The sequence below is a fragment of the Dasypus novemcinctus genome, chromosome X (genome assembly GCF_030445035.2).
Source record: "Dasypus novemcinctus isolate mDasNov1 chromosome X, mDasNov1.1.hap2, whole genome shotgun sequence".
In the NCBI taxonomy this organism is placed as follows: domain Eukaryota; kingdom Metazoa; phylum Chordata; class Mammalia; order Cingulata; family Dasypodidae; genus Dasypus; species Dasypus novemcinctus.
This window is the reverse complement of record NC_080704.1, coordinates 56,381,708-56,625,572: the sequence shown is the minus strand read 5'-3', so window position 1 is coordinate 56,625,572 and position 243,865 is coordinate 56,381,708. Positions and strand designations below refer to the sequence as shown.

Sequence of the window (243,865 nt, the reverse complement as noted above, 5' to 3'; positions counted from 1 at the left end):
CCTAAGGCTACAAGAGCCTTTTATAAGTAACAAAAAGCATTGGCGACTTTTGTTAAAAAGTTGCTAATATTAAATTTGCAGAAACAGAAAATAGATTAGAAGTTACCAGAGGATGGGAGATGGGGAAAAGGGAGTTTTGCTTGGTGGGTATAGAGTGTTTGTAAATAAAAAAATTAACAAATAAAGGGGGGAAGTTGCTAATATTAATTTATATATACAAAACCAAACTGAACTCTCCCTGGTTCTCCCCATTTACTTAAGATTATGAAGTTTTAACAGATGTTTATTTAGACATCCCTGTTAATGGGAATATGGCTCAATTTTAAAACAAGGATATAAGTTGCCAATATTCCCATTAGGACTTTTATTTAAGTTGAGAAGGTATTATCCCCAATCACACCTGGGCTATACAGCCCCATCTGTTTGTGCAATCAGGTCAGGGGACATGCAGAGCCCTGGGGAATCATGGAAGGTATGAGGAGCTAGGGTGGAAGTAGGCCACATAGAGAAGGGTATGCAAGGATGTTTTAGTTGGCTAGGCTGCCAAAATGCAATATACAAGAAATGCGTTGGTTTTTAACAATGGGGATTTACTAGTTGTCATCTTAGTTTCGAGGCTGAGAAAAATATTCAAATTGAGGCCTCATCAGGTGATACTTTCTCCCCAAAGACTGGCTGCCAACAATCCTGGCTGGACTTCTCTATCACAAGACAAGGCACATAGTAGCATCTGCTGGTCTCTCTCTTCTCCTCCTGGCTTCCTTGCTTCAGCTTCTGACTCTCTCTCTCTCTCTCTCTCTCTCTCTCTCTCTCTCTCTCTCTCTCTCTCTCTCTCTCTCGCTCTCTCTCTCTCTCTCTCTCTCTCTCTGTATTTATCCAGTTTATCAAGGACTCCAGTAAGAGATTAAGACCCACCCTGGGTCATGCCTTACTGAAATAACCTAATCAAAAGCTAATAAAAATTTCCCACCCACGATAGGCTCACACAGACATGAATGGATTAACTCTGAGAACTTAATTTTCTGGGGTCCATAAAAGCCTCGAACTACCACAGGGGACCTGCCTGAAGAATGAAGAATGCGGGAGCTAGTGCCAACTCTCTAGCTGGCATTTGGGAAACACTTGCCTATGTTTCTCCCTGACCTTTCTAGGTTTGCTGTTGGTCCAGTTGGCAGAGGAGGGTGAAGAGAAGGGTAGAGATCAAGGCAGGGTGGCTGCCCCAGCATGTCCCGAACTCAAATGCCTGCAGGGCCCAGCCCTTGCATGAATGAAACCAAACTGGCACTAGCCTAAGGGGCATTAGGGACCCTAGGCTCTGTCTAGAGGGGGTAGACACTACCCAGGCACGGCCCACTGTTGTTGAGGTGGCCAGGTCTTCTATTTCAAAAGAAGCCAGATATCTGAATTTTAGGAGAGAATCTCTTCGTTTTCATTTTTTTAATGGGCATTCAGATCTTATTTTATTATCAATGTATGCATTTGATGGCAAATAAATTAATTTTCCAAACTCAAAACTTTTGCAACTGTATGAAATTTCCATTTTACTCTTAGATTTATGTAACAACAGTTCAAAAGCATTTCTTTTTTTTTAAATTATTTTTTTATTGACTTTGTAATAATATTACATTAAAAATATATATATATGAGGTCCCATTCAACCCCACCACCCCCACCCCACCTCTCCCCCCCCCCCCCCAGCAACACTCCTTCCCATCATCATGACACATCCATTGCATTTGGCAAGTACATCTTTGGGCACCTCTGCACCTCATGGTCAATGGTCCACATCATGGCCCATACTCTCCCCCATTCCATCCAGTGGGCCCTGTGAGGATTTACAATGTCCGGTGATTGCCCCTGAAGCACCATCCAGGGCAGCTCCATGTCCCAAAGACGCCTCCACCTCTCATCTCTTCCTGCCTTTCCCCATACCCATCAGCCATCATGTCCACTTTTCCCAATCCAATGCCACCTTTTCTATGTGGACATTGGATTGGTTGTGTCCATTGCACCTCGATGTCAAGAGGAGGCTCAGATTCCACATGGATGCTGGATGCAATCCTCCCACTTTCAGTTGTAATCACTCTAGGCTCCATGGTGTGGTGGTTGTCCTTCTTCAACTCCATCTTAGCTGAGTGTGGTGAGTCCAATAAATCAGATTGTAGGTGCTGGAGTCTGTTGAGGCTCAGGACCTGGCTATCACATTGTCAGTCCAGAGATTCAAATCCCCTAAATATATCTTAAACCCCAACACTAACTGCACCTCCAGCACATTAGCATGAAAGTCTTATGAAGAGAGATCCCATCTGATTCCAGATTCATCACACATAAACACCAGTTCCAAAGAGGGGCCATCTGACCTGGTAGTTAACCCCATCTGCCATGACCATAACTCCCATGGGTCTCTTTAGCCCTCAAAGGAACCAATACCTGGGGGTTGTATCTGTCAAAAGCATTTCTTTAAAACTCCTCTAGCACTGCTCCTTTGGAATTATTTTATTCATCCCTAACATGTGACTATATCAAAGAGCTTGAATCTAAACAAACAAAATTTCAAATGACTTTTAGTTGAGACAAGAAACGCTGGGACAGTTAATCCCCAAGAAGACACTTTGTAAAAATGTGCCTTCTGAGACAGCTGTTGTTATAAATTAGAACCTCCAAAAAAAAAAGGCGAGGGCAAAACAAAAGGACAACAGAAGCTTCTGCACCTTAAGCATTTCCTAGTCCTAAGCCTCTGACAGATGCAAGGCAAAGCATCTTTCCTGCAAAAAAAATGGTCTCCAGTATTTCCATGTAGTTGACCTTTCAGAGGCCCTAAACATACCATTATTATATATATACCATCTTGGCTCTGGTTGCATTAATTATGTCTGAAGAGTTTAATTCCCATCCAAGTCCAAAGGTGAAAGAACACATAAACTGGCATGGTAATTGGCAAGAGCAGACTGTAAAAGCACAGGCTGGGTGTGCTAGTGCAGTCCTGTGGGAAGTTTTCTTCAACAGAGGCTGAATAGAACAGTCCTGCTAAAGAGACCAGTGGAATAAGGACAGTCAATGTAGGAAGAGACAGAAACATTCTTCTTCCCCACTTATTACCCGCCACCCTGCCTTTAAAAGGTATATAGAATTAACAATTTAATTGCAGTGTGTGTTTTCTTTAAATTATGATCTAGTGCTGCTCCATTTCTTCTTGCTTCTTGTTTTGATGTGTCATCCTAGCTGCCTGAGGTATCATATTAGGAATGCCATCAATGATTGGATTTGCTATTCCCAACTCTTCATTAATCAATTCATGTATTGATGCTTCATATCTGAGAGGTTTCTTGGACAGCGGGCACACCAGGAACTCCAGTAGCGCCGGGTCGAAGTCGCCGGGCGGCTCCTCTGCCCGCCTGTTCGGATCCGCGGATGGCCGTGGCTCAGACGTGTGCAACCACCTACGGAAAACCGCGGACGGTGGCGTGAGAGTGGCCCGCAGCGCTGAGGCGAGCCTGCGGCACGCTCCGCTCAGCATGTTCCGACAATCGGGGGGCGCCGTGCCCTCGGCCCTCTCTTGGGTCTAGCCGAGCAGCTCCTCATTCTTAAAGGTTGGCCACTAATTGCGTTTTTAAAAAATCCTTTGCAGACTACTATCCTGCATATATAAAGAACTCCTATATCTCCAAAATAAAAAGACAAACAACCCATTTAAAAAATGGGCAAGAGACTTAACCAGATACTTCTCCAAAGAAGAAATACAAATGGCTAAAAAGCACATGAAAAAATGCTCCAAATCACTAGCTGTTAGGGAAATGCCAATCAAAACTACAAGGAGATACCATCTTACTCCCATGAGATTGGCAGCTATCAAAAAAACAGAAGACTACAAGTGCTGGAGAGGATGTGGAGGGATGAGAACCCTCATCCTCTGCTGGTGGGAATGCAGAAGGATCCAGCCATTCTGGAGAACAGTTTGGCGGTTTCTCAAAAAACTAGCTATAGATTTGCCATATGACCCAGCAATTCCACTGCTGGGTATATACCCAGTAGAACTGAAAACAAGAACAAAAGCAATATATGCACACCAATGTTCATAGCAGCATTGTTCACTATTGCCAAAAGTTGGAATCAACCCAAATGCCCATCAACAGATGAATGGATAAACAAAATGTGGTATATACATGCAATGGAATACTACTCACTGTAAGAAGGAATACACTACGAACACACATGATAACATGGATGAATCTTGAGAACCTTAGTTGAGTGAAACAAGCCAGGCATTGAAGGACAAATACTACATGACCTCTCTGATATGAATTAAGCAGATCAAGCTGTCTCAGAGAGCTAGAGACTGGATGATAGGCTTAAAGGAAGTTGAGGGGAGAGGAAGGTTGTGAGCTGACAACTACATGGGTGAAATCTCTGATAAGCTGGAGGTAAGTATTTGCAGAGGGAAGGGATAAAATGGGGGCATAGAGATACCTTTGGGTGGGGCTTTGAGGGCTTGAGGGTGGCTAGGGATGGCAGGATGGGTCAGATGGCCCAAGAAATTGGGGGGAGGGTGGGGGAATATTTGGACATAGGACATTATCAGGTATGTGGTTGAAACTATAATGTTGAGAAAACTCGTTAGAAAATATAATAAGGAAGTTTACCTGTTTAAGATGCTTAAGGGGGCATCTGACACAGGGTAGGCTTCTAGGGAGTGTGTGAGTGCTCATTTTGTCATAGTGGGTTATATCATTGGGTGGAGACTCATAAAATGAGTGTGACGGTATACCCACATCCTGGGGAGGACTGATGTTCTCAAACAGAGGAAATTGTGTCTCTCGAGAGAATTGGTGGCTCCCAATGGGTTAGGGCAGTCAAGTATGTTAAGCCCTCAACATTGTTGCAAGTATCTCTCAATATGGTCCTTCAAGTAATGAAGATTGATTGTCACTGTGGGCACTGTGGGGAGGGGGAGAAAGGTGTTTAATAAATGGAATCAGGGTAACTGTGGGGCAATGGAAGTGTTCCACAAGATCAAGCAATGATGGATATAGGACATGTTAAATTACACCAAAAATGTATAAAAGTCTATAGGCTAAAATGTAAACCATAATGTAAAACATCGAATAACTAAAAATTTAGAAAATTGTATAGTCTGAAATAGAAACCATAATGTAAACCAAAATGGAACCTTGGTTGAAAGCTATGTTTCAATATCTGTACATCAGCTACAGCAAATATAATATGAACATGTAAAAATATTGCTGGGGAAGGGACAAAGTGTTTGATGTTGGATATGTGGGACTACCCTATATTATATATGTGAATTTCTGTGATCTAAAACTTTTGTGAAGACAAAACTAATAATTAGAAAAAAAAAGAAAGGATGTAGACACTGAGGAAGAAATGAGAGAAATTGCCTTGCCACTGTACATACAGGGCAACACCTATTGCAGTAATGAAAGGCAAAACGTCAAGAACAAAGCTTTTTCATTTTTTCATTTTTTGATACCTGAATTTATTTTTACTTTATTTAATTTTTCTAAATTAGTATGTATTCTATATCTAACCATTAAGCCCATCACTATATTCCACTTTACTATTAATGGAACCTGGCAATATATTAGGCTTCATTTTTGAAGACGTTTTGAATCACAGAGAGGTTCAACTATGGCAGGGAAGGAACACTGGTTTAGGGTGTTATTGATGGGGGGGCACATGGTGGGGAGGGAGTTCTCCAGGGCATATATACGGGGTACATAAAAATGTTTGGACATTTTCATAGTGGTTACAGTTAAGAACGACAACTGAGGGAGTGTTGAGTTCCTAGCCAGGTGAGCTCTATCATATTCCCCAATGGAACAGCAACAATTCCCCAAGTGCAATGGCAAAGACCAATAAAGAAGGATGGTCCAACAATGAGCCCTTAATATGGATGACTATGCTTATGAGACTGTGCACCTGAAATATGAACTAGGCCTAAAGCTGCAGGATAACTAACAGTTACCTCCTGAGAGCCTCCATGTTGCTCAAACGTAGCTACTCTCTAAGCCAAACTCAGCATGTAAATGCATTACTTTCCACCCAGCATGAGACGTGACTCCCAGGGATGATCCTCCCTGGTGCTGAGGGATACTACCAAGTACCAGCTGATGATGTAACTAGAAAAAGACCTTGAATAAAAGGATCAACTCAGTCCAGCAGAATATCTCACCCTTTATGTAATATCAGGTGTTAAAAACTGCTTTTTGGCCTTGAATAAAAGGGGGAAATGGAAAGGACAAATCAATTTATATGGCTATGAGTCTCCAAAAAAGAGTTGGGAGGTCATCAGAGGGGTCACACTTATGCACACCTCAGCAGGGTCCCAGAGAAAACGAAAGTAGATACAACCCCAGATATTGGTTCTCCTGAGGGCTACAGAGACCCACAGGTTCTATGGTCATGGCAGATGGCTCTGGAGTTCAGTGCCATGTCAGTTGGCCCTACTTTGGAGTTTGTGTTCCTGAATGTGATGGAGTTGGAGTCAGATGTGACCTTTCTACACATGCCTCTTCTGTCACTTTTACTGGACCTGTGGTTGGTGCTGGGGTTGGTGTATACTCAGGAGACCTGAATGTCTGGACTGTCCATGTGACGTCCAGGCCCTGAGCCTCAGCAGACTTGTGGCTCCTACCCTCTGGTTTATTGGACTTACCCCAGCCAGCGAACAGGGAGGTGAAGAAGGTCAATCACCACACCAGGGAGCCAAGAATGCCTACAACTGCAAGTAGAATTGCATCCATCATCCATGTGGAATCTAAGCCCCCTCTCGATATAGAGGTGGAGTGGACATAACCATCCCAGGGTCCACAGGATGGAGGAATAAAATATGGATTAGAGTCGACTTACTGATATTCTACTATGGAACTATTGTGATTAGTAATGGAAGAAATTGTAGCATTGATGTGGAGAATGTGGCCACGGTAGCTGCTGAGGGTAGGGAGAGGGAAGAAGAGATATGATGTGGGAACATTTTCAGGACTTGGAGTTGTCCTGGGTGGTACTGCAGGAACAGATGCTGAACGTTGTATGTCCTGCCATGGCCCACTGGGTGGACTGGGGGAGAGTGTAAACCATTATCCATGTGGTGCAGCAGTGTTCCAAAATGTATTCACCAAATGCAATGAATGTCCCATGATGATGAAAGAGGTTGTTGATTTGGGAGGAGTGGGGGGAGGGGGGTGGGGGAATATATGGGGACCTCTTATATTTTTTTAATGTAACATTTAAAAAAAAATAGAGAGAGAAAGAGAAAAAATCCTTTGCAGTCAGTGGACAAGTGGGCAAAAGATTTGAACAGAACAGTATCTTCAAATGTCCAGTAAATGTGTGAAAGATGTTCACCCTCATTATTCATCAGGGAAAAGCAAATGAAAACCACAATGAGGAACCATCACATAATATCAGATTGGTAAAAAATATTTTTTAATGGTAATTCTTTATACACTGCTGGTGGGAGTGTAAAATGTTTCATCCGCCTTGGAAAACCATTCAGAATGGTTTAGGAAATTTGGAAAATACATATCCTTGTGACTTAGAAAGTCTATTCCTTCTTGCACAACAAGAGACTGGACAAATTGTGGAATACATACACAATTTGGCGTACTATAATATATAGCAATGAGAATGATCAGATTATAGCTACACACAACATATATTCATCTCATAAACATAATGTAGAGGGGAAAAAGCAAGACACACAAAAAAGCATACTGCATGGTTTCAATTATATACAATTCAAAATAGGAAAAAGTAAACTTTCTTTTTTTAGATCCATAGATTTGGATAAAGAAAAGCAAGGGAATACTGCCACAAAAGTCAGTGGGGGGAAGCAGATTTGGCTCAACGGATAGAGCATCTGCCTACCACATGGGAGGTCTGCGGTTCAAACCCAGGGCCTCCTGATCCGTGTGGAGCTGGCCCATGCGCAGTGCTGATGCGCGCAAGGAGTGCCCTGCCACGCAGGGGTGTCCCCCGCATAGGGGAGCCCCACGCGCAAGGAGTGCGCCCCATAAGGAGAGTCATTCAGCACAAAAAAAGTGCACCCTGCCCAGGAGTGGCGCTGCACACACAGAGAGCTGATGCAGCAAGATGATGCAACAAAAAGAGACACAGACTCCTGGTGCCGCTGGCCGCCGACAAAGAATACAAGCAGACACAGAAGAACACACAGCAAATGGACACAGAGAGCAGACAACGGTGGGGGGGGGGGCGGAGGAAGGGGAGAGAAAAACAAATCTTAAAAAAAGTCAGCAGGGGTGGTTCTTTTGGGGGTGGGGAGGAAGAAATGCTGAAGAAGGGAAGAAGGGGCTTGCTGAGGGCTTCGGTGGTCCTGGCAATGCTCTATTTCAGGCACCAGCAAACTACCATGGGCCAAATCTAACCCACTGCCTATTTCTGTATGTCATGGCTAAAAACGATGTTTAAAAGTTTTTTTAATGGTTGAAAAAAGAATTCTAAAAGTAATATTTTCTGGCATGTGAAAATTGAAGGAAATTCAAATGTCAGGGCCGATGAATAAATTTTATTGGCATACAACCACCTCCATCCTCTTACTATTGTCCGTGGCTGCTTTCATGGATGATAGTTGGCTAGTTGCAACAGAGACTATATGGCTCACAGCATATTTACTCTCTGACCCTTTATGGAAAATATTTGCCAACACCTCCCCGCTCTAATTCTTGAGTTGGCAGACAGTTTTGTTGGTGCTCATTTTATACTGTAGTGCATTCCATGAATTCCAAAGCACACGTCTTGCGTTTGTGTGTGTGTGAGGGGGCAATCTGGGTCCAAGGCAGGGTGACCAGGAGTCCTATAGACACAGTACATGTCCCATATTTAATTATTTTGTTCTGCATCCTGTCATTGACCTTGTCAGGATGACCTAAATATCATGTATTCAGCTTTTTTTCAATAAATTACAAAACTTTGGCAGTTGGAACTATTTTTCTGCCACAGTAATTAGCTTTTTTATTTTATTTTTTGAGGTAGCTGGGGCTGGGGATTGAACCTGGAACCTTGTATGTGGGAAGCTGGTGCTCAATCACTGTGATGGTTAGGCTAATATGTCAACTCGGCCAGGTAATTGTGCCCAGTTGTTTGGTCAAGCAAGTACTGGGCTAATTGTAATACAGGGGCATTTATGGACTTTAGTCACCATTGACTTTACTGCAGTGAGAAATCATAGATAGCTGATTATAGTTACATCAATCAGGGAGATTGCCATCAGCAATGAGTGACGTTTTATCCAATCAGTTGAATGCCTTAGAAGGGCAAGTGATTCCAGCATTGAGTAAGAATTTCCCAGCTTGTCTTTGGACAGCCAATGTCTCTCAGAACTCAAGGACCTTCACTGGATTTTCATTGGAGCCCCTGGTTGCGGCCTGCCTGTGGAACCTGGACTTGTGCATCCCCATGGTCGCATGAGACTCTGATAAAAATCTCTTACTATCAACAGGTGTCTCTTGTTGATTCTGTTTCCCTAGAGCACCATGACTAATACAACCACTAAGCCACATTGGCTTCCCCAAGTTGGTTTTATTTTGTCCCCCATGCACCCCCACCCCGAGATGGCTCCCTCATCAGTTTTGCTTGTTATTTGCATTCATTGGCTATTTTTGTTTTTTCTTTAGGAGGAACCAGGAACCTAACCCAGGACCTCCCATGTGGGAAGGTAGGCACTTAACTGTTTCAGCCACATCTGTCCCCCAACAGTATTTAGCTCTTGAGTCACTTAAATGGCAACACTACTGAAAAACATACCTCCCAATCATTATGGTCTCTCCTGCAAGTTTGGCTAAGGGAAGACCAGAAGGAATGACTGAAAATTAAAAGTACTTATTTTTCATATTCAAGAAAGGAAAAGTCTATTGTTTGGCCAAAGTTCGAAGTTGTGACCAAGTAACCGCCATTAATTACAGAGAACTTTGAATTAGTCACCAATCAGCAGCAGCCTTAACCAGTAACTACATGTTGTATAACAAATAATTTGACTGGTCTTTGTGCAGGTTTTTGAGAGATACCTTCTAACTCTTTGGAATTTCCCACCATAGGAATATCTTTCTTTATTCATGGTGGGACCACTTCTGATAGTTTGTGTTGATCAGATGACTCAGGGAAGGGCCAGCTACTCCTGCATTCTTAGAGTGGGGATTGGCCATGCCAGAAAGATCCAACTTATGGATAGGGGGTTGAGGGTTTAACCACAGCATATAAACCAGATCTCTGGGAGGGGGAAGGAGCTGGAGTTTGAGTTCAACCATGTGGACCTGGATTCAATCATGCCTACATGATGAAACAGCAATCAAAACTCTGGACTCCATTGCTGGGGTGCACTTCCATGACTGGTAATATATATATCTATGTGCTGGGAGGATGATGTGCCCTGACTTCATGGGGAGAGGACAGAGGAACTTCACATTTGGGCAGCATCCCAGACCTCATCCAAGGGGTCTTATTTGTATCCTTTTCGCTGTAATAAAATTAATCTTTAGTAGAGTGCTATCCTGAGTACTTTGAGTCATTCTATCAAATTATCAGATCTGAGGGGGTAGTCAAAACCCCTGAATTTGTAGCCGGTTGGTCAGAAGTGCGGGTGTTCTAGGAATCCAAATTTATGGCTTGTGCCTGAAGTCTGGGCGGTTTGGGGGTTATGCCATTAGCCTGTGGAGCAGGAGCTAATTCTAGGCAGTTAATCAGAAAAGCATTGTAGTTGACCTCTGAAGTTATTGCACTACACTTCCGAAAGTTAGTGAACCAAGGACAGCTTTTGAAGATCAGTCACTTCAGGGAACACAGTCCTGAAAGCAAGCTAATCAGTGACTATGCTTCTCGACAACAGCCAACCAGCTAGTCCCTCACTCCAGTAGTCATGCTGCCGAAAGTCAGCCAACCAGTGATAAAGGTCCTTCTAGACAACATCCAATCAGCAAGTACTTCACTCCAATCTCCACGCTCCTGAAAGTCAGCTGATCTACAGCAGCCTTACTCACGTGACAGCAGGACTATAGCTGAAGTCCGTCAGTCCTTAAACACTTCTGAAAGTCCTAATCCTTGAACACCAATCTTCCCAAAACCTTATAAAAGACTGAAAAACAGATGTGGCTTAACCAATTGGGCTCCCGTCTGGACTGATGTGGAGAGCTGACGCAGCAAGAGGACGCAACAAGAGACACAGAGGAGAGAAAATAAGAAGACGTAACAGAACAGGGAGTTGAGGTGGCGCAAGAAGGTAATCACCTCTCTCCCACTCTGGAAGGTCCCAGGATGGGTTCCTGGAATCACCTAATGACAACAGAAGCAGACACAGAAGAACACACAGTGAATGGACACAGAGAGCAGACAATGGTGGGAGGGGGGAAGAAATAAATAAATATTTAAAACAGCAGCAACAACAACAAAACCTTATATAAGAGTAGTTCTGACCTTGTTCTGGAAGTCTGCACCTTACAAGTACAACTCTCCCTTACAAGCAAGCCAGAAGGTCGCCTTTTCTTTTGTCAGGTACAAGTACAATTTATTGTTACTCCACAAATTTGCAATCCTTTCAACTGTTCATGGTTATGAGTTTGGATTTGTAATAGACACACTGACGTGGCTGTGAGATAATCAAATGCAAACTTTTCAATTCTTGGGATTGTTGCTATTATACATATTTTTATGTGTATATTTGAACCCCCAAATGCCAAAATGAAGGTTTAAATTTCATGATGAATTTTCTGAGCAGTAGACATGTAGTCAACAAGGAAAAAGTCCATGTCCTTTTGAAGTTCCTTGAGCAGAATGTCCATTTGAGCAATATGTTCATTCAGTATCATAAAGTAAATGGTGGATATAAACCAGCATATTACAGCTAAGCATAAGAAATAAATGAATTTCTTGACTAGTGATGTAGGCTCTGAGTGGGGGGCTGTTCATCTCTTCGTAGATAACCTGAGCTGTATGTGTCCTCAGCTGTGCGTTTGGGACAATGAGAACTGCAGCCCTGCCCTTGGTAACCATGACAACAACTCCAGTCCCAGAAAAACAGTTTAGCCATGCAAACTCTATAAACCTTAAGTATTCAGGGAAAATGCAAACCAAATGTGCTAAAAGCTTATCTAGAATGTATGAAGTCCATGTTAAAAGCTTACCTAGGATGTGGAAGATATATGTTAATTCAAGTTTATTGAGCACTGAAACAACCATTTGGCCCTTCCTCTGTATAAAAAGAACTCAGAAATCTTGTTTGGGACTCAGATTTTGAATGAGAAGCTCTGAGCCTGGCTGGTCATAAATAAATCTTTTTTTCCTTCCCAAAATTATTCCTGAGTCCTGGCCTTTCTATATGCAAATAATTGAACCTCTCTCAACTTCCACAACACTGGTACCAAAGAAACTGATAAAATAATAAATTTTTGATTAAGAGAAATTCAGACAGAGAAGATAAATTAATCACAAGAGAAGTTGTAATGGACTTCCAAATTGTATATCATCATTAGTCTTTTAGCATCAATGTCTGTTTGGAAGTATTGCAAGAAAAATTTTAAGGGCCAGGATGAAATCTACTGAAATAACAAAAGAATGTAATAGCTCCATTTACTCTTACAGAGATTATCAAAGATCTCAAGACCTCATCTTTTTATGGCATAGGTATGGATGCAAATAATCACAATGCAGAAAAAAATTATACTTGCTTGTGCAATATCTTTCTAGTAACAAGTCTGGCTTATTAGGCTTTGCTAGTGAAATCCTTCCAGTTGAGACCTCAGAAACAATAGGAGGGAAGCAGACTTGGCCCAGTGGTTAGGGCATCCGTCTACCACATGGGAGGTCCGCAGTTCAAACCCTGGACCTCCTTGACCCATGTGGAGCTGGCCCATGCGCAGTGCTGATGCAACACAAGGAGTGCCCTGCCGTGCAGGGGTGTCCCCCGCATAGGGGAGCCCCAAGTGCAAGGAGTGCGCCCCTTAAGGAGAGCCACCCAGAAAGAAAGTGCAGCCTGCCTAGGAATGGCACCACACACACGGAGAGCTGCCACAGCAAGATGACATAACAAAAAGAAACCCAGATTCCCGGTGCCACTGATAAGGATAGAAGCAGTCACAGAAGAACACACAGCAAATGGACACAGAGAACAGACTACTGGGGAGGGGGTGAAGGGGAGAGAAATAAATTTAAAAAATAAATCTTAAAAAAGAATAGGAAATTTTTGCAGAAACTCTCTTATTGAATTGTGAGGTAATGTGAAAAAAATTAGACTGTTTTTGGTGCAGATAATACAACTACAAACTTGGTGGATATTTGGAAAGAGGTGCAATGTTTATTGAAAGCACAAATGATTCTACGGAACATGTTGGCTGTACTGCTCATAATCTGCATAATGCTGCTCAGACAGCATCTGATGTCCTTTCTCTTGACATTGAAATAACTGTCATGAAATTCTCTTACGTTAGCATTTATGCTCTTTGAACTGAGCAATTTAAAGGATTTTTGTGATTTTGTTGGCATCCTGTATTCTTCAGTCCTCTCACATTCAAAAACTCATTGGCTCTCTTTTACAGATGCAGGTGAGAGAATCTTCCGCTTATTTGAAGCACTGAAATCATACATTAATTCTGAAGAAGAGGCCCCCCAAATACCTGTTGGCATTTAAAATAATCCATTGAGTGAGGCCTATTTATTTCTTGTTCACAGTTTTCAATCTCTTTAGCCAGAGGATTATGCGAATTGAAAGAAAAACCAACAGTAGATTCCAAGCACCCCATTGTCAAAAAGAGCTTGGTGACTGGGTTAGAAAAAGAATTGAGGAAAATTTATCCGTTCACAGGACAAAGCTCTTCTTGAAAGGAACAACATTGCTTAAGAAGAGGGAAAAAAATTCCAACTTGCCATGACTTGTTTTTCAAAAGGATTTCATCTCTGGAAGACATTGATTCTTTTACATGGCTGATACACTTGCAGCATGGGAACAAGCAGAATCATCATCTGTGGTGTTGAAAAAGGAAATAAAAATTGAAGACAACTTAATTTTTTGTCAGTGACATTTTTAAAAGGTGTTGATGAAGAGATGCAACGTAATCCTAAAGGATGGAAAAGCAAGTTATGTCTAGAGCAACTTTGTGCCTGGGAATTTCCTTCTGTCAGCCTTCATGTTACTCAAATGTGGCCAGTCTCGAAGCCAAACTCAGCATGTAAATGCAATGCCTTCCCCCCAGCGCGGGACATGACACCCGGGGATGAGCCTCCCTGGCAACGAGGGACCACTATCAACTACCAACTGATGATGCAACTGGAAAATGACCTTATACGGAAGGTTCAAAGCGGATCAGCAGAATATCCATGTCTACATAAAATACCATGACTTTAAAATGCTGTTTGACCTAAAGTAAGGGGGAAATGGAAAGGAGAAATGAGTTTATATGGCTACGAGTTTCTAAAAAAGAGTCTGGAGGCTGGCAGAAGGTTTGCCCTCATGCACAACTGAGCAAAGTCAGAGAGACAGATAAAGCAGATACAACCCCCAGATATTGGTTCCTTTGAGGGCTAAAGAGACCCATGGGAGTTATGGTCATGGCCGATGGGGTTAACTACCAGGGCAGATGGCCCCTCTTTGGAAATGGTGTTTATGTGTGATGAATCTGGACTCAGATGGGATCTCCCTTCATAAGACTTTCATGCTAATGTGCTGGAGGTGCAGTTAATGTTGGGGTTTAAGATATATTTAGGGGATTTGAATCTCTGGACTGACAATGTGATAGCCAGATCCTGAGCCTCAACAGACTCCAGCACCTACAATCTGATTTATTGGACTTACCACACTCAGCTAAGATGGAGTTGAAGAAGGACAACCACCACACCATGGAGCCTAGAGTGATTACAACTGAAAATGAGAGGATTGCATCCAGCATCCAGGTGGAATCTGACCCTCCTCTTGACATAGAGGTGCAATGGACACAACCAATCCAATGTCCACATAGAAGAGGTGGCATTGGATTGGGAAAAGTGGACATAATGGACAAAGGGTATGGGGAAAGGCAGGAAGAGATGAGAGGTGGAGGCGTCTTCGGGACATGGAGCTGCCCTGGATGGTGCTTCAGAGGTAATCACCGGACATTGTAAATCCTCACAGGGCCCACTTGATGGAATAGAGGAGAGTATGGGCCATGATGTGAACCAATGTATATGAGGTGCAGAGGTGCCCAAAGATGTACTTACCAAATCCAATGGATGTGTCATGATGATGGGAACGAGTGTTGTTGGGGGGGGGGAGAAGGGGGGTGGGGGGGTGGGGTTGAATGGGACCTCACATATATATTTTTAATGTAATATTATTACAAAGTCAATAAAAAAAAAAATTAAAAAAAAAAAAAAAGAAAGAGGGCATTACGTGCTTCAACAAATCAAAATTGAAGAACATGTCTCAGAGTTGTTAACTTTATGCCAGTACATATTAAGTATACACCAACCCATAATGCTAATTAACGTTAAGCATGCTTTCTCAGTAATGATTGTTTAACAGATAAAAGAATAAAATAAGTTGGATGTGGCCACTGTAAAGACATGTTACAATGTTACTATGGTACAACATACACCATAACTGCAAGGAATTTTATAAGCAAATGCTGCAAAACAAGGAACTGTGAAGGAGAGCCAAATCATAGGGAAATAAAATTAAAGGAAGAGGTATGTATGTAATTGAGATACTCATAATTTATTTTAGATACACAGAGAGTAATTTTTTAGGGTATGTCGTCCCATGCAATGTTTCATCTTTATCTCACTGAACATATGCATAGGCAATTAGAAATAATTTAAATTTAAGAATTCTGTATTCTTATTTGCTAAATCTGGTAACACTAAATTCCAGGGGGTGGGATCTCTGAGCCTTTGGGGTCTGTGAACCACTGGGGATCTATATGATCCACGATGTAAGGTCTTTGAGGTGGTTGCGGGGAGAGTGAGTCAGGACCAGGATTAGGATAAGTTGAGTGAGGCACTCACCTCAGGTGAAAATTTTAAAGGGGTACCAAAAACTTAACAATCAAGGAATATTTTAAAAAGCAAAAATGAATGCAAAAATCCATGATGAACAAATATTAAAAATTTAAGTAAACCGCATCGATACTGAGTCTGGAGTGTGAGGTCTGTGAGCTGCTTTGGGATCCCAAGGTGTCAGTTCACTGAGATGTTTGAATAATTTTTCTATAAGGTATAAGATATGGGTCAAGGTTCATTTTATTTTTAAAAAATCATTTTTTTTCAAACGTTATTTTTTCAGTTCTAAAATTTCCAACTTGTTCTTTTTTTTTAAGAGTTTCTATTTCTCTACTGAGAATTTCTATCTTACCATTCATTTCAAGTGTGTTTATGTTTACTTCATGGAACATGGTTGGCATAGCTTCTTCCAAGTCTTTAAGAATTTTAACATCTTAGTCATCTTGTGTTTGTATCTGTTGATTGTCTTTTCCCTTGAGAACTGGCCATATTTTCCTGGTTTTGTAAGTATAGTAATTTTAGGTTGTACCTTGGACATTTTGATATTGTGATATGCACACTGTAGGTCTTGCTAAATCCTCTGCAAAATGATGATTTTTTTTAGTAGGCAATTGACTTAATTAGGTTTGAATCACATGTTCTGTCTCACCTTTCAAAGCCTTTGCGATCCTGTTTTGGGCTTGCCCATGTATGTGCAGCTCAGGAGTGAATGTGAGACTTGTGTCAATTCATACACAGAATTAGGGGACCCCTTCTTCAGTTCTCCTCTATGGGATCCCCCCTCCCCATATCCTCTGGCCTTTAAGGGCCTGTTCTCCTCGTCCTCTGCCCAGAATGATGTCGTTTTCCTGAAGATTTAGCTGCCTGCCCTGCTACCATACAGTTCTGCAGTTGGCATACCCTTGGGGCAAAGCCAGAAGGGAAAAAAGTCCCTCAGTGATGCCTCTCCCTCCTACAAACTCTTCAGACTGTAGGGTTCCCTGTTTCAAGTTTCTCTGGCCAGAGATAGGGTTTCCATCCTAGTTTTTGCCTCCCACTGCCTTTGCATGGCTCCACAATTTAGGGCTCATCCTCGTGTCTAAGCCATTAGAGAAACAAGAAAACAAAACAGGGAAACTCACTCCTATACAGGTTGCTTCCTCATGTTCCACAATCCATCTTTTTTTTATTTCCTAAGGTACCAGGGCCAGGGATTGAACCTGGGACCTCATATGTGAGAAGCCAGCACTCAACCACTGAGCCACATTGTTCCCTCCATCTGCTTTTGCTTACCTCACAGAGTCCTCAGGGAGTTGTGGGTTTTTTTGTAATAACCTTTTAATTTGGAATAATTTTAGATTGACAGAAAAGTTGCAAGGATACTACAGAGAGTTCTCAGAAGTAGTTGCTTTTTAAAAAGTATGTCCAGAATATTTCATTGTAATGAGGGGGAGAGATCTGCTATTAGTGGGTTCACTTTGCCTTGCCTGGAGCATTGGGAGCTTCTTTGGTATTTTGAGTACAACATGGTATGAATTCTCTACAGTTTGGGGTCCTATGTCCTTTTGAGGGAGTTCTCTGAGCTGGTTTGGGGGGGGCAGGTTCTGTATATTTCATATAATGATGTCTTTTGTTGTGTTTGGTGCTGTAGTCCTGACTGGGAGATCCTTATGCTCTTTGAAGATGGTTGCCTGGGATATGTGGTCTCTCAGTTGTTTTTGTTTTTGTTTTTCTAATCTGAATTAGGACTTCCTCTGAGCACCTGTGACAAAGGGGGTGCAACCTTTGTGCTATGTGTGGGTCTCTGTCCAGTGTGTGAAGTCTCTGAGAACCTTTGGGTTCTGTGTTCAGGATTCCTGCATTGTTGTGGGGATGTATTTCCAGGTGTGAGGAGTCTGCTTCCTTTGGGGGAGGGTCTCAGTCCCAGGATGTGATGTTTCTGACTTATTAGGGGACTGGTTAATGTCTCTGAGCTATTTATGAGCCAGGATCCCAAGGAATGAGATGACCCAAGTGTTTGTAGTTTTGTGTACTTGGATGTGAAGTGTCTGAGCTGTTTTGGTGCCTGGATCTTAGAATGTAAATTCTCAGTAGTCTTTTGTCATCCATCTTGCATGGTGTGAATTCTCATATTTGAGGGCTTGTTTCTAGGGTCTAAAGTCTTCGATCTATTTACAGCTCTATGTGCAGGTTGTGAGGTCTTTGAAATGTCTTGAGATCTGCTGCTTTAAAATGTGTGTGCCAGGTTTGGGGGTGTCTGAAATGTTTGGGGTCTTTGATACGGGGAGGGGGACAGTAAGTCTCTGAACTGTTTTAGGCCCTTTTCTTCCAGGGTGTGAAGTCTCTGAGTTTTCGAATGCCTAGGTTCCTGAGTATAAAGTCTCAGTATAAAGGCCGTTTAGAGGTCTGTTTCCAGGGTCTGAAGTCACTGTACTATTTTTGGTCCCGTTTTTTGTCTCAGAGTGTGAGATCCCTGAGTTGTTTGGGAATTTATGAGCAGCTTTAGGGGCAATTTCCCAGCGAGTGGCATCCCTGGAATGTTTGTGATTTTTGTCTCAAGGTTTGGACTCTGTCCGCTGTTTAGGTGCCTGCACCCCAGGGTGAAGTCTCAGAACACTTTCCAGAGCTGGTTCTCACATTAGAAAGTCTTTGAGCACTTTTTTCCCCCACTTGCTTTTCCTGTTAACAGCATGTTCTTTAGATGGTCCCTTCAGCCATTATAGGTGTATCACCCTCATTCTGTTTCAACGTTCAAGCCTCTGAATTGTTTTGTGGTGTGTGTCAAGGGTGTGAGATTTCAGCTCAAATTTTGGATCCGTAACCTAGGTGATGAGCTATTTGGGGGTTTGTGCCCAGGGTGTGAACTATATGAGCTGTTTGGGGGTTTTGTGTCCCAGTGTGGAAAGTCCCTGAGGTATCTGGGTCTCTGCTCCAGGACGTGAGGTGTCTGGGCCATTTGCAGGGGTCTGGGACCAACTGGTGAAGTCTCTGAAATAACTGGTATCTTTGTCACATTATGTAAGTTCTCTGAGTTTTTTGCCAGTCTTTGGCCAGAGTGTGAGTTTAGGCTGTTTTGTGGTCTGTTTCTCAGGGTTTAAGTCTCTGAGGTTTTTGTGTGTCTTTGTCCACCGTGAGATCCCTGAACTGTTTTGGATTCAGTGTCCCATGGTACGAGGTCTCTGAGGGCTTTTCAGTTCTGTGTTCAATGCTGTGAAGTCCCTGAATCATTTCGGGTGTTTCCAGTTGTAAGGTTTCATTGTGTTTCCCAGTCAGACCATACTCCATGGTATGTAACATGAATCCCCGGTTATTCATTTACCAACCCCCCCCCCCAACACACACACACACACACACACAGTTTACCCCTCATGTTTTTATGCACCCAGAGCTGTGCATGTATGCACCTATTTCTTTAAGACACATACTTAGAAGTGCAATTGCTGGGCCAAAGGAGTCATTCCCCCCAAAAAACCCCTTCTGACCATCTATTGTGTGCCAGGCACAAGTTTAGACCCTGGGAAGTCACTGGTAACTAGAAAGCCGCGTGTTGAGCCAACTTTTAATTTTGATAAACGCTGCCACCCAAATGCACATTTTACATCAGTCGCGTCAGGGCAATGAATGCCTGTTCATTGGCTTTCTCACCACCCCTCCCGGGCTTGGGGCTCTGCAGCAGGGGGTGGGATTGTTTGGCTCTTGCCATGCACAAGCTCCTTTGGGTCTGGAGCTGGGGCGGTCCATTTGGGGGGCATTTGCCGGGGGGTGGAAAGCAGAGATGGAAGGCGGGTGAGGGAAGACGAGAGTCTATTTAATTGTGTTGGAGTGAGCCGAAGATTGACTGATTCGCGAAACACTGACATGAAGCAGTTCTTCTCAGGTAGTATACCTAAAGGGAACGTGAGAGGGTGGGAATGAAGAGTTAAGGATGGGACCGTGAACTCGGGAAATACCACCGCGGGATGCGAAGATGGAGTGGTCCGCTCAGGGAGATACCACAGGGAGGGGTTGTATATTTTGGAAGAAACCATTGTATGTGTGGGGACACGGCAGGGCTCCTCATCTCGCGAGTGGATAAGCCTCAACCCCAGACTGGGGAGTGAACAGTGCAGCCTCGACAGACCCTGGCTCCCCTCCGCCCTCTCGGCCCAGGCAACCCTCTCTCTCGGGCAGAAGCTTCCCCCTGCGTGGAAGCTGTCATTGTCATCGTCCTATACCTGGTTCCACCCCCGTCGGTTCTACCGAGTCAAATCAACAGCGGAGATGGCGCGGGGTGAAGGCAGCAGAGAGCTAATTGGCTCCGAGGTGAGTAGGGCGGGACCAAGTGATGTTCTGAGCACTGACTGGTCGCGGAGACCATCCCAACCCAAGCCCTTCCAGGGTACCGAGGGTTCCCGGATTCATTTATAGGTCACGACTCCCGCCCTCCCGCGCCGTGCTCCCATTGGCCGCTGTATCGGAGCAGGCGCTATGGCTCCTGGATTGGCGTTTAGGCTTGCAGAAGTAGGGGTTTGGCTACTGGAGACCGTAGGTTCGAATCCCATCGAGGAGTTTCAGCTTTTGCACACCTTTAAAAGGAGCTGGCATTATTGGCTTGTACTCAAAGGTTGGCACAGAATGTGTCGGGTAATCTTTTCTATTCTCTTCTATCCGTTCTCTTAAAACAATGCTTATTGCGTCCCGTTATACTGATTGCACGGCCCCACTCACCATTTACAACAGCACTTAAAAAAAAAAAAAAACTTCTCCAGGGGCCTGGTGTCTTTGAGGCTTATCTATAGGTCTGAATCCTGCAGAGAAGTTTCGAGGCGACCTCAGGAACCTCCTCCGCCCAGGCTCCCCTATGGAGTGTGACCTAGAGGTTTCCTGTTCCTTTTGGACCAGGCCTGACTGGGGGCGGGGGCGGGAGTGTAGCGGGGTAAGGAGGAGGGTCGTAAAAGACTGAAGACTGATGCATGATTTCATGCTCTGGGGTGGTAAAGGGGTGTGTGGCAATTTAATGGAGAATTTTGGAGGAGCGCAAGCCTTAACCCAAAGGAGAAAACTTTTTAAGCATCAGGCGAGGGAAATGTTTGGCTGAGGATAGAGTCAGTTGGAGAAAGATGATCCTCAAGTTAGTCAGTTTATCATAAGGTAGGTATATGCTGTGTGTGTAGTCTGGAGGACTCTGTCAAGGATGTGAAGTCTCTGACTTGAGTAATCTCAGTTCAGGATGTGACATCTCTGAACAGGGGATGAAATCTCTCTGCTGTTTGGGGTCTGTGTCACAGGGGGTTGGGTCTTTGAGATGTTTGTAGGTCTCTCTCCCCGGGCATGAAGCCCCCAAGCTCTGCGTGGATCTCTGTCCCGGATATGAGGTTGTTTTTGTGTTTTCCCTTTTGAAAATGGAATTTCATTTTTGTTTTACGGGCATTTCTCTAACTACTAGAGAGGTTTAACATTGTTTTCTGCACTTGCTGGCCACATGTATTTGTTTTATAAGTTCTCTCTGTTCTTTGATAATTTTTCCTTTTGAAAAACATAGTTTTATTTTGAAATCATTTTAGATCTACAGAAAAATTGCAAAAATAGTACAGAGAAATCCTGTATCCCCTTCACCCAGCTTCCCCTAATGTTAACAATTTACATAACCATAGTACAATTTTCAAAACCAGGAAATGAGCAATACTCATTTTACTTGCCATGGCTCCTTAGTCTCCTCCAATGGGTGACAGTCCCTCTAACTTCCCTTTCATGACCTTGACACTTTTGAGGAGTACTGGCCAGTTATTTTGTAGAATGTCCTGCAATTTGCCTGATGTTATCTAATAATTAGATTGAGATTATGCATTTTTTTTGCCACAAATACTACCCTTTTCACTTGCATTTGGAGGGGGGACATGATGTTGATATGTCTTATTACTCGCAGTGTTAACCATGATCACTTGGTGAAGGTGGTGTCTGCTTGGCTTTCTCTATGGTAAAGTTACTATTTTTCCCTTTGTAACTGATAAGTAGACAGAGATTTCTGAACTGTTTTGTAGTCTGTATCCCAGGGTATAAGGACTCTCACCTGTTTGGTTTCTGTGTCTAGGGTATGAAATAGCAGAGCTTTTTGGACATAGAGCTCTCTTGGGTTCTGGGTCCCCATGATATGATATCCCTGAGTGTTTGGTGTATGTTTCCAGATGGCAAGTCTTTCATCTTCTTGGTGGTCCTTGACCCAGAGTGTGATGTCATTGACCTATTTAGGGGTCTTTTCAGGGATTGTCTTCTCTGAGCTGTTTGGGCTTCTATGTCCAGGGTATATGTCCTCTAAGCACGATATCCAGAGTTGTGAGTTCTCTCAGCTAGTTTTTATTGGACTCTGCCAGAGATTATGAGGTCATTACCACACTTTGGTAAGTGTGTCTATGGCAGTTTCTCAACCTTGGCACTAAGTGACATTTGGGACCAAAAAATTCTTTGCTTTGGAGCACTGTTCTATCTGTGCATTCTAGAATATTGAGAGAAAGAACTCTGACATCCCAAAGCTAGCCTGGCACTCACCAGTGGACCATGTTTTTCTCCTATTAGACATAAACAAGCTCCCAGAATGCCAACCTTAGACAGGGTTCCTCTGAGACCATGATAAGGCAAGACAAAGCTTGGCTACTTTTTAATGTTGTCTAAGCAGATACAAACAGTGGATCACTGTGCCACCCACAAAATATCAAACACCCTGCCCCCACTTGGTTAAAATGCATGGCTGCTGCTACTTTACTAATTACAACTTTATTCTACTCTAGCCTGCCCTTCCTATAGATAAGATTTATGGAGATACTCTATCATAGAATTGCCCCCACATCTAGACAGCACCCAATCTAGAGTGGGTCCTGCTTCCTTATGCCATCCTCCAAAGCCCAAATCTTCTTGTAGGTTCTTTCTAGCACCCTTTTACTGAAATGCCTCCACGGTTTCCCTTGGTGTGGATTCTTCCTCACCATAATGAGTCATAAACCCAACTTGTTCACTGCCAAATGTGTTCCTGGTGACTCTTTGGCTAAAGGGCCCTGACAAACAGCATCCCCAGCTTCTACCCACTAGATGGCAGTAACACTTCCCCAGCCGTGACAACCAAGATTGTCTCCAGATATCGCTAAATGTCCCCTGAGAGGCGAAATCACACCCTCTATCCCCTGCTGAAAACCACTGGTCTAAGGTATGAAGTGTTTGAGTAGCTGGGTGTATTTGTCCAAGGTTTGTGTTCTCCAAGAGGTTTTGGACTCTGTGTCTGAGGGTGTGAGGTCTCTGAGCTGTCTCAGGGTCTCTGTCCCAAGGTTTTAAAGCTCTGAGCTTTTTGGGACAGTGTTTCAGGAATGAGTGACCTCATCATACCAAAACCCAGATATAAGCTGTTTGTGGCACTCCACTCTCTATCCAGCCAGGAAAGCAGTGAGACATGGGAATGATGTGGCTGTCCAGGAATTCCTCCACACGGGCTCACAGCAACCCTGGCTTCCTTGTCTAGGTCGTGAAGTACAGGCAACCTGCTTCCCTTAGAACCTCTGTCTTGCCCTGTGTAATGGAGGTCACAGAGTCTCCTTTGACAGCATTTGTGGAGATCGAGTTGTAGGGAGATGTTTATTCTGGGCCTCCTGCCACCAGCCATGTAGCAGGGTTTCCTCTCTCTTGGCATGGATGTTGTTCAGTTGGACATTGGAGTCCTTCTCCTGTCAGACCTCCTTCAGACTCCCAACATGGGTTTTGGACCCTGGTAGATACTATTTCAAAGCCTGGAACCCCCAAGTCCTAGTTGGATGGTAGGAGAAACTAACTTTTTGATGATCTAAACCAGGGGTTCTTAATTTTTTTCTTCCATAGACCCCTTTGCCAGTAAGGTGAAAACCACAGAACCCTTACTAAGTTCACACTAAACTGTGTATTATTTAATAAATAATCACACCTACACCAACACATCCCCACAAGAATAATGTTTATTTGAATTTTCAATTCAAGCTCATAAACTCCCTAAAATCCCTAGTTAAGAATATTTTAAACCTCGACTTGGCCTGCTGAGGTTTTTTACAAGACTGGTCTTAGTCAGATCTACGATATAAAATCCACACATCTCCACTCCCGATTTCAGCTCCTTCTCCCTAATCACACACCCTTTCTGAAAACAGAATTCAGGGGAAGGGAAGCAATCCAGGTAAGTGCCGTCTCTGGGCAGGGGAAAAGTGTGGGCCCAAGACTTAGTTCGAAAGTAGGAGTCCTGTGCACATTTCATTTAATATAAATTTGCACTGGGTTCAAGAAAAAATACCCCCCCTCCCAGAATTGTATTTTTATCTCTAGTAAACCCACAATTTTACTTCAACTATTCCTTTGAGAGCTTACATAAAGGCTGTGCACCATGAGGCAAAGATGCAGAGTGAGAAAAAAACATGGTTCCTCTTCTGGAAACTGAATCTGGTTAGGAGAGAGAAAGGTTTGTATATTTATGCAGGAGGCAGGGTATGAGCTCAGGAGAAAGACTTTGAAGGAGGGTTCAGGGCTGCAGTGAGGGGACAGCAGAGTCTGGGGTCAGGGCTATCATACCCCACAGTGGCCTCTGCGTTCCTGACCTTCTCCTTTGCCTCTGGCAGAGGTCTCTGCAGACAGCCTTACTCCCTGTCTTCCTCCTCCTCCTCCTCAGGTTCTTCTTCCTTCTCCTATTTCTTTCCTTTCCCCCTTTCTTCCTCCTTTTCCTCCTCTTATTTTCCATTTCTAGTTCCCCATCCCTCCTCCTCTTCCTCTTTTTTTCCTCCCCCCTCACATGTTTTCTAAGACTTGCTCTTACTCTCCGTTCCTCAGCAGTCATCTTGAATGTGTTCTGTCTTCCAGGATCCTGGGCTGGAAGCCCAACTCTGAGCTACTTTTATGAGATCCCAAAGTAATATTTTTCCTTCTTGGAGTCTATTTCTTATCTTTTTTATCTCACTGTATTGGTCAGGGTTCTCTAGGGAAACAGAACCGACAGGAAATATCTGTAGATAGTATGAGATTTTATAAAATTGTCTCACATAACCATGCAGATGCACAAGTCCAAATTCCATAGGACAAACTGCAAGCTAGGGACTCAGATGAAGGTCCTCCGTGAATTCCCCAGGAGACACCGACTGTTCAAAATAGAGATGGGGATTCTCTGAATACTGAAATCACTTCCCCTTTTTAAGGCCTTCAGCTGATTGGATGAGATATCACTCATTGCTGAGGGCAATCTCCTCAGTTGTTTGTAGATGTAACCAGCCATTTATGCAATCAACTCACTGATGACTAAAGTCTATGAAATGCCCTTGTATTACAATTCCCCCAGTACTTTTTGACCAAACACCATTACCTGCCCAAGTTGACACATTAGCCTAGCCATATACTCACTAACAGTTGTTTTTCCTGGACCTAAAGAAAACCGTAATATAGAAAATTTGAAAACCACAAAATAATAAAATGAAGAGAAATAAAGTGCACCTTGCCTTCCCGTGTTTCTCTTTGGCCTGGGATACACAGAAGGAAATGCTTTTTCTATAGTGACCCAGTAAAGGACATGCCTCCACTCGCACCTATATATGTGAAACAAAATTTATAATTCTTCCCTTGTTATGTATTAATCACAGTTATATTTTCCATAGTAGTCTATTAGTTTTACTGTTCAAATAATTATTAGTCCTTAAGGCATTAATAATAATTGCTGATGATGATTTTACAAGTAATTTCATATACTCCTGAGTTGATTTCCTCCTCCTCCCAGCAATCCAGTTGTCTGGGAGGTTCGGGAGTCACTGTCTCGGTCCTACAGGTCACCATTTGGTAGAAGCAGAGCCAGGACTAGGGCCAAGACCCCTGACAAGGTATCCCAGAGCCGGAGCTGCCCTGGTGCCCAAGCTGACACCCTGCAGACACCCAGACCTAGATACCCAGGCCATGTGGCCACCACCCTGCTCCTTCCGCCATTGTATGCAGAGTTCATTAAGTCTCAGGATTGCCCAGAGCAGCCTGTACAAGTGTCACACCTCTTTTCCAGAAATCCTTAACCAGGAAATCCCTCCTTCACAGGGCATTTCCTCCCTGGGCCAAATGTGCTATTTTTCTTAGACCTAAGAGTGAAAGTCACTTTTGTTTTTACATTTGGCATTTCCTTGGCTGCAAATTCCAAATATAATCCAATATATAATCCAAATATAATCTAGACCAATTGTTTCTGCCAATTTGACTTAGGACATTTCTGCTGACATATTCCCAAGGTGAATGAGATAACTATGAGGTTTATGTTTTCTAAAGCATTTCAGTGTCTCCCCATAGGTAGTTCAGGTGTGACCCTACAGGACAAATGAATGCAAATCCCCTCCAAGAAGTTGCATTTACTCCTAGGCTTTTTCCATGGGAGGAAGGAGAAAGGAAGGATGGAAGCTGTCCTGGCAGGCTCTTATGTTCTCTGGGTGTGTCAGCCTTAGCTACAAGCTGTAGACATGCTCCATACCCATCAACAGCCTGTGTGTGTATCATGTCTGTGAGTGGGAGAGAGGAAAAGAGCTCTCTGCCTCACAGGGAACTTGCTTGGGGCCTGGGGAGGGTCCTGACCAAGGCTGACTGTCACAGGCTTATGCAGCATTTTCAGCATGCAATGTAGAAACACTGAGTTGGGTCAGCCAAGGTACCTGGAGGAAAAGGCTGCAGAGGAATGTTCCTGACTCAGAAATTTCCTGCTAAGAATAGGCAGGAATTGAGCAGACATCAAGGCAAGGGATGAACCCCAACTTCCTGGAGTCACAGAGAGGGAGGCCCAACTCTGCAGGAGACCAGACAAGGCCTCCAGGTGAAACCAGTCTGCATACATGGCATCAGGTCTATGGGGCAGTTTACAGAGTTTGAGGTCTCTGAACACTTTGGGGGTTTTTGTCCCCCTGTGTATGATCCTAAAGCAGTTTGGGATATGTCTTTGTGATTTACCTCTTCTTTTCTGGTAGGATTCACCATCGCAGGATTGATAGCATTCATTTACTAGGGGGATTTTGTCCAGGATCTGAGGTCTTGAAATTGTTTGGGGGTCTATGTCAAGGGCGTAAGGCCTCTGAACTGTGTGTGGATCTGTTTCCAGGGTATGAGATCTCTGAACTCTTTTGGCTTCTTTGTCCCCAGATACGAGACCTGTGAGGTTTTTTTCTTTCATGTCTCTTGTTTCTCATGATAAGGTCTCTGAGATATTTACGGTATCCAGGTTATAGTGTGTGCTAGCCAGTCCCCTAGATGGCCCTCAATGATTCTCTCCTCCTGATCTTCATACTCCTATGTAGTCTTCCCCAACCCAACCCACACACATACCACACATACACATGGAATAGGTCTGGCCTATGTAACCAGAAATAACAGAGTATGATTTCTGAGGCTAGGTCATAAAAGGTATTCATTATAGGACTTCTGCTTTCAGCTCCGACATGTAAAAGCTTGGAAGTCGTCACTTGCATCCTTACAATAAGGATGTACCCTTCAGACAACTGAGGTTGTAGGGCAAACCACTACCTTGAAATCTGGAGAGAGGTGAATAAAGAGAGTCACGGCCAAGATCTGATAACCCGGAGCAGAAGCTGCTATGGCCATAACTTGGTAGGAACACTTAAATGGTAAATTTGATGAACTGCTTGAGGCTGAGTATGGACTAGCATGAGTGAGAAAATCTTGGGGGCTACAGTCTTAGGGAGACTCCAATACTTTTTCTTCAAAGGAGGCACCAGGAACTGAACCCAGGACCTCCCATGTGGGAAGCAGGCACTCGATTGCTTGAGCCACATCTGCTCCCTCCTCCATACTTTTGAGGGTTTTACTTCCAGGAGTCCCATCAGGTAAAGAGCCAAGAAAGATCCCCTTGTAGCTCTGGCAGGGGAAGGGGAAGGGGAACCATTGTGAAATAAGTCCAGTATGTTCTCCATAACAATGGTCTACTGTCCAGGAGAAAAGACTTAATCAGAGCCTTATCCCACTTGAAGGAAGGGAAGTATTCCCATTCCATCCTGCTCTGGCCTTCCTGTCTCACCTAAGGGGAAAAAATAGAAACACTTATTAAGGTCACAGAATAGGCACATAAGTCCACTAAAATACTGAGATTTAATCATAAGATTATAGAATGCCCACCCTCCCCACAACCTACCACCACACCAACAGGGTTCCATTATAATAACAGTGGATTACAACTGAAAGAGCTGCAAGACACAGACTCTCTGAGAGGGGGTTCTTAGGGAAGTCCAAAACAACAGGGAGACAAAAACAAGTACTTTAGAGGAATTTGAAACCTCTGGCACTTACAGCTAAGCAAAAATTAAACAGCCCATTTCCTAGGCAGATTAAAATAAATCCTCACATTAAAGGCCTGTTTACCTCAGTTCTTTTTTTTTTTTAAGATTTATTTATTTATTTATCTCCCCCACCCCAGTTGTCTGTTCTCTGTGTCTATTTGCTGTGTCTTCTTCTTTGTCTGCTTCTGTCGTTGTCAGCGGCAGGGGAATCTGTGTTTCTTTTTGTTGCGTCATCTTGTGTCAGCTCTCCATGAGGGTGGCGCCATTCTTAGGCAGGCTGCACTTTCTTTCACGCTGGGCAGCTCTCCTTATGGGGCACACTCCTTGCGCATGGGGCTCCCCTATGCAGGGGATACTGCTGAGTGGCACGGCACTCCTTGCGTGCGTCAACACTGTGCATGGGCCAGCTCCACATGGGTCAAGGAGGCCCGGGGTTTGAACTGTGGACCTCCCATATGGTAGATGGATGCCCTATCCACTGGGCCAAGTCCGCTTCCCCTCAGTTCTTATTACCCTATACAACATTTCCAGCCTTCCATGAAAAATTACAAGGCACACTGAAAGGCAAGGAAAAACACAGTTGGAAGAGATGAAGCAAGCATCAGAACCAGATTCAGATATGATACAGATGTTGGAATTATTAGACAGGGAATTTAAAATAACTATAGGGAAGCGGATTTGGCTCAGCTGATAGAGCATCCACCTACGATATGGGAGGTCCAGGATTCAAACCCAGGGCCTCCTGACCCATGTGGTAAGCTGGCCCATGTACAATGCTGATGTGCACAAGGAGTGCCCTGCCACGCACGGGTGTCCCCAGCATAGGGGAGCCCCACGTGCAAGGAGTGCACCCCATGAGGAGAGCTGTCCCATGCAAAAGAAGTGCAGCCTGTCCAGGAGTGGCACTGCACACATGGAAAGCTGATGCAGCAAGATGACACAACAAAAAAAGAGAGACACAGATTCCCCATGCTGCTGACAAGAATACAAGCAGACACAGAAGAACACACAGTGAATGGACACAGAGAGCAGACATGGGGGTGGGCCAGGAAGGGGAGAGAAAAAAAATCTAGATTTATAAATAAATAAAATAACTATGATTAGTATGTTAAGAGTGTAAATAGAAAAAATAGTCAATATGCAAGAATAGATGGGTAATGTAAGCAGAAAGATGGAAAAGAAAGAGCCAAAAGGAGATGCCAGAAATAAAAATCACCACAACAGAAATAAAGAATGCCTTTGATGGACTCATCAGTAGTTTCAACACAGCTGAAGAGAGAGAATCAGTGAGCTTGAAGATAGGTCAATAGAAACTTCCAGAACTGAAGTACAAAGAGGAAAAAAGAATGACAAAATTAGAATAGTACATACAAGAACTGTGGGACAGTTTGACAAGGTATAGCATATATGTAATTGGAATAACAGGAGAAGTAAAAAATAATGCAGGGAAGTGGACTTGGCCCAATGGATAGGGCATCTGTCTACCAGATGGGAGGTCTGTGGTTCAAACCCCGGGCCTCCTTGTGTCTCTGTGTCCAGCAAATGGACACAGAGAACAGACAACTGGGGGGGGGGGGGGGGGGAGGAGGAGAGAGAAATTAAAAAAAAAAAAGGCTTGAGTAGACATTTTTCCAAAGAAGATCTGCAAATAGCCAATGAGCACATGAAAAGATACTCACCATCATAAGTCATTAGGGAAATGCAAATCAAAACCACAGTGAGATACTACTTCACACTCACTAGAATGGCTATAATTTTTAAAAGGCAGAAAATAACAAGTGTTGGTGAGATTGTGGGGAAATTGTAATCATAGTACTTTGCTTGTGGGAATGTGAAATGATGCAGCAACTGGAAAAGTTTGACAGTTTCTCAAAAAGTTAAACATGGAATTACCATAAGACCCAACAATTCACTCCTAGATGTAAATCCAAAAGAATTGAAAACAAGTATTTAAAGAAATATTTGTATACAAGTGTTCACAGCAGGACTATTTATAATAGCCAAAAGGGCCATGAGTGGATGAATGGATGAACAAAATGTGCTATATCCATAAAATGGAATATTATTCATCCATAAGACAAAATGAAGTACTGATACATGCAGCAATGTGGATGAACCTCAAAAACATTATGCTAAGTGAAAGAAGCCACACACCCACTAGGATGGCTGCTATTTTAAAAAATGGAAAATTGTGTTGGTGAGGGTGTGGAGAAATCAGAACTCTCATGCATTGCTGGTAGAATATAAAATGGTATAGCTACTCTGAATCCAGTGGTGGAAGATGGACTGTGGTTAACAGGACAAATATGAGAATGTTTTCCTATCAACTATAACAAATGTATAATACTAATACAGAGGTTAATAATCAGGTGGGTTTGGAAAATACACCAACTGTAAGATACAGACAATAGTTAGTGGTAGTATTTTGACAATGCTATTTCATTGTGTGTAACAAAAGTTTCACAACAATGCAAGGTGTTGATGGTGGTGTGAAGTCTGGAGTGTGCTGTATGATGATATGCATGTTAGTTTTGTAAGTTCACAACTTTTACTATACACTTATTGTTTATGTATATATGTTCAAGTGTGAATGACATACTTGAATAAAATTTTATTTTTAAAAAATGGTACAGCCACTAGGGAAAACAGTTTGATGGTTCTTCAAAATGTTAAAACATAGAATTATCATGCAACCTGGTAATTCTCCTCTTAGGTATATACCCCAAAGAATTGAAAGCAGGGACTCAAACAGATCATTGTTCACAGGAGCATTAATCACAAGAGCCCTAAGGTGGAAACACCCAAATATTTGACAGATGAATGGATAAACAAAATGTAGCATATCCATACAATGGGATACTATTCAACCATAAAAAAGAATGAAGTTCTGAGACATGCTACAACATAATGAAAACATTATGCTAAGTGAAATAAGCCAGAGACAAAAGGACAAATATTGTATGGTTCCATTTATTTGAAATATTTATAATAAAATTCATAGAGAAAGTAGATTAGAAGTTACCAGGGGCTGGGAAGAAGGTAAAGGGGGAGTTGTTGCTTAAAGGGTACAGAGTTTCTTCTTAGGGTGATGAAAAAGTTTTAGTAATGGAAGGTGGTGATGGTAGCACAATATTGTAAAAGAAATTAATGCCCCTGAATTGTATACATATAAAGTAGTTAAAATGGCAACTTTTATGATATATATATACACACACATGGACATATACGTATTACCACAATTAAAGAAAGAAAGAAGTCCAAAGATCACGTATTGTATGGTTCCATTGATATGAAGTGTTCAGGGTAGGTGAATCCATGGATATACAAGGTACATTGATGGTTGCCAAGAGTTGGGGGGAAGAGGGCAATGGGGAGTGACTGCTTAGGGGGTGTGGGATCTCCTTTGGAGGTCATGAAAGTGGGATTTGTAAGGTGGTGATTTGTAATGTGAATGTACTGGGTGCTACAGAGTTTTGGGCTTTGAAATGGTTAATTTTGTGTTATGTGAATTCACCTTAAGAAATTAAGACACACACGAAAAAACTAAGATAATTCATTGTCAACAGGTGTTCCCTGCAAGAGATGTTAAAAGAAGTTCCTCCAGAGGAAGTAAAATAATATAGGTAAGAAACTCTGACATACATAAAGAAGGAAATGAAGAACATTGGAGAAGGAATAAATGAGGTAAAATAAATATTTTATTTTTATTTTTAATTGATCTAAAAGACAACTTTATTTCCAGTAATAATAGTAACAGTATATTGGGTGGTCATAGCATATGGATAAGTGAAATGAATGGTAGTAATATCCTAAGGGATGGGAGGGAAAAATGGAAACACTCTGTTATAAGGTACCTGCACTGCATGTGAAACAGTATAGTATTATTTGAAGGTGGACTTAGATTGGTTAAAATGTATATTGCAAATTCTAGGGCAACTGCTAATAAATTTTTTTTTCTAATACATTTTTAAAAGAAGTATAATTGATATGCTAAGAGAGGAGATACAATGCAATTATATAAAAAATTAAAATCAGAGTAGGTAGAGAAAGGGGTGGGGAAGAAACAAAAAACAAATATAATGAATAGAAAACAGTAACAAACATGGTAAACATCCAACTATATCACTAGTAACTTCAAATGTGAATGGTCTAATTTTACCAATAAAAGGCAGATATTGTCAGAGTAGATTAAAAAAAACCAGGACCCAACTGTATATTGTCTACAAGAATCCCCTTTAAATATAAAGACTCAAGTTAAAAGTAAAGAGATGGGGAAGTGGATGTGGCTCAAGTGATTGGGCTCCCGCCTGCCACATGGGAGGTCCCAGGTTCACTTCACAGGGCCTCCTGGAGAAGGCGAGCTGGCGTGATGAGATGATGCAACAAAGAGACACAAAGAGGAAATACAATGAGAGACATACCAAACCAAGGAGCTGAGGTGGCTCAGGCGATTGGGTGCCTCTTTCCCACATGGGAGGTACCAGGGTTGGCTCCTGGTGTCTCCTAAAGAGAAGACGAGCAGACAGAAAGTGCAAAAATGAGGGGGGGATTAAATAAATAAAATAAATCTTAAAAAAAAAAGTAAAGGGATGGAGAAAGATATTTCATGCTAGCACTAATCAAAAGAAAGTTGGAATGGCTATATTAATTTCCAGCAAAGCAGACTGCAGGACAGGGCAATTATCAAGGATAAAGAGAGGTATTATATAATAATAAAGGGATCAATTCTCTGAGAAGATGTAACAATCTTAAACATATCTGCACTTAACAAAACAACAAAATCATGAGGCACAAAGGTGCAAGCAACCCAAATGTCCATCAGCAGATGAATGAATAAATTGTGGTAGATACAAACAATAGAATATTAGTCTTAAAAAAGGATGAAGTTGGGAAGCAGCTGTGGCTCAATCAGATGAGCTCCTGTCTACCATATGGAAGGCCCTCGGTTCGTGTCCCGAGGCCTCCTTGTGAAGGCAGGCTCGCCTGCACACTGCAGAGTGCTGCCCAGCCTGCAGACGCCACGGAATGTTGACTCAGCAAGGTGACGCAACAAAAAAAGGGAGACAAGCGAGAACACAGAAGAGCCCACAACAAATGGACACATAGCAGACAGCAAGCAAGCCACAAGAGGGGGAGGGGAAATGAAATAAAGGCAGACACAGAAGAATGTACAGTGAATGGACACAAAGAGCAGACAGCATACCAAAAAACGCTGCGGGGGGGGGGGAGCGGATAATAAAAAAAAGGAATGAAGTTCTGATATATGCCACTACATGAATGAACCTTGAAGACATCATATTGAGTGAAATAAGTCAGACACAAAGGGACAGACATTGTATGATTCTACTTATATGAAATAGCTAGAATATGCAAAGGCTTAGAGATAGAAGGTACAGTACAAGTTACCTGGGGTGGACACAGGGAGGGGTCCTGGAGAGTTAATGCATAATGAGCGTAGGGTTTCTGTTTGGGGTGATGGGAAAGTTCTTGAATGGATGATGGTGAGGGCGGCACAACATTGTGAATGTGATTTATTCCACTGAATGGTATGCTTGGGAGTAGGTGAGATGGGAAAGCTTTTGTTGTATATATGTTTCACAGTTTTTTTAAAAAATGAGCAACTTAAAGAGATAATGACAATTAAATGCAATATACAAGCCTGGATTTGTCCTAATAATGGAGGAGAAAAGGCCCAAAAGAATATTATTGGGACATATGAAAAATTGGAATATAGACAACTTTATTATCAATGTTCAAGTTCTTGAACTTGATAATTATATTTAAGTGGTTACATAACTGAATATCCTGTTCTTAGGAAATTTACATGGAAGTATTATGCATTCAATGAGTATGCTGTATACAACCTACTCTCAAATGTTTAGAAAATAGATAGGTAAACAGATGGATACATGGATAGAAAGAATGCTACAGCATATGTGGCAAAATGTTAAAATTGCTGGATATGGGTATCTGGGGGAGGTGGGAGAATATTGGATTTCTCTGTATGGGCTTTGTATTATTTTTTGAATTTTCCTGTAAGTTTGAAATTACAGAATATAAAGTTTAAGAAAAAAGGAAAAGGATTCATGAAAAATACATTTAGAAAAAATTTACCTATATAAGGAATGTTTCCATTATTACAAATATATCCAGCCCGCCCCCGAAAAATGCTTGAAGCAAAAACTGATAGAATTGAAAGGAGAAATAGAGAAAGCCACTATTATAGTTGGAGGTTTGAACACTCCTGTGTCAGAAACTGATGGATCAAACAGTCAGAAAATCAGTAAGGATGTAGATGACCTGAACAGCCCTACCAGTTAACTTGTTCTAATTGACATTTACAAAATACTTCGTGCAACAAAAGCAGAATATACATTCTTCTGAAGCTCACATGGAATATTCACCAAGGTAAGTCACATTCTAGGACATAAAACATATCTTAAACTTAAAAACATAGAAATAATATCCAGTGTAGTCTAAGATCACAAAATTAAACTAGAAATCGGTAACAGAAAGACAGCTGGGGGGAAAATCCCTAAATATTTGAAAATTAAACAACACACTTCTAAACACATGGAACAAAGAAGTTCAAGAAGAATTACAACATACTTTGAACTAAATGAAAATGAAAATGCAGCTTATCAAAATCTCTGGGATGCAGAGAAGCAGTGCTTGCTTGGAAATTTAGAAGGCTTCCATCTTGCTCTTTCTTGGATCACTCGCCCTAGTGGAAGACAGCCACCATGTTATGAGGATATTCAAGCAGCCTCTTGGAGTGTTCCCTGCAGAACTGGGACATCGCAGCCAAAAGCCAGCACTGACTTGCCAGCCATGTAAGTGATCCACCTGGGAAGCAGAGCTTCCAGCCCCATTCAAATCTTAAGAAGACTGCTGTGCTGGCCGATAATCTTGACTCAAACTGCCTGAGAGACTCAAAGCTAAGCTGCTCCCAAATTCCCGATTCCCAGAAATGTGAGATGATAAATGTTTACTGTTGCTTTAAGCCTCTAAGTGTTGGGATAATTTGTTATATAGCAATAGAGAGAATTAATAAATGTTGTTTCTGAGCTTTTTGAGGGTCTCTGTCCAGAGGGTAATATTTCTGAGCTTTTTTTTTATGGCCTGTATGAAGTCTGGGTTTTGGGGGGCATTCTGTATTTCCCATATTTAGGTCTGTGTTTTCTTTGGGTTCTCTCTCTAGGTTTTGAGATCTCTGAACTATTTGGGAATCTGTGCTCCAAAAATGTGGGCATTCTGTGCTGTTTTCTGTTCGTGAGGTCTCTGAACTGTTTGGCATCCTTAATCCCCAGGTAAGATGTCTCTAAGATGCTTTGTCCTTGGGTCCAGGATTTGGAGTCTCTGAGCTCTCTGGCTATCTGTGCTTGGGTGTGAGATCATCAAGGGGTTTGGAGGTCTCTGTCTCAGGTTTCATGTCTGTGAACTATTTGGAGGACTGTGTATGGGTTGGGTTTATTCTTTGAGGTATATGTGTTTCTAAACCCAGGAAGACAAGTCACCAAGGTGACTGGAGTCTATCTCCAGGGCCTTAGGTCTCAGAGCAGTTTGGGTCACTGAGTCTTTGGATTATGAAGATTCTGAGGTGCCTGAAAGTCCATGTCCAGGTGTTGATATTTCTGATTTGAGGGTGATGTGGTGGACCTGCATGCCAGAGTATCAGCTCTCTGAGCTTTATATGGGTGTATGTCCCAATTGTAAAGTTTATGAGATGTTTGTGGGCTTATGTCCCAATGTGTGGGGTCTCTGATATGTTTGTGGGCATACATCTCAGTGTATGTAGTGTCTGTTCAGGGTATATATCCCAGGTTGTGAGGTCTCTGATCTGCTTGGGTGTCTATTTCCCAGGATATGAGATTTCTGAGTAGTTTGTGGGTATATATTCCAGGATGTGAGCTCTCTGGTCTATTTGTGTATGTCCGGAGTGTGAGATTTCTGCTCTGTGTGTATGTCCAAGGGTGTGAGGTTTCTGATCTTCTTGTGAATGTATATCCCAGGGTGCAAGGTCTCTGTTCATGGGTATATGCATCAGGGTATGAGATCTCTGATCTGTTTGGAGGAGTATTTCACAGAATGTGAGTTCTCAGGTCTGTTTGAGGCTGTATGACCTCTTTGGTTATATGTGTCCATGGTGTGAAGTCTCAGAGATCGTTGTGGGTAGATATCTCAGGACGTGAAGTCTTCGATCTGTTCAGGGATGTATTTCCCAGGATGTGAGGTCTCTGATCCATTTGTCAGTATATGAAATCATTCTTCATTAGTATATGCCAAAGTCTGTTTGTGGGTTTATTTCCCAGAGTTTGAGGTCTCTGATCTGGGTGTATGTCTGCCAGTTTGTCCATATATGTCTCTGTAAGTAAAGTCTCTGACCTGTGTGTGGCTGTATCAAGAGTTTGAGGTCTTTTTTTCTTTATGGTTATAATTGCCAGTTTGTGCCTGTAAGTCCCAGAATTTTAGGTGTCTGACTGTTTCTGTGTATAAATCTTAGGCTGTGACTTCTCTGATCTGTTTCTGGACTTATGTCCTAAGATGTGACATCTCCATTCTGTGATCTCCTTGTGGTGCATGCGCTAAGACGTCAGGTTGCCATCCTTATTCTGGGTGTATTTCCTAGCATGTGATGTCTCAAACCTGTTTGTGGTTTCATGTTGCAGGATTTGATGTCACTGATATGTTTTTGTTTGTATTTCTTAGATAAGATCCTTGATCTGTTTGTTGATATATCATAATACGTGCATTTCTCATCACTTTGTGAGTTTGTCAAGGATGTAAGGCCTGTTGTATTTGTGGTTATATTTTCCAGTTGCTGGGGTCCCTGAGCTTTTCATGAGTGTATGTCTCAGAATGTGTGTGTCTCTGCTTTTTGTGTATATGAGACCCAGAGATGGAGTGTGATATGTTTGGGGATATATGTCTCAGGATATATGGTCCCTAATCTCCTTATGAGTATATATATATCCCTGTATGCCAGGTACTTGATCCATGTGGGTCTGTACATCCCAGACAGTGAGGTCTCTTATGTCTTTGTGGCTTATTTTTTTATGTCCTAGGTGGTATCTCTGTGCTTTTTTTGATTGTATGTCCCCAGAGCTGGAGGACTGGGATCTCTTTGGAGTTATATATCTCAGGATAGGAACTCTTTGAACTCATTGAAAAAACATACTCCCTGAGGTGAAGTCAGTATTTCCTTGTTTGTATATGTCTGTGTCCAAACAGATATTAGCTCCCCCAAAGATGTCCACATCCCAATGCCTGGATCCTGTGAATATGTTAATTTACCTAGGGAAATGGATATGGCTCAAGCGATTGGGCTTCTGCCTACCACATAGGAGGTCCTGGGTTAGGTTCCCAGTGCCTCCTAAAGAGAAGATGAGCAGACACACAGAGCACACAGCAAATGGGCACAGAGAGCAGACAGTGACTGCAGACAGTGAGGAGGGGGGATAAATAACTTAAATCTTTAAAAAAAATTTACCTAGAAAAGAGGACTTGCAGATGTGATCAAATTAAGCATGCTGAGACAGAGCGATTATCCTGGGTTATCCTAGTGGGCCCAGTGTAGTCACAAGGGTCCTTAAGTGAGGGAGGCTGGACATTCAGAGTTAGGAAGGCAGTGTTAGGACACAAGTTGAGTCATGGAGGGAAGTGTGACGACAGAAATAGTCAGAGAAGGTGATGTGATGAGAAAAGCTGAGGACGAAGCACTCACTGCTGGCTTGGGAGACAGAGGCAAAGGCCACAAGCCAAGGACTGTGGCAGGCTGCCCCTAGAAACTGGAAGACACAAAGAAACAGATTGTCCCTGAGAGCCTCCAGAAGGAATGAGGCTCTGCCCACAACTTGAAATTAGCCCTGTAGGACCCATGTTCGGGCTTCTGACTTGCACAAGGGTACAGTAATCATTGTGTGTTTTACCACACTGCAGTACTGGTGGTTTGTTACAGCAGCAGTTGGAAATTAATACAGTAAACAGGTTATAATGTCTCAGTCCATTTGTCGGTGTACATGCCAGGATGTGAACTCCCTGATGTTTGTGAGTGTATGTCCAATGGAGGGAGGTCACTGATCTGTGTGTGGGTGTATGATCTGTGTGTAAGTATTATGACTGTGTGCAGTCTCTGTCCTGGCTGAGGGTATGTCTCCCCAATCGTGGAGTCTTTGAGCTGTTTGTAGGTAAGATGTCAGGATGTGAGGAATGCGATGCGTTTGTGTGCGCATGTCCCAGGGTGTGAGTCTTTGAGCTGACTTGGAGGTGTACATTGCAGTCTTTGTAGTTTTTGAGGTGGTTGTGGGTTATGTCTGGACCAGTAATTCTCATGTGCTTACTGCCATTGTCCCTGGTGTGAGGTTTCTGACTTGTTTGGTGGTATATTTAGCAGGAGGTAAGGTCTCTGGTCTGTGTAGGCATACATGTGTAGAGGTGAAGTTTCTAGGCTCTTTGTTGGTTTGAGTGCTCTGCTCTGCTGTGGGTCTGTGTCCCAGTACATAAGCTCTCTGATCTCTTTGTAGGAATATGTTTCAAGATGTCAGGTCTATGATCTGTTCCAGGGTGTTTTCCCTGGCATCTGAGATCTAGTCTTGCCTGCAGATAGATGATGCAGGGTTTGAGATCTCTGATCTGTTGGTGGGTTTGTGTCTCAGGTTGTGAACTCTTTGCTCTGCTTGTGGGTGTATGTCCCAGGGCGTGAGGTCTTTGATCTGGTCATGGGATCTGTGGTCTCTGATGTGTTTGTGGGTGTGTTCCCAGATGTGAGGTCTGTAATCTCTTCATTAGTGTATGTCCCAGGGTGAGAAGCCCATGATATGTTGGTGGGGTTTGCCTGATGTGAATTTTCTGATCTGATCATGAATGAATGAATCAGGGTGTGAGGTCTATGACCTCTTTGAGGGTGTGCACCCCAGGATGTTAATTCTCTGATCATATTCTGGTTCCATGAGCTAGGACGCGAGGTCTCTGATGTATTTGTGTATGGATATCAAGGGAGGAAGTTTCTGAGATCTTTGTGGTTTTATATCTCTTGGCATGAATCTTCTGATACATTTGTGGGTGTATGTTCCAGTTGACAAGTCTATAGTATATTTCTGGCTACATTTCTCAGCATGTGAGGGCTCTGACTTTTTGTGGGAGTACGTTGCAGGATTTGTGGTTTCTGATCTGATTGTGGATACATTTCAAGGTTTTGTGGGTTCTAATCTCTTTGCCGATATATGTCCCATAACATGAATTCCTTCAACTCTTTGTAGGTATATGACTGATGGTTTGAATCTCTGACCTCTTCACTGGTGAATAAACCAGGGTTGGAGGTCTCTGACTGTTGATGGTCTTTTCCAAGACTGTAAGTTCTATTGGTTTCTGAATGGGTGTACTGGGATGTGAGTCTCTGAGCTGTTTGTGGATACACATCCCAGGTGTGAGTCTTGGGTATGAGTTTTCTGAGTTCTTTGTGGGTGTATTTTCTAGGTTGTTAGATCATTTCTCTTTGGGGGCTATTGAGAGTCTTGCAAGCTGTCTGATTTCTTTGTAGGTATATATACCAGGACATGAGGTCTCTTACTCTTAAGGTGTATCTCCATAGGTTGTGAGGTTTGTGAGCTCTTTCTGGGTGTATGTCTCATGGGAAAAGGCCTGTGATCTGTTTGTGGGTTCCTGTGTCATAATCTGAGCTCTCTGGTGTCTTTGTGGGTATGTGTGCTAAGACGCCAGGTGACTGTCTTTATTCTGGGTGTATTTCCTAGCATGTGATGTCTTAAACTGTTTGTGGTTTCATGCTGCAGGATTTTTTTTAATCAAATTTTTTATTGTCTTTTTAAAAAAAGATACATAGATCACACAAAATGTTACATTAAAAATATAAGAGGTTCCCATATACCCCACTCCCCACCCCACTCCCACTCCTCCCACATAAATAACCTCTTTCATCAGTGTGGCACATTCTTTGCATTTGATGAGTACATTTTGGAGCACTGCTTCACCGCATGGATTATAGTTTACATTGTAGTTTACACTCTCCCCCAGTCCATTCAGTGGGTTATGGTAGGATATATAATGTCCTGCATCTGTGCCTGCAGTATCATTCAGGACAACTCCAAGTCCCGAAAATGCCCCTATATCATACCTCTTCTTCCCTCTCCCTGCTGTCAGCAACTCCCATGGCCACTGTCTCCACATCAGTGATACAATTTCTTCCATTGCTAGAGTCACAATAGTTCTATAGAAGAATACCAGTAAGTTCACCCTAATCCATATTTTATTCCTCCATCCTGCGGACCCTGGGATGGCGATATCCACTCCACCTCTAAATCAAGAGGGGGCTTAGATCCCACATGGCTGATGGATGCAATTCTCCTGCTTGCAGTTGTAGACTCTCTAGGTTCCCTGTGCAACAATCCCCCAAGTGCAAGGGCAAAGACCAGTGAAGAAGGATGGTCCAATGATGGGCTCTTAATACTGATGACTATGCTTATGAACCTGTATGGTTCCTAATCTCCTTATGAATATATATATATATATATATATATATATATATATATCCCTGTATGTTAGATCCTTAATCTTTGTGGGTGTCTGCATCCCAGAGAGTTAGCTCTGATATGCTTTTGTGGCTTAATTCCCTGGGTGTAAGGACTCTGAACAATCTTTGGTATATTTCCCAGAATGTGGGTCTCTCTGCTCTTTTGAAAATGTCTTAGTATCCTAAGCTGCTAAGACAAATCCCACGCAATGGGTTGGCTTAACAACAGGAATTTATTGGCTCACGGTTCAGAGGCTGGAAGACTTGCTTCCTCCCAGGGTTGGTACTGTTCTAGTGGGCTGGCAGTCCTTGGGTTCCTTGGCTTTCCTGTCACATGGCAATGTCCTCTTCTCTCTCTTCTGGGTTCCTGCTGACTTCCAGCTTCTGGCTCCTCCCATGGCTTTCTCTCTATAAAGCCTCCAATAAGAGGATTAAGACCCATCCTGATTCAGTTGGCCACATCTTAAAGAACATCTTCAATGGGTCCTATTTACAATAGGTTCACACCCACAGGAATGGGGTTAAGAATAAGGTGTTTTTTCCCTGGGACGCATAATTCAACCTACCACAATGTCCCAGGGTGAGAGGACTGTGATATCCTTGGAGTGGTAGGTCTCTGATACATGTTGCTTGACTTTTTGAAGGTACATATCTGTCCAAGGAGGTGAGGTCTTTACTTCTTTGTGCCTGTATATCTGTGTGTAGTCAGAGAGTGGCCCTCCAGAGATGTCCACATCCCAATCCCTGGGACCTGCGAATATGTTAATTTATGTGGCAAAAGTGACTTTGCAGATGTGATCAAATTAAGCATGCTGAGACGGAGAGATTATCCTGGGTTATCCTAGTGGGCCCAGTGTAATCACAAGGGTCCCTGTGTGAGGGAGGCTGGACGTTCAGAGTTAGGAAGACAGTGTTAGGACACAAGTCAAGTTATGGAGGGAAATGTGACAACAGAAGTAGAGTCAGGGAAGGTGACATGATGAGAAAAGCTGAGGATAGAGACAGTGAGTTTTGGAGATTGAAGCACTGCTGACTTGGGAGACAGAGGCAAAGGCCACAAGCCAAAGACTGGCATGCGGCCCATAGAAACTGGAAAGTGCAAAGAACAGATTGTCCCTGAGAGCCTCCAGAAGGAATGAAGCTCTGCCCACACTTGAAATTAGCCCTATAGGACCCATGGTCAGGCTTCTGGCTTGCACAAAGGTACAGTAATCATTGTGCATTGTTTTACCACACTGCAGTATTGGTGGTTTATTACAGCAGCAGTTGGAAACTAATACAGCAAACCAGGTTGTAATGTCCTCAGTCCAGTTGTTGGTGTACATGCCAGGACGTGAACTCCCTGAAGTGTTTGTGTGTCTGATGGAGGGAGCTTGCTGATCTATGAGCCAGGATGTATAGTCTCTGTCTTGGCTGAGGGTGAGTCTCCCGGAACATGTAGTCTGAGAGTTGTTTGTAGGTGAAGATGTCCGGATGTCAGGACTGGGATGCATTTGTGTGCGTATGTCCCAGGGTGAGTGTCTCTGGTCTGGCTTGGAGGTGTACACTGCAGTCTGCGTGGTTTTTGAGGTGGTCGTAGGTTATGTCTGGGCTGGTCAGTCTCGTGTGCTTGTTATTGTCCCTGGTGTGAGGTTTCTGACTTGTTTGGTGGTATATTTAGCCGGATGTAAGGTCTTTGGTCTGTGTAGGCATACATATGTAGAGGTAAAGTTTCTGGGCTCTTTGTTAGTTTGAGTGCTCTTCTCTGCTGTTGGGTCTGTGTCCCAGTACATAAGCTCTCTGATCTCTTTGTAGGGGTATGGCTTCAAGATGTCAGCTCTACAATCTGTTCCAGGGTGTCTTCCCTAGCATCAGAGGTCTCGGTCTTGCTTGTGGGAGTATGCTGCAGGATTTGAGATCTCTGTTTGTTTGACTTGGGTTGTGAAGTCTCTGATCTGTTTGTCCTTGCATGTTGCTACCTAGGAAGTCCCTGATGTTTTTGTAAGTGTATGTTCCAGGTTTGGATGTCCCTAAACTTTTTGTCAATTTTTATCCCAGGATGTAAACTTTCTGATTTGTTTATGGTATTTGTCCATTTGTGTAAAGTGTCTGATCTACTTCCTGTTGTTGGTCTCAAGATGTGAGGTCTGATCTGTTTCTATGTCCATGTGTAGGTTTTGAGGTCTCTGAGCTGCTCAGGATGTTCGTTTCAGAACATGAGATCTCTGTGGGTTTTGTGATGTTTACATGTGTGTATTTTCCAGAATGTGTCTCTTTTGTGTGTATGTGTGTGCACATGCGTGCGTGTGGATTTGCAGTGTGGGAGGACTCTGTTCTGTTTGGCAGTATATTTCCCTGAATCTCAGGTTTCTGATAAGTTTCTAGGTGTATGTCAGGATCTCTTACCTGTATTCTTGTGGGTATAGCCCCCGGATATGAGGTTCCTAATTTATTTGTTAGTACATGTTCCAGGATGTTAGATCTGTGGATGGTTTGTGGGTATGTGTTGCAGAATTTTGGCTTTGATCTATTTAAAAGTATATGTCTCTTTAAAAAAAAAGATAATTTTTTTAAAAAAGGGATATCTCAACATACCCCAAGCTTTTGGACAACTAGGGGGGAAAAAAGTGTATGTCCCAGCATGTGACGGTTCTGATGTGTTCATGAGCATATTTCCCAGCAGGTGAGATCTTTGAACATATTGCTGGTTTAGATCCCAGGATATGAGTTTGATTTCTTTGTGTGTGTAGATCCCAGGATGTGATATTTCTGATCTGGTCATGTGTGTTGTCAAATATTTGAGGTCTCTGATTTGTTCATTGCTATTGTTTCCAGGGTGTGAAATCCTAAACTAGTTATGGGTATGTACTTCAGGGTTTGTTATCTCTGAAGTGTTTGTGGGTGTATATTTCAGTATTTGAAGTCTCTAAATGTCTCTGTGGATGTATTTACCAGGATTTTTTTTTGGTGTGTTTACTAGAATGTGTAGCTTTCTGGTCTTTTCAATATATATCCTTGGGTGGGTGGTATCTGATCTGTTTGTGGGTATACATCCCATGGTGACTGATATTTGATCCCTTGTGGGAAACATGTCTTCAGATATGAGGTCTCTGTTGTGTGTATGGGTGTATGTCCTAAGATATGAGTTCTCTGACCTCTTTTTGGGCTTACATCCCAGGTGAGGTCTCTCATCTGGTTCTGCATGTATGTCCAGCTTATAATGTCTCTGATCTGTTTGCAAGCTTATTTTAGGTCAAGATATGGGTTTATGTTGTAGGATTTGAGGTCTCTGATCTGTGTGTGTGTTACCCAGCATGTGAGATCTCTGATTGGTTTCTAAGTGTATGTCCCAGGATTTGAATCTCTGACTTTTTGGGTATTTCCTGGGAAGTGAGGTCTCTGACCTGTTCGTGGGTATATTTCCCATTATGTGAGGTCCCTGATCTATTCTTTGGTTTATTTCTGGGGAAGTGTTTTGCTGTTGCCAGCATATGTCCCAGGTTGTAAGGCCTCTGATCTACTTGAGGGTCTATGTCCCAGGGTTTCAAGCCTCTTCTTTGTTTGTGGATGTATATCAAAATGCAGGGTCTCTGATCTGTTTGTGTATGTCCCAGGATGTGAGGTGTCTGATATTTTTATGTGTATATGTCCCAGGATAGAATGATGTATATGCCTGAATGTTATTTCTTTGAAATATTTGAGGGTGTGTGTCTCAGTTTATGCGATCTTTTAGTCTTCTTGTGTATGTCACACGATGTGAGTCTCCTTTCTTTTGGGGCAAGTAGTTCCTAGAACTTGAATTCTGTTTTTGCATCTGTGTGTCCCCAGATATGAGGTCTCTGATCTGTTTGGATGTCCTTGTAGTGGATGGATTCTCTGAGTTGTTTTAGGGTCTATACCCTAAGTCCCAGAAAGATTTCTGAATTCTGGATTTAAGGGCTCTGAGCTTTTTCTGATCTGCATTCCAGGAGGTGAGTTCACTGAGCTGTTTGGGTGACTGTGTCTTCATTGTGAGGTCTCTGTTTTGTCTGGAGATCTGTGTCCTTGGATGTGTAGCCCCTGAGCTCTCTTGGCTTTAGCATTCCTTGATTGGCTGAAATATATTTTCAGGTATGAAGTTTGTTCCTTATGGGAGGATTAGGGGCTTGTTTCCAGGGTCAAGGTCTCTGCACTTTTAATGGGTGCATATGCTAGCAAGTGGGCTTTTTGAGCGGTTTGGAGGTCTGTATTCAGTGTGTGAAATCTCTCAACTCTGTGGTGGTCTCTGAACTATTTAGCAGTCAGTCTTTTAGGGTATCTGAGCTGTTTGTGGGTCTGTGACCCTCGTATGAGGACTCTGATGTGTTTGGGTGTCTGTGCCCAGGGTGTCATCTCTCAAAACTGTTTTGTCCTAGGGTGTGATTTTTTTCTGGGTAATTTGGAGATATTTCCAGAGTTTGATGTCTTTTTACTGTTTGGAGGTCTTTCTTGCAGATCTCAAGGTGCTTGACCCTCTGTGTCCCAAAATGTGAGATCTTTGATCTTTGTATCCCTGAACTGTTGGTGTACATTTAAAAGGGCAAGATATTTCCTTTTGGGGAAGTCTCATTCCCAGGGTATGAGATCTGTCTTATTAAGGGTCTTTTTCCAGGGCCTGACATCTGAGCTGTTTGGGGTTCTATGGCCAGTTATGATGTCTCAGAGGTGTTTCAGGATCTGGCTCAGTATGTGAAAACTCTGAGCTATTTTTGGAAATCGTGTCCAATGTCTGAACAGGAATCTATGTCCAAGGTGTGAAGTCTTTGTGTTGTTAGGATCTGCATTCCAGTATAAGTGATTTCTGAGCTCTACTTCAGAGCTCAGAACAATACTTGATTGTTTTAGGGGTGAGAGATCTCTGAGCTGTTGGTGTTCTAAGGAGTGAGATTTCTGAACTGTTTATCCATCTCTGTTCCAATTTGTGAGTTTTCTGAGAAACAGACAGGTCTTTATCCTAGTTGTAGTCTCTGAGCTATGTGGGGGTCTGTAATTAGATCTTCAGTTCTCTGAACTCTTCAGGTGTGTGCCTTACAAAGTACACAGTCTCTGAAGTGTTTGATAGTCTTTTCTTAGGGTGTCATGACTGAACTGTTTAGGGGTCTGTCAGAAAATGTGAGGTCTCTAAGCTGCATGTAGATATGTTTCCCAAGGTATGAATTCTCTGAACAGTGTCTTTCCAAGCTGTGAGGTCTCTAAGCTCTTGGGATCTCTGAGTTTGTGGCACTATGTTCTAGGGAGTGAGGTCTCTAGAATGTTGTGTTGTTTTCCAGGGTTTGTCTGGGAGCTCTCTGGGAGCGTGTCCAAGATAGGAGTTTCTAAATCATTTCAGAGTTTGTGTTCCAAGTGTGCAGTCTCTGAGGTATTTGGTGGTCTGTGTCCAGGGTGTGAAATCTAAGCTGTTTGGAAGTTTGTCCCAGAATATGAGGCCTCTGAACAGTTTGGGTGTCAATGATCAGGGTGTGAGGGCTCTAAACAGGGTAGTGATGTCCTAGGGTTTGAAGTCTCTGAAACATTTGTTCATCTCTATCCCAAGAGAGAAGTTCTCTGATGTGTTTGGGGTCTGAATCCCAGTGTCTGAGGCAGTATCTGAGGTCTCTAGGCTGTACAGGATTCTGTTACCTGTGTATAAAGTCTATGAAATATTTGGATATGTGTCACATGAGGTCTTTGAGCAAAACAAAACAAAAGGTACTGGCTCACATTCAGGTTGAAGGATGATTAAAGTAAGTATATCTGAAATGTCATGTTTTTATTCTTTGCTTTTCCACCTTGGCACGTACAGATGCTCAATAAATATTTGCACAAAAAGCTTCCCCTAGCATGCACAAACCTTTTTAAAATTTGAGTGCAAGTAGGCGGGCTTTGGGTTCAGAGCTTTTAAGAGCCAGGAGGGTCCAGCTAGAATTTTATCACATATCCATATTTCCACTGTATTTAATTCTATAGTTATTTTTGTTTGCTTGTGGCAAATGCAGTGCTTTTTAAATTTAAGTATAAAATAAACATTTTAGATCAAGATGTTATGTAAATGATGGTACAAGTGGTATGCCACAGTGGCAGAAATTGTGACGAGTAGGCAGTGGCTGAGGTTTGAGGAACACATTCCTGGGCAGTTCCAGATCCCAGCTTCTTACCCCCCCCCCCTTCAGGGTCCTCAATACCCCACACCTTGGTTTTTTTCAATCAATAATTCATTTATTGATGCCCACTCCAGGCTGGATAGGGCCAAGGGGTATACAAGAGGAGAACCAGATTCAGTCCTTGCCTGAAGGTCAGTCTTGGGGTGGGAGAGAGGACAGACACACAGACACAGATCTGGCATTTGGTGGGAGAGCATACAGCCTCACGCAGGGGCAGCACTCTGGGTACAGGTAGTCACGGAAGGCTTCCTAGAGAAGGCCTCATGGGGGGCGCAAGGGGCAAGGCAGCCATCAAAACCTTCACCTTTTGTACATTTGCAGACAGGTAACTTTTGAGACCAGTGGACCCAGGGTGAGTGTGAAGGACTGGGGTCTGGGGCTAGCAGGCAGCAGCGGGTTTCCCTCCCACCTCACCATACCCTAGTTGGGTAAGCCATGCCCCCCACCCCCAATTCTTGGCCTATACTTCTTCACCTTGTACCAAACGGGTCCTTTCCTGGGATCCAACTCCATGATTTTCAAGGCTTCCCTGAGACAATCCACATGGACCAGGTGCTCTGCCTAGTGCCTGGCACCTGCTAAGCACTCCATCAATGCACATTATGGCCCTAAGTGCTATCTATGGCCTATCTAGGTCTGGGTTCCAGCTCCAAATAGTCTCAGCCATCATCACACCCCAAGGTCTGGGCTCCCAGCACCCTCAGAGCTCCCCCAAAGCCCTAGGGGCCTTCTCTGGACTCCCTGAAGGTAGAGCTTAGTCCCAGCCCCACCTAAAGGAACGGGAAAGTCTGGACTGCTGTCCTCTCCCTGGTCAGTGGGTCATGGACCTCCACTTCTCAGTCCAGTGGCATGTGGGTGGGTGTCTACTTCTCAGATGAGGCAGCCCTAAAGAAGAGATTCTACAGCTTCTAGGGCCAACACTTGCAGTCTTCACTGCGAGCACAGGCAGAAACCAGCTTCAGCTTCCCAGGGCCCTTTTATCACTAGAAAAAAAGATTCTGGTGCCAGAGAACAGTGGTCAGGAAACCAGCTTTGTGTGGAACCAGGAACTGTTCCTGGGCTCTGATGTCTATCTGCCCTGGGGTTGTTTCCATACCTTTGGGGCAGTAGGAAAGAGGCCTGCAACAGACCCCTCAAGCTCCAGGTAGAAACAGGTGCAAAAACAAATATTCTTCTATTCTGGAACTGGGCTGGGGCTCACCCCTTGATAGGCCATGAATCCCAACTGCAGAAAAGTCCTTATATAGAAAATTTATTTCTGAAGGTGGGCAGGGGTTTTTAAGTGCAGCCCACAGATGGGGCTGGGACAGGGAGAGGAGACTCCTAGAGTCAAGTCCTCACCGCAGCCCAGAGCATGGAGCATGTGGGGGTAGGTGGAGGCAGGCAGGAGGCCCTGGCAGTCACTCCTGTGACAGGAGGGCAGCGGTGGGTGGGTGGGCGGGTGGCATCAGGCCCCCATGGTCAGTCTGGCCTCAGACTTCTATGGGCTAGAAGAGGTACTTGCGGCATAATTCAGTCCCACACTTGCACTCAATACGGACCCGCTTCTTAGGGGAGCCGGGGAGCCCGGCCAGGCCAAAGTTGGAGTCCATGCGGGTGCTCTCCATGTCCACGGGGTCCACTGTGGAGTCATAGCCAGGACAGGTGGGAGGGAGGGAGGGTACTTGTTAGAAGGATTCCCGCTACCCTTTTCACCTGCGACCCATGGATCGATCTTGGGGGCTGGGAAGGAGTCTAGGATTTGGGTTAGGAGTGGGTTTTAGAGTGGGTGGTTTGGGGCTAGGGGCAGGGCTCAGCAACAGAAGGGTATCTTAGTGTTAGGAAAACAGCCAGAGGTTGTGGGGGGGACAGGGGGCTGTTGGGGAAAGCAAGGGAATCATTGTCAGGCAAGGGTCAGGTTGGAGGGCCAACCAGGCATCCAGAGGGCCATAACTCTCCTGCCAAAGATTCTCCCTTGAATGTCTCAGAGGCAGTTAGTTTACATGGAGAGGATTGGTTGGAGGCCACAGGGTTGTCCAGAGGCTTGGAATGAGGAAGGCCAAAGGGTGTCAGGAGTGGGGAGGGGTTGGGGGCCAGGGACATTCAGACAGAAGACTGGAGTTAGGAGGAACACCATAACTCTGAAGCCAAACATCTTCCCCCAGGAGCCTTTGAAGAAGCTGGTATGAGTGTCTCAAGGTTGGGGTCTAGGGGCTGGGAATGAGGGGGACTCCAAGGAGTGGGCCATGTTCCAGGACTCCAGGAGCCTTAGGAGTCAGGAAGAGCATCTTAATGCTCCAGCTAAAGAATTCCACTTGGTTCTCTGAGGTATTGGTGTGCCTTGGGGAGGGGTCCTTGTGCCCCACACCACTGCGTACCCCTGCCCCCAGTCCTTTGTCCTTCCTACCTTGCATGTTGTAATCAAAGGTGAGCTCCTCTCCTGCCCAAATGGTCCTTGTGGCAAAGAAAGCAATGCGGGGCAGCCTTTCATCAAGGTTGTCTATGAAGACATTGTATACCTGCAGGTTGGGGTCACACTGGACAAGAAAGAGCAGAAAGGTGAGGAGGGGCCCAGTCTGCTCGCTCCCAACCCACCTGCCCGCTTCCTGGGAATACCCACACTGTGGTTGACAAAGTGAGAGATGTTGCCATAATAGGCGGCATCCACAGTATACACATCCTCCACGTAGTCCAGGTCAAAGAGATAGGTGGCACCCTGGCGATCGTAGATCTGGCCCCGCCGTTCTGCTTCCTCTGAGGTAATGATCTGGGGAAAGAGCCATGGGCAGGGGGAGGAGAGGTTGTCCATAAAGGCTCAGGAAGGCCAGCTCAGCTCCTGTCCCCCAGCATCATCCCCCAGGGGAGAGAAGAACAAGTCAGCAGGGAGGCACCCCATGTGGTTAGCTCAAGGGGGCTGACAGACATGGGCACAGACAGGGGCAGCGATGCACAAGTCTGTCCGGCCTTTCAATGAACCCTACCCAGGGAGATGGGCCTTAGTTGCCCAGTTGCCCACCGACCCATTCCACAGCCCTCTGGATTAACCACAGGGTCAAGTTAGGGTAAAAACTAGAACTTCCTAGAACTCACCCAGAGCCTTCTGTGCCATTAGAGCAGAGCAAGAAGGACCCAGAGAGAGAGAGAGAAAATAAGTAAAAGACCAACTGAGAGAGACAGAGTGAGAAAGTGTCAGTATGTGATAGAGTGTGTATAAGAGACAGCAAGAGTGGGAGCTAGGTCTACAGTAAGAGTACAAACGAAGACCCAGAGCAAAAGAGAACATGCAAGAGACCCGTAGTGAGATAGAGTGAGAAAAACCCAGAGCAAGGGCAAGAAAGGACAAGACCCAGGGCATAACAGCAAGTTGAGAGGAGTGGCAGAGAGAAAGAGAGACCGAATGATCCAAGGCAAGGGAGTGTGAGCTAGGGCGAGACCCAGCACAAGAAAGTGAGACCCAGCACAAAAAAGCAAGAACCAGCACAGGGCAGCTCGGAGAATGAGGGGAGGAAAGATCTGGGAGGGTGGGAAAAGAGACTCTGAGTGATGGCGAGAGAAACTCAGTAAGAGAGAAGTGGAGGCAGAGTTAGAAACTGACAGAATCTTCGTATACCAGACCCAGGTCCAGAGAAAAGGCCATGGCCCCCTGACACAGTCTAAGGCCAAGACCCCTGCAAGAGTGAGATCCTCTAGAGAGGCTGACGCCCAAGATGTCAAGACAGACCATGAGACAGTGCGAGTGACCAGGAATCAAGGAAATGAGAAAGGGTGTGGGTGAGAGAACCCCATCCTCTGCTCTGAGGCTGTACAGTACCAACAATTAAAATTTAAGACAGTAGTGGCCATCTTCTCCCAGAACTCCTCATCCCCAGCTGGGTCCCTGTCCATCCCAGAAAACATGAAACCGCAGCACTGGCCTGGCTCCAACCTGTCCCTGCCTCCCAAATGCTTTTGATGGATCCCTGACACCCCCTCCCCCCATGTTTCTTCTCCAGTCCTCATGTCCCCTCATTCCCCTGGGGCCAACAAGTACAGCCTTTCTAAGCGTAACCAGTCCTGCCCTTCTCTGCATGAGGGTCCCGCTAGACCTGAGACTGCTCTTGCTTCAACTGAGGGTGGCCCAAGACCAGGGCAGCTCAATTTCTTCTCTCCTGGTGTTCCTACCACCTCTCTACCCAATCCTTAGAGACAAACACCAGAAGAGTACACAGCACACAGGAGACAATTAATAAATGCTATTTATTTTTATTCTGCATTCTAGCCCAGCATCCTATCCTCTGTACAACTGGTGGCTGTCCTACAGGCAACTCAAACACTCTTCCTCCCCTTCCCTTTCCCTTTCCCTTTGCCAGAGACCAACTGTCAACTGACACTTTACGTGTACTAGACCCAAACCCAAGACCTGCCCTGGACTCCTTTCTTGTCCATCCAGTAACAATATTCTGCCTGCTCTCAAATCTGTCCCTTTCCAGTCTTGAGCACCCTCTGTTTTCTTTAGCCAGGATGGCCACACTAGTGTGCTCACTATCTCCTCCCTGCCTCTTACACCATCACCTCCAGCCTATGCTCCATGCCAGATGCTGATCAACAGTGTCTTTATAAAACCAAGAATCTGTCCCTTGGGCCACACTGCTTACTGCGCCATATTCCAGCTCCATTCCTGGCCTCTCCAGACCCCACATTTTTCTTTGTTCATTTGTTCCTCCATTCCTGTGCCTGGCCCCAGCCCTCAGGGGTCACAGCTTGGTAGGGAGACACAGGGACCAGGCCTGGCTCCAGTCCTCAAGGGTCAGAGTCTGGTGACAGAGACAGACCTATTGTGCAAGTTGTAGATAAGGAAACTCAGGCCGTAGCTATCAAGGAGAATTGGAAATAGAGAGACATCATCTAAAGCAAACTGTGGATCATAATAACAGAGGCCACAAAAGCATTTCAAGGAGTACTATGTCAAGGTCATCTGGCAGGAATGCCCCCTCCCTCCTCCTGAGGTCATGTACTCTTCCTTGTAGCATCAGCTCAAACAGATGTTATTGCTCTGTGCAGCCTTCCTGAACCCCCCCCCCCATCCCTGCCCCACTCCAGAAGCTGACCACCTCTCTAATTAAGTCAGCCTCTAATGGGATCAGGAGCATACTGGTAGAGTATGAGACATCTTTATAGTTTGGGCTCCTCTCCAACCCAGAGGGAATGCTCCACACATCCCTCCCCATCTGCATCTTCTTGTCTGTTCTGCCCCTACCTGCTCTCCAGGTCTCATCAGGAATGAGTCATGCTGCATGCCCTCCAGGGCACAAACGGTTCCTTCTTGCTGTCTCCTTTTCAGCCCCACTCTGAAATAGTTGGCTCACCCTGAAAACTCAGGAACAAAGTCCCCGTCCCTGCTCCCCAGGAGCTCTCTAGAGTCACTGGGGAAGATTGATGGGATAGAACCATGCAGCCAGGAAAAGGGGCTGAAGGAAACACCAACCAGGTTGTTGCTCTGCCCCTCTCATGTTCTCTGTCCAGTTCCTCAGAAAAAAAGTCCACCAGGCCTAGCAGAGCAGCAGTTTTACACACCTGGGCCATTATTTCTTACTCACTTAACTAAGCTCTATGACTCTGAGCGAGGTACTACACTTCTCTGGGCCTCAGCTTTCCCATCTATAGAATGGGGATGACTGCCACTAATCCCAACCTGACAGGCGCTGTTGTAAAGATTCAATGAGATCATGGGTGTGAAAGGTTTTTTTCTGGTATTTTGTTTTTTCCAACTCTGGACACTAATTAGTGTTAGGAGAGGTTATGAGAACTTTATCTTGTTGAAACCTGAAGTGCACTTGTGTTTCCTCTGCCCTTTACAAAGAAAGGAAAAACTGCTAGTTAGATGCACCATTTTATTCAATTAATTAAATAAGATGCACCTTAATTTCAGAGATGTTGAAATAGGAAGATAATGCATGTTTCAGAGTCAATAGGAAATGGAAAAATTGTTCTCTTCCAGGTGAAAGTGTGAATATTCTGTGGGAATAGTTGTCCTTAATTGGAAAGGCACAAAAGAGAGAAAGGGCAGCTCAGGGGAAAGGTATGAAAATGTACATCATGTCCAGATTTTAGCAGATAGCTTGGTGTACATGTGTGATGTACATGCCCCAACTAACACCTCCAGGAGGATCTGGGAGAGTACCACATAATCCAGTAAATTAATATTTCTGCAATGCAACTTGCGAATATTCACACCAAGGGGGGTAAAAGGCTAGAGAAGGGCCATATCGGGTCAGGTTGGGTTTTGTAGTCATAGGGGTTACACACAAGCTTTGGGGTTTCAGAGTATTTTGGGTGTTCCGAATTTTGAACTGTAACGGCTAACATTTACTGAGGGCTTATGGTGTACTGAACACATGAATGGTGTTCAGTACACCATAAACAGGGAATCACCTGTTTAACTCTTATAGTCAGTGCATACGGTGGGTGCTTTTATTGTGCTCAATTTGGCAGATGAGGAACCTGGGACCCAGAAGGGTTCAATAACTGCTGGTAAGCGGTGGAGCTGGGATTCAAACACAGGCAGTCTGGCTCCAGGGTCGACACCCCTAACCACTTTACTATGCTGCTTCTTCAGAGGGAGAACACAGGAAGATGAGTTTGGCTCTAGGAGTGTTTGGGAGCCTATGACCCGCAAGTCAGAGGGTGCCGAAGTCACTGAACATGGAAGGAGGGAGGCCAAGAAATGGTTCAGAGAGGATGTGTAGAGTAAGAAGTGTTAGGAAAAGGATTGAGAGAGTCCCTGGAAGTTCTGGTGTTTACAGGGTAGAGGAGAAAGTCACTAAAGAAGAGCAACCAGAAAAGCATCAGGACCAGGGGATGTGAGGCTGCTCGTGGGATGGAAACTCTCTCCTCCTCAACTGTCAGGAACCTCTATATTGTAGACAAGTGTTCCTCCACACCATCAGTACGGCAAGGGTGCAGACATTTCCTCCTCTGGGCTTCCTCTAGGACTGCCAGGGTCCTGTGGAGTCTGGGCACCCCTTCCTCCAAACTGTCAGGGTGCTCTGGGACAAGGATACGTCTTCCTTTAGACTGACAATGTCCCTCTGGGGTGTTGACATCTCCTCCAGACCTTTAGGGTCCCTCTGAGGCTTAGATCCCTCCTCCAGAGTATCAGGACACTGAGGGTGTGGACACTTCCTCCAGACTGTCAGGGTTCTCCTGGGTGTAGACCCGATATCCTTCAGACTGTCAAGAGCTCTCTGGGTGTGAGGACACTTCTCCTTCCTGTTAGGGCACTTCCTAATTCAGATCGGTGGGGTCCTCTGGAGTGTGGAAAGCAGCTGACTCTCTTCCAGATTCTCAGGCTCCCATGTGGTAAGGACACCTCTTCCTCCAGCTTGTCAAGATCCCTCCTCCTCTAGATTGTCAGGAACCCTGTGGGGTGTGGGCACCCCTCCTTCCCCCAGGCTGTCAGCGTCCTCCAGTGGGTGGATATTTCCTCCACCAGACCATCAGGCTTAGCAAGGGTGTGGCCATCTCCTCATGCTGACTGTCGGGGTCCTCTGGAGTGTAGACTGCTTGGCCTCTAGATTGTTTCTGTCCCTCAAGGGGCTGACCCTGCCATTTCTGAGGGGGACCCTCTCCTCCTTTAGAGCAGTTTCTGTCGCTGTCCAACCATATCACACCCCTAAGGGACCTATGTAAATATACGGAGGTATATTGGGTTTCACCATGACAGGGCACACACATGGATTTAATGGGCAGGGTCCAGGGAAGCTCAAAGTCCCCCAGTACATGGGATGGCTCAAATTTTCCCACCCCCAAATGCCCACCACGTCCCACCCCATGTTGAGAAATACAACTTTAGAAAGTGACATTTTCTGTTGCAGACTCGTGCAATATCATTCACCCACACCCCTTTGGTTTTCCACCTAGGCACATAGCTAAAGCATACTTCCCAGCCTCCCTTGCACTTAGGTAAGGATGAATGACTTGGGTCCAGCTAATGGAGTGTGGGCAGAAGTGATAGGCACTGCCCCAGGTCTGACCCATTTACAACCTCCCCTCCCATCCTCCACACTCTTCCCCATTTGCCAGGCAAAGCTGAGGCACAGCAAAGGCACAAGAGGAAAGGAGCCTAGGTCCCCAAGTCATTGTGTGAAAGGACACCCACCCAGATATCTCCACTGGACACAATTACATGAGCATGAAAAGCCACTAAGATTTGGGGGTTGTTTATGACAGCAGCCAGCCTGCCCTAATAATCCCTGCCTTTCCTCAGGGCCCTGAAAGTCGTGTGAAGGTGTTCGACCCCTGTCCAGGGCATGTTATATCCTACCACAGACTGTTAGTGCTCTTTTTGTGCAATTACTAAAAGGTGGTCCTTTCAGACAGGCAATGGTGAGAAGATAGCACCTTTGTGGAATTAGAAAAGGAAGTGCCTTTTTAGGTGATGCAGCTCTATGCCAGACCACATGCCAGACCAAAGGCCATGCTGCCTGGATTTCAGCTTCCCCCTTTTCCTTTGCTAAGTACCCCTTATAAAGTCAGTTCAGTCTAGAAGCATTTCTGTGTTTTGTTTTGTCTTTTTAAACTACCAGCATGGCTGCCCTGGTGTGGACCAGCTTGGAATGCTAGCCCCTGCCAGGATGTCCCTATCATACTTTGATTAAAACCCCCAAACCTTCCAACCAGAGAAAGCAGGGAAGTGTGAGGCATACATGGAGGAGAGCTGGGCACACATAGTGGGGACACATGTTGGGAAGAGCGGCACACACACGCACTGTCCCATCTCCCTACCTCTCCCACGTACTCCATCACGAAGCTGTTCTTGCGGATCTTCTCCAGCGTGCGGACACCCCAGCCACGCCCATCGTCGGTGCGGAAGATGCAGAGGTCATAGCGGATGCCCTTCTGAACCACACGATTGGGGCAGTCATAGCCACAGCGGCAGCGTGAGTTGCACTCGTAGATGGGCAGCCCAGCTCGCAGCCGCACCTGGCCCCGGTCATTGTAGGCAAACTTGTGCAGTGAGGCCCCCGGGCAGCAGCCTCCAGCAGGTGCCCACAGACAGTCCTGGCACTCACAGCCCACAGCCACCTGGTTGAGTGTGATACCCTCACCAACCCGGTACTCGTTGATATACACAAAGGCCCGCGGTGGCCCGTCCAGATCCACCTCGTTCTCCACAGTGATGCGCCCCAGGTGGCTACGCTTGGCGTTGAGCTCCTGCTCCCACCGCCGCAGGGCCCGCCTCTGCTTGGCCTTCTGCACCAGGTAGTTGGCCAGGCTTGGGTCCAGGTGCCGGGGTGGCTTTGATCGGTGATGCCGCCGGAGCAGCTCCCTTTCTAAGTCCTTGTGGAACTGCTTGAGGATACGCACACACTTGAGGTTCTGTCGTGGCTCCCAGGTACTCTCGGAATCTGGGTATCCACGCCATTTTACCAGGTAATACTCCTGTTCCTGGGGGGAGGGGGGTGCAGGGGGCGGGAGCACCATAAGTGGCAAGGCTCTTGGGCCCACCCTCATGGGGTTTCCACCCCAAAGCCGATGGATAATGCTCATCCCCCCCCAAAACCTTTCTGGAATGACCCCATGCATGGGCTCTGCAGTGAAGGTTACTAGGTTCAAATGCGGCCCTCCCACTGATTATCTGTCCAAATTACAACTTTTAATTTAACCTCCCAGTCCTACTCCGTCTCCTCCATCTCAGTAAACATCAGCACCATTGTTCCAGCTATTCAGTCCCAAACTCTTGGGATTTCATCCTTGATTCCTCTTTTTCTCACAGTCCCCACTTCACCCTCAGCAAATCCTGTCATCCCTACCTTCAAAATACATCCAGAATCCAACAAATCAAACCCTCATCACTGCACCACCATCACCACTTGCCTGGACTGCAGCAGCAGCCTCCTCACTGCTCCCCCGTTTCCTCCCTAGCGCCCTGCTCTGTTCTCCACACAGCAGCCAGAAGGATCCTTCATTGCAAAGAACGGACAAATCCTGAATCTGCCACTTCTCAGCTGTGTGACCTTAGGCAAGCTATTTAACTTTACTGGACCTCAGTCTCCTCATCTTTAAATAAGAAAAGTCATAGCTAACCTTTTTCTAGCATTCATTATGTAGCAGGTACTGTTCTCAGAAATTCACATTTATCATTAGCTAATTTAATCCTCACAACCCGACATGAGGTAGATACTATTACCATCATCCCCATTTTACAGATGAGGAAAATGAAGTACAGAGAGTTTGGGTAGGTAAACCGGAGTCATGCAGCCAGGATTTGAACCCAAGCAGGCTAGCTCCAGTCTGTTGTATCCTACTGTTACCTCCTCTGGCAACAATAACACTTTCCATGCCACAGTGTTGCCAAGGGGATTAAATGAGTATCTGAGCGGAAGTGCCTGGCACACTGAAAGTGCTCCATAAATGTTAGCTATCTTCATCTCTACTCCTGGGCACAGCATCTAAGAAGTATTCTCAATCTTTGCAGTTTGGTTTGTCTTCCAAGGGAGGTGGGAAGACAGACTTACTTGGGGAATCCATTCTGGCCCCTGGCCCCTCAGAAAGCAACTTAGTTTCCCCACCTGTAAAATGGGAATCATAAGAAGGCCTAGTCGTCCTGTTTTTCAGGATCAGAGGAGAAAATTCTCTTGGGAGACAGATCCAAGCAGTAGGAGACAAGAAGGCAGAAAGCCAGCTTCCTTGAGACACCCACCCCAGGGCTATGGTCACCCCCAGACTCACGCGGATCTTCTTGTAATCGCACAGGTACTCGACTTCAAAATCATAAAGGTTCCTCTTAGAGACACCGAGGGCAGGGCAGGAGAGTTTGGCTAGGCGGCATAGGTCCTGCAGCTGATTCCAAGAAGATTTGCAACACACACTGCAGCCTGGAACAAGGGGGCAGGAAAGAACTATTACTCCGTAGCCTGGCCAGGTTAGGGGTGAAAGGGGACTTCCAAGTCCTCTCTGGGACTTACCAACTACTGCCTCATAGTCTGCTGAATTTAATCCACAGGTCTTCCCCAGTGCTGGAACCTTTCTACAACCGAAATGTGCCATTTCCTTGAATCCCAAGGCTCACCGTCTAAGGCTACCCCCGGAGCAGCAGTCCTCAAAGTGGGGTTTGCTGCACGGATTGTCCTAAAGGTAACTATTCCCAGAACTTCAAACACCCTCTCTACTATTTCCTGAAACTGCCTGCAAACCTGCCTTGGGCTCAAGATCTGATCACCCTTCTCCCCACAAGGCAAAAGAAAGAGAATAACTCCCTCTATCTCAGTAGGGTCTATTGCCCGAGGGGAGGTAGGATTAAGCAAGATACCAAACAAAGGCGTAACTGGAAAGACTGGTCCACATCCCTATCTGAAACTCCTGTTTTGGACTGCAAATTTGGGGCAGATTATACAATTGTAGCTCTAAGCATGTACCATATATCACCTAATACCCCCACCATGGTCAAGGCCATCAAACCATAATCAAACATTAATATTTCTGCAGCAAAAGTATGAATTTTCACATTAAATGGGAGAAATAAAGATGTAAAACAGCAGCATTGAACAGTCCCACCTTATAGTATAGTTTTGCTACTGAATGGTGTCAAACATAAGAAAAGTGTTTCTGTTTTCAGGGCTTTTTAGATTTCACAATTATGAGTAAGAGATTGTGGAATGGTATTCAGTTACTGGAAGCTTCCTTGAAGCTTTAGGTCTAGATGCCTTAAACACACTGCATTTTTCCCCCACACTGCTTTTTTTAAATTTTTAAATTTCTTATCCACGTTTCTGTAAAGGGTGAAGTTCCCTCAAAGGGCAATGTTCTGAAATCAGGAACAGGCAAAGCAGTATAGGTTAGTGACAACAACTTTAAAAAACATAACCTGGAATGGTTTCTAAGGCTACCCAAAATTTTCAGGATACATAGATTAAAAAAAAAAAAGCTTTCTGACTTGACTATTTTTTTTTTTTAGTTCTTAAATAATGTGTTTAGAAGCCATTTTGACAATTCATTTCACAAAACACTTATTCCAAGTGTAGTCCATCCCTATCCTATTTCATCTTTTAAAAATACTCTATATGTCTTACCTTCCATTACAAAAATCAAACTTATTTAAACTTGCAATGAAATACACTCTCGATATCAACCTAAAACTGTACAAGAGCTTTTTGAAATTACTGAAATTATTTCATGTGCATTTGCCCCTCTCTACTCAGGCAGACCCAGACAATTCAATTCCATATGTCCCTTCCAGACTCTGGGCCTATGCCCACATTTGCCTCTCCCTTCCAAACCCCTTAACTTGCATTTGAAACCCCCCCCTAAAGTGGTCCCAACTAATATCTCCAGCTGCTCACTCAAGCATACACCTTGCAGGGACCACAGTTGGACTCTCCTATCCCCCTAGAGGTCCCCCTCACGCTGGTAAGATCCTCCATCCTCCCCACAGCTTTCATAAGAGGACCATCCCCCCCTCCCCCGCAATACTAAGAACGTCACCCCTCTTTCCCTGCACGGCGTGGAGTCCAGCTTTCCTATTAGGGAAGACCCCTTCTCCTCATTCAGGGGGAATCCTCTCTATTCCCAAAAGCCTTCCCCCGTACGCCGAGAGGAGACACCCTCCCCCTGATGAGTCCCTTGTCCCCCCACTTTGAGGGGATCCCCTTCCCTGCCTTCCCTTTCCGGCGTCTCGCGTGGACACCAAGCGGGTAACGGTCACCGGCGGCCGATTTTCCCGCGCGCGGGCGCGGCCTCCCCAAACAACCTCCTGCGCGTAGGCGCTCGGCTCCCGTCGCGGTCTAGGGCGCGCGCCACCACCTCTCCCCAGTCCTGCGACCCCCTGAGCCCCGAGCTCGCTGCGATCCGAGGCACGCGCCCCCTTCCATCAGCCCCGCCCAGCCCCGCGCACCAGGCCCGCGCTCCCTGAGTCCCATCCTGTCCGTGCTAGGCTCCCGGCTCCGGGCTCCACGGCCTCGGACCGCGGGGCCCCGACCCGCCTCGCCCCTGCTCCGGCCCACCCTGGCCCGACCAGCGGGCCCGCTCCGCTGCCGCCACCGCTTCACCTTTTAAATTTTCCGCCATCTTTCCCCACGGCTAACGACATTCGGGCCTAGCCGGCCTCGCGAGAAGAGAGCTCGCGCGGGCGTGGCCCGCAACGGGCAGCCTATTGGCCGCGCCGCGCCACGAGCGGTGGCGGCTCAGACCAACCGGCGAGTCGTGACCGGACCCCTCCTTGTCACCCCTCCGGGTCCCGAAGGCGGTCTCGCCGCTGGCGCTTTCCCAGAGTGCGTCTGGGTAGCGGCGGCGGCGGCTACGGTGGCGGCGGCGACTGCAGCTGAGGTTGCCGGAGTACGCCGCTGTATGTGTCACGCTGCTGGCCAATCACGTTGTCAGCCTGTCACAAAGGGGGATTTGCCGTCCTATCAAACACAGTTACCACCGTCAGTCCAGACACCACATTTAGGCCCAAGCCGGCAGTGAGTCCACCAGAGTGGACTCGGACCACGTACAGCTGCCCAGTCACTCCATTCAGATCAATGCCACGACAGCTGTCTAGTCAGAACCTCCACCCGCACCCCATTTAGCATCCTTTTGTGTCCTCACAAGAGGTGTGCTTCCCTCAAGGCAGACCTACAGCGCTTAACTACCAACTACCCTGCTAGCCAGCCAGCCTGTAACACCCTCAGACTGCCCCTTCAAATGTCACTCAATCAGCCAGTCCTTCATCTACCCTTGCCCTGGGGACGAGCTGTGATTCTACCTCAGGGAATCACAATTGTGTACACATACACACACACACACACACACACACACACACACACACACCATAAGCCACAACAGCCAACCATGCCCCCAGGCAGGCTGGGATTAGATCAGGACAAGCTGTCATTGTCAGCATCTAATATAAGCCTGTTAAGGCAGCCGTAGTACTGTCAGTTGGTCACTCTGTAATCTACTCAGGTTTCTTCTCATTCACACCATCCTAGGCCCACAGAGCAAACTGTTACAAATAAAGATACTATAAAGCCTCCATGCCACCTGTCAGTAACTCAGTAATTTCTCAGGCTACTCTGTTACATTGGGCTCCTTCAGGGAGTTGGTGATTCCATCAGGGCAGATAGTCTATAACTATATACAGCCATTGACTCAGGCAGCTATGCTGGTCTTCCATTTGGTCACCTAGCTTATGATTCCTGCAGTCTGTCCCTCATCATACTGTCAGGGCATCATTCTCAAAATCCAGTTAACCACACTGTCATTTGGGAAGTCAGTCAGAGCAAGAACACTCAGCCAGGCCCTCTAGCATGCTGTGATTCAGTCAGGGTGGCCAGTCAGCCACCATACACAGTTACCTATCAGGCAGCCACAGATCTGTGGATTGGCCAGCCTGAAATTCCCTCAAGGTACCTCTCCTTTACACATTCCCAGACAGTATAATATCCATTCATTCCCTCAGGCCAGGTGTGATTCCTAGCAATAGTCTGGCATTCACAACATCTTGCCACCTAGTCAGGAAGCAACACCAGCAATCGTCAGTGAGCAAGCAGGTAATTCCCTTAGGAGGCTGCCTGTCTTCCACACCATCAGTCAGACTACCAACCATCCCCAGGGAGGTTGTAATTCAGTCAGATGTTCAGTACTTCCCAGCATCAGGAAACCACACTGTCAGTTCCTCAAACTACTCCTCTCCCTGTCTGTATGTGAGTAATATGGTCAACCAAATGGTTATACAGTTAACCAAACAGTTATTCTGTTTGCAGCCAGTTCACCTGTGAGCTGGTTAGAGAAATGGCTGGTCAGTCAAAAGTTCCGTCAGTCAAAAGTTCCGTCAGTCAAAAGTTCCGTCAGCCTGTCCTTGCCATGAATGGAATGCTCAACAGTGTAAGTCCCACCATGCATCCTCTATCCTTCCCTTATTCCTTCTAGAACAAAGTGAGACTCTGGCCTTCACATGTCTCCAGTCTCCTTATATGGGTGAGGCCCTCTCACTTCCAGGAGTCCTGTACCAGGAGAATAATTTAAGGCATGACCTTTTCTGCTTGATCTGAAGGGGAGCTAGGAGCCCTGTTAGTAGTGGGGAGCATCTCTTGACCTTCCCCAAACAGTGTAATGCACTGAGTAAAGGCATAGATTCTAAAGCCACGCTGCCTGGGTTCACATTCTAGCTCTACCACTTACTAAATTGATTGACCTCAGTCAAGTTAATCCTTCTGGGCTTCAATTTTCCTTATCTGTAAAACCTCAGATGAATGATCTTGGGGTGGGCATCTCCCTCTCATCTAGAAAATTTTTCTTTTTTGGACTATCTGGAAACCTCAAAAGTAAGAGGTCATGGTAAAATCCCCAAGATGGTGGAGTGAGATGCTCCAGGGCTCTGTCCCACCACAAAAGTTTTAAACAATGAGAAAAAAACAGGCAGACCCATCTTTATCACATCTCTGAAAAAGTTAATGGGTTGCAGGAACTGGGCAAGTACCAAATCAAGAAAACTCAATTATAAAATGGTAGAAAGGCCCCACCCTAGTCAAGATGGCAGAATGAGATGCTTCGGGGCTCTGTACTCCAGAGAAACTTTGAACAACCAGCAAGAACTGCCAGAAACCTCTTTCTCAAAGCCCCATAAAGCAGATAAATGACTGCAGTAACAAGGCAAACACTGAATTAAGAAAAAGTCCACTTAAAAGTGGTAGGATCGTGGAGTGGGTATGGCTTAGTGGTTGAGTACATGCTTCACATGTTCAAGGTCCCAGGTTCATTCCCCGGTACCTCCTAAAAAAATAGAAAAGCAAACATTCTAAAAAAAAGTGGTAGAATCTTGGGATGGCCTGGTCAGCCCCTCCCTCAACCCTCACTAAGTCAATGTGGAGCCCCACATTGAGTGGATCCCTGGTAAAGGTAACAGAGGCAGCAAAGTAACCCTCGTGCACATGCTGGGAGCATGTATGTCTGGCCCAGTCTGCCTAGTGGTGGCCTGAGGGACTTGCCATCCCAGAACTTGCCCTTGCAGAACTTGCCCTGTGTGTAGAAAGCAACATACTAAGTTCTACAAAATGCAATGAGAGAGCAGTCAAGTCGTGCTGCCTGGGGCAAGGGATTGCTGGCAATACGACTTATAGTGAAGTGAGTAGAACCACGAGGAAATAGTTTCCTAAAGAAAAGGGGACATTCCAAACCATGTAAATGGGGAAATTCCTAGGGCCACATGCTTGTACCCAAGACAAGAATGCACAGAAAGGATCAGGGAGACCGCTGCAATCTATTCTCTAAACTCGTTGAATGGATAAACTCTGGAGAAGACGACTTGCACAGGTCAATGGATGGGAAAGGTTTTTCCTCCTCCTCCTCCCCCTCTCCCTCCTCCTCCCCCTCTTCCTCCTCCTCCTCCCCCTTCTCCTCCTCTTTCCCCTCCGGTTTGGTTAGCTCCAGGCATTCAAGGAAATTTGCCATAACACTAGCCGGATACAAGCTTAAGGCACAGAAGCTTCACAGTGTATATTCCAGTGACAACAAATCATTAAAATAGCAAAATATCCAAGTTTCAACAAAATATTACAAAATATACAAAGAAAAAGGAAGTAATGGCCCAGGCAAAGGAGAAAATTAAAGCATTAGAAACCACCAATGAGAAGGACCAGACCTGGGACATATTAAACAAAGACTTTAAAATAAAAGATTCTAAATATTCAAAGAGCTAAAGGAAAACATGAACAAAGACCTAAAGAAAATCAGGAAATGATAGACAAACACAAACAGAATATCAATGAAGAGATAGAAATTATGAAAAGGAACCAAACAGAACTGAAGACCACAGTAATAAAAATTAAAAATTCCCTAGATGGTTCAACAGCAGATTAGAGCTGGCAGAAGAATCAGTGAACATGAAGAATGAAGAAAATTAAACAGAGTCAAAAGAACCCATGGGACACTATCAAGCATGCCAATATATACATTGTAGGCATCCCAGAAAGGGGCGGGGGGAGAGGAAGAGGGAGAGGGAAGGTGGAGAGAGGGCAAGGGGAGAGGGAAGTGGGGAGAGAGAGGAAGAAAGAGGCAGAGAGAATATTCAAATAAATGAAGGCTGAAAACTTCTCAAATTTAACAAAAGATATGAATATATATATTCAAGGTGCTTGATGAACTCCAAACAGGATTAATCCAAATAGACCCATGCCACAGCATATTATAATCAGACTGTCAAATTCCAAAGGTAAACAGAGAATTCTGTAAACAACAAGAGAGAAGCAACATGTCACATACAAGGGAGCCTCAATAAGATTAAGTGACAATTTCTCATCAGAAATCATGGAGACAAGATGGCAATGGGATGGCATATTTAAAGGGCCCAAAGCAAAAAACTGCCAACCAAGAATTCTATATCTGGCAAAACTGACCTTCAAGAATGAGGGAGCAATTAAGATACTCCTAGATAAACAAAAGCTGAGGGAGCTCATCACCACTAGACTAGCTCTACAAGAGATGTTAAAGTGAGTTCTGCAGGCTGAAGGGAAAAGACAACAGAGAGTAAATCAAAGTCAAATGAAGAAATAAAGATTTCCAGTAAGGGTAACGACAGAGATAACTGTAAATGCCAATACTATGGTATTTTGGTCTTGCAATTCCACTTTTTACTTCTTACAGGATCTAAAAGGCAAACGCATAAAACGTAATGATAAATCAGTGGCTTTGGACTCAATGTATAACCATGCAATTTGTGACAAGAATGACATAAAGGTGGGCAGATAAAGGGTTACAGGAAGTAATTTTTGTACACTATTGAAGTTAAGTTGGTATCAAAGCAAACAGGATTGTTATAGATTTAGAATGTCAAGTTTAAGCCCCATGATGACAAAGAAAATTTTGGAAACTATACAAGCTCATAGAGACAGAATTTAAAGTACAAGTTCCCAGTTGCAGGGGCCAGGGAGAAGAGGGAGTTAATGCAAAATAGGTATAGGGATTCAGTTTGTGGAGGTGGGGAAGTTTCAATATGGAAGGTGTTGAAGGTACCACAACATAGTGATTGTGATTGGTGTGCTTGAGAATGGTTGAGATGGGAAAGTTTATGTTGTATATTTAGGTGTGACTAAAGAGACTGTTTTAGTTTTCTGGCTGCTAAAACAAATATCAGGGAAGCAGATGTGGCTCAAGTGATAGAGCTTCTGCCTGCCATATGGGAGGACCTAGGTTTGATCCCTGGTCCTCCTGGTGAAAAAGAAGAAAAAGTGTGCCTGCATAGCAAGCCAGTGCCCACATGGCAGGCCGAGTGCCCATGCGGTGAGCCAAGTGCCTGCGCAAGTGAGTCACACAGCAAGATGATGATGCAACAAAAGAGAGACGAAGGGGAGAGTCAAGGTGAAGTACAGCAGAGACCAGGAACTGAGGTGGCGCAATTGACAGGGGCCTCTTTCCACATCAGAGGTCCCCAGGATTGAATACCAGTGAATCCTAGAGGAGAAAGACTAGAAGAGAAGACAAAAAGAGAAATAGATACAGAAGATCACACAGCGAATGGACACAGACAGCAAAAACAGTGGGGAAAGGGAGGGGGATGAAAAATAATAAAATTGTAAAACTATTTTTAAAAATTAAAAAATAAAACAAATACCATACATAGGGCTAGTTTAAACGACAGGAATTTATTGGCTTATGGTTTTGAGACTAGGAAAAGTCCAACATCAAGGCATCAGCAAGGTTATGCTTTCTCCCTGAAGACTGGAATTCAGGGGCTGGCTGCAGGTGATCCTTGGTCCTTTGCTTTTCTGTCACATGGCAGTGTGCATGGCAATGTCTTCTACTTTCTCTCAGGTTCAATTGACTTCCAGCTTCTGCCTGTTCTCGGTTTCTCTCTCCATCTGACTTTCACTCTGCTTCTAAAAGACTCTAGTAATCCAGATTAAATTGTATGTCCTGCCATGGCTCACTGGGTGGACTGGGGGAGAGTGTAACTACAAACCATTATCCATGTGGTACAGCAGTGCTCCAAAATGTATTCACCAAATGCAATGACTGTCCTACGATGATGAAAGAGGTTGTTTGGCAGCGGACTTGGCCCAGGGGTTAGGGCATCCGTCTACCACATGGGAGGTCCGCGGTTCAAACCCCGGGCCTCCTTAATCTGTGTGGAGCTGGCCCATGCGCAGTGCTGGTGCGCGCAAGGAGTGCCCTGCTGCGCAGGGGTGTCCCCTGTGAAGGGGAGCCCCACGTGCAAGGAGTGCACCCCGTAAGGAGAGCTGCCCAGTGTGAAAGAAGTGCAGCCTGCCCAGGAATGGTGCCGCACACACAGAGAACTGACACAACAAGATGATGCAACAAAAAGAAACACAGATTCTCATGCCGCTGACAACAACAGAAGCTGACAAAGAAGATGCAGCAAATAGAACAGACAACTGGGGGGGGGAGGGGAGAGAAATAAATAAATAAATCTTTAAAAAAAAAGAGGTTGTTGATGTGGGAGGAGTGGGGAGAGGGGCTTGGGGGGTATATGGGGACCCCTTATATTTTTTTAATGTAACATTTTAAAAAAATAGAGAAAAAAAATGCAAAGTGACTCAGTTTGGCCACACCTTAACTGAAGTAACATCTTGAAGGGATTCTTATTTACAATGGGTCTACACCCACCTGAAAGCACACCAAGACCAAGCACATTTCCAAACTGGGGTACACAAATCCACCACAGAGACTATGACCCTTAAAGACAATACATGATCCTGGGTGGAGTCTAACAGGGGAGGAGAGAAGTCTCAACAGGAAATTATTGGAACATATGAAAAAAATTGGAACTTAGATTGTAAGCTTTATATAAATGTTAAATTTCTTGAATGTGATAACTGAAATTCAGGTGGATACATAAGTCAATATCCATGTTTTTAGGAAACGTACAGGACAATATTAAGGGTTCAGGGAGCTTGATGTATACAGTCTACACTCAAGTGTTCAGAAAATTGACTGCTAAATAGATTGATAAATTGATGGATAGATATAATGATATTGGTTAACCTGGTATCTTGGGGGATAGGGGTACAGTGGAGTTATTTGAATGGGGTGCGTATCATTTTTGTAACCTGTACATTAGAAAGTATTTCAAAATAAAAAGTCTGACTTTTTTTTAAAAGTAGAAAACCCTTGGGGTGCCTTTTCCGACCCTTCTTCCATTCTACCAGCCCCTCCATGGCTCAGTATGGAGCTGGCCTGCACTCCCGCTGCAGAGCTCTGGACCCAATTCTGGAGGGAGCAGAGTAACAATTACGCATAAATTAAGATATATGTAAACCAGAGGGTAGCAGTTGCAAATCCACTGAGGCTCAGGGCCTGGCTGTCACATGGACAGTCCAGAGATTCAGGTCTCCTGAGTATACACCAACCCAAACACCAACCACAGGTCCAGTAAAAGTGACAGAAGAGGCATGTGTAGAAAGGTCACATCTGAGTCCAGCTCCATCACACTGAGGAACACAAACTCCAAAGTAGGGCCAACTGACATGGTACTGAACTCCAGAGCCATCTGCCATGACCATAGAACCCGTGGGTCTCTGTAGCCCTCCGGAGAACCAGTACCTGGGCTTCTGGGGGATAGTGTAGACTACAATGTAGACCACTATCCATGTGGTGCAGCAGTGCTCCAAAATGTATCACCAGGTGCAGTGAATGTGCCACAATGATGGAAGAGGTTGTTGATGTGGGAGGGGTGGGGTGGGGGGCTGGGGGGTATATGGGGAGAAAATTTTAAAAAGTGAAAAAAAAAAAGATATATGCATGTATCTACTAATCTGGTGACAGCCTGAAGGACTTAAGCCAGTACACTCACCACAAGTTTGCTCACCCAGAACTTGCCCAGCATATAGAGGTGGCCTGCAGGGCAATGAATATGCTTTAAGAGAAGCAATAAAACACAGCTCCCTGGGGCAAAGCGTTCCCACTTTGAAAACATACAATATAACTACTAAAACTATGTGAAAAGACTATTTCCCAGGGGCAAAAGGTACATTTGTATTTGTGTAAATGGATGAATTTCTAAGACCATGTGTGCATGCCCAGGGCAAGATGAATGCTCGGAAAAGACCAGGAGGACCCTATGCCTTCGCTATATGCTGTTCTTTAGGCTCATTGTTAGGATGGCTAAGATCTGAAAGAGAGGGCAAGGCACATGAAGAAATAAAGATCTCTTGTAAAGGTAATGGTGTGAGTAAATATAAAAATGTCGATATTATTGTATTTTGGGTTTCTATCTCCACTTTCCGCTTCTTACAGAATCTAAAATACAAACACACAAAAAGTAATGGTAAAAAAAAAAAGTATAACCAAAAAGAAAAAAAGTAATGAATCTGTGGTTTGAGACATACAATGTATAAAGACATACTTTGTGTCAGAAACAACGTAAAGGTAGGGGGACAGAGAGGTATAGGAACATTGTTTATGCTATTGAAGTAAAGTTGGCATCATATCAAATGAGACTGTTATTTAAGATGTGGAAATCACATCTTAAGATGTGGAAAATGTCCGAAAAATATAAACAGAAGGGAATGAGAAGGGATTATAAAGCGTTCATTGCGAAAGATCAATTAAATATGAAAGAAGGCAGTAATGGATAAATGGAAAGGCAAAAGGATATAAGACTTACAAAAATGGCAGAAGTAAGCCCTGCATTATCAATAGTTACTTTAAATGTAAATGACTAAACTCTCCAGTCAAAAGGCAGAGGTTGTCAGAATGGATAAAAACAACATGACCCAACTATATGCTGTTTACAAGAGACTCACCTTACAATCAAAGAAACAAGTAGATTGAGCAGGAAAGGATGGAAAAATATTGCATGCAAATAGTCATCAAAAGGGAGGAGTTGTGGCTATACTAATACCAGAGAAAGTAGACTTTAAGTAAAATATTGTTAAGAGGGACAAAGAAGTGCACTAAATACAATAAAAGGGTCAATTCTTCAAGAAGATATGATTATAAACCTATATGCATCTAACAACAGAGCCCCAAAACATATGAAACAAACATTGACATATTTGAAGGGAGAAATAGATAGTTCTACATTAATAGTAGGAATCTTCGGTACACCACTTCTAGTAATGGACAGAACTTCTGGACAGAAGATCAACAAGGAAATAGAGAACTTGAACAATACTATAAACCAACTAGACCTAGCAAAAATGTATAGAACACTTATCCAACAACAGCAGAATACACATTCCTCTCAAGTGCACATGGATCATTCTCTAGGATCGGCCATATATTATATCAAAAAACAAGTTGCAGTAAATATTAAAAGATTGAAATCATACAAAGTAACTTCTCCAACCATGATAGAATGAAGCTAGAAATCAATAACTGAGGGAGAGCTGGAAAATTTTAAAATATGTGCAAACTTAACAATGCACTCTTAACTGACCAATGGGTCAAAGAACAAACCACCAGGAAATTAGGAAATATCTTGAGAAGAATGAGCTTGAGAATACAACATACCAACACTTATGTCATGCAGCAAAAACCATGCTTAGAGGGAAATTTATAGTTGTAAATGTGTACAGTAAAAATGAAGAGGGGAACAGATGTGGCTCAAGCAATTGGGTGCCTGCCTCCCACATTAGAGGTCCTGGGTTCGATTCCTGGTGCTTCCTAAAGAAGAGAGCAGACACTGCAATGAGCAGACGCTCCATTGAGCAAGATGCCACAACCAGCAAGATACTGCAACCAGCAAAGATGCTGCAACCAGGAAAGACTCTGCAATCACCACAATGAGCAGACTCCACAACCAGCAGACAACACAACCAGTGGGGATCAGAAGTGGTTCAAGTGGTTGGGTTCTCACCTCCCACGTGGGAGGTCCTGGGTTCGGTTCCTGGTGCCTCCTGAAAGAATACAGCAGACAGACAAAGGAGCCACCCCTGGGGGCGGGGGGATATAGATAAATAATTATTTTTTAAAAAATGAAGAAGGATCTTAAATCAAAGATCTAACCACACACTTGATGGAACTAGAAAAAGAAGAGTAAACAAAGCCCAAATTGAGCAGAAGGAAGGAAATAATAAATATTAGAGCAGAGATTTTAATAAATGAAATGGAGAGTAGAAAAGCAATAGGGAGAATCAATGAAATAAAAAGTTAGCTCTTTGAAAAGATCAATAAATTTGACAAGCCTTTAGCTAGACTGACAGAGAAGATGCAAATAGCAAAAATCAGATATGAAATTACTACTGACCTTCCAGAAATAAAAAGGATTATGGACAATTGTATGCCAACAAATTAGAAAATTAGATGAAATGGACAAATCCTAGAAACACACAAACTACCAAACCTGACTCAAGAAGAAACAGTAGCACTCACCAGACCAATAACAAGTAGAGATTGAATCCATAATGGAAAATCTCCCAAAAAAGAAACATCCAGGACCAGATGGTTTCATTGGTGAATTTTACCAAATATTCAAAAAAGAAATAATAACAGTCCTTCTCATACTATTCCAAAAACTGAAGAGGATGGAAGACTTCCTAATTCATTTTATTAATATTAGGCCAGCATCACCCTAATACCAAAGCCAGATAAAGCTATCATAAGAAAATTACAGACCTATATCCCTTAGGACTATAGATGCAAAAATCCTTAAATATTGCTAACAAGTCAAATCCAACAGCACATTTAAAGGATTATACTGCATGACCAAGTGGGATTTATCCCAGGGATGCAAGGGTAGTTGAACATAAGTAAAGCAATCAATATAATACACTCCATTGATAGCATGAAGGGGGAAAAAACCACACGACTATCTTAATTGATGCACACTTTCTTGGTAAGAAGCCAGTGCCCTTTCTTGATAGAAACCACTAAAAACACTAGGATTAAATGAGAACTTCCTCAACATGACAAAGGACATATATGATAAAACTCTAGCTAGCATCTTACTCAGTGGTGAAAGAGTGAAAGCTGTCCCCTAAGATAAGGAACAATACAAAGAGGTCCATTTTCACCACTGCTATTCAACATTGTATTGGAAGTGCTAACCAGCGCAATTAGGCGAAAAAAAGATAGAAAAGGCATCCAAATTAGAAAGGAAGAAGTAAAAATATCACTATTTGCAGATGATGATCCTATATAGAGAAAATCCTGAAGAATCTACAAGAAAACTCCTAGAGCTAATAAAGGAGTTCAGCAAAGTGGCAGGGCATAAAATCAACCCACAAAAATCACCAGCAATGAACAATCTAAGAAGGGATTCAAGAAAACAATTATATTTACAAAAGCAACTGAAAGAATAAAATATCTAGGAATAAATTTAACCAATAATATAAAGGACTTGTACACAGAAAACTACAAATCATTTCTGAAAGAAGGTAAAAAAGACCAAAATAAATGGAAGGCTATTCCAAGCACATGGATTGGAAGCCTTAACATCATTAAGATATCAATACTACCCAAAGCAATTTACAGATTCAATGCAATACCAATCAAAATTCCAATAGCCTTCTTTGCATAAATGGAAAAGCTAATCATCAGATTCATATGGAAGGGCAAGGGGCCCCAAATAGCCAAACCCAATCTTGAAAAAGAAGAACAAATTTAGAGAACTCACTCTTCCATTTCAAAACATATTACAAAGCTATAGTAAGCAAAAAATCTTGCACTGGCTCAAGGACAGATATGTAAATCAATGGAATAAAATAGAGTTCAGAAAGAAACCCACATATCTGTGGCCAATTGATTTTTTACTAGAATGTCAAGCCCACTCAATGGGCAAAGAAAAGTCTTTTGAACAAATCGTGCTGGGAAAACTGCATATCCACATGCAAAAGAATGAGAGTGGACCCCTACTTGACCCCATATACAAAAATTAATTAAAAATGGGTCAATTACCTAATATTAGAGCTAGCACTATAAAACTCCTAGGAGAAAACATAAAGAAGCATCTTCAGGACCTTGTATTATGCAGTGGATTCTTAGATTTTATACTGACAACAAACAAGAAAAGAAAAAAATAGATAAATTGGACTTGACCAATATTTAAAACTTTTTTCTTCAAAGGACATGATCAAGAAAGTGAAAAGGCAACCAACAGAATGGGAGAAAATGTTTGGAAACCTATATATCTGATAGGGGTTTAATATCCAGAATATATATGACTCTTACAACTCAACAAATAGACAAACGACCCAATGGATTTTTTTTTTGCCAAAAATGGACAAAGGACTTGAATAAATATTTCTCCAAAGAAGATTTAGAAATGGCCAGTAAGCCCATGAAAAAAGTCTCAACATGATTAGCCATTAGGGAAATGGAAATAAAAACCCCAATGAGATACCACCTCACACCCACCTAGAATGGCTATTGTGATGGTTTGAGGTTGGATGGGCCTGGAAAACCATGTCCTTAGAGCTAATCCATTCCTGTGGGTGTGAACCTATTGGAGGTGGGAACTTTTGATTGGATTATTCCAGTTAAGGGCCTATCGGTTATATTACTTCAATAGGATGTGAGCCAGGTTGCATCTTAATCCTTTTATGGGAGTCCTTTATAAACGGGATGCAGAGAGTGAGCTCCAGAAGCTGACAGAAAAAAGGCCACAGACACAGAAAGAAACCCAGGGAAGCTGAGTGAGGAAGCCATGGAAACCAAGAAGCTGAAAGCAACAAGACCCAGAGGAAAAGGAAGACTCTGCCATGTACCTTCCCATTTGATGGAGAAGTTGACGATCGCTGGCGACTGGTCTTCTGGGATGAGTGCCGCCTGATGCCTCGATTTGGACATTTTCACACCTCAGAACTGTAAGTCTTTTTTTTTTTAGAACTGTAAACTTTTAAGCTAATAAATCACCACTGTAAAGGCCAAGCCATTGCTGGTATATTGCTTTTGGCAGCTGTTAGCAAACTAAAACAGCTATCATTTTAAAAATGGAAAATGACAAGTGCTGGCTAGGATGCAGAGAAATTGGGAACCTCGTACATAGTTGATGGGAATGTAAAATGGTGCAGCTGCTGTGGGCAAGTTTGTTTTTTTTAAAATGTTAAACATAGAATTACCATATGACCTGGCAATTCCACTCTTAGGTATATACCCAAAGAACTGAAAGCAGGGACTCAAGCAGATACTTGTACACCAATGTTCATAGTAGCATTATTCACAGTTGCCAAAAGGTGGAAGCAATATAAGTGTCCATCCACCGATGAATGGATAAACAAAATGTAGTCTATATATAACAGTGGAATATTACTTAGCCTTAAAAAGAAATGATGTTTCTTTTTTTTTTTAAAGATTTATTATTTATTTATTTAATTCCCCTCCCCCCGTTGTCTGTTCTTGGTGTCTATTTGCTGCGTCTTGTTTCTTTGTCCGCTTCTGTTGTCGTCAGCGGCACGGGAAGTGTGGGCGGCGCCATTCCTCGGCAGGCTGCTCCCTCCTTCGCGCTGGGCGGCTCTCCTTACGGGGCGCACTCCTTGCGCGTGGGGCTCCCCTACGCGGGGGACACCCCTGCGTGGCAGGGCACTCCTTGCGCGCATCAGCACTGCGCATGGCCAGCTCCACACGGGTCAAGGAGGCCCGGGGCTTGAACCGCGGACCTCCCATGTGGTAGACGGACGCCCTAACCACTGGGCCAAAGTCCATTTCCCAAGAAATGATGTTTCTTTATTTCTGTGTCCCACCCACAGCCATTTGTCTGTTCATTCAGCATTAATTTAGTGCTTACTGTGTATACTGCCTTGCCCAGTGCTGGGGGCCAATATATGATTTTTATCTATTCTTAGTTGCCCAGGCTTGACCTTTTTAATGTAAAGCCTGTATGAAGTCTAACACACAGAAAAGTACAGACCATGGATGAACAGAGTGATGAGTTTTCACAGGTGGACACACACATAGAACTAGGATGCAGATTAAGGCACACCACCTCAAACCAAGGCTCCAGAAATGTTTACTTTTTTAACATCTCTGAAAACAGGCTGTGTGTTACAAAGAATGGTGGGTCATCATTTAATTGGCAGTCTTGTTTTCTTCTTTCTTAGGATACACAATGGTACCTGTTATAATCAGCGGCAGCTCAGACTGAAATATACCAACACCAACAATAGCAGCTAATGTTTATAGATGCCTCCAATGAAGCAGACACTTTGCAGGCGCCATCAGCTTTAGGTCTCGCCACAGTGCAGTGGAGGTAAGCATTTTATCTCCTTCTCAAAGATTGAGGAAACCAAAGCCCAGAGAGGTCAAGCATCTTGCCCACTGTTGATTCTTTTACCCCAAGTCCTGTACCTGCTCTAGCTGGTGCTAATGGAGAAGCAGAGCTTGTGTGATGTAAAGTCTTTTCCAGGACAAAGTCTGCTTTCCTGTCAAAGACTGTGAATGGCCCCATTCCCCAGGAGAGGAAAGGAGTCCTGGAATATATTGGCTTTCTAGGGTTTCTGTACAGGGTGGAAAGGTGGGATTACATGATACCTGAAGGCCCTTCCTAGATTCAGTGCTTGCCCTTGGGGGTGACAGGATGGGGTGGGAAAGGGAGTGGGAAGTGAAAAATAAAGAATTAAGGAGTTATAGGAAACCTGAGATCTGCCTTCTTCTCCAGCTCTGCGGGAATTCCCTCCTCCACTACTCCTGGAGGATTTCTTTTTTTACTCTGGACCTTGTATATGGGAAGCCAGTGCTCAACCACTGAACTACACCGGCTCCCCTGGAGGAATCTTAGGGGGCAAAGCTAGCTCCCACTCCCCACACCTCCACCACAACTGCCCTGCACCTCACTGCTTCCTCTCTGCCCCTTCAGTGGTTCAGAAATTCTTCCGCCGGCCCTGTATGGATCCTGGATTCCCTGTCACCTTTATCTTCCTACTTCTCCCTTCCTTCTCTTCCTCCTTAAAGGTATGATACCTGAGATTTTTAATCCACCAGATTCCAGATATGGGAAGTGAGTAGGGATCTCTATTCTAGGCTTCCATGCGCAAGTGTTTCTAATGACTGCCCTGGAAAAAGCTTCCAACACCAGGGACGGTTTGGAGTGACTGCGTTTTTCCAGGGGATCAGATCCAGGAGGAGGAGTGACCCAGTGGGATCCCGGTTGGAAATTAGTTATATATTGTTATCCCCATGGTTTAGAGGAGGAAACTGAGGCTCAGAGGTGAGGCATCTTGACTGTGTTCTAGAGCAGATCTGTCTGATTATGAAGTCATTGCAATGGGCCAGGGCTTGGTTTGTGCTGGGAACTGGGCTGAGCCAAATTTAAAAACTGCCTTGTGTGTGAGTTGTGTGTATGGGGAGCAGGGATGGCTGGTCACCAAGTACTTTCTTGATTTAGTATTGTGTTGAATGAATTTTCAAATACTAATTAAATGAGTGAGGGAATAGATGAGTCTCCCACTCATTCGTCACATTGGGCCTTCTGTAAATTCCTAGAACAGGGCAAACTTTTTCCCACCTCAGGGCCTTTGCCATGGCTGGCTGCTCTCTTTGCCTGGAATGTCTTTCCCCTGAATAGTCACCCAACTGACTCGGCTCATCCTTTAGGTCTAGCATAATGTCACCTCCCCCCCCAAGTGGCCTTCCCTGACCACTCTGTGTGAACGGGACTACCCTTTGATCTCTGTCTCAGGACTTCATAGCACTTATCATGATATATAACTATCTTCTGTTTCTATTTGATTCCTTCTTTCTTGTCTGTGTCTGTCTCATCCCCTAGAACATCGGCCCCATGAGGACAGGGATTTTTCTCTATTTTTTTTTCCATAGCTATATATCCCCAACACTTAAAATAGTGCCTGGAAATGGATTTTTATGGAAAGAAAGAAGGATGGAAGAAAACAAATACAGAGTGAGTGAGTGAATGAATGAATCCATGTAAAGCTCAATAAATAAAACAGATAAATAAATAAATAAACAAACAAACAAACGAATGAATGAATGAATAAAAGGAACTGGTGGGGAAAAAGGACCCCAAACTCCCACATTTTAGAATATAAGCAAACTGAGATTGAGAGAGACAAAAAGACACTTAATTTATTTTTGTTTAAACATCCTGAGTGGGGAGGATTGACAAAATCCATCCCCAAAAAAGGCCCCAAATCTTGCTAGGGCAATTGTGGAGGTCACGCAGGGATAACAGCATTTGGAGGGGTTGGTGGAGAGGAAACAGGGTTTGGAGAGCCTGGAAGCAGAAAGCAGAGTGCTGCGAGCAGCAGTTGCCAGGGGAACAGGGAGGCGAGCAGGTGCAAGTGGAGAGCTGGCAAGGCAGGTCTGTGCGGAGGAGACTGCTGGGGGCAGGGAACCAGGGGCTCAGTCGTCCCATTCATCGTCATCATCCTCGTCCCCGGCCTGGTCCTCCCCTTCGTCTGGAGACAAAGAGAAAGATGTGGGGTTGGGGACTCAAGATGGGCCAGAGGGTTCAAAGGCCTTCGGGACCAGGTGGGGGCGGGAAGGGAGGGAGGCCGTTCCTAGAGCTCAAGAGGCCCTGGTGGACTGAGATGTCCTGGTAGGAAATCGGATCTGAAACCGCCCAGTTGGGTGAGGAAGGGACTTTCTCAAGGGAATGAGGGTTATAGGGTTTCCCTTTGGGATGAGGTAGGGATTATAATTGGGGTCTGCATTTGGGACAAGGTAGAGATTATAATTGGGGTCTGCATTCTAGTTAGTGTGGAAGTTAATAGCCTTGTCAGAAATATGGTTAGTTGTGATATAATTGTCACGCAAAGGGTTACTGTTAACCAGTTCGTCACTTAATGGGGTGACTATGAGTCTTATCGTCCAAGGTGGAGTAAGTGATGCTATTCATCTTTCATGGTTGGTGAGTGTTAATATTGTTGACTCCCAATGTGGTTCACGATACTTTGTCAAAAGATGAGGTTCATTACAATATTGTCATATCATGGAATTCTGTTCATCTTCTGGGCTTGGGTTGAGGTTGAGAGTATTGTCAAATAATGGGGTTCATGTTCATATTGTTGCTACACATTGTGGAGTTAAGGCTAACATTATTGTCAAAGCTGGGGTTCTTTACCGTAGCATCGGGTCTGTTAGGAATGTTACTATTACTGTCAAAGTGAGCGTCCATTTATAGTATTGTCACATAATGAGTTCACGTTCCCCGGGTCAGATACTGAGGTTCGGGTTCACACTGTCACCAGCCTGGGGGGGAGGGGGACTACCGTTAACACTGGAGCTGAGTGGTGGGGTAGTTTGGAGGCCAATACTAGCCCTTGGGGACCAATCACAAGTTCTGGCAGGAGAGGCCTGCAGAGGGCAGCCCACAGGCTGGCGCGGGAGGGCAGGGCTCTCACCCGAGGAGTGGATGGCTCGGCTTCTCTTCTGCATCACATGCATCAGGGCACCCACCAGCCCCTCTGAACTGGGCGGTGATGGCTGCAGCGCGGAGCTCTCTGGGGCTCCCGGGGTCTGCAGTGGGCGGAAACACAGCACATTCAGGCTCAGGGGGTCATGAGAGGGGTATTACTCCCCCCTCACCCCTGCTTCATTGTTTCTCCTTCCCCACACAAAAGTCCTCTCCAAAGTCCTGCGAAGCCCACTCTTCCCCCACCCACCCCGAACCCTATCAGTGAACCCCAGCATCCAAAAGCCTGGGACCCCCAGCAGTCTCTGTCCCTGGCCTCCCGGTATCCTGACTTGCACAGCCCTCCCCACCACCAGAGCCCCAGATTCCCAAGCCTCCATCCTGACCGTCCTCACCTTGTTCAGCTGAATTCCCTGACGGATTTGATCCAAAAGTGCCCCCCGACCCCCACCAGGGGCCGGGCCCCCCCCAGACCCCAAAACAGGAGGAAGTGGGGGAGCAGCTGGTCCATTCCCAGAGCTGGGTGGTGGTGGTGGTGGCGGCGGCGGCGGCGGCGGCCCCCCAGCTCCGGGAGGTGGAGGGGGCGGTGGTCCAGAACGTCCAGTGGCTGGAGGGGGTGGTGGCGGAGGGCCCCCTCGGCCTGGGGGCGGGGGTCCCCGGGGTGTTGGTGGGGGCGGAGTACCCCCCATAGGTACAGGAGGAAGCGGACCAGAGCGACCCTTGTTAACCCCCACAGTAGAGGGCCGGGGGGGCTGGTTCCCTCCTCGCGATGGGGGCGGAGGCGGTGGAAGGGGCTCTGTGAGAGGAGAACAGTACACAGCTGTATTATTATAGTCCTTTTCTCAGAGCTTATGTTTTGTTCGTTTTAAAATGGGTACCCCAACTAACCAACTCCCAGTTCAAGCAGTACAGTGGTTTCCATGAGGGCTGAGTGCCTTCAGCGTATCTCATAGGTCTCGACTGCTAGGGCTGAAGAAGGGGGTATATAGGAGGTGGAGGGGCTCACCCTGGCGCCTCATCTCCTGCCGCACAGCCTCCAGCCCGCCCTGGTCCTCAATGAAATCATAGATGAGTTTGGAGGTCTCAGCATCGGTGAGCTGGGCCTCGCTGATTCCTGCCCTGGAGAACAGGCTCCGGAGATCTGGGTCCAGGTTGTTCACCTGCCGGGGAGGAAGGAGGCCAGGGCAGGGGTGGGGGAATAAAATGAGGAGGGAAGAGGCATGGATTATCATTGGGTCCACCTCAGAGAGGGACCTGATAGGGGGGTGGGAAGGAATGGGGCTTGGGGGTGGGGTCTGAGCAATGGTTTGCGGAAGGGTAGGAGTTGAGTGGGGTCCAAGGAACTTTGGGGTTACTCACGTCAAATCCATTCTGGGGGTCCCACCCCACGTGGCTGACATGTCTGAGGGAAGTGAAGAGACCCCACTGAAGCCTCACTGTCCTTCCTTCCCTCCTGCCCTTCCTAGTGAAGCCCTCTCACCCTCTCCTGCCCAGAGGGACACCGAGAAGCCAGAATTAATGAATGAGTCATGAATGAATAAATAAATGACAGGAGTTATGGAATTAGAAGGGGTTCAAAGTCTGTGGTGCCCACCTCTCCCTCTTTCTACCCATCCATTTGTCCACCTATCCGTTCACCTGTCTGACCACTGATCTATCTGTACATCTGTCTATCTACCCATGTACCCACACATCTGTCTACCCAGTTGTTCACCTTATCTGTCCTCACACTTGTCCATTCACCCATCTGTCCATCCATCCATCCATTCATCTATACATGTGCCTTACTTTCCCATCCATCCACTTATTTGTCTATCCATCCAACCATACACCTCTGTGTCCACTTATCCATTGAATTGTCCAGTCATCACACATCTGTCCACCCATCCATCTCCATCCATCTTATCTGTCAGCCAAGTGGGCTACATATTCATCTCTCCACACACCTGTCCACTTACCCATCCATATACCCCCCATCCCCCTCCCATCTACCCCCATCTACCCATACATTCATCCATCTATCCATTCACCCATCCACTCACCCACCTACCCACCTGCCCACTCATGCATCTCCTCTACCATCCATCTCATCTACTTATCTACCATCCACCTTATCCACCCATCTATCATCCACCTTCCCATTCACCAGCCCAACCAAGGTGAGACTAGGGTGAGGGAAGCAAGGTGCCTAGGGCCCAAAATTTGAGAAGTCACTCTCAGAGTCATGAATTGTACTTACATGACCCTGAGAGTAACTGCCTCTTTAAATTTTGCACCCTAGGTACCTCACTTGCCTCTCAGTCCCAGTCTTGCACCCACCCACCTATCCACTCATCTATCTACCCATCAACCCCATCCACCCACTCACTCACCCACTCATCTGCCCATTCTTCCATCCACTCATCCATCCACTCAGCTGTCCTCTTGTCCACCTGTTCATTTCCCACCCAGGGATCTGCGGGCCCACTGGGGGGAAGTTCTCACTTGAATCCACTGGGTGCACCGATATCAGCCTTGCTGATCTTCTTCTTTCCCAAGCGTTTCTTGTCAGCTGGGCCAGGCCCAGGTGCCGGAAGCCCACGGTATCGTGAACTTGTGATGTCTGGGTTCTGGATGTCCACTGTAACCAGCCCAAGGGCCAGCGGGCCAGCTGGTGGGCCTGTGGAAAACAGGGTGACCAGACCACTGACCCAATCACCTACCTTAGAAGACTTTAAGGGGAATCTGTGTGTGTGTGTTTGATGGTCACAGAGGAGTAGGTGAGGGGTCAAAATAGGGTCTATGGAGAACTGGGTGAGTCCCATAAACCATTCATACATTTGCTGATTCATTCATTCATTCACTCATGATCATCACTTAATTATTGACTCATTCATTCACTGACTTGACTAATTAATTTATTAAATTATTCATTCACTCAATAATTCATTTAATATTTTCTTCCTTCACTCACCAAGATTTTGTCATGTATTCATTTATTAACTGTTTATTCACTCACTCATTCATAAATTCACTTAACCATTCATCCATCCATTCATCCAGGTACCCATCTACCTATTCACCTATACCTCCATGTGCCCACCTATACATCTATACTTCTGCTTCTACTTTCATCCTCCCATCAATGAATTCCCCCACTCAACCATCTATCAACCACCACTCCATCCACCCATCCATTTACCCACTCATCTCTCTGTCCACTCATCCCTCCATCCATTTATCTACCCATCCATCCTCCCATCCATCCATCCATCCAGCCAGCCAGCCATCCTCCCATTCACCCACACATTCATGCACGTGCTCATCCATCCATTTATTCATTCACTCAACTATCCACCCACCCATCCACCTACCCATCCTTCCACTCACTTATCCATCCATCCATTCATTCATCCATCCACTCACTCACCAATCCATCCATCCATCTGTTCCCATCCATCCGCCCACACCTCACTGTCCTATCCATTCATTCATCTATTTACCCATTTACCCATCTATCCATCCATTCACCCACTCATCCATCCATCCATCCACCCACTCAATATCCATCCAATCACCCATCCAACTAACAACCCATTTACCCACTTATCCCTATATTCACCCAACTACTCACCCATCCACCAACTCTCCCACCTACCCATTCACCCAGAAACATGGAAGAATCGGCACTTACTCCCTAGGTCTCCACCAGGGTGTGGGGGAAGGGGCGGGAGCCCCCCTCTTCTCTCTGGGAAGATAGAGTGGATAGAGAACCATCACAACTCTGCCACAGGTTCCCAGGATAGCCCCTTATTACCCCTACTTGCACCAGAGAACTCACCCTCATTGGCTGGTGGTGGTGGTGGGGGTAGCTGATGTCTGTCTGTGGAGAGACAGGTGAACTGGGGACCAGAACCATGGTAAGGTCTGTTCCAGCTTTCCACCCTCACACTCTCCCATGCCCAATCTCCTTTCCTCCCCCATGGCCTCCTCACCTCCACTTTGTCTCTGATTCCTTTTTTGTATCTTCTCATGCACCAGGGCCCGGAAGGCCTGGGCCTCCCCCTCATCTGCAAAGTTCAGCCCTGCTTGGCAGTCCTGCACATGCCTTGGGATCAGCAGCCTTCCAGGTCCCCCACATCTTTCCCCATCTCCTCCCCACACCCCAACTTAAGTCCCAGGGTTAGTTGGTCACTCACATCTCCAGCGAAGGTGTGGAAGAAGGGGGTGGGAGTGAAGTAGACCAGCTGTGTGTACAGTTCCTGTTCCCAGAGCAGCCGGCCAGCCTGGAGAGGTGCAGGGTGGGGTCACAGTGGTTCTGAGGCGCACCCTAAGGGGTGTGCCTTTGTTATCTGGGCAGGGAGCATGGTGCCCAGATTTGGGGCCCCAGGTCTGATTTGGAGATTTTCAGCTCAGTATCAGAGTTGAGGTTCTGGGGATCAAGGTTTGGGGATCTTGTCTGAGGACTCAGGGCTCTGGACACAGATCTGGGTTTGCAGGTTAAATGGTTTTCATGTCCAGTGGGAAGTGGGTGTCACCTGGAGGCCGTAAAGGCGGATGAAGTAGGACTTCTGGGGGTTATCCTTCACGAAGCACACAGCCCCACAATGCTCCTTGGTCCAGTGCTTGGCTCCAGGAGGCCTCGCCAGGTACAGCTGAACAACCGCGGTGGCCAGCGTCTGGGAGGGGGAAAACAGGAAATCAGTGGAGTCTGGTCAGGGGCAGCCAAAGGGTTTGGGAACCAGACCTGGTCCTGCCTTTCCTGTGAAGAGCTACAGCCGAAGAAAAGTGGGTAGACCTCAAGATCTTCCTGGGATTGGTGAACTGTGGTAAATGGATTCTAGGGTCGGGGTGGGGGAATGATGGGGAGGGAAAGAAAGGGGAGGAGGGAAAGGTAGAGGAGGAGAGGGGATGGATGGGGAAGATGAGAGAGGAGGACGAAGAGAAGGAAAAGAGAAAGAGAAGGAAAGGGAGACAGAGAAGGCCAGGAGGTCCCCACCTCACCCAGCATTTCTGTCCCAGCATCTCGAAGAGTCGCTGGTTCTCGTGGTCCTGGAGGAGGGCGGAGGGTATGTTCTGCTGAGCCCCAGGCCCTCTCCGGCCCCTGGGTCTGCCTCCCACAGGGCCCCCACTCATGGTGCCTCTTGCCCTTCTCTTCTAGGGCTAGGTTCTTGGTGCAGGGTAAGAAGAGGAACTTCCGCAGTGAGCAGGGGAACAGGAAGTGCACAAACCCACAAGGGAAACAAGTCCCCCAGGGGCCCCTCAGTGGGCCTGGCCTCCTCCTTCTCCCTGTGTCCGGCTTGGACCCTCCTCCCTCAGACTGGCTGAGGCCCTCCTTCTGTGATTAGTTCAGGGTCCTCCTCCATTTGACTGGTTAGACCCATCTCACTTTGACCAGCTCAGTTCCTCCTCCTTTCTGACCATCTGGGGCCCATCTCCCTCCCCCTCTAACTTGCTCACACCCTCCTCCCTCTGACTGTCTGGGGGCACCAGGGTGGCCTTCACCAGCACGTTCCTGGCAGTTACACCATCTGCAGCGCCTCTGCAGGGCTTATTGGGGCAGGGAGTAGTCATGGATGGGGCTGGGTGTCTGCCTTCCTCCCCAAATTCATCCAGTTAGCCTGGGGCCAAGGTCAAAGGCCCCTAGACTTGAAGGGTTATCGCATTAAAACTTTTTCCTTTAATTGCACAGCGAGTACCTGTAATCCCACTGCCCAGCCCGAGAACCTGGACGTTGCCAACAATGTAAACCCACCCGGCTCCCTTGCCCATCCCCTACCCTTGCCTCCTCACAGCTCCCAAATTGTTTTCTGCTTACCATCCCCTTTTCTTCAGAAAAGAACTCTGTACCATATCCAAATGCCTAACCAATATTTAGTTTCATTTTTGTTGTGTTTGAACTTTTCAAAAATATATAATCTTCTGAGACTGCTTTTTTTCCACATCCAGTATTCTGTTTTTATCTAACAAACCCTCATGTAGCGCTCGATGTATGCCAGGCAGTGTTCTGAGCCCTTTGCAAATATTGACACATTAAAAGCAGCCTGTGGGATACACGTTTGCCATCTCCATTTTCCAGATGAGGAAACTGAGGCAGTATGTGAGTGAGTGATTTTCCCCCTCTTTCCCAGCAAGCAAATGGTAGAACCCCAAAACTGCAAGTCAGGCAGGCTGGACCCAGCACATGTATGTTACTGAAATTCATGTTTGCCTGTGGCAACAGTGGTTCACTTTTGCAGGTGTATAGTATTCTATGGTGTGAATGTATGATTTGTTTGTTCACATTCTCCTGTTAACAGACATTTGGGCTGTCTCCATTGGCAGCAATCATGCCATGGATGCTCCTGTACACATCGCCTAGTCCACATGTACGTGCTCAGCTCTCAGGCCTATATTTAATCCAGAAGGGGAATCGGTGGCTTGGTAGGGTTTGCATTTCTTGAACTTTGCTAGATGATGCCAGGCTGTTTCCCCCAGTTGAATGCTAGATCATTTCCCACTCCTCCCTGGGCTTCGCTTTCCCTGCCTAGATGGTAGGCCGTCAGAGGACACAAAGTTCTCAAGCAGTTTGGAGGAGCTAGGCAGATCTAGGGTGCAACTGATATTCCCAGATGTCTGCCAGGCAAGAGCACATTTCAAGGTGGGGTCCACAGTCCTGCCTGGAAACATGGCTCCCACAGGTGCAGAGTCTCTTCCAAGTTCAAAGCACCTTCTGGTATGGCAATTACAACCTGCCTCCCCCCTCACAACCCAGCTGGTGGTGCCCCCAAACTCCCAGGCTATTTTATAGCTCCAGGCCTGGAGCACCTTCCAACCCGTGCATCAAGTAGGGCCCCAACTTGCCCTGAAAAGGCCATTGCACTCTTTTTTTTTTTTTTAGGAGGTACTGGGAATTGAACCTGGGACCTCATACATGGGAAGCAGGCACCCAACCACTGAGCTACACCTGCTCCCCACATTCATTCACTACTTATTGAGCACTCACTGTGTGCCAAGCACTGCTCCAGTATCAGGTGTAAATTAGATGCTCAATAAATATTTACTGAGAGAATGAAGAATTAATCATAATGTCTAATTTTACTTAGTGTTTGCTGCAATTTTTCCCAGTGCCTTACATTTATCAAACCCATTTAACATTCCCAGGCAACGCTATGAGGGAAGCACTGTTGTTATCCCCATTTTACTGACAGGAAAGCTGAGGCCCTGAGAAGCTTAGGTAACTTGCCCAAGGACACACAGCTTATGAGCAGCTGAAGCCAGTGGTTCCTAAACTGTTAGGAACATGTGGGGGCCAAGATAAAATTCTTTGGCTCCTTCTCTGTCTTTCATTCTCCACCTTCCTACTCCTTTCTCTGCCTCAGATATGTCCCCTATAGCTCTACATCAACGGACCCTGAACCTTGGCTGTTTACTGTGTTTGTTTTTTCTATTAACAGCTACAAGTTGTATATGAACCTTGAAAGCTGTATATTTCCTATTCTTATTTCTAAGTAGCAGACAGGTTTAAAACTTTGTCTTTTTCTTTAAATAAAAATCCTACAGCAGATTTTCTTATTTGGGTCCCTACTAGAATGAGTTTCCCCACTCTGGAATACAGCGATGTATTGAATTTAATATCATTTTTCATATTATATAATATAATATTGAGTTACTCTGTCGACTTGCGTTAATAAATTGGAACTGGTTTATGTGTCCCCGTCAACAGGGCTTTTTTTGGCACTGGATAGCATCTGGTGAGGTGATGACCTCAAAGGCACTTTGCTCTCTGAGGCTTTCAAATAGGTTAAAAAGCAAACCAACCTTAATCCAGCTTTTCTGATTGCTATCACCCAGGAGAGCTGGTCTACTACAAGTCCGTCCACCACAGCTGGAAGCAAAACTTCTCATTTACTTCTTAAATTGACACCCACAAACCCCCAAGAACTGGGATATGCCCAATAATTTATACCCACCCAGTGCTCCCACATCATCTACCCCTCCAACCCCCCAGAGGGTACCAGATTGAGAATCATTTCCTGTTTCTAACTCATGCTTCAGTTGCTTCCTTCAGAGAGAATGCTGCCTACACCATCTCCATCTCCATCTCCATGCCTCAAGCCCTGAGTAGGTCATAAGACGTAGCCGGCATTACAGTTCTGGCTTGTCTTCCACATGCCCAGTCACCACCGCATGTTGGAGTCCATGAAGGAGACTGAGGTGTGCAGAAGGTCCAACTGCTGTCCTCTCAGGCCAAGATAGAGGCCGGGATGGCAAAATTGACATTGCCGTGCTATCCTTCTCCCCCAACTCTTGAGGGTGCTTCCTAGGGGACAGGCCCAACCTAAGGAAACAGCACCTCCCAACCCTAGACCTGATGCCCCCCCCTTTTTATCCAAGATGTTTTTTACTTTGTTGAGAACAAACATGAGTTTTATATAAATATTTAAATATTTCCTTTGTCCTATGCCCTTTTTTAAATAAGAAACATGTTGGGAGGCCTCCTTTATCATCATCCTGAAATGACATGCATGGATGTTACAAGTCTTGGTGGTATGGGGCTGTCCCCCAGCCTTGCAGGCTCCTGCCCACTCAGTACCAGAAGCACACCGCCCCCCCCTCCCCCATTGTGACAACCAAAAGATGCCCTTCAGGAATTTCCAAAACACACCCTGGAGACAACTAGGAACAAAGACCTTTGTCTGTCTTGTTTATTGCAGTATCCTTACCACCTAGCACAAGACCCTGCAGGTACTAGATGGTAAATCAATATAGGTTGAATGAATAAATAATTGTAGAGTCTAGATAGCTATGCTGTGATATACCACCCTCTCCCCATGAGGCTACCTCCATCCTGTCTTCCTCTCTTCACTGTCCCCCTTATACTCTGGTATCCTCTAGGAAAAGGAAAAGAGGGAAGAAAAAGAACCCAAGATGTGGAGGGCCTATCCCCCCACAAGGTCTATACTGTTCACTGATACTATGGGAAAATGGGTTCTTTAGGGGCCCTCAGGAGAGCAACTGACTTCTAGACCTTGTAGGGGTAGGATGAGTACAGGGGACAGTGACATCTGTAGAGATAAGAACAGCTCAGTAATCAGAACTCCCAGATTCTGGAACCTGACGGCTTGGCTCTGCTGCAGGCATTGACCAGCTGTGTAACTTCTGTCAACCTCTCAACACCTCAGTTCTCTCATCCATAAAGGGAGGATAAGTATGGTAGTCAGGGTTGTTGTGGAGACTAAATGAGATAGTGCATATAAAGTGATTGGGGGAAATGGATGTGGCTCAATTGGGTGCCTACCACATGGGAGATCCCAGGTTTGGATCCCAGTGCCTTCTAAAGAGCAAGACAGCAAGCTGGTGTGGCAGGCTGGCGCAGCAAACTGGCACAATGAGATGACGCAGTGAGGAGACACAAGAGGAAACACAGAGAGACACAAGAAGCAAGGAGAGGAGGTGGCTTAAGTGACTGGTCACCTGCCTCCCACGAGAGGTCCCGGGTTCAGTTTTCATTGCCTCCTAAAAAGAAGACAAGTAGACGCAGAGTACACAGAAAGTGCAAACAACGGGGTGTGTGTGTGGGGGGACGGATAAAGAAGTAAAAATTTTAAAATTTAAAAAAATAATAAAGTGATTGGGACAGATTTTACCATTTTATATTTATGCATTGTTATTGTTTTTATGAAATAGTTGGGCAACTTAGTTAAAGATCTATCATCCCTTCAGCCTAGCATTCATGCCCCGCCCCCCTCAAGTCCCTCACCACCCTTCTCTTTCAGACTTTCAGGTCCCACCACCACAGATGGATGGTCAGAGATCCAGAACACACGACTACTTTCCCACGGCCCTTCCTTTACTTTCCCTTGCTGCAAAGCTCATTTCAGAGGTCCACTCTTGGGTGAGAGGGCAGCCAGATTCCTCTGGGGCCGTGAGAAGCTCCTGGAGCCCTTGTTTGTGGTTAACCTCGGACCAGGCGGGGATCAAGGGTCCCGCCCCCACCCCCCCACCCCCGTCCCTACACTGCCCGACTAAGTCACCCCAACTCTCCTGGGATCGGTGTTGCCTCCCTGCATCCTAATCTATGTGGCCGTAGGAATGTCCACACCTCAGTCGGGATGATTACAGGAGTGTCCACACCCCGGTCTGGGGGCCCCCAGGAATGTCCACATCCCAATGTGTGCAACGCTTACGGTGCCCACACCCCAGTCTGTGGGACCCCAGCGGTGTCCACGGCCCCGTCTGTGTCACCCAGGGACTGCCCACCCCTTGTCTGTGTGATCCCAGGGCTGTCCACTCCTCAGTCTGCGCTAACCTGGCAGCCTGGAACGGACCAACACGGGTGTGGGGAGGCATGCAGAATGGAACAGTCCACCCAGGATCCTCCCACTGAGGAGGGGGCGGCCATCTTGTAACACAGTTTTATTTGTGGGAGAGGAATATTAAAGGCTCGCTCATCCCAAGGAGAGGATAGGCCCAAGCTCCTGACGGAGAGAATGTCGCAATCCCACTCGTCCCAACACCCACTTCCGGTCCTCCAGACTCCCACCCGCCTGGGGCGGACCTTACTTTCAGGCCGCGCCCTCACCGTGTCTCACGAACGCCATCTTAACCTCCCTGCCCAACAGCCCTTGCTTCCTTAATTTCAAACCAGCTCGCGCCACACCGGACCGGAGCAGGCAATTGGCTGAGGGGTGGTGAGAGCGGCCCGGGGTCTGTCGTAGGCTCTGATTGGCCTAGGGGTGGTGAGAGCCGACCGGGGACTATCGTGGTTTCTGATTGGCGGATGACCGAATTCTCCTCCTTCCTGGGTTTTGACGCCTCCGGGTTCTGGACGGATGACGTAGCCGCGCCTCCACTCTTGCGCGCCGGGCTCTTATTGGCTACTTGTATGGGGCATGCGCAATGGATGACAGCCAACATTCCGGTTCGCTGAGGCGGGGCTTTGGGGCATTTAGGTTGGTGGGTTCTGATACCACCACGGAGAGTCAGTGTGTTCACCTGTAAAAGGACCAATCCTGGTGCTTTCTGTTCAGAATTATTGAGATCACGCGTTGGGTCATTCAATTGTTAAAACTCTGTAACAAGCCCAGTGGGGTTTTCCTGCCTCCGCCCAGTCGTTCTTGCATTCATTTATTCTCTAGTCTGCTCAAAACCAAAATGGTTGCTTTCAGTTTGGGTTTTAGGAAAACGCTCAGAAGTTACTTTAATAAAATTAAATTCTGCCACAGTAGGGTGCCTGGCTTTCCCAACAGCATAATCACAGTGTGAGCCTTCTGTGTGGTCTTTGGATACAACGTAAGAAAATTATATTACTTTAGTTTCTTCCGACTAAAGGGCTACAAAGTGTACAGCGTTAAAAGCTCTAGTGGCTGAGCCATTGACGTTTAAGGGAATAAACAGGGGTCACGCTTATGCACGTCTCAGCAGGATCTCAGATACAACCCCAGGTAACAGTGCTCCTCAGGACTATGGAGACATCCAGGTCCTGCGGTCATGACAGATGGCTCTGGAGTTCATTGCCTTGCCAGTGGGCCCTACTTTGGAATTTGTGCTCCTGAATGTGACAGAGCTGGACTCAGATGTGACCTCTCTACTCATGCCTCTTCTGTCACTTTTACTAAGCCTGTGGGTGGCGCTGGGGTTGGTGTTTGCTCAGGAGACTTGTATCTCTGGACTGTTCATGTGTCAGCTGGGCCCTGAGCCTCAGTGGTGTTGAAACACCTACTCTCCAGTTTATTGGACTTACCCAGGTCAGCTGACAGAGAGGTGAGGATGGACAACCACTACACCAAGGAACTGAGAGAATCTACAGCTGCAGGCACGGGAGTCCCATCCACCAGCCATGTGGGATCGAAGCTCCCTCTCAATTGAGCGGTGGGGTGGGCATCGTCATCCCAGAGTCCTCAGGATGGAGGAAAAAATATTGATTAGAGTGCACTTACTGATATTCTACTATAGAATTATTGTGACTCTAGCAATGGAAGAAATTATATCATTGATGTGGAGACAGTGGCCACGGGAATTGCTGAAGGCAGGGAGAGGGGAAAAAGAGGTATGATATGGAAGCATTTTTCGGACTTAGAGTCGTCCTGAATGATATTGCAGGGACAGATGCAGGACGTTATATATCCTACCACAACACACTGAATGGACTGGGAGAGAGTGTAAACTATAATCCATGCTGTGTAGCAGTGCTCCAAAACGTATTCATCAAATCCCGTGAATGTACCACACTGATGAAAGAAGTTGTTGATGTGAGAAAAGTGGGAGGTGTGGGGAGTGGGGTATATGGGAACCTCCTATATTTTTAATGTAACATTTTGTGTGATCCATGTATCTTTAAAAAATAAATAACAAACATGTATTTTTTAAAAGAAAATAAATACTTTCCCCAATGCTTAATGCACCAAGTGATGCTTTTGGAACATTAGGCCTGCTGTGATTGAATCCTGGTATTTAATACACATCATGGGTAAAATAGCCAGTGACCTGTTTTGAACTTTACAGCTTGAAAACTGTATCTATAACCTGCATTATAAAAGTCTATGTAAATATGCATAGATAAATACCTAATTCGTAGGCTATAGATACATATGCTATAGATACAGCAGTGGGGCCCCAGTTCACTGGCCTGAGTCAATTACATGCTGAAGTGGAGGGGACCGTTAATAATTTAATGTAGTGCCAGGGGTTTGGGAAGCCCAAGCCTTGAGCCCCCTTCCTTCACCAGGCTGAGCAAATTCCCCTTAAGCAGCTTGGAAACTCCAGTGCTATGCCCCATGCTGCCTCCAATGCTGAAAACACAAGCTGGCCTTTGTATCAGCTCTAGTCCTAAGGAAGATTATTATTTTAAGTGTGTATTTGCGCACAGAGTGGGGGAATGGGGGTGGATTCTGGGTAGAACAAATCAAAAGTTGACCTAAAGTGTGGATACTTTTGTCATCACTGTCTGATTCCGATGGTGGCTGAATTCCTAAAATATATTTTTCTTTGTAATCCCCACTCAGGGCCCAGGGGCCAGGGAAGGTGAGAGGTGCATTATTTTGTTAGGAATCTTGCCCTGATGGCTATGATATGGTAGAACCAAACATACAATAAGCTATATAACCTCTTTGGGGGAAAGATACTGCAAAGCAATACAATTTAAAAAGAGAGGGAGGAAAAAGAAAACCCTTAAATTATGAATGAAACAGTGAGCCTATTTGAATGGAATAAAATGCTAAAAAAAAAAATACTCCAATAAAATATATAGCTCGCACTATAAGTCTGTAGCCCTTTAAATTGTAAGAATTTTGGGAAGCAGACTTGGCCCAGTGGTTAGGGCGTCCGTCTACCCCATGGGAGGTCCGCGGTTCAAACCCCGGGCCTCCTTGACCCGTGTGGAGCTGGCCCATGCGCAGTGTTGATGCGTGCAAGGAGTGCCCTGCCACGCAGGGGTGTCCCCCGCATAGGGGAGCCCCACGCGCAAGGAGTGCGCCCCATAAGGAAAGCCACCCAACGCAAAAAAAGTTCAGCCTGCCCAGGAATGGTGCCGCACACACGGAGGGCTGACACAACAAGATGACACAACAAAAAGAAACACAGATTCCCATGCCTCTGACAACAACAGAAGCGGCCAAAGAAGAAGACACAGCAAATAGACACAGAGAACAGACAACTGGAGCTTGGGGGGGGGGGGGGGAGAGGGGGAGGGGAGAGAAAGAAAGAAAAAAGGAAATCTTTTTAAAAAATTATAAGAATTTCATCACCATCATCAACCACAGTTTAAACCTTGATTACAGGCAACTTGAAGAGAGTTTTTCATTGTTGTTGTTCTTGCTGGTTTGCTTAGTTTGGCAACTGTGGGAAAACACAATGTGTGTGGTTGTAATCATATTGTAGAATTTGAGAGAGGTTCAATTATTTGTGCATAGAAAGGCCAGGACTCGGGAATGATTTTGAGAAGGAAAAATGGTTTATTGAGAAGGAAAAATGGTTCATTGACGGCCAGCCCGGCCGGACTCGGGAGCTTTCTGTTTCAAACCCGAGCCCTGAACAAGATTTTTTAGTTCTTTTTATACAGAGAGGAAAGGCCAAATGGTCCTTTTGTTTCAGTTCTCAATAGGCTTGAATTAGCATATATCTTCCACATCTTAGGTAAGCTTTTAGCATGGACTTCATACATTCTAGATAAGCTTTTAGCACATTTGGTTTGCATTTCCCCTGAATACTTAAAGTTTATAGACCTTGCATTGTTAAACTGTTTCCTGGGACTGGAGTCGTTGCCATGGTCACCAAGGGCAGGGCTGCAGCCCCCATCATCCCACACTCACAAGTCAGGACAGACAGCTTAGGTTGAGGTTATCTCTGAAGAGACAAAGAGCCTCCCACCCATAGCCCACATTAATATAATCAATGGAACTTTCTGAGAATTGGGTGATAAATATGTACATATACATGGTGTTAGCATGGCATGTGTTAGTGTTAGTCAAAGAAGCATTAAAAACTTTATTTATTTATTTACTGCCAATTGTGATTTTCCTTTAAAATCAAAGCAAAATATTTTTTATTTTTTCTTTTTGTTTGAGAAGTTGTGAGCAAAACAATCGTGCATTGTACACAAGATTCCCATACAAAGCAAAATCTTTTAAAGATAAAATTCTTTTTGATTGTCTTTGATAACTGAAAATCATCTTCAATGTTTAAAAATATTCATCCTTTCAAAACTTTTTTTCTGTTTGGTTAGTAATGGTCCTATCATAGGTAAATGAAATCCTCATGTAAGGTTTGAATTCTAAAAGAATTATAGCATTGCAAGGTATCTGGCAATGAGTAAGGCCAGGTGCCAAACAGAATTCATCCTCTCTCCATCACATTCTGAAAATCTGCTTGTGATGTCCCTGAACACTTCAGGGTTTGGGTTTTGCAAAAGTACAATTAGATGCCAGGTTACAATGGGAACCAGCATTGGGGTCATCAGGGAGTTCCGCTCAACTTCTGAGCCACTGTCTTCATCCCAAAGAAGTATTTTCACAGAAGAAATAAAATCATGTACTGAAATCAAAACTAGCAGTTGGGGTGTGAATGGACCGCAGTGGTTGAGCACCTGCTTCCCATGTACAAGGTCCTGGGGGCAATCCCTGGTACCTCCTAAAAAAAAAAAAGTCATTGTAATTGGTTTAAAACTCGATGCATTTGGGATAGATGGTTTGTAAGGATGGTCTCAAAATTTCCTCCCATTCTTCTATTCATGTCCCTTAGCAATGTGACTTTGTATCGCCTCCATCCAGAGATGGAACCATAGAATCTGGGCTGACCTTGTGACTTGCCTTGACCAACAAAATGCAGTGGAAGTAATGTTAGGTAAGATTCTCGGCTTGGGCCTCAAGAGGCCTGCTGCTTCTGTCTTTCCCCTATGGGAACCCTGCCCTGACACCTCCTTCTAAGGAAACTGGTCTAGCCTGCTAGAGGATGAGAAGGGATGTGGATAGCCAGCACGAATTGCCAGACATGAGAACGAAGCCATCGTGGACCTTCCAGATCAAGCGATCCTTCAGCTGACTGCTGCCACGTGAGTGAGCCAGGGAAAACCAAGAGAGGAACCAGCCGGCAGATCCCAGCTCAAATTGCCTAACTACAGAATTCTGAGTTAGATACATGGTGTTTAACTCAAAGCTATTACATGGAGTAGTTTTCTGTGCAGCAATAGCTAACTGATACAGCCTTCTTCCTCTCCGTGGCCAGGCCTGAGTGAACCTGACTTTCATTTTGGCAGCCAAAAGATCAATCCTTGTTAGTAGACCACGGAATTCCCACAACTCCAGCTAGGGACCCCTGTGGGAGACTCAATACACATCTGCTTCAATTCTCTTTCTCAAGATTCTGAATCAAACGCCTTTATTGTCTTTGATATCATGGTGAAAACGACTGGGATTTTTTTTTTAAATTTTAAACAATTGTGAGCCTTCACCAAAGAAGTGTCTCTGCAAGGTGTATTATGGACAAGTGATGGTATATAATTTGAATACCTAGTTATTAATCTGAATACCGAAGTTGAAGGTGTGTATAATTTCAAATGTGGAAACAGCATCCTTTAAGATCCAGAGAGAAAAGATCCTCAAAATTGCTTTATGAAGGCCAAATATTGTATTATCTCACTGGTATGAAATGATTAGAATAAGCAAACTTTTAGAGTCAGAATCTAGAATATAAGTTACCAGGGTGGGGAAAAGGAATAGGGAGTTAAGTCTTAAAATGTACAGTCTCTATTTGGGGCGATGGAAAAGTTTTGGTGCTAGATGGTGATGATGGTCGCACAACATTGTGAACATAATTAACGGTACTTGAATTATATATTTCAAAATGGTTTAAAAGAAATTTTAGTTTGTATATTTGTTACTAGAATAAATTTTTAAAATCCATGGAACTGCACAACACGGTAAACCCTAAGTTAAACTATGGACTATAGTTAATAGTACAATTATAAAAATCTACTTTCATTAATTATAACGAATGTACCACACCAATGCAAGGTATTAATAATAGGGTGGTATATGGAAACCCTGTCTTTGATGTATGATTTTTCTGTAAATCTGTAACTTCTGTAACTTAAAAAAAAATTGCTTTACTATTTTGATAGGTTTGATCAGTCTATTACAGAATTCTTTCCCCTGCCAAAGAGTAGTCAGGATTTTCCGCTGAAATGCAGAATGGTAAAATAAATGGTAATCTCCACCAGCGACTTGTTGGCATTGGGTGAGGAGGAATTCCTCCTCAAAGAAGTACCATTCCTGCTTAAGACCTGCAAAAACAGGTTCTAATGCATTGTTTTGAAAAGTGTCTTTGCCCCCCCTGCCCAAATGGGCGATGAATTTCAGGATATGAGTTTACATCTAATAGTTTGATTACACAGTGAGTATGCGTGTTTTTTGTTTTAATCACTGTTGGGAATTGAATCATGTCCCCTACAAAAGGCATGTTTAGGTCCCAACTCCCGGTCCTGTGCATGTGAGCCCATTTGTAAGCAGGACCTTTGAAGATGTTATTAAGGTGTGCCCAAACTGAGTGAGGGTGGGCCTGAATCCAATATGGCTGCCGTCCTTAAGCGCAAAGGAAATTGGACACGGAAAGAGAGCCCACAGGAGAAGCAGGAAGTTGAAAATCAATGGAACACAGAAGGGATAGGAGAGGATGCTACTATGTGCATTGCCAAGGAACTACAAAGATAGCTAGTGAGCCAGAAGATACCAATCCTAAGAGGAAGCAAGCCTTCTAGCCTCTGAAACTGTGGGTACATTCCTGTTGTTAAGCCAACCCCATTGTCTGGTATTTGTTTTAGCAGCTAGGAAACTAAAGCAATTGCCATAAAGGTTTCCACGTTACAATATTGCTTTGTGATATTCACTTTCAACTTTTAGTCTTTAGTTTCCTTTCGTATCCCCTGGGGTCATGTGGCATTTTTCATTCAGGAAAAATGATATCACAGCAATTCTCATAAACGTTCATTGAAATGCAAAACTGAAATTATGGCTGAGAGATTTCAAAGTGAGTTGGGAGGTCATTCCAGGTTACCCTTAGGCATGTCTCAGCAGGATCTCACTGACTGCCTCAAACAGAAAAGATCCTGAGAGCTCCAGAGACTTCGAGACACTATAAGCAGAACAGACAAGTTCAGGAATTCGGCGCCCTGTTAGAGGGCCTTCCTTACTCTAGAATTAATGCTCCCCAGTGTAACAGAGTTAAACTCATGTATAGTTTCCCTACACGCAACTCTTATACCCCCTTTATTTGAACCCGTAATTAACACTATACTTGTTAAACATATGTTCCAGAGACTTATATCTTTGGTCTGTTCATGTGCCAGTTGAGCCCTGAATCTCAGCAGAGTTGCAACACCTCCTCTCCAGTTCATTGGACTCACCCAGGACAACTAACAAGGAGATGATGATGGGTAACGCCCACCCCGAGGAACAGAGAGTATCTGCAGCTGCAAGCAGGATAGTTCCATCCATCTGCCCCATGGGAACTAAGCCTCCTCTCAATTAGAAGCAGAGTGGGCATCACCATCTCAAAATCCTCAAGATTGGGGAATGAGCAATAGACTAAAGTAGACTTATTATTACTCTATTACAGACTTATTATTGTTCTGGCAATGGAAGAATATGTATTATTGATATAAAGGCAGTGGCCACCAGAGGTTCTGAGGGGAAGGAGAGGGAAGAATAGTATAATATGGGGGCATTTTCGGTACATTGGAGTTGTCACACGTGGCATTGCAATGTCATAACCTACAAAATTGTGAGGGACAGAATGTAAACTGTAGTCCATGGTTAGTGGTAATGCTCCAACACGTGTTCATCAATTTTAGCAAATATACCACACTAACGAAGGATGTTGTTAATGTGGGAATGTGTGTGTGTGTGTGGGGGGGGGGCATATGGGAATCCCCTCTATTTTTTATGTAACATTTATGTATTCTAAAGCTTCTTAAAAATTAAAATTTAAAATTTAAAAATAAATAGAAAACTGAAATATATCCCCATTTTTCAGAGGGAAAGCTCAACCACAGACTTGAGAAATCTCCAGAAATTCATCTAAAGAGCTGAAAAGGCCCCTGACAGATAGGCAATCTTTATATGAACCTTATTCAGAAAAAACAAATGTGTATATGTGTTAAATATGCATAAATACACCCACAAATGTGTGTTTATGTGGATCATAGAGCCATGTGTTTGGTCAGGGTCCTCAAGGGAGATGTTACATTACAGCGATCTAAGTGATGCAAGCTACACATCTATCTTTGATACCCATTACTCTTCTAAACTAATTCATTGAGCTTAACACACCAGAGTTCAGAATTCGACCATAGGCAAGAGTTTACACTTGTAAACATTATAGAATGCATTAGAGCTACATAATCAAAATTCATTCAATTCTGGGGAGTGGATGTAGCTCAAGCAGTTGAGCACCTGCTTTCCATGTATGAGGTTCCAAGTTCGATCCCCAGTACCTCCTAAAAACAAAACAAACACACGAATTTTAAAAAACAGCTCTCATTGGGGAGCGGATGTAGCTCAAGTGGTTGAGTACCTGCTTCCCACGAACGAGGTCCTGGGTTCAATCCCCAGTACTTCCTAAAAACAATACAAACGAAAAAAACAGCTCTCACTTGGGAGCAGATGTAACTCAGTGGTTGAGCACCTGCTTCCCATACACAAGGTCCTGGGTTCAATCCCCAGTACCTCCTTTAAAAAAATTAATTCATTCAACAAATATTTTTGAGTGCCAATTATGTGCCAGGCACAGAGGTCATTCCTGTGGTAATCAGCAGGGCCAGGGCCTCAGGCAAGAGGGGAAAATGAATGAGTCACCAGGCAATTACTGATTGCTTGGCTCCAAAATGATGTACTTATGATCCAGTAAGCTAATAAACCATCTCATTCTAAAGACATTGTTTTATGGCACTGTGTATTTAAAATACGGTTAACTATGTTTCCAAACTCAGCAAACTTAGTAAAAATGTGTGGTTTCTCAGTGTCAGTAGCTTCATTCTCTTTTAGGTACAGAGTTATGAATTTCCCTGTGCTTGGGGACGTTTGATCTGCTCATTTCCACACAGGGAAATCTAGGCTCATTTAGGATCCTAAACAATCAAATTTGCCCTCTTACTAGAATATGAAGCTGCTCCTGGTGACAGAGGGTGGTAACTACAGTTCCCAGAACACACTCAGTGGCCCCTTCTCCAGGCTTCAGAGTAGAGATTTCCTTAATGCTTCTCTGCATCTACTTTCAAGAACAATCTCCCTTTTGGTCTAATATTTAATTTACAAAACAAAATTATTTGGAGTCTGATTGCCTGACACCTGCAGTCAACTACCTACCAGTTTGTCAGCTTTCATCAATAGCTGAACATGGGGTAGCAGATGTGACTCAAACAGTTGGGCTCTCGCCTCCCACATGGGAGGCCCCAGGTTCGGTTCCCAGTGCCTCCTAAAGAAGACAAGCAAGATGCGAGCAAAAGGGTGAGCTGATGCAGCAAGCGAACGCAACAAGATGATGCAACGAGGAGACACAATGAGAGACACAACAAGTAGGGAGCAGATGTGGCTCAAGTGATTGGGTGCCTCCCTCCCACATGGGAGATCCCGGGTTCAGTTCCTGTTGCCTCTTAAAAGAAGACAAGCAGATGAGAGAGCGCACAACAGACACAGAGAGCAGACAGTGTGTGTAAACGGAAAGCAAGGGGAGAAATAAATAAAATTTTAAAAAATAACTGAAAATGATGTGTTTGATATAGTCTCAGTCTATTTAGTTTAGAGAGCAAAAAGTGAACTGTATCTCAAACTAGAGCTTTGCCACCAACCCCAAAAAAACCCAAGAGATACATCCCTGCTTTAATACAGGGGGAATTGACTTGATGAATTACTGAGGCATTTCTGCTCCTTGAGATGTCTACTGAGCATCTATTACATGCCAGCCACTCAGCCAGATGCTTTATATAGAGAATCTCATGTAACCCTCAAAACGAATCCATGAGGTAGCTACTTTGATCCCCATTTTTATGAATGAGGAAACAGATTCAGAGAATTTAGGTGACTTGTTTGCTCAAGGCCATGTAGCTGGCACAAGTCTATCCATTCCTGCTCCCAATTTCCATCACTTCACCCCGTTCATCGATCCAACTTCGAATCATCTTTCAACTCTTAACTGAAATCTGCCGACACCAGAGTTCAGGTTATGCGCCTCTCCTGTGAGCTTCTGCCACCCCCTGGATTTACCCCCATCGTACTGACTCCAAGGCCAACCCTTCCTCCGTAATCTGTGGGCGAGAGACTTGCAGCCTTATTTCACAGTCACAGGCAGGGAGTAGACCTTCAAAAAATAGCCATTGGATGGGAGAATACATTAATAGGTGAAGGATACAATCCAAAAGTTTCCACAAAACTTCATAGTCATATTCTACTATAGACTTACTGTGATTCTAGCAATGGAAGAACTGATATCATTGATGTGGAAGCAGTGGCCACTGAGGTCAGGGTGAGGGAAAACAGGTGTAATATGGGTACATTTTGGAGACTTGGGAATTGTCCTGAATGACATTGCAACAACGGATACAGGTCATTACATATCTTGCCATAACCTACAGAACTGGGTGGGAGAGAGTGTAAACTGCAATGTAAACTGTAATCCATGCTTAGTGGCATTGCTCCAAATGTGTTCATCAATTGCAGTATGTACCACACTACTGAAGGATGTTGTTAATGTGGGAAAATGTGGACAATGTGGGGAGAAGGATATATGGGAACCCCCTATATTTTTTATGTAACATTTATGTAATCTAAATATCTTTTTAAAAAATTGAAAATTAAAAAAAAAGAACTTCATAGTCTCAGGTATCAGACCTTCTGCCTACTTACCTAGGTCCAGGCCTTGTGCTGAGTTCGGGGGTGGGGGACAGTGGAAATATGGTACAAAAATGAATGCACCCATTCATGCGTGGGTTCACTCATGGTTGGGGAGACAGACTAAAACTTAAATTGATTGCAATGCAGTGTGCTGCCCTGGGCTGGAGGAGAGGGCTGTGCAATGCTCTAGGATTTGGGAGTAGGGGTGAGGGAGAGTGAGGCAAGGGCAGCTGAGAGAAAGAAAACCAAATGATGTCATCAGAGATGATGCAAAGTTTGGAAAGTCCATATTAGTTTCTCAAATTCACATGTGAGAATCATCACATGAATATAAATGATGAACTGGAGAATCCAGCCCAACACCTTTAGGGTCAGATCTTACAAGTGATTATTATTACAAGTCATTTATCACTTGCCAGTAATTCCCAGGCATTTGGCACATGTCCTTTCCCCTCCCCGCTGTGCTCACAGCCCCCAAGCCTGGCCCTCCTCCTGTCCTCCTGGGCTGCCACCTTCCCTTGGATACCCAGCCTCCTGCTAGCTCCCTCTTCGGACAGTTCAGAACTTAGCCCCCCAAGGAGACTGGAAGCATTCTGAGGATAGGCATGGTGACTCATATTTCTGTGTTCCCTTCACAGTCCCAGGCCAGACTAGATCAAAGGTGGAGAAAGGTATGTAACATGGGTGTGCTAGATAATCTATTGCTTCCTTATAAAAATGCATAGCAGGGGGAGCAGATGTGGCTCAAACAGTTGAGTGCCTGCCTCCCACACGGGAGGTGCCAGATTTGGTTCCCGGTACTTTCTAAAGGTGACGAGCAGATGCAATGAGCTGAGGCAATAAGCAGATGCAATGAGCAGACACAACGAGCAGGGAATGGATATAGCTCAAGCAGTTGGCACAAGCCTCCCACATGGGAGGCCCCAGATTCGGTTCCTGGTGCCTCCTAAAGAAGATGAGCAAGACAGCGAGCAGACACAGGGAGCAGACAACGAGCAGACAATGAGCAGACACACAGGGAGCCATCTTGGGAGGGGGGGAATGCACAGCAATCTGTTTATCTTTTGAACCTTTAATTCAGAGATTCCTGGTCTAATAGTTTAGAAGTTCACTTCCACAGGCACCAGCGGTTTACCTCTGCTCAAGGCACACATTAACTTTAGGGTCCGGACTGAAATACGTGATGGAAGGGAGAATGAACTCTCAAAATGAGTAGTATTACAACTTTGATGAAAAGTTTCTGCTTCAGGATTATGGAGAATTATGGAGGTTAATTCTTTATGTTCTTTTCATACTCCTGAAAGGGGAAGGACTACTCTATTCTTTTATTTTACTTTTCTTTCTTTAAGGTATCTTTTTCCTTTTGCTAATAAGAATAGATAACATCATACCTTTTCATTAGGGAAAATAAAAGCAATTTCAGCATAGTGCTTCAACAATGCAACTCGGGAACCAAATTACCAGGAAAAGAGGGAGAAAATACTCTTTTCATTAGGTGATATTAAAATTCTTAAGCTATTAATATATAGATATTTACTGCCCATAATTGTTCTAAAATGCCCAGATTAGTATATATATATTTGTGTATATATATATGCATGTATATACACACACAAATTCTAAGTGACAACTAGATGTAATAAATGTAGGTATATAAGAAAATGTATACAAAAAAAGTGTAATATATATATATATATAATGAATGTAAGAAAATATAAGAAGCTAACCCAAGACCATAATAATTTTTCTATTAAAACTGGGAGGGATTTGTTTTGTATTTTATTTAAAGATTTTTTTTTAAAATTTCTTCCCCCCCTTCCCTCTCTGAGTGTTTTTCTATGTCTGCTTGTATTCTCATTAGGCAGCTCATGGGAACCGATCCTGGGACCTTCCAGAGTGGGAGAGAGGTGATTACTCTCTTGTGCTACCTCAGCTCCCCTGTTCTGCTACATCTTCTCATTTTCTCTCCTCTGTGTCTCTCGTTGCATCATCTTGCTGCGCCAGCTCTCCTAGTCGGCTGGCACTCCCACCTGGGGCGGCATTCCCACATGGGCTGGCACTCCACGTGGGCCAGCTCGCCTGCATTGAACCCTAGACCTCCTATATGGTAGACGGGAGCCCAATTGGTTGAGCCACATCTGTGTCCCTATTTTGTATTTTAAAGACTTTCCTGTGTTAAATCTTTGTGTACACATGAACAAACTATTTGTGAATGTAAGTTTCAAGAGCATGGTGCAAAGTTATAGAGATTTATAATGAGGAAAAGGCAGATTTGAGCAATGTACTTTTTAGTATTTAGTAAGATACTTAGTATCTTCCCACCTTCTCCTGCCTCTCAGGGTAGGGGCCACTGCTCTTCAGGGAGGATTTCCTATGAGGTTGATTCATAGAGCAACCACAAAGATTCTTTGAATATCTGACAGGACTTCCTTAGTTTAAAAAAAAAAAAAAAAAGATGTTCAGCATGGTTTGATGTTGAATGGCAAGTCACTGTTAAGAGCTTCCAGCCCAAAGTTCCCATCCCACATAATGTGGCTCAGAATCTGTGTGTATCAATGACTTCGAGAAAGAGAGATGTTCCCTTGAGAGGTAATATTTTCAGGTGCTCTATAAACACTGTTCCCAGTGCACTGAGTGAAATCTTTATGGTGAAGGAAAAGTTTAGTGATGGGGAATTTTGTATTCCAGGATCCAGAGCATGGCAATTGGAATGAGCATGAGAATTCCAAGAATGGAAGTCATACAAGTGATGACCTATTGTGTGTTATGCTTTTCTATACAGAACGAACGCTCCTGAAAGCTAATTTGCCAGGTAGGCCTTATGAGCTTGGTTTTACAAATGAGAGAACTGAGGCTCAGAGAGGCCTGGGGTGAAAGATGACAAGCACAGGAGCAGCCAAGAACCCGCCCCGCCTAAAACTGAAGCTCAGTATTACCCATCTTCATATTTCACAGGAGATTCTACTATGCTATACAGTCCCATGTTGCGGTTTTTAGTTTTCCTCCTAGTAATCTACATGACCTTAGCCTTTCCCTTTCAACCACTGTCACACCCATATAATAGCTCTGCTGGTTACACACACTACGCTGCGCTTTCACCTTTTCCATTCATTTACAAAGATTAACAGACTTTTTACCAATTCTGCATATGTAAGATTGTTTTATTTGAGACCGAACAAATGTATGTTAATGTTATAAGATGTTAATATCAGGCAAAACAACAACAAACAAACCACATTATGCTAAATGAAAGAAACCAGACAACAAAGTACCACATATTGTATGATTCCAGTTATATAAAATGTAAAACTAAAATCAATTGATAAAGATGAAATTAGATTAGTGGTTATGTAGGGCTGGGGGAGGCACGCTGAAGGGCGTGGAGTTTTTCTTTTGGGATTAATGAAACTGTTCTAAATTTTTTTGTGGTGCTGAAGGCACAGCACTGTGATTATACTGTTGTGGAAGCAGAGAGATTCAATGATCGCATGTGGAAGGTCAGGACTCATTAAGTAATAATTTTGGGAAGGAAAATTTATTAACGACCGGCTGGTCTTGGGAACTTTTCTGTTCAAAAACCCGAGCCCCAAATAGGATCTTTGGGTTTCTTTTATTCATAGGATGTAGGAGGCAGGAGTCAAACGGTGATGTTTATATGCAAAAGGACTTTTTGTTAGTTTCTTAGAATTTCAAGTGTTTTATCTGAGTATCAGATAGGTCTTGAATGAACACATACTGTCTAGGTAAATTTGAATTAACACATACCCCCCACACATATCTTCCACATTCCAGGTAGCTTGAATTAACATAATTAGCTTATATACACAGCTCAGGTTATTTATAAAGAAACATACAGCCCCCCACACACATACACAGCCCATATCAATACTAAAAGCCATTAATTGTATGTGATTATATCTCAATAAAACAGCTTTTTAGAAAACTGAAACTCATGTTGTAGATCTTCACATTTCTATTTCCCACCCCAAACGACTGAGAAGTTGTGCTGGGGCAGGGTGGGGGGGAGTGACTGGTGTAAAGAACTTTCTAAAATGCTTGCATTGTAGGGCATAACTGGCCAAAGAGATCATTTCAGAGAGGGCAGATCCTTGGCACCATGTTTCTCTCTATTCCTCTACTCCCCTGCTCAGACATTGCTATTTGAACTCATCCTCAGAATCATTCTCATCCCTGCACTCCAGGCAGCTGTTCACAGCCCATAGCGTTGGCACCTGGGCTTAAATCCATCTCCATCCCTGATGATGGTAACCCCATCCTGACAGAGGGGGAAAATGGAAGTGCAGAAGGGTCAAGTGATTCAGACAAGGTGTGAAATGTTTCAGGCCACGTTTGAACTCTTTTATATTGATTGAATTAATCGATTTGATCTTCACAGCAAACTTCGGAAGCCAGCGCTCTTATTAACCCCAATTTCAAGATGTGAAACGAGTGACACAGAGACAGCAAGTAACTTGCACAGCGGGTAAGTGGCAGAACCAGAATCCAAACCCAAGCCGACCGACTCCAGCATCCCCCTCTTCGCTGCCACATGCCGCCTTGGCAGAAATTTTGCTCTGGCTGCATAGAAAGGTTTAGAAGGTAGCTGATTTCCTTTTTCTTTTTTTTTTTCAACGGAGAAATTTCAAAACATCAATCCCCTTGTCACGTTGATGTGGGCTCTGGGTGGGAGGCTGTTCGTCCCTTCGTAGATAACCTAAGCTGTCTGTGACTTGTGGGTGTGGGAGGGTAAGAGGCTGCAGTCCTGCCCTTGGTGACCATGGCAACGACTCCGTCCAGAGAAACAGTTTAGCAATGCAAACTCTATAAACTTTAAATATTCAGGGAAAATGCAAACCAAATGTGCTAAAAGCTTATCTAGAATGTATGAAGTCCATGCTAAAAGCTTACCTAGGATGTGGAAGATATATGCTAATTCAAGGCCATTTGGCCCTTTCTCTGTATGAAAGGAACTCAGAAATCTTGTTCAGGGCTTGGATTTTGGAATGAGAAGCTTCAAGCCCAGCCGGTCGTAAATAAATCACTTTTCCTTCCCAAAAATCATTCCTGAGTCCTGGCCTTACTATATGCAAATAATTGAACCTCTCTCAACTTCTATAACAATGTTAGGCATATTGGCATTCTGAGCCTTTATTTTGGGTGATTGAAGGAGACTACATGCTTTGTAGCAGACTGTTTCTGCCACCCTCACCCCCACCCAAACCTCTCAATTGTAATGTGAGCACTAATCAAGCGGAATGATTTTACAGCAAAACAAAACCCTGTCCACCCTTTTTTCCACAGGTGGAACAGTTAATGGGTCTGTTGTTGTTGTTTAAGGCAGCCACTATTTTGTCTTCTTCATTTCCGACAGAGGCTTTTCAGAGAAGAGCAACTCTTGAGTTGTCTCTGACGGTATTCGTTTGACACCATTAATTCTTGTCATCCCAATGAAAAGAGGCGGAACAAAGAACCTCAGGTCTGGATTTTGAACTGGATGACAGCCAGGGAGGATCACTGCTGCCCCCCGCTGCTCGCCTCTGCTCCCCTCTGCTCCCTGCTGCTCCTCGAGGCCCTACACTGCCCTGCACAGCAGTGTTAGGGAGAGGAAGGGAAGAGAGCGCTGAAGATGAACGTTCTCTGTAAGCAGAAACTGCCTCTGTGACCTCATTTCACAGAGTCCGCTTCTAAGTATCCTCTCTTGGCAACACGTCGGTGATAGAAGACTCCTGCTGCCATCCTCTGGGGAAATAAACCACGAAAGTCACTGTTTTCTTGGCATCAGAGGAGTAAGCATATCGAATCTCTCTGAAGGCTCACCCTTTCAGTCAATTCCTTTATTAACCAATTGAAGGTTCGAAACCTTCAGAGTAGAAATACCATGTATGTTGGACCTTAATCAACCACCAGATCCTACCACCTTTGCTTGATTGCAGTTCTTTAATGATTCCGAAGAGATTAGGAGTTGTTTTGCAAAACGTTTCATTAAATGCTTTGTTGCACGCGGCAGTTTGCCAGGTGACGTTTAAGGATAATGAAACAGGCCTTTATTCTCTTCTCCAGAAGTTTATCATTTAAGAAGGGCAAACGACTGCAAGATCAAAGAGCAGAATTGGAGCTAACCCACACTTGGATTGGAAAGCGATTGCCCTTGAACATATTCTGAGCAGACACATTCTGGAAACAGGGTTGAAAAAAAAGATAGAAAGCCAAGAATGAAGCCAATGGAGAACAAATTTTGACAGAAACAGTTGAGATTACATCCCATGTGGGCTAATTAAGCAAAATCCCCTTAGCCAAGGGCCCACATCTTCCTACATTACATTCTTTCTGCCATGCTCTTTTTTTCATTTAATGTTACATTACATACTATTTACTCCTCCGAAGCTACCCCCTGAGTAATATGTCCTTATGGTCATATCTGGCTCTAATTCCACAGTCCCCAGAATTCTTTTTCTTTTCTCTGTGTATGTGTTCGTGGACACACAGCAGAAAACTTAAAGGGAAGCGGACTTGGCCCAGTGGTTAGGGCGTCCGTCTACCACATGGGAGGTCCCTGGTTCAAACCCCGGGCCTCCTTGACCCGTGTGGAGCTGGCCCATGCGCAGTGCTGATGAGCACAAGGAGTGCCCTGCCACGCAGGGGTGTCCCCCACGTAGGGGAGCCCCACGCGCAAGGAGTGCGCCCCATAAGGAGAGCCGCCCAGCGCGAAGGAAAGCACAGCCTGCCCAGGAATGGTGCTGCACACACGGAGAGCTGACACAGCAAGATGACGCAACAAAAAGAAACACAGATTCCTGGTGCCGCTGACATGGATAGAAGCGGTCACAGAAGAACACACAGAGAATGGACACAGAGAGCAGACAACTGGGGCGGGGGGGGGGGCAGGGGAAGGGGAGAGAAATAAATAAATCTTTAAAAAAAAAAAGAGGAAAACGTAAAGTCAAACACAACCTTCTTTCTTGCAAGTTCTCTCAGCCCCAGCAGCTGGAGGTTTCTGCTGCTTGCCGCCCCCTCGCCCCCAGGCACCCTGGTCTTGCACGGGCTTGCACAGTCTTGCTGGCTTACCTGACCTCTCCACATCTCTTCACTTCATTCCTTCAGGATGGCCTCTGGCCATTTACTTGGGATAATGTCTGACACATGACTCAAGTTTTAGTTGCTATTATTATTTTTTCTTGTTTCTCCTTTAGAAGATCTGTCCCTCTAACAGAGGTCACTAGGTTTTTTTTTTTATTATTTGTTGTGTTTTTTTTTTTAAAGATTTATTTATTTATTTTAATTCCCCCCCCTCCCCTGGTTGTCTGTTCTTGGTGTCTATTTGTTGCGTCTTGTTTCTTTGTCTGCTTTTGTTTCTTTGTCCGCTTCTGTTGTCGTCAGCGGCACAGGAAGTGTGGGCGGCGCCATTCCTGGGCAGGCTGCTCTTTCTTTTCACGCTGGGCGGCTTTCCTCACGGGCGCGCTCCTTGCGCGTGGGGCTCCCCCACGCGGGGGACACCCTTGCGTGGCACGGCACTCCTTGCGCGCATCAGCGCTGTGCACGGCCAGCTCCACACGGGTCGAGGAGGCCCGGGGTTTGAACCGCGGACCTCCCATGTGGTAGACGGACGCCCTAACCACTGGGCCAAAGTCCGTTTCCCTATTATTTGTTTTTTATTAGAGAAGTTGTGAGCTTACAAAACAGTCATGCATAACATGATTCCTACACAATACCCCATCCATAACTCCTTATATTGTTGTGGAATATTTGTTACAGGTTATGAAAGAACATCGTCAAAATATTACGATTAACTATGGTTGAAAGCTTACATTTGGTATATTTTATTTCATACAACCCTATCATTAACACTATTTATTAGTACTGTACATTTGTTATAGCTCATGAGAACACTCTCATGTTTGTACTGTTAACCACAGTCCATCTTCCACCACATGATTCACTGTGTCATACAGTCCCATGCCTTGTACAATCCATCCGAAGTGTACATTGAGTGGCTCTCACTTTCATCACAGAGTTGTGCTGTCATCGCCTCAGTAAATTTTTGGATGTTTTCCTTAGTCCAAAAGAAAAAATTCCCATACTGATGTGGGCTATGGGTGGGAGGCTCTTTGTCTCTTCGGAGATAACCTTAACCTAAGCTGTCTGTGATTTGTGGGTGTGGGATGGTGAGAGGCTGCAGTCCTGCCCTTGGTAACCATGGCAACGACTCCAGTCCCAGGAAACAGTTTATCAATGCAAACTCTATAAACTTTAAATATTCAGGGAAAATGCAAACCAAATGTGCTAAAAGCTTATCTAGAACGTATGAAGTCCATGCTAAAAGCTTACCTAGGATGTGGAAGATATATGCTAATTCAAGCCTATTGAGAACTGAAACAAAGAACGATTTAGCCCTTCCTCTGTATGAAAGGAACTCAAAATTCTTGTTCAGGGCTCGGGTTTGAAACAGAAAGCTCCCAAGTCCCGCGGCCATCAATAAATCATTTTTCCTTCTCAAAATCATTCCTGAGTCCTGGCCTTTCTATATGCAAATAATTGAACCTCTTTCAACTTCTACAACAATGTTAATAATATAAATACAAGAATGTTCCTCTATAACAAGGTGTTACGAATATGGTGATACATGGGAAATATACAACTGATGTAATTATAGACCATAGTTAACAGTAATATTGTAATATTTTTTGCATGACAAAGAATCTTTACTTTTAAATGATTACCAGTACATTAAGCAATAACATGTAATAAGTCTTCAATTCTATCTAGTAATTTTTATTAAAAGAAACTAAAAGCAGCTCAGTTATTCTAGTATTCATTGTTAAAACTCTTAGCCAGAAAGGACTACTTTAAGGTTGGCTGTTGCTTCACACATGTTACAAATGACTATTTACTACTTTTTCATAGATAAAGTCCCTGACCTTTAAGAAAGTCTTAGGGAAATAAAACATTTAACCCCTTTCTTTCTTTAAATGTGGTTTTTGGTACTAGATCTAAGAAAGAAAAAGTCAGTATTGCCACATATGTAGCTTGAGCTAAATGGCAAAGGAAATCAGACAACATATACCCATTAAATTTATAAGAAACAGGAGATAAAAAGATGAAATTCTTTGGATAAGTTCTAAGTCTGTACAAAGAACCTAGGTTTGCTACTCTCTAAAAAGTGAAAGGACCTACTACATAATATACAGAAATAAGTTAATGCCTTTCCCCAAGAATATAACTAGCTTTGCTATAGTTTCATATTCCATGTGAGGGCATCTAAAATGCCCACCCATGGAACAGGCACTCCTTCTCCCCTATCCATTTATGCGGTAGTTTTCATGGATTTCTGGCCGGATGTCACAGACAAAAGCCAAGAGGTTATCCAGAACTTCATCCCTGTTCTGCTGGAAGTAGCTGTGGAGGATGGTCGTCTTCTCCGGGGTCTCCTTCAGTGCTGCAACTGCCGTGGGATCCCAGAGCCGCAGCTTCCTTGGCCTTGAACTCCACAGACAAAGGCCAAGAGGTTATCCAGAACTTCATCCCTGTTCTGCTGGAAGTAGTTGTGGAGGATGGTCGTCTTCTCCGGGGTCTCCTTCAGTGCTGCAACTGCCGTGGGATCCCAGAGTCGCAGCTTCCTTGGCCTTGAACTCCTTCTCCCTCTGCAGGCGGTACTGTTCAATTTCAGCCTGAGCTGCTGCCTGGGCCTGCTTCAGCCTCTGGTTTTTTCGCTTGCGAGCCTCGGACACCTTCTCAGCAGTGCGCTTCTCCGCCTGCAGGAGCTGCTGGATGCCCTGCGACTGAGAAGCCATGGTGGCAGGGACTCTCGAAGCCCGGGCCAGCGGCCTAAAAGGGCTTGCGGGGCCCCTCGGATCAGCTGACCCAGCCCTATTGTAATATTTTTGCAGCAAGGGCAAAGAAAGAAAGACTAAAGGTAAAAAAAAAGAATATGGAATTTAGTTTTATGAAATTTGAATATGATCAAACATTGTTTTTCTTCATTTTCTTCATTAACGAGGAGACCCTGGTTATGTTATTTAACCAATCTGTGCTCATTTATCTATACTTCGGAACACTGGAAGAACAACTGGGTTTGTTTTTAGGATTGAATAAGATACATGCGCCTGGACAGAACTTTTTTTTTTTTTTTATTTTTATTTTATTTTATTTTTTTTTTGTGAATAACAGTATTTATTTATTTATTTTTTTATTGACTTTGTAATAATATTACATTAAAAATATATATGTGAAGTCCCATTCAACCCCACCCCCCCACCCCCCCTCTCCCCCCCCAACAACACTCGTTCCCATCATCATGACACATCCATTGGATTTGGTAAGTACATCTTTGGGCACCTCTGCACCTCATAGACAATGGTCCACATCATGGCCCATACTCTCCTCCATTCCATCCAGTGGGCCCTGTGAGGATCCACGTTGTCCGGTGATCACCCCCGAGGCACCATCCAGGGCAGCTCCACGTCCCAAATACGCCCCCACCTCTCATCTCTTCCTGCCCTTCCCCATACCCATCGTCCACCATGTCCACTTTTCCCAATCCAATGCCACCTCTTCTATGTGGACATTGGATTGGTTGTTGGACAGAACTTTTTAAAGTAGGCTTTCATAATCTGTTAAGATGCCTTTTGTCTGTTATTTTAATTTTTTTTGAAGTTAAATTAAGTTTATGGTGGTTTATGGAAAAATACACCAAATGAAGCTAAGGATCATAGTTAGCAGTAATATTTAGATGACCTTCTTTCATAATCTGTAACAAATGTTCCACAACAACACCAGGTGTTGGTGGTGGGGTGATGTATGGGAATTCCGCATGTTATGCATGATTGCTTTGTAAGCTCACAATTTTGCTAATTTTTAAAAAAGGATAAAGTGTACAATTCAGTGACATTTAGTATACTCCCACTGTTGTGTAACCCCTGCCTCTGTCTGGTTCTAGAACATCAGAAAATCTTCTAATAATACTAACAGCAGATCCTTGAAGAAGTCAGCCAGACAGTGTGTGGTGAGAAACCTTCCCAGTCCTTGTTTCTCATCTGTGGAACGAGGATGAAACCTTGGGCTTATCTTCCAGGCAAAAATTGTAGCCGGTGTTGCTGCTGCTGGTGCAAGAGAAAGCCTGTTGAGCTCTCCTTTCTCCAGGCTCGTTTTTTCTAACTTCGCTGAAGTATTGACATATCATAAAAGCCACCTGTTGGAAGAGTACAGTTTAATGGCTTTTTAGTCAATTTATCAGACTGTGCCACCATCACCACGGTCCAATTTTAGAACTTCTCTATCACCTCCAAAATTTCGCTTCTGTTGGTATAGTCTCTCCCCACTCAACGCCACAGCCCCAGGTAGCCACTGACCTGTTGGTCTTCATAGCTTTGGCTGTTCTGGACATGTCATCTTTTGTGTCTGGCTGCTTTGACCCAGTATAATGTTTCTGAGGTTTATCCATGTTGTAGCACATATCAGTGTTTTGTTCCTTTTTATTGATAGTAGTAGTCCATTGTATGTATATACTACTCTTTAAAAAGTAATAATAAACTTTATTTTTATAGAAGTGGTTTTTTTTTCTTTTTGAGGCCCTGGGAACCGTGGGACCTCATTTGTGGGAAGCCAGCGCTCAGCCACTGAGCTACATAGGCTTCCCTGAGTTGGTTTTTTTCATTTGTTTTGCTTGTTCATTTTTGCTATTTTTTTTTCCCCAGGAGGCACCAGGAACTGAACCCAGGACCTCCCATGTGGGAGGTGGGAGCTCAACCACGAGCCACAGCCGCTCCCAGAGAAGTTTTAGATTTACATAAAAATTACCCCCAATGTATGGGGAATTCCCTTATAAACCCCCCCCCCCAATACACACACACAGTTTCCCCTATTATTAACACCTTACATTACTGTGAAACATTTGTTACAATTGATAAACCTATATTGAAACATTGCTACTGACCAAAGGCTATAGTTTACATTATGGTTTACACTTTGTGCTGTACAGTTTTATAGGCTTTGACAAATGTATAGTGTCATGCAGTATGAAACAGAACAATTTCACTGCCCTGAAAATGTCCTGTGTTCCACCTATTCATCCTTTCCCCTTCCCTCTAAACCCTTGACAACCACTATCTTTATAGCAACATTACAAGTTCTTCTGTTAACACAAGATGATAACTACAGTAACTACTTTGGTCCACAGTTACACTCCCGCCTTATGTTGTTCATTCCTCAATCTCAAGAGATTTGGGAAAGTGTCTGTTCTGATTGCCTCAGACTGAGAAGGGACTTAGATCTTATGGGGCAGAGGGAAGGAATTATTTTGCTTGCAGTTGAAGATATTCCTTGTTTTTGGGGGAAGGGACTTGTCCATCATCATTGTTTTGTTAGTTATCCAGGACAGGCCCAGAGAGCTTTGTTTATTCATTCACCAGTTGACAGGCATTTGCATAGTTTCTAGTTTTGTTTACTGCTATGAATGTTTGTATACAAATTTTTGTGTGTGGACATATTTTTTTTAAGGAGGCACTGGGGATTGAACCCAGGACCTCGTACATGGGAAGCAGGTGCTCAACCACTGAACTACATCTGCTCCCCAATAAGAATTGATTCTTTCTTTGTTTTTAGGAGGTACCAAAGATTGAACCCGGGACCTCCTACATGGGAAGCAGGAGCTCAATTGCTTGAGCTATATCCGCTCCCCCATATGTTTTTTGGTTTTGTTTTTTTTTTAAAGATTTATTTTATTTATTTATTTCTCCTACCCTTCATTGTTTGCACTTGCTGCCTGTCTTCTTTTTTAGGAGGCACTGGGAACCAAACCCAGGACCTCCCATGTGGGAGGAAGGCACCCAATCACTTGAGTCACCTCTGATCCCTGCTTGTTGTGTCTCTTGTGTTTCCCAGTTGTGTCTCTTTGTTGTGTCATCTCACTGTATCATTATGTTGCACCAGCTCACCATGCCAGCCCATCATGTCAGCTCACTGTCTTGCCCATCTTCTTCAGAAGGACCAGAAACTGAATCCAGACCTCCCATGTGGTAGGCGAGTGCCCAGCTGCTTGAGCCACATCCACTTCCCTCCCCATATCTTTCTATTCCCTTAGATAGATTTCTAGGTGTAAAATTGCTGGCTTTGAAATATTTTTTTTATTTTCTTAAAAACTTTTTTATTTTCAAATAATTTTGAACTTACAGAACAGTCGCCAAAATAATACAAACCCTATACAGAGACCCCAACATACCCATTTCCCCCAGGTATCCAGAGTCACCAATTTTAACATTTTGGAACATCTGCCATAACATTCTAATTATCCATCTATCAATTCATCCATCTGCCCATCCATTTATCAATCTACTACAAATACATTTTTATGAAAATTGCCAACCTATTTTCCAAAAGCTCCATATCATTTTAAGTTCCCTCCAGCAGTGTATGAGGGTTCCAGTTTCTCTACATCCTTACAAACCCTTGGTGTTGTCTGTCCTTTTGGTTATACCCATTCTAATGGGTATGTAGTGGCATCTCACTGTGGTTTTAATTTGCATTTCCCTAGTGACTACTGATGTTCGGCATCTTTTCATGTACTTATTAGCCATTTCTGTATATTCTTTGATGAAACATCTATTTAAAACTTTCTCCTATTTTCATATTAGGTTGTTTGTCTTCTTACTATTGGGTTTTAAGAGTTCTTTGCATATTCTGGATACAAGTCCTTTATCAGATAAATGGTTTGCAAATATTTTCTCCCAGTCTTTGGTTTGTCTTTTCATTTTCTTACTGGTGTATTTGAACTCCCAAAATTTTTAGTTTTAATGAGTCTATTTTGTCAACTTTTCTCTTTCTCTTTTTGTGTCTTTTCAAAGATTTTCTCTTATGCTTTTTTCCAAAAAATTTATAGTTTTATATTTAGGTCTGTGACCCATTTTGAGTTAATTTTTGTGTATGATTTGAGGTAATGGTCTTTTATTTTTTGTATATAGATATCCAATTGTTCCAACACTATCAGTTGGAAAAATTGTCCTTTCCCCATTGAATGATCTTAGTGTCTGTGGCAGTTTGATATTATTTATGAATCCTGAAAGAGATATTGATTATGTTTGTAATCGGGTCTGTTCCTCTGGGTGTGATACCCTTTGATTGTATTAGGTTCAGCTGAGATGTCTTAATTTAAATTATGTTAAGATTAGGGTTTGATTTGACCATTTCATTAGGGCATGCAGGGTTGAGTCCCCACCCCCTTGGTGGGTTGATAAAACAGACTCTCACACAGAAGTAGACACACAGAGAAGAAGAACACAGAGGTATATAGAGAGCTCATTAGACATGGCAGAGGCTCTGGGAAGAGAGAAGCGACTGATAGTCTATAGCTGACCTGGTGATGAGACCGGAGCTGCTGAACCCAGAGAGAAATGAGCCCTGGGGAAAGACACAAACCTTATGCCAGCCTACAGCTGAGATCAGAAGAAGCTGGACCCACAGAGCCTTAAGAGAAAAGAGGAAGGCTGAACCCTCATAGATGTTGCCTGCCATCTTGCATCAAAATGAGGCAACAGACTTTGGGTGAGAAAGTACCTCTTATGGCACCTTGAGTTGGACTCTTTAGGGCTTTGTGACTATAAGCTTCTGTCCCAAGTAAATACCCTATATAAAAGCCAACAGATTGCTGGTACTTTGCATCAGCACCCCTTTTGGCCGACTAATATAATATCTTCATTGAAAATCACTTGACCATAAATGTAGGTTTTATTTCTGGACACTTATTCTATTCCATTGATCTCTATCTTTACACCAGTACCATAATGTCTTGATTACTGTATGTGGTTTTATAGTAAGTTTTGAAATTTGGTAGTATAAGTCCTATAGCTTTGTTCTTTTTCAAAATTGTTTTGGCTATTGAAGAACCTTTGTATTTCATATAAATTTTAGGATCAGCTTGTCAATTTCTATAACAAAGCCTGCTGGGATTTTCTTAGGGATTGCATTAGATCTATAGAACAATTTTTAGAGAATTACCATATTAACAATATTGAGTCTCTCAGTATATAAGCATGGATTGTTTTTCTGTTTATTTAGATCTTCTTTAATTTTTCTTAGCAACGTTTTAAGTTTTCAGTATCCAAATCTTGCACTTCTTTTGTTAAACGTATTCCTAAGTATTTTATTCTTTTGGATACACTTGTGAATGGAATTGCTTTCTTAATTTCATTTTCAGATTGTTCATTGCTAGTATATAAAATACAGTTGATTGTTTATGTTCATCTTGCAACCTTGCTAAACTCACTTATTAGTCCTGGTAGTTAGTATTGTGGCTTCCTTAGGATTTTCTACATATAGGATCATGCTGTCTGTGAATAAAGACAATTTTTACTTCTTCCTTTCCAATTTGGATGACTTTAATTCCTTTTTTTTTTTTTGGCTTGATTTTGTTAGAACCTTCAGTACAGTGTTGAATAGAAATGGAAAGAGCAGATATCCTTGACTTGTTTTTGAAACTAATGACAACTTTTTCTTCACTTCAAATAAGAAACTATGCCAAAGGAAGTAGATTTGGCCCAACAGATAGGGCGTCCACCTACCACATGGGACATTCAAGGTTCAAACCCAGGGCCTCCTGACCCGTGTGATGAGCTGGCCCACGCACAGTGCTGATGCGCGCAAGGAGTGCTGTGCCATACAGGGGTGTCCCCCACATAGGGGAACCCCATGTGCAAGGAGTTCACCCCTTAAGGAGAGCCACCCAGCATGAAAAAGTGCAGCGTGCCCAAGAATGGTGCCGCATACATGGAGAGCTGACGCAGCAAGATGACACAACAAAAAGAGACACAGATTCCCAGTGCCACTGACACAAGCAGACACAAAAGAACACACAACGAATGGACACAGAGAGCAGACAATTGGGGGGGGGGGACAGAGAAGGGGAGACAAATAAAAAAAAAGAAACTATGCCAAATTGATGATACTTGCGTAACACTAAGGAGTTACTTAAAAATGTCTTTTCTCATTTTTACGTTGACATTATATAAATCATTTTAAGAATTGTGTATTATTTGGCCTTTGATGAGTGACAACCCCAAAATGTAGTAGCTTAAAACAATTAACATGAATTATTTCCCATGATTCTATTGGTCAGCTCAATTGGAGGGTACAAGATGGCCTTACTCACATGTCTGGCCTTTGGTAGACTGGTGGGTCTAAGAGGGGCTTCTGCTAGGATGGCTCACTTCTGCTCCAGCAGGTGCAGGGTTCCCAAGAATGGCATGAAAGATTAGGACCCAATGTGTAACTACTTCACAAGCTTCTATTTGCATAACATTTGCTACTGTCCCATCAGCTAAGACAAGCTTAGATACAAGGGGTAGAGAAATAGACCCCACCTCCTGATGGGAGGACCTGTAAAGTCATATTGGACAGGGACATGGATACAGGAAGGGGTGGAGAATTAGGACCATTTCTGCAATCTATCACAAATAAGTATGGTTTCTAACCATTAAATACTTAGAGGTGTCATAGTGGCAACAATTAAAAACCACAGCAGGGGGGGTACTGGGTTCCTGGCCAGTGGTGCTCTATCGTGGTCCCTAGGGGAGCAGCGACAGTCTCCCAGGTGCAGCGGCGGGGACCGGGAGGGAGTGAGGGTTCAACAGTGAGCCCCTGACGCTAATGACTATGCTTGTGAGCTGATAAGCCTAAAATAAGAACAAGGCCTAGAACAGCATTGTGCCTGGGAATTTCCTCCTGTCAGCCTTCATGTTACTCAAATGTGGCCAGTCTCGAAGCCAAACTCAGCATGTAAATGCAATGCGTGGGACATGACACCCGGGATGAGCCTCCCTGGCACCGAGGGACCACTATCAACTACCAACTGATGATGCAACTGGAAAATGACCTTATACGGAAGGTTCAATGCGAATCATCAGAATATCCCTGTCTACATAAAATAACAAGACTTTAAAATGCTGTTTGACCTAATGTAAGGGGGAAATGGAAAGGAGAAATGAGTCTATTTGGCTACGAGTCTCTAAAAAAGAGTCTGGAGGCTGGCAGAAGGATTGCCCTTATGCACAACTGAGCAGAGTCTGAGAGACAGATAAAGCAGATACAACCCCCAGATATTGGTTCCTTTGAGGGCTAAGGAGACCCATGGGAGTTATGGTCATGGCCGATGGGGTTAACTACCAGGTCAGATGGCCCCTCTTTGGAAATGGTGTTTATGTGTGATGAATCTGGACTCAGATGGGATCTCTCTTCATAAGACTTTCATGCCAATGTGCTGGAGGTGCAGTTAGTGTTGGGGTTTAAGATATATTTAGGGGATTTGAATCTCTGGACTAACAATGTGATAGCCAGGTCCTGAGCCTCAACAGACTCCAGCACCTACAATCTGATTTATTGGACTTACCACACTCAGCTAAGATGGAGTTGAAGAAGGACAACCACCACACCATGGAGCCTAGAGTGATTACAACTGAAAGTGGGAGGATTGCATCCAGCATCCATGTGGAATCTGAGCCTCCTCTTGACATAGAGGTGCAATGGACACAACCAATCCAATGTCCACATAGAAGAGGTGGCATTGGATTGGGAAAAGTGGACATGGTGGCTGATGGGTATGGGGAAATACAGGAAGAGATGAGAGGTGGAGGCGTCTTTGGGACATGGAGCTGCCCTGGATGGTGCTTCAGGGGCAATCACCGGACATTGTAAATCCTCACAGGGCCCACTGGATGGAATGGGGGAGAGTATGGGCCATGATGTGGACCATTGACCATGAGGTGCAGAGGTGCCCAAAGATGTACTTAACAAATGCAATCGATGTGTCATGATGATGGGAACGAGTGTTGCTGGGGGCGGAGAGGTGGGGTGGGGGGGTGGGGTTGAATGGGACCTCACATATATATTTTTAATGTAATATTATTACAAAGTCAATAAAAAATTAAAAAAAATAAAAAAAATAAAAGACCTGTACTCAGAGAACTACAAAAATAATAATAATAATAATAAATAAATAAATAAATAAATAAATAAATACTTAGAGGTGGTGTTGTAGCAGAGAGAAGTTGGGTGTTTGCAGTATTGAAGGCCAGGATGCGAGAATCTGAGAAGGAAGATTTATTAACAGCCGGCCAGGCTCAGTGGACTTCTGTCCTAATAAAAACTGAGCGCCAGATAGGATGTTTGGATCCCTTTTATACAGAAGACGTAGGAACGGGTAGTCAAATGGTGCTTTTACACAAAAGGACTTTCTTTGCTGGTTTCTTAGAGTTTTAAGTGTTTTATCTGAGTATCAGATAGGTCTTGAATTACATATCCCCCACATTCCAGGTAAGCTTGAATTAACACATATAGTCTGTATCCTCCCTGAATATTCAAAGCCTATAGAGCCTATATCACTTAATTAGCTTTCCGGGAACTAGGCATACTTGGATATAGGATAAGTTTGAATTTATGCACAGGCCATATTAGTGGAAGTTAATATAGACTTTCCATGTGACCCAGCAATACCATTACTAGGTATATATCCAGAAGAACTGAGGACATCTGCACACCCATGTTCATAGCGGCATTATTCACGATTGCCAAAAGTTGGAAACAACCCAGGTGTCCATCAACTGATGAATGGATAAACAAATTGTGATGTATATACATGATGGAATAATATGCAGTGGTAAGAAGAAATGAAGTTGTGAAGCATGACAACATGGATGAACCTGGAGAACATTATGTTGAGTGAAGCAAGCCAGACACAAAAGGACAAATACTGTACAATTGCACTATTATGAACTAAATATATTGTGTAAACTCAGGGAGTTAATAATTAGAATATAGGTCACCAGAAAATAGAAGGAGGGTAGAGAATGGAAAGCCGAGGGTTAATCTGTGCAGAATTGGTAAAAAGATTGTTTGTTAATATTTAGAAATTAATAGAAATGGTTAAAGCATATCATGGTGTTTGTAACTAGCAGTGCTATTGTATGGATATGACAATGATTGAAAACGAAAGTCAAGGTCACGTATATTACTAGAAGGAAAGCTAAAAACCGTAACATGGGACTGTTTAAGATAGTAAAACCTCATGCAAAACATGAATATAGGTTGATATTGCATATATAAGACTATTTTTACAAAATATAAATACAAATATATTAGAAAGAAGGAAACAGAATAGTAGCCATGTTCAGAAGGGAAGCACAGAGAGATTGAGAGGTGATGGGTTTTGTTTTTTGTTTATTATTATTAATATTGGAATAATGAAAGTGCTCTAAGAATGACTGAAGTGATGAATGCACAAGTATGTGATTACATGGAATACCATTGATTGTACAGTTTGGGTGGATTTATGCTTTATTAATATGTATCAATAAAACTGATTTGTTAAAACGAACAAACAAACAAAAATAGCGGCCCTAGGACATTAAGTTGATTATGAATTTTATATTTGTCAACAAAGTGTGCAGAAAGAAGCCTATAATTTAAGTGAACCTTCCTTGATTATGCTTTTCACAAATGTATTTTTTCCTCTGAGAATCTGATTTTCAGTATGATGCTATATTTGGGCATAAAAAAGAAAGCACTCTGTGCTACCTCATTATCTTCTCAGTTCACATCCAAATCAGAGGAAAACCCTGGGCCATTCAGGAACTTCTCAGGAATACAAAGACATTCCTTCAGAGGAAAATTTCCAGGGGCTACTTGGAACATCCAGATAAGGCTTCTGAAGCTTCCAGTAATTTGGCCCCAAGGATCCCAGAGGGTGGACCTGTATTTTCACAGCACATTCTGCATTCTATTCCAGTGTTAACAGGAAATGCTCCTACATTTGCAAGGAAGCAAGAACTTACCTTTGTGACCCAGAAAGCCCCCAACTGAGGTTGGATGAACTTGTCACCAGGTTTTTTTGGAGCTTGGTTTGATGGGGGAAACAGGGGTTGGAAGGATTAAAGAAGAGGACTGCTGCAGGCAGCCATCCCATCTGTTTTGCCCATTAGCACCTGCACTCAGCCCCTGGGCACATGACCCCTCTTTGCATAAGCAAAATGACTGGAGTGGCTGGGCTACTTCTGATGTAGAGGACGAGAGAGGCTCAATTTTTTGCATATAGAAAGGCCAGGACTCGAATGATTTTGAGAAGGAAAAAATGATTTATTGACGGCCAGCGGGACTCAGGAGCTTTCTGTTTTAAACCCGAGCCTCGAACAAGATTTTTGAGTTCTTTTTATGCAGAGAGGAAGAGCCAAATGGTTTTTTTGTTTCTGTGCTCTATAGGTTTGAATTAGCATATATCTTCCACATCCTAGGTAAGCTTTTCTTTCACACGGACTTCATACATTCTAGATAAGCATCTAGAATGGTCTGCATTTTTGTAGAATTTGCATTGCTAAATTGTTTCTCTGGGACTGGAGTTGTTGTCATAGTTACCAAGGGCAGGGCTGCAGTTCTCACTGTCCCAAAGCATCGCACAGACTATCTACAAATATATGAACAGCCCGCCCACCCATAGCCTACATCACTTCCAGTATGCAACAAAACATATCAAGAGAATGAATGACAAAAACCACAGGATCATCTCAATAGATGCAGAAAAGGCATTTAACAAAATCTAACCCCCATTTGTGATTAAAAAATAAAAACTCTCAACAAATTAGGAATAGAAGGAAACTTCCTCAACCTGATAAAAGGCATCTTAAAAAAAAAATCTACTAGCCTCGAAATGGTGAAACACTGAATATTTTCACCCTCAGCTTGGGAAGAAGTCTGGAAATTAAATTGCCAATAATATTAACACGTGAGTTGGGAAGAAGAAGAGTATCCTGTGAGGCAGATGAATTTGTTCTTATTGAAGTAAAGTTCTTATTGTTCTTATTGACTTTTTCAAAGCACACAGTAAAGTTGTTCATTGACTTGAATTATGGGTAGGAAAATGTAGGTTTCAATTGGTGAAGAGATTTTTCTTAACACTAAAATCACAGGAATAGAAAGTATGTCTTCCAAATAGTGGAAAAAACAAAAAGGGAAGGGGGAATAAGCCCCCCAGATCAATCCATGAAGTGAAACAAATGTACATATATTGATATTTTGTTTTCAAAATATATACCTCTCAAAAATAAAGAAAAAAATGAAAAAGATATCTAATATAGTAGACTAAAATGAAAGGTTATACTACCAACTTAAAAAGTCATTAGGTTGAGGGATGTAGCCCAAGTGGTTGATCACCTGCCCACATATGATACCTCGGGTTCAATCCCCAGTATCTCCTAAAAAAAAAAAAAAGTCATTAGGTTGAGATATTTGTTATTTGTACGACAGTGTTTATAGCAGCATTGTTCATAAGAGTCAAAAGGTGGAAGCAACCCAAATGCGCATCAACAGAAAAAGCATCAACATAAGAAGACAGCATAGACACAGTATGGTATGTACACGCTGTGTTATATTATTCAGCTGTAAGAAGGAATGAAGTTCTGATACATGATAAAACATGGATAAACCTTGAAGACATCATGTTGAGTGAAATAAGCCAGATTCAGAAAGATAAATATTATATGATCTTGCTTACATGAAATACCTAGAATAAGTAAATTCATACACAGCAGATTACAAGTTACCAGAGGGTGGGGGTGGGTAAGGTTGCTGAGGGGAAGGGGAAGTTATTGCTTAATGGGATAGAGAAAGTTTGGGTAATGGATGTTGTCACAAGTAGTCCAATATTGTGAACGTAATGCCACTGAATTGTATATTGAAAGTGGTCAAAATGGGAAATTTTGAATTATATATGTTACTATAATAAAAGTTTTAAAAATTAAAAAAATTTAAAAGTCATTAGCTCTGAGGAATAGGATTAGCCTTTTTAAACTTTAATTTGGGGGATAATTTTTGGATAATAAACACGAGAGCACTTATCATAACAGGATAAAGAGGAAACAATTACATAAAACCGGTGCAGACAGTAAGTCCACTGTCATGTGAAATATGCATATTTTGGCATGAAGTAATGCATAGAATGAGAGGCATCAAGAATATTTTAAATATAATAAACTTTTTTTAAAGAGGTTTTAGATTACAGTCAAGTTTTTTTGTGCTTAATTTTATAGGAGGGATAAAGGTAAATCATTTTCTTATTTATAGTCTAATTATTTCAAAACCCGGTAAATGCCAACGTTGATTTTCCAATCAGAATAAATACTAAATTTTTTATCTACAATTAAAAAATAAATAGCAGGTACTTTGAGAATAACTACATGAGAACATTGCAATAATATAAGGATAAAAAACAACATGATGGCATGACACAATATATATGATATGAGCTTAATTGTATAAAAGAAAAAAGTGTAATGTCTTATTCTTTATAAATATATTTACATACATGCTTATATATATATATCTTGCAAGATGAGTATTATATGGGTTGTACCTTTAGACATTTTGTGTCCATGCTCATACATATTAGGTATAATGATTGTATGTAAATGTAGGTTGTCTGAAATTATACAAAACAAGCTGATCATAGTGAATATACTTTTGGGAAGTTAGCTTGACAATTGAAATATTTATTTGTTTCTATATTCCTGAAATTTCCCTATAACAAGGTATTACATTTTTATTGTAAAATATGCACTCACAAGTTATTGTTTCTGGGAAATTGTAAGTAATGTTAATAGTACTTACAGAAGTGAAAAAGTACGCTTCAAAATGATATATACAAGTACACCCTATTTTAGAAAAATATATTCTTGTAAATACAAATATGGAAATTTAGAAAGGTATAAATATTTAAAGTACAGAAACGAGAACTTGTTCTTAGGGTGTTGGGTTGATGTTTGCCATTGATTTCTGCAAGGTATTTTTTTTGTGTGAAAACCCTGCAAGCAGCATGGATGACTTTTCTAATGAAAAGAGAAAGCACTATTTCTGAAATGAAAGCGAAGGAACCAGGAAGCACTGGAAGGCCATTTAATGGCATGGGAAAGGGCTTCATTCCAATGATGAGAGAAGACCAGAGTACAAAACTTCCACACAGACACACACAAACACACACACACAAGGGTGTGTGTCTCTACGTGAGCATCGAATGGTGCACACATTTGAGAACCGCGGGACCATTTCTCTGAGGACTTGAGCCAAATAGCTACATCCGGGTTAACACAGCCGGCCCACTACACTGGTTCTCAGACCCTAGCACCTCCAATCAGCCCCTGGGCACCTGACCCCTCTTTGCACAAACAAAATGACTGTAATGGCTGAACTTCACCCGGTATGTACCAAAACATATTAAGAGAATGAAGGACGCAAACTTGCTCAAACTTCAACGTGAGTCAGAATCACCTGGAGGGCTTGTTAAACCATAGGTTTCCGGGACTCCCTTCCTCAAGGTTTCTGATTCAGGGGGTCTGGGGCGGGGTCTGAAGAGTGCACGTTTTTAACAAGTTCCCGGAAATGCTCCGTGGAACACATTTAGAGACGCACTGGCCTAGTGGTGGTGTGTGTGTGTGTGTGGGGGGGGGGGGTGTCAGCAAATGGGGGTCAAGACACTTCAGCACACTGGCTGCTGTGTGAGGGGAGGGACTTCATGGCTCGGTGGCTAGAGATGCCCTCCTCCGTGCCTTCAGCTTCCAGCATGCCTTGCTCCCTCTAGGGCCGTCTTCCGGGAGACAGGTCCCCTCAACCTGACCCTTTCATAACCTGGAAAATGTTGGGACGCTAATGTGGAATTCTTAAAAGCGGTCTGACGAGAGTTTGCAGCTTAGGCTTCAGATTGCAGATTCTAGAGGCGAAGCTGCAACAACAGTGAGAAGGCGGTGACCAGGTTTCCCGTAACCAAAGGAATTTATTTCCACAAGCCTTTATAACCTTGTGACTTTTATTTTTTTCAGACACAAAGGGCGGGGGAGAGTGTGGCCTTCTTTGCATTTCTGGAGCCACACCGCCACCTAGAGGAATTATGAAACTCTTCAAGCCTCGTCTGAGCCCGGAACTTCAGAAACGAATGCTTTGCGTTAGCCGAAAATCCGGAAGTCATGAAAAAAGCCTTCAGAAACCAACTTGAAAATGGTCTTCTGACGGATGATGGGACAATTCGAGCATCAGTAAGGATTATAATCGCAAGGGATTGGAACATATTCAACAGAACCAGGTTTAAATCCACGAATTCATAATGATACAAATAAGAATAGCTCATTGGTCGCCTTGGAAGGATGCGTGGGAAGCAACTCTTTATATTGAAAACTGGAAAATATGGGCAAAGAATCAAGAATTTAGCTTGTGTTTCCTTGTTTTTCTATGCCCATCCACTTCCCCGTCCCCATTGGATTATTTTGAAGTAAAACCCAGCTAACATACTGTTGTAGAAGTTGAGAGAGATTTAATTATTTGTGTATAGAAAGGCCAGGACTCAGGCATGATTTTGAGAAGGAAAAAATGATTTATTGACTGATGGTCGGACTCGGCAGCTTTGTTTCAAACCCAAGCCCAGAACAAGATTTTCAAATTCTTTGTATACAGGGTGGGGAGTTAAATGGTGCTTTCATGAAAGAAAACGACCTTCTTTGTTAGTTAAGTGTTTGCCTGAGTACCAGGTAGGTTTTGAATTAACATATCGCCCACATTTCAGGTGAGCTTGAATTAGCATCTCACCCACATATCCACTGGATGCATCTTTGAATACATTCAGTTTTACATCCTTTTTGAACATTCAAAGCCTATAGGGCCTATATCACTTAACTGGATTTCTAGAGACTAGGGACACTTGGATACAGAATTAGATAATTTTGAATTTATGCACAGATTATATTATATTTCCCATTCGAGGCCAAGTCCAAGCCCCCTTAAGCTTCGGCATCACCACCATCAGAGTTTCCCTGGACTAACTGGTATGTATATAGAGTTTATATTGCTAAATTGCCTCCGGGGACTGGAATTGTTGCCATGGTCACCAAGGGCAGGACTGCAGCCTTTCACTGTCCCACACCCACAAATCGGAACACACACAGCTTAGGTTATCTACGAAGGGACGAACAGCCTCCCACCCAGAGCCCACATCAATACCACTTTATCCATAAATAGCTCTAGATACTGCTGTAAATGATAAAGGCCCTTTTGAAAAAGTTAGCCATAAATCATTCTCACACCTCAAAAAATTAACAATAATTGCTTAATATCATTAATTATCCAGCCAAGTGTTCAAATTTTCCTTATTTTCTCAAAATTCTTAAAATTTCTTTGTTCCAATCAGGATACAAACAAGGGCCATACATTATAATTTGTCACGCTTGCTCTTTAGGCTCATTTAATATATAGGTTCTTTCCTCCCTCTCTTTTATTTCCTTACCTTGCAATCTGTTGAAAAAATAATAGAGGTCACTTGTTTTGTAGTTTTTTCCACATTCTGATATTGTCCCTTGTAAAGTTTGCCCCTTGTATTTTCTGTAAACTGGTACTTAGATCTCTCTAGGGGCTTGACGAGAGTCAGGTTTAATTTCTTTAGCAAGATTACCTCATGGGTGGCTCTGTGTTCTTCCCAGGAGGTGTGTAATGTTTGGGGTCTCTTTGTGATGCTGCGTTTGATCTGTGGGTTCAAAAGTTATCGGCCTGACCCCTCCATTAGAAAACTCTCAAGAAAAAAAAAAGAGAAAAGAAAGCTCCCCATCAGCTTATCATGTAATGATTTTAGCTGCCATTGATCTAGAGCCAGTATTTCGTTATAGATTGCAAAATGGCAATGGTCTCAGCCTTCATAAGAGAGTGAAACTCAGACAAAGAAAGAAAAGCTATGGAAGCAAAATGCTGAAGGCAAGGAAACCAGAAAAGAAGGGAGAGACTAGCAGAAGCTGCCATTTGCCTTGCCATGTGACAGAGGAGTCTAGGATCGGCAGCAGCCAGTCTTTGAGAAGAAAGTGTTGCCTGATGATGCCTTGATTTGGATATTTTTCTTAGCCTTGAAAATGTAAGCTTGTAAATTAATAAATCCCCACTGTTAAAGGCCAAGGAAAACAAAACAAAAAAGACAAAAAACAAAATAAACACACATCAAGAAAAAAAGTACATCATTCTTTCCCTTTACCAGTGGTCAGAATAATGGGTTGGTTCACTAGCATCCTCCAAAGGTGAGCAATGATTTTTCTACTATCATTATGATCTCATGAGCATCTGATGTGCTTCAATCCATTGCAGTTATTATTTATAGTTCTCAAGTTGCCCCATCATTGGCTAGTGGGAACTCTTTAAACTTGGTTTCTATGACCCTAGTAGTCTTTGATAGCTTCCTTGCTTTTTCAGGATGACAAAACTTTAAAAAATAATAGATACATATTCCATACAAAACAATTTTATCTTTCCTTTTATTTTGGGTTTACCCTTTCATTAAAATATATATTAACAGCTGGATTTTTTTAAAGTAAAAAAAAGTAAATTCCTAAAATGGAGTTTCTGGAACAAAACTTAGTAAAAGAAAATAATAAAATAATTTTTAAATTTTGTAAATTTAAAAGTTTGACACATATTGCCAAACTTCCTCCAAAATGCTTGTACCATTTTATACTTCTACCCACTGGTGTATTATCATATTTTCTCCTAGCCTTGACAATCCCTGATATTATAAAATGTGTCCATTTTTATCCATCTGAAAAGTGAAAATAATAATTGAAGAATTTCTTCAATTTTGAATGAGAGATTGAGCATATTTTGTATATTTATTGGCTACTTGTCTCTCTCTTTTTTAAGATTTACTTTATTTATTCCTCCCCCTGCCCCCCACGTTGTCTGCTCTCTGTATCCATTTGCTGTGTGTTCTTCTGTATCCACTTGCATTCTTGTGATGCAGCACTAGGAAACTCCTTGCACATGGGGCATCCCTATGTGGGGGACACCCCTGTGTGGTACGGCTTTCCTTGCATGCGGCAGCTCTGCGTGTGGGCCAGCTCACCATACGGGCCAGGAGGCCCTGGGTATCAAACCCTGGACCCTCCATATGGTAGGTGGATATTCTATCAGTTGAGCCACAACTGCTTCCCAATTTGTCTTTCTTTTTTGATGAACTTTCTGTCATATCTCTTGTCCATTTTCTATTCACTTATTCTCTTTTTCATATTGATTTATAAAGTAAAGAGGTTAACCCTTTGTCTATCATCTGTTGTAAATATTTTCCCCACTTTATCATGTATCTTTGCTTTTGTTTTCAATATTTTAGTTGGTTAGAAACTTTTCAATACTACGTTGTATAGAATATCTTAAACTATGAATTCTTCTCTGAGATCAGATTTAGCCAAATTCCTTAAGTTTTCATATGTGATGTTTTCAATCACAAAAAAAAATTCTTTATCATAGTCTAGATTTTCTGCAAATTTCGGTTTATATATATTTTGATGCAAGAGTTAAATTCTTTTAAAATTTTAAATTTTATTGAAGTTTTGTTTTGTGAAAAATTCAAGTTTATTGGATTATGCTCAGGGAATCTGATCTGTATTCATTTGGCCTATTGGAATTTATTGCATTTTTTCTTTATGGCCTAATATGGTCACAAGAATGCAAGATGTTCTGTAGTCACTGGCTAAAAGATCTATCCATGTTTATAAGAGAATAAAGTTTGATATCTCTATTAGGTAACTTTATTAATTATACTATTTTTGCTTAATTTTTGTCTACTAGAGCTATCATAATCTGACAAATGTAAGTTGAAGTCTCTTGCTACTGTCGCGTTTCCATCAGTTTTTCTTGCATTTCCTGAAGCTTATACTTTTTGCATCTCGCCACTCTATTACTTAGTACATACTGTATGACATTTGTAGCATTAGTGTGGACTGTGCCATTTTATCATTATAAGTACTTCTGGAGTCATTCTTTCCAATGTTAAAAATTTGAACTATGTCATATTTTGCTTTCTGGCCAATTGGCATGATTTCAGTTGAGGTTTCAAAGTTATTTGTGCAATTCCTTTTCTTTAGACTTCCGAGAATCCAACTACTACAAATATAAAGATATTGTTAGTGCTGGAGGTCTGTTACCAGGAGTCAGGAGAAAATGTGTGTTTTAGTTTGCTAAAGGCTGCTGAAGGCAATATACCAGAAATGAGTTGGCTTTTACAATGGGGATTTATTAGCTTCTACGCTTACAGTTCTGAAGCTGTGAAAATGTATCAATCAGGCATTATCAGGTGATGTTTTCTCCCCAAAGACCAACTGCTGACAATCCTGTTCACCTCCATCACGTGACCAGGTACATGACGACTGCTTCTGGCTTCTGACTTCCATGGCTTTCTCTCTTTGCCTGAATTTCATTCTCTTTTAAAGAACTCTAGTAAAAGGATTGAGACGCACTGTGGACCATGCCTTACTGAAGTAACTTTGTCAAAACACCCTTAACTAATGTAACCTAATCAAAAGGTCCCACCTACAATAGGTCTACATTCACAGGAATGGATTAACTCTAAAAATATACTTTCTGGGGTCCATAAAGCCTCAATCCATCACCCACCCTGAGCATTTGTACTTAATGCTAGTTGTCTTCTATTCAACACTCACTGGGAGCCAGACATCATGATAAGCACTTTAATTACATTACATTATTGAACTTGTTGAAGACTTTTGTGAGAATACTATCATCGTACAATTTACAAATGAGGAAACTGAAGCTTAGAGATGAATGTCACCCAGGGTAAACGTACCTTTAAAGTGTTCTGCAGCCTGAATTGGGTCAATAAGAGCTCCCAGTAAATGTCTGCTGAATCTTTGATTAAAATGTGTCAAGGGAAAACAACATTTGCACACACACTTGAGAAAAACACATATCCAGATTAGCTGGGAGAAAAACAAGCATAAATGCTTGTTTAATTATAGTTTTATAATTGCAAGTTTAATTATAGTTTTCAAATGCAGTTATATATTTATTTTTTTTAGGTAACAGGACTGGGGATTGAAACTGGGACCTCTTATGTGGAAAGCTGGCACACAACCACTGAGCCACACTGGTTTCTCTGAGTTGGTTGTTTCATTTGTTTGCTTGTTTGCTTTTTGTTTGTTTGTTTGTTTTTAAAAGATTTATTTATTTATTTATTTCTCTCCCCTTCCCTCCCCCCAGTTGTCTGCTCTCTGTGTCCATTCGCTGTGTGTTCTTCTGTGACGGCTTCTATCCTTATCAGCGGCACCGGGAATCTGTGTTTCTTTTTGTTGGCGTCATCTTGTTGTGTCATCTTGTTGTGTCAACTCTCCGTGTGTGCGGCATCATTCTCAGGCAGGCTGCACTTTCTTTCGCGCTGGGCGGCTCTCCTTACGGGCGCACTCCTTGCATGTGGGGCTCCCCTACGTGGGGACACCCCTGCGTGGCAGGGCACTCCTTGCGTGCATCAGCACTGCGCATGGGCCAGCTCCACACGGGTCAAGGAGGCCCGGGGTTTGAACCACAGACCTCCCATGTGGTAGACGGATGCCCTAACCACTGGGCCAAGTCTGCTTCCCTCCACATTCTTAACACCTTGTAATAAAAGTTCATTCTTACGTTTGTACTATTAACCACAATCATCATCCACCACTGAAATCACCATGTTCCACAGTCCCTAGATTATCTTCTAGCTTTCTTCCAACTGACATTAACCTCCCTAGATCTTCATGTTCTTTATTGTCAAATGTGCCACTCCTGGCTAACTTCATATCTCCTACCATGAGAAGATAGCAATGCTGTTATTATTCACAATATCTTACCCATTCTGTCTTCTCTTGAACTCTTTAAACCATAATCACTGCATTCCTAGCATGAGGTGTATTTCAAGCTTGACCCCACCCCTGCCTCCCATATATCACCAGCAGTGGGGAGGATAGACAAGGGGCTCATGGGCCGAGGGAGAAGTTCATTTGTATAAAGAATGTCCATTCCTCATCTGGCATGGCTTAAGACTAATCTGGGAGGACATGATGTTACCACATTAATGGGAGCCAAGAGGGGACATTGATCTTGGAAGGGCCTGCTGGAGTTGCAGAGCAAGAGTCTTGAGGTGAGGTTGACAGGGCCAGGCCCAGAGGACTGCTGGATACCTGGTACAGTGCCTGCAGAGAGAATGACTCTTCAGAGTGATGGTGGCAGGGTGAAGACCCCTCCTGCCACCATCCCTGCCACCCTTAGGTGCTCCAGACTTGAGGTGCTGATAAATAGGCCCATACATGCAACTCCAGCTCTCTGAACTTGTCCTGAGTGACACGAATGAGAGACACCCAAATGAGTGTCTGCACCATTCTGGCGGCCCAATCTCATGAAATCCCATGAACGAAACAGCACACCAGCAAGCAAGAGTGATCCACTTGTCAGGCCACCTGTCCCCTGGAACTGAACATTGGGCCATGGAACAACCCTATAGGCCCAAGTTCCAGAGCTCCTCAAGGCATCTGGTCAACTCTACATGTGGTATAGAAGGTAAGATAAAGCACCTCTAAATAGAAGAAATGGAGATCAGGGCCCACATGTGTCCTGGCCAAGGCTCAGGGCACCCTGTTCAGATGGCACTGTCAGCCCCGGCCAGTCCCAGCCAGCAGAGGGAGATTTAGAAAAAATTGAGGAAGCACTCCAATATATGGAGCTCCCTGTAGTTCAGGGACCAGAGGAGGGGTCCTACTTGCCCTGTGCCTTATGCATAAGATATACTGAGTTTCAGATCATCTTTTCTTTTTCTTTTTTTTTTTAAGATTTATTTATTTATTTCTCTCCCCTCGCCACCCCCCCCGCCCCGGTTGTCTGTTCTCCGTGTCTATTTGCTGCGTCTTCTTTGTCCGCTTCTGTTGTTGTCAGCAGCATGGGAATCTGTGTTTCTTTTTGTTGTGTCATCTTGTCGTGTCAGCTCTCCATGTGGGCGGCGCCATTCTTAGGCAGGCTGCGCTTTCTTTGACGCTGGGCGGCTCTCCTTATGGGGCGCACTTCTTGTGCGTGGGGCTCCCCTATGTGGGGGTCAGTGTGGCACGGCACTCCTTGTGCGCATCAGCACTGCGCATGGGCCTGCTGCACACAGGTCAAGGAGGCCCGGGGTTTGAACCGCGGACCTCCCATGTGGTAGACGGACGCCCTAACCACTGGGCCAAGTCCACTTCCCCATATCATCTTTTCTTTTTTTTTTTTTTTATTATTGTTATTTTTTTTATTGACTTTGTAATAATATTACATTAAAAATATATATGTGAGGTCCCATTCAGCCCCACCCCCCCCACCCCACCTCTCCCCCCCCCAGCAACACTCATTCCCATCATCATGACACATCCACTGGATTTGGTAAGTACATCTTTGGGCACCTCTGCACCTCATAGTCAATGGTCTACATCATGGCCCATACTCTCCTCCATTCCATCCAGTGGGCCCTGTGAGGATTTACAATGTCCGGTGATTGCCTCTGAAGCACCATCCAGGGCAGCTCCATGTTCCAAAGACGCCTCCACCTCTCATCTCTTCCTGCCTTTCCCCATACCCATCAGCCACCATGTCCACTTTTCCCAATCCAATGCCACCTCTTCTATGTGGACATTGGATTGGTTGTGTCCATTGCACCTCTATGTCAAGAGGAGGCTCAGATTCCACATGGATGCTGGATGCAATCCTCCCACTTTCAGTTGTAATCACTCTAGGCTCCATGGTGTGGTGGTTGTCCTTCTTCACCTCCATCTTAGCTGAGTGTGGTAAGTCCAATAAATCAGATTGTAGGTGCTGGAGTCTGTTGAGGCTCAGGACCTGGCTATCACATTGTCAGTCCAGAGATTCAAATCCCCTAAATATATCTTAAACCCCAACATTAACTGCACCTCCAGCACATTAGCATGAAAGTCTTATGAAGGAAGATCCCATCTGAGTCCAGATTCATCACACATAAACACCATTTCCAAAGAGGGGCCATCTGACCTGGTAGTTAACCCCATCGGCCATGACCATAACTCCCATGGGTCTCTTTAGCCCTCAAAGGAACCAATATCTGGGGGTTGCATCTGCTTTATCTGTCTCTCTGACTCTGCTCAGTTGTGCATGAGGGCAATCCTTCTGCCAGCCTCCAGACTCTTTTTTAGAAACTCGTAGCCATATAAACTCATTTCTCCTTTCCATTTCCCCCTTACTTTAGGTCAAACAGCATTTTAAAGTCACATATCATCTTTTCTTAATCAGTTATTTTTTAAAAATTAACCTGTAATAGGGGAGGCAGGTATGGCTCAGGTGATTGGGCTCCCATCTACCATATGGGAGGCCATGGGTTCGATTCCTGGGGCCTTCTGGTGAAGGCAAGCTGGCCTGCACCACGGAGAGCTGACGGCCCATGCTGCTGTGGAGAGCTGAGAGCAGACAGTGAGCACAAACAACAAGGGGGGAGGAATAAATAAATGAAGTAAAATAAAGCAATCTTTTAAAAAATTAATCTGCAATAGATTAGTGTGGTGGGTTTTTTTTTTTCTCCCCTTCTCCCCCCTACCCCATTGTCTGCTCTCTGTGTCTATTCACTGTGTGTTCTTCTGTGTCTTCTTGCACCCTCAGCAGCACCAGGAAACTGTGTCTCTTTTTTGTGTCATCTTGCTGCGTCAGCTCTCCGTGTGTGTGGCACCACTCCTGGGTGGGCTGCGCTTTTTTCACGTGGGGTGGCTCTCCTTGCAGGGCACACTCCTTGTGCGCATGGGCCAACTCACCACATGGGTCAGGAGGCCCTGGGGAGCAAACCTTGGACACTCCATATGGTAGACAGGCGCTCTATCAGTTGAGCCACATCTGCTTCCCAATTCTTCTCCTTTTGAGCAAGGACTGGTCTTAGTAGCTTGTTTCTAATGAATAGAATGTGGTGACATAATGGTGTGTCATGTCCAAGACTAGGTCAGAAAAGACATTGTGGCTTCCTTCTTGCCCTCTTTCTTGGACCACTTGCTCTGGGGGAAGCCAGATGTTGTGTTGCGAGGATATATCAAGAAACCCCGTGGAGAGGTCTATGTGGCAAGGAACTGAGGCTTTTTGTCAATAGCCATGTGAGTGAGCATGGAAGTAGATCCTCCTGCCCAGACAAGCCTTCAGATGAGACAACAGTCCCAACCAACATCCTGACCATAACCTCATGAGAGATCTTGAACCAAACTGCTGCTGGATTCCAGGCCCTCAGATACTAGATGAGATCATAAATGTTTGTTGTGGTTTTAAGCCACTAAGTTTTGGGGGGTAATTTGTTCTGCAAATACTCTTGGTTAAAATTGTTCGGTAAAACTTTATAAATACAGGCCTCCAGTCCAGGGGTAGGTGAAAGTGGAGAAAATTAAGGGAGGGAGTATATATTTAACTTTCTGAGTGGAAAGTTCTGCATGTTTAAGTTTGTCAATAGCCAGCATTCATATATTAGAAGTTGTGCTAATGACAGGTGTCTCTTATTTAAAAAGTCCCCCAAAAGAACTACTGAATAATTCCCATTAACCAGGAGTTGTTGGATGTACTTAAAAATATAAAACTATGGAGCAGATGTGGCTTAAGTGATTGGGCATCTGCTTCCCACATGAGAGGTCCCAGGTTTGATCCCCAGTGCCTCCTAAATACAAACAAGGGAAAGCAGACTTGGCCCAATGGATAGGGCATCCGCCTACCACATGGGAGGTCCAAGGTTCAAACTTCTGAGATTAGTTCATAGAAAGACTGTGGCTTCCATCTTGGGTGTGCTCTCTCTCTGTCTCTCTCAGCTGGAGACCAGCCCTCATCCAGTGAAATCCAGGCTATCCTGCTCGAGAGGCCACATGAAAAAGAGAGGTCCTGGAGGACAAGAGGGCATGTGGAAGAGACCCCTGAAGCCATCCAGCCAACTGCCAGCACCAACTGCCAGCCATGTGAGTGAGCCTTCCTGGTAGTGGAACTTCTAGCCCTCAGATGGCTGCGTCCCAGGTGCAACTTCCTGAGAGACCCTGAGCCAGAACTATCTAGCTAAATTGCTCCCAGATTACAGACCCATAGGAACTGTGAGATAACGTTTGTTGTTTTAAGCCATTCCAAAAAAAATTTTTGTTGAGACAAAATATCTCTAAGGATAATGATGAAGCCTATTTTTAAAGAAGTCAGTGAACGCCACATATGATTTCTAAAATGGATGAACATCATTTTATAGAGGAAAAAATCTTGGGATAAGACATAATAATCCTGAGACATAAAAGACATTATTTGCCAAAGACAGCAAGTGAAAAGAGTCTGCAAGTCTGGAGTAGATTCTAAACATCTGTATTTTTATAAAATGTTATGGAAAAGTCTGATGTGCATTGAGAACCACTGGCCTAGAAGATGTGAGATTTAAACCATAGAAGTAAGGCTGTGACCAAGGAAACATTTATGCGGAAGTGGATGTGGCTCAATTGATAGAGCGTCTGCCTACCATATAGGAGGTCCAGAGTTCGATACCCAGGGACTCCTGACCTGTGTGGTGAGCTGGCCCACACACAGTGCGGCTGCGCACAAGGAGTGCCTGTGCCATGCAGGGGCGCCCCCGTATAGGGGTGCCCCACGTGCAAGGAGTGTGCTCCACAAGGAGAGCCGCCCTGCATGGAAAAAGCACAGCCCACCCAGGAGTGGTGCCGCACACATGGAGAGCTGACACAGCAAGATGACGCAACAAAAAAGAGACAGTTTCGCAGTGCCTCCCGATAATGCAAGCGGACACAGAAGAACACACAGTGAATGGACACAGAGAGCAGACAACAGGGGGAAGGAGAGAGAAATAAATAAAATAAATCTTAAAAAAAAAAAGGAAACTTTACAACAACTGCTATTGTCACTGATAATTCTCCACTTCTATTGTCTAAAATCATCAGGCAAAGTACCACCAGGACTCTGACAAACATAGGAAAACTCAATGGAAATATTTCATAAGCATTTTGATCAGTGTTTCCTCTGAGGTTTCGGCATATGAAAATGAGGGCACAAATCTCCAGGGACTTCCCATAATACATACATCCTCTAAAATATCTATATCAATAACATCTTTTTATAAATTCTTTTTTATTATATTTTTTAAAAAAAGATATAGATCACACAAAATGTTACGTTAAAAAATATGAGGTTCCCATATACCCCACTCCCCACACCCCCCACTCCTCCCACATCGACAACTTCTTTCATTAGTGTGGTACATTCATTGCATTTGATGAGTACATTTTGGAGCATTGCTACACTGCATGGATTATAGTTTATGTTGTAGTTTACACTCTCTCCCAGTCCATTAAGTGGGTTATGGCAGGATACATAGTGCCCTGCATCTGTCTCTGCAATACCGTTGAGGACAACTCCAAGTCCTGAAAATGCCTCAATATCACTAACATCTTAACTATACCAATTTAAGCTAGGGATGGCTGAGTGACTCTTTGGATTTACCAACTGTTCCCATGCAACTCATCAATAGTAACACTTCAGATAAACTTCATTATTTCAAGCATCTTTTTCTTTTTAAGGCAAAAAGACAAACTTTTGTGCTTTTCCAGGCACTGTCTGTGAAATCTTAAAGATAGTAGTAGGTGTAAAAGAGATCCTGGAAGTTTTCTTTTATTTGTTCTATATTTAGTTGCCGGTGTGGGGGAGGCAAAAATTAAAAAAAAACATCAAAGGAGATTTAGGCATTTGATCAAGATAGGATACTGGGTGCCTGGGAAACAACCCGTGGTGATCTAGGTAACCAATGTGACAATGAATCATTTGAAAATCAGCATAGAAGGTAACATGATAGTAAAGAACCTTAGCTCTTTCGGAGGTGAGAAAACTTTGCTCTTAATAATTTTTTCCTTCAAAGATTAAGGACATAATAAGGCTAATAAATATAAAGCACAGAAAATTATTCTGATAAGACACATTAGGCAGAAAGTTGAGAACAACTATTCATGTTGTAGGCAAAAGCTATCAACAGTGAGTCAAGCAAACCAGCAAACCAGCCCATCCCAGGGGAGTGAACTAAGCTAAGAAGTTAGCACATTTCATAGCTTCTTTCGAGACTTCGGTATTATAAAAGAAGGGGAATAAAATTCTGTTTCCAACTTGCGTCCTTCATTATGCTCATTCACATTCTGGAACCAAACGACACTTTACTTGAGGACAGATTCCATGGGGTCCACAAAGTCAGAACTGATTTTGTAGTGATAAGAAGATATTATTTGTTAGACATGCAAAGCATTCACCACTGCTCTCATCAAATAAACCAGTAGATAAGCATTTTTAAAAGATACTTATATTACATAAATGTTACATTAAAATGTAGGGGATTCCCATATACTCCACTCCCTAGCCCTCTCACACATTCCCACATTAACAAAATCCTTCATTTGTGCAGTACATTTGTTACAATTGATGAACACATAGTGGAACATTGCTACTAAGTGTGGATTATAATTCACATTATAGTTTAAACTCTGTCCTGCACAATTTTGTAAGTTATGACAAGATATATAATGGTCTCTCTCTGTTATTGCAACATCATTCAGGGCAATTCCAATGTCCCAAAAAAGCCCCCATATTACACGTATTTTTCCCTCTCCCTCCCCTCAGAACCTTTAGTGGCCACTGCCTGCACATCAATGATAAAAGATATTCCATTGCTAGAATAACAATAAGACTATAGTAGAATAACAGTAAGTTGACTCTAGTCCATTATGTATTCCCCAATCCTGAAGATTCTGGGATGGTGATGCCCACTCCACCTATAATTGAGAGGGGGCTTAGATCCCATGGGGCAGATGGATGGGACTATCTTGCTTGCAGTTGTAGACTCTCTCTGTTCCTTGGGATGGTCATTATCCATCATCATTTCCCTGTTACTTGTCCTGGGTGAGTCCAATAAACTGGAGAGTAGATGTTGCAACTCTGTTGAGGTTCAGGGAAGCCCAAAGATTTAAGTCTCTTGGACATAAACCTATCAACTCTAGTACTAACTATAGTTTCAAATATAAGGGGCAGAAGAGCCATGTGTAGGGAAATAACTGAGTTCAACTCTTTCACATGGGGGACCATAAATTTGAAAGTAGGGCTCACTGGCAGGGCACCAAACTCCTGAGCTGTCTACCCTGCCTATAGTGTCTGGATGTCTCTAGAGCTCTCAGGAGCCCCACTATTTAAGGTGATATTTTCTGTGGCAGTCAATGAGATCCTGCTGAGACGTGAGTAAGTATAACCTCTGGAATGACCTCCTGACTCACTTTGAAGTCTCTTAACCATATAAACTCATTTGTCTTTACCCTTTTTTCCCCTTTTGGTCAAAGTCTTTTTTCAGTTGCATTGCTAGTTGGTGCTTGGTATTAATCCCTTGGTGCCAGGGAGGCTCATCCCCAGTAGTCATGTCCCACGCCAGGGAGAAGACAATGCAGTTATATGCTGAGTTTAACTTAGAGAGAGGACATATTTGAACAACAAGAAGGATCTCAGGAGATAACTCTTAGGCACCCTAATACTAGGCTAAGTTTCAGTTTCAAAAGAAAAGGTTCATAAGTACAGTCATCAATATCAAGGGTCTGTCGATGGTCCATCCTCCTTCATTAGTCACTGCCTCTGTACTCAGGGGATTCTTACTGTCCCATTAGGGAATATGGCAGAACTCCCCAGGATGGGAGTTGGATATTCTTTCTGTTATTGTCTGGATTTCTATCCACTGCAACAATGTCACATGAATATTTGAACTCTTTCATATGCCTTATAGGTATGCTCCAGAGGAACCTCTTCCCATGCATCCCCTATCACTGACACCCCACACCAGTGATCCTTCCCTGCCACAGTTGTAACCCTTCTGTGATCGAAACTAACTAAAAAACTTACTAAAATTAGTGAACATTGGTGTGCATATATCGGTTTCTGTCCTTGACTTCAGTTCTTCTGGGTATATACCCAGCAGTGGGATTGCTGGATCATATGGCAGTTCTATAGTTAACTTCCTGAGGACTCACCAACCCATCCTCCACAATGGCTGCACCATTCTGCATTCCCATCAGCAGTGAATAAGTGTTCCCATTGCCCCACATCCTCTCCAACATTTGTAGTCCTCTGTTTTTTTAATAGCCACCATTCTAATGGGTATAAGATGATATCTCATTGTAGTTTTCATTTGCATCCTCCTAATAGGTAGTGATGTAGACCATCTTTTCATGTGCTTTTTAGCCATTTGTATTTCTTCTTTGGAGAAGTGTCTATTCATCCAATGTGGATACCCCAGGCAGTCACTCTCCCCGGGCTCCATCCAGGTGGTGCAGGGGAGCATAGGGCTCTGCCCAGTCATGTATAGTCCCATTCCACAACGTTGGGGATGAAGCCAGGCTCTCGAGCCTGCACCTGCATATTCTTAATGATGTTTAGTCTTCCTATCCATGAACAGGGAATATTCTTCCATTTATTAAGGCCTTCTTTGATTTCCTTTAACAGTGTTGTGTAGTTTTCTGTACAAGCCATTTACATCTTTAAATTTATTCCTAGGTATTTGATTATTTCAGTTGCTATTGTAAATAGGATTTTTTTTCTTGATTTTCCCCTCAGATTGCTCATTATTGGTGTACAGAAATGCCACTGATGTTTGCATGTTATTCTAATAACCTGCCATTTTACTGAACTCATTTGTAAGCTCTGGAATCTTTGTTGTAGATTTCTCAGGGCTTTCGAGGTATAGGATCATGTCATCTGTAAATAGTGAGATTTTTACTTCTTCCTTTCCAATTTGGATGCTTTTATATCTCTTTCTTGCCTAAGTGCTTGAGCAAATACTCCTAACACAATGTTAAATAAGAGCAATGACAGTGGGCATCCTTGTCTTGTTCCAGATTTTAGAGAGAAAGCTTTTAGGATTTCACCATTGAATATGATGTTAGTTATGGGTTTTTCATTTATACCCTTTATTGTGTTGAGGAAATTTCCCTCTATTCCTATCTTTTGAAGTGTTTTTATCAGGAAAGGGTGCTGTATTTTGTCAAATGCTTTTTCTGCATCTATAGAGATGATCATGTGATTTTTTTTTCTTTCAATCTGTTTATATAGTGTATTACATTGATTGGTTTTCTTATATTGAACCATCCTTGCATACCAGGGATGAAACCCACTTGGTCATAGTGTGTAATTTGTTCAATGTGTTGGCTGAATATGATTATCAAGTACTTTGCTGATGATTTTAGCATCTATGTTCATTAGAGAGGTTGGTCTATAGTTTTCCTTTCTCATGGAGTCTTTGACTTTGGTATTAGGGTGATTTTGGCACCATAGAATGAGTTAGGCAATGTTTCCTCCACTTCTATTTTTTGGAAGAGTTTAAGCAGGATTGTTATTAGTTCTTTCCGGGAGAATTCACCTTTGAAGGCATCTGGTCCTGGGCTCTTCTTAGTTGGGAGGTTTTTGATGACTAATTCAATCTTGTTACTTGTTATTGGTCTGTGGAGTTTATCAATGTCTTCTTTCATCAATGTAGGCTGCTTGTGTGTTTCTAGGAATTTGTATGTTTCCTCTAAATTGTCCTTCTTGTTGTCATACAATTTTTCCAAGTACCCTCTTATGATATTCTTTATTCATTGGGGCCAGTTGTGATATCCCCTTCCTCATTTCTTATTTTATGTATTTGCATCTTCTCTCTTTTATTCTTTGTTAGTCTACCTAAGGGTTTGTCAATTTTATTAATCTTCTCAAAGAACCAGCTTTTGGTTTTGTTTATTTTTTCTAGTGTTTTTGTATTTTCTATTTCATTTAGCTCTGCTCTAATGTTTGTTATTTCTTTAGTAGATAAGCATTCAAAATGTGCTCAGTTTTAATTTCTTGCATTGCAAATATTAATCATCATAACCCACATCAACAAAAGCTCTTTGGGGTCCTCAATAAATCCTAAGAGTGTAGAAGGATCTGAAGTCCAAAAGGGTTGAGAACCACTGCTTTTACTATTTTCTCCTTGAAAAGCAAAAGCAGGGGAGCGAAAGTGGTTCAAGCAGTTGAACGCCTGCTTCCCACATGGGAGGTCCCGGGTTCAGTCCCCCGTGCCCCCTAAAAACAACAAACACACACACACAAAGGAAAAAACCAACTTGGGGGAGCTGATGTGGCTCAGTGGTTGAGTGTCAGCTTCCCACATACAAGGTTCTGAGTCAATCCCCCGACCCAGTACCTAAAAAAAAAAAAAAAAAAAAAAGCACAGATATATTTCTCTATCACTATTGCTCCTAAGTGTAGTTGCAACCCTTGACAGTAATTATAACTTTTAACCAAAGTACCTAAACTCTTTTTCACAGAGAAAACCAGCGAGTGGGTCATTGTGAACTGTCTCTCACTTTAGCAGACTTGCAGAGCTCACAAGTAAACATAAGCCAGCTTCCCACTACCACACCCGTCCCTTATACAGCTTCACAAAATGGCAAAAACGAACTTGCTCACTGGCAGACCCAAAGATACAGCCTCTCTAGAGATATAAAATAAGAAGCAAAAGTATATAAACTTAAACTCGAATATAGGTTACTAGGGGTCAAAAGAGGGAGGGGAATAGGGAGTTAACGTTTAATTGATATAGAGTTTCTGTTTGGAGTGATGGAAAAGTTTTGGCAATTGACGAGATGATTTGACGACAGACAACTTTGTGTATGTGGTTAACAGCACTTAATTGTATATTCAAAAGGGGGAGAAAGGGGAAATTTTAGGTTATATATGATTTAACACACACACACACACACACACACAACATGGAACTGTTTAACACAATGTAAAAAGTCCGTTAAAGTTAATAGCATAATTAAAATAACATTGTTTCATCAATTGTAACAAAGGTACCACACTAAAGCAAAAGGTTAATAATAGGGAAAATTGTGTGTGAGAAGTGGTATATGGGAATTTTATATTAATACTTTCTGCATGATGTTTCTGTAAACCTACAGCTATTCTAATAAAAAACTTTTAAAATACATAAACTTAAATTATATTTAGGGGGAACAGATGTAGCTCAAGTGGTTGAGCACCTGCTTCCCATGTACAAGGTCTTGGGTTCAATCCCCAGTACCACCTTAAAAAATTATATTTAGGAATCTATTCAGTGTTCTATCTTACTTGAAAATGATCTACGCATCCAATGAATAGCCATTAGTTGACTCAATTTAATATCAAGTCAAGTTTTAAATTACCTAAAGATCTTGGAAATTATCTTGAAGCAGACATATTACAAAACATAATGACTATTGAAATAAATTTATCAGAATAACGGTTTACTTTAGTCAAAAACAAATTTATGGGAAGTGGATTTGGCCCAGTGGTTAGGGCGTCCGTCTACCACATGGGAGGTCCGCGGTTCAAACCCCGGGCCTCCTTGACCTGTGTGGACCTGGCCCACGTGCAGTGCTGATGCGCGCAAGGAGTGCCCTGCCACGCAGGGGTGTCCCCCGCGCAGGGGAGTCCCACGCACAAGGAGTGCGCCCCGTAAGGAGAGCTGCCCAGTGCAAAGAAAGTGCAGCCTGCCCAGGAATGGCATCGCACACACGGAGAGCTGACACAGCAAAAAAGAGACACAGATTACTGGTGCCGCTGACAAGAATACAAGCGGACACAGAAGAACACACAGCGAATGGACACAGAGAGCAGACAACAGGGTGGGGGAAGGGGAGAGAAAAAAAATCTACATTTTCCATAATCTTAAACATTAGCTACAAGTAATAGTTGTTTCTATTTGATCAGTAAATCTGCACAAATTTAGGAAAACACAAACCCAGGTGGAATAAATGCACCCTTGTATTTATTAGCACTGATAAATCAGAGAAGACATAATTGTTTTTATTGAACTAGTCTCATTTGCCAAATATTTACCTTAATTATGTGAACTTGGGTTTTAAAAAGTTTCTGGGGGAGCAGATGTGGCTCAAGCAGTTGAGTGCCTGCTTCCCACATGGGAGGTCTTGGATTCAGCTCCTAGTGCCTCCTAGAAAGAAACAAAAACAAACAACAAGCAAAAACAAATGAAAAAAAAACCACTCAGAGGAGCCAATGTAGCTCAATGGTTGAGCACTGGTTTCCTATATACAAGGTCCTGGGTTCAATTCCCAGGCCCCAATACCTCAAAAAAAAAAAAGTTTCTGTAAAAAAGTTAAGTCTAGCACATGTAAAATATCTGAACTTTAATTTCTTCATTTTCTTGGAATTTCAGGAATATTTGACTTATATAAGTGATTATTTACCTCTACAAACCAAACTAATCAGAACAGCGCTCCTTTAATTTAAGAAACTTCAAAAAATAATTTGTTGACACCCTCTGGAAATAAGAAAACATTACACATTCACACAAGGAGAGGTGAAGGCCTTTCTGAGTTACAGACACAGAGAGAGCTTATAGCTTCAATTCTATAATGTCAGCCACCAGTCAAGAGATACAAGAGGCAAAGACTAACAAACCAGACCTTCTGTCGTCTCACACTCAAAATCCATAAACTCATTTGCAGAGATCACCCAATGGTCAGGTCATAACACTGAATTCCCAATCATTGCTGCCACCAATAGAAAAAAGTTAGCCATAAACCAACCAAAAAAAAAAAAAATTAAACACGGGGCTGGACAGGCAGTGTGGCCTGGCCTCCAATGTCTATTTTCCCTTATTTGAACCATGTGAAGAGCAGGGTGATACACAGTGAAATTTCTTTCTCTGGCCCGTTGGTTGACAGCTGCTGGAGTAGCCCTTCTAAAACTTCCTACTTATCTCTTAGCATTTGTTTTAGTTTCCTGGGCTGCTCAAGCAAATACCATGAAACGGATCGGGTTAAAACATGGGAATTTATTGGTTCATGGTTTTGAGGCTAAGAGAAAGTCCAAATCAAGGCATCATCAAGGCGATGCTTTCTTCCCAAAGACTGGCAAACTGGGGCTGGTTGCCAGTGATCCTTGGCCCTGGGCTCTTCTGTCACATGGCAAGGCACATGCTGGCCTCTCCCTTCTCTTCTGAGTTCTGTTGAATTTCAGCTTCGTTGCTTTTTCTCTCTCTCTGAATTTCATTCTGCTTATAAAGGAATCCAGTAATAGGATTAAGACTCATCCTGATTGAGGTGGGCCACACCTTAACTGACCTAACCTCATCAAAAGGTCCAACTTACAATGGCTTCACACCACAGGACTGGATGACGTTTAAGGACATATTTTTTTTGGAGTGCATACAGCTCCAAACCATGGCAGCACTCCTGCTCAAGAACCCACAGTGGCTCCCTCTTTCCTGTCACCATGTGGATCCAACTGTCACGTGTCTGAATATGCATCAAGGCCCTGGCACTCTGTGTGTGTCATAATCAGTACAAGCAAGACCAGGAGTGACCTCTGCTGAGTCTGTGTCACTGGATGGATTTTAGGGGTCTTTGGGGCTGTCAGCTCCCTGAGCGCAGGGGTTTCAGTACGTTTTGTTCACCGTGAGATCCTGGCACAGTACCTGGCACACCAAAGACCCTCAGTCAATATGTCAGGAGAATGAATGAATTTCCTTCCCACCCTCACTTGAGCAATGAGGAAAATGAGGCCCAAAGGGTGAAGATTGGCTCAGGACCAGAATTTTACCTGGGCCACAATATGTCACAGCCCTTCTAACCATGCCTTTCCTGGCTGCAGTGGATGTGCAGATGCACCGCCCAGATCTCCTAGGAAGAACTTGCTGTGCAGCTGGGGGGAGTGTGGTCAGCAGGCAGCCTCCAGCTGTCAGCTCCTTCTGGGGCTGCCTCAGTCACAGAGAGTCCCTCCCCCAAAGTCATGTCCTTCCCAGAGCAGCCCATATGTGGTGACAGAACGAGGCCTGAGTGTAAAGACCTGTCATTTCCTCCAAACAGGGGCCACTCTGACTGTCAGTACTTCCTTTAATGCTCCCTGCTGGGTTGACCATGGCTTTGTGGAGACTGCATTGCAGTTGAACTTCTTCTGCCCAATTCCAATTCTTTTACAGACGCTTCACGGGAATTGATCCTCACTAAACAGCTTGTACCCTGAATTCCATCTCCATTTCTGCTTCCGGAGAACCCAACCTATGACACTAGTTTTCCAGCCCTCACTACCAGAGGCCAACTTTTAACCACTGCTTTCATCAGGAAGTACACCAGTGTGGGAGAGGCAGATGTATGAACTTGCTACCCTGTTAATCAGCTGAATATATTCATATGACTAGTCGAAAGAGTCAGTAAAGCTCTCCTAAGAACACTGAAACAGCTTAGCACCAGGAAAAGCTGCATTAGGGACTGTGTGGACTTCACTGGCACTGGGTTCTAAGAGCTCCACCCCACATGACCAAGTAGGGGAGACAGAGCAAGCAAAACAGGCCTGGCTTTTACTCAGCACATATTTCCATGTGGTTCTGAGGGGATCAAAAAAAGATTGGATGGATTTATGCTTTATTGATATGTACCAATAGAACTAATTTGTTGAAAAGAAAAGAAAAAGTGCCCAAGAGAACAGCAGATGGATTGCATTTTTCAGAGTCTGGGAAATTGGTCGGCAAGGAGCTCCTGAGACGGGTACCAGGCACTGTAGCTCAAGAATCACATTTGAAATTGGTTCCACTCCATTTGCAAAGAAGGTGAGTTTGAAGGGTGGGAAGGCCTTCCAAATCGAGGTCACTTTGAGGGAGGCACCAGGGAAAGGATGGGCTGTGGCGGCACAGCAATCTCGATGTGGATCCAGGCTCTGCCATTTCCTTATTGTGGGACCATTGGGCAAATCACTCAACATCAGTGAATCTCTGTTTCAGCTATCATAAAATGGGGCTAATAGTACCTCCCTCCCAGAGTGTGGGTGATCAGGTGTGGGACTGGTGCCCAGTAGATACCCGGTAAATACTAGGTCTCCTACTTCATTAAGGAAAAAAAAGAATACGGGGTTTGGTTTTGTGAGCTATGAAAAGATTAAGCATTTTTTTCTCTTCTTAATTTTTTCACTAATAAAGAGATTTTGACCTTGTCATTTAACTGATCCACATCTAGTGTATCTTTTCTGAAAACTAGAGGAACGATTGAGTTCATGTTGGAATTAGATGAGATAAAAGTGCCTGGACAGAACTTTTTAGGTGCAATGTTTCCCTAACTTGTTAAGCTTCCTTTTTCTGTTATTTTATTTTTTAAATTTGAAATTTAATAAAAGAAAGCAAGAAAGAGAATCCAAAGAAAATAGAAATGTACCTGGTGGCTTAAAAGTGAAGCAGAGACTTCCAGGAAGATGGCAGACTAGAAAGACACGGGACTCTCTTCTCCTCCAGGAAAAATAGCTAGAGGACAGGCAGAAATGCCCTGGGAAAAAATCTTCTAGGGTTTAGGACACTAGGGGAAGGCTGGACACCACCCAGAGGGAAAGGGGCAAAGGATAAGAATTGCGATGGCAAAACAGTGAGTTAAAAGCAGCAGCTGCAACTGCTGGCATCCTTCCCCACCTTATAGACACTTTTGAATTCTCAGGCCTTGGGCCAGCAGCCTAAGGCTGACTGAGATTTTGACCCACAGATTTCGTCTGTTGTGTCTCACAAGCCCTTCCAGGCCGGGAGGGGCTGCATCAATGTTTGCCTTAGGAGCCAGCAAGGGACTAAAGAGATCAGACCCTCACAATCTCCCTCTCCTGACCAGGACTGGTTGTTGAGGATGCAGAGGGGAGTGGAATTATTTCCTACTGTTGCAGAATTTGAGAGAGGTTCAATTATTTGCGTATAGAGAGGCCAGGACTCAGGAATGATTTTGAGAAGGAAAAATGGTTTTATTGACCTACGGCTGGACTCGGGAGCTTCCTGAGCCCCAAACAAGACTTTCGAGTTTCTTTTATACAGAGAGGAAAGGTTAAATGGTCCCTTTGTTTCAGTTCTCAATAGGCTTGAATTAGCATATGTATCTTCCACATCTTAGGTAAGCTTTTAGCATGGACCTCAGGCATTCTAGATAAGCTTTTAGCACATTTGGTTTGCATTTCCCCTGAATATTTAAAGTTTATAGACCTTGCATTGTTAAACTCTTTCCTGGGACTGGAGTCGTTGCCATGGTCACCAAGGGCAGGACTGCAGCCTTTTATCATCCCACACCCACAAGTCACAGATAGTTTAGATTATCTCTGAAGAGACAAAGAGCCTCCCACCCATAGGCCACATCACTACCAGAGAAAAGGGAGGCGGCTGCTAGCAAAGCTTGGAGAACTGCTTCTGAGAAAGTCTGAACTATGCGGCTGTTAGCCTCTGAGCAGGATCCTCTATCTCAATGACTAGGTCCATGTTGCAACAAACAAACACACTCTGACCGGGCTTTAAACTGAGTGGGCTTCTAAAGAACGCCATCTGCTGATGGATCAAGGAATTGCACATGAGGAAAATAAAAATAAATAAGTTAGAGAAGCTTTTTCTGGCCTTTACTGTCTCCCTCTCCAAGGCCCTAGGAAGCCAATCTGCGACCCATTACTGGGTCCAGGGCCCAGATTTGAGCAACTAACAGGAAAAGTCTTAAAGACACAAAACAGGTTGAATCAAAGAATAGCAGTAACACACAGACTCCCGCCACTAAATTCCTATGAAAGAGAGGGAGAGTAAGTATCTGAATAAACTCACCATCTTAGATGGATGCTTAGACATCAGCAAAAAATTACAAGCCATACTAAGAAAATGGAAGAAACGGCCAAAGAAAAGAAATATATGAAAGTCCCAGAAGAGACACAGGACTTGAGGCAACTAATCAATGAGATGCACACAAATTTCCAAAATCAAATTAATGAGTTGAAAGACAACATGGCTAAAGAGATAAAGGACATCAAGAAGACACTGAGGGAAGGGGCGTGGCTCAGGCAATTGAGCTCCTATTTACCTTATGGAGGACATGGGTTTGATCCCCGGGACCTCCTGGTAAAAAAAAAAAAAAGTCATCCCAGACCTGTGTGGTGTGGAGAGGCACAGGCCCCCATGCGGCAAAGTAACACACCAAAAAAAGACAATGATGGAACAAGATAGGAAAAAAAAAGAAGAAGATACTGAGAGGAACAGATGTAGCTCAAGCTGTTGAGCGACTGCTTCCCACATGGGAGGTCCTGGGTTCGGTCCCTGGTGCCTCCTAAAACCAAAAACAAACAACAATAAGCAAACAAACAGGGAAACCAAATCAGGGGAGCTGATGTGGCTCAGTGGTTGAGCACCAGCTTCCCACATACAAGGACCTAAGTTGAATCCCTGGCCCCCATATTGAAAAATAAAAAAATTAAAAAAGACACTGAGTGAGCACAAAGAAGAATTTGAAAACCTGAACAGAAAAGTAACAGAGTTCATGGGAATGAAAGACATGATGAGCGTGTTAGTCAGCCAAAGGGGTGCTGATGCAAAATACCAGAAATCTGTTGGCTTTTATAAAGGGTATTTATTTGGGGTAAAAGCTTACAGTTCTAAAAGTGTCTAACTCAAGGTTGTTTTCTCACCAAAGTCTGTTGCCACATGTTGAAGGAAGATGGTTGCTGATCTCTGTGAGGGTTCAGCCTTCCTCTCTCACAGCTCCAGGCTGGCATAGGGCTTGTTTCTTTCTGGGCTTTCTTAGTGCTGCAGACTATCAGGTGAATGGCTCATCTCTCTTCCCAGGACTGCAGGATCAAAGTTCTATCCTCTGCCATGTCTATGAAGCTCTCTCTCTTCCTCTTGTATCTTCTTAAGTGAGTGTCCATTTATATTAGCCCACCCAGGGGCAGGGCCTCAACCCTGAATCACGCCCTACTGATGTGGTTGAATCAAAGCCCTAATCTTAGCAGGTAATTTAATCAAGACATGTTAGCTGAATCTAATGCATTCAAAGGGTATCACACCCAGAGGAATAGGCCAGTTTACAAACATAATCCTTATATTCTGGGGGGTTCATAAGTAATCTCAAACTGTCACAATAGGTGAAATAAAAAACATATTAGAGGCACACAACAGCAGTCTCAAAATGATAGAAGAACAAAAGTGATATAGAGGTGGAGCAGATGTGGCTCAAGCGATTGAGCTCCTGCTTCCTACATGGGAGGTCCCAGACTCAGTTCCTGATGCCTCCTGAAAAAAACAAAAATGAACAAGTGAAACAAATTTTTAAAAAAACAACTCAGGGGAGTTAATATGGCTCAGTGATTGTATTAGTTAGCCAAAGGGGTGCTGATGCAAAATACCAGAAATTGGTTGATTTTTATAAAGGGTATTTATTTGGGGTAGGAGCTTACAGATACCAGGCCATAAAGCCTAAGTTACTTCCCTTACCAAAGTCTATTTCCACATGTTGGAACAAGATGGCTGCTGACGTCTGTGAGGGTTCAGGTTTCCTGGGTTCCTCCCTTCCAGGGTCTTGCTTCTCTCTGGGTTCAAGGTTCCTTTCTTCCCAGGGCTTGCTTCTTCCTGGGCTCAAGGTCCTCTCTTCCTGGGGCTTGCTTCTCTTTTCTCTGTGAGCTTACTTCCTGGGGCTCCAGCTTAAGGCTTCAGCCTCAAACTTCAACATTAAAAACCCACAACTCTGTCTTTTGCCATGCGTTTTATCTGTGAGTCTCCACCCACCAAGGCGTCGGGACCCAATGCCCTAATCATTACTCAATCATGCCCAGGTACAGATCAGATTACAAACACAATCCAATATCTATTTTTGGAATGCATAACCATATCAAACTGCTACAGTGGTCAAGTGCCGACTTTCCACATACGAGGTCCCAGGTTCCATCTTCAGCCAATGGTACTCAAAAAAAAAAGTAATATAGAAGACAGAACAGCTGAAATTGAGGAGAAAAAAGAACACAGAGAGAAAAGAGTGGAAAAAATTGAGCAGGGCTCTGGGAGTTGAATAACATGAAATGCAACAATGTATGTGTCATGGGAGTTCCAGAAGGAGAAGAAAGGTAAAAGGGTCAGAAAGAGTATTTGAGAACATAATGGCTGAAAATTTCCCAACTCTCATGAAAGAAATTAACTTACATGTCTGAGAAGCAAAGGGTACCCCAATTCGAATAAATGCAAATAGACCTACTCCAAGACACATACTACTCAGAATGTCAAACATAAAAGGTAAAGAGAAAATTCGGAAAGCAGCAAGGGAGAAGCAAATCATCACATACAAGGGAGGCCTAGTAAGACTTAATGTGGATTTCTCATCAGAAATGATGGAGGCAAGAAGACAGTGGTATGATACAATTAGGATACTGAAAGAGAAAAACTGCCAGCAGAGAATTCTTTATCCAGCAAAATTGTCCTTCAAATAGGAAGACAAGTTGAAAACATTCACAAACATTATTTAAGAGATTTCATAAAAAAGAATCCACCTTTGTGGGAAATATTAAAAAAGAGCCTTGCAACCTGAAAGAAAAAGACAAGAGAGAGAAGCTTGGAGGAGAGTATAGAAGACAAGAATAACAGAAAGACTAACCAAAGGAGTAAAATGACAGATGAAAATAAGGTATGACATATGAAAACCAAAGAATAAAATTGTGGAGGTAAATAATGCATTTACAGTAATATCATTGAATATGAATGGATTAAAATATCTAATCAAAAGATATTGGCTGGCTGCACTGCAGAGAGCTGGCAGCCCATGCCACAGAGGGCTGGCATCCCGTGCTGTGGAGAGCTGGCACAGCAAGATGATACGACAAAGGGAGACACAGAGGAGAGACAGTGAGAGATAGAGCAGACCAGGGAGATGAGGTGGCTCAAGCAATTGAGTGCCTCTCTCCCACACCAGAGGTCCCGGGATCAGTTCCCGGTGCCTCCTAAAGAGAAAAGGCAAGAAGTAAAAAGACAAGCAGACATGAAAGAACACAACAAATGGACAGAGAGAACAGACAGCAAGCACAAACAACAAGGGGAGTGGGAAGTAAAAGAAAAAAAGAAAAAGATTTTGGCTGGGAGCCAGTGTAGTTATGTGGTTGAGCACCGGCTTCCCCCATACAAGGTCCCGGGTTCAATCCCTGGCCCCAGTATCCCCCCAAAAATAAAAAATAAATAAAAATGAAGGTTAAAAAAATAGATATAGATTGCATGAGCTATCCGTGAGCTATGCTGCCTACAAGAGACTCACCCTAAGGTAAGGTAAGGAATACAACTGGCTGAAAGTGAAAGGATGGAAAAAGATACTACACACAAACAGTAACCAAAAAAGCAGTGGTAGCTACACTATCAGACTTTTAAAAAGATTTATTATTTATTTATTTCTCCCTGCCTCCTCATTGTTTGCATTTGCTGCGTCTCTTTGTTGTGTGCTGGTCTTCTCTTTCTAGGAGGCATCAGGAACCAAATCTGGAGATCTCCTATGAGGGAGGTGCTAATTGCCTGAGCCACCTCCGCTCCCAGACAAAACAGACTTTAAATGCAAAAAATTTTTATAAGAGATACAGAAGGCCATTATATATTAATAAAAGGGACAATTCAGTAATAAATATCTATGCATTAAACCAGGGTACTCCAAAATACATGAGTCAAACTCTGGCAAAACTGAAGGGAGAAATAGACATCTCTACAATAATGGGTGGAGAATTCAACACACCACTCACAGCATTAGATAGAAAAACTAGACAGAAAATCAACAAGGAAATAGAGAACTTGAACCATATGATAAATGAGTTAGACCTAACAGACATATACAGAACTTTGCACCCAAACTCAATGGGTTATAAATTCTTCTCAAGTGTTCATAGATCTTTCTCCAGGATAGAACATATGTTAGGTCACACTGCAGGTCTCAATAAAGATAAAAAGATTGAAATTATACAAAGTACCTTCTCAGATCATAACTGAATGAAACTGGAAATCAATAATAGTTGGGAAAGAGGTAAAACCACAAATGTGTGGAGGCTGAACAACACACTCCTAAATAATCAGGGGTCAAGGAAGAATTTGTAAGTGAAATTAGTAAATATACTGAGACGAATGGAAACAAGAACACAACTTAACAAAATATTTGGGATACAGTGAAGGCAGTGCTGAGAGGGAAATTTATAGCCCTAAATGCCTATATTAAAAAAGAAGAAAAAGCTAAAATCAAAGTTCTAATTGAACAAATGGAGAAAATAGAAAAAGAACAGCAAGTCATTCCAGAAGCAAGCAGAATGAAAGAAGTAATAAAGATTAGAGCAGAAGTAAATGAAATTGAGAAGAACTACAACAAACAATAGAGAAAATGAACAAAATCAAGAGCTGGCTCTTTGAGAAGATCAATAAAATTGACCAACACTTAGGTAGACTAACAAAGAAAAAAGAGAAAAAGATGCAAATAAATAAAATCAGAAATGAAAGTGGGGAGTTAAGACTGACCCCACAGAAACAAAAAGGATCATAAGAGGATGAGAATCTGTATGCCAACAAACTAGACAACCTAGATGAAATGGACAAATTCCTAGATATGCATTACCTACACTGATGCTACAAGAAATACAAGAGCTTACCAAACCAATTACATTTAAAGAGATTGAATAGACATCAAATATCTCCCAACAAAGAAAAGTCCAGGACCAGATGGCTTCACAGGTGAATTCTACCAAGGATTTAGAGAAGAATTAACACAAATCCTGTATAAACTCTCCCCCAAAAAAATTGTAGAGGAGGGAAAGTTACCCAATACATTTTATGAAGCCAACATCACACTAATATCAAAGCCAGATAAAGACACTATGAAAAAATCACAGAGCAATCTCTCTATTGAACATAAGTGCAAAAGTTCTCAACAAAATGGTTACAAATAGAATCCAACAGCACATCTAAAGACTTACACATTACCACCAAGTGGGATTTATTCCTGGTGTTCACTAGTGCTTCAATATAAAAAATCAATTAATGTAATACACCACATTAATTAATTAAAAGACAAAACCCACGTGATCTTCTTGATCAATGCAGAAAAACGCATTGGACAAAATCCTGCATCCTTTCTTGATAAAAAAACACTTGCAAAGATAGAAATAGAAGGGAAATTCCTCAATATGATAAAGGGCGTATATGAAAAACCCAGAGTTAACATCATACTCAATGGGAAAAGGTTGGAAGCTTTCCCTCTAAAATCAGGAACAAGACAAGAATGCCCACTGTCACCACTGTTATCCAACATTGTGCTAGAAGTTCTAGCTGGAGCAATAAGATAAGGAAAAACAAAAGGCATCCAAATAGGAAAAGTGGCAGTAAAACTCTCACTATTCACAGATGACATAATCCTATATTTAGAAAATACTGGAACGTCTATGACAAAGCTACTTGAGCTAATAAGAGAGTTCAGCAAAGTGGCAGGATACAAGATCAACATGCAAAAACTAATAATGTATATGTATATTAGTATCAAAAAATCAGAGGAGGAAATCAGGAAAAAAATCCTTTTACAATAGCAACAAAAAGACTCAAATAGGAGGAGTGGATGTGATTCAAACAGTTGAGCACCTGCCTCCCACATGGAAGGTCCCAGGTTTGGTTCCCAGTGCCCCCTAAAGAAGACAAACAAACAATGAGCATACAACAAGCAAAAACAACAAGCAAGACAATAAGAAAAAATAATGAGAAAAAAATGAGCAAAAAAACAATGAGCAGAAACAATGAGCAAACAGATGAGGGAGTCCTCTTGGGTAGGTGGGCGTGGGGGAAGAGTCAAATAGCTAAGAATCAATTTAACCAAAGAAGTACAGGACCTATATGCAAAAAACTACAAAACAGTGCTAAAAGAAATCAATGAAGACCTAAACAAATGGATTATTCATGAACTGGAAGACTAAATATCACGAAGATGTCAATCCTACCCAAACTGATGGGTAAATTCAATGCAATACCAATCAAAATCTCAACAGTCTACTTTACAGAAATAGAAAAGACAATAATTAAATTATTTTGGAAGAGAAGTGTACCTGAATAGCCAAAAGTATTCTAAAAAGGAAGAGAAATTTCACTGCCTGATCTTGAAACATATTACAAAGCTACAGTGGTCAAAACAGCATGGTAATGACATAAAAATATACACATTGATCAGCAGAATGGAATTGAAAGTCCAGAAATAAACTCTCACCTCTATGGCCAACAGGTTTGTGACAAACCTACCAAGCCCATATTAATGGGACAAAACAGTCTCTTCAGCAAATGGTGCTGGGAGAACTGGATATCCACAACCAAAAAAAATGAAAAAGGACTCTTATCTCACTCCCTATACAAGAATCAACTCAATGGATCAAAAACCTAAATATAAAAGGCAGGACCATAAAACTACTAGAAGAAAATGTAGGGAAACATCTTAAAGATGGCAGGTGGTGGTTTCTTGGACCTTACACCCAAAGTATGTGCAACAACAACAACAACAAAAATAGATAAATGGGACCTCCTCAAAATTAAACACTCTTGTACCTCACAGGACTTTGTCAAAAGGATGAAAAGGCAGCTCACTCAATGGGAGAAAATATATAGAAATCTCATGTCCGATAAGAGCTTAATATCCAGGATATATAAAGAGATGTTACAACTCAACAATAAAAAGACAAACAACCCAATTTAAAAATGGGCAAAAGACTTGAGTAGACATTTTTCCAAAGAAGAAATGCAAATGGCAAAAACACATGAAAAAATGCTCAACATCACTAATGATTAGGGAAATGCAAATCAAAATTACAATGAGATAGCATTTCAGGCGGTGGACTTGGCCCAGTGGTTAAGGTGTCTGCCTACCACATGGGAGGTCCGCAGTTCGAACCCCGGGCCTCCTTGACCCGTGTGCAGCTGGCCCATGCGCAGTGCTGATGCGCCCAAGGAGTGCCCTGCCACGCAGAGGTGTCCCCCGTGTAGGGGAGCCCCACGCGCAAGGAGTGCGCCTTGTAAGGAGAGCCGCCCAGTGCAAAAAAAGTGCAGCCTGCCCAGGAATGGCGCTGCACACACAGAGAGCTGGCACAAGATGATGCAACAAAAAGAAACACAGATTCCTGTGTCGCTGACAACAACAGAGGCGGACAAAGAAGACGACGCAGCAAATAGACACAGAGAACAGACAACCGGGGTGAGTGGGGGGGAAGGGGAGAGAAATAAGTAAATAAATAAATAAATCTTTAAAAAAAGAGAGAGAGAGATAGCATTTCACACTTATCAGAATGGCCACTATTAAAAAGACAGAGAACTAAAAGTGTTGGAGAGGATGTGGAGAGATAGGAACACTTATTCACTGTTGGTGGGAATACAGAATCATACAACTGCTGTGGAGAACTGTTTAGCAGTTCCTAAAGAAGTTGAATATAGATTTGCCATGTGATCCTGCAATACCACTACTGGGTATATACCCAGAAGAACTAAGAGCACTGACGTGAATAGACATCTCCACACCTACGTTCATAGTGACGTTATTCACAATTGCCAAACGCTGGAAACAACCCAGGTGTCCATCAGCCGATGAATGGATAAACAAACTGTGCTGTATTCACACAATGGAATATTATGCAGCTGTAAGAAGATATGAAGTTGTGAAGCATATGACAACATGGATGAACCTGGAGGATATTATGTGGAACAAAGCAAGGCAGACACAAAAGGACAAATACTGTATGATTGTGATATTATGAACCAAATATATTGTGTAACATAGTGTATGATTTTAAAAAGTATATGTATACAGTAAAATAAATAAATAAATTGCATTCTTTTAACCAGGAAAAGACGAAAGACCCAATTTAAAAATGCAAAAGACTTGTATAGACATTTGTCCAAAGAGGAAATAAAAATGGCAAAAAAACAAAAACACATGAAGAAATGTTCAGCTTCAGTAGCAATTAGGGACATGCAAATCAAAGCTACAATGAGATAGCATTTCATACCTATTAGAATGGCCACTATTAAAAAGACAGAGAACTAGTAGTGTTGGAGAGGGTTGTGGAGAGAGAGGAACACTTATTCACTGTTGGTGGGAATGTAGAATGGTACAGCCACTGTGGAGGACTGTTTGGCAGTTCCTAAAGAAGTTGAATATAATTTTGACGTGACCTGGCAATACCACTACTGGTTATATACCCAGAAGAACTCAGAGCAGTGACACAAACAGACATCTGCACACTGATGTTCATAGCGGCTTTGATCACAATTGCCAAAAGATGGAAACTACCCAAGTGTCTATAAATTGATGAGTGGATAAACAAACTGGCATATACACATGATAGAATATTATGCAGCTGTAAGAACAAATGAAGTTGTGAAGCATATGACAACATGGATGAACCTGGAGGACGTTATGTTGAATTAAACAAGCCAGACACAAAAGGACAAATATTGTATGATTGTGTTACTATGAATTAAATAAACTGTGTAATCTTATGGAGTAAATAACTTGAATGTGGGTCACCAGAAAATAGAATGAGGTTAGAGAATAGAAAGCTGAAGGTTAACTTGTGCAATATTGACAAAAGATGTGTGTTAATCTTTAGAAATGAATAGAAAAGGTGAAAGCATATCATAATGTTTGCAACTATCAGTACTATTTGGTATGTATGAATGCGACAGTGGTTGAAAGGGTAAGTCTAAGGTCACGTATATTACCAAAAGGAAAGCTAAAAAATGTAACATGGAACTGTATAACATAGTAAAACCACATGTAAAATATGAATACAGGTAAAATTGCAGACATAAAACTTTTACTTTGAAACTGAACTAACATATGTTAATACTACAAAATGTTAATATCAGACCCAAAAAAACCTTTATGCTAAGGTTTTTTAGCATAAAATAACCAAAGTACTACATATTGTATGATTCCATTTATACAAAATGTAAATATAAATCAATTTATAAAGGTGAAATTAGATTACTGGTTATGTAAGCCAGGGGAAGGATAGAGGGCTTGAGAGGTGATTGCTAAAGGGGGTGGAGATTTTCTTCTCGGACTAATGAAATTGTTTCAAAATTTTTTGCGGTGATGAATGTACAACATTGTGATTATACTAAAAGCCATTAATCAGACACTATGGATACATTGTATGACATGTGGATATATCTCAATAAAACTGCTTAGGGAAGCAGATGCGACTCAAGCAACTGAGCTCCTGCCTACCACATGGGATATCCTGGGTTCAGTTCCCAGTGCCTCCTGGAGAAGACGTGCAAGACAGCAAACTGACACAATGGGCAGATGTGGCGAGCTGATGCAACAAGATGACGCAAAAAGGAGACACAAAGAGGAAAGATAATGAGAAGCACAACAAAGCAGGTAGCTGAAGTGGCTCAAGCGAATGAGCACCTCTTTCCCACATGGGAGGTCGCAGGTTCAATTCCCAGTGCTTCCTAAAGAGAAGAAGAGCAGGCACAGGGAGCACACAGTGAATGGACACAGAGAGCAGACAGCGAACATAAACAATGGGGAGGCAGGGAAGAAATAAATAAAAATAAATCTTTAAAAAAACTTATTAAAATATAAAACTCTTTAAAAATAAATAAATAGAGAAGTGGATGTGGCTCAACCATTTGGGTCCCTGCCTACCACATGAGAGGTCCCAGGTTCGGGTTTGGTGCATCCTAAAGAAGACGAGCAGATGCTGCACCTGCCACAATGAGCAGATACCGAAACGACCTGATGCCACAAGCCAGCAGACGCCACAGCCCATGGGAGTGGATGTGGCTCAGGCTGTTGGGCACTCACCTCCCAAGTGGGAGGTCCCAGGTCCCATTCCCAGTGCTGCCTGGAGAAAACCAGCAGACAGACGAGGGAGCTATCTCGCGGGCAGGGAGAGGGGGAGGGATTTAAAAAAATAAATAAATCTTTTTAAAAAATGTGACACAAAATCCTAATAAAAACTATGAACTATCGTTAATAGTATAATTATAATAATATTCTCTCATCAAGTGTAACGAAGACATCACACGAATGGAAACTGTTAATAATAGGAAAAATAGTGCTCACTTCGGCAGCACATATACTAAAATTGGAATGATACAGAGAAGATTAGCATGGCCCCTGCGCAAGGATGACACACAAATTCGTGAAGTGTTCCATATTTTTAACTCCTACCCTCTGGTTTATTGGACTTACCCCACTCAGCTAACATGGAGTTGAAGAAGGTCAACCACCACACCATGGAGCCTAGAGTGTCTACAACTGAAAGCAGGAGGAGTGCATCCAGCATCCATGTGGAATCTAAGCCCCCTCTTGACATAGATGTGGAGTGGACACAACCATTCCAAGGTCCACAGGATGGAGGAATAGAGTATGGATCAGAGTGGACTTACTGATATTCTATTCATGAACTATTGTGATTAGTAATCGAGGAAAATGTGGCATTGGTGTGGAGAAAGTGGCCATGGTGGCTGCTGGGGGTAGGGAGTGGGAGGAAGAGATGTGATGTGGGGGCGTTTTCAGGACTTGGAGTTGTCCTGGGTGGTGCTGCGGGGACAGTTACCAGACATTGTATGTCCTCCCATCGCCCACTGGGTGGACTGTGGGAGAGTGTGGGCTATGGTGTGGACCACTGACCATGAGGTGCAGCGGTGCTCAGAGATGTATTCACCAAGTGCAATGAATGTCTCATGATGATGGAGGAGATTGTTGTTATGGGTGGAGGAGTGGGGTGAGGGGGTTGGGGGTATATGGGGACCTCATATTTTCTGAATGTAACATTAAAAAAATAAAGACAAAAAAAGTCTCAAAAAATCAATAGGGAAAATAACAGTGAGGGGATATATGGGAACTTGGTATTTTCTGCCTGATTTTTCTGTAACCTACAATCTCTATAATAAATTTTTAATACAAAAAAAAAAAAAAAAAGAACAAACAGGTTTATATTCCGGGAACCTAAAATATAGCAGAGTAATCTTCCATTTTCATATACTTCATTCAAAACAGATGATTTAAAAGAGGTTATATTTGAATGGATTGTAAGTTTTATTAATATGTATCAATAAAATTTATTTGCTTAAAAAAAAACAACAAAGAGGTTCTATTGCTCGTGACTTCTACTTGTCCCACTTTTATTTCTTGGTGTCCCCAGCAGCGACCTCAAAGTTGGCAACCCTGTGAAAACAGTTGCCAAACTACCGAGCAAATCATAAGCATTGGTCATAGACATCCTAAGTATTTCAATCCAGAAGAGGAAATGTACTGATGACAAAAAATGGACCTGAACGTTTTCAGCAATCATCAATATTCTCATGCTAACTCTTCTTGTGCTCGCCTATCTGTACCACTCCTAATAGTACTGGACTCGGTGAATATAGGTACTTATCTCACTTTCAAACAGAATGTTGTGAGGTCTTTAATTTAAAATACTTTAAGATCTTTAAGAAAGGAGTGAAAACCTCTGGGACACTGTACTCCAGGGAGAGCATGGGGAGAGAAATTATGTGCAGAAGGGAAGGTCTCTTTTAATCTGCCACTTGTTTTTAGAATTCTCTTCAAGATGTATAAATTGCCCCCTAGCTTTTATATAAACGAGTTTTATTATACAGTTAAATATATTAGCAATTGAGACCCACCCAAATAAAATTTGTTGTTTTGAGGACAAAAAGGAAAGTGACACACAAAAAAGATGAAAAGAGAAACCTAAGTTTATGAGGAAAGATGATGTTCTCCTGATAAAACGCAACTAGAAAACAATTGGATAATAAAATTTATTATTGGAAAAGAGAAACCCCAAGGATCGAATTGCCCCATTAAGAGAGCCAGCTTTTTCTCTTGAGGTATCCGATTTAGTAAGTTTCATTGCTGAGACTCCTAAGAGTTGGCTTTTTCCAAAGCTTTATATGAAATTTATTAGGAAATTTAGCGAAGCATTAGGGTCCCTTTTCCTAATGTGTCGTGGGATTGAACATAAATATCCCGTTTGGAATTTTTTGAATGTAAACTTTAAAGAAAACGTTTGTTTTTCATTCCTTGTATTTTTTTCTTTCTTTTTTTTTTTTTAGTGTTTTTTTTGTATAGAATGTAAACTATTTTGAGGTGTTCAATGTCAGGCTTTTCCGGCAAAGCCAGGTTGGTTCCCAGCAGCAGAACTGAAACCAGGGCCTCCTCTGAGCCCAAAGCCGCCCTGTAGATTTGGTTCCTCCCTGCACGATCATTTCCCTGACCTGATAAAGTCGATGCTTTATCTAGGGGTCCCTTTTTCTGTGAAATTTGATCATTTTAGGAAAATAGGGTACTCTAAACTAGGCACTAAAATTGTCTAAAGTTTGTTTTAAGAAAAATTTAGCAATGAGGATTGGAAAGGGATGGTACCTGGCACTTGAATAATCAATCTCGCTGTTGCAAGATCGAGGGACACTGGAAGGTTGAGAGCTGCCCCTGTCCAAATGAACCCTGTCAGGAAAAGTTAGAGCATTGCCCAGGACAGGTGGAGGAAAAAAGTCTTAGATATTCCAGCTAGAACCTCAGTTAGCTGTGGTGGCTTTTCTTTTCTTTTTTTTTTAGTGTATGAGTATTATTCACTCATCCATGCCCGATTACGCATTTTTTCTCCATTTAAGGTATAATTTTCATGTAGTAAAATTCACCCTTTTTACAGACAGTTCTGCAAGTTTTAACAAACATATGTAGCCAGTTATGTAGCCATTGCCACAAACAAGATGTAAAATGACTCCATCATCCTCCAAATTTCCCCATGCCTCGTTGTGGTAAATCCCTAACCTCTAGTCCCGGCAACTACTCATCTGTTTTCTGTCCAGATAGTTTGGTCTTTGCAAGAATGTCACATAAATGTAATCAGGCGGTCTGTAGCCTTTTGAGTCTGGCTTTTTTAACTTAGCATAATACAATTGAGATTCTTCCGATTATTGACTGTATCAACCATTCTTTCTTTTTATTCCTGAGTAGTATTCCATTGTCTGGATGTACCACAGTTGGTTTACACATTCCTCAGTAGAAGAGAGTGAAATTCAGACCAAGAGAGAGCAAAAGCCACAGAAGCCAGAAGCTTAAAGCAACGAAACCCACATGACAGAGGAGTCCAGGATGGCCAGCAGCTGGTCTTCTGGGAGAAAGCGTTGCCTTAAGCTGCCTTGATTTGGACACTTTTTTCAGCCTGGAAATTGTAAACTTGTAAGCTAATAAATTCCCGTTGTAAAAGCCAACCCATTTTATGGTATCCGCATTTTGGCAGCCTAGCAGACTAAAACACTTGGTATTGCCACTTTTTATAATTTTAGCCATCCTAAGACATATATAGTGGTATTTCACTGTGGTTTAAATTTGCATTTCCCTAATGACTAGTGATGTTGGGGATATTTTTATGTGCTTAGCTGCCATCTAGATATCTTCTTTGATGAAGTGTGTGGTTGTTCAAATCTTTTGTCCACTTTTTAAAAAATTACTACTTTATTGAGATATAATTCACATCCCATACAATTCACTCATTTAAAGTGTACAATGTGGGAAGCGGATGGGGCTCAAGTGATAGGGCTTCTGCCTATCATATGGGAGGACCCAATTCGATCCCTGGGGTCTCCTGGTGAAAAAAAAGAAGAGAAAGCGCGCCTGCTCGGCGAGCCAGTGCCCATGCGGTGAGCCAAGTGCCCAGGCAGTGAGCCAGTTCCCATGGGGCAAGCCAGTGCCCTCATGGTGAGCTGAATGCCCATGTGGCGAGCCGAGTGCCCCTGCAGTGAGCCAGTGCCTGTGCAAGTGAGTCACGCAGCAAAGATGATGATGCAACAAAAGAGAGATGAAAGGGAGAGTCAAGATGAAGTACAGCAGAAACCAGGAATTGAGGTGGCACAGCTAACAGGGAAGCTCTCTCCACATCAGAGGTCCCCAGGATGGAATCCCGGTGAATCCTAGAGGAGGAAAAAAAAAAATGAGAAGAAAAGACCAAAAGAGAATTAGATACAGAAGATCACATAGCAAATGGATACAGACAGCAAAAACAGCAGGGCGGGGAGAGAGGGAGGAGAAGGGGGGAAATAAATAAATAAAATCTTTTTAAAAACCCACAAAACTAGTTATTTAAAAAAAATAAAGTGTACAATGCAATGGTTTTAGTATATTCACAGACCTGTGCTACCATCACCACAAACAATTCTAGAACATTTTCAACACCTCCAAAGAAATCCCATACCTATTAGCAGTAATTTTTCATTCTCCCCACCCCTACCCTCAGGCTCTAGGTAATCAATAATCTACTTTCTGTACCTATAAATGTGTCTATTCTGCACATTTCATATAAATGGAAACATATATTGTTCTGTTTCTTTCCCCAATTTTAGAACAGTTTCATTGCTCCAAAAAGAAAGACTCCACACCCACACCCAGCACTGGGGTTGCATCCTTGCTACAACTGAAGGAAGATCATTTAGATAGTCCATAGTTTGCATTAGATGTATTTTTCCCATATAGCACCTTATCATTAACACCGTATAATAATGACATACATTTGTTCTAGTTCATGGAAGAACAATCTTATATTTGCACCATTAACCTCCTTCATTGTCCACAACATTCACCAGCAGAGGACCAGTGGTGGTGGGATATTATCCAGAGGTCGGGATTCAAGGTTGGACCAAAAAATAGATATCAGAATTTCAGTTCCAAATGAGACCAGAAGGGTGTTGCTAGTGCAACAGTTTGCAGAAACTCGGGTTCACGGTCAGAACAGAGGGGTGGGGGAATATTTAGCAAGAGCATGGGTCTGAGGTCTGCCCTGCGGGAATTGATGCTGCAAGTATTACCAAGGGCCCTAGGTTCCCCTCAGACCAGAGGGGCAGTTATAGAAAAATAGTAAATAGACGCCAGAGTTCGAGGTAAGATTATAGGAGCAGAGATAATGACATAGTTTACTGAGATCAATCTGGAGATGTATAGAGGAATAAGAGAGGCTCAAGTTCAAAGAGACTGATAATGAGTTAACCAAGGCCTGTAGTCAAGGGCCCAGCAAAGACTTATTGAAGGCATAATTTAAAATAGAGTCCTAGGTTGGAGTTTAGATGACACTGACTCTGATGGTGGATGAGTTACAAAGACTCAAGTTCAGGGAAGTGGATGTGGCTCAAGCGATTGGGCCTCCGCCTACCACATAGGAGGTCCTGGGTTCCGTTCCCAGTGCCTCCTGGAGAAGGCGAGCTGGCGCGACAGGCAGGTGTGGTGAGCTGATGCAACAAGATGACACAACAAAAGAGACACAAAGAGGAAAGACAATGAGAGACACAACAAACCAGGGAGCTGAGGTGGCTCAGGGGACAGAGAGTCTCTCTTTCACATGGGAAGTCCTAGGTTTGATTTCCAATGCCTCCTAAAAAAAAGATGAGCAGACACAGAGAGCACACAGCAAATGGACACAGAGAGCAGACAACAACTGCAAACAATGGGGGTGGTGGTGGTGGTGAATACATTAAAAAAATAAATCTTAAAAAAATAGGATCCAAGTTCAAAGTAAAACCAGGAGTCTTGATGGTGGAACCATTAACAGTGGATTGAGGGAAGCAGATTTGGCTTAATGGACAGAGCATCCACCTATCACATGGGAGGTCCAGGGTCCAAACCCAGGGCCTCCTGGCCGGTGTGGAGCTGGCCCACGCGCAGTGCTGATGCACACAAGGAGTGCCGTGCCACGCAGGGATGTCCCCCGCGTAGGGGAGCCCCATGCGCAAGGAGTGTGCCCCGTAAGGAGAGCCGCCCAGTACAAAAAAAGCACAGCCTGCCCAGGAATGGTGCCGCACACACAGAGAGCTGACACAGCAAGATGACGCAACGAAAAGAGACACAGATTCCCGTGCCGCTGACAACAGAAGCGGACAAAGAAGAAGACGCAGCAAATAGACACAGAGAACAGACAACTGGGGTGGGGGGGGGGAGGGGAGAGAAATAAATAAATAAATAAATCTTAAAAAAATTAAAAAAGAGACACAGATTCTGGGTGCCGCTGACAAGAATACAAGCAGACACAGAAGAAAACACAGCGAATGGACACAGAGAGCAGACAACGGGTGGGGGCGGGGGGGCAGGGAAGGGGAGAGAAATAAAGAATAAAACTTAAAAAAAACAAAACAGTGGATTGAGGGTAGACCAGATGGATGCTGATGGTTGTCACGTTAAAAGTGCCTGAGATTTGAAATTTTGCCTTTTTTTTTTTAAAGATTTATTTTTTTATTTATTTAATTCCCCTCCCCTCCCCCGGTTGTCTGTTTTCTGTGTCTATTTGCTGCGTCTTGTTCCTTTGTCCGCTTCTGTTGTCATCAGAGGCACGGGAAGTGTGGGCGGCTGCCATTCCTCGGCAGGCTGCTCCCTCCTTCGTGCTGGGCGGCTCTCCTTACGGGTGCACTCCTTCCGCGTGGGGCTCCCCTCCGCGGGGGACACCCCTGTGTGGCAGGGCACTCCTTGCGCGCATCAGCACTGCACATGGGCCAGCTCCACACGGGTCAAGGAGGCCCGGGGTTTGAACTGCGGGCCTCCCATGTGGTAGATGGATGCCCTAACCACTGGGCCAAGTCCGTTTCCCTGAAATTTTGCCTTTTAATCCCAACTGTGACCCTTTTATAGGTGCCTTCACTTCAGCTGTTTGCCTTAATGTCTATATAGTCTTTCTCTCCGGAGTGGTGAATGAAATGCAATACTCGGCATTTTTCTGTAAAAAAAAAACATTTTATTTATAAGAAAGTTGGAATATTTGTAACCTTCCCCCCAAATATTTTAAAAGTGCCCAGGGTTTGAGGTCATACTAGACAGGCATTAGTGGAGGAAACTTTTTAAGAGCTGCCCAGATTTGAGGTCAGACCAGAGACAGTGATGGTAGAAAGGCTGAACAGTTTGAACCGTGCGGGCATAACAAGGCAGATCATAATTGACACCATAAGGGCAATTAATGATGAAATAATTCATAGAAGATCAGATTCAAGACCCAGACTGAGGCTCCTTGAGGTTGAAATGGAGCAAAAGGGCACTGATCGCAAGATAATAAACAGAAGCCCAAGTTCAAGGTCACGCGAGAAGTGACTTGCTGGTTCTGCGCATGCGAAGGACGCCGGCTCTAGGGGTCTGAGAAGCCGTGGGCCGCCTTTCCTTATCCGCCGCGCCGTTTGGCATCGTGAGGCAGGTGGCTCGTTTACTTGCTGGGCAGTGTCTCCACGAGGCCCCAGGACCCAGTGTGGACCAGGTCCCCAGACACCCGGGCATTGGTGCGGCCTTGAGCGAAGAGGGAGTGCGAGGGGCCATGGCGGACGGGCTCGGCGGCGTGAGTCGGCAGCAGGCCTGCCTGCCCGGGGAGCCGGTGGAGGAGGCCGAGCGTCGCGGTTGCCCAGACCGGGTCAAGGAGGTGGCCTTGCCGCCATCAGAAACAAGGAGCAATTTAGAAAATAATGTGCAATGTGTGCCCGTGATGAAAACTCTAAAGGTGAAGAGGTCTCGTTTTGATGTATCTCTGGTTTATTTAACGCGAAAATTTCTGGATCTTCTCAGATCCGCTCCTGATGGTGTACTCGACTTACATAAGGTTGCGGCAAAACTGGGAGTGCAAAAACGAAGAATATACGACATCACCAGCGTCTTAGATGGAATCAACCTGATTGAAAAATCCAAGAACCACATTCGGTGGATAGGATATGATCTCAGCGATGCTGGAGCAATACCCCAGCTGAAGAAGCTATGGGAGGAACTTTCTGACTTATCATCAATGGAAGATGCTTTGGATGAGTTACTGAAGGATTGTGCTCATCAGCTGATTGGGCTAACGGAAGACAAAGAAAATGAAAGACTAGCATATGTGACGTTTCAAGACTTTCGTAGCATTCAGTCCTTCCGAGAACAGATGATTCTTGTTGTGAAAGCTCCACCAGAATCCAGATTGGAAGTGCCACCTCCCAGAGAAGAGTCTATAACAGTGTATGTAAGGAGCACCGAAGGGCCTATTGATGTTTATTTATGTGAAGGGGAAGAAGGTAATACAAGTAACGAAACACCTGAAGCTGTAGAAACCTCTTCATCTGAAAGCAAGCCTCCAGAGCACCCTGGTCAAGAAAATCCTCCTCAGCAACGTGGAGAACTACGTAAAGTGAGCAACTGACTACCTATGTAGTATTTGAGAATTCACGTATTAAGTTTTGGGTTTGTTTTTTTTTTTTTTGGTGGGGGGGGTGACATCCAAAGGGATGAATTATGCATCCAATTTGATTCTCAGAGCAAGCAAGCATCTCTGACGCGGTCTTGTTCCCAGGTAGTAGCATCGTTAGGGTCAGTCACGTGTCCTGCCGAGGCCAGGGGCATGCAGAGCGCCAGTATCTTGGAGCAGTCCACTGCTTAGATTCATGGGTAATTGTGGTTTATGCATTCGAAAACAACTCTTTTTATCATTAGTCGCTACTTTTTGTCAGTGAAACAGACATCTTGCCTACCGACATAACTTCTTTATAAAGAATATCACTAAAATAGATGATCAGATCTGAAACAGACAGTTCTTTATGGACTCTCCCCTTTTTCTTCAAGGATTGTGTGTAGTATATAAAAAGAAATGACCTTACACTGGGACATGTTTACATTTAACTGCTGTAAATTGAATAGGTGGACGCAACGCATCGGAATGTGATTTTTTAAATGAATCTGTATAATGTTTAGATTTCTTAGGAAAAGTGTCTAAGCAAAACTTCACCATTGCACAGCCAAAACAGTGTATATATGGGAAGTAACTGACAAATTCTTTAATTTCTGTGAAGTCTATGACTTATTCGAATCTTTGAATGAGGCTTAGAGAAGACTTTTCAAATTTCTACATGTAGAAGTATCATAAATGTGCTACACATTTAAAGCTCATGAATATAATTATTTTAATATGATTCCCGATGCTAGAGAGAGAGAGAATTGCTGGTGGAATATGCAGAAGCCCTGGCTTGAGATCTGACTGGTGGTACGCTGATCAGGTAAAATTAACAAAGTCCCAGTTTCAAGCTCAGACCAGAGAGGCTCTTGATGGTGATGGAGTTAAATGTAGAAGTTCAAACTAAGACAAAGGGAATTGACCACGGAACAGTTAGTAAAGGCCTGGATTTGAGGCACGACTAGAGTGGCATTGATAGTGGAGTCATTAATGGAGCTCCAGATTTTTTTTTTCACTTTTAAAAATAGTTTCTTTTCCAGCTCCAGATTTTATGTCAAGCCAGGCACAATGATAACAGACCAGTCAACAGGCCCAAGTTTGACCAATAACATTATTTTTACTTCACTACTTATTTGTTCATTATCTATTTCCCCTTAGGTCAGGAGTCAAGAAACAGCCTAATGAAGATAAATTTAAGGCAGAGTGTCAACTCTGACACCTCAAAAATTTCACAAGGAGGAAAACCTGCAAAATCCTGCCCACCCACAAGAATTATCACACATTTTGAATCCAGAGTCAATAGTTAACATGAAAGGTGTGAAGAAAAGAAGAAAGTGTTAAAGAAAAGAGGTTGCCGAAAATTATCTTGCCCATCCACCAACTTTAGTTGAAATTGAGCCGCTATTTGGTGTTGCACAATGTGCAGAAAAAAATGAACACAGAAGCCCTGAACTGCTGTCCTTGGAAAGGCCTACTTGCAAGGTTGGCCCTTGGCTGGTGGGTGGGAACTTTGATTTTGGAAGGGTTCCCACCATTCACTAACTGACAAGAGTGGTTCACTGTGCCTAAACTGTTCCAACAAATAGTGTGATTTATGCTGAACATTTGCTTCCCTTTGGTAGTCTGGAATGTTAGTACATGCTAGGTCTAGGCTACCTACTTGACCAACCCTGACAAAACCTTTGGACTCCTGGGCTCATGCAGCCTTCCCTGATAGTAAGCATTTCACACGTATTGTCAAAAAAAACTCTTTGCTAGGGGCAATTCAGCATGTCTTGTGTGACTCTCCTGGAAGAGGCCCCTTGGAAGTTTGTTCCCGATTTTTCCCACTCATTGCCCCATGAGGTCCTTTTACTTCATTTTCCTCTGTATCCTTTTGTGGTAATAAATGATGACCATGAATTTAACTATAGGCTGGGTCTTGTGAATCCTCCTAGCAAATCATGGAAACGGGTGGTCTTGGGCACCTCCAACACGTAAATGTATATCATCTCGACCACATGAACAATCCATCTCACTGTTATCCCTATCGCATCACAATTTACCTTTTTTTTAAAAAAAAGATTTCTTTAGCCCCCCCCCCCCCTCATTTTGTGCTGTCTGCTCTCTGTGTCCATTCGCTGTGTGTTCTCTGCGTCGGCTTGTCTGTCCTTTAGATGGCACCAGGAACCAATCCTGGGACCTTCCGGAGTGGGAGAGAGGTGTTCAATCTCTTGTGCCACCTCAGCTCCCCGGTCTGCTGCGTCTCTTATTGTCTCTATGTGTTGCATCATCTTGCTGCACCAGCTCTCTCCTCGGGCCACCTTGACGCGTGGGCCAGCACTCTGCTTGGGCCAGCTCACCAGGCAGGCCACCTTGCCTTCACCAGAAGGCCCTGGGAACTGAACCCTGGGCCTCCCATATGGTAGACAGGAGCCCAATTGCTTGAGCCACATCCACTTTCCATCACCATTTACCTTAAGGGCTGTCAGAAGTACCAGTTAGGAGGGGGGTGGGGGGTATATGGGGACCTCATATTTTTTTAATGTAATATTAAAAAAATAAAGAGACAAAAAAAAGTACCAGTTAGGAAATGCTGTGGCTGCAAGTATCCAAACTGTCGAATAAAGTGAGTCAAACAGGAGACTGTATTTCTCCTCCAACAATGCTGCTACTGTTAGTTCAGCAACCCAACGGTGCTGGACCAGGTTAGGGTGTCTGTGACTCTGTGGATTGACCCTGAAGGTCTCAAGATACTATCCACAGTTTCCACTGATGCGTCTGCGTGTGGCAGCATATGGAACTGGAGGGAAGAGAGCAGAGGGAGTGAGAGCCAAGCTTCTGGTAACTTGGTTTTGGAATCACAGGACAGCATTCATAAAGGATTTGGGTTATCTCCCTGTCTATGTCCCATGCTCCCTCTTCACTCAGGGAAGCCTTTACTGATGCTCCCTTCTCAAATAGCGAGCATCACTTTTTGGACCCTGAGCTGTTCAGGGTTCGAATTTGGGCCTTGGGGCAGACATGGTAGGAGACAGGGTGGGCTGGGGGTTTACTTATCTTTTTTTTATGTTTTTTTTTTTGTTTTAAAGATTTGTTTTTATTTATTTCTCCCCCCTTCCCCCCGCCCCAGTTGTCTGCTCTCTGTGTCCATTCGCTGTGTGTTCTTCTGTGTCTGCCAGCATTCTTGTTAGGCGGCACTGGGAATCTGTGTCTTTTTTGTTGCATCATCTTGCTGTGTCAGCTCTCCATGTGTGCGGTGCCACTCCTGGGAAGGCTGCACTTTTCACGCGGGGTGGCTCTCCTTGTGGGGCACACTCCTGCGTGGGGTACCTCTATGCGGGGGGGGGGGCACCCCTGCATGGCATGGCACTCCTTGCACACAGCAGCCCTGTGTGTGGGCCAGCTCACCACTGGGCCAGTAGGCCCTGGATATCAAACCCTGGACCTCCTATACGGTAGGCAGATGCTCTATCAGTTGAGCCACATCCACTTCCTTATCTTGTTTTTTTTATAAAGCTGATCTAATTCTATGTAAAGAGTTGCTCTGAAAACTGATTATATCTTTCCTACATAAAATATTATAATGTCCTTTCTTTTCCGAAACGATGCTGGTAATAGGTGGCAGTTTCCTTATACAAAAAATTAAATTGGCAACATTGTGTCAAACCACCTTTAAAAAAAATAATACTGGTTCTTGAAATCCAAGTCATGGAACCAATGATAAAGCAGTTTTTGCTCCAGTGGGGATTTTTTGATGTTGAATACATTTTCACCTATCACTGCTGAAGGTCTCTTAAATGTGTTTTGCAATGTCTACTAAGTGATGAACTACAGCTGAAGGCTTCTCCACATTCATTATAATCCTAAGGTTTTTCTCCAGTATGAATCCTCTAATGTTTAAGCAAAGGATGAACTGTCTAAAGGTTTTCCCACAATGACTGCATTTCTAAGGTTTCATTCCAGTGTGGACTCTCAGATGGATAGAAAGATGTATTCTCTGGCTAAAGGCTTTCCCACATTCCTTACATTTATATGGTCTTTCCCTAGTAGTTCTCAAAGTTGTTAGCTATGTGTTATGGCTGAACGTTTTACTGTAAACACTACAAATACAGCATTTCATACCGGTATGAATCATCTCATGTTGCCTAAGGTGGCTCAGCCTTCGGGCCGATGGTTGTTCCTACACCTGCTTGGAGCTCAAAGTACTCAACACTTGCTACTTGTGGGAAACCCGATGCACAGGCAGATGTGGGGCCCAGGCAGAGGCTGTGGGAGGCACCCTGAGAAACCAGTAGAGCCCTGCAGCCTAATGTTATGTGGTGTCACCCAACATTCCCCAACTCGACTCCTTCACTTGCCACCCTCCCCAGTGCAAGTCCCCATCAGTGCTTGCCTGAACGTCGCCGTGGTTCTGACCGGCACTGTTTTCATCCTCGCTCCCTAGTCTGTTCTCTTCACAGTAGCCAGAGAGGTCCTGTTACAACCAAGTGAGATTACGCCTCTCCACTCAAAATCCTCCAGTGACTCACTCCTCACTCAGAGGAAAAGCCCAAGCCCTCACCATGGTTCACGAAGCCCCACATGATCTGGCCTCTCTGACCTGATCTACTACCACACCCCAGCCCAGCACGCTGGCCTATACAATGTTCCTCCTGGCACATTCCAGCCTCAGCACCTTTAAATCGGCTTTTCTCTCCGTCTAGAATGCCCACCCCCTCTTGCATCTGCCTCCACTAGAATGTAAGCCTCAGCAGGGAAGGGATTTCTGTCTGCACAGATCACAGCTGTATCCCCAGTGCCAAAAACAGTTCCTGGTACATAGTATATAAAATAATGTTTGCTGAATGCGTGACTAAGTAAAACACTTAAAGCTGTGCCTATGACACAGTGGACATTCAGTACATGCTTGTTGAATGAGTGAGCAAATAAATGAATGAGTAACTGAACCCCATTCCATTTTGGGTCCTAAAGCTTCCGCCTCCCCCGTTTCCTACCAGCAGACCTGGAAGCCAGTTATCAGCACAATCACAGAAATTTTATTTACAGACACAAGGTGAAAGGGGGGTGGGAAAGTAGATGGTGGTAGGACCGAGAGGACCCTACTTCTGCTCACGCCTCCAGACGATGACCATGCCGCTGGCATCACTGGAAGCTAGCAGGCTCTCGTCGCAGTTGAAGCTGACGTCAAGCACGGGAGCACTGTGGCCCTGCAGCTTGTTGACAGCAGCCTTCGCCGCCCGCTCCACGTCAAAGAAGTGCACACACATGTCCTCGCTGCCCGTCACTGTGCAGGTGGGAGGGAGAAGACATCAGAGGGCCCCAAGGCGCCCTCAGGGTGAAGTCTCTGAGGTGTTGAGGGGTTTAGGCCCAAGCTGTGAGGTCTAGAGCGTGTGTGTGTGGGGGGGGGTCTGTCTCCCTAAATGGGAGGGGACCCTAGCTGTTTGAGTTCTGTGTCCAAAGTATGAGGTCTCTGAGCTCCTTGGGGATCAGTGTCACAGTCTGTAGAATTTCTGAGCTGACTGGGATCTGTGTTCAAAGTGTGAGTTCTCTGCATGTGAAATATGAATTTGGGTAAAATTACATCTTTTTTTTTTTTTTTTTTTTTTTAATTTTTTTATTTTTTATTGACTTTGTAATAATATTACATTAAAAATATATATGTGAGGTCCCATTCAACCCCACCCCCCCACCCCCCCTCTCCCCCCCCCCCCAACAACACTCGTTCCCATCATCATGACACATCCATTGGATTTGGTAAGTACATCTTTGGGCACCTCTGCACCTCATATACATTGGTTCACATCATGGCCCATACTCTCCTCTATTCCATCATGTAGGCCCTGTGAGGATTTACAATGTCCATCTTTAAGACCATTTTTCTTTGAGGCTGAACAAATGAATGTTAATATCAGACCAAAAAAACCTCACTTGGCTAAGTGAAAGAAACCAGACACAAAATATATGATTCCATTTATATAAAATGTAAATATAATGGGAAGCAGATATAGCTCAACAGATAGAGCTTCCGCCTACATTATAGGAGGTCCAGGGTTCGATAGCCAGGGCCTCCTGGCCCGTGTGGCAAGCTGACCTACGTGGAGTGCTGCTGCATGCAAGGAGTGTATCCCGCACAGGGGTTCCTCCCACGCAAGGAGTGCAGCCCCTATAGGAGAGCAGACCAACCAGGAGTGGTGCCGCCCACATGGCAAGCTGACGCAGCAAGATGACACAACAAAAAAGAGACAGAGAAAAGAGACAATATGAGGCACAGCAAACTAGGGAGCTGAGGTGGAGCAAAAGAATGATCACCTCTCTCCCACTGCAGAAGGTCCCAGGATGGGTTCCCAGAGCCACCTAATGAGAATACAAGCAGACACAGAAGAACACACAGCGAATGGACACAGAGAGCAGACAATGGGGGAGAATGGGGGGGGATAAGAAAAAAAAGGTAAATATAAAACAATTTATAAAGACAAAATTAGATTAGTGGGGAAGGACTGCTAAGGGGTGTGGCGTTTTTCTTTTTGGAGTAATGAAATTGTTCTAAAATTTCTTGTGGTGATGAATGCACAACATTGTGATAACACTAAAAACCACTGATTATACACTTTGGATAGATTATATGGTATGTGAATATATCTCAATAAAACTGTTTAATAAATAAATAATTGTGCAATAGCAAAAAAAAGCAGCTAAATACAGCAGGGGAAGCACAGAGCGATTGAAAGGTGAGGAATTTTCTTGTTTGTCTGTTTTTTTTTGTTTATTATTATTGAAATAATAAAAATGCTTTAATCATGATTGAAGTGATGAATGCACAACTCTGTACCACTGATTGTACACTTTGGATGAACTGTATGCTTTATTAATATATATCAATAAAATTGATTTGAAAAAAAAAAAAGGGTGAGTTCTCTGAGCTGTTTAGAGTTGTGAGATCTGGCATAGGTTACTAGGGTGTGAGAGATGGTGAGGCCCAGGAAGTCAGGTCATCCGAGTGCCAGATCAGCACCAGTCCTGGTCCCTGCCCTTTGCCAACCACCCAGACACCCGGATCCCGTGGGACTTACCCACACAGGCTCCCTGGCGGAAGGACATGAGGGGGCAGAAGATGCTGCGCACAGGGTGTGAGCTCTGCTCAATGGGGAAGCTTCTCTTCAGCTGCAGGGTGCCCTCGTTGTCCACTACCCTGAGGGAAATGTGGGAGAGAAGCCGGTCAGGGTGACGCATCAGCCCCAGAGGGCGGACAACTGGTGGGGCCAGTCTGGGTCCCCACCCCTGAACTTGCATTCTTTTCAGGTCCAGGAGATCTAGTTTTGAGATGACAGCATCAACGTGGAAGATATGAGCTGATGGGTTAAGTTTGTGACACATCTCTGTTGATATAAGTGGGGAGCCTCTGCAGTTTAATTCACCATTTTTCTTTCTAAGGGTCTCTAAAAGGCAAGCACGAAGAAAGGAAATGGCTGGACAAGTTGTGGGGCACGTGTGTTATGAAATCCTCCACAGTTGTTGAACAGAATGAACTAAAGGCTACTGCAGGTGACCTGGATGAGAAAAGTGAGATGGCAGAAAGGATGTGGAAGGGGCCCAGGCCTGTAAAATGGTGCCCTGCCCTCAAACATGTGTGGATGTGTGCGCATGCTCAGGATATGCTAGAGAACAAAATACAGAGAGATACGGATGAAGCTGTTAACAGGCTTTAGAGGGCTGATGCGGCAGGAGGGAGGAGGAGAGAAGAGCGAGGATGGGGGAAATAGGCAAAATAATTAAGAGTATATTTAAAAATGAAAAGTATACATGCATGTTGAACATTTTTTTCTTAAAAGGAAAAGAAAAATAAAATGTGAAAATAAAAAGCATCCTGCTGGGCAGTGGTTTTCAGGTCTGGCTGGACATCAGGATCACTTGGGGAACTTCTAAATCTACTGATGCCCAGTCCCACCCCAAAAGCTTCAGATACCATTGCCCTGGAATTGGGACCTGGACATTATTTTTTTTTTAAGCTCCTCAGGTCATTACAATACACAGCCCAGGCTGAGAACTGCCTTTGGGTAACATGACAGATATAAGTGGGAAGAGTAAACCCAATTTAAAAATAAAGAAAAAAAATTTTAAAAATAAAATAAAATGAGGCAAAACAGTAGGCCTCTGTCCTCCAGGAACTCTGGTCTGATTAGAAGGCAGGGTCTCTACTCTAAGGGGTCCTCAGTAAAATGGAATAGTACCTACCCCACAGGGCTGGGGTGAGAATTATTTGAGGAAATACTTATAAAGGCTTAGAGCAAGGCCTGGCCACAGCTAATGCTGCTGCTGCTGCTGCTGCTACTACCGTTATTATTAATATATTAAGACACTGGACTGCCACAGTGAACCTAAACTGACGGAAGAGATGGGCTCCCAGCCCTTACACGGCTCTGGTCTGATGAGGGAGGCAGGTCTGCCGCTGTCTGATGGAGGAGGTGCCCCCCTCCCCAGGGAACGCTGACCGGCTAGACTCACCTGTAGAGCAGCAGCTTGTTGAGACAGGCGTTGATGAGCAGCGAGGGATCCCGGGCCTCACGGCTGACCCAGGAACGGGCGGAGATGCTGGTCACAGGACTGCCTTCGTGCACCACCAGGCGCTTGGCTTTGGTCAGCTTCCCTGCAGCGACGAAGGGAGTGGGGGCAGAGGTCAGGGTGAGGGCTGGGCAGCGGGACGGCAGGACAGGGAGCCACCAGACACTGGCCCCATGGCCCGCTCACCTGTGGCCATGTCGAAGAGGAAGGAGAAGACGCTGCCACGGTCATCGCCCGCCCAGAGCAGTCGGCCAGGGGCATCAAAGGACAGAGCCAGGACACGGCCTGTCAGCTTGCTGGAGCCACCCTTTACTTTCTTGCCCGTGGAAATGTTCATGACATGCACGTTGTGCTTGGCATTCCCCACCTGTGGGTGGAACCCACACACCTTCAAGCGGCTTCTGGGCCAGTCCCTCCTCGAAGCTGACCACAGTGGGGCTTGCTGCTGATGGCACTAAAGGGATTGATGGCCTGTAATCCTGTTCCTGACTGGTTCCCCACTGGAGTCTGGTCACAGCAGGGTTGTGGCAGGTAGACTAGAAGGTAACCCCTGCCTATAATCCTTCTCCTGGCTGGCCCCTCTTGCAATCTGATCAGAGTAAGACAGCTGTTTGTGGGGCTCAAGGGGTCTCGGACCCACCATGCTGTCCCTTGGCCACTGTCCCCTGTAGTCTGAACACTGTGGCGCCATCCCAGAACTAGGATGATAGCTTTCTCCTGCTCCCTGACTTGTCCTTCCTAGAACCTTGACCACAGTAGAGGGGCTGCTGATGGAATGAAAAGGGACCCAGGCCATAACTGCACTCTTTACTAGGTTCCCGTCTTTACTCCTTAAGGCCCATGCCAGTCTTTTCATTTCCTTCCTTGGCACCAGTCTCACCTTGGAGTCTGATCACAATGGGGCTGCCACTGACAGACTGGATGTCTCAGAAGCATAACCCTGTTCCCCACCCACTGCAGCCAGAAGACAGGAGAACGTCTGCTGATGGGACCAAAGGGGTCCCAGACCCATAACCCTACCCATTACCAGTTCCCCCTGCAATCTTCCACAGTGGGGCCGTCCCAGACCAATTAACTGCACTCGCCTTTTCTCTTGTCCCTTTGGGTCTGACCACAGGACAGTTGTTGATGGGATTAAGGGGATCTTGGACCCATAATCCTGTCCCCAGGAACTACCCTTTATTCTCCGATTCCCTCAGACAGCCCAAGCCCCCACCCTCTCAACCCAGAATTCCCACCCTTGGTGAACAGTCCCCCATGGAGTCTGACCACAGTGAGGTTGTTGTTGACAGGCTGGAAGGTACAGCAGAGCAATTCAGCGCCATCAGGGTCAGGGATCTCCCGGATGCAGCGGCCATCATCAGACGCCCAGATACGCATGGTGGCGTCGAGCGAGGTGGACACAAGGATGTCATTGGAGAGGGACCAGGCAAAGTCGGAGACACCGCGGGTGTGGCCCCGCAGCACGCGGAGCACAGTGGGTGGGGCAGGCACCAGCTGGCACAGTGAGATGCTGCCATCGAGTGAGCAGCAGGCCAGGCGGTGCCGGTCGTCATTGGCGAAGCGCACCCTTGGGACTGCAAGGCCAAGGAGCCAATTGTGGGGGGTGGCACACTCACTGGGTGCTGTAGTTTTCAGACGGTTCTAGCATGTGTCCTGGGAGCTGGAACCCACTGCCAAGCCCCATGAAAGGCTTTCCTTGACTGATAAAGGGAGCTGTAACCCCAGACAACCCACCAAAGGCTCCCTATATCTTAGCAGGTACTTTATGGATCAAAGTCATCTGCAATGTGTCAAAGCACCTCCATCTTCAGCACACACTTTACAGTTTACAAAGGTCTTGGCAATTTGCTAAGCCTTGACACTGTGGAACCCACTCTGCCCCTTACAAGGGGATTTATCTTTGGCAAAGGCTTTGAACTCGTCCAAATGACTCACAAACCCAGGAAGCCTTTTGCAAAGTGCTCTGTTAAACTTCTGAGGCCCTTCACAGGATACTAAGTACCCGAGATTCTGCAGCTATCTTTGCAGAGGGTTTCCAGTTTGCAAAAAAGCTTGATAGATTTTTAATTCCATCTTCTGAGGAATGCCAGAGGCTTTACTTTCCAGAAAAGGGTGCAATGGGTGGCTGTCGGAGTTGGGGAAAAAGTTTGGCAATGGGACCAGCCACCCATGGGCTTACCTGCCTCATCTACGTGCTGGTCAAAGACGTGGTACATGCCCGCAAAGGCATAGTTCTCACTCAGCGATGTGTCCCCAGCCATGGCCCGACTTGCCTCTGCTACCGATGTAGGTACCACGCTGCCAGGGGGCCTATGCCCCAAGAGGAGTAGGGGGCAACAGGAGGTAGGTATGAGTGTCTGGCCTACCCTTCCACTGTGGCCCCTCCCCTCCCTACAAGCCCTCCTCTCCTGGCCCCTCAGCTGTCTCTGGTGCATACCTGTCCTCATAGACAGCGCGGTTCATCTGAGCCTGCAGCTGGTAGGAGCCGCGGCTGACCGAACGGCGGTGCCCCCGGGCCCCCAGGGCCCGAGGATCATCCTCAAAGTCCTGCAAACAGAGAGGGTGAGGGTGGGTGCATCTGGAAAAGAGCCTGCCAGGCCCTGGTAAAGTCTGAAGCCTTCAAATTATGCCCATGACCAGATAGATCTCACCACGTCCACTGCTGCCATCAGGACTGCTTACTTGGGTTACTGTGGTGGCCTCACTAATTCCCCTGCAACCACCCTGGCCCCACTCAGCAGATACTCACAAGCGTCTGTGAACAAAGAGCTAACACTCTTTCCCCCAGAAAACTACTTGGCTGGGTCTCTCACTTCATTCAGGTCTCAGCTCAATTGTCACCTGCTCAGAGACATCTTTCCTGATCATTGCCATCAAAGACAGCTCCCGTCTGCCCCCCCAGGCCAGTCCTTTCTGATCCCCTCCACCTGCTTTATTTTTCCATTTTAGCACTTCTCACTACCAGGCATGGCATTTATGGACTTGGTTATCTGGTTTACTGTATGTTTTTATTGACCTATTTGTCTTCTTTATTGCCTGTTTATCTTGTTTCTTATCTGTTTATTGCCTTATTTATCTTGTACACTGTCTCTTTCTTTCCTCTGCTGACTGTGCGAGCCTGGAACAGTGCGTGGCACACCGCAGGTGCTTGACCGATGTCTGCTGAGGGAATGCGTGAAGGCAGGTAGTGTGACGAGGAGCTCACCTCCATGCGGTCGAGGGTAGTGCGGCTGCTGCGTACAATGCTGTTGCTATAGGCGCGAGCACTGCCTGGTTCGGAGAGGGGCCCGTAGCGCTGGCCCAACAGCTGCCCACGCAGCCTCAGGTACTGCCGACGCAGGGCTGGGGGGTGCCCAGCCTTGGCATTCTCCCGCAGCAGCTGGCTGCGCCGCCGGATGTACTGTGTCCGGAACTGGGGAAACGTTGGCGTGCGGTACGCGTTGTACCTGCCAGGGCAGGAGGCAGGACAGGTGGCAGGCACAGGACAGAGGGGATGCAATCAGCTCAGGGGACAGGGAAGGAGAATGAGGTGGGTAGAAGGGACTGGGGGGTCAGGATGGCGAGAGAAATCAGCATCAAGCTAGAGCAGTGATGGGGGTTCCTTCTGGTGTTATGATGAGGGTGTCTGCGGGAATCATGGGAGTCGGCCTGGCGGGGTGATGGGGTTAATGTGGGGACAATGGAGTCAGTGTGCTGCTTTGCTGGGGCTGGCGTAGGGTGACTGAGTACAGGCTATAATAGGGGTCAACTTAACATGGTGATGCTGGGGGTTAGTGTGGGGTGGTGATGGGATCAGTCTGGAGACTGATGCAATCAGACTGGGGAAGTGATAAAGGTAAGAGAAGTCTAGGGGGCATTAATAGAGGACAGGATGTCACCAGCCGGAGCTCCATCCCTCCCCCCGCCAAAGGGGCTAGCAATGCAGCCTCTTTGCACATGCCCACATCTGACTGCATTTCCCCAGCATGCTTTCAAGGCCCTCTCTGGCCTGGCCATCTCACTGCAGGCGGGGTACCCACACCCCGCTACTGCGCATGCTCACCTTTGGCAAGCCCAGGCAGCAGCACAAGGCACTTTCTCCTAGCCTCACTTATCGCCATTGCGCATGCACTACAGTAACTTCCGCTCCCACGGGCTCCGACCCCAGGCCTCACCTCGCGTCTACTGCTAAGACCTGCTGCCACACCGCGGCCATTCCCCGGCCTCCGGACACCTCCACCGGCGCGTCCGCCCGCGGGAGCCTGCGGGACAAGGGCCCCGAACATCAGCTTCCCAAATCCTTATGGAAAGGCTCTAGCCACGCCCCTTCCGCTAAGCTACTGTTGCCATAGACACCGAGTCCCACCACGCAGGGACGTCGCGAAACCCCACCCACCTCAAGCGCACCTGGCGTGACCACGGCCATCACCCCCGCCCAGCCTTTCCAGGCAGCGCCCTGATGACTCATAGCTGAGAGCACGGTCTCTCCCCGCCCCTACCCGGTCGCTATAGCGACGCCCCTCCCCCTCGGAGCAATCCTTAATGGCACTCCCCACGCATCTTGCCCATGCTGTCCCCCCCCCTTCCCCCACCCCCCCGTCTTCCCTTCGCGACTCCAAAGAGCACCGCCCGGGACCGGAGACCACCTCCGGAGCTGCCTCCGGCTCTTGAGGCCCCCGGGGCGGCCCTGAGACCAGTGTCACCCTTTCCTTCGGTTTCTCTTCTCGCTCTCTCAGGCTCCAGGCAAGATGGCCACCCGCTGCCAGGAAGGACCGCGCAGCGCAGAGCGAATCGATTGGGTCGCTCCCTAGGGTGTGGGAGAGTTACGCAGGCGCACTAAGGGCCAGTAGCTTCTGGCAGGTGGATAGATGCTCCGCCCCTTAAATTCCACCTTTAAGCCTTAATGGCACTTTTTGTATTCACAAGGGATAATATTGTCCAAGGACCATAGGGATAGGGGCGAGTCTCCGAAGCACTCACTCGAAATAGGATAGAAAATATCAAATAAAAAAGGAAAAACGACTTTTGAAAGAGCATCCGCCGCCTTTTAGCAGCACAATGTTTGCCAAGAGAGATATGAAGCATAGAATAAAAAATACAGAATTTTGAAGTGCATTTCCCTAGCTCTGCCATTCCTTATTCATTAAGCGCCTGATGTCTAAGGTTAATTTTTTTTAAAACCTTAATCTCTTTTTTCCCCCTTTTAATTAGCTCAAATGGCCTGACAGGCCCGCTCTTTGAGGAATCACACATGCAGAGGTCCCTAGAAAGTTCTCCAGTTCTTAGAGTGACTGATGGGCTTCCGGACACTCCTTGGATGAGAAGAGTCCATTCTGTGTGTGTGTGTGTGACTGAGGGTGGGATAGGGGAAGGCTTGGATGCTCTGGGTAAGCTAGGCCTCTAAAGGCAGAAGACATTATTAGGCAAAACAGGCTTTGGAGTTTTGGACCCAAGGAGGCTATTACAGTCATCTTATATATCTACTCCAACAAGAAAGTGCATCTCCAACCATTCATTTTAGTGTCATCAGGATAAACAAAACTGACAAAATTGAAATACAAAGGTTTAGTAGCTTCCTATTGGATCTTAACATCAACTGACACAATTTTTTTTTTCCCACTTAAAGAACAAATGTGAACACTGTTTTTTGGAGATTTTTTGTGTGTGTGATAGATGACACAAACCATCACACTGTCTTTTTATTTTTTATTTATTTATTTTCAGGAAGTACCAGATATTGAACCCAGGACCTCATATATGGGAAGCAGATGCTCAGCCACTGAGCTACACCCACTCCCCTGAACACTGTTTTACAACCACTTGCAACTAGGAGACACATCCAAAAATGTATTCCCCTCTTTTGCATTCTAACAAAAATAGATCACACTGCACGTATTGACTCTGTACCTCCCTTGTTCATGTACCTAAGCTATCACCATCTTCCCATGTTAAATCCTTTTATCACATGCTTGCTAAAAAATGAGCTGTCTTTCCCTGCACAAACTTGTAGCCTTAACAAGAGCCACTGGGAAGCGGACGTGGCTCAACTGATAGAGCGTCTGCCTACATATGGGAGGTCCAGAGTTCGAACCCAGTGCCTCCTGGCTCATGTGGTGAGCTGGCCCACGCACACTGTTGATGCACGCAAGGAGTGCTTGTGCCACGCAGGGGTGTCCCCGCGTAGGAGAGCCCCAGGTGCAAGGAGTGCGCCCCACTTTGAGGTGCTTCGCACGAGAAAAAAGAAAGTGCAGCCCGCCCAGGAGTGGCACCACACAGAGAGCTGACACATCAAGATGATGCAACAAAACGAGACACACAGGGAAGCAGATCTGGCCCAACGGACAGGGCATCTCCCTACCACATGGGAGGTCCAGGGTTCAAACCCAGGGCCTCCTGACCCATGTGATGAGCTGGCCCACACACAGTGCTGATGCGTGCAAGGAGGGCCGTGCCACAGGGGTGTCCCCCGTGTAGGGGAGCCCCACGCCAAAGGAGTGTGCCTCGTGAGAGCCGCCCAGCGTGAATAAAGCATAGCCTGGCCAGGAATGGCGCCGTACACACAGAGAACTGACACAGCAAGATGACGCAGCAAGATGAGACACGGATTCCGGGTACCGCTGACAAGAATCCAAGTGGACACAGAGGAACACACAGTGAATGGACAGAGAGAGCAGACAACTGGGGGGGCGGGGGGAGGGGGGAAGGGGAGAGAAATTTAAAAAAAGACACAGATTCCCAGTGCCATGAGAATGTAAGTGGACACAGATGAACATACAGCAAATGGACACAGAGAGCAGACAACGGTGGGGGCGGGGGGCGGGATTAAATTAATCTTAAAAAAAAAAAACTAGAACATGGACAATGTGCTGGTCACTGTTCATGGTGATTTATTTATATTAATCCATTTAATCCTAACAACTTAATGTTGTGGATGCTAATTACTATTCCCATTTTACAGATGAGGGAATCTGAAGCCCAGGGAATCCGGGGCCACATTTTATTGAACTGACCTCCTATTTGTGACCAGATGAGACACTTCAACAGAATCTTTTCATAATAATAATAATAAAAAAAAAACCTCTTTAAAAAGGCAGTATAACTTGGCAGCTGATAAAGGCTCTGCCAACTACGAGCCTATGTGGCCTTGAGCAAGTCACTTAACCCCTCTGTAACTCAAGTCTCCTCATAAGAAAAAAACTGTCTCATAGGGTTATTTATTTTAAAAATTTATTTTTTATTTATCTCTCCCCTTCCCCATCCCAGTTGTCTGCTCTCTGTGTCTATTCGCTGTGTGTTCTTCTGTGTCCGCTTATATTCTTGTCAGTGGCACCGGATATCTGAGTCTCTTTTTTTTTTTTTTAATCTTTTATTTATTTATTTATTTTTTAATTACATTATGAAAAATATGAGGTCCCATTCAACCCCACCGCCCCCGCCCCCCACTCCCCCCACAGCAACACTCTCTCCCATCATCATGACACATCCATTGCACCTGGTAAGTTCATCTCTGAGCATCACTGCACCCCATAGTCAATGGTCCACATCATAGCCCAGACTCTCACGTTCCATCCAGTGGGCCCTGGGGGGATCTATAATGTCCCGTAATTGTCCGTGAAGCACTATCCAGGACAACTCCACGTCCCGAAAACGCCTCCACATCTCATCTCTTCCTCCCGTTCCCCACACCCAGCAGCCACCATGGCTACCGTTCCCACACCCATTCCACATTTTCTCTGTGGACATTGGATTGGTTGTGTCCATTGCGCATCTATGTCAAGTAAGGGCTTAGATTCCATACGGGTACTGGATGCACTCCTCCCGCTTCCAGTTGTAGACACTCTAGGCTCCATGTTGTGGTGGTTGACCTTCTTCAACTCCATGTTAGCTGAGTGGAGTAAGTCCAATAAATCAAAGTGTAGGAGCTGAAGTCTGTTGAGGCTCTGGGCCTGGGTGTCATATTATCAGTCCAGAGTCTGAGTCTCTTTTTGTTGCATCATCTTGCTGTGTCAGCTCTGTGTGTGTGTGGTGCCATTCCTGGGCAGGCTGCACTTTCTTTCACGCTGGGCGGCTCTCCTTACGGGGCGCACTCCTTGCACGTGGGGCTCCCCTACGCGGGGGACACCCCTGCGTGGCAGGGCACTCCTTGCGTGCATCAGCACTGCGCATGGGCCAGCTCCACACGGGTCGGGAGATCCTGGGTTTGAACCTTGGACCTCCCATGTGGTAGGCGGACGATCTACCAGTTGGGCCAAATCCGTTTCCCTCATAGGGTTATTATGAGCATTGAATTAATACTCATAAACCTCAACTAGCTTCTGGAACAGAGGAAATAACCACTAAATGCCAACTATTATTGGTTGTTTCAAAAACTTTTCCCCCCAGAAAAAAAAAAATGTAAAAAAACTTTTCCCAACCACAGATCCACTGCCAGAGATAGTTCTGGAGGTATGGGAATATCAATTCAAATGACCATGGACATCCCTTGCATGTGTCATGTGCTCTGCATTTTTCAATTTAAAAAAAAGGCACAACTCTCATTGCATTGAAAATGAGTTTTGAACAAGGTCAAGAGGACAGAAGGCACTTTCAGTTTGTCAGGAACTTGGTGAGAAAGAAGTGGCATTTACCTGCAGGGATGGCAGTGTGCGGTGGGGGCGGGGGGGGGGGTGAGTGGGTAAAGAAGGCCTAGGTCTGGGGGAAGCCCCCGAAGCATCTCCTGCAGGTTGCAAATGACCTTGGTTACAATGGTGACATCTAGAAAAGCTCAAGTCCACGGGAGACCACAAATCATACTCACTCTAATGGGATCTGGGGCTATCTTACTGTCAGAGTGATGGGTGAGGGTCCCAGCCAAATGAACAAACAGGCAGACGAGGACAAAAAAGACAAGCAAGCAAGAGCTGTTGGAAGTTAATGCCTCATCAAAATGTTTCTCAAAACTGGTGGGGTCGGGAAACGGACTTTGGCCCAGTGGTTAGGGCGTCCGTCTACCATATGGGAGGTCCACGGTTCAAACCCCGGGCCTCCTTGACTCCGTGTGGAGCTGGCCATGCGCAGTGCTGATGCGCGCAAGGAGTGCCATGCCACGCAGGGGTGTCCCCCGCGTGGGGGAGCCCCACGCGCAAGGAGTGCGCCCGTGAGGAGAGCCACCCAGCGTGAAAAGAAAGAGCAGCCTGCCGAGGAATGGCGCCGCCCACACTTCCCGTGCCGCTGACGACAACAGAAGCGGACAAAGAAACAAGACGCAGCAAATAGACACCAAGAACAGACAACCAGGGGAGGGGGGGAAATTAAATAAATAAATAAAACAAAACAAAAAAAACTGGTGGGGTCGTGTCTTTTCTGGACTTCTCCTTCACACACACACAACCACCCCCTCCTCCCTGTCTGTTGGTTGTCCAGAGTTTAGAAATGCAAGGGAGAGCACTGGATCACGCTGGCCGTATCCTCAATTCATTGCTGACAGGGACCGAAATGAAACCTGAAGTTGTGCTCCCACCCTCAGGGATTAAAAAGAAAAAAAAAAAAAAGGAGCATGATTTGAGGAGAAACTTGGGTGGATTGGGGTAAGGGGTGTGTGTGCTGAGAATCCAGGCCAGATGGTAGAATGGGAGGACAGGAAGCTGAGGTGAAACTGGAGTGAAGGCCTTGCTCTTAAGTGGGACAATTGTCCTACACCTATTCTTCACCTATTTGGGGATTGGGACCTGAAGTCACAACATTGGACTGAGGCCAGGGTTCTCCCAGTGCCCGGTGGTGATAACTTTTTTTTTTGAGATACCAGGGCCAGAGATTGAACCTGGGACCACTCACGTTGGAAGCTGGTGCTCAACCACTGACCCACATCAGTTCCCCTGAGTTAGGTGTTTCATTTGTTTGCTTGTTGGTGGCTTTTGCTTTTAGGAGGCACTGGAAATCGAACCCGGGACCTCCGATGTGGGAAGCAGGCACTCAATTGTTTGAGCCACATCCTCTCCTGGCGATAATTTGTAATGGTGGTTAAGTGTCCATGGCCTGAATCAGAAACAAGATTCCTGGGGTTGGGAAAAACAAGCTAAAGTAGCCAGCCAGCCTTCCAACAAACACTGAATGAGTCCGGTACCAAGAAGCCATCCCCACTTCCATGGAGCTGAAATTCTAGTCGGAAAGATACATAAAATAATTTAAGAAATTGGTTCTGGGTATAAACAACTAGTAGTTTGGTTAGTGCTATGGAGTGGGGGTGGGGGTAGTGAATGAGAAATAAATTTGAGCTGAGGATAAGGCAGCCAGTGAAGCCGGCCAGTCAGAGAAGGAAAGAAATCACCTCACAGGTCTAGGACTGGGGGGCACGCTAGTCTGATGATGGCAACTCAACTTACTCCATGAGCGATACTGGGCCGGATGACCGGGTCTGGGAAAAGACTGGCCCCTGGGCTTGATATATTGCAGTGATTGGCGACTGTAGTCTACATGAGCCCAGCCCTTGATTCTGCCTTTTTTCCCCTGCTTATACTGAAATACTTTTCATTTTTATTCAAGTAATAAGCCATTCTGGCTTTCCTGGGATAAAGCTCACCAAACCCGTTGCTGTGTCCCTCGGATTATATGGCAGATTTAACAAGCCATTAGCTGATATGCAGCAGGTATCACTGTTCCATGTGTTCCCCATGTCTCATTTAATGGAGTTTTATTATCCCTACTTCACAAGCAAGGAGCCTGGGGTCCTGGGTTTTGGTGGGAAGGCAGGACCTCTGATGCTAGACAAAGGGATAGTCAGGGCAAGTGGATTTGGCTCAACTGATAAGAGCGTCGACCTACCACATGGGAGGTCCAGGGTTCAAACGCAGGGCCCTGATGCGCACAAGGAGTGCTGTGCCACGCAGGGGTGTTCCCCACATAGGGGAGCCCCACGTGCAAGGAGTGTGTCCCTCAAGGAGAGCCGCCATGCACGAAGAAAGCACAGCCCACCCAGGAGTAGCGCTGCACACTTGGAGAGCTGACGCAAGATGACACAACAGAAGAGACATAGATTCCCAATGCTTCTGACAAGAATGCAAGCAAAGAACACACAGCAAATGGACACAGAGAGCAGACAACGGGGCAGGGGGAAGGGGAGAGAAATTAATAAAAAATCTTAAAAAAAAAAAAAAAAAAAAAAAGGGATAGTCAGAAGGTCTGGAGGAGCCAGAGGGGTCCTGAGGCTGATGAGGGAAGTGAAGCAGGAAGGGGTTTTAACAGTGTCTGGGAAATACCAATTTAATTAACGGATGCCGGAAAAACAACAGGGTCTTTCTTCAGGCCTCTGCAGAAATGCTTATCATTATGGAGAGGGCTTTGGAGGTACAGGGCAGCCTAGGAGATTACACCTGATGGTTACCCAACTTCCACTCAAGTGCTGAGATCAAATAAACCACACTTAAAATTTTATTATGGAAATCTTCAAACTTACACAAAATAGTATAATAAAATGAACCTCCATGTACCCATCACCCAGATTCAACAATTAAAAATAAAACAGCATTTTTCAAACTGTAAACTCCATAATCATTTTAGTGTTAAAAAGGAATACAGAGCACTTGGTACAAAGCTTTTCTTTCCATTGCAACTGGAGATGCATTTTGCTTACAGAAAGCTTAAAACTGAGTTTCAAAATTTTCCTCTCTGACAACATATCAGAAAAGTGTTTTTTTTAAAAAACTATTACAAAACTTTATGTACACACTGTGTATTACGGAAAATATGCTCCCCAGATGGTCTAGGGCAGCTCCCTATATCCAAACACTAGCCCAGTATTTCTGCAGTAACTTTTATCATTGTCACACCCTGTGGGAAAAGATTACAAAACAACCTTAAGTCAGCTCTTGCCACCAAATCTGAAAACTTGTTTTTCTGTCTTGCATTCTGGATTATGGACCTGTATGTTACCCCAGGGAGTCTGGTCTGGAAGTGGAATGCAGCTGGGTTCGGACTCAATCATGTTTTGAGAAGCAGGTAAGAGTGGTAGAAACAATGGTTCCCGATTGTTAAGATGCCTGAAGGTTCGTGGCAACTTACGTATGTTTTTAAAAAGGCATTTTGGAAAAAAGTTCTTCACACATCACTAAATCCAGGACGGGAGACAAGGGCTTGGGAGTTGCTGCTCCAAACATTTTGCAAGTCTAAATCATTTAATATGCTAAATCCCTGTGACATGGGTACTGTTAATCCCAGTTTATGGATGTTGAAACCGAAAGAAATGAAGCTAGGAAGTCTGTGAACCGATGTCCGCCCACATGGCAGGACCTGAGATTTGAAAACTACGTCTGGAATTTTAGACCTTGAAATGGGTTGAGGGAGAGGTCTGAAAAAGAATATTTGATGTCAAAGGTTTTTGGTATAGACAAGACCCAGGGCTTGAAAATACAGAATTTGCAGGCCAGGTATTTGGTCTGATGCTCAGGCCTTGGGATACATGCGCTAAGACTACCCTTGAGTGTGAGAATTTCTGGTCTCAGTGGGTTCTCTGGAAATATTAGTAAAGATTCTGGTCAAACCAAAGCACTTTAAGCCTCATCCTTGGGCTTCAAATCTGGAATTTTACTCATCAGGGATTGTGGGCACCATGGAAAACCAAGCGTGGTTCCTTCAGATCCTTTTCCTTGGAGCAAATAAACTGTAAGTAACTGGGCCTCTCATAGATAGACCACCACAGAACACTTGATGGAATTGTTTGTATAGGATTATGAGGCTATTTACGTCCTATTGATCCCACCAGGGGAAATGTCATATTGCAGAAATGTAGCTCAAGCCACGCCAGGGGTGACATTTTCCTTCCTGGGAGGTAAGGAGCAGAGAAGCCCACCCACCCTCTCCACCTCCAGACAGCTACAAGGCACTAATGGTGGTCCTGCCAATTCAAACTGCATTAGCTCACTAAAGGCCCAGCACAGAACACCTCCTAAAACCAAGTACCCACCTGGCGGGGGTAGCCACAATGCCCCTTAACCTGGGCCTGGCTCAGTGGGTGAGGCAGAAGTCTGAGTTCTTGAGTCTCCACCTGCCAAAGCAAATTCGTAACTGTTCGGGTGGGAGGAAGGATCTTTGGGGCCTGTCCCAGCTAACTGGGAGACCCAGGAGATAAAGACTCAGACTGGGACTCTTAATACAGAGACCCACAACCCAGGAAAAAGGCAGGTTAGAATAACATCCTGGAACGTTCAAACTGGTCTTTGCTAGGTATGAGCCAGGTGTAAGCCATGGATGTCACTTGATTTTTCTGTTCCTAACTGGAACCAAGCGAGTTAGATAAAGCCCATGGGGCCCCAATATAGAGAACCATGACTAAAAAGAAAACTGAGGAATTAAGACTAGCTAGAAGTGCAAAACCAGACTAAGGGCTACCACTGCCACCCTGGCAGCAAAACTGAAGCCCTATGACTAACAGCTTTGCAGACTGTTTAGTAGGTTTATATGCCTATTAAATTACCTTAACCCTCCACAGAAACTGTAACGGGTAATCCTGATGAGGCCAAGGCAAGCAGAGTGTTAAGACTCACCAAGGTCAAACAGCTGGTAAGTGGCATAGACTGGACTTGAATCCTGGAATCTGAATTGAGTCTGAGCTCATAACGGTTTTCAAACCAGGTTTTGCCCACAACCCTCACAAAGGTGAATAAGCTCCTTCCCACCCCCATGTCTTCAAAGGAACTGGAATCACTTCCATTTATGGCAAGGTTTAACTCACAGTATAACATTAGGTCCTTATGTTCTCAAAACAATCCTGAGGGTATTCTCTGGATACTGAGAATAGCTAGGGAGGTTGAAACCCAAGCAGTCTGATTCCCAGACACTAATTAGGACAATGGGACCAAAAGACCATTTTAGGAAACCCAATCCCAGCCATAAGGGGACATTCTGCCTGTATGCTTCAGACTTCAATGTACACCCAAACCAATTCCAAGTTTGACAAACTTTGAATCTCAAAAACTACACCCTTTCAGGAGTTCCTTGCCCACACCTCCCTTTCCCACTCCCTCCACCAAATTCTTTTCTCAAAGTCTCCCTCCCTCCTGATCTATTTTTCAGTTTGTAAACTTGGTTTAGTAAGGAAACAGCACTGTCAATTCTGATTTGTTTTCAAATTCCAACTTTTTAATCAGCTCCATGAAGGACATCCTAAACACTATGAGACACAACAGAATATTTCTTTCTTCCAGTATTAAAAAAGATGACATTCACAAACATTTTAAAGAAGCTCTTCTATATAATCAGGGTGGTAGTCTTATAACACAGAGTAAAAAACATCTTTTAGCAATCATGTTCTTGATGGAGATTTCTTGTAGGTACGTTCAGAAACTGCTTCCTAACTGTGTTAAGAAAACATTGTGTACAAATTTTTAAAATGTCCCTAGATGCACATTAATTTAAAAAAATATCTTCCTGACCAAACTTTTTTGCCAGAACCAATAATCCTGAGAGCCCAAAATAAAAAACTAGCAAAAGAAAAATACCCAGACTTTACAATGTCCCAGAATTTGTCTTTAAATGGAAGGGAAAACTTTTGAAACACATGGAGCTTTTTAAAAGGTCTTTGACAGGCTACCCTGGGAGCTCAATTCAAAAATAGAAGTTGATGTACTAAAACAAAGACGTTTCAGTGCAGCTCCAAATATCTTTATAAATACAGCCATTTGGAAGGACGATGCTGGATCAGAAGAATTTTTATTCCTTGTGTATCTGAGAATAGTAAGAATGGGGATTATTGTGATGTTAGGAAGGAACAGACTAACATGCTCACCTCCCAATGTCGATAAAGATGCAAAAGGCTATATAAGACAGACCTTCACCTCCTCTCCACGTTAAGCAATAAAGGATTACAGGGGAGATGGGTTTTTAGCATCCCCTCCCCACCCTCATCATCCTAACATGCATCTGAGAGAACATGGGAGAAAAAAGGGTGAGAGGAACATGACAGGGCTGGATGGACAGAAATCTGTTCAGAGACAAGAATATACAAGTCTCACCTACATTATGTGTGCATGCCTCATCTCAGTTGTCATAATTGTCTCTGTAATTTCCTCCAGAGTAGCGGTCATAACCACCCTGGTTTCTGGGGAAACAATACAGTTGTGTTACAGGAATATATTATATACTGCTGATAATATTAAAGATATCATATGTTCATATTATAAATCAGAATGATATATATTACAGCATAAACTTTACATACACACAAAACAGGATAAAGACACAAACCACAGAAATCAGTTACATATCATACAATTCACATATAAATCACAGTAAGTACCAATGCAAAACAGTTATATGTCAACATAACAAAATATATATTAATCCCACCAATTATATGACCATACAATTAACACAGTTTTACCAACTTGTCATGGTTGTACATGGTTGTACAGCTAGGATTAGAGCTGGGGATTAAAACTCGGTTTCAATCTGAACTCTTAAGGAGAAGCAACCCTACCATAGTGCCTCAACCTCTTGGCTACCCACCTGCCACCATAGTCTCTGGACCTGCCATATCCATATCCATATCCTCCAGGCCGACTGTCATACCGGCTGCTCCCATATCCTTGGTCCCCACCACCTGCAGCAGATAAGAGATATGTGAATGGCAGTTATCCTAAGAGAGGGCACTAACAGGTAATCCCCTCATGATCAAACCTACCAAAGCGCTTACCTCGAGAGTAGCTGCGACCACGCCCATGACCCCCAAAGGCACCCCCTCTGGTTCCCCTGGCTGACTTGCCCGCATGGTCCACACGGATCTGGCGGCCATCCAGGGACTAGGTGTGGAAGGGAGACATAAGGGGAATGGGTTGGTGGTCAGTTGGGGCAGTGGAGAAAGAAGAATGGGCAAGGGCAGGTGGGCAAAGGAGCCCAGAAACTCCTGCTAAGCAATAGGTTCTGGGTGCCACATTCCAGAACAAGCTCCTTTGACCAGAATGGTTATATCAGGAGGTATGGAATCCCACAAAATGACCTAGATCCACCGTGCTCCCCCTGCAACTACTTACATCTTGACTGAACTCAGGCTGAGTTCTCCTCCCCACTCCTCTAAGCTGCCCGACTATTAGGGCTATAGACACCGCTCTTGGTATGAGGCTTCGGAGTCCATCCCAGAAGACTCACGAGGTCCTCTCCGGGCCAGGCCCGCAGGTCTGCAGACTCTACTACCTAAGCCCAAGGCAGGTCAACCATCCACGGGTGGCTTCTCGGCCTCATGCAGGACCAGTCGTCGCCTCCCAGGCAGCCCGGCTCAGTCTGCCGCTGCCCTCCACCCCCTAGAACAGAAGGCAGTCACGGCTCCCATGAGTGGGCACTGCGGGGCCTGGTGGCCACGCTGCCCCTGGCAGACAGAGGGAAATACAGAAGAATGGAGGAAGTGGCAGATGGAGGCAGGGCTCCTCTGCAGGTAAGAGGCCTCACCTCTCCATTCATGGCCTGCATGGCATCTGAGGCATGCTCTGGGTTGGTGAAGGTGATGAAGCCAAAACCCCTAGACCGCTGAGTCTCCCGGTCCTTGACGACGACCACTGGGTAATGGAAAGGGCAGATGGAGACATGTGGATAAGTCAGCACCAGAAAGGGGAGGGAACAAGGCGTGGCCTGAAAAAGGAATTCCCCCCACCAATCCTGGAAAGAAAGTGATCAGGCTTCCTTTCCCCGCATCCCTTATCATTGTTTGCTCCCTGTCTCACCTTCCGAGATAGGCCCGAAGCTGCTGAAGTGGTCTTCCAATGCCTGCTCATCGGTGTTGAAATTGAGCCCTCCCACAAAGAGTTTCCCTTCTTCAGACGACATGGCAAGGAATTCGAGTCCTGGGGAAGAATAAGGAAAAGGGTGGGAGAAACAGTGGAGGTGGGAGAGGAAGGAGAAAGGGAAGTTAGAGGAAAGGGAAAGGAGGACAGAGAGAGAGAAGAGAAAAAGGACAAAGAAAAGAAAAGAGGAACAAAATAAGGAGTAACTAAAGAAAGATGGGAGGAAGGCCGAAAAGGCGGGAATCAGCGGGGCTCATTCAGTGAGGTCGCCATTTGGGGGCCGCCAACGCGCATGCCCACAACATCCCCAGCTACCACGCCCGTCATTTTGCGCCGCCGCGCAAGCCTAGAACAGCTTCGCGTTCCCTAAGTGCCCACAGAACAAGATGGCGGCGGTCACATGGGAGGGGGGGGGCGCAAGCAGGTCTGGACTGTTGCGTGGTCACCGCCGCCACCTACGCCGCCAACCCCTCCCGGCATTCCTCGCACTCGGATACCGCACGTCGGCCTCCAACCAACCGAAGTGTTTCCCCTCCGAACACAGGCCCGCCCGCCCAGAAGTTCAAGCCTACGTGTCGGAGGCCTCTGCTCTCTTCATGCACGCCCCCAGCACCGGCTCTCGCCTGGTGCGGTGCAAGTGAGGGAATCCGCCAGCAAACGCTACTTACCTGGAAATCAGAAAATAAAGCAGACTGATTAACAGCTAACGCCGAGGGACAGAGAGAATGGGAAGGCTGGCGCGCGGGAAGACGCTTGATAAAGCGTACGTAGAGACGCACGTCACGGAACGTGGTCCGCGAGCGCCGGCGTGCGCGTTCATTGGCCGAGGCCAACAGTTGGGGGTGTTGAGGAGGGGTGACGGGAGGGAGGGAGGGACAGCAGAGCAAAAGGAGAAGTGCGTTTTTTTCGCTTCCGGGAATGAGGGCGACCTGTGTGGAATTGTTGCGTCCTGACATCAGCACCCCCCACGGGCCGCGCGGTCATCATCCCTCGCGCTCACGAGCCTGATTGCTCTACGGTCCCGATTCCTTACCGTCCCTGACATCATTCTCACTGTCCTCAGCGTCATCCCTCCCCCATTGGTTCTGATGTCATCCTCACCATCACAGTTTTTCTCTCCGGTCCCTGACGACATAATTACCGTCCTCTTATACCCCTCCCCCTTCATCTTCGAGTCCTCTTATCTCACACCCCTTGAGGGCTGACATTTTATCCTTGATGTCATCACCATTCACGGTCCCTGACAGCAGACCCCCCACTGACCCCTACCCTTTTTCCTCTATGCCCAACATCTAATTGCCTGTCGTGAGACCCTCTCATTCCTGGGACTCTGGCGCCATACTTTCTCATCTTTGCATTCAGTCCTCATCTGACAGCCTCCTGAAGCCAGCCCCTTGATTTCCCTGGCAGTAGACTACCTGAGATGCCTTCTATGAAACAGGATTATGCTCCAATCTTCAGATGGTGTAAATGTCAATGCACAGAGCGATTTTTACAGTCACTCAGAGTAGCTTTCCCCATATCCAGGTCTCCTGTCCCCAGAAGGGACTTGAATAGATTTCACACCGGCCACATAAAATACTAGTCTTAGAAAGTCCTAGGGATCTGAGCCCCATACAAAAATATACTTGTTTGCTTTTCAAAGCGTCTGAGCTCTGATCATACTCCGCGCTTCAGGGTGCAGCCTTATCATTATTCCATGCAAAACTCCTCTCATTTTATTTACTGTCTTTATTCTCACGCCCAACTTCCATTCCTGTCCTCCTGTAGTTACCATTTTATTGTGCTTAATGTATATTTTTTTGCGTGATTTTCATATACAATTTGCATTTTGTGTCTATGCTTTTAAAGTAAATATAGTGCCATTGTTTTTTAACTCTTTTCCTTTCAACCAGCATAGTTTTTTAAAGCCATCTGTGTTGCTATGTGTACATCTAATCCATCTGTTGCTTATCTAATGGTTAAGTAATAAACCCCATGGTGTGCATCCACTACATCATTTTATCCTTCCATCTTCCAACAAGGGACACTCAAGTTGCCTCCAACACCCCTCTTCAACAAATAATGCCTTGTAAATGTTCTCTTATAGGCCAGTGTGAAAATTCCTTTAGAATATATACTCAGAAAATAATTGCTGGGTCATAAGGGTTAACATACTTAATTTCTGCAAGTAGTTCCAGATTTTCTTAACCGTTATACTGTCTACACCACTACCAAAAATGTATGAAGGTGCCTAAATTCTCCTGTCCCTGCTAAAACTTAGCATTATCTAGCTTTCTAAAAATTTCCAGTCTAATAGGTGGAAAGACATAGTTAGTTTTTAAGTTTACATTTCCCTTATTGATAATGATTTTGAGCATCTCTTCATGTACTTGTTCAATTTGGGGTTTCATCATATCAATTGTCTGTTCATATCCTTTGCCCATATTCCTACTGATAAAATCCCCATATTCCTCTCCTTGCTGACTTTCAGGAATTCCTCACATATTCTAATTAGTAATCCAGTGGGTGTTAGAAAGTGCAAATAGCCTCTCCCACATTGATATGTTATTAACTTTGTAAGTAGTATCCTTAGTTAAATAAAAGATCTGTGAGATAATAAAACATTTTCTCTTATGTGCTTCTGTGCTTTTAAAAGAAATCCTTTTCTTCTCCCAGGACACAAAAATGTTCTCCTACCTTTCTGTTAACTTTAGAGTTTTGCCCTCACATTTCCATCTTTAATCTATACAGTCCACCCCTGTATGTAATGTGAGATAGGGATCTGGGAGATAGTAGATTTCCCATTGCCTTCTAATAAGCCATCTCTTTTTTTGGTACAACCTTGATGATATATTAAGTTTTGTTAGATAGATAAATGGCTTTGTCTCTGAGCTGTTTTTTCTTTTTCCTGCACCATTGGTCTACTTGTCAGCTCTTGGGCCAAATTTTTTTTCAATCATCACAGCCTTTAGTGTCTTCATATCTAGTGAGTCAAGTCCCCATCAAAACTTTTTTTTTTGAGCTACCAGCCCTGGGGATTGAACCTGGGACCTTGTAAACTGGAAGCCAGCGTTCAACCGCTGAGCCGCATTGGCTCCCTTGAGTTGGTTCCCTCGTTTGTTTGCTTGCTGTTTGTTTTTTTAGGAGGTACCAGGCACTGAATGTGGGACCTCCCACATGGGAAGCAGGTGCTCAACCACTTGAGCCACATCCATACCCCAAAACTTTTTTTAAAGATATCATTTTTTCTCTCCCCTTCCCGCTCCCCCCCCCCAGTTGTCTGCTCTCTGTGTCCATTCACTGCGCTCTTCTGTGACCGCTTCTTTCCTTATCAGTGGCACCAGGAGTCTGTGTTTCTTTTTGTTGCGTCTGTTGTGTCAACTCTCTGTGTGTGCAGCGCCATTCCTGGGCAGGCTGCACTTTCTTTTGTGCTGGGCGGCTCTCCTTACGGGGCGCACTCCTTGTGCATGGGGCTCCCCTACGCGGGGGACAACCCTGCGTGGCAGGGCACTCCTTGTGCACATCAGCACTGCGCGTGGGCCAGCTCCACATGGGTCAAGGAGGCCCGGGGTTTGAACCATGGACCTCTCATGTGGTAGGCAGACACCCCATCCATTGGGCCAAGTCCACTTCCCCCAAAACTCCTTTTTGAAGGTTTTCTGAGATATCCCTGATCCATTATCCATTCTAAATTCTAATGTAAGTTCATTGTAATTCTAAAAATAGTAGTGGAGGTTTTATTGGGATTGCATTGAATTTGTAGATTTAAGGAGAAATAGCACCTTAATAGTACCTGTAGAAGTTTTAAGGTATGTCCACGAATTCTTTGATATTGCTCCCTTCAAGAATTGCCTAGATGACAAGGAACTGAGGCCTCCTGTCAATAGCCATGTGAGTGAGCTTTCTTAGGAAGTGAATTCTCCAGTCCCAGTCAAGCCTTCAGAAAACTGCAGCCCTGACCACATCCTGGCTGTAACCTCATCAGAGACTCTGAGACAGAACCACAACCAGCTAAGCCACTCCCAGAATTCTGATCCTTAGAAACTGAGATGTTTGTTTTAAGCCAATAAATAAGTTTTGAGGTAATTTGTTACGCAATAGATAACTAATACATTACTCAAGTCTTCCCAGCTAAGAGCAAGAAATGTTTCTCCTTTTATTCAGATGTTATTAGAATTTTAAAAAAATTTTTAATAGAGGTCTTTTGTATTGGTTAAATTTGTTCCTACTTTATTTTCCTGTTGGTGGCTGCTAGTGTAGGGAAATGCATTTGATTGATCTTGTATCTGGCAAGCTTCTGAATTATTTGCTCTAATAGCTGTTCTGTTGATTCTGTTGGTTCTTTTAGGTAGCTGATCTGCAAGTGACTTTTATAAATTCTTTCCAAAACTTACACCTTATTTCTTTTCCTTGCCTTACAACATTGCCCAGTTCCTCTAGTATTATATTAAATAGTAGTATTAAGAGTGAACATCCTTGTCTTGTTCCTGATCTTAAATGGAAAATGCATTTAAAATGTCTCTTTTTGGAATATTTGCTCTAAGTTTTTGTCACACAACCTTTTTCGAGTAAGTTCTTGCCTACTCTTATTTTTTAAAAGATTTATTCCTCCACCCCCCACCCACCCCATGTCCATTTGCTGTGCGTTCTTCTGTCTGCTTGACTTCTCTTTAGGTGACACTGGGAACTAATCCCGGGACCCTCCAGAGTGGGAGGGAGGTGCTCAATCTCTTGCGCCACCTCTTGTGGTCTGCTGCGCATCTTATTGTCTCTCCTCTGTGTCTCTTTTTTGTTGCATCATCTTGCTGTGCCAGCTCTCCACTTGTGCCAGCTTGCCCTCACCAGGAGGCCCCTGGAATCGAACCCTGGACCTCCTATATAGTAGACAGGAGCCCAATTGCTTGAGCCATATCCACCTCCCAATAGTTACTTTTTAAATCTCATAAACAGGTACAGAATCTTATCCAATTTGTTTTCACTTTTAGATTATCATATAAGTTTTCTCCTTTAGTTTATGGATGTGGTAAATTACATTCATGAATTTTCTGATGTTGAATCATATTTGCATTCCAGGGATAAATCCTATTTGTAATTTTAAAAAATATATGTTGCTTTCAGCTGGCTAATATTAGAACTTTTGCATATATATTCATAAGTGAAATGAGTCTATAACTTTATTGACTTGGATTTTCCTTATCTGGTTTTAGAATCAAGATGACCCTAGCCTCATAAAATGAGCTGGTAGCTTTTGCTTTTTTATTTTTTTTAATTTTCTGGAATAATTTGTATAAGATGGGTGTTAACATTTCCTTGAAAGTCTGACAGAACTTCACCTACAAAACCATGTGTCTGGGCCTGAAGCTTTTTGTTACAGAGAAACAAGGTGCCTTTCACTATCATTCCAATTTTTCTTAAAATTTATTGGTATATTCATATTTTCGATTTCTTATCAACCTGAGCAGTTTATTTTTCTAGAAACATATGTATTTCTTCTAGGCTTCCAAGTGTAACAGCTTACAATTTTTAGCCTCTTTTTGTGTAATTTCCCCCTCTTTTTGTTCTGTATTTTTCACTTTTAAAGCAGTCTTGGCAGAGTTATTTCTTCCCTGCCCGCCTTGTTGTTTGAGGTTGCTGTCTGCTCTCTGTGTCCATCTGCTGTGTGCTGTGTCTGCTCGTCTTTTCTTTAGGAGGCACTGGGAACTGAACCTGGGACCTCCCATGTGGGAAAGAAGTGCTCACTTGCTTGAGCCACCTCAACTCCCTGGTTTGGTGGGTCTCTCATTCTTTCCTCCTTGTGTCTCGTTGTTGCATCAGCTCGCCTTCCCCAGGTGGCACCAGAAACTGAACCCAGGACCTCCCATCTGGTAGGTGGAAGCCCAATTGCTTGAGCCACAGCTTCCCAAGAGATCTTATTAAAAGAAACATCTTTTTATTTTGTTATTCTTTATATTTTTATTGTTTCATTTATTTCCTTCCTTATATTATTTTCTCCATGCCTCAATCTTTTGGTTTGTTCCTCTGCTCTTTTTCCAGCTTCTTGACTTGAATGCTTAGGTAATTTATTTTCCAAACTTTTTCTTTCCTGATAAATGTATTTAAAGCTATATATTTTCTTCTACAACTGACTTTGCTGTGTCCCACAAGTTTTGATACATAACTCTAAATTAGCTCTAAATATTTCTAAAGTTCCTTTATGATTTCTTCTTTTACCCAAGTTCAGTAATGTCAGTTGCCAAAAATGTTTAAGCTTTTTGTTATTACTTGCTAATTTTATTACATCATGGTCATAGAATGTTTAATATTATTTTGAATTTATTGAGACTTTCTTTGTGCCCTAACTTGATCTATTTTTGTAACTGTTAAGTGCAAGGTTTTAGAAGTTTTCTGTATTTAAGCAAAGGGTTAGATAGGTGTGTAATATATAAATACATATATACACATACACATATATATCTTTATTAAGATTTATTTCTCCCCACTCCCTTGTTGTTTATACTTGCTGTGTCCTGTCCAGAACTGAACCTGGGACCTCTGATGTGGGAGAGAGGCACCTAATCACTTGAGCCACCTCTGTTCCCTGCTTTATTGTGTCTCTCATATTTTTTCTTCTTGTGTCTCTTGTTGTGTCATCTTGTCACGTGAACTTGCTGTCTTGCTTTTTTTTTTCTTTAGGAGGCACTGGGAAGCTCTGCTTCCTGTTTTCTTGTGTCATCTTGTTGTATCAGCTTGCCATGGTTGTCTGTCATGCCAGCTCACTATCTTCTTTAGGAGGCACCGAGACCCGAACCAGGGACCTCCCATGTGGTAGGTGGGCGCTCAGTTGCCTGAGCCACATCTGCTTCCCTATATCAACTTTTAAAAAATGTATTGTTCAGGGCTTCTTAGGAGTACATGCATGTGTTTATGGTAGACATAGCTTCCTTATTGTATACTTGAGTATATGTCCTTCTTTGTCCTGTTTTTTTTTTTAAGATTTATTTTATTTCTCTCCCCTTCCCCCCCAACCCATTGTCTGTTCTCCGTGTCTATTTGCTGCGTGTTCTTCTTTGTCCGCTTCTGTTGTTGTCAGCGGCATGGGAATCTGTTTCTTTTTGTTGCGTCATCTTGTTGTGTCAGCTCTCCGTGTGTGCAGTGCCATTCCTGGACAGGCTGAACTTTCACACTGGGCGGCTCTCCCTACGGGGTGCACTCCCTGAGCGTGGGACTCCCCTACGTGGGGACACCCCTGTGTGGCACGGCACTCCCTGCACGCATCAGCACCACGCATGGACCAGCTCCACACTGGTCAAGGAGGTCCGCGGTTTGAACAGTGGACCTCCCATGTGGTGGATGGACGCCCTAACCACTGGGCCAAGTCCGCTTCCCCTTCTTTGTCCTTTGTGATCTTAGTCTTAAATTCTATTTTGTTAGCTATCAAGATGGCTATACCAGCTTTCTTTGGGCTTTTATTAGTCTGATATCTCTTTTTTAATCAACATTTCTGAATCTATGTGTGTGTATTCTTTTTTTTTTTTTTTTTTTAAAGATTTATTTATTTATTTAATTTCCCCCCTCCCCTGGTTGTCTGTTCTTGGTGTCTATTTGTTGTGTCTTGTTTCTTTGTCTGCTTTTGTTTCTTTGTCCGCTTCTGTTGTCGTCAGCGGCACGGGAAGTGTGGGCGGCGCCATTCCTGGGCAGGCTGCACTTTCTTTTTCACGCTGGGTGGCTCTCCTCACGGGCGCACTCCTTGCGCGTGGGGGCTCCCCCACGCGGGGGACACCCTTGCGTGGCACGGCACTCCTTGCGCGCATCAGCACTGCGCATGGCCAGCTCCACACGGGTCGAGGAGGCCCGGGGTTTGAACCGCGGACCTCCCATATGGTAGACGGACGCCCTAACCACTGGGCCAAAGTCCGTTTCCCTGTGTGTGTATTCTGTTGGCCTTTTTTTTTTTTTTAAATTCACTGAGGGTGTCTGTGTTTTAAATTGTTTAATCCATTTGCATCTTTGCAATTACTATTAGGACTTAGTTCTGACATCTTATATCATTTCATATTACTTACAGTATATTTTTTGTTCCTTTTTTTACTATCATATTCATACCTAATAGTTCCTCTGGGTCCTTCTGCTTCAGATATTACATGTTACCCAGCATGGGAGCAGTATGACCCCCAGTGGTCCCCACCTCCTGGTATTCATCTTCTGTGTAGCTCCTTCCATGTTGTACCATGGTTGGCCTATTTGACCAATAGAATACAGCAAAAGTGATGGTATGTCATTTCTGAGGTTATCATAGACATTGTGGCTTCTGTCTTGGTCACAGTCTTGCATGCTCACTCAGATCATATGTTGTGAACAGTCCTATGAAGAGGCTCCTCAGGTTGTGAGGAATCAAAGCCTCCCGCCAACAGCTACGTGAGTGGGCCACATTGGAAGTGGGTCCTTCAGCAAGTCAAGCCATCAGGGGACTGCAGTCCTGGCTGCCAACAACTTGACTGAAACCTCATAGGAGACCCTGAGTTAAAACCACCCAACTATGCTGCTCCTAGATTCCTGACCGTTAGAAACTGAGAGATAATAAATATTTACAGTTTTAGGCTGATAAGTTTTGGGATAAGTTGCTTTGCCTCAATAGATAACTGATACAGCCAGTTAATTTTTCTCTGGAGGTAGTTATACTGCCCAGGTGTCTAGTTTTTGGGGGGCTGTGAGTTTATATTCTCCTGAAGTTATCAGCTGTTTTGGCTGGTAAAATGTACTGAGGAAAGGCTGGAGGCCAGACTCTAGTCAAGTCAATCACCCAGAATATGAGGGGTAAAGAGATACATGGGGACATGACCCAGAGGGCGGGCAGTCCCAGATACCACAATAGTGTAGTTCTCTCTCCTATCTGCTCTCATATCACCTAATAATTCCTCTCATAGGGGTTTCATCTTTAAACCCTAAGCAACTTACAGAGGAGGCAGTCTTTTTAGGTGTAATGCACCAGCCTTGGTGTCAGGAGGGGAAGAGGTAGAGAGACAATTGCCTCTGGCTTATCATTTCTTCACCCTGGCAGGGTTCTTGCTGCCCCGATAGTGGGGAAAAGGAGCCGCTTTTGATCATTACCCCCCAAATAAGTAGGCGACTTCTTTCAGGACCTGAGTTTTATCAGGGTTTGATTCCTCTGTCCACATCAGTGGGATGGAGAAGGCAAACAAATGGTTTCTATTGCTGAAATGGTTAAAATAGGTGCTCATGAGCTAGAAACCCAGTTTATGGGTTTGTGGCAAGGCCACAGTTCCTCGAGCTGGCCCCTAAGCAAGTGATGATAGGAGCTGCAGATACCTGCCCAGGGCTGCCAGCATTAGTGAATAAGACATTGGAGAGGATCTAGATCCTAAAAGTGGTGACATGTGGAATGTCAGGTGTGGCTGGTCTAATGTTTCTCTCTAATTAGTCCATACTTCCCAGTCTTTGTAAGGAAACTTGCCTTTTTTTTTTGAGCCAGGAACTCTCTCTCATCCCTCTAAGTGGAATACTTACATTAAGGGGCACATCTGCAAAACTTACATTCACAGCCATAATATAGACCCTCATAGGCAGACAGATGTATCAATAAACAGACTCAGGCCTTCAAGCAGTCCCTGACTGGTCTCACCTTTTTGAACTGATTCTCAGCATCCACTGTCCTACCACTGGGAAAGCAGGAGCCACCCTCCACCAAGTAGAAGTATTTCACTTCCATCAGGGAGGGGGCAGATAAATACACAGACCACAGTGACCTTCATGTGTGCAAAGTACAGTTGTTTAAAAATAAAACAAAACAAAGAATGAGGCTGTTGCCTCTACAGGGCAGTGCCAGAGCAGAGCCCCACACACTCAGACCTGGGGAAAGGGCCCCACGCTCCGGCAGGTCTAGGGCTGGCAGGCAGGGAGCTGGGGTCTCACGTATAGGCCTTCATGGTAGAACAGAGATCTGGTGGGGCTGGTGGCATGACAGAGGGAGCCTGATCAAGATGGGGCTGTAGCTTCAGCCCCCTCCTCCGAATCCCACACCTCTGATTGCAGGTAATCAGCGAAGAGAGCCTTGGCTCGGCGTAGGACACGCCCCAGGTGGTGTTTTCGCACGAGGCGGTCAAAGTGCATGGCCAGCTCGTTGTAATCCAGCCCATTGCGCATGATGTGGTCACGGTGCTCCAGCAGGATGGCAAGGCAGAGGAAGAGCATGAATGGGTTTCCCCGGCCAAACTCCTGTGGCGGTGGCAGGCCCAGTGGTGGTGGGGGTGGCAGAGACTTCCCACAGTCCTGTGGGGAGCCCAGGTCCTGCATCAAGGGGGATCCTACAGCCACATCGCCAGCAGGAGAGGCCTCCTGGGTAGATGGTGGAGAAGAGGAGGATGGAGAATCAGGGCGGGAAGAGGAGGAGAGCAGTGGGTCTGGGGAATTCAGCAAGGGCTCAGAGAGGGACTTGGAGCTGATGAGAGTGGCTGGGTGTAGCAGCTGGAGCAGAGGGTCCCTCCTGGGGCCCATGTTATTCCTGAGTTGCCGGAGGTCATCCAGGCTGGCTTGTCTCAGGAGGCGGCCCCCGCCACTGGGTCCCTGCCTAGCTGTGGTCAAGTGGTCAACAGCATCTTCGAAGGCACCACTTCCTCCCCCAGCAGGCCTCAGCATGTGCCTCTGTCGCACAGGCCTCCCCCTGTGGCCACCGAAGCCAGGGTCTGCCACTTGGCTAGGGGGGCCTATGAGCTCAACTTCATGTTCAGGAGGATCTGGGGGTAATGAACTCCAGGTGACCTCGAGCATGCGGAGGGCATCATCAAAGGCGAACTCACGCTTGAGCTCGAGCAGCAGCCAGCGGTAACAGAAGAAGAGGTCGTCAGCACCAGCTTCTTGCAGGTACTGGTAGAAGTCAGGGTCAGCGTGTCGCAGCAGCAGCTTGAGGTGGGCAAACTTGGTGGCCATGGCACGACCGTCAGGATGGAAGTTGGCAGCCAGGCGCTTCATGATGCCGCAAAAGCAGACAAAGGCATGGCCCTCGTGGTCCATGACGGCAAGGATGGGTGAGGCCAGGTCGCTCATGCCCTGGCAGTAGGACACCTGTGGGTGGGTGACAGCATAGGTGGTGAGCAGGTCGTGCAGTGCCCGCAGGTGTGGGCCATCCTCAGGCCCCGCATAGTAGGGGTGGGCCCGGTCAGTACGCAACACATCCTTGAGGACCGTGCTGCGGATGAATTCCAGGTCCTCAGGGCTTGTCCGCTGGGCCCACTCACTCTTGAGCTGCTCATACTCGCGGCTCTTGCGTTTCATGTAGTCCATCCGCTCGCGGCCTGTCAGTCCATCAGGATACACATTCAGCAGATACCGCCATACCACCTGGCCAAGGATGAAAGGGATGAGGCTGAGGTTCTACAGATGAGCCACCATACTCCAGTGTATATCTATCACCACCCACCACTCACCACCTTGGGCAGCTGTCCTCCTCCTGAAAAGTCTGCCTTCCCTTCCTACCTTTGACTCCTAGTCCCTCCTGAAGGTGAGCTTCCTGCCCTGGAATACCCTACCCCCCCCCCCGCAACGATGTGGTAGACTGTGTGTGTCTCATGAGCTATTAATGACTGGGGGAGTGAGGGAATAAGGGGGGTGAGAGACTAAGAAGGCTCACCTTTCGCAGGGAGGGCTCAACACCGCCGTGATAGATCCTCAGGCGCAACTCCTCAGGGCGGGAGAGCTGTCCCTCATGGTTCAGGTACATGTGAAACTCAGCATCACTCAGGGGTGGTTTGAAGGGTTTGACATCTTCCCCATATGACCAATTCAGTACCTGTTGGACCTTAGACAAGGTGCGACCTACCTGTGAAGGAAGGAGGGAAGGAGGCCACTGGTAAGCTAGGCAGGCCAGGGGCAAATGCCAATCAGCATGCTCAGAATCAGGGTGCTGGGGTTCCTGGGGACTGCCAGGTAGGCCCTGCCCTCCAACCACCGTTGGGCCCCAAGGCTCCCTGAAACCACCTGAGAGAGGATGGACTGGGTGAACGGCAGGGCAGCTGTCGTCAGAGATGACCGTTTCTCAGCCAGCAGCACGTCAGAGCCAATGACATCCTTGGGGCTGATTATGTCCCAGTCTTCCAGCAGTGGGCCTGGGCATACAGGGAAAAGCAACATGGGGGGTGAGAACCCCAGACCTCAGGGCCAGGTTCCTCCCCTACCAAAGCCAGGTCACCCAAAGGGCAATGAATGACTCCTACTCCCTCTTCCCATTTTATCCAAAACATACACAAAATAAAATCATTAGCAATTCTTTTGTGGTAACCCTCTCACAAAATGGCTGGGTGGCCTTTAACATGTACTATTGTAATTATCTGAAGTAATATTGGACCCTTACTATGTGCCAGGCACTGTACCAAGTGTTTAACATTAATAATAATAGATAACACTTCCAAAGTGCTAAGTGCCAAGAACAAGAACCATTTTGAACCCCTTTACAAATATCGACTCATTTAATTTTCACATCAGTCCTGTGAGTTAGACACTATTACTGTCACTCTTTATATGAGGAAACAGGCACAGTCAGATTGATACTTGCCCCAAGGCCCCACAGCTGGAATGAAAGAACCAAAATTTCAACCCCAGGTTGTCTGGCTCAAGAGCCTACACTCTTGGGAAACGGACTTTGGCCCAGTGGTTAGGGCGTCCGTCTACCATATGGGAGGTCCGCGGTTCAAGCCCCGGGCCTCCTTGACCCGTGTGGAGCTGGCCATGCGCAGTGCTGATGCGCGCAAGGAGTGCCGCGCCACGCAGGGTGTCCCCCGTGTAGGGGAGCCTCACGCGCAAGGAGTGCACCCATAAGGAGAGCCGCCCAGCGCGAAGGAGGGAGCAGCCTGCCCAGGAATGGCGCCGCCCACACTTCCCGTGCCGCTGACGACAAGGACAAAGAAACAAGAAACAAGAAACGAGACGCAGCAAAAAGACACAGAAAACAGACAACCGGGGGAGGGGAGGGGAATTAAAGAAATAAAAATAAATCTTAAAAAAAAAAAAAAAAAGAGCCTACACTCTTAATCTTATATTCACAGCAGCTCTCCTCCCACAAACCATTGTTATTCTCATTTTACAGGTGATGAAAAAAGGTTTGGAACAATTGGTAAATGGCCCAATGTGTGGGAATCTTATTTACCTTCCTGCAGAGCCAAACATATTTTAGAAAAATATTTGTGGAACAGGCATGATATGTACATTAGATAAAGGACTTTACCTACTTCTGGCCCTTGAAACATCGGTGGGAGTCTATGCCTTGTCTCTCTTCTTATTCTCCCTTGTGCCCTTTCTTCCCACCTCAAATGTGATATAGTGGCTGAAGCAGCAGTGGTTACCTTGCAACCATGAGGGAAAGTGTGAGCGAATCTTAAGAGATGCCAGCCTTGACATCACTGAGCTGCTGCTAGGCCAACACCAGCAATGCTCAGTGGCCGAATTTCAAATTCCATTACAGGAAGAACAAACTGATCTCTATTTGTTTAAGCCACTGTCTTTTGAAGGCAAATGCCATCTCTAACTGGCATTTCCATGGAGTCCACTGCATTCTGTTCCAAAAGCTGAGGGGAAAGTAAACTTTAGACTACATGTAGATGTCACTGTTTCTCCCTGGATGTCTCAAAGGTCATGCACTGCAAACCGAAGGTGACCAAAAGGGGAGCCTAAGATCCACTATCAGACAAGACCTCCTCCTCTGCTCCTCATCTGCATGAACAGCACCTCTTCTCTATTCAATTGTTAAAATCAGAAAGGAGACATCCTTGATGCCTCTTACTCTCACAGCCCCCAGGGCCAAGTCACCAATAAGCCTTGAGGCTTCTTTACTAGGTATATACCCAGGAGAACTGAGAGCAGTGACAAGAACAGACATCTGCACACTGATGTTCATAATGGCGTTATTCACAATTTCCAGAAGATGGAAACAACCCAGGTGTCCAAACAATGAATGGATAAACAAACTGTGGTGTATACACACGGTGGAATATTATGCAACAGTAAGAAGAAATGAAGCCATGAAGCATATGACAACATGGATGAACCTGGAGGACATTATGTTGAGTGAAGCAAGCCAGACACAAAAGGACAAATACTGTTTAATTGCTCTTTTATGAACTCATGGAGCTAATGGCTAGAATAGAGGTCACCAGAAGATAGAATGAGGATAGAGAATGGAAAGCTGAGGCTGGATTTGTGCAGAATTAGTAAAAAGGTTGTTGGAAATGTTTAGAAATGAACAGAAATGATGAAAGCACATTATAGCGTGTGTAAGTAGCAGCTCTAATATATGGGTATGACAGTGGTTGAAAGGGAAAGTTTAAGGTTGTGTACATCACTATAGGGAAAGCTAAAAGATGAAACATGGGACTGGAAAGCATAGCGAACCCTCTTGTGGACAGTGAGTATGGTTAATAGTGCATATATAAGAAGGTTTTTCTCTGAAACAGAACAATGTACATTAATGTTACAAGATATTAATAATTGGGTGATATTTGGGCAAAAATACAACCAAAGCGATCTATGGTCTATAAGGAATAGTAACATATTAATATTCTTCCATCAATGTTTTTAAAAAAGGAAGTATACTAAATGAAGAAAGAAACCAGATACAAAGTACTATTTTTTACTCCATCTATATAAAATGTAAATACAAATAAATTAATAGAACCAGAAATAGATTATGTATGGCAGGTCAAGGATAGAGGAATTAAGAGCTGACTACTAAGGGTGGGGAGGGTTTCTTTTTGAGTAATGAAATTGTTCTAAAATTTTTTGTGGTGATGAATGCACAACACTGTGATTATACTAAAATCCATTGATTGTAAAATAATATTGATGGCAGTGATCAATGCACAACTCTATGATTATACCACAAGCCACTGATTGTACACCACAGATAAGACTGTATGGCTTATGAATAAGTTTCAATAAAATTGATTTAAAAATATATACTTCAATTCCACCTCTTCTCTCAACTCCTCCTTGTCACCCAGTCTGAGCCACCATCATCTCTCACCTGAAACTGCCTCCTAACTAATCCTTGCTTCCTCTCTCCCCATCTCCAATCTCTCTCAAGAGCTGCCAGAGTGGGCTTTCTAAAACATTAATCAGGCGGCGGACTTGGCCCAGTGGTTAGGGCGTCCGTCTACCACATGGGAGGTCCGCAGTTCAAACCCTGGGCCTCCTTGACCCGTGTGGAGCTGGCCCACGCGCAGTGCTGATGCGCGCAAGGAGTGCCCTGCCATGCAGGGGTGTCCCCTGCGTAGGGGAGCCCCACGCGCAAGGAGTGCACCCCGTAAGGAGAGCCACCCAGCACGAAAGAAGGTGCAGCCTGCCCAGGAATGGCGCCGTCCACACAGAGAGCTGACACAAGATGATGAAACAAAAAGAAACACAGATTCCCGTGCCGCTGACGACAACAGAAGCGGATAAAGAGCAAGCAGCAAATAAACACAGAGAACAGACAACCAGAGTGGGGGGGGGGGGGGGGAAGGGGAGCGAAATAAATAAATTTTAAAATAAAATAAAATAAAACATTAATCAGATCATTAAAACATTTAACAGGTAAAATGAGGAAGGTCACACTACTGAAAATCAAACGAATGGTCTAAAAAGCCAAATAGAACCATTTGAAGACACAAAGCTAAAGCTCAATGACCTGAGTGAAAAAGTAAAGAGACCTGGAGGACAAATTCAGGAGTCCCAATCTGTGAATACTAGGCAAGACATGCAGTAGGAGAAAAAGTATTACCCCATGCACCCTATTGGAGGAGAACATCAAAGACATTCTCTAAGCAAATGATTACTTAATAATAGGGTTCAAGTTGCAGAAGGGAAAGGGGTGGGTAAATGTTGGTGGGCCACAAGTTTATAATATATACAGCTAAACATAAAAGGACAAAAATACTATGGCTGGGAGTTTCTATTATTAAGTGTTGCATTAGGATTCCTGAAACATAAACGACTTACTATAAAGGAAAATATAATGATAGCCTGGAATTTAAAAAGAAAAAAAATAAAATCTATCTATGAATGTGCTACAACGATGAAAGAGGTTGCTGATATGGGAGAAGTGGGGGTGTGGGGTATATGGGAACCTCATATTTTTTAATGTACATTTTTTGTGATCTATGAATCTTAAAAAATACAATAAATAGCAAAAATAAATAAATATATTAGCATTATATGTATTAAATCTTTAAGGTGATGAAAAATTTATGTTTAATGAAAATTTCATTGGTTGCTAAATGTAATTTAATAAGCTTATTTAAGGTAAAGTAACTAGTCTGTGGTTATGGTTAATTACAAGAAATTTGTAAACACACTGTTTAAACTAAAGCATTTAAATAGCTAGTTACAGGAAACCATAATTAACTAGAAACCTAAATTGATATTAAAAACAAAAGTAATTTCATAACAGGGAACCTGTCAGAGGCCGGCTCAATCTGCCTTTTAAAGTGGTAGAAGGTAAAGATAACATTGATTCCATTGGGAATATTACATTTTCATAAAATAATGGAGAAAGCAGTTTTCCTGTATTGCTAAAGTAAAATTCCTGTTAATGTCATCATGGTAAATGTGTAGAAGTAAACAGTAATGTACTAAATTAGTTAAGTTCATGTGATATGATATACATAGCATTGGAAGTGTTTAGAAAGAGTATAAAGATTAAAAGAGATTAAAAAAAAAAAAGCTGTCTAAGCAAAACCTAGATGTTAAGGGTTAGTGATCAGAGGCAGAGTAAGAAATAGAATTGCTTCAAAGCTTTCATTTCAAGAGTTGGAGGACAGTGGGAGAGATTAGAGGAGACAACGTGGTCTAAAGGTTTCACTGTTGATTGTATACGAAAGCATAAATTCAGTGTAGTGGATTGACTTGTGTACCCCAGTTTGGACATGTTCTTGGTTCACATTCTGGCAGGTGTGGACCCATCATAAATAAGATCTCTTCAAGATGTTACTTCAGTTAAGGTGTGGCCCAACTGAATCAGGCTGGGCTTCAATCCAGGTGACTAGAGTCCTTGATAAACAGAGTAAAAGTCAGAGGGAGAAAAAGTCATATGGACACAGAAGCCAAGGGGAGCAGCCAGCAGCTGCAAGTCCACAGACCCCAGAAAAGAAAGGAGAAGACACTGCCATGTGCATTGCCATGTTACAAAAAAAGCCAAGGAACCCCAAAGACTGCTGGCTAGTCAAAAGATACCGACCCTGGGAGGAAGCAAGCCTTCTAGCCTCTAAAGTGTTGAGCCAATAAAGTCCTGTTGTTAAGCTAATCCACTGTGTGATACTTGTTTTAGCAGCCAGGAAATGAAGACATCTAGCTATAGGGTTTTTGTGAGAGACTCACCTAAAATTAGGTATCATAGAAAGGCTGAAAATTAAAGAAACCTAAAGGTATACCCAGCATACTAAAAAAAAAACCAAAACAAAACAAAAAACAAGAACAGCAATGTGAATGTCAGAAAAAGCACAGCTCAAGACCAAAAAGCATTTAACAGGAAAACTGAGAGCGATTAAAAACTGATTTTAAAAAACAAACAGAGCGAACCCATTAATAAATTGGGTTAGGGAACACAAACTCATCTAGTAGTAAAACCGGATCTGAACTAACATATATAGTCTTTATGTAATCCACTTAGTGTGAATATGCACACATTTCCCTGAAGAAATATTCAAGTGTCTCATTATGAGGTGCTGTCCCAGACCCTGCTTGCAGCATTACATAATACATACTGTGCACACGTTTCCTTATCATAACATTATCAAATTTCCCAAAACCCAAATTAACATATAAATTCAATGCAATTCCAATCAGAAATCTAATAGGGTACTTCCTGGAACTGTTTAAATAATTTAAAGGTTCATATGGAATTATCCATGTTTGAAAACAGCCAACAAAAGAGAAAAGTGGGGGAAGTGGGTGTAGATCAGTGGTTAAGCGCCAGCTTCAATTTCGCATGTACAAGGTCCTGGGTTCAATCTCTGGTACCTCCTTAAAAAAAAAAAAAAAGAAAAGAGAGAGAGAGAAAAAAGTGGGACAATGGCAAAGGTTTGCCTTATTAAAATTTATTACAAAACCAGTCATAAAAATAATATGGAAAGGGGGTGGAGTGTATGGGAATCCCCTATATTTTTGATGTAACACTTAGTAATCTAAAGCTTCTTTAAAAATAATAATAATAAGGTGCTAGCACAGCAAAAGACAAATACATCTAACAAGTGGAATATAAAAGAAATCCTATGAAAAAAAAAAAGAAATCCTAGAAATAAATTCAAGTATATTTGGGAACTCAATGTATAATAAAAGTGGCCTTTTGAGTGGGGCATATGGGAATCCCCTATATATTTTTTTCATTAAAAAATTTGTTAAAGTATATTACAAATACATAAATAATAAGTGTACAGTAAAAGTTGTGAACTTACAAAACAAACACACATAACATCATACAGCGCTCTCATACCTCACCCAAAGACCAATACATTGCATTGTTGTGAAACATTTTTAACAAATGATGAAAAAGCATCTTCAAAATGTTAGTATTAACCAAAGTATCTTACATTTGATGTATTGCCCCCACAACCCACCCTATTATTTTTTTATTTGTCATTCATACATGAACATACATAAACAATAAGCAAATAGTAAAAGTTGTAAACTTACAAAGCAAACATGCATAACATTATACAGGGGTCCCATACATCATCTCACCACCAACACCTTGCATTGTTGTGAGACATCTGTTATAAATTATGAAAGAATATTGCCAAAATCTTACCACTAACTATAGTCCATATCTTACATTTGGTGTTATTTTTCCCCTAAACCACCCTATTATTATTTTTAAAATGTATTTTTATTACTGAAGTTGTGAACATACAAAACAATCATGCACATGTGTAGAACTCTCAGTCAATACCCCTTCATCAACATACCACACACCATGATGGAACATTTGTTATAGATTATGAGACATTATCATCAGACTTTTAGCACCAACCATGGTCCATAGGACACATTTGGCACACTTTCCATACTTCCCCATTATCAACACAGTATATCTTTGCATAGATGCACAAATATTATAGTATTGCTGTTAACCAGTCAACAGTTCACTTCAGTTATATTTTTCTCATGCTTCTCCACATTCCCACCATCATGCAATAGTGACATACATCTGCTCTAGCTCACAGAAGGACACTCTTGCATCTGTACCATCAACCATAATTCTCATCCACCTCTGGGTTTGCTGTCCCTAGATAATTCTCTAGTTTTCTTTCAATTGACATGTACATCCTTAGACTACCCTTTCCAGTCACATTCCCATTTATAAATCAACTGTTAAACACTATAATGTGTTACTACCAACTCTAAATATTTCCACACTTTTACAGTAAAGTTAATTAAAACTTATATACATTAAGCATCAGTAATCCTTCTCTTATCTCCTTTAAGAATCCAACACCACCACCAGGTCCCAAAGATGCTCGCCTACATTTTCTTCTAGAAGTTCTATGGTTCTTGTTTTTATATTTAGGTCTCTGATCCATTCTGAGTTAATCTCTGCATAAGACATAAGGTAGGCATCCTCCCTCTTTCTCCAGCTCTCCCAGCATTACTCATTGAACAGACTGTTCTGCCTGAGTTGGGCTGGTCAAAAATCACCTGACCACAGGTGTGAAGATCTGCCTCTGAACCATCAATTTGGCTCCACTGGTCCATGTGTCCATTTTCAAGCCAGTACCATACTGTCTCTACCACTGTTGCCAGGCAACATGATCCAAAGTCCAGAAGTGAGGGTCCTCCAACTTCACCCCACCTAAGATGTTTCTGGTTATTAGGGACCCCCCATTCCTCCAAATAAATTTAACAACTGTGCCATCCATTTGTTTAAAAAATGCTGGTGGAGTTTTTATTGGGATTGCATTGAATCTGTACATCAGTTTGGGCAGAATTGACACTCAATGATATTTAAGTCTTCCAATCCATGAGCATGGGTCGTTCTTCATATCATTCAGTTCCCTTTTTATTTTTTTTAACAATGCACTGCAGTTCCCTGCATACAAGTACCCCACATTCTTGGTTAAGTCTATTCCCAAATATTGACTCTTCTAGTCACCACTATAAATTTCCTCCTCAGACCACGTACCACTAGTGTCTTAAGATATCATAAACAAAGCCAACAAAAAAATCTAAAGATAAACTAGGAAAAAATATTTGCCATATATATGACAGAAAAAAGATCCATATCACAAATGAACAAATTGATAAAAGATCTAAACGTGGTAATCTTCATATTGCAGTGGTGACAGAAACTGGCTTTTTCCCAGAAAGAGGAACTGGGCCATCCAAGTGGTCACAACATGTCTATTGCTTTCACAGCCATGAAAATGATCATAAGAATGACATGAATATTTATAACAACCCCCATCTATTGGATACTCATTAATGTATCTTTTTTTTAAAGATTTATTTTTATTTATTTCTCTCCCCTTTCCCCCTCCCCCAGTTGTCTGCTCTCTGTGTCCATTCGTTGTGTGTTCTTCTGTGTCTGCTTGTATTCTTGTCAGTGGCACCAGGAATCTGTGTCTCTTTTTGTTGCATCATCCTGCTGCATCAGCTCTCCATGTGTGCGGCGCCACTCCTGGGCAGGCTGCACCTTTTTCACGCGGGATGGCTCTCCTCAAGGGGCACACTCCTTGTGCATGGGGCTCCCCTATGCTGGGGACACCCCCGCGTGGCAGGGTACTCCTTGTGCACATCAGCACTGCACATGGGCCAGCTTACCACACAGGTCAGGAGGCCCTGGGTTTGAACCCTGGACCTCCCATGTGGTAGGCGGACGCTCTATCAGTTGAGCCAAATCCGCTTCCCGTTAATGTATTCCATGATACCACTGATGTTAAACACATATTGTTGGGGATGGAATCATGTTCCTCATAAAAGGTGTTTCAGGCCCCAATCCTTGGTCCTGTGGATGTGAGTCCATTTGTAAAGAAGATCTTTGAAGATGTTATTAGTTAAGGTGTGTCCAAACTGAATGATGATGGGCCTTCATCCAATATGGCTGAAGTCTTTATAAGCAAAGGAAATTGGACACAGAAGGAGGAGCCAGGGAGAGCAACCAGAAGCTAGAAATCAACAGAACCCAGAAGAGAGAGGAGAAGATGTTGCCATGTGCATTGCAATGTGACAGAAAAGCCAAGGAATCCCAAATATTGTGTACCTGGGAGGAAGCAAGCCTTCTAGCCTCTGAACCTGTGAGTCAGAAAATTGTTGTTAAGCCAATCCATTGTATATTTGTTTTAGCAGCAAGGAAACTAAAACACATGCCATTTGAGTATATGTACAGATAAATACATAAATATGAAATACAAACATACCTATATGCAGATATATTTCTGGGTGTGTCTGTGTGTTTAGAGATAAAGGGCCTGCAAGTTTACACATCAAATTGATCAAAGTAGTCCCCCCCCACTGGAGCAAAAGGGAGGGGATCAAGATTAGGCATAGTGGTCCCAGGAGACTTCAACATTTTAAAAAATGTTTTCATTTTTAATAAGGAAAATGTATTTATTGAGCAAATATATTTAAATATATTTTTATTAAAAATATATTTTTAAAAAGCAGCTCCAATAAAACTCCATGGGGATATTAATGGAATGATCGATTAATTCCATTAAGTGAAAGAAGAGTAAGTACACAAGAATTCTGAAGAGAATTTATAAAAGAAGACGTTAAAATATATCATAGACCTTCTGGGAAGATGGCATACTAGAAAGACATGGAAATCTCTTTTCTCCCAGAAAAATAGCCAGAGGACAGGCAGAAACGACCTGGAAAAAAATCTTCTAGGATTTATAGGACACCAGGGGAAGGTTGGACACCACCCAGAAGAGAGAGGGACAAAGGAAAAGAATAGCAACAACAAAACTGTGAGCTAAAAGGCACAGCTGCTACTGCCAGCATCCTCCTCCACACTAAAGACACTTTGGAATACTCAGCCCTCTGGGCCAGCAGCTACAGACAAAGAGGGCCCTGGGGATCCACCTCCCCAGGAAAGAGGAGAGAGAGAGGGACACAGCCTAAAGCTGACTCAGCTTTTCACCATCAAATTTGGTCTGCTGAGCCCCACTAGCCCTTCCAGGCTGGGTGGGGCCATGCCACTGCCCTGGGAGCCAGGCATGGGACTAAAGAGATCTGACCGTCTCAAGCTCCCTCTCCACTAACCAGGGCTGACTGTTGAGGACCATATCTCCCCAGGAAGGCCTAAGGCTGACTCACCTATTGACCCACAAATTTGATCTGCTGTGTCCCACAAGCCCTTCCAGGCTACACCATTGTTTGCATTGGGAGTCAGCTCCAGACTAGAGAGATCCAGGGCTAAAGAGAGAGGACCCTCTTAATCTCCCTCTCTATTAACTGGGACCCATTGTTGAGGACCCAAAGGGGAACAGAATTATTTCCAACCTGGGAAAAGGCAGGAGGCTTCCAGCAAGGTTGGGGAACTCTCTGAGGAATTCTGAATGACAAATCTCTTAGGCTCCAGGCAGGAACCTCTATCACATTGATCCAGTCCCTGTTTCAGCAAACATACTCAGACCACGCATTGAACTGAGAGGGCTGCCAAAGCGCGCCATCTGCTGGCAAAACAAGGAAGTGCATGTGAGGAAATTAATTAAATTAGAGGCTTTTTCTGGTCTTTATATAGCCTCCCTGCCCAAGGCCCTAGGAAGAGGGTCTGTAACCCATTACTGGGTTCAGAGCTCAGTTTTAGCAACTAACAGAGACAATCCTAAAGACTTAGGTTGAACCAAGAATCAAATAACAGCAGTAACACACAGCCTCCTGCCAATATATCCCTTAGAGAGAGAGAAATTGAGCATCTGGGTAAACTCATCACCCTAATCAGATACCTAAACATCAGCAAAAAAATTACAAGCCATACTAAGAAAATGGAAGACATGGACCAAGAAGAGAAATATATCAAAGCCCCAGAAGAGATGCAGGATTTGAGAGAACTAATCAGCAAGATGCATATAAATTTCCAAAATCAAATTAATGATTTGAAAGACAATATGGCTAAAGAGATAAATGACATCCAGAAGACACTGATGAGCACAAAGAAGAACTTGAAAACCTGAACAGGAAAGTAACAGAGCTCATGGAAATGAAAGACACCATAGATGAGATAAAAAACATTAGAAGGAACCAGCAAGATGGTGGCAGAGTAAGGAGCTCCTAGAGTCAGCTTATGCTACTGGGCCGTTACAAATCACACAGAGCCATCTAAAGCACCTGTCTGGGGGCTCCAGGGGACCTGAAAAGCATCCTGCAATATCCTTGAAAAAATGAAAGGAGGAGACTGCCCATCTTCAGAGAAGATTCACAAGTAGAACACTCCACACCATGGAGGTAGGGGCCTATCTTCCACTGGGGGAACAAGCCGCCTCAGAAACTGTTCCGTGGCTGGAATTAGAAGAAACATTTCCCAAAAATGGGGGAGGAAGAGATAGCTGGGCACCAAGTTCAGCTACTGATTAGCAGACTCGGCTGGCTATAGTATAATTCTCAGAACAGCAAAAGTTTGAACGTGTCTAAGTCAAAAAGAGGTCAGTAGCTGCCAGTTTAACTCTGCCCCCAGCATGAGGGGAAGCAGGATGGACTGAAAATCACAGCACTGGTAGGGACCATCTTCTTTCCATCAGGGTTGGACTGCAGCTTGAGCCTAAGACCCAGCCCTACTTTCAGCAGGGAGGAGGCTGGGGGGACCTGTGCCAGCCTCTCTGGGAGAATACGGCCATGCCACAGAGGCCAGCGATCATCCTACTCTGGCTGTGCAAGCCACCTCAGGAGCTTTTCTGTGGCTGGAATTGGAAGCTCCATTTCCCCAAAACAGGGAAGGAAGAGATGGTTGGCAAGTGACTTCAGCTACTGATTTGTAAATTCGGCTGGCTAAAGTAAAACCCTAAGAACAGCTAAAGTTTGAACCTGTCCAAGTCAGAAAGAGGCTGGTAGCCACTATTTTGACTCTGCCCACGGCATGAGGGGAAATAGGGCTGACTGAAAATCACATTGATGGTAGGGCCAGCTTTTTTCCATCTAGATCAGACTGCAGCCCTAGCCTAGGCTTCACCCCTACCTCTGGCAGGGAGGAAGCTGCTGGGGCCTACACCAGCCTCTCCAGTAACTGCAGGTACATTCAGCTGGCACCGACTGAATAGTGAGAAGTCTACTGGGGAAACTGAGGTCATTTTGGACCCACATGGCATAGATTGCTGCCCACACTTGTAGTTCCATGCCAGCCCCAGGCAGGGAAGGAAGGGGCGTGAAGCTTCATCAATCTCTCTGGGTAACTACGGTCTAGGCCTGCATGACTTGGATTATTATACATGGCTGTGACTCTGTCCCTACCCCAGGTAAAGGAGAAAGGTGAAGAAGATTCATCAGTCCCTGGGGCAATGCAGGAAGCTTGAGCCTCCACAGCATACAGTACCAGTTACATCCTTACTTCCTACTACAAAACCAGCAAGGGAGAAAGGGCAAGAAATCCCTAAACTAAAGAGAGAAATTGGACCCAGAATAAATACATGTAGTAATCATGGCAAGACACCAACAAAAAATTACAATCCATATGAAGAAACAAAGTTATGGCCCAGTTAAAGGAACAAGATAAGCCTCCAGATGGCATAGAGGAGGTGAGACAACTAATCACAGATGTTCAAACAAATCTCAATAAATTCCATGAAATGGCTAAAGTGATTAAGGATATTAAGACACTGGATGAGCACAAAGAAGAATTTGAAAACATACATAGAAAAATAGATCTTTCAGGAATGAAAGGCGCAATAAATGAAATTAAAAATACACTGGAGTCATATAACAGCAGATTTGAGGAGGCAGAAGAAAGGATTGGTGAGCTTGAAGACATGGCCTCCAAAAATGAACATGATACAGTCTGAAAAGAAAAGACTGGAGAGAGAAGTTTGTAAGAAAGTCTAGAAATGAAGATTATATCAGTAAAAGTAACTAAAAGTGCCAAAAGAATGGTGAAAATAAAATGACAGATAAAAACCAAAGCTCAAAATAGGTGAAAAAAGAACTGCCTTTACAGTAATATCATTGAATGTTAATGGATTGAACTCCCCAATCAAAAGACATAGACTAGCAGAATGGATAAGAAAATATGAGCTATCTATATTCTGCCTGCAAGAGACTCACCTTAGAACCAAGGAGACCAATAGACTGAAAGTAAAAAGCTAGAAAAAGGCATTCCGCACATGTAGTAACCAAAAAAAAAAAAGCTGAAGTAGCTAAACTTATATCAGATGAAACAGACTATAGACTTTATTTATTTATTTATTTTGCTAAACAGGATTTTTTAAAAAAGATTTATTTATTTCCTCCTTTCCCTCCCCTCCCCTACCCCGCTGTTTTTTGCTGTCTGTGTCCATTTGCTGTGTGATCTTCTGTATCTATTTCTTTTTGTCTTCTCTTCTCATTTTTTCTCCTCTAGGATTCAAAAGGATTTAATCCTATGGACCACTGATGTGGAAAGAGGTTCCAGTCAGCTGCACCACCTCAGTTTCTGGTTTCTGCTGTGCTTCACCTTGTTTCTCCCCTTCGTCTCTCTTTTGTTGCATCATCATCTTGCTGTGTGACTCACTTGTGCGGGCACTGGCTCACATGTGGGTACTTGGCTCACCACGCAGGCATGCTTTCTCTTATTCTTTTTCACCAGGAGGTCCCAGGGATTGAATCCGGGTCCTCCCATATGGTAGGTGGAAGCCCTATCACTTGAGCCACATCCACTTCCCTAGACTATAGACTTTATTTATTTATTTGGTTCTACGATCTATTTTTTTTTATGTTACATTCAAAAAAATATAAGAGGTTCTCATATACCCCCAACCCTCTCACTCCACTCTTCCCAAATCAACAACCTCTTTCGTCATTGTGGCACATTCATTGCATTTGGTGAATACATTTTGGAGCACTGTGGCACCACATGGATAATAGTTTACATTGTAGTTTACACCTCTCCCCCCAGTCCATTCAGTGGGTTATGGGAGGATATATAATGTCCAGTATTTGTCCCTGCAATATCATTTAGGACAATTCCAAGTCTGGAAAATGCCCCCACATCATATCTCTTCTTCCCTCTACCTGCCCTCAGCAACTACCGTGTCCACTTTCTCTACATTAATGCTACAATTGGAACTATTGTGACTAGTAATGGAAGAAACTGTAGACTATAGACTTTAAAAAACACTAGTAATGTGTAATCTGAGGAGGAAGTCAAGAAAAAAATTCAATTTACAACAGTGACTAAAAGAATCCCAATATTTAAGAATAAACTTCACCAACAATGTAAAGCACCTGTATTCAGAAAACTACAGTGCATTGTGAAAGGAAATTTAAAAAGACCTAAATAATTGGAAGAACATTCCACACTCATGGATTGGAAGACTAAATATCATTAAGATGTCAATTCTACCCAAATTGATATACATATTCAATGCAATCCCAATAAAAATTCCACGGCACTTTTTAAATAAATGGAAAAGAAAATTATCAAATTTATTTGGAAGGGTATGGGGTCCCAAATAGCCAAAAACATCTTAAAAAGGAAAAGCGAAGTTGGAGGATTCTCACCTCCGGACATAAAATCATATTACCTAGCTAGAGTCATAAAAACAGCATGGTACTGGCATCAAGACAGACACATAGACCAATGGAACCAAACCAATGGTTCAGAAACAGACACTTACATCTATGGTCAAGTGATTTTTTTTTTTTTAAAGATTTTATTTATTTATTTAATATCCCCCCCTCCCCTGGTTGTCTGTTCTCTGTGTCTATTTGCTGCGTCTTGTTTCTTTGTCCGCTTCTGTTGTCGTCAGCGGCACGGGAAGTGTGGGCGGCGCCATTCCTGGGCAGGCTGCTCTTTCTTTTCCCACTGGGCGGCTTTTCCTCACGGGCGCACTCCTTGCGCTATGGTCAAGTGATTTTTGACAAACCTGTCAAACTCACTCAGCTCAGGCTGTCCATTCAACAAACGGTGCTGGGAGAACTGGCTGTCCATAGCCAAAAGAAGGAAAAAGGACCCCTATCTCACACCTTATATATAAATTAATTGAAAATGGATAAAAGACCTAAATATAAAAACAAGAACCATAAAACTTCTACAAGAAAATATAGGAAAACATCTTCAAAACCTGGTGGCAGGTGGTAGATTCTTAAAGGAGATAAGAGGAAAACTGAAATGGACTACTGATACTTAGCATACGTAGAAGTTTTAATTTAACTTTACTCTAAATGAGGGGAAATGTATAGAGTTGATGGTAATGCATTACAGTGAGTAACAACTGGTTTATAAATGGGAATATGGCTGGAAAAGGTAATCTAGGGATGCAAATATCAATTGAAATAAAGTCAGACAATAATCTAGAGACTGAATAACACAGTAAACCCAGAGGTGGATAAGAATTGTGGTTGATGGCTGTATTAGTCAGGGTTCTCTAGGGAAACAGAATCAACAAGAGATATCTGTCAATAGTATGTGATTTTATGAGTCTCTCACGCAGCTGTGGGGATGCATAAGTTCAGGTTCCGTAGGCAGACTGCAACCAGGGGCTCAAATGAAAGTCCAATGAAGGTTTGTGATGAGTTCTGGGAGACATTAGCTGTTCAAAGACAAGCTGGGAAATTCTCTCAATGCTGGAATCACTTGCCCTTTTAAGGCATTCAACTGATTGGGTTAAGCATCACCCATCGCTGATAGCAATCTCCCTGATTGATGTAATTGTAATCAGCTATATGTGATTTACCACTGTAGTAAAGTCAATGGAGACTAAAGTTCATAAATGCCCTTATATTACAGTTAGCCCAGTGCTTGCTTGAACCAAACAACTGGGAACAATTACCTGGCCGAGTTGACAGAATAGCATAACCATCACAGTCCATCCCTTGTCAACTTGGCAACCATACACATTACCTTAAATCATACTTAATCTCTAAGTAAAAACAATAACAGACATGCATATATATACATTTCTGCCTAACAATGTTCAACTCTCTTGCATACAACCGGAAACGCAATAATTCCATACAGAATAGGGTGCAACTTCTTCGGTAATATTCACTTTCAAATTTACATCTCAAATATTATGACATTGATACAACTTGTTATAAGATAAGGGAAAAGTTTGGGGAAGAAGACAAAAGAAATTTGTTTTATGAACATATACAATCATCATCATCATGAAACAAGGAAGAAAGATTCATAACCATTATAGTCCTCGTTTCTGTAACTGCTTATGTGGTCAAAGTTCATATTTATCACTACCTTCTTCCACTACCCATTCCATGTTTCCATTACCCTCAGCAAACACTTCAGCTGGCCATGGTTCTTTGCCTGGTGGGGTGACCCAAACTTTCATTCCTGAAGATTCTGGACCATTGTTAGTCCTGCTTGGATTGGGTTGTTACAATTTACCATTGACTTTAATCATAGGACATGGTAGTACTAGGAGATGCCCCAGAGGATCTCCTGTATTCCAGGTAAACTCTTCTTTACCCCCATTATGTAGATGTAGTCCTATTTCCCTTTGATACTCAGGATCAATCGCCCCAGCCAGTACAGTAATTCCCTTCTTTGACTATTGATTCAGAGGTAAGAGGAGCCCAAAGTGGCCAGGTGGCAGTTTTAACTTCCAGTTCAATGGAATCATTGTTGTGTTCCCTGGTGAGAGCATTCTTCCTTTTGGGACTAAAACTTGTAGACCAGCAGAGCTTAAGGTTGCAGGGACAGGAAGCAAAAATTTTCGTAGTGGGTCACTAGGGGTAATAGTGACCCCATTTTCGCCCCTTGATTCCTGGACCCATGGATCTTGGTTATGGGAGAAACAGCAGCATAGAGTGGACGCTGATTTAGAGCATACACAGCCTCCTGGAGAACACTGACCCAGGCCTGCAAGGTATTGCCACCTAGTTGGCGCCGTAATTGAGTCTTCAAAAGGCCATTTCACCATTTTATCAATCTAGCTCCTTCAGGGTGATGGGGAACATGGTAAGACCAGTGAATTCCATGGGCATATGCTCATTCCTGCACATCATTTGCCGTGAAATGTGTTCCTTGATCAGAAGCAATGCTGTGTGGAATGCCATGGCGATAGATAAGACATTCGGTAAGTCCATGGATGGTAGTTTTGGAAGAAGCATTGTGTGCAGGAAATGCAAACCCATATCCAGAGTATGTGTCTATTCCAGTTTAAAAAAACCACTGCCCCTTTCATGGTGAAAGTGGTCCAATGTAGTCAACCTGCCACCAGGTAGCAGACTGGTCACCTTGAGGAATAGTGCCATATCGGGGGCTGAGTGTGGGTCTCTGCTGCTTGCAGATTGGGCCCGCAGCAGCAGCTGTAGCCAAGTCAGCCTTCATGAGGGGAAGTCCGTGTTGCTGAGGCCATGCATAACCTCCATCCCTACCTCCATGGGCACTTTATTCATGACCCCATTGGGCAGTGACAGGAGTGTCTAGGGAAAGAGGCTGAGCATCAGCAACAGAGTGGGTTATCTTACCCATTTGATTATTAAACTCTTCCTCTGCCGAAGCTACCCTCTGGTAAGCATTCATATGGGACACACATATTTTCATGTTTTTTGCCCACTCAAAAGGGTCTGTCCACATACCTCTTCCCCAGACCTCTTTGTCACCAATTTTCCAATCATGTTCCTTCCAATCCCCTGACCATCTAGCCAAACCACTGGCAACATCCTATGAATCAGTGTACAAACACATCTCTGACCATTTCTTCTTCCAAGCAAAATGAACAACCAGGTGCACTGCTTGAAGTTCTGCCCACTGAGAGGATTTGCCCTCACCACTGTCCTTCAGGGATGTCCCAGAAAGGGGCTGCAGTGCTGCAGCTGTCCACTTTTGGGTGGTACCTGCATATCATGCAGAACCATCTGTAAACCAGGCCCAAATTTTCTCTTCCTCAGTCAACTGATAGTAAGGGACTCCCCAAGAGGCCAAAGCTGTGGGCTGGGAACAAGAAGGTAACATGGCAGGGGTGGTGACCCATGGGCATTTGGGCTACTTCCTCATGTAACTTGTGCCTTCAGGACCCACTTGAGCCCTACCTCATATATACCACTTCCACTTTATTATGGAGTGCTGCTATGCATGCCCCACTTTATGGTTTGGTGGGTCAGACAATACCCAGCTCATGATAGGCAACTCAGGTCTCATGGTAATGTAACTTGATGGTCCATGGTTAAGCATTCAGTCTCCACTAAGGCCCAGTAGCAGGCCAAAAGCTGTTTCTCAAAAGGGGAGTAGTTATCTGCAGAGGATGGTGGGGGTCTGCATTGTGATTCTCCTATAGGGGCCTGCCAAAGGCTTCAGACAGCTTCTCTATTTGCCACTGAAACTTCCTGCACCACTGGATCTGCTGGATCATATGGCCCAAGTGGTAGTGCAGCTTGCACAGCAGCCTGGACCTGATGCACAGCCTCTTCTTGTTCTGGTCCCCAGTCAAAACTAGCTGCTTCTCTGGTCACTTGGTAAATGGGCCAGAGTAACACACCCAAATGAGGAATGTATTATCTCAAAAATCCAAAAAGACCAACTAAGCATTGTACCTCTTTTTTGGTTGTAGAAGGGGCCAGGTGCAACAGCTGATCCTTCACTTTAGAAGGGATACCTTGACATGCCCCACACCAATGGACACCTAGAAATTTCACTGAGGTGGAAGGACCTTGTATTTTAGCTGAATTTATCTCCCATCCTTTCTCATACAAATGCCTTATTAATAAGTCTAGAGCCTTTGCTACTTTTTGCCCCCTAGGTCCTATCAACATGATATCATCAATATAATGGACCAGTGTGATATCTTGTGGGAGGGAGAGACGATCAAGATCCCTGTGGACATAACAAAGAAAAAAAGAGAGAAGATGCAAATACACAGAATAACAAATGAGAAAGGAGATATCACCACTGACCCCACAGAAATAAAGACTATCAAAAGAGGATACTTTGAAAAACTATATTCTAACAAAAATGACAATTCAGAGGAAATGGACAAATTCCTAGAAACACATAAGCAGCCTATATTGACAAAGAAGAAATAGAGGGAAACGGACTTGGCCCAGTGGTTAGGGCATCCGTCTACCACATGGGAGGTCCGCAGTTCAAACCCTGGGCCTCCTTGACCCGTGTGGAGCTGGCCCACGCCCAGTGCTGATGCATGCACGTGCCGCGCAGGGGTGTCCCCTGTGTAGGGGAGCCCCACGCGCAGGGAGTGCGCCCCATAAGGAGAGCCGCCCAGCGTGAAAGAAAGTGCAGCCTACCTAAGAATGGTGCCACCCACGCGGAGAGCTGACACAACAAGATGACGCAACAAAAAGAGACAGATTCCCGTGCCGCTGACAACAACAGAAGCGGACAAAGAAACAAGACGCAGCAAATAGACATAGAGAACAGACAACTGGGGTGGGGGTGGGAAGGGGAGAGGGGAGAGAAATAAATAAATAAATCTTTAAAAAAAAAGAAGAAATAGATGATCTCAACAAAACAATCACAAGTAAAGAGATAGAATCAGTCATTAAAAACCTCCCAACTGAGGGGGTGGGGGGTATATGGGGACCTCATATTTTTTGAATGTAATATTAAAAAAAATGAATAAAGACAAAAAAAAATCTATGAGCAAAACAAGGAAAACAAAACAAAACAAAACAAAACAAAAACCTTCCAACTAAGAGCCCAGGGCCAGACGGCTTCACAGGTGAATTCTACAAAACATTCCAGAAAGAACTAACACCAATCCTGCTGAAACTCTTCCAAAAAATCAAAACAGAAGGAACATTACCTAACTCATTCTATGATGCCAACATTACCCTAGTACCAAAGCCAAACAAAGACACCACAAGAAAAGAAAATTACAGACCAATTAATTTCTCTAATGAACTTAGATGCAAAAATCCTCAACAAAATACTTGCTAACCGTATTCAACAACGCATTAAACGAATTATACACCATGACCAAGTGGGATTCATTCCGGGTATGCAAGGATGGTTCAATATAAGAAAATCAATCAGTGTAATACACCATATAAACAGATTGAAGGAAAAAAATCACATGATTATATCTATAGATGCAGAAAAATCATTTGACAAAATACAGCACCCTTTCTTGATAAAAACACTGCAAAAGATTGGAATACAAGGAAATTTTTTGAACATGATAAAGAGTATATATGAAAAACCCACAGCCAACATCGTTTACAATGGTGAAATTCTAAAATCCTTCCCTCTAAGATCAGGAACAAGACAAGAATGCCCACTCTCACCCCTTCTATTTAACATTGTCTTAGAAATACTTGCTTGAGCACTGAGGCAAGAATCAGATATAAAAGGCATTCAAATTGGAAAGGAAGAAGTCAAAATTTCATTATTTGCAGATGACATGATACTATACATAGAAAAACCTGAGAGGTCTACAACAAAGCTTCTAGAACTCATAAATCAGTTTAGTAAAGTCGCAGGTTATAAGATCAATGCACAAAAATCAGTAGCATTTCTGTACACCAGTAATGAGCAGGCTCAGGAGGAAATCAAGAAACAAATACCATTTACAATAGTCAATAAAAAAATCAAATACCTAGGAAAAATTTAACTAAAGATGTAAAAAAACTTATACACAGAGAACTACACAAGACTATTCAAGGAAATCAAAGAAGACTTAAACGAATGGAAGAATATTCCCTGTTCATGGATAGGAAGACTAATATTATTAAGATGTCTATCCTAACAAAACTGATCTACACATTCAATGCGATCCCAATAAAAATCAACATAGCATTCTTTAAGGAACTAGAAAAACTAGCTATGAAATTTATTTGGAAAGGAAAGGGGCCCTGAATAGCCAAAGACATATTGAAAAAGAAAAACGAAATTGGAGGAATCACATTACCTGACTTCAAAACATACTACAAAGCTACAGTAGTGAAAACAGCATGGTATTGGCATAAGGAGAGACACACAGACCAATGGAACCGAATTGAGAGTTCTGATATAGATTCTCATATAAGTCATATAATATTCGATAAAGCCACCAAACCCTCTCAACTGGGAGAGAATGGCCTATTCAACAAATGGTGCCTGGAGAACTGGATATCCATATGTAAAAGAATGAAAGAGGATTACCATCTCACACCTTATAAAAAATCAACTCAAGATGGATCAAAGACCTAAATATAAGAGCCAAGACCATAAAGACTTTGGAAAGCAGTGTAGGGAAGTATATACAAGACCTTGTAATAGGAAATGGCTTCATGAACTTCACACCAAAAGCATGAGCAGCAAAAGAACAAATAGATAAATGGGACTTCCTCAAAATTAAATCCTTCTGCACCTCAAAGGAGTTTGTCAAGAAAGTAAAAAGGGAGCCAACACAATGGGAGAAAATATTTGGCAACCATATATCTGATAAGAAACTTATAACTTGCATATATAAAGAACTCCTATATCTTGAAAATAAAAAGATAAATAACCCATTTAAAAAATGGGAAAAAGATTTAAACAGACACTTCTCCAAAGAAGAAATATGAATGGCTAAAAAGCACATGAAAAAATGCTCCAAATCTCTAGCTATCAGGGAAATGCAAATCAAAACTACAATGAGATACCATCTTACTCTCATAAGATTGGCAGCGCTGAAAAAAACAGAAAACTACAAATGCTGGAGAGGATGTGGAGGAATGGGAGCACTCATCCACTGCTGGTGGGAATGGAGAAGGATCCAGCCATTCTGGAGGACAGTTTGGCAGTTTCTCAAAAAACTAGCTATAGATTTGCCATATGACCCAGCAATTCCACTGCTGGGTATATACCCAGTAGATCTGAAAACAAGGACACAAACCGATATATGCACACCAATGTTCATAGCAGCATTGTTCACTATCGCCAAAAGTTGGAATCAACCCAAATGCCCATCAACAGATGAGTGGATCAATAAAATGTGCTATATACATACAATGGAATACTACTCGGCTTTAAGAACAAATACACTACAAACACACGTGATAACATGGATGAATCTTGAGAACCTTATGTTGAGTGAAGCAACCCAGGCATTGAAGGACAAACACTACATGACCTCAATGATATGAAATAAGTAAACCAAGCTGCCTCAGAGAGCTAGAGACTAGATGATAGGCTTACAGGAAATTGGGGGGTAGAGGAAGGATGTAAGCTGACACCTACATGGGTGAAATCTATGATAAGCTGGAGGTAAGTATTTGTACAAGGAAGGGATAAAATGGGGGCATAGGGTTACCTCTGGGTGGGGCTTTACGGGCTTGAGGGGGGGCTAGGGATGGGAGGATGGGTAATGGAAAAAAAAAAAAAGATCCCTGTGGACAATATTATGACATAGGGCTGAAGAGTTGGTATACCCCTGAGGCAGGACAGTGAAGGTATACTGCTGGCCTTGCCAGCTGAAAGTAAACTGTTTCTGGTGGTCCTTACTAATAGCAGGAATCTGGTATTGCTTTTGGTTTACTATTTTGCTAGGTAGGGGCAGTTCTAGTGGCTTCCACTTCACCTTTCCAACCATAATAACCCTCACTCCACAAGTCAGAGAGCCAATGTCTATCAATATTATCATCATTCCATACGTCTCCATCCCAATTTTCTGGATTCCACTCTTTTCCAATCAACGCTTTCACTTAAGCTGCAGAAACTCTGCAAGGTTGAGATTTTAGTTTCCTTTGTAACTCTGCTACTTGTACAATGAGCGTCTGAATTTGGTTCTGAGATATTTTGAGCCCGTGGCTACAGGAGACAAGATTTTCTTTCAGAGCACACATAGAAACTTTTGCATCATTCATGCAGTGTTTAAGTGAAGCCTTGAACTCATCTCTTTCTTTTGTAACAGTATCCAGAGTATCTAGAAGGAGCCAGCCAACATCATTATAACATTTGACTCCACAAAACCATTAAGGTGTTGAAAACACTCTCACCCAGATCCTTGCTTCTTATAAGCATAGTAGGGGAATCCAGTGATGCTATTTTGCGTCTCGATTGCCAACTCGTGCCATGGACTGTTAGCAGCCTCTTTTTTATTGGAAAGGGAGTTGTCAGTACCCTTGAGTCCAATTAGAGCAGAGAGCCAATTGCAAAACTCCCAGAACCACCTCAGACACCCCATGTTTAAGACTCTGTTCCTTAAGAACCACTCCCGGTACCAAGCTGTATTAGTCAGGGTTTCTCTAGGGAAATAGAATCAACAAGAGGTATCTGTCAATAGTATGCGATTTTATGAGTATCTCACACAGCCGTAGGGATGCACAAGTCCAGGTTCCGTAGGCAGGCTGCAACCAGGGGCTCAAATGAAAGTCCAGTGAAGGTTCTTGATGAGTTCTGGGAGACATTAGCTGTCCAAAGACAAGCTGGGAAATTCTCTCTCAATGCTGGAATCACTTGCCCTTTTAAGGCATTCAACTGATTGGGTTAAGCATCACCCATTGCTGATAGCAATCTCCCTGATTGATGTAATTGTAATCAGCTATCTATGATTTACCACTGTAGTAAAGTCAATGGTGACTAAAGTCCATAAATGCACTTATATTACAGTTAGCCCAGTGCTTGCTTGACCAAACAACTGGGCACAATTACCTAGCTGAGTTGACACAAGAGTCTAACCATCACAATGGCAGAAATGCAAGTGTCCTTTAAGAGCTAGAGCAGATGTACGTCACTATTGCATGGTGGTGGGAATGTAGAGTGGCTTGAGAAAAATACAACTGGAGTGACCTATTGACTGTGGTTAACGGTACTACTGCAATATTCATGTATATATGCCAAAGATGTACTGTGCTGATAATGGGGGAGAATGGAAAAAAGTGTGACAAATGTATGCTATGGACCATGGTTAGTGTTAATAGTATGATGATACTATCTCATAATCTGTAACAAATGTTTCACCATGGTGTGGTGTGTTGATGGAGGGGTGCTATATGGGAATTCTCCACATGTACATGATTGTTTTATAAGTTAACAACTTCTGTAATAAAAATATATTTTAAAAATAATACTAGGGTGGGTTGGGGAAAAAAATACACCAAATGTTAAGATATGGACTCTAGTTAGTGGTAAGATTTTGATGATATTCTTTCATAATTTGTAATAGTTGTCTCACAACAATGCAAGGTATTGGTGGTGGGTTGATGTATGGGCCCCCTGAATAATGTTATGTATATTTGCTTGGTAAGTTCACAACTTTTACTATATTCTTGTTTATATATATTCATATATAAATGATATAAAAAAGTAATAAGGTGGGTTGGGGGGAAAATTCACCAAATGTATGATACTTTGGTTAGCAGTAATATTTTGAGGATGCCCATTCATTATTTTAAAATGTTTCACAACAAGGCAAGGTATTGGTGGTAGGGTGAGGTATGAGAGTCTTGTATGATAGTATATATGTTTATTTTGTAAGTTCACATCCATTACTATACACTTATTGTTTAGGTCTGTTTATGTATGAGTGATATACCTCAATACATTTTTAAAAATTAAAAAAAAACACAGTAGATGCACACAACAGCAGACTCTAAATGATAGAAGAAAGGATAAGTGATACCAAACACAGAATAGGTGAAATTTAAGGGCAAAAAGAAGAGAGTGAGAAAAAAATGGAAAAAAATTGAGCTGGGGCTCAGGAAGTTGAATGACAACATGAAACACAACATACGTTTCATGGAAGTTACAGAAGAAGAAGAAAAGGTAAAAGAGACAGAAAGAGTGTTTGAGGAAATACTAGCTAGAAATGTCCCGACTCTCATGAAAGAAATGAACTCACAAGTCCAAGAAGGCAGCACACCCCAATCATAATAAATGGGAATAGACCCACTCCAAGACACATACTACTCAGAAAGTCAAACGTCAAAGATAAAGAGAAAAGTCTGAGAGCAGCAAGGGAGAAGCAAACCATCACATACAAGGGATGTCCAGTAAGACTTAGTGTGGATTTCTCATCAGAAACCATGGAGGGAAGAAGACAGTGGTATGATACAATTAGGATACTGAAAGAGAAAAACGGCCAGCCAAGAATTCATTACCAAGCAAAATTACCCTTCAAATAAAAAGACGAGTATAAAATATTGACAAACAAATAGAACCTAAGAGAGCTTGTAAAAAAGAACCTGCCTTTGCAGGAAATAAAGGAAACCTTAGAGCCTAGAAGAAAAATAGAGAGAGAGGCTTGGAGGAAAATACAAAAGAAATCATAGCAGAAAATATAGACAAAAGAGTAAAAAGACAGACAAAAATATGATATGACATATGAAAACCAAAGAATAAAATGGTATAAGTATATAATGCATTTACAGTAATATCATTGAATGTGAATGAATTAACTCCCCAATCAAAAGACAGAGTCTGACAGAATGAATTAAAAAACATGAACCATCCATATGCTCCTTACAAGAGACTCACCTAAGACCCAGGGATACAAACCAGCTCAAAGTGAAAGGCTGGGAAAAGATACTGCACACAAATAGTAACCAAAATAGAGCAGGGGCAGCTATACTAATACCTGACAAAACTGACTTTAAATGCAAAAAACCTGTAAGAGATAGAGAAGGCTATTATATATTTATAAAAGGTACAACCCACCAGAAAGATAGAACATTCATAAATATCTACGTACTTAATCAGTGTGTCCCAAAATACATGAGACAAACACTGGCAAAACTGAAGGGAGAAATAGACATCTCTACAATAATCATTAGTGACTTCAACACACCACTCACATCATTAGATTGAGAAACTAGACAGAAGATTAACAGGAAAAAGAGAACTTGAACATTATGATAAACAAGGTAGACCTAACAGACAAATACAGAATATCACTCAGCGAGTTATACATTCTTTTCAAGTGTCTATGGATCTTTCTCCAGGATAGACCACATGTTAGTTCACAGTGCAGCTCTCAATAAGTACAAAAAGACTGAAATTATACAAAGTACCTTTTCAGATCAAAACGGATTGAAACTGTAAATCAGTAACAGACAGCGATGAGGTAAATTTGCAAATTTGTGGAGACTAAACAACACAATCCTAAATAATGAGTGGCCCAAAGAAGAAATTGCAAGTGAAATTAGTACATATATTGAGACAAATGAAAATGAGAACACAACTTATCAAAACTTATGGGATACACCAAAGGCAGTCTTGAGAGGGACATTTATACCCCTAAATGCCTACATTTTAAAAAGAAGAAGGAGCTAAAATCAAAGATCTAATTGAACAATTGGAGAAACTAGAAAAATAATAACAAACCAATCCCAAAGCAAGCAGAAGGAAAGAAATAACAAAGATTAGAGCAGAAATAAATTAAATGGAGAACAACAACAACAAAAAAAAACAATAGAGAAAAATCAACAAACCCCAAAGCTAGTTCTTAAGGAAGATCAATAAAATTGACAAACCGCTAGCTAGACTAACAAAGAAAAAAGAGAGAAGATGCAAATAAATACAATCAGTAATGAAGGGGGGGGCATTAAGACTGACCCCACAAAAATAAAAAGGATCATAAGAGAATATTATGAGAAACTGTATGCCAACAAACTAGACAACCTAGATGAAATGGATAAATTCCTAGAATGCGCAAATAACCTACACTGACGCTATAAGAAATATAAGAGCTTACGAAACCAATGACATTTAAAGGAATTGAATTAGTCATCCAAAATCTCCCAACAAAGAAATATCCAGGACAAGGTGGCTTCATAGATTAATTCTACCAAGCATTTCGAGAAGCATTAACACCAATCCTGTTTAAAATCTTCAAAAAAATTGAAGAGGGAAAACTACCCAAATCATTTTATGAAGCCAACATCACCCTAATACCAAAGCCAGATAAAGACACTACAAGAAAAGAAAATTACAGACCAACCTCTCTAATGACCACAGATGCAGAAATTCTCAACAAAATTTTTACAAACAGAATCCCAACAGCATATCAAAAGACTTATACATCATGACCAAGTGGGATTTATTCCTGGTATGCAAGGTTGGTTCAACATAAAAAAAATCAATCAAGGTAATACATGGGAAGTGGACTTGGCCCAGTGGTTAGGGCATTCGCCTACCACATGGGAGGTTCGCGGTTCAAACCCCAGGCCTCCTTGACCTGTGTGGAGCTGGCCATGCGCAGTGCTGATGTGCTCAAGGAGTGCCTTGCCACGCAGAGGTGTCCCCCACGTAGGGGAGCCCCACCCGCAAGTAGTGTGCCCTGTAAGGAGAGCCGCCCAGCACAAAAGAAAGTGCACCCTGCCCAGGAATGGCACTGCACACACGGAGCGCTGACACAACAAAAAGAAACACAGATTCCCGTGCCGCTGACAAGAACAGAAGCGGACAAAGAAGACACAGCAAATAGACACAGAGAATAGACAACCGGGGGGCGGGGGGAGGGAAGAGAAATAAATAAATCTTTAAAAAAAAAAAGAAACCACTGAGAAGAGAAGAAAGTGGTATGATGCATTTAAGGTACTGAAAGAGAAAACCTGCCAGCCAAAATTCTCTATCTGGCAAAGCTGTCCTTCAAAAGTGAGAGTAAAGTTCAAAGTCTTCACAGACAAACAAAACCTGACTGAATATGTTACCAAAGGACCAGATTTACAAGAGATACTAAAGGGGATGCTGTAGCCTGAGAGGAAAAAACAAGGGTAAGAGATTTGGAGAAGAGTTCAGAAATGAAGATTATTATGAAGGGTAAACTAAAGGATAAGAAGATAGACAATAGAGAACTGAAGGACCAAATGGATGAAGTAATGCCTTTACAGTAATAACATTGGATGTTAATGGATTGAACTCCCCAATCAAAAGACATAGACTAATAGAATGGATGAAAAAATATGAGCCATCTGTATACTGATACAAGAGACCCACATCAGACATAAATAGACAACCAAGTTAAAAGTCAAAGGTTGGGGGAAGTGGATTTGGCTCAACGGATAGTGCATCTGACTACCACATGGGAGGTCCAGGGTTCAAATCCAGGGCCTCCTGACCGGTGTGATGAGCTGGCTCACATGCAGTGCTGATGCACACAAGGAGTGCCATGCCATGTAGGGGTGTCCCCCACATAGGGGAGCCCCACGTGCAAGGAGTGAGCCCTGTAAGGAGAGCCACCCAGCACAAAAAAAGTGCGGTCTGCCCAGGAGTGGCGCCAAACACACGGAGAGCTGACGCAGCAAGTTGATGCAACAAAAAGAGATACAGATTCCGGGTGCTGCTGACAAAAATACAAGCAGACACAGAAGAACACACAGTGAATGAACCAGAGAGCAGATAACTGGGAGGGTCGGGGTGGGGAAGGAGAGAGAAAGAAATAAAAAATAAATCTTAAAAAAAAAAAAAGTTAAATGTTGGAAAAAGGTATTCCATGTAAATAGTAACCAAAAAAGAGCTGGAGTAGACCAGGTAAATGTAAAATAACAATATTATAGTATATGAATAATAATTAGTGCAACCAGCAAATTGTTCCTGTGATCAGTATTCTGTAAGTTTCTTCATACAAAATAAACACTTGCTTTAAATTGAGGAGGACTGGAGAAGAGATATATTTTTGGATACTTCATTTTTCCTTAACCCTTTCTTATGCATACTTGTTAATTAAAATAATCCATCTGGATCAATGATAATTTAGCTTGACTACTGTTGAAAAATATTTTGATTTTTCTGACTCATAAAATTATGAGCTGGCATATTGTTATCCGTGGTAATTCATTCCAATATGATGTGAAGAATTCTCAAATAGGAATTTGATCATCCAGAAAGAATTATGGCCTAAATGGAAATTAAATAATGAAACCAATAATTTATTTCATTCTTAGAGATTATTATCCAATAGTTAGAGCTGTAATATAAAAATCAGAATTATAACTGCTACTATATTGGAATTACTATGTACATTTATAAATGTTGCTATACTATCTATTTCTTATAATTAATTATATTAAATCTAACCTGGTCTTATACTCTCTTTTAGAACTTGTAATTTCTTTCAATCTATTTTATTTTAAAATTTTACAATAAAGGTTCTTTTAAAGCTAAGAAAGAAAGCCACTGATCATACACCTTGGATAGATCATATGGTATGTGAATATATCTCAATAAAACTGCTTAATAAACAAATAAATAATTGTGCAAGAATAGCCAGAAAGAGCAGCTATATATAGCAGGGAAAACAGAGATTGAGAGGGGAGGAATTTCCTTGTCTGTTTTTTGTTTATTACTATTATTGAAATAATGAAAATGCTTTAATAATGATTGAAGTGGTGAATGTACAACTATACGATTATTCCATATACCACTGATTATACACTTTGGATAAACTGTATGCTTTATTAATATGTATCAATAAAATTGATTTGTTTAAAAAAAGCAACAGCATGGTACTGACATGAGATAGACACATTGATCAGTGGAACAGAATTGAGAGTCCAGAAGTGAGCCCTCACCTCTAAGGTCAAGTGGTTTTTGACAAACTTACCAAGTCCATGCTAACGGGACAAAACAGTCTTTTCAACAAATGGTTTTAGGAGAACTGCATATCTATAACCAAAAGAATGAAAGAGGACTCCTATCTTTTTTTTTTTTTTTTTCTTTTTTTCTTTTTTTTTATTGACTTTGTAATAATATTACATTAAAAATATATATGTGAGGTCCCATTCAACCCCACCCCCCCCACCCCCCCTCTCCCCCCCCAACAACACTCGTTCCCATCATCATGACACATCCATTGGATTTGGTAAGTACATCTTTGGGCACCTCTGCACCTCATAGACAATGGTCCACATCATGGCCCATACTCTCCTCCATTCCATCCAGTGGGCCCTGTGAGGATCCACGATGTCCGGTGATTACCCCCGAGGCGCCATCCAGGGCAGCTCCACGTCCCAAATACGCCCCCACCTCTCATCTCTTCCTGCCCTTCCCCATACCCATCGTCCACCATGTCCACTTTTCCCAATCCAATGCCACCTCTTCTATGTGGACATTGGATTGGTTGTGTCCATTGCACCTCTATGTCAAGAGGAGGCTCAGATTCCACATGGATGCTGGCTGCCATCCTCCCATTTTCAGTTGTAATCACTCTAGGCTCCATGGTGTGGTGATTGTCCTTCTTCAACTCCATCTTAGCTGAGTGTGGTAAGTCCAATAAATCAGATTGTAGGTGCTGGAGTCTGTTGAGGCTCAGGACCTGGCTATCACATTATCAGTCCAGAGATTCAAATCCCCTAACTATATCTTAAACCCCAACGTTAACTGCACCTCCAGCAGATTAGTATGAAAGTCTTATGGAGGACTCCTATCTTAATCCCTACACAAGATTCAACTAAAAATGGATCAAAGACCTAAATATAAAAGCCAGGACCATAAAACTACCAGAAGAAAATGTAGGGAAACATCTTAAAGACCTTGTGGTAGGTAGAGGTTTCTTAGGCCTTATACCCAAAGCACGTGCAACAAAAGGAAAAAGAGATAAATGGGACCTCAAAATCAAACACTTCACCTCACAGGACTTGGTCAAAAGGGGGAAAAGGCAGCCGACTCAATGGGAGAAAATATTTGGTAATCACATATCCTATAAGGGTTTAATATCCAGGATATATAAAGATACAAGTCAACAATAAAAAGACAAACAACCATTAAAAAATGGGCAAAAGACTTGAATGACATTTGTACAAAGAAGAAATACAAATGGCAAAAAAACACATAAAAATGCTAAACATCACTAATGATTAGGGAAATGCAAATCAAAACTACAATGAGATAGCATTTCATACCTATCAGAATGGCCACTATTAAAAAGATAGAGAACTACAAGTGTTGGAGAGGATGTGGAGAGAGAGGAACACTTATTCACTGTTGGTGGGAATGTAGAATGGTACAGACACTATGGAGGACTGTTTGGCAGTTCCTAAAGAAGTCGAATATAGATTTGCCATATGACCCTGTAACACCACTACTGGATATATACCCAGAAGAACTGAGAGCAGTGACACAAACAGACATCTGCACGTCAATGTTCATAGCAGCGTTATTCACGATTGCCAAAAGTTGGAAACAACCCAGGAGCCCATCAACGATGAATGGATAAAAAAACTGTGGTGGGGAAGCGGACTTGGCCCAATGGATAGGGCGTCCACCTACCACATGGGAGGTCCAAGGTTCAAACCCTGGGCTTCCTTGACCCGTGTGGAGCTGGCCCATGCACAGTGCTGATGCGCGCAAGGAGTGTCCTGCCACGCAGGGGTGTCCCCTGCGTAGGGGAGCCCCACGCGCAAGGAGTGCACCCTGTAAGGAGAGTCGCCCAGCACGAAAGAAAGTGCAGCCTGCCCAGGAATGGCGCCGCACACACAGAGACCTGACACAACAAGATGACGCAACAAAAAGAAATACAGATTCCTGGTGCGGCTGATAAGGATAGAAGCGGTCACAGAAGAACACACAGCGAATGGACAGAGAGCAGACAACTGGGGGGGGAGGGCTGGGGAGGGAAGTGGAGAAAAATAAAAACAAACAAACAAACAAAAACTGTGATGTACTCACAAGATGGTATGTTATGCAGCTGTAAGAAAAAATGAAGTTGTAAAGCATAGGACAACATGGATGAACCTGAAGGACATTATGTTGAGTGAAGCAAGCCAGACACAAAAGGAAAAATACTATATGATTGCGTTATTATGAACTAAATATATTGTGTAATTATTGTATGATTCCGTTCATATAAAATGCAAATATAAATCAATTTATAAAGATGAAATTTGATTAGTGTTTATATAGGGCTAGGGAAAGCATGCTAAGGGGTATGGAGTTTTCTTTTGGGAGTAATGGTTCTAAAGTTTTTTATGGTGGTGAATGCACAAAATTGTGATTATACTAAATGCCACTGGTTATACACTTTGGAAAGATGATATGGCATGTGAATATAACTCAATAAAACTGCTTAATAAATAAATAATTGTGCAAGAATAGCCAGAAATAGCAACTACGTATAGCAGGGGGCAACTTAGAGAGGTTGAGAAATGAAGAATCTTCTTGTCTGTTTTTTGTTTATTATTATGGAAATAATGAAAATGCTCTAATAATGACTGAAGTGATGAATGCACAACTATATGATTTTACCAAATACCATTGATTTTATACTTTGGATGAATTGTATGCTTTATTAATATGCACCAATAAAATTGATTTGTTTAAAAAAACATTTACATTAATTCATAAAGCCATAGTCATTAAAACAACAGAACTGTCATAGGATTTAATACAGATCAATGTAATAGAATCAGGAATTCAGGAAAGGACCTGTGTATAGGCAAGGATTTGGGTAAACAAGACAGTTGGCTTCTAAAAATGGTAGGAAAAGAACTGACTCATCAATAACTGAAAATGTGATTCTCCATTTGGAAATAAAAAGATAATTTTTTTAAATTTTTATTTTTGCCCAAACTGATAGGTGCGTGTCCCTGTCTGCCTGCCCCTCTCTATCCCTCTCTCTATTTTCCTTCCTCTCTTTTTGCTTTAATTTGCATTCCTCTTAGTTCTTGTGCAGTTAGTTGGGGTTTCCTTCACAAGTCTATTAGCCATGCAGATTTGATTTCTTTACAGAAAACAGTGCTACTGTGTCTATCTGAAAGGGGAATAAACCGAGGCTTGGGGAATTAGTTATTTTTTTATTTTTTTTAACCTGTGTGTGTGTGTGTGTGTGCATGTGTGTGTGAATTGTGTTTTTTTTTTTTGGAGAGGGGGGATTAGTTATGTTACTGACCTAAACATGTACGGCTACTTAACGGCAGCGGGTCCTCTGTCTGGCTACCTGTCCTTTTCTGTTTGTCTGCCTGCTTGTCTCGCTCTCTGCCAGTCTCTCTGTCTCTCTTTCTCAGGCTGCCAACCTTAACAAGCCCAGATTTTGTAGAATTAAATGGTTAAGAGCAAGGACTCTGGAGCCAAACTTCCTGGGTTCAAATCCTGCTCGTCATTTACTGTCTGTGTGACTTGGACAAGTCCCTTCACCTTTCTGAGCCGCATTTCCTAATGTATACCCATGGGAATAAACTGTCCCTTTCCTGCCCTGATAGATTCCTTCTTACCCTGACAATTCAATTACTAAACATTATGTAGTAGAATGGTCCCTATTATTCAATACAGGTTTGCTATTCATAGGTCATTATGACTTCAATGAAAAATGCCTCAGTCATCCCAAGGGGGCATGTGAGTTCCCTGAGGATGGAAACTAAGTCTTCCACTCCACGACTTTTTACTTAAAAATATTTCAAACCTACAATAAAGTTAAAAGAAGAATGCATTGATCATTCATACAACCTTCATCTAGATCCTCCATTACATTTTTTTGCCATATTTGCATCATCTGTTTTTTGCTGAGTTATTTGCAGACACCATGAAACTTTACCCCAAAATGCTTAACTTTTTTCCCAAAGAACAAGGACATTTTCCTTCAATAACCATGATACCATTACCACACCCAGGAAATTTAACACCCATACAATATCATCTAATGTATGGTCCATAGTCAAGTATTTGAACCATGTCTTAATTTATCTGCGTCCTCTCAGGCACAGTACAGAAGAGTGGGGAAACAAATATAAGGGAGGAAGTGGAAGGTAGTTCAGGGGAACAAATGAGTGAGTAAACAAGAGTATAAACAAGTGACTATGGGTGTAGAAAAAGTGAATGAACAAATACTACTACATTATCATAATAAGCATAGGTATATTTAGATAATTTTATAACTAAAATATACATTACAGCTCTATTATATTTACAATTATGTAATTATTACATATACTATTAGATTATATGCTATGATATTACAATCTAATATTATTATTATAGCTAATATTTTTTTAAGCATCCACTATGTGGCCATATACCATTCCAGGCATTTTATATGAATTACCCTGTTTATATTACCCTGATTAAACAGGGTAATATAACATGATTTCACTTCACAGGTAGATACTGTGCCCCAGTGGCTGAGCAAGGGTTTGGATATTGGATACCTTGTTCCTCAGTCCACAAGGGACTGTACTGTGAAAGGTGAGGTCATCTTACAGGGAAAAGGTGGGTCCCGGAGTTCCTGGGGCCCTGAGTACTCACTGTCCTCGCTGGGCCGGATGTCTACACGCAACTGCAGGTAAGGGTTTCGAGGCAGTGACAAAGGCTGTGCTGAGGTCCCAGTCAGAAAGGAGCGAGAGGTAAGCTTCCTGCCCCAGCCGATCCCTGCCCAGGTAGCTGATCCCAAAGTTCTTCTTCCTGGACAGAGAAGACACAGGGAGATCTCAATGAGCCCCCCCCAATGCCCTGGAAGCCTCATGGACAGTTTCCAAAATGGGGCAGGTAAGAGAGACAGTATTGGAAACAACTTCCTCCTATGTGCTGGGTACTGTGCTAAGGATTGCGGGCAGCCTGAGGTTAGATCGTTTTATACTCACTTTGTTACAAAAACACAGATTGCAGACACACACAGAACTTGTATCTGGGGGACACATTAGAAATGTAAATGTTGGGAAACGGACTTTGGCCCAGTGGTTAGGGCGTCCGTTCTACCACATGGGAGGTCCGCGGTTCAAACCCCGGGGCCTCCTTGATCCGTGTGGAGCTGGCCCATGTGCAGTGCTGATGCGCACAAAGGAGTGCCGTGCCACGCAAGGGTGTCCCCCGCGTGGGGGAGCCCCCACGCGCAAGGAGTGCACCTCGTGAGGAAAGCCGCCCAGCGTGAAAAGAAAGAGCAGCCTGCCCAGGAATGGCGCCGCCCACACTTCCCGTGCCGCTGACGACAACAGAAGCGGACAAAGAAACAAGACGCAGCAAATGGACACCAAGAACAGACAACCAGGGGAGGGGGGGGGAAATTAAATAAATAAATAAATCTTTTAAAAAAAAAAAAAAAGAAACGTAAATGTTGGTCCCCTCTGGGAGGGTAACAGGGTAGTTGGGGGTAAGAATAGGGAAGAAAACAGTCATTTTACTGCATGAAAAAATAAAGCAGTCTGTATGCTTGTTATTTTCACAACCAAAAATATTTATACAAAAAAGTTAAATAACAATTAAGAATTTTTTCTTTAACCAATGGAACAGATCTGAGAATCCAGAAATAATATAGCTTTGGCCATTGATTTCCAACAAGGGTAACCAAGGCCATTCAATGGCGAAAGAATAGTTTCTTCAAGAAATGGTGCTGAGATCACTTCATACCCACGTGCAAAAGAATGAAGATGGACCCCTCCTTCCTTCATACCACATACAAATATTAACTCAAAATGGATCAAAACATCTAAATATAAGAGCTAAAACCATAAAATCTTAGAAGAAAGCACAGGGGAAAATCTTTAAGACACTGAATTTGACAATGGATTTTATTTTTTTTATTATTTTTTTAAAGATTTATTTTTATTTATTTAATTATTTTTATTTATTTAATTCCCCTCCCCTCCCCCGGTTGTCTGTTTTCTGTGTCTTTTTGCTGCATCTTGTTTCTTTGTCCGCTTCTGTTGTCATCAGCGGCACGGGAGTGTGGGCGGCGCCATTCCTCGGCAGGCTGCTCCCTCCTTCCGCTGGGCGGCTCTCCCTATGGGTGCACTCCTTGCGCATGGGGCTCCCCTACGCGGGGGACACCCCTGTGTGGCAGGGCACTCCTTGCGTGCATCAGCACTGCACTGCGCATGGGCCAGCTCCACACGGGTCAAGGAGGCCCGGGGCTTGAACCGCGGGCCTCCCATGTGGTAGACGGACGCCCTAACCACTGGGCCAAAGTCCGTTTCCCAGACAATGGATTTTAGATGACAGCAATAGCATGAACAACCAAAGAAAAAATATAAATCACACTTCACTGAAATTAAAAACTTTTGTGTATCAAAGGATATTAACAAGAAAGTGAAAAAACCTACAGAATTAGCAAAAATAGTTGTAAATCACACATCTGATAAAAGTTTAGTATCCAGAATATATTTAAAAACTCCTACAACTCCATAGAAAAAGACAACCCAATTTAAAAATGGGCAAAGAAACAACCAGCAAGATAGCAGCAGAGCAAGGAGCTCCTAGAATCAGCTCGTACTACAGGACAGTTAGTAATCACCCAGAGCTACCTAAAGCACCTGTTTGGGGGCTCCAGGAGACCAGAAGAGCATCCTGCAACATCCTTGAAAGAACGGAAGGAGGAGACTGCCCATCTGCAGTAAACTTGCATGACTAGAGCACTCCACACCACAGAGGCTGGCGCCCATCCTCCACTGGTGGCACAAGCACCTCGGGAGTTTTTTTTGTGGCTGGAATTGGAAGCTCCACTTCCCAAAAACGGAGAAGAAGAAACAGTTGGGCACTGACTTCAGCTATTGACTAGTACATTTGGCTGGCTAAAGTATAATCCTAAGAACAGCTAAAGTTTGAGCCTGTCCAAGTCAGAAAGAGGCTGGTAGCTGCCATTTTAACTCCACCCCCAGCATGAGGGAAAGCAGGGTTAATTGAAAATCCAGTGCTGGTAGGGACTGGCTTCTTTCATGCAGATCCGACTGCAATCCTAGCCTAGGCTGCAGTCCCACCTCTGGCAGGGAGGAAGCTGGCAGGACCTGTGCCAGCCTCTCTGAGTAACTACAGGTACATTTGTCTGGAACAGACGGAATAGTCCAAAGTCTACTGGGGAAACTGCAGTCATTTTGGACCTGCACCACATAGATTGTTGCCCACACCTGCAGTGCCATCCCCACCCAGGCAGGGGAGAAAGGGGTGTGAAGTTTCATCAGTCTCTTTGGGCAAATACAGTCGAGGCCTGCACAACTTGGCCTGCACACAGCTGTGACTCTGTCCCTACCCCTGGCAAAGAAGAAAGGTGAGAGAAACTTCATCAGTCCCTGGGGCAATGAGGGCAGCTTGAGACGCCACAGCTTACAGAATCAACTATATCCTTGGCTCCTACTTCACAACCAGCAAGGGAGAAAGGGCAGGAAGCCGTAAACTAAAGAGAAACTGCACCCAGAATAAATACATCTAGTAAGCCAGATGCCAAGACACCAACAAAAAATTACAATCCACACCAAGAAAGAGGAACCTATGGCCCAGTTAAAGGAACAAGATAAGCCTCCCGACGACATAAAATGAGATGGCTAAAGAGATTAAGGATATTAAGAAGACATTGGGTGGGAAACGGACTTTGGCCCAGTGGTTAGGGCGTCCGTCTACCACATGGGAGGCCCGCGGTTCAAGCCCCGGGCCTCCTTGACCCATGTGGAGCTGGCCCATGCGCAGTGCTGATGCGCGCAAGGAGTGCCGCGACACGCAGGGTGTCCCCCGCGTAGGGGAGCCCCACGCGCAAGGAGTGCACCCATAAGGAGAGCCGCCCAGCGCGAAGGAGGGAGCAGCCTGCCCAGGAATGGCGCCGCCCACACTTCCCCTGCCGCTGCCGACAACAGAAGCGGACAAAGAAACAAGAAACAAGACGCAGCAAAAAGACACAGAAAACAGACAACCGGGGGAGGGGAGGGGAAATAAATAAATATAAATCTTTAAAAAAAAAAAAAAAAAAGAAGACATTGGGGGAAGTGGACTTGGCTCAACAGCAGAGCGTCTGCCTACCACATGGGAGGTCCGTGGTTCAAACCCCAGGCCTCCTTGACCAGTGTGGAGCTGGCCCACGTGCAGTGCTGATGCGTGCAAGGAGTGCCCTGCCATGCAGGGGTGTCCCCCGCGTAGGGGAGCCCCACGTGCAAGGAGTGCGCCCCGTAAGGAGAGCCGCCCAGCGCAAAAGAAAGTGCAGCCTGCCCAGGAGTGGTGCTGCACACACGGAGAACTAACGCAGCAAGATGACGCAACAAAAAAAGAGACACAAATTCCTGGTGCCGCTGACAAGAATAGAAGCGGACACAGAAGAACACACAGCAAATGGGCACAGAGAACAGATAACTGGGGCGGCGGGGGGCAGGGAAGGAGAGAGAAAGAAATAAAAATAAATCTTTAAAAAAAAAGAAGACACTGGATGAGCATTAAGAATTTGAAAGCTTACATAGAAAAACAGCAGATCTTATGAATGAAAGGCACAATACATGAAATTAAAAAACATTGGAATCATATAATAGCAGATTTGAGGAGGCAGAAGAAAGGATTGGTGAATTTGAAGAAATGGCCTCTGATAGTGAACATACAAAAGAACAGATGAGGGAAGCAGATTTGGCCCAATGGAGAGGGTGTCTACCTACCACATGGGAGGTCCAAGGTTCAAACCCAGGGCCTCCTGACTCGTGTGATGAGCTGGCCCACGCACAGTGCTGATGCGCACAAGGAGTACCATGCCACATAGGGGTGTCCCCCACGTAGGGGAGCCCCACATGCAAGGAGTGTGCCCCATAAGGAGAGCTGCCCAGTGCGAAAAAAGCGCAGCCTGCCCAGGAATGGCACCGCACACACGGAGACCTGATGCAGCAAGATGACGCATCAAAACAAGACACAGATTTCAGGTGCCGCTGACAAGAACAGAAGCAGACACAGAAGAGCACAGTGAATGGACACAGAAAGTAGACAACTGGGGGGGGGCAGAGAAGGGGAGAGAAATAAATAAAAAAGAAAATCTTAAAAAAAAAAAACTGATGAAGAAAAGAACCGAAAAATTCGAACAAGGTCCCAGGGAACTAACCAACAGCAAGAAATGTGCAAACATATGTGTTACGTGTGTCCCAGAAGGAGAAGAGAAAGGAAAGGGGGCAGAAGGAATACTTGAAGAAATAATGGTAGAAAATTTCCCAACACTACTGAAGGACATAGATATCCATGTCCAAGAAGCACAATGTACTCCCATCTGAATAAATCCAAATAGACCAACTCCAAGACACATACTAATCAGAATGTCAAATGTCAAAGACAAGGTGAGAATTCTGAGAGCAAGAGAAAAGCAATGCATAACATATAAGGAATACCCAATAAGATTAAGTACCTATTTCACAGAGAATTGTAGTTGATGGTACAGACGCAAGACTGTCCTTTCTTTGTGAGTTAGAGCAGATGTACATTACTATTGCAGGGTGGTGAGAATGTGGAGAAGCATCGGAAAAATACAACTTGAGTGACCTATGAGCTGTGGTTAACAGCAATACTGTAATATTCATTCATCTATGTCAAAGATGTTATGTGTTGTAATGGGGGAGTATGGAAAAAGTTTGCCAAATATATGCTATGGACCATGGTCAGTGGTAATAGTATGATGATATTACCTCATAATCTGTAACAAATGTTCCACCATGATGTGGTGTGTTGATAGAGGGGTGTTATATGGGAATTCTGCACATATGCATGATTGTTTTGTGCGTTCACAACTTCTGTCATAAAAATACATTTTAAAAGTAAGAGTGTTGGTTGGGAGAAAAATACACCAAATGTAAGATATGGACTATAGTTAGTAATAAGATTTTGATGATATTCTGTCATAATTTCTAACAAATGTCTCACAACAATCTAAGGTGTTGGTGGTAGGGTAATGTATGGGACCACAGTATGATGTTTTGTATTTTTGCTTTGTAAGCCTGCAACTTTCACTATACACTTATTTATGTATGTTCATGTATAAATGACATAAAATAATAATAGGGTCAGTTGGGAGAAAATAAATCAAATGTAAGATACTTAGGTTAGCAGTAATATTTGAGGATGCTCTTTCATCATTAATTAAAACGTTTCACAATAATCAAGGTATTGGTGGTGGGGTAAGGTATGAGAACCCTGTATGATGTTATGTATGTTTTGTAAGTTCACAACTATTACTATACACTTATTGTTTATGCATGTTTATGTCTGACTGATATACTTCAATAAATTTTTAAAAAATAGGCAAAGAATTTGTATAGACATTTCTCCAAAGTAGATATACAAATGACTAACAAGCACAAGAAAAGAGGCTCAACATCATTAGTTATCAGGGAAATGCAAATCAAAAGCATCATGAGCTACCACTTCACATCCACTAGGATGGCTATTATCAAAAAAAAAAAAACCAGAAAATAAGTTTAATGAAAACACACAGAAATTGGAGCCCTCATACATTCATTGCTAGTAGGAATGTAAAACAAGATAGCCACTGTGGAAAACAGTTTAGCAGTTTTTCAAAAAGTTAAACATAAAATTACCACAGGACTGAACAATTCCACTCCTAGGCATAAACCCAAAGAACTGAAAACAGGGACTTAAACAGATACCTGTATGTCAATGTTCATAGCAGCATTATTTACAAAAGCCAAAAGGTGGAAGCAACCCAAATGTCCAACAATAGAGGAACTGATAAACAAAATGCAGTATATACACACAATGGAATATTATTTAGCCATGAAAATGAATGACATTCTGATACATGCTACCACATGTTGAGTTCATTACCAAGTGTGTGTATTCCTCCAAAAAAACACCACAACAAAATAACCATCAAACCTGCCCCCAAGAACCAACACTTTTTACTTATCAAAGTGGCAAATTTCACAGTGTTTTGTAATAATCAGTGTTTGTAAGGCTATGACATGATAAAAACGGCTACTTTTATATGCTGCTGGTGAGAATATATATTGGTAAAACCTGTCTGGGAAGTGTATGGAAACATCCATGAATTTTTTTAAATTTCTTCTTTTGTTTTTTCTTTTTTTTTTCCATGAATGTTTAAAAGCACAAACCCTTCACCTGGCAATACCACTGTGAGGAATTTATCCTATGACTAGACTTCCTCAAGTACTCCAAGATAGGTATACATGGCTGTTCACTGTGGGACTATTTGTAATAGTAAAACAAAGAAATGAACAAATACCCTACCAAAAAAAAATACCCTCCCAAACAACCAGTGCTGAGGTGGGTGGCCCAATGGTCAGTCCCCAGCATGCTCTTACCCATTCAAGTCAAAGGCTCGGATAAGGATGTGCTGTAACACATCGAGTGAGGTGATCTGGGGATCAACTGCAAAGGAGCGGAAGTCAGGCGGTACGAAGCTCTCACATTTCTAGGGCGAGAAGACACCAGGTAGGCTGTCAGGAGCCACATCACCACGATGATGCAGAGCAAGTGAGGAGCAGAGTAGTAGGAGGTAAGATCAGAGAGGTGCTGGTGGGGGGGGGGGGGGGAGGCAGATCAAGGAGGGCTTCTGGGGCCATGGGAAGACTGGTTTTTGCTCTGAGTGAAAGGGGAGTCATGAGAGGGTTTGGAGCAGGGAAGGCATGGGTCCTGACTTATTGATTTCACAGGATCCCTCTGGCTGCTCTAAGAACAGAAAAGGAGGCTACTGCAATGGTCCAAACACCCAATCTTTCTTCTATAGTCCTTCAGTTACTGGTACGAGCATCATCATGTCCAATCTGATCCCTATTAAAAGTCCTCAATGCTGCAACCAATCTAGCATGTGGATCTACAACACTCCCCTACTTAAACCTCTATCCTCAGCAGGTTGGCCTATAGGGCTCCAGCCAGCCTTTTTCCAGTCGGCTTTTTAAACCTCAACACTCTGGTAGTACCCAAACTGCTGGAAGTTACTTTGAACACATTGAGGCTCCAGGCCTCTGGTTGTACTGCTCTCCCTGTCTAAAACACCCTTCCCACTTTCTTCACCTGGCTCACTCACAGCTCAGGTATAATCTTTTCTGAACCCCCAAACCTCTTTCTTAGCACTGTTACACTAAAATGATCTGTTTACTTCTGCCACCACCCTGGTCTGAGCTACACCAAAGACCTTTAACCATCTGCCCCCTCCCCCCACCTTTCACCTCTCTGATTCACCTCCTAACCACTCTTTCCCCTCACACTTTTCAGTCCAGTAATATGGGAACCTACGGGTACATGCCAAGCTCATCCGCGCCTCCCAGTCTCGCTTTTGCTGTTCCCTCTGTCTAATAAAACACTGTTCCTTCAGATATGCACATGACTGACTCCTTTTTATGTGGGTCTCTGTTCTTCTGGGGCTTTCCCTATACAACCTTGGCTAAAGAACTCCCTAGCTCATCACCCTTTTCATTATTTCCTCCTGGCATTCATCAGTATGCGAACATCTCATTCGTTTAGCTGTTTGTCTCCCACCACGATCATGTCCGCTCACTGAAGATGGGGACTGGCACAAATTCCACTCTAAACGCAAATTTGTTGAATGACTTCTGAGCCCCTTACTCAAAGCAACAGCCGCCCCCTTCCCCCCACCCCCTTTTCCCAGGGCCCCACCCCTCAACTGCTACGGCCCCTCCTCCAATGCTATAGCCACACCCCTCATTCCCATAGTCGCCACCCATCCATTCCTAGGCCATGCCCCTCCATTTTCAGTACCCCCCGCTCCAGGATATGTCCCTAAGGCTCCCCGCCTTCGGACCCGCCCCCACCCCACCCCCATTACTCTGCCCTTAACCTCGTCTCTCAGGTAACGCCCCAAATCTCAGGTCCCGCCCCCATTTTAGGAAAGCCACCGCCTTCCCCTCTCCTGAGGTCGCCCGGCAGGCTGACAGACCCGCCGCTGATCTCACCTTGACTCGGACCCGCACTACCTCCCGCTCCTCCTCCTCGGCCGCCGCCGCCTGGGCTCCCCCGCCGGGCGGAGGCGCTCCGGAGCCGGCCAAGTCCGAGGACCCAGAAACCGCCGCCATCCCGCCGCCCGTCTCAGGGCGACGGTTGACCGTTGCCCCCTACCCCAAACACTGTGGGAACCCCAGAGTGTAGGATCCTGCGGCCCCACCTTGCGCCTGGGCGCAAGCGCAGTGGGCACCGTGCGACCCTGCCCCCACCGCCCCTCCCACCTGACTCAGGGGTTAGGTCGCTTCTGCGCATGCGCCTAGGGTGCTGTTGTCCGGCGCACTGGGCACTGAAAGCTAGCCTCACTTCAGCTTGGGTTGCTTTGACAGTCTACTTCCGGATTCACCTAGTTGAGTCTTAAAGCGACTACCTATTCGAGTTAGGGCTAGAGGAGTGGGTGGGAAAAGGTAGCTACCGGACTATGACATCAAGCCCCAGACCCCGCCCCTGGCGCCTGGAACCTCTGCTGATTAATGATGTCATCTTCTTCAAATACCTGTGGCCCTCACTTCAAATGGATCCGCTACACCCTGTGAAAATTCATGGAGCTGTTCATTTATGATTTTTGTAGTTTCTGCGCGTATGTTATAGTTCATTAAATCATTTCACTAAATAATTGACGAAGTCATTTTTATGTTATCTGGAGGTCCTACCTTTTTAAAGTTTGCCTTCATTTTATTTAATCCTCACAAGGCTGAGGTTGGTCCTGTTACTAAATGGTGTGTGTT

The 243,865-nt window shown here is 43.7% G+C and overlaps 5 protein-coding genes, 1 long non-coding RNA gene, 1 other non-coding gene and 2 pseudogenes across 26 annotated transcripts; 4 read left to right on the top strand and 5 right to left on the bottom strand.

The window, feature by feature from the left end:
• The first annotated feature begins 19,659 nt into the window (after positions 1-19,659).
• On the top strand, positions 19,660-122,767 carry LOC105746741 (uncharacterized). Of its 10 annotated transcripts, XR_011647876.1 has the most exons (10): positions 20,413-20,595; positions 31,823-31,940; positions 35,458-35,566; positions 57,883-58,013; positions 73,853-74,001; positions 74,608-74,702; positions 99,101-99,133; positions 101,151-101,274; positions 102,859-102,945; positions 122,303-122,767. It is a non-coding gene; the product is annotated as an uncharacterized lncRNA (long non-coding RNA). The 10 variants fall into 10 exon arrangements; XR_009184409.1 differs by lacking the exons at positions 20,413-20,595; positions 99,101-99,133; positions 101,151-101,274; positions 102,859-102,945; positions 122,303-122,767 and adding exons at positions 19,660-19,849; positions 82,262-84,802; XR_011647877.1 differs by lacking the exons at positions 99,101-99,133; positions 101,151-101,274; positions 102,859-102,945; positions 122,303-122,767 and adding an exon at positions 82,262-84,802 and having other exon boundaries at positions 20,402-20,575.
• SUV39H1 (SUV39H1 histone lysine methyltransferase) lies at positions 40,159-60,220 on the bottom strand. 4 transcript variants are annotated; one of them, XM_058291625.2, is made up of 6 exons: positions 57,845-57,926; positions 57,609-57,754; positions 55,662-56,324; positions 49,519-49,665; positions 49,306-49,435; positions 40,159-41,533 (listed from the first exon to the last, which is right to left on the bottom strand). In XM_058291625.2, the coding sequence occupies exons 1-6, from the start codon at positions 57,924-57,926 to the stop codon at positions 41,340-41,342; spliced, it is 1,362 nt and encodes a 453-aa protein (XP_058147608.1). In that variant the 3' UTR covers positions 40,159-41,339. The 4 variants fall into 4 exon arrangements, with proteins under 4 accessions (XP_058147608.1, XP_058147611.1, XP_058147612.1 ...); XM_058291628.2 differs by lacking the exon at positions 57,845-57,926 and adding an exon at positions 59,924-60,199 and having other exon boundaries at positions 40,160-41,533; XM_058291629.2 differs by lacking the exons at positions 40,159-41,533; positions 57,845-57,926 and adding exons at positions 46,953-48,540; positions 59,924-60,220.
• WAS (WASP actin nucleation promoting factor) lies at positions 75,808-82,281 on the bottom strand. Of its 2 annotated transcripts, none has more exons than XM_004464975.5 (12): positions 82,105-82,281; positions 81,639-81,779; positions 81,300-81,386; positions 81,096-81,198; positions 80,942-80,983; positions 80,795-80,848; positions 79,606-79,780; positions 78,481-78,523; positions 78,128-78,281; positions 77,517-77,917; positions 77,111-77,225; positions 75,808-76,165 (listed from the first exon to the last, which is right to left on the bottom strand). In XM_004464975.5, exons 1-12 carry the CDS (start codon positions 82,234-82,236, stop codon positions 76,110-76,112), a joined length of 1,503 nt encoding a protein of 500 aa, XP_004465032.2. In that variant the 5' UTR covers positions 82,237-82,281; the 3' UTR covers positions 75,808-76,109. The 2 variants fall into 2 exon arrangements, with proteins under 2 accessions (XP_004465032.2, XP_012383192.2); XM_012527738.3 differs by having other exon boundaries at positions 82,100-82,186.
• A 13,793-nt stretch (positions 122,768-136,560) lies between the features above and the next one.
• On the top strand, positions 136,561-136,746 carry LOC111765713 (small nucleolar RNA SNORA73 family; annotated as a pseudogene).
• Positions 136,747-155,174: 18,428 nt separating this feature from the next.
• Positions 155,175-155,281, top strand: LOC111765711 (U6 spliceosomal RNA). Its single transcript, XR_002797982.1, has one exon. It is a non-coding gene; the product is annotated as a U6 spliceosomal RNA (small nuclear RNA).
• Positions 155,282-162,407: 7,126 nt separating this feature from the next.
• On the top strand, positions 162,408-163,256 carry LOC101417477 (transcription factor E2F6 pseudogene; annotated as a pseudogene).
• A 5,022-nt stretch (positions 163,257-168,278) lies between these two features.
• On the bottom strand, positions 168,279-176,610 carry WDR13 (WD repeat domain 13). Of its 4 annotated transcripts, none has more exons than XM_004464971.4 (10): positions 176,453-176,610; positions 175,982-176,068; positions 175,033-175,273; positions 174,265-174,374; positions 174,007-174,137; positions 173,094-173,401; positions 172,011-172,191; positions 171,768-171,909; positions 170,336-170,454; positions 168,279-168,549 (listed from the first exon to the last, which is right to left on the bottom strand). In XM_004464971.4, the coding sequence occupies exons 2-10, from the start codon at positions 176,020-176,022 to the stop codon at positions 168,365-168,367; spliced, it is 1,458 nt and encodes a 485-aa protein (XP_004465028.1). In that variant the 5' UTR covers positions 176,023-176,068; positions 176,453-176,610; the 3' UTR covers positions 168,279-168,364. The 4 variants fall into 4 exon arrangements, with proteins under 4 accessions (XP_004465028.1, XP_058148355.1, XP_058148356.1 ...); XM_058292372.2 differs by having other exon boundaries at positions 176,510-176,548; XM_058292373.2 differs by lacking the exon at positions 176,453-176,610 and adding an exon at positions 176,214-176,350.
• A 6,584-nt stretch (positions 176,611-183,194) lies between these two features.
• On the bottom strand, positions 183,195-189,372 carry RBM3 (RNA binding motif protein 3). 4 transcript variants are annotated; one of them, XM_071212947.1, is made up of 7 exons: positions 189,220-189,372; positions 188,492-188,611; positions 188,220-188,326; positions 187,471-187,576; positions 187,284-187,377; positions 186,791-186,876; positions 183,195-186,503 (listed from the first exon to the last, which is right to left on the bottom strand). In XM_071212947.1, the coding sequence occupies exons 2-6, from the start codon at positions 188,592-188,594 to the stop codon at positions 186,816-186,818; spliced, it is 471 nt and encodes a 156-aa protein (XP_071069048.1). In that variant the 5' UTR covers positions 188,595-188,611; positions 189,220-189,372; the 3' UTR covers positions 183,195-186,503; positions 186,791-186,815. The 4 variants fall into 4 exon arrangements, with proteins under 4 accessions (XP_071069048.1, XP_071069049.1, XP_071069050.1 ...); XM_071212948.1 differs by having other exon boundaries at positions 186,795-186,876; positions 189,220-189,334; XM_071212949.1 differs by having other exon boundaries at positions 188,492-188,757; positions 189,220-189,330.
• Positions 189,373-198,277: 8,905 nt separating this feature from the next.
• On the bottom strand, positions 198,278-243,306 carry TBC1D25 (TBC1 domain family member 25). Its single transcript, XM_004464968.5, is given in 7 exon segments — positions 198,278-199,867; positions 200,157-200,345; positions 200,504-200,631; positions 234,726-234,768; positions 234,770-234,881; positions 241,481-241,590; positions 243,092-243,306. Coding segments are annotated over 7 exon segments (2,064 nt in total). The 5' UTR covers positions 243,212-243,306; the 3' UTR covers positions 198,278-198,505.
• Positions 243,307-243,865: the final 559 nt, after the last annotated feature.

Bases quoted from the DNA above. Each gene is read 5' to 3' on its own strand.
- WDR13 (XM_004464971.4), bottom strand. From the start codon at position 176,022: ATGGCCGCGGTGTGGCAGCAGGTCTTAGCAGTAGACGCGAG. The intron at 173,402-174,006 runs GTAAGCCCATGG...TTGGCCTTGCAG, and splicing joins CCAGCACGTAGATGAGGCAG to TCCCAAGGGTGCGCTTCGCC. The intron at 168,550-170,335 runs GTAAGTCCCACG...CCACCTGCACAG, and splicing joins CCGCCAGGGAGCCTGTGTGG to TGACGGGCAGCGAGGACATG.
- RBM3 (XM_071212947.1), bottom strand. From the start codon at position 188,594: ATGTCGTCTGAAGAAGGGAAACTCTTTGTGGGAGGGCTCAATTTCAAC. The intron at 188,327-188,491 runs GTGAGACAGGGA...TCCATTACCCAG, and splicing joins CTTCGGGCCTATCTCGGAAG to TGGTCGTCGTCAAGGACCGG. The intron at 186,877-187,283 runs GTGGGTAGCCAA...TTGTTTCCCCAG, and splicing joins TCCAGAGACTATGGTGGCAG to AAACCAGGGTGGTTATGACC.
- WAS (XM_004464975.5), bottom strand. From the start codon at position 82,236: ATGAGTGGGGGCCCTGTGGGAGGCAGACCCAGGGGCCGGAGAGGGCCT. The intron at 79,781-80,794 runs GTAAGTGCCGAT...TGTTTTCCACAG, and splicing joins CCCTGGTGGAGACCTAGGGA to GCCCACCAGCTGGCCCGCTG. The intron at 76,166-77,110 runs GTGAGAGCCCTG...CTTTGTCTCCAG, and splicing joins CCGAGCCATCCACTCCTCGG to ACGAAGGGGAGGACCAGGCC.
- SUV39H1 (XM_058291625.2), bottom strand. From the start codon at position 57,926: ATGGCACATTTCGGTTGTAGAAAGGTTCCAGCACTGGGGAAGACCTGT. The intron at 56,325-57,608 runs GTGAGTCTGGGG...CCCTCCCCCCAG, and splicing joins GCGATTACAAGAAGATCCGC to GAACAGGAGTATTACCTGGT. The intron at 41,534-49,305 runs GTAGGAAGGACA...ACATATTCGCAG, and splicing joins CTTTGATTACAACATGCAAG to GTCCCAGGGATTGGGATGTG.